The following is a 266058-nucleotide window of genomic DNA, read 5'->3' on the forward strand; positions in this document are numbered from 1 at the left end:
GAAAAAAAGAAATTCAATTTAGTAAACATTAATTTGATGCCCACCATGTACAGAGAGCCCAGAGTCAGGAATTGGGTATCTAGATGCAAAGGTAAAAAGAATATGGTCTCTTCCCTCAAAAATGTAAAGTCAAACAAAACAGATAAGAATTTTATAAGTAGAGTAACCCCACAGCAGAGTAAAGTAAAGGACATTCATACCTGAATTGTCTTCTTCATAAGATTTGTTGCCAAGAATCAAATGAAAGCAGGGAAATTTGGTATTCTTAAGCACTTTGCAGTGTAAGCAAATCCTATGTTATTAATTGACTTCTGTAGGAGATACCAATTGAGTTTTCTGCCAAAATTTCTCTTCTTTTCCAAGAATGGTCCCTATATCCAAAAATCACATGGTAACAGAGGTGTCACCTTCTGTTACCTCAGGTTCACTTTTGGCCATCTTGGTTGATTGAACCAGGTGCAGACCCCTGACTCAGGCTGGGCCTCTTGGAGTCCCTGCTCCAGGTTTGGAATGGGAGTGAACTTTATCTTAGTTTGGGCTCTTGAGTGAGGGACATACAACCCTGGAAGCATGGAGAACTGTTTTCTGAAAAGGCAGACTGAAAATTAAAGAAGACCAAACTTCAGCAGGGAGAGAAATGTAGCAGAGGTTCAGAGAAGAGGAAAATCAGAGAACAAAGGCTTCCTGGCATTCAGGCCTTGGTTCATATCTATTTCTGCCTGCTGGAAACAGTACCCCAACAAGGGCCATTGTTACCGAGGATAGCTGTGGTGGGTTTCAACCATATGTAATTAGCCAAGTGTGGTGGTGCACAGTTATAATCCCAGTGGCTTAGGAGGCTGAGGTAGGAGGATTGCAAGTTTGAAGCCAACCATCACAACTTAGTGAGGACTTAAGCAACTTAGCAAGATCCTATCTCAAAACAAAAAATAAAAAGTAGTGGGGATGTAGCTCAGTGGTAAAACACCCCTGGCTTCAATCCCCAGTACCAAAAAATAAATAAATTACATGTAATTAAAAGATTCATAATGTTTCTAAACTCATTTATAATTCAGACTCATATAGAGCAGAAGTCTTCCCTTAGCCCCAGTAAGAGCTATGAATATCTTTGCCAACTATTTACAAGGCTTTTAGAAAAAAGGTGACTCTATCCTGCATGACATAAACCAGCCAGCCACTGGGTGGCAGCCTTCTGGTCAGCCAGCTCTCAAAGCTCCTGAAATTCCCCAATGTGCCCTGGGAGCACTTGGAAGGCACCTGATGGAGCTGTCACTAGTGGCTGTCCCTGAGAAGTTCTGGAGCCTAGGACACTATGGTGTTTCTCTGCCCATCAGTCTCTCCTTTTGATAGACACTAAACTCATTCCCTTCCTACACTTACTTTGGGGGAACTGTCTCCACCCCATTCATACTCTTCTGGCAAGGCTGTTAATCACAGGACACCCCCACCCTGACCACACAGTGGACCTAAGATCTAAACTAATCAATTGAAATCTCTTTCTGGAGAATTCAAATTTTGATCTGAGTTACAAAGACAGAGGAGAATTGGAGCTGGGTCATCCCACTGCAGTTCCACATAGAAAAGCTCACCAAGTACCCTGCAGAGACAGGGGCAATCCTGTCCCTGGGCCCAGCTGTTCCTTTAAATCTGCAGCTATCCATTGCCCAGAGCTCAAAAAAATGAACATCTTTTGAACTAAATTAGTCAATCAGTTGTTTTTAACGAATGAGTCTTGACCTTGCTCCTCTGTGCTTTCTGGAGTAAAGGTCATGGATGAGTAAAGAACACAGAAGGAAAAGAGAAAAACTGCATTGTTTCCCCTACCTAAAATTACAGCCCCAGTCTACCTCATGCCTTAATGAATCTCTAGCTACCATAAGGCTTTTATTTGTGTAAATCTTACACATTTGACTGAAAGTCGAAGCTTATTACAGAACAGCAAATCTGTTATTTCTACAAAGCCCCTGTTAGCTGTCTCTGCACCTGTTCTCTCTTCTGCCAAGCTACCTATGCTCCCTTCCAAAGAGGGTGGGGGTGTGACCAGGACCCAGATTCCAAACCAGGATGCAAGTGGTACTTAAAGAGACAGACCCAAGCCAGGTGTGGTGGAGCACGCCTGTGGTCCCAGCATCTTGAGAGGCTGAGGCAGGAGGATCACTGGAGCTCAGGATCAGCCTGGGCAACAGAGCAAGACCCCATCTTAAAAAGAGAGAGATAGGCCCAAGTTCTTTTTTGTTATCAATGTCCTTAATGGACATTATATATTCTTTCTAGTCAACATAGTTCTCTCAGAAATGTATTCCTAATATCATAGAAGTTGCCTCCTACAGAAAGACTTGTAGAATCCCAACTATTAGACCAATAATATGGAGCTGAGTATTAGCAGATCTAGAACCAGACCTTAGAACTTATTATTACCAGAACAGAGTTCTTTCCACTATTCTAAGCCTCCTTTCAGACTACAATTTGTTTTCTTTAAATATAAGAATTTTTTAATCTCTCTATATAAATGTTTTGCTAAGCAATACATTTTCAACAAACAATCTGCCTGCAGAAACCCCCAAAGTATTTGCTTCCACTAATATGCAAGATCTACACATTATGTAAATTGTGTGTCAGTAGCCATATAAAATCCCAATAACATAAAACCATGCACATCCAAATTTAAACTAATAAGAAGATAAACAAAGTCAGCTTCTTGGTACTTGACAGTGGTAGATATTTTTCAACTCACTAAAATGACTCAATCATGGTAGAATCAAAACCAGCAAGAGGAAATGACAGGGAATTTGATTGGGGCAAGGTGAGTTTAAGGAGGCTGCCCAGAGATAGCAAGCTTCCCATCACAAGAGGTTAAGCAAAGGCTGGAGGACAATCATTTGGCGAGGATGTCATACACCAGTGATTCTCCAGCTTTCAAAAGTACCAGAATCACCCTGCGGACTTGTTAAAGCTGAGATGGCTGGCCCCAGAGCTTCTGACTCAGGGGTCTGAAGTGGGACTTAGGATTCCACATTTCCTCCCAGCGCCCAGGCAGTGCTGATGCTGGTGGTCCAGGACACACTCTGAGAACCACTGGGTCCAGTAGAGGGAATTCAGAATCATGAATCAAGCTGCTTCACTCCAGCCAAGGGATGCAAGGCAGAGTCACATTTCTTTTTACTGTCCTATCAAACAGCTTGAGTCCAGTTTTTCCCCCCAAAAGTGGACCTCTTTCCTGTCTGGGGGCTACTGCTGGTCATAGTCCTAAATCCTTCCCATGTGTCTCTGTGCTAACCTTGAACCTGGGACCAAGAAAGCCACCATGAGGCTGAAGGACACCACCACTACCCCTGGTCACTGGCTTTAAGATAGGCTGCCAGAGACAGCTCACACCTGGGACACGCCACCCTCTGGCAACACTGCCGTGGGCAGTGGGACCTGCTGTCGACGGAGGTCATGACAAAGCCCCAGTCCTCTTCCACTCCAAGTGCCTCAAGGAGGGAAAGCCAAAGAGTCTGCCATTGCTGCCTGAGGGGCCACAACTGAATTAAAGGACAGATTTCAGGGCCCTGTGCCACCCTTGCCCACACCTGGGAAAGCACATGGCCAACAATTATCGACCCATCACTCTATACCAACTATCGTTCTGACCTCGTTACATGGAGATCTCCTTTAGGCCTTGTAACAACCCTATACACTACCAGTTGGTAGAGTGAGGATTTGTACCCCCAAAATTCTTCAGCTCTACTCCCCCACGTTCTTTATCAGACAAAACATCAGGATGTACGGGAAAAAGAAAGAGGTTGCCTCACCCACCATTAAGCTAGGCCAGAACGAAGCTCTGGATCTTACCATGTGCTACCACCCCTCCCAGGCCTGGCCTCTGAAGTTTGATCTGTGTTTTTCCCGTACACTTGATTATTGCTCCCAAGCACTCTAGGAGTTCTATGTGGCTAGGGCAGGAGGTTTAGATTTCCATGCCCATGCCAGCCTGGTGTTGAACCCAACTTTTATTCCAGGGGATGGGAATAGGAAAACCTCAATTTTGACTGCTCCTTGGGGAACCATGGTGTTCCTTTCTGCTGGTTGGACTTGTTGTGTTGTGTGTGTTTGTTTTGAGATGAAGGTCTTTCAGTGTTGCCCAAGCTGGTCTTGAAGTCTTGGGCTCAAGTGATCCACCCACCTCAGCATGCCAAGTAGCTGGGGCTGTGGTTGCTTGCTACCATGCCAGACCTCGCTCTTGACTGGGACCATCTCAGGCATTAGAAGCATCAAATAATGTTAAACCCCAAAAGATATGTAGGTTGGCTATTACTAGATCCCTTTATTCATTGGAGGTCCTTGGCCCTCATTGAATAAATACTCTTCCACCCTTTTCCCACATCATCCACATAATAGGTGAGACCAAACTTAGCCATGAACTTGCCCTGTTGGCTTCATTCCCCTAGAGTAACAGACCACCACTTGCTTTAACTTTGCCTAATCAAAGAGCCAACTCAATTCTTGCAAAGTCCTTTGCTGTATCCATTCTAGACTCTGGCCTCAGCAGATGACCCCTTTAATGGGCAGTTTCTCTCTCTAAATGACATAATTAAATCTTTACCTTGTTTGGGCCCTTCTACCTAAGAATTGACAGTTTAATACTACTATTATTCAGCATCTACCCAGCACCAAATACCTACCTAGGGCACACTGCTAGGAGCCAGAAATAGAAATAAGATACAACCTCCAAATGTTCTCTCTGACATGCAGATGCTAACTCACAATAAGGGGGAGCAGAATAGAAATTCACTGGATTAGACAAAGGAGAATGAAGGGAAGTGGGAGGGGATGGGAATAGGAAAAGCAATAGAATGAATCAGACTTAACTTTCCTATGTTCTTATATAAATATATCCAGTGTAACGCCACATCATGTACAACCACAAAAATGGGAAGTTGTAATCCATTTATGAGATGTCAAAATACATATTTCTGTCATGAATAACTAAAAAGAACAAATAAAAACTTCAAAAAAAATAAGAAATAAGAGGGCTGGGGTTGTGGCTCTGTGGTAGAGCACTTGCCTAGCACATATGAGGCACTGGGTTTGATTCTCAGCACCGCATATAAATAAATGAATAAAATAAAGGTTCATCAACATTAATTTTTTTTTAAATAAATAAAGAAAGAAGGTGTAACGTCTCCTAAATAAATAGGATGAAACCTACATAGGCTGCAACATCATCCTAGGTCTCCTGTCCCACAGATGATAGGAAGGACACAGGGAGGGAAAAGGAGGAGTCCCTGAGCAGGTAAAAGAGAAGAAACAAAAGGAATAGTTTGAAGACTGCTAGTAAAACCAGAGAAGCCTGAAATTGAGTCTATTCAGGGACAGTCTTAACAGGGAAAGCTTATCACTGAAGCTATCAAAATAGACCCACTTACTAAATAGGGAGGCAAACTTCAGTCTTGCCAACTCTACATAGAAACCTCCTAGAAGAACATATTTTTCCCAGTACATTCCTCTGAAATATGTGATGACATTCCTGTTTGAAGAGCAAAATAATCAAGGTATGGATGGACAGCAATTTTCCCAATATTAGAGCAAAGCAGTGCAAACGCTAGAAACAGGTCTTACGGGTATGCTGGGAACTGCCTTAGAGTCCACAAATGGCTGGTCCTTAGGTCACCATTGTTGCCATCTCTCACTGCATAATAAGCTACCCCCAAACTTGGGAATTTAAAATAATAACCATGTATTTGCTCATGACTCTGCACCTTGGCCTGGGTCCACCTGGGCAGTTCTGCTATTCTTACCTGGAGTCACTCATCAGCCTGCGGTCAGCTGGTAGATTGACAGGAACGGGATGATCTAAGATAACATCTCTTGCCAGAATGGTATCTTGATCCAACCAGTCACATTCAGCTTGGTGCCATCTTCTAACACTGCAAGAGTATACCCAGAGGGCCCTGGTGGAAGCTGCTGCAAAGTCTCTTTCTCTCTCTCTCTTTCTCTCTCACACAGCACATTCAGAGGATACGTCATGTGAAGCAGCCCTCTGCAAGCTGGGAAGAGGCCCAGAACAGGAACCCTGCCAGAAGCTTGGACTTTCTGACCTCCAGAACTGTGAGAAAATAGACTTCTACTTGTTGAGCTACAGAGTCTGTGACATTTTCTTGTGGCAGCAGCAGTAGACTAATACAGGTTAACAATTTGGGGTTATGAAGCTGCTGTGAACATTTATGTACAAGTCTTTCTGTGGAGATATGCTTTCATTTCCCCTGTGTAGATATCTAGAAAATGGAACAACTGGATTACATGGTACATGTATGTTTATCTTTTAAGGAGACTGTCAAACCAGGCGCAGTGGCACACACCTTAACTCCAGCAACCCAGTAGCTAAAGCAGGATGATCACAAGTTCAAGGTCAGCATCAATCACTTAGTGAGGCCCTAAACAACTTAGCGAGATCCTGGCTCAAAATAAAAATGGCTGGGGATATAGTTTAGTGGTAAAGTACCCTTGGGTTCATTCCCTAGTACCAAAAATAAATAAACAAATAGTTGATCAAAACTGTTTTTCCAAGGTAGCTGTACATTCTGTATTCCCATTTCCGATAATGAAGCTTCCATTTGTTTTACATCCTTGCCAACACCTGGTACAATCCGTCTTTTGAATTTTATCTATTCCAGTGAAGTCATAGTGATAGCTTCTTGTGGGTTTAATTTGCATTTTCCTAATGGCTAGTGATGTTGATCATCTTTTCATGTATTTATTTGCCATTTTTCCATCTTTTTTTTTTTTTTTTTTTTTTTTTGGAACTGAGGGTCGAACCCAGGGCTTTACAAATGCAAGGCAAACGCTTTGCCCTCTTGTTTTTGGTTGAAAGCTAACTAAATATAAATTTGAATAAATGTTAGCATGGAAAGTTAGAATCTTGCTGGCTGTCCCAGTTGGGCAGCCTTGGGGGAGACCAGAACTTTCTGGAAGAATCTGTGGGCATTGAAAACTCAGAGGCATTGTAAGGGCAGAAAAAAAACCATGATGGGCCTGAAGATAAATTCTGTCAGCTTCACAATTTTGTTCAAGTGTAGCCTTGAGGCCTCCCTAACAGTTTTCTCATCATTATCACTGAATTGCAGGACCCAGATCCTCCAAGAACCCCAATTCCATGACACTCGCTGTGGGGGTTTCCTGGTTCAAGAGTACACCGCTGTATGTCACTGTTGCCTGCGGAAGTTTGCCAAGTTTGTAGGCTAATATAGAGAGACCCAGGAGAAGTGGCTCGATAAGATTTGGCCCAGAGTGTTGTCTAGGGGCAGAGCTGAATTCAAAGCAGTGTCTAGAACACATCTTACTAAGGGAGGACCTTGGAAAGGAGGAAAGGGAAAAAGGACTCCGGAGATGATAACAGTGGGTCCTACGATCAAGGACACTGTGTTTCAGCCATGGATAGCTCCATGCCAAGAGAGATAAGTGGGAGAGAGTCCAGCCAAGAGCAGAATAAATGATTAAGGAATGGGGAAGCTGATTTATGAGGCCAATTTAAAAGAACTCACCGAAGCTCATTCATTTAACAAAATGTAACTGAAAGCTAATTTTCCTATCAGTGCCTGAAAAGCAATGGAAATGTACACATAATAGATGAAGGAAATATCAAATCCAAAAGTCAGCTTGTCTAGCAAACCCAGTAAGTAAAATGAGCATCATGTCTGCATTAAGCAGACCAGTTTCCATCTAAACTTCTTTCTCTCTCTGTTGTGACAAACCTCTTGTTGACAGTTTCTTATTCTCTTCCACATTTCTCTTTGTTCCTTCCATTTTCCTTTTTAAGTCTGGTGAATGTTATAATTACAGGTAAAACCCCAGTTCTCAAGAGTTCTTATTCCTTCACTTTTTAGAGGAATCTTTCCAGTTTGGTTTTGTTCTGTGTCTACACATCTATGGCACGTTTGTATTCCTTGGGCTCCACGTAGTTACCTTTGGCTGAGGTTACCCAGTGTCCCCAATTTGTTTGGTTTGGTTTGGTACTGGGGATTGAACCTAGGGGTGCCATAACGCTGAGATACATCCTCTGACCTTTTTTTTTTTTTTTTTTTTTGGGACAGAGTCTCACTAAGTTGCTGAGGCTGTCCCTGAATTTGCCATCCTCCTGCCTCCACCTCCAGAGTATCTGGGGTTACAGGGCTTGAAGAGGGAAGGAATGCATCCAAAGACACACACAGCTCCTGGCTCCAATCTGCTTTTAGAATTAGGCCCTCCCTGAAGCCAGGAGCTCAGGAAAGATAATAAATGATCCTAATTTCAACATCTTAATACAATGACCATAGCCCTTTGGAGCATTTCCTTCTCATCCTTTTTCTTATACATTAGAACCACTCCGATCAGACCAGATCATCTCAGTGCATATACTGGAGATGCCAATTTTTGGATGGTTAATTTTAAATGTCGACTTGGCTAGGCCATGATGCTTGGATATTTGGACATTATTCTAGATGTTTCTGTAAGGGCATTTTTGGATAAAATTTACAATGATGGACTTTGAGTAAAGCAGTTTGTCCTCTATGATGCCATGGACCTCACCTGAGCTGTTGAAGTCCTGACTAGAACAAAGGTTGACCTCCCCCAAGCAAGAGGGAATTCTCCAGCAGAATGCCTTTGAACTTCATCTGGGTTCTATAGTAGACTGCCTTTGGACTTGAACTGCAAATCTTTGCTATGTCTCTAGTCTGTTGGCCTCCTCGGTTGGACTTTGGATTCACCAAGCCTTCATAAGGTAAGGGAAGGCACCTGATCAAAATAAATCTCTTTACACACATGCACCATACCCTATTAGTTTGGTTTCTCTGGAGAACCCTGATTGATATAAATTTACTCGTTGTTAAATATCATCAATGATGTAGGTAAGCATTTAAATAGTAATAATGAGATCCTGGGCTTCCTCAATTAAGAATCCAGAACTGGGAGCATTTAAAGATCCTACAATTATGAAATTATGGTATATGGAGCTTTTTTTTTTTTGGTACCAGGAATTGAACCACATCCCAGACCCTTTTTATATTTTATTTAAAGACAGGATCTCACTGAGTTGCTTAGGGCCTTGCTAAATTGCTGAGTCTGGCATTGAATCTGTGATCCTCCTTCCCCAGTTTACTGAGTGGCTGGGATTACAGGCATGTGCCACCACACCCAGCCAGATAGAAGCTTTTGCAAGCAAAGGAGGCAATAGTTTTGGGGACATGTATTAAATGGTTCAAAGGCCATTTTATTTGAACTCTGTGAATGAAAAATGAAAAATGAAAATGTATCTTAGTATCAGCATGATCACTAATAATGTTGGCCTCTGTCCATTTAGTCCTCTGTCTCACAGCTAAAAGATTTGCTGACAGGTCTCTTTATTTTGAAAAGGGAGACTGGTACCAATTCTACATGAAATAACAAGTAAAAAGAGATTTTATAAGACAACAGAATAATCATCTCATCATCAAAATGCCTTATTAAATGTCCTTTTACATGTAATATACTTACATGTAAAAGTATTTTACAGAGACGTTAATGACTTATAAACAATTGCATGCTAGTAGCTAATAATTATCATTTATTGAGTATGTACTATATACCACACTGTTTTATATGCATTAAAATTCTAAATCTCATTCTTACAAGATAAAGAGTTTGTCTGGCCTTTTCTCCATTTCCTGGGATGAAAACTAAATTCTTATAATTTCCTAAGTAATAGGAGTAGCTCTATTATTAATAGGGTCTTTGAATCATAGTATATGTGAGAGAGGTGACACAAGATGGGGTTTATTCACGCTGGAAAGACCAGCCATGTGATTAGAGGGTTGGGCTTTGAACCCTGTGATGTCACTGACCCTGGGAGTGACAGGGCTGGGGAGGAAGACTAGAAATGGACTTTGATCATATGACAAGTGATTTGATCCATCATGGTTCTGCAAAGAAACATCAATTAAAAACTCTGGACACTGAAACTCAACTGAACTTTCTGGTGGGTGATATACATTGCTTTGGACTGAATGTTTAAATTCCCCCCTAATTCACACGTTGAAGCCCTAATTTTCAACAGAATTATTTGGAGGTAGGACCTTTGGGTGGTCGGAAGACGTGCCGGCTTTGGCTCCACCTTCATGAATGAGATTAGAGTTCTTGGAAGAAGAGACACAAGAGAGGTCTCTCATTCTGCCACGTGAGGATACAGCAAGAAGGTGTCTGTTTCAAATCAGCAGAGAACCCTCACCAGCACCTCACCATGTTAGCATTCTGATCTTGGACTTCTCAGCCTCTGGAACTGTGAGACATAAATTTCTGCTGTTGAATAATCTACCTATCTATATTATTTCTAATAGCCTCCTGAACTGACCTAGACATACACTGACATGCTGGGAGAATCATGTGTCCTGAGGTCACGGAAGCTCTGCATTTCATTGGGACCCTTCCCAGACGTGGCCCTACGTGTCTCTTCAAATTTTCAGCTGATCCTGATCTGTAGTCTTTATAAAAGCTGTAATTGTTAATTCAGTGCTTTCATGAGTCCTGTGACTTGTTCTAATAAATTATTAAACTTGGGGGGGCACAGTAAGAACCCCTGAATTTGTAGTAGTTGGTATAAGGATCTTTAAAAGCTCCTAGTTCTGGCTTCTTAATCCTGAGAGCCCGAGAGCTTGTGGCTGTGTCTGAAGTTGAGGAGATTCTGTGGGAGGACTGTGTCCTTCACCTGTCAATTTTGTCCTAACCTTCAGGTAGTTCTAACTGCAAGTAGGGGTCATTGTCATCATCCAACAGAGAAGGAAAATTAGACTTGAAGAGGGAAGGAACGCATCCAAAGACACACAGCTCCTGATGGGTAAGAGCAGGTTTCAAAATGGAGTTATCTAATTCCAAAACTCATTTGCTTCTCACTATTTTGCGATGAGATGGGATTTCTGGATCAGTCTTGAGAAACTTGCTATCACATTATCTGTGTCCTGGAATAAACATTATTTATTCAATCTGCAGTGATTTGCCCCCAAAAGATTTACTTTTTCATTTGGAGACTTATGGTCAAAGGCAATGCCATCTCTGGCTGCAGAAGGGTGTCCTCACAGTCACTGTCAAAAGGTTTGTGCTACGGGCTGGGGATGTGGCTCAGTGGGAGAGAACTTGCCTAGTATGTGCAAGGTCCTGGTTTCAATCCCAAGCCCTGAAGAGAATAAAAAAGATTGTGGTGAAGGGGACTCGGGCTTTTGGTGCTCAAAACTTTAGACTCTCAAATCAAAAGTGTTGGTTCACCAAAGAAGATGCAGACAACAAGTGAACTCATGAGAAGACGTTCCACATCATTCGACATTAAGGAAATGCAAATTAAAACTACATTGAGATACCACTAGAATGTTAGGTAACCAGTAAGTGAAATAACACAATATCAGGTGCTAACAAGGATGCACAGCAATGAGAGCTTCTCCTATCTGCTGGTGGTGTTGCAAAATAATACAGATACTTTGGGAAACAGTTTTAGCAGTTTCTTATTAAGTTGAGCCCATACTTACCTTATGATCCAGCAATCTAATTCCAAGCAAAATGAAAACTTATACTTATGTAAAACCCTATGTATAACTGTTATAGTGGTTTTATTCATATTCACCAAATATGGGAAACCATCCGATGCCCCATAATGGGTGAATGGAGAAACTGTAGTACATCCCTAAGATATAATATTTCTCAGCAATCAAAAAGAACCGATATATCAGTTTTAATAGCAGCATTATTCACAATAACAAAAAGACTGAAGCCCAAATGTCTAGCAGTGGATGAATGATCTTACAAAATGCAGAATATACATTCAATGAAATTACTCAGCCCTAAAAAGGAATAAAATTCCGAGACATGCTACAGCATAAATGGACCCTAAAAACATGCTAAGTGACTTGTGCCCAGCCAGACTGCAGCACCTGTCTCTAAATAAATACAAAACAGGGCTGGGATGTGGCTCAGTGGCTTAATGCCACTGAACTGTGAACTAAGGAATGGTTAAAACAATCACTCTTACATTATGCATGTCTTACTACATTTTAAATAAAAGGACTAAACTGCTGATACCCATATGGATGACTCTCAAATAAATTATGCTCAGTGAAAGAAAACAAAGCCAAAGGTCACATACAGTATGTTTCCATTGGTTTCACATTCTTACCAAAGTAAAACTATAGTTGTTTAGAGCTAGGCATGGGGTGAAGGCTGACTACCAAGAAACACTGGTAAATTGCAGGGAGTGATAGAATATAATTATGTGAGGTTTATATGACTATATGTTTTTGTTAAAACTCATAGAACTTCACACTAAACAGGATAACTTTCACTGTAAAATTATCTGTCTTAGTCCATTTTCTGTTGCTATAATGGAAGACCAGAGACTGGGTAAATTATAAAGAAAAGAGGTTTAAGTAAGTCCCATTTGTTGATTCTTGTTATTAACTCTTGTGCTATGGGTGTCCTATTAAGGAATTTGGAGCCCGAACCCACAATATGTAGATCGGAGCCAACTTTTTCTTCTATCAGACGTAGAGTCTCTGATTTGATATCAAGCTCCTTGATCCATTTTGAGTTAACTTTTGTGCATGGCGAGAGAAAGGGATTCAGTTTCATTTTGTTGCATATGGATTTCCAGTTTTCCCAACACCATTTGTTGAAGATGCTATCCTTCCTCCATTGCATGCTTTTAGCCCCTTTATCAAATATAAGATAGTTGTAATTTTGTGGATTGGTCTCTGTGTCCTCTATTCTATACCATTGGTCCACCTGCCTGTTTTGGTACCAGTACCATGCTGTTTTTGTCACTATTGCTCTGTAATATAGTTTGAAATCTGGTATCGCTATACCGCCTGATTCACACTTCCTGCTTAGAATTGCTTTTGCTATTCTGGGTCTTTTATTTTTCCATATGAATTTCATGATTGCTTTATCTATTTCTACAAGAAATGCCATTGGGATTTTGATTGGCATTGCATTAAACCTATAGAGAACTTTTGGTAATATCGCCATTTTGATAATGTTAGTTCTGCCTATCCATGAACAGGGTATATTTTTCCATCTTCTAAGATCTTCTTCTATCTCTCTCTTTAGGGTTCTGTAGTTTTCATTGTATAAATCTTTCGCCTCTTTTGTTAGGTTGATTCTCAAGTATTTTATTTTTTGGGGGGATATTGTGAATGGAGTAGTTGTCCTCATTTCCAGTTCAGAAGATTTGTCGCTGATATACAGGAATGCCTTTGATTTATGCGTGTTGATTTTATATCCTGCCACTTTGCTGAATTCTCCTGATTGACCTCTTGGGACAATCAGCTCCCAGTGCATTGATCACAGAACTGCTTCGGCCTTATCGATGCCACCACCCATCACGAGGAGGCCAAAGTCCATGCCGTGGGTGGTATCCCCCGACCTTCCTGGAACTCTTTATTATGAGGATATCGGAGTGGACCTGAAGAAGGGCCTCCACCCTGACTGGCTCTGTGCCATGCTGAGCCTGAGCCCACTCATCCTTAGGCACACTGGGCACAGCACTGAGAGCCTGCTCAACTTTTAGGTGCCTATGATATAGTGTTAATTTTTTTGAATATCAGAAGAAAAAAATGATCTTTACGGTAAAAGACAATGTTTTAACAGGTACTCTAGTTTGGATGTTGAATGTCCCCCCCAAAGGCCATGTGTTAAAGGTTTGGTACTCAGGGCGGCCCTATTGGGTGGTGGTGGAACCTCTAAGAGGTGGGACCTAGTGGGAAGTCCTTGGTGGCCTTGAAGAGGATATTGGGCCCCTCTTCCTCTTCTCTGTTCCCAAGCTTATGATTCGAGTGGTTTTATTATCATGATGTGCTGTCTTACCACAGGTCAAAAACAATAGGGCTAATTGGTTGTGGACTGGAATCCCCAAAACTGCAAAACTGCAAGCCAAAATTAATCCTTTTGATTTATAGGTTTATTATCTCAGGTATTTTGTTGTAGTAACTGAAAGTTGACAGACACAATATGTAGTATTAAGATATTCACCTTTATACCAATGTAGTTATAAAACATAATTTTCAACCTTTTTTTTAATGGAGGAAGGGGCCCCCAAAGGCAAAAGGACCTATTATTACTTTTATAATCATAATTCAACCCTTCCTAAAGCAGTTCTCAGTGTGCCAGAATCTCACAAAATCTCTCCTGAACAGTTGGGTCAGCTTTTTTGCAGTTGATTAACTATAGGGATTCAAACTAGGTCAGATAATGATCACACAACTCTTTCCTCCTCTTCCCTTCTTTTCTGGCTCTCTCCCTCACCACAATGCCTCTCTACTCTTGGGTTATAAAACAAAAACCAATCCCCTCTAAGAAGTTATTTCTTTGGGCTATGATATTGGTAATTCATGTACTTTGGGTCCAAAGTCTTGTACTTCAATTGAACATTGAATGTGCAGTGTTTCCTCTCAGTTCCCCTAAGCCAGGCGATGGGGGCATGAAGGTGAAGGACTATGGCCTTCCTCTCCCAATTCAAGTCAAATTACTAACCATTTCAGCAGCTCCCTGGGACCAGTATGCAGAGAAACCCAGAGGATACATGTGAGGCTTGGGTTCTCCTGGCATCCAAAGAGAGAGAAAAAAAACAGAAAGATTGACTCCCACAGTGTCAGAGAGACACCTGGGGACTGACTGCTGACAGACATGAATGGGCCCAAGAGCTGGGTTTGGAGAGGTAAGTGGGCCCCTCCATCCACCATCACCCAGGAAAGGCTGTATCAGGTGGTTGCTGGGTCCTAGGAGAGGCAGACAGGGAGTGGGGCTGGCAGGCTGAGTTCCTTCCTGCTCTGAGAATGGGGACCACTGACTGATTGGGGAGCAGGGAGGCTCCACCTCCCCCTCACGTGACCTGGCAGAGGACCAAAGCTTCCTCCCGGCTCAGGAGCTCCAGCAGCTTCACCAAAACTTCAAGTTCCTGTAAGAGAAGGCACCTGACGTACATTAAGCTGTTCTTGATCTTCCCAAGTAGTGACCTCTTTTCCTAGGTAAGGCATACACTAGCAATCTCATCAAGCTTCGGTGGCTTTTAAAAAGATGAGTCAGCAAGCATAAGTGAGGTCCATGGATGCTGGAAGTCACAGTGTCAGCATCCTCACTCTGCACCAAGAATGCCAAAGTCTTGTTATGGACTGTTACAGTCTACGGGTTAGGGATGACGTTTGTCCACCCTCTTGACCCAGTGGTAAAAGCCTGCTAATTGTAATTTATCCAAATTAGACCAACCATAGGGAATACAGAGCTCTGCCCCAATTGGCTCTGTGACTGTAGATCATTTTACTTTTTGAATTTCAGGCTCTGCTCTGGAGCAAGAAGGACTATCCCAGAAGATTTCATCACACTGAATTGTATTAGTTTCCTAAGCCTACCGCAAAGACACACCCATAAACAGGAAAGCTGAAACAGCAGAAATCTATTGTACCTCACAGTTCTAGAGGATGGAAGTCTGAAATCAAGGGGATCTTTGGGATCTCTTCTGAGGGGTGCAGGGGGGCGGGAGTCTGTTCTGTGACTCCCTCTGGCATCCATCACCTGGAGTGTTGCTTGGCTTAAGGAGGGACATCTTCTCCCTGTGTCTTCACATGGCCCTCCCTCTGTGTGTCTCTGTCCAGATTTCTCCTTTTTATAAGGACACCAGTCATACTGGATGAGGAATTGCTCTAATGACCTCATCCTGACCGGATCATCTGCAAAGTCCCCATTGTCTAATAAAGTGACGTTTATAATTTCTGAGGGTTGGGAAATCAACATCCTTTGGAGGGGACACCATTCAATCCCTAGGCTAACTTTCCAAAACAAATCAATAAGGGAGAATATATACATGGCCCCCAAAGTAGACTTAAATACCTCCTCAGAGGAAGTGGGATGAACGTTGGTAGGTAACCACAGTCACCTAACTTCTGCCTCATTGCCAGGGATTCCACCGGCTCCTTGCACAGAGATGACAGGACCCACAGCAGGAACAGCACCCGGGGAGGAAAACACAGTTCCAGAGGCTCCCTCTAACAGCACCAGGAATCCATACCTCGGAGCACAGGGGTGTATACAGGCTTATTTGTTCTGTATGTAGAGAGAGTCAGGCGTTCACACTGGATGAGATGCCAAATTGAGTCTCTTGCACATTTGTTATTATCTAGATCCACCTGCCTTAAAAATTCCTATCTTTATTTTGCCTGCTGGGTGAAAATGGCCATCTTCTTGGCTCGCCCTAGCCCTCAGACTCTTAGAAATAAGGGGTAAAGCTTTTGTGAGCTGCAGGGCTAGTCCAGAACTCAGAGAGTGTCCTGGGTCCTCTAAAAAAGGCCAGTTCTCTTTCTTAGCCTTGTCTCCTCGGCCCCAGTGCGCTATGAATTCCCCAGGCCTCTCCCCTTGACACACATGCTCTCTGGAGAGAGAGAGAGGCAAAGTCTTTGGTGGGTAGCAACCTTTGGAACAATGAGAAAAATTCCTCATGAGAAGAGTCGGGACAGACTGGAGCCAAACCATTTCCTTCAGTCCCCGAGCACATGGTTCCTCTCCAGTGACTCCAGCGTGCAGAAACAGCTGCTGATTCCAGGAAAACAATGTTCTGATCCAGTCCCTCCAGCCATCTTTACCCTTTTGTTTTTCTCTCTGGAGGGAGGAAAGAGGAAAAAAAAAAAATCCTTGAAAAGCTGCCATGGTGCATTATTTCTAAGCGTCTGTTGTTAGAGGTGTGAGCCAAGCAGCCCCTTTTATTGGAGGAAAGGAAAGAGTAAAAATGGAAGAAAGGAAGAGAGGGGGAAAAAACGATGGAAAAGGGCACGGAGAAAAATCTGAGTAAAATAAAGTTACACAACAGAAAAAGAATTGAGCAAAAACATGGCTTAGGCAATAGAACTGTGCTCATTTGGCCACTCTCCTGGGTGAGCCAGGATGCCAGTCTTATTTCAATAGTTACTTTGGGCTATTCTTACTTACATTTAACCTGAACAAAGAACATCATGAGATAGAAAAATGATACTGCATAATGAGAATATTAATTCACAAGATAATAAATAGTAACGATCTTATAATTTGCAATGTCTACAATTCACTTAAATGGTATGGCAATTGATAAAATGATCTTTCAGTGGGGTGCAGTGGTGCACACCTGAAATTCCAGACACTTGGGAGTCTGAGACAGCAGGATCGCAAGTTTGAGGCCAGCCCCAGAAACTTGGTGAGACTCAGTCTCAAAATAAAGAGGGCTGGGGACTGGGTTGTGGCTCAGTGATAGAGTGCTCACCTAGCACGTGTGAGGCCCTGGGTTCGATCCTCAACACCACATAAAAATAAATAAATAAAATAAAGACACTGTGTCCATCTACAACTAACAAAATTTTAATTTTTTTTTTAAATACAAAGGGCTGAGGGTGTAGCTCAGTGGCAGAGTACCCTTGAGTTCAATCACCAGTACTGCAATGAATGAATGAATAAATAAATAAAATTATCTTTCATTTCCCTTTCAGATTCACTGTTTGCCCTTGTCCATTCTCTACTGTGCCTTTAGGGATGGAATCAATGCTCACCCTCTAGTTTCCAGTTGGGGTCAGCTAAAAGGAAGCAGCACCAGGAGATTTAAGAATGAAGTGACATTGATTTTGTATTTGTCACTCTGGGCTCCTTCCCTGATGGGCCACCACAGCTTGGATCTTTCTCTCTACTGACAGCCACAGATCCTGGGAAAGAGCCATGCTCTGGTCTTTGTTTTCCCCACTGCATGTTTTGGGGACATGGGTAAACAGATCCCTACCGTTGTTGCTTCAGGGTTCTGAATTATTCTTTTCCAATTCCTTAAGCCTTATATATATTAGCAATCTTAATATATATATTTAGTACTGGGGACTGAACCCAGGGCCTCAGGCTTGCTAGGCAAGCATTCCCCCAGAGAGCTACATTCCCAGCCCTTCACCAACATCTTTAAAAGTAGATTAATCATTATAAGTAGATTAGTAAACTAAGAAGAGTTTAATCTTCTTAACTATCCAGTATGAATGTGCTCTGTTTCCAGAAACTTCCCTGGCTATTAAAATGGATATTTTTCCTCTTCAGTTAGACTGTAAGTCTTCTGAGTGTTATGTTATTGGATGCTGTGTGTTTCCCTCAAAGCATCTAAAATGGTCCCATGTATATGGAGCAAATAAATGGGTCATTCATGGTGTTGATCTCGGGAAGGCTCTTCACTTGGTCTGGCCCCTCTTTCCAATGTCGCACTTCCAGACCCATCTAGTGAATCATATGGGGTTCCGTCTATTCATACAAAGTGTGTTCAACATTGTTGCCCAATTCCTGCACTTAATGGGATTTTGCTTCTCACGGAAGGTAATGTGATAGAAGGAAATAGTAGGTGTTTGGAGCCTTTGTGACCCAGACTCAGCTGCTGGCTCTGCTACTTACTATTCAGGTCACATGAAAAAAGCTATTTAAACTCCCCAAGAACCCTCCTTCCCTGTACCTTCCTCATCGTTACCAATGTGGCCAACTGGAGTCCTTTGTCCCCAGTTTGAATACAATGGCCAGTGGTAGGATGAAGCCAGGCTCCTGGGGAAGAGATAGAAAAGACAGGAAGGGAAAATGGTAGATGGTTTAAATTGGCAATATGGCTTATGACCAATATTTAAATATGATTTTGGGAGATGTGGAAGAAACCGTGATACCTAAAGAAGCTGATGAAAAAACACACGAGGAGGTGTAAAAAATGAACGAGATGAAATATTCCAAGGCTGCTTGTCTGAAGCAGTGGCGCTGTGTTGGTGGGTCCTTTCATTGAGAGCTGGCTTGAAGCAAAGAATTTGTTCAATATAAAAACTAGGACACCAAGTGGAGAACATGGTCAAAAAAGAAACACTTGAAGTGACCATGATTCCTTCTACCCTTTAACTGAGTGGGCTTGGAAGTAATTCACAAACTCCAGCCAAAACAGTATGTAGGCCAGGTATGATAGTGCCCACCTATAGCCCAGCTACATGGGAGGCTAAGGCAGGGGGATCGCCTGAGCCTACCAGTTCAAGACCAACCTGGGCAACACAATGAGAACCCCCATCTCAAAATAAACAAATAATAAATAAGTAGTGATCTGAAAAAGCCCAACTCTACCCTATAATGTAGGACTTTTAGAATGAATTGATTTACTTTTCTTATTTCTTTCTTTTTTTCTTTATAGAAGCATACTCTAGTTATCTATTTTGTGGGGTGGAAAAAGAGGTTTCCAAGCATCTCTGCATGGAAGACAGACTTGTTGTGGACTGAAAGACAGCCCAAGGGAGGAGGACAGGAATGTTAGCACCACATCCAAGACTCAAAGTATCTCCATCATTGGCTCTGGTTAAGCATGTTATTTCAGGCACTGATAAGTCTGTGCCTGCCTGGCTGTTACGAAGGATGACTGCAGGGTCACACCTTTCTTCAGACGGTTGCTGTGAGATAGTTCATGGAGATGGTACACACAATGCACCTAACATTCAGCATATAGCAGGCAATCTGCCTGTGTTGTTTATTTTTTGTAGGAGTTTAAAGCCTGTATACAGTTGAGATTAAACACTTTTAAAAAAATTTTTGAAAAATCATTATGGTTGGCATTCTTTTAGTTGGTCATGCCAACTATTGCAATGGCCACAAAGGGTTATTTTCTACCTCCTTCCACTTACAAGACCTTGATCCATGATAAACATGAAGAGGTTCTGACAATACTCATAATACCAAATGGTACAATGGAGTTACAGAACACAAACATTTAAGTTGTTGGAATTCAACTACAGGCTCAGAAAAAGAAAATAATGCAGATGAATATGTACATATATATATAATTTCCCCCCTACAATATGGCACTTAAACTCACGCCAACTACTTCATCTGGTACTCAACCAAAGAAACAGCCACAGCCATCTGTTCCACTCTGGAGGGAAAACTGGCCGGGCTGAATTTACTGGGGTGGCACAGAACCATGTAATCTGTACTGTAGGGTGATTTAAAAGATTTTTCAATGGTTATTTTTCTATGCATAAGTTTTTCCATACGTGTTGACTTTAGAAACTAAACTCCAAACACTCAACACACTATTATGTGTCATTTCAAATTGTCAGAGCCTGTGTGTTTTGGAAAACGACTCCTAACCAAACCCCGCATTACTCTAAAGTTAATTTGGGGACTGTCTGGACAGCCTCATAGCTGCAAAGACATCTGTATTGCCATCCTCCCTCCAATCAATTCCTTCTGTCAGTATTGGCATTATTGATATTTCGATTTTTTACTTAGGAAAGGAATAACTTATGAGTATCTACAGCGCACTATAACCTGTGCTCAGATCTGTGGATGCAAGAGGGGATGAAACCAGCTTGGTCTCTGGTCTCACAGAGCTCACATTCCAGGACGATAATCAGAAACATTGATCAATCACACTCACACATTCACACAGTCATTCACTCAACAAATAATCATTGAGAGCCAACCATGTGTCAAGCCATTGTACTAGACATTGGGATAATACTGTAAACAAAGCAGGATAAAAAATCCTCTTGCAGGGAGTTTACATTACATTATGAAAGGCAAAAAAAAATGAAGATAAATATGTAAACTATATAGAGTAGTTTACTTACTCATAAAGAAAAAGATCCGAGCAGTAAAAAAAAAAAAAAAGCAAGAAGTAGATTTTAAATGGGGGAAGAGTGGTTCATTTCAGATGGCTAGAAGGCCTCCCTGAGCAGGTGACCTTTGAGTGAAGAGCTGAGAGAAGAGATGGTTCTAAAGCCCTACAGTCATCCAGAAGAAGGGTGCTCCAGGCAGAGGGGACCATTGGTGGAAAGCTACACAGAGTCAGAGTGGGGGGAATGTATAACAGAGGTTGGATGACACAGGTCTGGTAAGTCAGAGGGAGAATTGACTTTTATAAGGTGCACAAAAGGCAACCACGGAGGGATTTTGAGCAAAAGGAGCAGCATAATTTATTGTATATATATATATAATACAGTCACTCTGACTTGTGATGAAAACAGGCTGCAGGAGTCAAGGGCAGAAGTCAAAAGTTTGGTGAAGAGCCAGGCACAGTGGCACACGTCTGTGATCCCAGTGGCTTGGGAAGCTGAGGCAGGAGGACAGCAAGTTCAAATCCAGCCTTAGCAACTTAGCAAGGCCCTAAGCAACTAAGTGAGACCCTGTCTCTAAATTAAAAACAACAAAAAAAAGGGCTGGGACACAGCTCAGTGGTTAGAAGAGTTTGGCAAGGAAACTTGCATGAGCTCAGGCAGAATATGATGATGGTGGTTCAGAAAAAGGAGATGTGGAGAGATGTGGTTGAATTCTAGATATATTTTGAGGGTAGAAGGGATAGGATTTTCTGCTAAATTGAAAGTGAGCAGAGAAAGAAAAAGAATCAGGGACATCATTAGGGTTTTTGGCCTGATCAATGGGAAAGATGTAATTGCCATTAACTAAGAGAATGAAGTGGTTTCAGAGTGGGAGTGAGCTAGTTTGGGCCTTTTTAAAGCCTGGTTTGCCTATTTTAGACATCTTAGTAGTATTATAGAGATGGACTGGAGTTTAGAGGAGATGTACATTGAGAGGCATGAGAATAGAGGTGGAATTTTAAAGCCACAAACCTGGATGAGACCACCAAGGGACTGAATGTGGAGAAAAATGGAAACCTCAAGATTGAATTCTGGAACCCCATCATTTAGAGGTTAAGAATAGGAGAAGAAACCAAGGGGGAATAAAAGACTGAGAAGGAGCAGCCAGAAAAGTAGAAAGAAAGCCACAGAGTTTTCTTGGAAGCCGAGAGAAAAAAGTGAATCAAAAGGGAGAGATTGATTAACTGTCAAGTTTTCATTAACATTACTGGGAAAGGTATGGGGTTCTATGAAAGAGTATAATTGTGGTCATGATTTAGATTGAGGATGCAAGGAAGTGGCATTTAAGCTGAAGGTTAAAGAATGAAGCCCAGTGACCTTCACTGATGCAAGTCGTCCTTGCTTCCTCCCAGTGGGGCCTCTGGTCAGCTCTACATACTCAATCTATTTGTGGACCTCTATGTGACCTTCTCCATCACAGCCACCATCCCAGACACCTGAGCAAGGAGGAGGCTTACAGGATGGAAGTAAGGATGGCAGATGAGAGAAACTCATAATAGTGTCCCCAAGTGGCACCCATGCAATATAGCCACCTCCTTCTCTACATGGCAGTCACTCGGATATGATTTCTGGCAATAGATATCCATTTGGTCCCACAGCATAAGACACTGTCATCCATGCACACACAGGGGTTCTTGGCCAATGTTGGTGGGCTACTTTTGCAGATTTTCCCCTCAGTGAACATATCTAGGTATTCACCTATTTTCTTCAGGCAAAAGATCAAGAAGGAAAGATCAGAAAGGAAAAAAAAATCTGATGACAAGGAATTTTAAATAAACTTATAGAGAAAGTCTTAAAGTCTGTTACCATGGCTATCATTTTAAGAAAATCAGGCCCAGGTGCGTCTTGCAGTTAGACTGTCAGATAAAATCAAACTCAGCTGCTCTAACACCGATGATCTAAGGGCTGCTTATACTCTATGTGACCAGGACAACTCCCTTGGGGGGAACCAAACACCAACTCTGCAAAGAGAAGTGTTCTAGATTGAGGATTAGCAATATGATTCATTAGAGCCTCTTTGAACGGAGAGAAGTAAGAAGCTGGATATTTCCACACCTGTGGTCACAACAGCTTCATTCACAATAGGCAAGAGTTGGAAACCACCCAGTATATCCATCAATGAATGTATGAAAAATAAAATGTGGTTTATACATAAAATGGAATCTTGTTTAGCCTTAAAAAGTAAGGAAATTCTGTCACATGCTACCATATGGATGAATCTTGTGGACATTATGCTAAGTGAAGTGAGTCAGTCACAAAAAAGGCAAATACTCTGATTCCATTTATATGAGGTTTCTAAAACCATCTAATTCATAGAAACAGAAAGTAGAATGGTGATTTCTCAGGGATGGAGGGAGAGGGAGGCAGGGAATGAAGAGTGAGTTAATGGATCCAGAATTTCAGTTTTGCAGGATGGAAGAGTTCTGGAGATCTATTGAGAGCAAGAGTAGCCAACCAACACATAACTTAGTGTGACTGAATTATACTACAAAATTATAAAGATAGTATATGTTATGTGTTTCTTAACTACAATTAATTTTTCCCCAAAAAAGATGCTAGATTTCTGGTTTTCTTTGAGACTCACTCCATCACCCAGTATCAGAAAAGTTAAAACCAAGAGGAACTGGGTGAGTCCACATCCCTCACTGTGGTCTGTTCTGCTAACAGATGCTGTTAAACAAATTGCCCTGGTCTGCCTTTCCTTAAAGAACATGACCAGTTCGACTAAAATATTCAGGAGTCCATCAGATGAATAAATTAATTTAAAATATCAGAAATTAATAATTAATTTAAAATATCAGAAAAAGAAGAGACTATGACACATATACTCTAGGGTTTGGGATACTGAAGTGCCCTGATAAGTAGGCAGAAAGAAGGTGAACTCTGAGGGAGAACTCAGAGGAGGCTTTGCTGTTTGTTATCCGTAAACCATATTAGGTTAGCATTTCTTATTCTTTCTTTTCCTTTTTAAACAAATAGTGTTCCTGGAAGAAAACCACTGCTCTAGAGGTCATTTCTAAGGAATGAGATTCCTAGAGCCTTTCCCTCTAGTTTACATATTTCTGAAATGTTTTCATCTTTGCAAGCTGATGTTAGTTTTGTAGTCAGAAGTAATCATAAATTGAAATGACTTTTCAGACAAGAGATCCCACTTCATGGGTGGTGTGATACTGAAGCCACTTTGCTTCCTATCCTTTGTGTCTCTAGACCTTGGCATGGGTCCTTGCACATTGTAGCCCACAGTTCCTGAAAAATTGTGCATTTAGCATGAATATATTTATTTTCTAATACAAGGAAAAATTAGATTACTGATTAAACCATTAATAGAAATCAGATATAAAAAATATCTGATTAGTAATTTTATTTTAGAATAGAAAATCTCTCTTTTATATCCAGAACTAGTTTCAAGGATTACTTTTGAGGTTTTTTTTTTTTTTTTTTTTTTTGTGTGTGTGTGTGTGTGTGTGGTACTGGGGCTTGAACCCAGGACCTTGTGCATGTGAGGCAAGCTCTACCAACTGAGCTATATCCCTAGCCCAGGACTACCTTGATGAGTTTTTAAATTTTTTTATTTTTTAGTTGTAGATGGACACAATATCTTAATTTATTTATTTATTTTTATGTGATGAGGATTGAACCCAGGGCCTCATATGTACAAGGCAAGCTCTCTACCATGAGCTACAAGCCCAGCCCCTACCATGTTGGTTTCAATGTTGTGGGTGAACAGTATGCCCCAGCAAGTCGTATCCTGCAGTTCTGATACTTAGCACCTCAGAATGTGACTGTATTGGAGACAGGGTTTTTAAAGAGGCAAAAAAAAATAAGTTATTATGTGACTTAATCTAATATGGTAGCCATATAAAAGGAAGGGATTAGGACATAGAGACATGACCATTTGAAGACACAGGGAGGAGATGGTATCTATAAACCAATGAGAGAGAGCTCAGAAGAAATAAACCTACCAACACCTCAATCTACAACCAGTATGTCTTTCGAGTTGTAAAAAAACATATTTTTGTTGTTTAAGCCATCCAGTTTATGGTACTTTATTACAACATCCTCTAGCAGACTAAAAAACCAAGTATTTTTAAAATGCAGAGATGAGGCCTGTTTTTAAATTTATAAAGAAGTACAAAAATAGTATCCAAAAGAAAAGCTGTGTAATCCAAATGGTCCCAAATAGTGATGGTTTAACGTATGATTTTTCAACTATACAGTGGTGCAAAAGCATAAGATGTTCAGTAAAAACTGTACTTCAATTTTATTTTTATTTTATTTCATTATTATTATTTTTGGTACTTGGGATGGAACCTAGGGCCCACTGGCATGCTAGACAAGCACAGTATCACTGAGCTACATCTCCAGCCCACCCATACTTTTAATTTTTTAATTTTGGCTAGGAAGATGCAATATGATCCTCTTTCAAAATGCTGAATAGGATAAATGAGTTCAAGGGATCTACTGTACAACATGGTGACTAGAATTATGATGTATTATATTCTCAAAAATTGCTAACAGTATAGATTTTAAGCATTCTCTCTCTCTCTCTCTCTCTCTCTCTCTCTCTCTCTCTCTCTCTCTCTCTATCTATCTATCTCTCTCTCTTTTCCTGGTACCAGGGATTGAACTCAGGGTTATGTACCATTGAGCCACATCCCCAGCCCCTTTATTTATGTATTTTTATTTTTTGGTACTGGAAATTGAACCCAGGGGCACTTGACTACTGAGCCACATCCCAAGTTCTTTTCTATATTTATTTAGAGTCAGGGTCTCACTGAGTTGTTTAAGGTCTCACTTAATTGCTGACCTCCTGCCTCAGTCTCCCCAGGCATGCACCACAGCATACCTTAGATTTTAAGTATTCTTTCTTCAAAAAAATGTCTGTGATGCAATGCCTATGTTAATTAGCTCAATTGAACCAACCCCCAAAATACATTGTTAGAAATAGAAAGTCTGGTGGTCCCTTTTTAGAATCCAGTATGTAGCTTTAAATGTAAAATTGGGATGTAAGAAAGGCAGCTGGAGGGGAGAGCAGAGTGGAAAGTAACAAGCAGGTAACACGGGAGTGTGAAAAATTCACAGCCCCCTTAATAAACAGGAGGTGAGAGGGAGGGTGCTGGCCTGACCAACAAGGATGACCTTCTTAAGTGCCCAAAGGTACTCAATCCCAGAAAGGCCTCCAGCCACAGGAGAACAAAGGGAGGTGGGAACAACTAAAGAAATATTTCTTTAAGTAACCCAATAGGAGACAGTAAAACCTAGGCGTCATTCAGGAAGAATGTGCACCTGTAGCACTCAGCCAAGGAGGAACTGGGGGAGGGACCTTGCACTCTAGGGGGATAATGCTAATCATGACCACTCCAGGATCTGCCTGCTCCCCAGACACCTGATCCTCAGGTAAAGCATACCGCATGTCTCTTAGTCCATTCTTAGGGTTTGGACAGGTGAGTGTGTTTCTCACATACATGTTTCAAAACAGTGTGTTGAAAAAGACAAAATTAAAAAAAAAAAACATGAGTAATGTTAGTAACTAAGGGTTTTCTGAGGCGGGAGAGAGAGCATGGGAGGAAAAGATGAACTCTAGATAGGGCAGAGGGGTTGGAGGGGAAAGGAAGGGCCATGGGGTTATTAATGATGGTGGAATGTGATGATCATTATTATCCAAAGTACAGATACGAAGACACGAATTGATGTGAATATACTATGTATACAATCAGAGATATGAAAAATTATGCTCTTTAATAAGAATTGTAATGCATTCCATTGTCATAGATAAATAAATAAAATGCAAAAAAAAAAAAAAAAAAGATAAAGCAGGCTTGAGGGTGTAGCTCAGTGGTACAGTGCTTACCTTGCATGGCCCAAAACCTGGGTTGGGTCCCTAGTTCTGTTTAAGGAAAAAAAAAAAAAAAAAGAAGGATGAGGGTAGAATGAAGGTATGAAGCTTCTGTGTGTGTGTGTGTGTGTGTGTGTATAGCAGTGCTTTGGATGGAACCCATGCCACATGCATGCTAGGCAAGTACTCTACCTTTGAGCTATAGCCCTAGCCCAGGTACGAAGCTTTTAATACAGTATTTATCATTTTAATTAATTAATTTGTTTATTTATTTATTTTTTTGTAGATACCTCTCACTTCTGGATCAAGAGGAGAAATTGGTAAGGAAGAAAATAATTAAAACAAATAGTGATCCTTTTCACTTTAATGAAATTGGAGGGAGGAAAAACCTTAGGCCAATTAAAGGGCCAAATCATTTTAAAGGATCTGACTCGTGGGGCACAGGGCTTCAAGTGCCTGCGTCACCCTGAAATGAGCAAGGTGATCTTTACACACAGCCACGACCACAGTGCTGTGACAGAGAAGCCAGGCAGAGCTCACCTGGAGTTTCTCGCCAGCCCTACCTTGGAGGAAGGGAGGGCATGATCCTGAGAAGCTCCTTCCTCACAACATGAGAGGGGCCAGGCATCTCTCAAACCAAATGAAAACTGATACAGATATATAAATTGCAATTCAATAACCTAAGGCAGGATTTCATGAGATGGGTTGTCTTCAGCTCTTTCCAATATTGGTTAGGATGCTGTTACCAGGAAATACAGTAAACGGATGCTTCTGAACAGTCCATTCTGTGCATAAGGATGTCCAACAGCTCTTCTAACTGAAGTCTGTTTTTCAACTTGACCCAGAGCCAATGGTGGAGCTGAGGTAAGTGCTGATGGACACAGGCTACTGCAAAACCAGGCCAGAATAAGCAGAGGACTGATGATGTAGCTCAGTGGTTACACCACCCCTGGGTTCGATCCTCAGTATCAAAAAACAAAACAAAACAAAACAAAAACAGAGAGAGAGAAGGAAAAGAAGAGTTGTTGTCTGAGAGGGGTATCAGAGACCAGGGTGAGTCCAACCACAAGGTCAGAGGAGTGAAGCCCACATCAGAGGCCTGAACTGAGGAACAAATGAAGTTAGTGTGGCATTAGATTTCTCTGTCACTCCATGTCCTCCCAGCCTGTGCCACACAGATTTGCAGTGCAACATTGCTTTCTTCAAGGAGCTCCCAGGGTTAGGCTGGGTGTGCGGGTAACAATGAGATACAATATACTAATGTGTTAGAATGGATGAGATACATAATACGTTACCCATAGGGTTTAAATAGAAGATAAGGCTGGCTGCCTCAGTTTCCCCCATGAGAACAATGGTTCTGCAAACGTAATAACTGAAAGCAACATAAGTTTTTTTTTTTTGTCTACCTTTTCTGAACAAATACTCCAGGAGAACAACCCTGTGATCTTTTGGATTGCATTCTTACATTTATTCATTCAACCAATAGTTTTTGAGCTGTTTTGATAAACAAAGCAGAAAGATGTTTTTCTTTCCCTGTGTGGTTTATATTCTAGCAAGAGAAGAGAAACAATAGGTAAGTAGTAAATGCATAGTATGTTCCCAGGCGATAGGGGCTTTGGGAAAAAAAAAAGTAGAGTAGAGTAAAAAGTTGGGGACAGTTAAGTGACAAATTGCATTTTTAAAAAAGGATGGTCAGGGTAGACTTCTTTGAAAAGACAACATTTGAGCAAAGATTTAAGTCACCTGAGATGAAGCCATGCAGCTCTCTGGGAGAACATTCCAGTAAGAAAGAACAACCAGGGCAAAGGTCCTGAGTTGGAAACAGGGTTGGCTCATATCACTTGGCCAATCTGGATGGAGTGGTAAAAAACGTGGTAAGGAGTGGGGGTAAGTGAAGTAGATGGATAGGAAATCAGAGAGGTAACAGGGATGGGACAAAATCCATAGGGCTTTGTGGGACATTGTAAAGATGCTACTCCAAGTTAAGATTGATAGCTATTGGAGAGTTTTGAAGATATGGGAGATACAAAGTGATTTGCATTTAGAAAGATCACTATAACTCTTTGGTTAAGAACAAAGAGTAGGAAGGCAAGGGTAGAAGTAGAGACCAGCTTGGAAGTTCATTCAGGGGACAGACACAGGGTTTTAAACTTGAGTGGTGGCAGGAGGTGGAGAGAAGTCCTTACAACATCAGATCTTCTAGAAAACACTAGGACCACTCCAGTAGGATTCTGGAGGCTGTCCTTGTTGAACCAGGTGGTTTGTCACTCTCAGTTTTAGAAGAAATTAGAGAGTAATTCATTCCAGACACTTAACAAATAATATTAACAGATATGAAAATAAATTGAGAGGTTATGCTGCCTTGGAAAATCACAGTTGATTAAGAGTAAATCAGGCCGAGGCTGTGGCTCAGTTGTAGAGCATTTACCTAGCATGCATGAGGCACTGGGTTCAATCCCTGGCACGACATAAAAAATTTAAAAAGCAAGTAAAATAAAGGTATTGTGTCCATCTACAGCTAAAAAAATAAAAATTTAAAAAAGAGTAAATTCCTGAACTTATTTCCATATTTGAAGAAAGTTTCCATCTCAAACTCATCAGTATGGAAGGGAACATGGTAAAGATGAGCTTGAGGGGTGTGGGGGCACGATGGACTGGACTGGTCTGTGGCTCCTAGGGGTAGGTGACAGCCAGGGGCCAATGACTGCTCATTCACTGGGCAGGCACTGGGCAACTCTCTGCACTAAGCACTGAAGATATTGAGAGGAAAGGTACAGCTTGTTCTCAAAGAGTTCACAGTCTAGTCCAAGATGCCACCAGTTAAAGTGTAGCCTGTAGGTAGTAGCATCAGTCTCACTTGGAAGCTGGCTAGAAATGCAAACTCTGTGTAGCTCAGTGGTAGAGTGCTTGCCTAGCACGCATGAGGCACTGGGTTGATTCTCAGCACCTCATAAAAATAAATAAAATAGAGGCATTATATCCATCTACAACTAAAAAAAAATCAAAAAAAGAGAAATGTTAACTCTTTGGCCTCACCCCAACCTAAGAATCAAATGGGCATTTTAAAAAGAATTCCAAGTGATTCATATAAGTATTGAAGTCCCACTAGCACTGTTCTAGGACAGATGGGCAAATAAGCACAGGAGCTCAGGTGTTTCTTATGTAATACCATGTATGCATTCCTGAAAAAAAATCACAGTTTGCAAGATTATCACAGAGCCTATGGGGGAGACAGTGTTAGGAGCAAAACTCAGAAAATCTACCAAACTTTGAAACCAGAGCACTAACAATCACAATTCAAAGACAATCACAATCTGTGAACCAGGTACGGTGGTATATACCTGTAACCCCAGCTACTTAGGAGGCTGAGGCAGGAGAATTGCTTGGGCCCAGGAATTTGGAAGCCAGTCTGGGCAAATAGCAAAAACTTATCTTTTAAAAAAAATCACAATTCCAATAAAAATAATAATTAAATCTATTGGGTTTTGTGTGTAGTATCGGTTAATTTTTTATATCTTCAGTCTGAGGGGTCCAGACCTTCTCATTTGAGACATGGGATCTATCCATAGGCATTTTCATCAAAATTAAAAATATGATAGATGGGGATACCTGTTATGATTTGGATCTTTTTTTTTTTTTTTTTTTTTTTTTAACCAGAGATTGAACCCAGGGGTGTTTGACCACTGAGCAATCCTTTTTTAATTTTCTCTTTTGAGACAGGGTCTCACTAAGTTGCTTAGGCCTTGCTAAGTTGCTTAGGCTGGCTTTGAACTTGCCATCCTCTTACCTCAGCCTCTCAAATCTCTGGGATTACACGTGTATGCCACCATGCCCTGCTATGGTTTAGATCTTTACTTCCCCCTAAAAAGCTCATGTATTGGATGATGTAGGACTATTCAGAGGTGAAATGAGTAGAGTATGAGAGCTGTAACCTCATCAGTGGATTGATCCATTTGATGGATTAATAATTTGAAAGGAATACTTTCAGGTGTGGTTGGAGGAAGTAAGTCACTGGGGGATGCCCTGGACTACATACCAAGCCCTTCTTCCATTGCTCTCAGACTGAGAGCAATGGAATCAACTAACCATGGATTGAGCCTCTCAAACTATGAGCCCCATGTAAACCTTTCCCCTTCTAAGTTGTTCTTGTCAGGTATTTTGGTCACAGCAAGGAAGAGCTGACCAACACAGTAGTTTTTAAAAATTATTATTCATTGTTTTGCTGCAGGAGAAGATGACTTCACAGCTTCACTGTTGCACTTTTCATTTCCCCGGGTAGCTTAACTGATGGAAAGAGCAGGAATTCTCAAATCCATTAAACTAGGCAGAACTTGAACCATCAATTTTAGCTTGTTCTTTAATGTCTTCATATAGAGCTAAGGCCTTTTTTTCTGTAAAAATGCAAAAGCTCACTCTGATCACTCACAAACATTAAGTTGCTGGGAAAATCATAAAATCAATGAGACTTCCATGTTACGTGGATTTCATTCATGTCAGAGAAATGTGCATTAAAGCAAAAAGGATTATAAGTGTTAGGCACTGAATTGTATCTCCCTCTCCCCCAATTCATATGTTGAAAGTCTAACCCCAAATGTGATGGTATTTGGAGATGGGATCTTTGTGAGACAATTAGATTTAGAAGAGATCATGATAGTAGGATCCTCATGACGATGGGATGTGTGCCTTTGTAAGCAGAGACACCAGAGTTTGCAGTCAGTCTCAGTCTCTCCCCTCCCCCCACCCTCTCCCTCTATTTTTCTCATTTTCTCAAATGGTCTCTAGGCAGAGCTGAGGGCAATGAAGACAGGAAGAGAGTAATAATAAATTGTCAAGTGCTACAGAACCTATTGCTTCAACCCCCCTGGTTTTTCCTGAGTGCAGCAAGGAGGTGTTAGTGTGCTCCTTCTTCACATACAGATACAACATGACTGACCCACTCCTGTAACAGCAGGTATTTTCTGTTGAGTTGTTTCCTCCTAAGGTGGTGGATCTGCACTGCTTCAATCAGATTCCTCCAACTGTCATTGTCTGAATGAATAGATGCACTTACAGGTGGCTGGCCAGGTTCAAGAGAGCAATTTTTAGCCATTCAATGGACAGAGAAGCTCTCCACATTCTGGAATTGAAGCTGTGACCTTGATCTCATCAGAAAGTGCTTTAACCAACTGAACAACTAGATAAAGCTGGACTTGTCAGCCGGAAGGTTCTTACACCGACTAGAACGTTCCCTCTTCTGCTTGCACATGTATCACTTATGGGTCCCTCTTTGTTCAGTTCTGTCTTTGCTTAATTATACTCACATAACACTCTTTAAATACTCCAAATATAATGAAGGAAGGAGAAGGAAATGAAATGGTTCCATTCCACCCCTCTGTGTACTTGAATCCTGCCTGTTTCCTGTCATTCTATCACTCTGGGATTTAGCAAGATACAATAGAACACAAAATGTGACACAATTAAAAGACAATAAATAGGGCCGGGGTTATGGCTTAGTGGTAGAGCACTTGCCTATCATGCCCTGGATTCGATCCCCGGCACCACATAAAAATATAAGAAAGTAAAGGTATTGTGTCCATCTACAACTAAAAAAAAAAAATTTTAAAGACAATAAATAAAGAAAATTACAAGTTAGTCATTATTGTTTTTGATCTGCATCCTTAAAAAAATTCCAGAATAATACAGGAGGTAAGCATAATTATTACATAGAAAATTGCTGCTATGATTCAAAGTAAGAATTCCCACCCAAGAAATCTGACTCCTGATTCTATAGATGATTTTGTTTGTTTATTTGCTTGCTTGTGTTTAGTTGCAGGATTGAACCCAAGAATTTGCTCATGTTAAGCACATGCTCTACCACCGAGTGACACTCTGGATCCTCAGAGATTATACTCTTAATTTCAACTCTAATGCTTTCTCTTTTTTAATATTTATTTTTTAGTTTTAGATGGACATAATATCTTTATTTTATTTTTATGTGGTGCTGAGAATCGAACCCTGTGCCTCACACTTGCTAGGCGAGCGCTCTACCACTTGAGCCACATCCCCAGCCTCTCTAATGCTTTCTTGAAATGACTAAAGAGTAAGAAAGGTGAAAAAACAGCAAACAAGAACATGAACAGGTGAGGAGAAAACAAAGTAGGAAAGATTCTAGTAATTTCTACATTCTGGAAAATGATTGATCATAATTAATACTGCTTTCAAAAGAGTGCTGCTTCCTTCAACACTCATTCTGTTTCTTTAAGTCATCGCATTACCTCCTTTTCTTTTTCTAACTTGGTGCAGTGTTGAGGGTAACACTATCTAAACAGCATGTGTTAAATAACTTCTATTGACAAACCAATGGATTTTCACAGGAAGTACCTGAAGGATACTTAGGCCAGCAAATACAAGATCTGTGGCAAGCAGATCTTTTGAATGATATATTTCCCATTGTTTATTACTTGTCTCAAATAGTGAGGTCCTAAGAGCCAGCTCTCCACAGGAGTGGCCTTCATACACAGTCTGCTGTGCAATGGGTACTGAAGTTGTTCTTCATCATGGACTGATTCTACCACAGCTTCACGGTGGAGCCTGAGTGGTCTGAGCCCCATCCTCATCCACATTGTCAGTGAAAGGGTCTAAGATGGGGGGCATATGCCAATTGGATCAATGAGTGGCAAAGAGAGGTTCTCTAGGCACAGGTGAAAAACTTGCTTCCTTACCCTTAACAAATGGAAAGCTAGCAGCCCCAGGATTACAGAATCCTTCCAAAATCCAAGGAACTTCCCTCAAGATGAAGTCAGCATTGGGGATAGCACAGCAAAGAGATGGAAAAGAAGCCCTGGCTCTCCCAATTTCAAACCCTCCCCTACGTCTGACTTCCTGTGTTCAACAAACTTTTTTAACAGAACTTTATAATAACTTATGTGATGAATACATAACTGAAAAATCACTAAGAAAATTATGAAGTAAGACAGAAATAGAGATGTAAAAAATTAGTAAAATGAAATAGAAAATCTACAATCAATAGAATTTTTATGAAAGGTTAACATGATACATGTGAAAGTCCAATTTGGTAGGAAAGAAAATGGGCTTTATATGGTATACAACATGATTTTTTTCTTGTTTTTTTATTATTTATTTTTTAGTTATAGATGGATACAATCTTTATTTATGTGGTGCTGAGGATCGAACCCAGCGCCTCGCACATGCTGAGTGAGCTGTCTGCCTCTGAGCCACAACCCCACCCCTGTTTTCTTGTGGTTTTTAAAAAATTTGTTCTTTTTAGATATACATGACAGAGAGTGTATTTTGACATCGTGTATGTTGACATACATGGAGTATAACTTATTCTAATTAGGATCCCATTCTTGTGGTTGAACATGATGTGGAGTTAAATGGGTCTTTTATTCATATATGAACACAGGAAAGTTATGTCCAATTCATTCTACTGTTCTTCTTCTTCTCATCCCCTTTCCTTTGCTCCATTCCCCTTTGTCTGATCCAGTGAATTTCTATTCTTATCTCCCTCCACTTATTGTGTGCTACCTTACTCATATCAGAGAAAACATTCAGCCTTTGGTTTTTTGGGATTGGCTTATTTCACTTAGCATAATAGTCTCCAGTTCTATCCATTTACCAACCAATGCCATAATTTCATTCTTCTTTATGGCTGAGTAATATTCCATGTATACCACGTTTTCTTTTATCCATTCATCTGTTGAAGAGCACCTACATTGGTTCCTAGCTTAGCTTTTGTGAATTGAACTGCTAATATTGTTGATGTGGCTGCATTACTATAGAATGCTTATTTTACGTCCTTTGGGTATATGAGAGAAGTGGGATAACTGGGTCAAATGGTGGTTTCATTCTGAGTTTTCTGAGGAAACTCCATACTGCTTTCTGGAGTGTCAACAAACTTTTTTTATGATGGAAGCTAGATTGAGGTTGCATATGTTTTCTGTTAATCTTATTTTAAAGCATCCTACTGGTAAACATAAAAAATGGACAGGCAGAGCCTGACTTTTATCCCAGAGTGGTTCATTTGCTCAAGTTCTTGTTCCTCTTCTGTGGCAGCTGCTCCCTTGAAGTGTGCACAGCCTTTCTCCTGCCATGGCTACCTGTCGACAAAGCCTAGCCATGGATCAGGGCCTGAAAACTCCTATCCAGCCAGCCAGCCAGTTGATGGACCAATAAATGCATATCCAGCACTTACTGTGAGCAAGACATTTTTCTAGACACTATTTCTACCAAAAAGAAAAAGATAATCAAACGATCTCTACTGTCATAGGCCTTATAGGCTCAAAGGGGAGAAAATATATGTATATAATTAACTATGGTGAAATGGATGAAATAACTGTTAAGTGTTACTAGAAAAGTACAGATAAAATGCTGCAGCAAAACAACAACCAGCCTATTTCCCGTTAGGAGAATTAGGGGGATTTGGGTAGAGAAGATGGATTTTTGCATTAGAACTGGATGATAAATGGGGCTGGGGTTGTGGCTCAGTGGTAGAGCGTTCACCATAACATGCACGAGACACTGGGTTCAATCCTCAGCAACACATAAATGTAAAATAAAGATATTGTGTCCACCTAAAACTTAAAAAATAAATAAATATTTTTAAAAAGAACTGAGTGATACAGAACTATTGCAGAAAAACATGAATATTCCTGGCAGAGTGGAATGGCTACCTGGTGACAAAGCCCAGCCATGGCCCCACTGCCTACACACTCTTATCCATCCATACATCCATCCAGCTGGATGCAAGGGCCCAGCAGAAAATCACAAAGAAGGGACAGAGGACAGCAAACTGTAAAATTAGATTGGATCTTGAAAGGGTCACAGATGCCGGATGGGATATGATTCCAGGTCAAAGCATTATCCTGTGGCCAGTGAGTGCATCCTGAGTCAGAGATGAGCTGAGCAATAGAGTGTGGTTTTGAAAGAAAGGAAGAGTGTTCGAGATGGAGCACAGCACGAGCAGAGAGAGGAAGCTGAGTGGGCTGGTCTCTCTGCAATCATGAGCCAGGCTGGGGGACACAGGTGACTCTGTTTGAGACAGGTCAGTCTAGAATAGAGGTCAGTATGGTGGTTAATGTTAGGTGTCAACTTGATTGACTGAAAGAATATCTAGGCTGGGGTTGTGGCTCAGTGGTAGAGCGCTTGCCTAGCATGTGTGAGGCCCTGGGTTCAAACCTCAGCACCACATAAAAACAAATAAATAAATAAAGTTATTGTGTCCAACTACAACTAAGAAAGAAATTTTAAAAAAGAATATCTAGAAACCTGGAAAAGAATTATCTTGGGTTCATCTGAGGGAACTAGGTGGAGAAGACCTGCACCTTCAGTGTAGGCAGGACCCTCTGATCAGCTGAAGTCCTGGAGAGAGAAATACATGAGTTTGTACCTGACCTGGAGATTTCATCTCTACCTAGGACCTCAGAACTCCAGGCTTCCTGGCCTTACGACTCTAGTTCTTACATCTGAGGCCCTCTCCCTGGGTATTTGGGCTTTTGGCCTCAAACTGAGAGTTACAACATCGACTTCCCTCAATATGAGGACTTCAGATTTGGACGTCCCAGGGTCTCCAGTCAGCAGATGACCTGTCATGTGACTTCTCAGTCACCGTAATTGCTTGAGCTAATTCCCTAACAGATCTCCTCTCGTGTATCTGTATGTATATTTTATTGGCTCTGTCTTCCTGGGGAACCCTGACTAATATGGGCAGTTTCCCAGAATCTAGGAGTATCAAACCTTGATGGTCAGGCCCAGCCTGCACCCTTATGAACACTGCGGTTAGGAAACCCCTGGGTCAGAAACATGTGGAGCCACATGAAATAGTGAGCACCTTATGTATCCAGGTCCACAACAGGTGAGCATGTGAGTGAAGAACACAGACCTAGAAGTACGAGCCTGAGAAGGACAGGAGAAGAAAGGCTATTCAGGAGCGAACCGGGCAGTGGCATAAAAGGGCCTGGTAAAGGGTCAAGGCAAAGGGCCAAGGGATTAGGCAAGGAGTCAGGACAACAGCTGTGTTGTTGCAGAGACAAAGTGAGGAGGGTGAAGGCTTCAGAGCTGCACCTCAGGTTTGAATCCAAGATGATTGTATCTGCTGTGTAAACGTAGGTAAGCCACTTAACCTCTCTGAGGCCTCTATTTCCAGGACTAAAAAGGAACATCATAATGTCTGCCTCACAGAGTGTTTATAAGGAGTCTAAATAATGTATGAACAGTGCCTGGCACTTGGAGCACTCAATAAATGAAAGCTATTGTTATCAACATCATTCTCATTATTTATAGTGAACCATTGAGATTGCTTTGGCTCAGGCTTGTAAGATAAAGCTAGAGAAGCAATTGCCCAAAACAGAAAAGCCAGGAGGGGGAGCCGGGCCTCTCCAGCACTAGTCAGAAATGATTTCTGTCACTGAAGCACGGGCTATTTCAGATTGTCTATTTGTCATCTGTCCTGGTACTTCATGATACTAACACCACTGCCCCCATAGTCACCATTCTCTCCAAAAAAAAAAAATAATAATAAAAATAAATAAATAAATAAAAAGAATACTAGATTTCTGCTAAACCAGCCACACAGCCTGGGTTTGTGCATCACACATCCTTTTATCTCTTCTGTGGAGTGAGCTGTCATCCATGTTTGGGGATATATAACCCCTGCGCATGGGGCAGACAGCCATCTCCTCAGTTCCTGGCCAGGTACTGTTCGGTGAGGGAGGTCAAGATCAGTGAGGTTAATGATGACAAAGGACATGAGGATGGATGGGGTGGGCAGGGAGACACAGGTGCTTAGGAGTGATGGTGCTTGTGATCAGAGTCCTTGACTGACACAGTCTGGTGTTAGGGGAGGCTGTCTGGGGTAGAAATCCAAGGTCTTCTGCCGCTTCTGAAGAGTGGCAATGGCAGTATATTTTACTAGATGGGGATGTTGAGTCCAGTGATCCCATATGTCGCCAACTGATGGGGTTTGTCTGCTCCCTTGACATTGGTTTTACCCAGCTATCAGCGCCCAATCCAATAGTAACCACCATTTATTAGGCCCTTACTGCATGCCAGGCTACAGATAGGCTAACATGCTGGGCTAAAGCATTTATATATTGTTCCATTGAATGCTCACCAGGACCCTATGAAGTCAGTATTACTGTTTGCTCATTTAACAGATTAACAGGAGCTCAGCAAGGTGAAACAAACTTGTTTAAAGTCACACCACTAGCAAAACTTTTAGGAACCCAGGTTTGGCTGATTTAGATTTCCAGCTCCTAATGAGAATGCTACCTGGTGCTTCTCACATTTCAATCTCCCTACCTTAACTGATTTGGAAACCCAATTGCATCTGCAGAGTAGAACCTATGGTAGTGTTTGAACAACTGAGAGGGGCTCCTGGATGCCAGGGACAGGAGAGCTTGGGCCTGTCGCAGTATTCTACCTAGTGCACAGTGTTTTAATTTTTCTGGATGAGCTACTTTGTTGATTGATCAATACTTTTAGAGACATGAAAACTGAGACTTTCTAAGCTACCTCATTTCTTTAATTTCTGTTCTCCTTTTTAGTATACGATTTACCAACAATGATTTTGAAATAAAAATGGTCTGTCCATTTCCAGTAAATAGAGCTAAGACCTTTTTCTTGCTTGTTGTGTAAACTGAAAGTGTAAAATAGCAACTGCTACGTAGATCATTTGGGGGTTTTCACTGACTCATTAGCAGTATCCAGGAAGAAGTCTCTAGATGTGGTCATTTGTGCGAAAGGCAGCTCTTCTTACCACATTCTTAGTACTCATAGATGACATGAGTCCACAAACCTGAGTTCCTGAATTTTGAAGATGTCCAAAAAGATCTGACTAAGACCACAGGAATCAAGCCTGACTTTTCTGATTTCTAGCCTATTCTCCTTCCAAGCACTGTCCTATGGGTCCATAGCTTAGGAAATGTTCACCCAGCATTGTTTTCCCCATTAGATTCTAAGACAAGTCCAAGTAGGAAGTGGGAAGCCACCAGGGAAAAGGGCTCTCAGGGTTTTTCCAATATGGGGGGAAAAGCAGAGAGACAAAGAACACATACCTCCTGTGGATTCTGGATTTGGAAAGTGAGGCTGACTCGGTCCACTTGGGCTTCTATAACAAAACGCCACAGCCTGGGTGCTTATAAACAACAGAACTTTCTTTCTCACAACTCTGGTGACTAGATGTCCAAGAATAAGATGCAGCAGGTTTGGTGGCTGGTGAGGACCTGCTTCCTGGTTTACAGACAACCATTTTCACACAGCAGAAGGGACAAAGGAGCTCTCTGGAGTCTCTTTTGTAAGGACACTAATTTCATCTCCACCCTCACCATCTCCTACAGTTCCCACCTCCAAATACCATCACACTAAAGATTTCAACACATGCATTTGGAGGCTGGGGGCAGGGGCAGCAAACATTCAGTGTATGGCTATGGCCAACAATAGCCCCCCATGAAGAGGAGAACTAAGGAGGATATAATACTGGTGATTCTGCAGTGCTGTTCTCTTCAGTACCTTCCAAGCAATTACACAGCAAACAACAGTTTTCTTAGCCCGCTCAGCACAGAGCACAGTGAACTAATGGCTCTAGGAAAAGCCAAGTGTCCATTGCAACCTCTGGCAGAGAGAGCTGGTCATGATGTTGTTTCCTCCAGAGTATAACAGGCACAGCTGAGGTGACTGTCCTTAACTACATTTTGGCCAACACATAACAAGCTCTGTTTTGCATTTTTGGTCCCATGACATCATTGTTGAAATATGAATCATAAAAGCAGTGCATTTCTTCTGTGCCTGCTGAGACTTGCTTTGTCACCCTCCTGTTCCAGCATCAATAAAATGATGCTGTCATTCCAACCTGGAGGTATTTTGATTGTTCCAGACAGAGAGCTGGCTGATCACATTGTGAGTGTGAGTGTATGCGTGTGTGTGTGTGTGTGTGTGAGTGTACATTTGTGTGCATCGTGCCTCCCTTCTGGGACTAACAAAAACAGTCTCATTTCAGCAATGGATAAATGTATTTTGATGGTAACTGATTACTAAATTGAGACTTTCAATAGAAAAACTTCTAGCATCATGGCAATTTACTAACAGAGAATTCCCTACTAAAGGCATCATTAGCAAAAATCCTGTGCCACTAGCTTCTAAATAGAAGCATAAATGTAGGGTAGTAGAGACTAGGAATAAAATAAGAGGGTTGTAGAGAATGATCTCTAAGGGCCCCTTTGATTTAAAGAAAATTCCAAGCTTAACTTTGGGAGACTTAGAAATGATGATAAATGCCTGAAAAGGAAGAGTATAAATTTAGGAAGGAGTGGAAATCTTCTCGACTGATATATGCATTTGCGGATATGGGTGTTTGCACGTGTGTGTGTCTGCTGTCTCCCTAACATTAGAGGAGTGTGATTTTTTAAAAATCTCAGAATGATGGCTCAGGTTGATGGCAGAATGGGAAGTACTCAGAGACCTGCCAGAAACCCAGGAGCAAGGCAGGCATTCCCAGAAGGTCTTGGCAGCAAGAGTCAGACTGAGAAGCAGGCTGGCCCACAAGCACCAGGGAGGATGAGAGATGAACTAAGGTGGATGGAGCGTAGCACAGGGGTCTGAGAAGTAATGAAATCCAAATTGGCTTCTCTGGGTAGTGGGCAGCAGGGACTGCACTCTGGAGTTTACAAGGATTAACAGGAGCCAGGCACAGTGGCATACAACTATAATCCCAGTTTCTTGGGATTGTGGGGCAGGAGGATTGCAAGTTCAAGACTAGCCTCAGCCATTTAGCTAGGCCCTGCCTCAAAATAAAAAAATAAAGAGAGCTGGGGATGCAGCTCAGTAATAGAGCACTCCTGGGGGTTCAATCCTCAGTATTGAAAAGGAAAAAAAAATGGAAGATTTATAGAAGCAAGAGCATGACTTCCAATCCAGGACAAATGGGATCCATACTGGCAAGGATCACCAAAAAAAGACCTAAAGACAAGCTGTTAGGGACTTGATCTCCAGGCATACAATGGCTGTAGAATCAGGGAAAATGTCTGTAAAGGTCCAGCAGGGCTGATTTGATGCTATTCTTTTAAGAAACTGATTGAAGTCTCCTTAAATTCTCCCAGATTCTAGAAATACTATAGGGCCTAACTGGCTCCCAGATAGGCTGATTGCCAAATTATAGAATTAAGCAGGTGATTCCAAGAAGTGTAAGGTATAGCTCCTGTCCCCAAGCAGTTTATAATCTATTTGAGAAGAAGAGTTGGCACACATGAGAGAGAAAAATATGTCTGTGTGTCCTTTGACTGTGTTATGCATAAGTAGCAGATGTTAAGAAAAATAAAATTTAAGGGCTAGGGATGTAGCTCAATGCAAAGTGAGTGTTCAGCTTGTGCAAGGCCCTGGATTCAATCCCTAGCACTAGTGGTACACACCTGTAAGTAATCCCAGTGGCTCAGGAGGCTGAGACAGGAGGACCAAAAGTTCAAAGCCAGCCTCAGCAACTTAGGGAGCCCTTGTCTCAAAACTAAAAATAAAAAAGGGATGGGGATGTGATTTAGCAATTAAGCACCACTGGGTTCAGAACACCATGGAAGAGGTGAGGCTGGTGAGGAGTAGGGGTGGGAGTGGGGCAAGTGGGGTAGTTTTTTATTTTGGTGTTTTTTTTTTTTTTTTTTTAGCAAAGAAGCAGGTTCTGGGCCCTGAGTGAGAAATGTTCATATCCGTGTAAAAGAGAAGGGTTAAATATATATATACTGAAATATCTGTCTCATCCTGTTTCTACCCAAGAAGGAATAGTTGTATCTTTCATTCCTGCAAGGACAGCTGGTAACTAGCCTCTACTGAGCACTTAGGAAGTAGAAGATAAAGAAAGGAAGTGGAGTTTGCTTGATAAGAGAAGAGTGGGCTCTAGTCTCTAGGTAATCTGCCTTTGACTTGCAAGAGTGCCAATCTCAAGCCTCCAGGGCATTTCTCTGCATGCTTCCCACTGTGCTCCCCATTCTTATCACCCCACTCCTCATTTTCCTCCCATTTGTTTAGTGACTACCATTGAATCAGATTGTCCTATTAATGAAAACCCTTGGGATCTGGGAGGCTTAGTCAACTCTCCCCCAATCTATGACATAATGATACACATTGTGCTCTAATGGCTCTGGATCCCACTGCTGACAGCTTAGGTCACCTGTTTAGCATAGTCAGGATGAATGTCACCATCAAGATGATTACTCTGTTTTGAGGAGGATGAGTCAACTCAGCATTTTTATCTACCTTCGTGACTTTTACTGTTAACAAAAAATAAAACAAAGTTCACATGCTTCTGTAGTACTGGCAGTTGCCTTTCCCTGTCTGCTGCTACTTAAGAAATTCCTCGTGGTTAATGTCAGAGCCCCGGATACTGGCCCATGTTGCTGAGAAAGGAACTAGTGTCAGAGTCTTGGCTCTTAGCTGCTGTTTTATTCTGCAGAAGTGAGAAATCTGAGCAGGGATAATCCCTTTCCTTTGGCAGCAGTTTAAGCAGACCTGACATTTGGGTTGGAAAAGTATACCAATTCACCCCAAATTAGAGGAATTAGTTTCAACTTTAAGAAAGTAGTGTAGTATATTTATTGTACCAGTAAAGAGCCTCTTCCGTGGGCTTGTAGCAGGACAAAGGCAGACACCATCCAGAACTACCCCACCAACTTGGTGACTTATGCAAGGTGCTGGTGGTAGTGGGAGGTAAGGACAATGATTGAAACTTGTCTGGTAATTTACAGCACGTTGCTTTCGACCTTTTAAAATCCTCTCAATAAGTGTGAGATAAAGGGGTTGTTTCATTATGCATTCTACAGATGAGGAAATAGACTCATTTTCTTAAGCAACAGTCAGAGAGTTACAAGTCAGAAATAAACCCAGTCTTTCTGAATCCCAATCCTACACCCTTACCAATAAACCAGAGATGCTACTCCCCTGTTTGGCAATCATTTGTGAGATGTGTCACATGATAATTTATTATTAACAAAAAATTATGCGGAGATGCTGCTAGATCAGGAGTAGGATTGTTTTTTTCTCCTTCAGAAGGTTGGTATGAAGGTGGGAAAGGACTCAATGAAACTTGAAGGACTGTGGAGATCAGAACGGGTGTCCCGTCACTCAGGCACTGCTTTACCAAACATGAAGTGATCTTCAAGTTGGAACAAGGAGCAGAGCCTTGGATGGGTAGAGGAACCCCTAAGCCAGACCTTCCCAGAGGTCCCAAAAAATGGATGACCAAATTGAGAGGAACCAAGAAAACCAAGACAGACATTTGGGGCAATTTGTAATCAACAATACACATCAACCAGGAACAGAGTTGAATTAGGAGAAACATTAACTTTGAAGTCAAAACATATTTTAGAACTGATTATAAAGAATAGGAGCTATTCAGTAATGTTGCCTGAGAAGTTTAATGTGTATCAGAACATGCTTTTTTTGTATTGAGCCTGGTGAGGTACATTCTGGAGAGAAATCTGATACTGATTATAGACCTGGAAGATTCCTCAGGTGTCCTGAGCATTTTAGCTAGCATTACAGGACTCAAATTGGGCAGTGGGATTTTGAATGTAGCGGACAAAGGAAAGCTTTTGGCAGTGAGGCAGTATTGAAACACAAGGAAAGACCTCTAAGTTTAATGAATATGAGAAAGTCTGTAAGTCAGCTGTCCTCAGTGAAGAGATAATTGAGGCGGACAAGACAACTTTCTATAAAATGTCCAACCTTAGTAATCTGCAAATACACGCAGGGAAGAAACTCTGAATGTTAAATGTGAGGAAACTTTCAAGAGCAAATCAGCTTTTGGAGTGTGTCAGAAGACAAATAACAGTGAGAAATCCTTCATCTTCCAGTCAAACCTCACTGTCAGAGAACTCACGCAGGGGAAAGCCTTATGGGTGTAATGAATGTGGGGAAACCTGCAAAGAGCCAACCTTCTCTGTACATTAAAGAATACAGGGAAAGTCCTTATAACTAAACCTTTGCCAGAAAACTTATCTAAGCAAGCACTAGAGAACTCAAACAGGGGATAAACAGATGTAGAAAATGTAGGGTAAGTTTCCACTGTCATTCAGCCCTCAGAGAACTCCCATGGGAAAAACCCTATGAACAAGGAACTCACACTAAATGGCAGTTCTGTATGGCAGAGACAGCTATGTGTCCTTCAGATTCTATCTTCTTTTCTCTGGACAAAACCTGCATTTCTTGGCCACCCTTTCATGTGGTCAGGCCTGCATGACTGAGGGGATATGAACAGATGTTATGAATGTCATTTCCAGGCCTGACAACAACAAATATGCCCATGCTGACCTCCCTGGCTTCCTGTCCTTGTGTCCTGAAGTGCAGATGACCGTGGGTGGCCTTGGGAGCCAGTGGTTGGAGAATGCCACCATGGTTTAAGACAGAAGAAATTAGTTGAAGAGATCAGAGATCTTCCCACCTCTGTCCTCAGCCCCTGCATTTTCACTTATGTGTGAAATAAATCCCTTCTCTGTCAAGCCATGATTGCATGACAGCATAAACAATCCACTGTAGTTAATTCACTTAGTGAACTTTTGAGGGTAATTACCAGTTTTTACATATTAGAAAATTCACACAGGAGTAAAACCTTCTTCACCTCAATTTAGGAAGCCGTCAACTCACAGGGGAAAACCATGGGGTAATTTGGGAAAGCTCATAGACAGGAACAACTCATTGAACACTGAGAATAAAGTTCATCTTTGTAAATAACTTTAGAATAAACTATGTCAAAGCTTTTTAAAAAATTATGCAGATGATTTTTCGTTGATAGTAATATACATAAGAACCACAGCTATACATAAAAATCATAAATCACAATGAGTAATGTGTCTCTCATTTGTTCACATTCAAATATATATGTTTTTTGAGCCAAGAGAATGAATCAAATTGCACAGGCATATCTATGCAATCGCACTGCAAGACCATGGCTGATGGAAATAACAAGTTTTGGGGCCCTCCTTGATTTCCCTGCAAAATACTGAGTATCTCAAGTTTGAATTTGTGTTCTTCAACGTGAGTGTGCTGGTTATATGCATGCCATCCATTCTGAGTATCTCCAAAAGACAACAAGGAGAATGTAGCTTGTCAGGCAACTTCTACATAGTGTGACTCTGGTAGCACATAACTCAGTCCCTTTGAGCCCCTACCATGTATAAAAACTGGTACTCAATCTTGTTATGGTTTGAATGTGAAGTATCCCCCCAAAGCTCAAGAAGGTTCTGAGGAGAAATGATTGGGTTTTGAGAGTCTAAACCCAATCAGTGAATTAATCCCGCGGTAGGGGTTAACTGAGTGGTAACTGAAGTGGTAGGGTGTAGCTGGAGGAGGTGGGAATTGGGGGTAGATGTTTGTATCTGGCAAGTGAAGACCTCTGTCTCTGCTTTCTGATCATCATGTGAGCTTCGTCCTTCTGCCACACTATTCAGCCTGTTCTGCCTCACCTTGAGCCCTGAGGGATGGAGCTGGCCTTCTATGAGCTAAGACCTCTGTAACTGTGAGTCCTCAGATAAGCTTTTCCTCCTCTACAATTGTTCTGATTGGGTCTTTTAGTTGCAGCTGCAAAAAAAGCTAACTAAAACACATCCCGAATACATACTAATGTCATGATGTTTTGCTTACAGGGAAAATTTGTGTAGCTAACTCTAACTCTTTTTTTTTCTTTCTTTCTTTCTTTTCTTTCTTTTTTTTTTTGAGACAGGATCTCACTATGTTGTCCTGTGTCTGGCCTCAAATTCCTTGGTTTAAGTGATCTTCATGCCTCAGCCTAGCTATACAGCCAACTGTACCTAGTAATACAGCCAACCCTTAATTCTTTTTTGTACATAAGGTTAAAATTGCAGTATTTAATTAATGGCAATTCTATCACCATGTCTATATACAGAGCCTATAGCAAACTGTCCTACTGTTAATTACACAAACACGATGTAAACATTCTTCAAGAACTGGGAACTGGTTGCAGCATCATTCCTGGTCACTCCCCAGAAGTTCAGAGGGTGTATGATTTAGTGTGGCAGCATAAACACACAAAATGGTTGTAGGAGACATTTTCACAAAATATGCTATTACACTTTTTTTTAGATTAAAAAAGGGCACATTTTGATGCATGAACATAGGATATGAGTGTGCACTGAATAAAGATCTAAATCTACACCAGAAGTTCTTAATTGGGATGAGGGGTAGTTTTTGTCCCCTCAGGCAATGGTTGTCAATGTCTGAGGACATTTTTGACTTTCACAACTTGAGGATGGTGTGTCAGTGCAATTGGCATCTAGTGGGTAGAGGCCAGAGAAGTTGCCAAACATCCTACACAATACACAGGACGGCTCCCATCCCCAGCAACAGAGTTATTTGCCCTCAAATGACAACAGAAGCTTGGAAGCTCTGATCTACACTGACACTAAAATGATAAGCATGTTGGTAGATATCAATATCTGATTCAACTGAGAAAACTACAAGTGGGTTCAATCAGAAGGAAAACAGTCTGTTCCCGCAACCCAGACATCCCTATATCCTTCAGCTCTGGAGAGTCAGTGTAGCTCAAGATAGTGCCCTAGAAAGGCACTCCCAATAGACCCTGAGGGCTTGCGGGCAGCTTGTTTTGGCTGTGGGCTATGGGTGCCACTGACCTTACTCACTGCTACTGCCTGTTGCTTTCAGCTCCTGCATCTGCTGCTCCCTTCCAAAATCATTCTGTTTCACAATGGATACCATTCCTCTTTCTCCCTCCCAGAAAAACATCTCTTACATATGCTCATAGTGGGTTGCAAACTATTGCTGTCAGTTCAGGGTTATTTTAAAATTTCTCAGATCTTCCTTACCACAGAAATTATCCTACTGCCCATGAACTTGCATAAGATTTAGCTGTCCTATCCAGTCGCCAGAGTTCCTTACCCTCTCACATGTCTCTCCTCTTTTTCAGATCCTTATGCTGTCTCTTGAGAAGCCAGCTAAGAATTCACAAATTCCTTTTTCTACCTTATGCAAAGCAATTTATCCTTCTTCGTTTCTCTTCCCCTGTTCTGGGTGGGGTGGGGGCAGGATTACTCAAGCAGGAACATGGAAGTACTTTCTTAGACAAACAACTGCAATCATAAAACAAAACTCATATCCCATGGGGTAAATTATGCTACTCTTCTGAAGACAACATGTAAGTACTCTACTTGTTTTCCATGGAATTTTATATAAAACGATTGTCTTCTCAACACACTGGGAAAAACAGTGTCCTGTCACTCTTAGGAACAGTGGTTAGGCATTGGAGTAAGACTGCTTGGGATCTGAATCTTGAGCCTGTCATGTAATATCCACATGCTATATAGGTGGGATCTTGAATGGGCCCTAAAGGCCTATATGTTAAAGGTTTAGTCTCCAAATGGTACTATGGGAGGTAGTGGAATCATCAGAGGTGGGGCTGTGGGAGGTCTTCAGATCACTGGAAGGTGTGCCCTTGAATGGGGGACAATGAGTCTTCAGCCCTCTTCTTACTCTCTTTTGCTTCCTGGCCACGAGGTGAGCAGTTTTGCTTCAGTACACATTCCCACCATGATGTGTGGCCTCACCACAAGCCCTTAGCACCTGGACCAACCTATTATGGACTAGAACCTCTAAAAACATGAGCCAAATAAACATTATCTCTTCTAAGTTAATTATTTCAGGTTTTGAGCAGAAAGCTAACACACGGTATGACCAGGGGCAGGTTACTTATCTTCTCTGTCCCTTGGTTTCTTCGCTACTACAACAGGGAAAATAATATCACCTACTTCATGGAGTCACTGTGAGATTTAACAGCAGGTAGCATAGCTTCAGCTCAGCGGCTGACATTTGGATCTGTTCAACAGTGAGTATGAAAGAGTAGAAGAGATAGGTAGACTTTTGGGGGTGGGGGAGAGAAAGAGATGGAATGATACAATAAGCACATTCCAATAGAGAGGGATGAGTGTACTAAGCTCTAGGGATTCAAAGAAGACAAAGAGCTTCTGCCCTTAAAGAACTCCTCGTCTCCTGGGAAAAACAGAAAAGTAAACAAAGAACCATAATGCGATGTGACAGTGCTCCAGCAGAAGTCTGTTTGTACTTGTCAAAAGATTCTTACTCAGCAGTGCCCATGACATCCTCTTGTTGTGGATGAAAATCAGTTTTTACCCCACTGGAGAATGACAATGCATATCACATTCTCTGTTCAATGCAGAGAACTGGAATATCTGGGTGTGTAGATTTGGCCAGTTCCACTGCCCAAATCCACAGCTTCCAAAAGCAAGATGTGTCTATTCTGTCTTTGCTGCTGGGTCCCCTCTCTCAGATAGCCCAAGGGCTTTATCCCCCATGGTGAGATGCCTCTTGATTAAGACTCTGAAGGCTCAGCAGAGACTGCAGCTAGGAGCAAGCTACTTCCCCAACCTGCAGGAGAAGAAAAAAGATTAATCATGCCACATCTGAAAGAGCCTAAGCCAATAAGTACAACTTTAAACATGCCAATTTTAAATGATTTAAATCACTGGAACCATACTTTACTGTTTTTAATGACTAGTATGATGAGTAAACATTCTAAGTAATTACATTTCCAAATAGCAATGATTATGAAAATTAAATGGGCATTATTCTTTGCGTAATTTCAAGACCTTTTTACCCCATTTGCAAAATTTCAAGATCTTTTTATCCCATCCTCTCTCCAACCTCCAAAATACATCATGACTTTGGGTAGGTTACAGAAATTCTGAGTTATTATTTTGCTAATTTGTGCGTTTGCAGTGTGTGTAGTGTAGTGCTGGGGATCAAACCCAAGGCCTTGTGCATGCTAGGCGAGTACTTCACCACTGAGTGTGTTCATTTTCTGTCACTGTGACACAACACCTGTGAGAATCAGCTTACAGGAGGAAGGACTCACTTCAGCTCATGGTTTCGGAGGTTTTAGGGAATGGTCACTTGGCCGTTGTTTCTGGGCCTGTGGGAAGGCAGAACATTATGGCTGGCAGCAGGTGGTGGAGCGAAGCTGTTCATCTCATGGCAGCTGGGAAACAGAGAAAGAGTGCAAGGAAGAGGCCAGGGACAAAATACACCCTTCGATGTCATGCCCCCAACGACCTTCTGAGGGAGAAGAGCTTAGGCAGCCAGGGCTAGATAGCGAGTGAGGAGGTCGGGGGCAGGGCCAGACAGAGGGTCTTTTGATGAAGTCAGTTTCCTGGCTGACTCAGTTCTCTCCAGTGGACATAAGCCGGGGACCCAATCAGACAGACACACTTCTGTATTTATGCTCATAAGTGGGGAATCCAATTAAAAAAAAAAAAAAAAAAAACAGATGCCTGGACTCAGGAGACACCACTCAACAATAGGGAGGGAAATGTGGATGGGGAAGAAATAAGGAAAGGAGGAAATTCCAGAGGCCACAGCAGAATAAGCCAAAACTCCCCCAGCAGATTCCCAGCTCTGGGGCCCCTTCTCTTAGGAGAAGTCTCAGGATCCAGTCATGTCCCAATGTCCCATCTTTACTCACTGCTGCGTAGGAAATCAGACTTTCAACACATGAGTTTTGGGGGACATTTTAGATCCAAACCATTACTCCCAGCCCCGTTTTACTAATTAAAACAGATAAAACTTTAGATTTTTTTTAAAAACATCTGTAGAGAATATTGATAAAACCTCACATGTCATAAAAGAAGGGAGCATCATCATAAATTAGAATAAAAAGAAAGTCAAATGGGAAAAGAAAATTGAAGTTGAATTTATTCCCCGCACCTGACCAGGATAAATTCCAAGTAGACATAATAGTTAAATGTATAAAAGTATCAGAAGAAACTAAAAGAGTTTCTTCTCTAAGAAACTTAGAGTTGGGGAAGGACTTTATAATGAAGACATCAAATCCAGAACCATAAAAAAAAAAAAAAAGACAATAAGAGAAATGCTTCAGGACATTGGGATGGGCAAGGATTTTTTTTGGACAGGACCCCAAAAACCCAGGAAGCAAAAGCAAAACCAGGCAAATGGGATTATATCAAACTAAAACTGGGCACAGCAAAGCAAATAATCAACGGAGTGAAGAAAAAACTTACAGAATAAGAGAAAACATTTTTAAATTATACATCTGACAAGGGATTCATAGGACCTAAAAAAAAATTCAACAGCAAAAATTCCAATAGCCCAGTTAAAAAATTGCCAGCAGAACTAATTATACATTTCTAAAAAAAAGACATACAAATGCCAACAGGTATATGAAAAAATGCTGAACATCACTAATTATCAAGGATAATCAACTCAAAACCACAGTAAGATTTTACCTCATCTCAGTAAGAATGGCTATTATCAAAATGATGAAAGATAACGTGTTGGCAAAGATGTGGAGAAAAAGAAACACTTACACCCAGTGAGTGAATGTAAATTAGTATAGCCATTATGGAAAACAATTCAGAGTTTCCTCAAAAAATAAAAATAGAGGCCAGGCACAGTGGTGCAGGCTTGGAATCCCAGCAGCTGGGGAGGCTGAGACAGGAAGATAGTGAGTTCAAAGCCAGCTTCAGCAACTTAGTGAGGCACTAAGCAACTTAGTGAGACCCTGTCTCTAAATAAAATACAAAATTGGGCTGGGGATGTGGCTCAGTGGTCAAGTGCTCCTGAGTTCAATCCCCGGCACCAAAATAAATAAATAAAATAAAAAATAGAAGTAACAAATGATCCAGGAATCCCATTACTGGATATACAGCTAAAGGAAATGAAGTATGTTCAAGAGATATCTGTAATCCCATGTTTATTGCAGCAGTAGTCATAGCAGTGGAATGCCTGTCAACTGATGAATGGATAAAGAAAATATGATACATATATACAAAGAAATACTATTCAATCACACACAAAAAATGCAATTTTATCATTTGCAATAGCATGGATGGAACTAGATTATCACTGCCAAGTGAAATAAGCCAGGCATAGAAAGACAAGTAGCACACATTCTCATTCATATGGGAATCTAAAAAAGTTGATCTCATAGAAGTTGAAATTAGATGGAGGCTAGGGAGCATAGGGGATAGGGAGAGAGAGGGAAAGGTTGGTCAACAGGTATTAAGTTACAGTTAGGAGTAATTAGTTCTGATGTGCTATTGCACAGTAAGGCAATTATAGATAATAATAATGTACTATATATTTTTAAAAGGTAGAGTAACTATTTTGAATTATTTTTACCATAAAGAAATGATGAATGCTTGAGGAGACAGATATGTTTAATCTGATTTAAACATTATATAGCAAATGCAGGTATCAAAACATCACAGGGTACTCCATTAATATGTACAATTTTATGTTTTATGTAATCAGTTAAAGTATATCTAAATTAAAAATAATAAAAATAAATAGAGCCATGCTGGGCATGGTGGCTCACACCTGTAATCCCAGCCACTTGGGAGGCTGAGACAGGAGGATCATGAGTTCAAAGTCAGCCTCAGCAAAAGCAAGGCACTAAGCAACTCAGTGAGACCCTGTCTCTTAATAAAATGCAAAATAGGGCTTGGGATGTGGTTCAGTGTCTAAGGGCCCCTGAGTTCAGTCCCTGGTACCAAATAAATAAATAGATAGATAAATAGAGCCGGGCGTGGTGGCACACACCTGGTGGCAGCTAAGGAGACTGGGGCAGGAGGATCGAGAGTTCAAAGGCAGCCTCGTAACTTAGTGGAGTCTCAAGCAACTTACTGAGACTCTGTCCTTAAATAAAATACAAAATAAATAAATAAATAAATAATAAATAAAGGCTGGGAATGTGGTTTTGTGGTTAAGTGCCCTTGAGTTCAATCCCTGGTACCAAAAATTAATTAATTAATTAATTACACAAAATAAATAGAAAAAATTGTTATATTCAATCTCATAACACAAATATTCTCTTCATGAAAAATATATCTCTAAGCATGGTCAGAATACAAATGACAAACTGGATGGAAATATCTGCAGTTCTATTGCGGACCAAAGACTAATTTCCACTAAAATATAATGAACTCCTACAAACCAGAAGGCAAAAGATTAATAATGCAGTGGAAAGAGGCAGTGAAAATAAACAAGGAGGGCCTGGGGGAGGAAGGACAAATGGCATCTCAGTACACGAAAATGGCTCAGCCTCACTCAGAGAGAAGAAATTCAAATCACAGCTACTCCAAGATATCGGTTTTCCAGATCCAATTACCAAAGATCCAAAAGTCTGACAACAAGCTCTGTTGATGCTGAGGTCTGAAACCAGTGTTTTTTTACCCTGACAGGAGAAGTACATTGGTATACCAGTGCAGTGGCCAGAGAGAACAATTTGGCACTAACTCCATGTTGAAGAATTCATATTTCAGAGATATTTCCCACATTATAAAATTATAATACTTATGATATTATCCATTGTACCAGTGATTTGCTTTTCTGCAGTACTGGAGATAGAACCTAGGGCCTTGCTCCTACTAGGCAAGTTCTTTACCACTGAGCTACACCTCCAGCCCTACACCATTGTTTTTAAAGCAAAATATTATTAGCTAAGTAAAAGCCTATTTGTGGGCAGAACATAAATTGTGGCATATCCACACAGTGTAATATAACACAGTGGTTAAAAAAAAAAAAAGAAAGAGTAATGGAACTCTTGCATATGTGTTCATACATATATAATGTAATTTTTTTTGTTTGTGGTGCTGGGGATGGAATCAAGGTCCTTGTGCATGTAAGGTGAGCACTCTATCAAACTGACCTATATCCCCAGCCCACATATGTAATATAATTTTTTCCTTGTATATACATAAAATATCTGTATGGCTGGGGTCAGCAGTGAGAGGATGTTATACTGTATACTTTTTATTTTTTATGGAATGTTGAACTATATGAAGGTATGACATTAAACTTTAAAAACTGAAATAAAAAAATATAATAGGCCCCAAATCATTTAAAGTGTGTATGCTTGAAACTTGAAGACAAAGTTTCTAAATCTTTGTGAGTTGAATGGTCTATTTGATATCTATTCCTCCTCTCAGATTTATAACATAATCCAGTTTTGTTTAGGCATTTACTTCTCTCAACATATTCCCTGTGCCTCAGTTCATACTTGGAACTGACTGGCCATTGGTTTCAGGAACACAGGCCAGAATCAATCAGGGTATGGCAGTGCCCTAAGGACACAGGCTGCCTTAAAAGTAGTCATGTGACTAAAAGCATGCTGGAGGTTCTTGGGAAAGAAGTTTCTCTGCTCTAGGTGAACTTCCAGTCAAGCATGCTGATCATGAAACCAGTGATGGAAGCCAAAGTTACTAAATTAAACTGCCCCTGGAGCTGCGGGTGTGGCTCAGTGGTTGAGCATCTGCCTGGCCTGAGTGAGGCCCTGAGTTCCATCCACAGTATTGCAAAACAAACAAACAAACAAATTTCCCCTGAAGCCTGCCTACCTCCTGACTTCCATTTGCATGAAACAATGATTTTCCTCATTGTTTATGTGAGTTGGCACAGAATTTTCTGTTACTTGCAACTAAGACCCATGTAGCACAGACAATGTTTCCAAGAATCTAAGTGAAACATGTGGGAAATTCAGAAGAAAAAAAAAATGTCTCCTAAAGTTTCTCAGACTTAGCAAACTTCCAAAACACATGGCATGTGTTGACACAAAAATTTTCCAAATCAGACTCTGGATTCCAATTAGAATATGATCCAGAAGCAGAAGGGGAAGAGGGGTGGAAAGACTGAGAGCAAATATATTGCACATCAACAGTGGTTGTGCCTGGGCCTACTGGCTAAGTGTTAACTTTTCTCTGATTATAATTATGATTATATTGCTTTTATAATTAAATATTAGATCAGAAGACCAATTATACACAAAATGATGTACAGCTGGCTCAAGCAAACTCCCAACAAGTTAATGCCGGGTTTTCAAAATATAAACCTGTTGGGCTAAGGATGTGGCTCAAGCGGTAGCGCGCTCTCCTGGCATGCGTGCTGCCCGGGTTCGGTCCTCAGCACCACATACCAACAAAGATGTTGTGTCCGCCGAGAACTAAAAAATAAATATTAAAAAAATTCTCTCTCACTCTCTCTTTTTAAAAAAAAAAAAAAAATATATATATATATATATATATATATAAACCTTGTGCTAAGGATATAGTTCAGTGATAGAGTGCTTGCCTAGCTTGTGCAAGGCCCTGCATAAAATCCCCAGTACTGCAAAACAAAACACAAAGGTCAAGGACAGTTGTACTTAATACTGATTTAACAGAAAAAGAAGGGAGCTTTTAAAAACTGCAGTCTCTGGGCCCCATAGGAGAGATTTCAATTTAGCCAGTCTTGGATGGAACCTAGGAAGCAGCGTTTGTTTCTAAGTTAGTATTTTTAAAAATTGGGTAATATGCCTTAAAATTTAGAAAGTATAAAAGACATATAATGAAAAGTAAGTTTTTCACCCCTATGGCATCTCCTGCTGCCATTTTTTCTTTTTTAGGTATTCTGTTAGGGATATTTGCTATATAACCATAGAACACAGATTCTTTTTCTTTATAAAAACAACAGATATGACATGACATTCTATTCATTTTTTTTCATTTAACCACACTTTTAAAGATCAATCCTTATCAATTCATTAAAAGTCACTTAAGTATTATATTGGCTGCTTGGAATTCTATCTCCAAATATTGAAATATACTAAATAAGAGTAATACTACTAATACTTGAATTGAAGGATTTCCAGCACTGAAGTAGTTTTTCCAATGCTGTATGTACAGATGTATTAGAACTCAGAATTCTATATTTTTTGTGGAAGATTGTGATTTGGGAGGTTCATAAACTACACATTAACACTTGTCACAGGGGTTGAGACTGTAATGAGTTTAAAGGATGGAAATACCGAGAGAAAAGGAATAAGAAAACTGGAAGGACTGGGAAGTTTTACTTTATCACAGTCTCTACTGATTTGAGAGATTTTTACCCTGAATACATCATTTCCCTAGGAAATATACACAAAAGACTATTTGTGCACATAGAAAATGATTATATACTGCTGAATCCTAGGGACAATAGACAAGGCAAAACAAGTCAAAACAAAAACCCACCAACCTCTTAGATAAAGCAGAAAATAAAAGTCGCCAAAGGTAAAACAAACAAAATACCAAAACTCAAACCAAATAAGCAAACAAAGCTAATAAAAAATACACTCTCACGTACTCTCACTGTTTCCATAAAGAAAGCCATGAAAAAATCTCCAAGGGAAAGATCTTTTGATTATATCATTGGAAATTTTCATTTTTGCTATTGGAAAATAACTCCAGTCATCAAAACTAAATGCAATGGGTGTGCAACACTGAATCCCTGGAAATCTTCAATTGTCTGAATTCCTTGATTTGAGGCTAGGACTAATTTAGAAAGAGGCAGGAGGAGGATTGAAACACAGGTTTAAAGTAGGGGTGGTGGCACATACATATAATTCCTGCTACTCCAGAGGCTGAGGCAGGAGGATCCCAAGTTTGAGGCCAACCTGGGCAACTTAGTGAAACCGTATCTCAAAATAAAAAAATAAAAAGGGCTCTAATGTAGTTCAGTGATAGAGCCTCCTTGGCTTAATCCTAGTCTCTCTCTCTCACGCGTGCGCACGCGCACACACACACACACACACACACACACACACACACACACATATGTGGGAGCCCACCGTCACAAAACACACACAGACACGCAAAAACAAACCAACAAACAAATAAAACGCAAAGGTTTATTGGATTCCACACATCATAATCTTTTCACTGTAAAACATCGCCTTCCGGCCAAGGAAATGTGCTTGGTGCTCCCTGCCAGAGAAGCCAGGAATCCAGTCCCCAGAGGTGGCAACTTTCCTATTTCTGCATAACTACTGAAGGTGATCCAGCTGAAACTGTAGTGACTAACAGAGGGAGTACGTTCGTGAGAGTATCATTCAGTCACCTCAGTTGGCCAGTAAATCCTGCTGGAATTATACTACCTGGCTGAAGCAGAAAGGTAACCACCCTTTAAAATGATGTATTTAATACATTAGACACAAGATGGACATAGAGCAATCTTTTACTGTTGAAAGATGAAAAACAGTGTGTGAATATACTGTTACTAATTTAGGGTTTCCCAATATTTGGGGAGTATTGCAATATTCTATATACTTCTCCTTTCCTTTCATTGTCTTACCCTGAAAGTGTAATGATAAATTTAAGAAAAGTGAATTTTTTTTCTTGAGATATAACAGAAGATACTCTCAGAATGACACAAAACTATAACAAATATTTTTGAACTAGTTAGTGTCAATTAAAACATGTTTCAAAGTATTCATCATATAGAATCCATACCTCAAAAAAAAAATGGAACTGAGATTTCCAAGGATAATCTCCTACGTAGTAAAAAAAAAAAACCTCCTACTTTTACTTATTTAGCTCCATATCCAGATATTGTATTTTATGTTATGTAAGATTTGGAACTCTCCTTTCCATCCCTCTTTTGTCATTTATTTTCCTGATGTGATATGAAGTAGAATATAGCAAATGGCAAAAAAAAGAGAATCAGGAAATAGTTTTAGGGCACTTCTCTTCCAAGTTCTCGTCATCTGTATTTCATTTTTTCCCCCTTTCTTGAACTGATCTAAACTGGTGAAACACTTTTAAATGTTGAAGAGCTACCAAATGAATGCTAAAATAGATTAAAATCTCTAATTGGAAAGTCATTGGTTTCTGTGCTTCTGATCTTAACAGCTTTCTGCTAGGAACCTGGGGCATGCTGGGAAGTCCTTGCCCTCAAGGAATATACAGTTCAGTGTGAGAGATACAGTTCAGTGTGGCACACAATTAAGTGCTAAATGGGTGGAACATGTGAGAGCTCTAGGCTGTTCACAAAATAGATGAATGAGTTTGGAGTAGTCATTGTGGATTTTAGTAGGCAGGTAGAGGGATAAGGTTTTTCTGGTGAGGCATTTGGTATCTGTAAGAGCAGAGGCTGAATTAATAAATGGGTGGGCAGGTAAAAATAAGTATGCTGATATTCACCAATTGAAAGGGTTCATGCTGGGGAGTGGAGGCAGTTAAGGAGCATGCCTTTAGTCCTGTAGGCAACTGTAGGAAATTAAAAGCCTTTAAGAAAAGTGAATTGGGCTGGGGATGTGGCTCAAGCGGTAGTGCGATCGCCTGGCATGCGTGCGGCCCAGGTTCGATCCTCAGCACCACATACAAAGATGTGGTGTCCACCGAAAACTAAAAAATAAATATTAAAAAAATTCTCTCTCTCTCTCTCTCTCTCTCTTTAAAAATAAAATGAATTAGGGAGATGCATTTGCTGGTGGACGGTCCAATAGTTTTGAAGAGGAGAGATGGCAATAGGAGCTACTGGGCATGAGTGAATGAAGGCATCCACCAGGATGGCTGATTTGGCAACATTAAGGAAGGGTCGGGCAGAGGAAAAATGATAGAAGTCTAGTCAATGGCAGCAGGGGGTGGCAGGTGGATAGTGGAGGGTGGAGGGTCAGTATGTGAAGGTCCAATCCTGAGCAGGTTGGAAAATGTTGGTTTCACTAAGACAAAGAAGAGGGGCTGGCCTGGAGAAAACACGGATGTTTTCTGCAGTGGGCCTATTAGCAGGACACACAGGCCCTGAAGTAGATAACTGCCACTATATATAACTGACAGAACTGCAGTGTGGATGCCTCTGCTCCCGGGTGGGTTTGGGTGGGGTTATTAAAAGGTTTTGCCTGTGCAGCTTTGTCCCTTTCAGGCAGGAGAGAGCATCTGCTGTTGAGCATTCCCAGTCCTCAAGGGGCCTATGAGCTAGTCAGGAAACATAATTTTAATAGGATTAGCTGAAAGATGAGCAAATGTCAGGTGGTGGTTTGGTAGTATGTCATGGCTGCTAACTTTGACATGCTAAGTGTAACACTATGAAAGGCTTTTATGCTGGGCTCAGAGGCCGAACACTTAGCAAATTAGATCTCTTAATTTTTGTCCTGCTCTTACTTTTAGAGAGTGTTACCTGGGGCAAACCATTTAACCTCTCTGTGCCTTAGTGCTCTGTTTATAATAGGAAGCTTATTGTGGTAGGAGTCCTACACATTTTGAAAGCTACAGATAAAAAGCACCGTAGATTCCCCCCCACCCCACCTCTGATGACTGAGTCAGTCACTTGGAAAGGTCAGCCTTTTCATTGGGTTATTTTAGTTGCTAACTCCCTAAGTTAGTTAATTAGCATTTTTCCAAGATGCTTCTACCAGACACCTTCTGGGCCTATCCATCTTGTTGTCCCTCTTTCACCCAGTGGCTGATGCCCTGTGACTCCCATCTCTATGCTCTTGGCTCAAGTGCAGCCATATTGAAGGGGAATTAGAGTTCTGTACTAACACTCAGGGACCTCAGTATAAGGCTATCATGCTCAGTGTAATAGGGACCATGTCCTATGTAAGATTCTGCCTTGTTTGTCTCACTCTGTCTTCCATATTTGGCCTTTGGATGTCTGTCTTATTCTCCTGAGTCCCCAACACTTGTCCCGTAATCAGCTTGAGGATCTGAATTTGCACCTGGAAAAACTGAGGCTGAGACCATGCTATCAGCAAGACATTTTCTTTTTTTTTTTTAATCTTTTTTTTTTTAAGAGAGAGAGAGTGAGAGTGAGAGAGAGAGAGAGAGAGAGAGAGAGAGAGAGAGAATTTTAATATTTATTATTTTTTAGTTATTGGCGGACACAACATCTTTTTGTTTGTTTGTGGTGCTGAGGATCGAACCCAGGCCGCACGCATGCCAGGCGAGCGCGCTACCGCTTGAGCCACACCCCCAGCCCCAAGACATTTTCTTGATGCTTGTTATGAGTTCCTAATTTTTGCCTGCTCCTGGGTTTCTCCAGGCTATGTTCCAGCTGTCCAATGGCTTACAATACTTACGTTCTGTGTGGAACCAGCCTGCTGCCCGCTGCCTTCCTGGCCTGCTGCCAGATCCATACTCTCCAGATACTGTCTTCTGGCTGAATGTTCATCACGCCAGCTGGTCTGCTTTTCATTCCATGGATGTATCTTGTTCTAGTCTCCACTTCTCTTAGTCTACCTCACCCTTATTACAGTTAATCCTTCCATATTAAACCACAGTGGATGTTTGCTGCTGTGGAAACTGATGTGGTATTGGAATTTTATCCTTGTTTACATCTTTCTTTGTGTTGGAAAGCTTGGGATCACTTCCAAAACCTTCTCAGAGAGCTTTCCTGTCTCCTTTAGGAGAAACAAATGAAAACTTGACAATACCTTGTGTCTGTGACCAAGCCCCAAAGTCACTACTTTAATTGTAAATTTGTATTATTTAATCTTAATTTTGCTTTTAGACACATTTAAAAATATATTTTGGCTAGTGATCATTCACATCTCTTCATTTAAAGGTGTCTTACTGGAACTCAAGAACTTTGCTGCTATAAAAAAATAAATCAAGGCTGTGGAGGGTGTTGTTCTACAGTGGTAGTTCCAACCTTGAATGTCCACTAGGATCCTCTGGAAGGATTATTTTATTTCATTTTTTGTCTTCTTCACATGGAGGGCTTATCAAAACAGTTTGTTGGACCCCACCCCACAGCTTCCCTGAAATGGTGCTTGGGAAATTTGTGTCTAACAAGCCCTGACATGATGTCCCCCAACTACACTAGGAGGACAGCATTTATGCTGACCACAAGCACAGGTAACCAGAAACTGCTATTCAGTTCAAACTTTTACCTGTATGGATAGGTGAAGATTGCCGAAAAGTAAACTTTGAAAGTTCAGTTTACAATGAGGATGATTGGGGTTTAAAGTCTTCTCAACCACTTATTACTTATGAGGACCTGGGCAATCACTTAAATTTTTTTGAGGTGTAGGTTCACTCATTCATAAAACAAGGATAGCCTCTATGCTGCCCACAATAGTGTTGTATCAAATGAAATGGGTGTGAAAATGTTTGAACAACTGTAAAGTGGCATAGCACTTGGAGGTATTGTGATGGTTTTTCACTACTCTCCTTAAAACGTCACCAGTTCCTTTGGTTTTCTTGCTTCCCTCATTAATTATAGCAACTTTAATTTGGGAATGTGGAGTACTTTAATTGCTATAATAAACTTTTTTAAAAATTTCATTCAGTGAGATCAGACATGCACTACAAACACTACACAGAGCCAAGAATGATTCCCAGTTTTTACAGCTATAAAAAGAGAAGTACAAGACCCTATTGTAACTTGGGGTGGAGTCACAGTTAAATCTTTCAATCCCATTTAGATTGGCCCATTGATAAAAATGGCTACTAGCTATAGCACGTTAAAAAATAAAGTCACAGCGCACAAAAGGTAACTTGCCTGCTCTATACTTTTATATCTCTTGCAACTTCTATTAATTTATTTATCCTTGGAAGTACTAAATCCCTCCAGTCTGGGATTTGAGTATTTTTCTCATCCAAGTTGCACAGCTCCAAGGGCCAAAACACTTCCTTCTCAAATGTGGGAGCATTTGTGATTTTTCAAGAATGAATTCTTCTAGGCCTTCAGTGAGTCTCTCAGACCTTAGTTTCAATTGCTCCTAGGTCTTTCACGATATTGCAAATATCAGGATGCTTTTCTGACGGTAAGGTCTATTGATTTCGGAGTCAAAAAGACCCCTTTGAGGAATCAGTAAATAGATTTGCCAGTCATCTACCGGGGGCGAGATGGGGTCACCTGGATCCCCCACCCCTCTCCAGGGCGCCCCTCCCAGTCTCGGGGCCGCGTCCGCACACGCTTCTCCAGGGCGCCGGCAGGAGGCGCCCGTGCGGCCGAGGCGCTGCGCGCACCCGCGGGGAGCCGGTTTTGGGGGCGGAGGGAAAGGAGAGGAGGAGCCCGAGGGGGCGCGGCTTCCTCCGTGTCCCTGCCGGGCGCCAGAGAGCCTCCTTCGCCGGGCCAGGACTGGCGGCCGGCGGGGGTCGTGGCGGCGGCGGCGGCGGCGGCGGGGGCGCTGGCGGGCCGCGGGTCGGGCTCCGGCCCCGGCTCCGGGTGTTAGGAGACAAGATGGCGGCTGCGCTCTGGAGGCCGGTCTTCTCCTCCTCCTTGCCCTCCTCCGCCCCGCCGCTCGCCGCCTCCTCCTTCTCGGTCTCCTCCTCCCGGTTCGCTGCCTCCTCCTCCTGCAGCAGCATTAGCGACCGCCGCGGCGCCGGCCCGCTCTCCCGGAGCTCGGGAGGGGGATAGACCGGGCAGCTGCAGGCTCCGGCGACGAGGCCGAGCTGGGGCCGGGGCGGGGACGGCGGCGGCGGCGGCGGCGGCGGCGCCGGGTGGGGATGGGGTCGCAGACGCTGCAGATCCTCCGGCAGGGGGTGTGGGCCGCACTCAGCGGGGGCTGGTACTACGACCCGCACCAGGCCACCTTCGTGAACGCGCTGCACCTCTACCTGTGGCTCTTTCTGCTCGGCCTGCCCTTCACCCTGTACATGGTGAGTGTGGGGGCGGGGAGCGGCGGCTCCTCGCCCGCCGGCTCGGCTCGCGTCGCGCCCCTGAGGACCGCTGTCCCCTGGCGCCCCTCCCCTCCCCTCTGGCTCCCCCCTTTGCTCTCCAGGGCTTCCCCAGTCGGAGTCAACAGCAGCCCGCGCCTCCGCCCCCGCGTCCCCGCCCGCCGGCCGGGAAGCAGCCGCTTCCTAGGCCCCTTTTCGGGGACCCTTCACCTGTGGCCTGTCCAGTCTTTTCCCCACGGTGGGCAGACCCTAGCTGGGTGTCCCTCCCTGCCTCCAGCGTCTCGGGGTCCGGCCGAACGGCTAGCCGCTCCCGGAGCCGCCGCGCTCACGCTGGGCACGCCGGTGTGTTTGCGTGCTCTGCCCGGGCACCCCTGGGCGCCCCTTAACCCGGGGCGCTCCCCGAGGCTGCTCCCCTGGGCGCCCTCCAGCCGCCGTGCCTCTGTGCGCGCGGAGCTCGGGAGCGGGCCGAGGATGTGTGCGCGCCCCGCTCCTGGAGTCACCGCGGCCGTCCCGGCTCTCCCTCGCTTCTAGGTGGTGGTGGCAGATCAGGCTCCTAACTGTCAAGCCTCCAAAAATCATTGTTTTGCTCACTACCGGTTCTTTTCTGTTCAGCTGGGCGGCCAGCGACTGTGGCGTTTCCAGGCCTGCTTTGCGGGGAGGGAGCGGGGGAGATACGGGGAATCTGGCTGGCATTTCGCAGATTTGTTTGGGTTGGTTCAAGGCCTTTGACTGATAGGAACAAGGAAAGTATTGCCTGTTGCTTAATTCAGCACGACCAGTCTCTGAATGACCTGTTTTTAAAGCAATGTTTTGCCTGAAAGTTTGTAAGCACACTTTTGTTTTAAATCACAGTAGGTGAGGGTGGGGCACTAGGGAAACTGTTGTGGAGAGAAGTGTTATTTAAAGCTTCAGTAAAAAATTTAAAAGTAAACCGGAAGGGAGAAAGGATAGTAACTTTTTATTTTCGGAGAATTCCTTCCAATGTGTTTCTGATAACTTTGTTCTTCGTGGGTACAGTGAAGCTGCTGGGTTAGAAAATCCCGTAATGCTACTCAGACACGTGCCAAAGGTGAGGCCACCCAGTTATTCCCCCAGTGACGCTCAGTTGCACTCATTGGCAGGCAAAGTGCGGGTTTGGGGGAAGATGTGCTAAATTTCACATTCTCCAGCAGATTTTAGTTTTTCATTGAGATTATTTCGAAGGGACTTACTGTTTGAGCTTTACAAAGAGTTATTTTAAAAAATGCTGATAGCTTAGTTTATTAAGGGACTTGTTCAGTCTTGTCGCATTCTGAAAATTTATTATGAAGTGTTATGATTTCAATTAATTCTGGCCTTGGGAGTTCTCTTTGCACCACTATACCTTCCAGGAATATGACATCATTAAGGAACAGGTTAATTACTTTGGGTGTAAGAATCCTCAGGCTGTCACAAAGCTTTAATAGTCGATTTCTTTTGTATCCAAAAGAGTTGTAGATTTAAAACTGAGAATGATTTTTGAGATGTTAGGATTAATTGTTGTGGCCCAGTATAAGGTTTCTATGTTAGTACTTGCAATTAACCGTGTGATTGTGGTTAAGTCTCTTTAAATGTAATTAACAAACACTACTGAAGGACTATTAGAGCAAAGACTATTAGAACTAAGACATTTAAATTTACCTGCTTCATCTTTGGAGTTTATTCAGTTTAATTGTCAAGTATTTGAGTTTATGGTATATACTGAGCATTGTGCTGGGTTCTGGGGAAATAAAATTGCTTCTTTAACTGTTGTTTCAATTAAGGCAATTCTGCTCTTCCCAAATCTTTTAAAAGCTCTCCTTGCCTCTTCTCTTTTCTCCCTTGATATCCAGTCCATCAGCAAATTCTGCTCATCATTACTGCTGTCAGTAGCACCATCTTTGCTCTTTTGGTTCAGGCTACCATTCCTTCCCTTTTGGATTATTGTAATGTTCTAATGAAGCTCACTGCGACTGTTCATTATTTTCTATTCTCCACACAGAAGTCTGAGTGATTGTTTCAGATCATGTCACTCTACTCCTAATGCTGCCCTCCCATGTGTCTCTGTCCCTACCCCCACAAACATCCACATATTTGCCTGTTTAATAATCTTCCCAACAAGGACTGTTTCTGCTGTCGTGCCTTGCACTTGCTCTTCCCCCTGTCTGCGTGTTGCCTCCCCTATAGATACCTGTGGTCTTGCCCCACTTAAGGTTTCTTGTATATGTGAGGCTTTCCCTTAAACTTGTGTAAAATAGCAACTTCCTGAGCTCTTACCATACTATAGCTTCCTGCTCTCTTTTAAATAGTACTTATTGCTGATACATGTACTCATTTGTTAAATGTTTTTGTTATTTCATAAACTTTAATGGTGCAGGAACTTTGTCACTGCTGTATTTGCAGGACCTAGGTCAGTGCCAAGTAAATAAACTCAATGTTAAATGAATGATGAGCAATGAACAAGACATAGCTTTTGCCTTTAAGGAACTTAAAGTATAGTTTGTGAATATAAATAGCCAAAAGTATTAAAACTGTTGTGGAAGGGTGAATGACCCTGAACTTTTAGTCAAGGGATGGAACCTGATGTGGGGGATTAGCAAAGAGGATTGTAAACATTTTAGGAAATACAGTAGTACTATTGTATTTTGGTAGATTGAAATATATAATTAAATTAAAGCAAAATCTAACATTCTGTGTTAAAATGAAATCTCAGCCACAGGTTATCGTTCATATGTTCTTTTATAATAATTACAACTGATAATGACTTTATTAAGTGTACATATAGGTTCTTTATTCCAAGCCCTGTGTCTTTATGAGGCTTAGCTGTTAGTGACTTGTTTTGTGACCTTAGGCAAATAGATGAGCTGGGAATTATACAGGATTCTTTGAAGCCAAAATCACTATGCAGGCTGCCTAAGTTTGTGGAGAAGTTGTGCACTGTAGAAGTCAGATATTTTTGTGTAGAATTCAGATGTTTTTCCTGTCATTAGCTTTTGGGGATGCTTTCAAGGGTGGAATTTACAATTTCTGGAATTTTAGAATTTAAGTAGGAAACTTAAGAAAATTTTCCTTCTGATTACCTTTTATGTTTCTCCTAAGTAAAACACCTCTTTTTATCTTCTTATAATTATTTTTGTACATGGCATGTCACAGATGGTGAACTTTGGGGTGGGAAGCATTTTTGTGTTGTAGAGAACAGATTGGAGTTGGTGTTATCTTGATTTTGAATCTCAGTGTTGTTTCTGATTATGTGTCCTTTGGGCAAGACTCTTCATCTTCCTGAACCTTGAATTACTCATTTGTGAGATATTTCATGAGTATTTTGCAAGAAAATATTTATGAAATAGGGTATTCTCCTTCAGAATGGCTTGAGTAAATGTCATTTGAAAGAATGTCTAATTATAGCAGTGTTCCCTTTGTAATGCTGTATGTCTGGAGGAGATTAGATAGCTCTGGATTTATTAAATCAAACCATTATTATAACATGCTGCTCAACATATTATTATTTTTTTGTGAAGAGTTATATTTGTAGTTGGGTGTGTTTACACACTCCTGTAATCCCAGCAACTCAGGAGGCTGAAGCAGGAGGATTCCAAGTTTGAGGCCAGTCTCGACAACTTAGTGAGGCCCTAAGAAACCCTATCTCAAAATAAAAAATAAAAATGGCTGGGGATGTGGCTCAGTGGTTAAGCACCCTGGATTTTATCCCTAGTACCAAAATTAAAATGAGTAAATAAAATAATAATAGGTGACAAAATAGAACTTTAAAATTTATTTACATAAGATTGAAGCATAGCAAAGTGGTAGAGCACTTGCCTACCATGCTAGAGACCCTGGTTTGATTCCCAGCACTGAAAAAAAGAATTTATATACATGAGAGGTTCTCATTCCAGTTGACATTACTTGACAGTGATAAAAATGTGTACAAGTGCAAGCCCATTCTTACTCAAAATCTGGAGTGTGGCCCACTAATTTTTGTGTTATAAACACTCAGGTAAAATTAAAGAACCCATCAGTATTCCTCTAATTCCCAGCCTCTGATTTGCACCTCAGAGCTGTCATGTCCAAAACCACTCTGAATTCCCCCACTAAAACCCCCAACATCCTCAAACCCTTTTTTCTTACTCTGTCATCTTAGTTGAGGACTTATTTTTAGATGCCAATACCATCCCTCCCCCTCAACTTAGGAGCAGTCTTAGCAGTTCCACTGTCAGAATACCTTAGACCTTCCTTTCACTTCCTACTCCATGGTATTTTCTGTCTGTATCACTACCTTAACCTTTTCTCTGCTCTTTGACTTCTGTTCTTGCCCATCTGCAGCTCATTCTTCGTGTAAATTTGTTTGTATTACTTCCCCTTTTTAATATTCTTCTATGATTGTTTTTTTGGTACCCAGTATTGAACCCAGGGGCACTTGACCACTGGGCCACACCCTTAGCCCCCTTTTTATATTTTATTTAGAGACAGGAGTTGCTTAGGGTTTTGCTCAGTTGCTGAGGATGGCTTTGAACTTGGGATCCTCCTGTCTCAGCCTTCCAAGCCACTGGGATTACAGGCATGTGTCAACATGCCTGTTTCATTCTGTAACTTTATTCTACCCTACTACACAAACAATTTGTATCTTTGTTTACTTGTTTGCTGTCTCAGATGGCTCCCTTCATCTCACTACTTTGTAAGTTCCATGAGGGGAGGGGCTGGTTCTGAATTATTGAGCAGCATATATTTGGTATGTGCTCTCGTGTTTGGCTCATATTACGCTCTGAATAAAACTTGTTGAATGAATTTATTATTCTATGTGAACCTTCTTTAAGAAAGCAGTCATATTGTCAACTTGTAGAAAAGCTTGTGAATTTACAAAAATAGCAATTGATTCTTCAGTTCTTTTTTACAGATGGGATGCTTTCTAGCTATCCTTTGAGAAATTATTCCAAGTCATTAAATCATTGAGCAATTGAAAAACTAGTAGAGTTTCTATTGCTTTTGCAGCCTTTGAATATACAGATTTAGCCATGTAGTGTTTTCTTTTGCAAGTCAACAAAGGTTTTCAGTATTTTATTATAAGAATTTTCAGACATACAGAAAAATTGAAAAAATTGTACCCTTCACATGAATTCTGCAATCTTTAATTATGTCTCCATCTATGCATCCCACTACCTGTTCACATTTTTAAAGAGCACTTTTTAAAGTTATAGACATCAGTATAGGTCACTGCTAAACACTTTAGCAGTCCAACTTTTATCTATAGTTCTAAAGGCATAAACCTTAAGTGACTTATTGAGTGGGTTTTGATAAGTGCATCCACCTATGTAGTGGACACTCATCATATCATATACCATCAGCATCACTCCAGATAGTTTCCCCTTACGCTTTACAGTAATTCTCTTATCCTTGTTCTGATTTTTTTCATTATAGATTAGTTTCTCCTGTTCTAGAACTTTGTATAAATAGTCATGTGGCATATATTCAGTTTAGGCCTTTTCACTCAGCATATGTTTGAGATTCATCTGTGGTGTTATGTTTAACAGAAGCTTGTTCCTTTTTATTGCTGAGTAGTGCTCCTAATATAAATGTACTATAGTTTTTTCACCTTATCTGTTCTCCTGTAGATGAGAACCTAGACTTTTTTTGGCTATCATGTATAAAAATGTCCCCTGCAGCATAAAGTAGGTCTTTTCAAAACTGAAGAACACTGGAATATATTCATGCATATTAGAAAACCTTTTCTGTTCTCAGGTAAGTTTATGTTTTAATTTATAACAAATGAATAATAACCGCATACTTCATCCTTGTTTTTTTTTTTTTTGGTATGAGGATTGAACCCAGGGGTGCTTTACCACTGAGCCACATCCCCAGCCTTTTAATATATATTGAGACTGGGTCTCCCTGAGTTGCTTAGGGCCTAGCTAAATTGCTAAGGCTAGCTTTGAACTTGCTAACCTCCTGCTTCTGCCTCCCAAGCCGCTGGGATTACAGGTGAGCACCACCGCACTTGGCTACTTCATCCTCATTTTTTTTTTTTTTTTTTTAAAGAGAGAGTGAGAGAGGAGAGAGAGAGAGAGAGAGAGAGAGAGAGAGAGAGAGAGAGAGAGAATTTTTTTTTTAATATTTATTTTTTAGTTCTCGGCAGACACAACATCTTTGTTTGTATGTGGTGCTGAGGATCGAACCCGGGCCGCACGCATGCCAGGCGAGCGCGCTACCACTTGAGCCACATCCCCAGCCCCCTCATTTTAATTTTAGTAGTCTTTAATACTGTACTTCTATTTGCTCAGTATTTAGATTTTTCTATTTTATAGAATGCAAAAAAAATTGGAATCTTTATTGGTTCAACTGTTCTGATTTTTTTTTCCCTAAATCAAAAATTACAGAGCCTTTAGTTCTTAACCATTTTGGAGAATGAGGCAGGAGGATCACCTATTAGCTCGGTCTGCTGAATATTTTAGTACGCAAAGTGTATTTAGGCCTGTAGATACTTTTATTTCTTTACTTAGAAAAATGGTCTCAGATTTTTTTGCTGTTTTGAAGCCTCCTGTTTCCACTAGATTATAAACTGGGAATGTTTCCATGTGGAGGGAAAAGTGACTTTTTAAACAGTTCTGTAGTAGGCCATAGTATGGATGTATTGCAGTGTATCCAATAATTTTCCTAATACTGGCTATGTAGGCTGTTTCCATCCTACATAGGATTTAGCTATTTAGAAAACACTGTGGTGAATATTTTTGTAGTTAAATCTTTGTTCTAGTTTTTTGTATACATTATTATAAATAGACAAGAGTGAATGCTGACAGAGAAGGGATAAACAGTTGGCATAAAAGTTGAGCCCCACCCTTTATGGTTTGTGCAGTCTTATTGATGCACAGAGCATGTTTTCTGTTAAGAGTGAGAGGGAAGGCAGGAGGATATTGGAGGTTTGAGGAAAATCCACAAATGTGGAATGTTTTTCTTTTTGTGAGTGGGAAGTGAATTGACTATTGAGGGATGATAATAAGATTGCTGACAAATCTTGAAGGGTACTGTGAATTGAGTTCAAAGGTTGAAGAGGAATGTTCAGGAAATAAACATAGGGTAAAATATACTTGGAAGTTATCAGCACCTAGATATGATTTTCTAGGGAGAAGTAAAAAAATAAAACAAAACCAAAACCAAAACAAAACAAAAACAGTAAAAAGAAAGTGGCCTTGAACAGAATTCAAGCCCAACAACATTTAAAAATCAGCAAAGGAAGGGAAGGGTAGAAAAATGCAGAGAGGAACAAAGCCAGGAAAACAAGAGTATTTTGAAAAATGAGAATGGTAAAAATGCCAAATTGTCCTCTAGAAGTGCTAATTTAAATTTCATCAACTGCATTGCAAGTACTTCCCAGTACTTTCTTCCCACCCCCACTCAACACTTTCAAAAACAAGGCATTATTGTAAATTTCTTATTCAATGAAATTTGGACAAAACCATTTCAGTTACATTTTGTCTTTGATAATAGAATTTTTCTTCTTTTTTTCCCCCCCATTTGGCAGAATTTTCTTACTTTTTGATTCAAGTAGTCCAAATTAAAGATGTTTACTGCACTAACATGTCTCATAGCAACTTTGATCTGACTTTTTCTATTTGGACTCAAGATTCTGAAAGGAGATTGCTTGCTGCTTTCTGTTATTTAATCAGAGTTAAATAAAATGATTTTTCTGTATCTGAGCATGGCAAGGAAGTTGAGAACTATTTAGTAGGTGCATTAGGACGGACACCAGGGACGTCTGAGAGTAGTAACACTAGAGTAGTGTGGACAAATGGGTGAAAAGGGAATAATAGAACAAATATTTTGTAGATTGTACCACTGTTGACTTCTTTAGCATGTAGATGAACTTTACAAAATGAGTAGTTACTGATTTTCTATTTCTCTGGTTTCTCTGTCTATCCTCCATAAAGTTGATTGGATGCTTTCTTTGGTAGCATTGTATAAAAAAAAAAAAGCTTAAGAGTTCTTCCATTATCCTTGTAACCTGAGTATCTGCTTCTTTTAACTTTGCACCACTGATGCCAGTCTTTATTTTGTTTTGTGTAATGGTAAGAAAGAGAAAAAAGAAAAAAGAAAGAAAGAAAGAAAGAAAACCTGGTGGAAAAGCAAACCATTTCCTTTTGGGTTTTTAAGGGGAAAAAAAAACCAGTCCTATTTTGTAGCATTTTGTATAAACCAAGTAGAACCCTGAGAGCAGAATGCTCTGTGAACAGCCAGGAAGATTAGTCAGAAATTGGAGAAGCCTGAATCACGTTGCTGCCTGTTTTCCCTTTCCTACCCCTCCTCACTCCATGTTTGAGTGCTGTCTAGACATAAACTAAACAGGTCCAACCACCATAGTTGTTATCTTTACAGCTTTCAATTTTGATACAAATTTAGATTTTTAGAAAAGTTATAAAAATAGTACAGAGAGCTTCTGTATACCATTACCCAGCTTTCTCTCATATTGAACTGTTATGTAACTATGGCACATTCATCAAAATTAAGAAATTAACATTGGTACAGTATTATTAATGGACTACCACATTTTATTGGATTTCATCAAATGTCTTTTTCTTTTCAGGACTCAATCCATCTTTAACATGACTTTCTTCCTTTAATATGCTGGGATTCTATTTGTACAATTTATAACAGCTTGTAAAGTTTTTATCTATGATAGATAAAATTTTAAAAAAATATTTATTTTTCAGTTTTATGTGAACACAATATTTTATTTTTTTCTGTGGTGCTGAGGATCGAACCCAGTGCCCCATGCATGCCTTATGAAATGAAGATAATATTATTCCCATTTTACAGATGAGGAAACAGAGGCTCCTGGAAGATAATCACTGGCTCAGGGTTATACTTTCTTTCTTTATACTATACTTTCTTTCTTTCTTCTCTGTGACCTCAGGACTACTACCCATAGTCACCTCCTACCACCATCCTCTACACAGTTATACAATATGCTTCTATTTGTTTGATCTGCTCCTGAAAGCCTACCAGTGATTGATTTGTGGTAAACTAAGTGTCCCCTGATCATTTTCAATGTGTGTTCTGAATCTAGTACTCTCAGAGCTGTCCTTCCCATCACCATCTAATTATAACCTTAATCTGGTTCCCCTCCTTGGCTAGCATATTACTGAATAAAGTGGAAGCCCATTTATAAAGTGCACTTTTCTCCCTGGGATTTAGTTATGGTTCTCGTATCTGCTTACAGTGAGATAATTTGTGTCATGGATTATTTGGGGTGGGGGTTTCCCTTGTTCTGTGGCACATATTATGAATGGATTTTATTAAACTTTAATGTTCTTTCACTTACTGGTCTAGTGTGGGGTTCTTGTTGTGTTTATATCAGATATTATCTCCTCCTTGCTATTACTGCTGCCATTATACCTTCTATAGAGATGCAATGTTAACAGTGTATTTTTAGTGTGCCCATTCCAGTTTATTATGAACAAAATCTGGAACTGCATTACTTATAAGTATGTAAATAGAAGCACCTAGCTGCAAGTTTCAAGGGACGTAGGCTTTTTTTGGGGGGGAGGGCAGGGGGATTTTAACTTTGGATTGGCAGTGCTATTGGCTTCTATTGGGTAGAGGCCAAGGATGGTGCTAAACATTCCACAATACACCGGATGGCATCCCAAATAAAAGGTTTGGCCCGAAGTGTCAATAGTGTCAAGGCTGAGAAACCACCGTACAGCATGCATTCTCAGTGGATGTGCTGTGACACTCACGCAGGCAAAAATTAGTTCTTGAGTGTGTATGTGAAAAAAATCTTAGTCTTTCTGGGTATAGAGATGTAATACAGTAATAGAAATATCGAGTGTGTCTGTAGTAATAAAGTTTCAATGTGGGGGGGCACGATAGAAAACAAATGTCTGAAAAGGCTCCTCAGGAGGTCAGTACTAACAAAAAGTTGAGGACACTCTCTTGGAGGGAGACCATCTAGTAGTACTGAAAAACTCAGTCTCTAAAGTCAAACTGAATATAAAATCCTATTTCTGTCACTTACCAGCTATGGGCAATGACTTTATAGCTTCAGTTTTGTCATCTGTAAGATGGAGATGATAACTTTCTTCAAAGTATTGTTGTGAGATAATCCATTTAAAACACTTGGCGCTTGAATGTTAGTCATTCTTCTAAAGGCTCAAGGAAAAAAAATTCTTATTTATTGCTGTATTACCATTCCTCAGAAGGGGTCTAAGACTTGATGGGTGATCAGTAAATATACATTGAATGAATAGAGCTCTGATGTATTAAGCTTCTTCTTGGAATACTAGGAATTGTTGGCAGTATGATATGTCATATTTTCGTTCTTTTTTGTATGTGTTTGTTAAACACCATTCATGTTTGATGCACCTTAAATATAATAAGTGATATAGCATTTCTTTTAAAGTTAGAAGTAGATTATGTAGTATGCAGTACTATCATTCTGTTTCAAACAAGTTGAATGAGCTTAGGGCAAATGTGATGGAAATGATGTATGGGTTCTGGTTAATATTCCTAGGAGAGCTAATATTTTTTTTAATTTATAAATCTTACTGATTTTTGTTTTGTATTTCAACTTGTAATTTATTCCACTGAATTTTAATGAAACAAAATATAACTGAATTGTAACTTTTTATAATTAATTTTTCTTTGCCGATATTTTATTTTGGAATATTCTATTTGATCTGCATAGTTTTGATTCTTTTAGCATAATACTTTTGTTATTGAATTAAATGATTTTTATTCTTACTTAAACTTGAGCCATTGTATTGTTATTTATTTTGTGCTTATATACTGTACTGCATCGCTATATACATAAAGCGAGAAAATGCTCATTATTTTTTTATAGCATTCTTTTTTAAACATACATTTATTATTTATTTATATGTGGTGCTGAAGATCAAACCCAGTACTTCACACATGGTAGGCGTGCACTCCATTTTCCTTTTGGGTGTTCGAAACAACATGGCTTGATTAAAAAAACAAGAGTCTATAATAGCTATTATAATGTTCTAATAATGTGCAGACATTGAATGTCATCATAATTGTGAAAGATTAAGTTAAGCAGTTTATGGAGCTAGGAATATGTATTTATGAGATGAATGAGAAGAAAATTGTTCTAGTGAAGCACAAAAGGAGTTTTTGTGACAAATAGAATTAATTCACAAAGTGTCTTATACTGAATTGATGTTGATGTAAACCTGTTAGATAACTCATATAGCTTTTGTAATGATGAAAGTTCTGTTGCTGAACATATTTGTGAACAAATTGAAATTGTTTTGAGAAATAAGATAGAAAATAATATGTCTAAATTTATTTTATATAACATTTTTCTTTGAAGATACTGATTTTCACCTTCTCTATGGCCTAGTACAGTAACTTAATATGTTACTTGATGAATTGCATGTACTATATTACTTTGCTCCCTTTTTGCTAAGTGATAGGACATAAATTTTAACTTATAAATAAAATTATTCTACAGCTGAAAATGTAAATACAAATGTACATTATGGGGTGACAAATATAAAATACAAATACCATACATAAAAGATAGTATCAAGCATTGTTCATGCTTCTGTTTGTATTAAAATGTTTACTATATAGATAACATTCAAAATTGGAATAATATGGATAGGTTCAAGTTCCAATAGCTCACTTGTAAAACCAGTTGCCTTTGGGGAAAATGTATTCTAGCTGGCCTTCCAAAATTAATTTGACCTATTGTGTAACAAGGTTTATAGAATACTGTATTTTTAAATTTTTTCTATGGGAAGTTATGCCTGAATTTCAACATTGAGAGAAATGTCTTTCCTTTTTCTCTCTGAAAGGAAACAACTAACTAGAAAGCTTTACATCAACCCTCTAAGGAGACAGGAGAGCTAAGTCCCTAGAGCCATGGCCGTTGACATAGTGGCCTTTTCTAAGTCCTTTAGAGTCAACTTATATGTGAAAACTGGAAGGCTTATTAAAACATTTATTTTCTTTCAGATCTAATCTCATCCCTCATTTTTTTTAATATTTACTTTTTAGTTGTAGTTGGATACAATACCTTTATTTTATTTATTTATTTTTATGTGGTGCTGAGGATTGAACTCAGGACCTCACATGTGCTAGGTGGGTGCTATACCACTGAGCCACAACCCCAGGTTTCTCCCCTCATTTTTAATAGACAGTCATTTTCTCTGTTTGTGGGCAATATTTGATTTCTAAGCCCTTATTTCTTTCCTGTCTTCAGTATTCTTCCCATTCACCAGAAACAAAAGGTGGTATAGCTGTAGAAATGAATTCCACACATTGCAGGAGTTAACTTTTCCATTCACTGTTCTTGTGAATAAACCAAAAGGAATTTCTGCATCAGGATAAGTAAGTGGAGATGGGTCCCTGTAACCCCCAATTAGCTGTCTGTGTAGAGGTTAACAAAAAATGCTCAATTCTTTTTCCCATTAGTCATTTGTACCCAGTGAAAACAGCCACAGGACTGACTGAATTTTGGGTAGACATTGGAAAGAAAGCAGCTTTCCTATTGTTATAACTGTTCAGTTTTTTTTCCAATTTTTTTTGTAGTTGTAGATGGACAGAATGCCTTTATTTTATTTGTTTTATTTTATGTGGTGCTAAGGATTGAACCCAATACCTCATGCATGCTAGGCAAATGCTTTGCCACTGAGCTGCAGCCCCAGCCCAACTGTTCAGTTTTCATCTTCTGAAAAAGCATTAGAATAGTCCCGATATTGATGAATAGAGCCTACAATTTAGGATGGAATTACTCTATGTAGTTTTCTTTTATCCCTTGACTAGGTCATAAAGCATACTGTTTTTAAATTCTGCTAATTATTGTTTTTATCTGCCACCTATTTTTTTGTTATTTAATACTTACTTTTTATTTATTTTTCTATAAGAGAGCAGCAGAGCAGTCAGAACTGTAAGACAAATTTAAGTTCAGTTTTTCCTTCCATACTTGCCAGTGATTGTTTGTGGTGTAGCTCACTTAGAGCTAGGCAAGCGCGCTACCACTGAGCGCCAGCCTTAGCCCCAAAGATTTTCTTTTCTTTTTTTTTTTTTTTTTTGTAGTGCTGGGGATTGAACCTTTTGCCCTGTGCATGTGAGGCAAGCACTGTACTTCTACCAACTGAGCTATATCCCCAACCCCATTGACGTTTTTATAATTTTTTCTAGTGCTTTCCATGGAACCAATTTTCTATAAGAATATCAACCAAGAATATTGGTTGATATTCTTATAGAAAATATCAATAGTGCAGATTGATAATTTTTTCATTATAGAGGAAGACATCAAAAAACAGAGGCAGTATACAGAATTATAACTTCATGTAGTAAAAAGTAGGTATACTATATGCTTTTGTTAAAAACTTTAGAATTACTTAAAAATATTCCAGTTGTTTTGTTGGGAGACAAAGCAAGATAAGCTAGTTTTGGAATTTTGTTATTAAAATGACCTTGTTGAATGTGCCCTGATTTCAGGGTTATGCATCCCCCACTCTCCCGTACTGGGGATTGAACCCAGTAGCTCTCAGGGTCTCAAGTTACAGAGGCTGGTCTGAACTTGGAATCATCCTGCCTCTGCCTCTTGAGTTACTGGGACTATAGGCACACACTTCTTCACCCAGCTCATGGGTATAATTGCAGAGGAGCAATTATTGGTCTGTGTTTGCTGGAGCTACTTTGCTTCACAGTTGAATGAAACTAGTGTTGTGGCAGGTTATAGGTTTGTACTTGGCATATATGAGGGAGAAGTGATTGGTGATGATATTTTATTAGTTAGGGAACAAAATGATTTTTCATTTAAGGCATAGGGGAACAAACTATGTCCCATGTAGTTTTTATCTGACCTATGAGCTAAGAATAAGAATGGTTTTTACATTTTTTAGTGATTGAAAGAAAAATCAGAAGGATTTTGTGGCATGTGAAATTTATGTAAAATTGAAATTTTGTTGTCTATAAAAAGTTTTATTGGAACACACCATACTAATTTGTTTACATATTTTGTGTGGCTTGTAACTATAATAGCAAAGTTGAGTAGTTACAACGGATCATCAGCAAATTGTGAAATGCTTGTTGTTGGGCTTTATATCAAAAGAGTTTGCTGATGGATGCAAAGTCACAGCCACCTAGGAGGAATAAGTGGGAGTGTTTTATTACACAGAAGGTGATTCTAGTTTACAGTGTGCCTCATCTAACCCAAAGTAGACAAAGGGGAGGATTTTGAATATTTTCATTAGAAAGAAATGATAAATGTTTGAGATGATGGATAATCTTGAATATCTTGATAAATACACAGTGTAAAAATGTATCCAGACACCACATTGTACCTCATAAAGATGTGAAGTTATTATCTGTCAACAACAACAAAAAAGTTTGCTAACTCCTGACTCTGGAACCAAACTACTACTTAGTATCTCTTTTTGAGACTAAGTTCACTTACCTCTCTTTGTCTCATTGTCTTCATCTCTACAATAGGGAGAATGATAGAACCAACTTCATTAGGTGATTGTGATGGTTAAATAAGTTATTATATATCAAGCTCTTAGAAATATGCATTGCACATGATAATAAGTATTAGATGTTAGTTGATACTGTTTGATTCAGTGGTAAACCACTTTGTAACCTAGAATGTAAAAGGTGCATTAAGATCAATTTAATGGATAGAGAATACCTATAAATATGTTGAGGAAATAGTCTGTTTTAAAAAATAGTTTTTAAAAAATATTTAATTTTTTGGTTATAGTTGGACACAATACCTTTATTTCACTTATTTTATTTTTATGTGGTACTGAGGATAGAATCCAGGGTCCCACAAGTGTGAGGCGATCACTCTACCGCTGAGCCACAATCCCAGCCCCAGGAACTAGTCTTTTGGCAGCAGTATATTTCTAGATGTTGAGTCCGTGGAAATAAGGAAAATTATGAATCCAAAACAAAGCATAGATAGTGATCATATGTTTTTACTTGGCTGAACAAGGAAAGGAGCATCAGGTAAAAGTCTATTTCTACCATGCAGAGTGGTAATCATAGTGGGGAATCATTCACTTGACTTTTTGAAATGAAATAAAAGATAAAGTTATCTTATGACTGTGATAATTCTAGTTTGAACATTTTAGTGATTCCAAATATTTGATTTCAAATAGCTTCTTCACGGGTCTCATCAGAATGTATTTGGCATCTTGAATATCTGGAACCTGTCATTCCTAAATTAAAATATTCCAGTTGTTTGTTGGGATACATTGTCAGAATTAAATTGTGTTCTAAATGATTCAGTTTGTTTTTCAGCATTTCATTTCCTTTCCTTACTGGAGAACAGAGAAACTATTCATCTGTTCAGCTTTTTTTTTTTTTAATTGTGTTGAAAAACACATAGCAAAATTTCCTCTTAAATTTTTATATTAATATTTTATCTTTTAAAAAATATCTGAGCCATTTTTAAGTGTATAGTAGTTCCCCTCCCCATGTCTTTGATTGTACTTTAAACAGTCTCAGTTACCTGTGGTCAGCTGCTATCTGAAAATATTAAATGGAAAGCTCCAGAAATAAGTTTTAAATAGAGACTATTCTGAGTTCATGCTTTCATCCCTATGTCCAGCATATCCATGCTACGTACACTACTTATACCTTAGTGACTTAGTGGCCTTCTTAATTATCAGTTCCACAGTATTTCAGTTTGTTCAATGTTACAGTTGTGTTCAAGTAACCTGATTTTTTTTAACTTAATGGGCCCAAAGTTCCAGAGTAGTGGTGTTGGCACTTAATATAGACCAAACATGCTGTTGTAAAATGCTTCCTTTAAGTAAAAAAGGTGAGACTTTTTGAATTAAAGGAAAAAAGTCAAATGCTGAGGTTGCTGAAATTTATAAATTATTATTAAATCTACACTATGTCTAATTTTAAATTAAGTTTTATATATCTATGCATGTATAAAAGTACACAAAGGGTTTGGTACTATTCACAGTTTGAGGCATCCATCCACTGGGGGACCTTGGAATATATCTCTCCCATTGATACGGAGAGGCTACTCTACCATTCAGTGGTATTAAATATAGTTCATTATTGCATAGTAGATGACCAGAATTTCTTCATCTTGCAAAATTGAAACTTTATACCCATTAAAAAACAACTCCTTTTTTCCCTTTACTACCCCTGCTCTTAACCAGCTCCTGGCAACCACCTTCTACTTTGTTTCTGTGACTTTGATTGCTTTAGATATTTCATATAAGTGGACTTATCAAGTATGTTGTCTTTTTGTGGCTGGCTTATTTCACTTAGTGTAATATCTTCAAGTTCATTCATGTTGTAGCACATGACAAATTTCTTTCATTTTTCAAGGCCAAACAGTATTCCCTTGCATGAGTATACAATTTGTTCATTCATCCATTGATGAACATTTTGGTTGCTTCTACCCAAATGTAAATAATGCTGTTAAGTACATGAGTAGGCAGATATAGGGATCATGCTTTTGGTTTTTTTTTTTTTTGGATATATATGCATTATTGAGATTGTTAGATCATATGGTAACTATTTTTAACTTTTTGAGGAACTGTTGTACTGTTTTCTTTTTTTTCTTTTTTTTTTTAAAGAGAAAGTGAGAGAGGAGAGAGAGAGTGAGAGAATTTTTAACATTTATTTTTCAGTTCTCGGTGGACACAACATCTTTGTTGGTATGTGGTGCTGAGGATCGAACCTGGGCCGCACGCATGCCAGGCGAGCGCGCTACCGCTTGAGCCACATCCCCAGCCCACTGTTGAACTGTTTTCGTAGGAGCCATACCATTTTATGTTCTCACCAGCAGTGCACAAGTGTCCCACCAGTTTGTCCACATACTTGCTACTGCTTTGTTTTTTTAATAGTAGCTATCTTATTAAATGGGGTGTGGTTTTGATTTGTGGTTTTAATTAGCATTTCTATCCATCTAACTTTTAGGATGAATGATTTTGTTAAAAAGATCTAACCCAGTTTTCAATAAGAAGGCTTTCTGACTTTATATTTGACCTGAATATATAATGCTATGTGATTGATGCAAATACTTCTGACTATACCCAGTGTAATTGAGAATTAAGAGTTTTCTTTTTTTTTTTTTTTTGAGCTTCTTGCAATTAAGGAGGAAGGTAAGAGACTATCTTGATGTGAAACTCAAATCTATTACTAAACCTATCATTGAGGTAAATATAGATTTTTGTTAAAGATAAAAGCTAATATGTTCTTTCATGAAAACCTTTGTATTACTATTAAAATTTTAGTTTTTTTCCTAATTGTAAAGAAATACTTATTATCTAAAAACTCAAGAAAATACAGTGAAACATAATTTATCTTTGGCATATGTTGTATTTATTCAGTGTATCTGTGTTGCTGCAGTTAGCTGTTGTTTTTCACTGATGTATTAAGTTGGAACATAGTCTCCACTTTCCATTTTTCTGATGATTTTTGAATTGAGGTTTCCTTTCATGTTTTGTAAAAGTTTCCTAGTATTGCATTTATATCTGAATTTTATACTTGCAGGAGGAATTGTTGTGCCTTGGGCTTTGTATCTATCAATTTATATTTTAACAGTTCTGGTTCTCTATACTTAATTTTATCAGATTTCCTAATATTTGCTCATAGAAATGAGCATTGTGTGGTATATTGATGTGGGCTGTCTGATTAGGTGAAGTTGAACACCTTTATTATGTGTGTGGTCCTAATTCCCCTACCTACCTACTTCCAGTACTGGGGTTTGAACCCAGGCATGCCCTACCACTAAACTTCATCCCCAGCCCTTTTATTTATTTACTTTGAGAAAGTATCTCGCTGGCCTCAAACTTGCAATCCTACCTCAGTGTCCCGAATAACTGGGCATAAGCCATTCTATCTGGCTGTGTGTGTGTGTTTCTTTTGTTTTTATTTGTAGAACTAGGTATTCAGTCTAGTACCTTGAGCATGCTAGGTAGACGCTCTGTGACTGAGCCACATTGCCAGGCTTCATGTGTTGTATTAATTGGTCATTTATAGTTCCTTTTCTAGGTAAAGTCTTTTGTTCCTAATAAATAGTTAGTTTCATTGTTATTGTTTTTGTAGGAGTTCTTTATATGTCACGAATACACATACATGGACATGCATATATGTGTGTATATATATTGTGTATGTATATATATTGTGTGTATATAAATATTCACACATTCACATAATAATACTTGTTTTAATGTGTCTTCTAGTTGAGGCTTGTCTTCTCACAGTGTCTCTCAATGAACAGAAGTTCTTAATTTTAATTCATAGTCCTTTTCTAGTATATTCTTTGAGAGTCATTTTTAATAAATCTAATGAAAAGGTCATAAAGACGTTCTTTTAAAGTTTTATTAGTTTTGCTGTTGAAATTAAAGTCTTTAATCCATCTTCCAGTTTAAAAAATTTAAATATGATAACTTTTTACCTAAAATACATAGTTCTCATTTTCTTTTTTTTAATATTTATTTTTTAGTTTTAGGTGGACACAATATCTTTATTTTGTTTTTATGTGGTGCTGAGAATCGAACCCAGTGCCTTATGCATGCTAGGCAAGCGTGCTACCATTTGAGCCACTTCCCCAGCCCCAGTTCACATTTTCTTGCATACTTAGTATGTAATGCCAAAATGTTTTATAAACAATGCCTTAAATAATGAGGGAGTTGTAATAGTGGAAACCCCCCAAATAAACATACAAGATGACTTGCATTAATGATGACATTTTAAGATATTTGTTTAAAATTTTTTGTTTTAATTTCCCAGCCTTGATCTCAATTGTAAATAATATGCCTGCCATTCTTTTAAGTTATCGATCACTGATTTCTGACTGAAGTGCTGAGTATTGCTTCACAATAAGTGAGTCTCAAAATAAGAAGCTAACTAATTATGGCATAATAGAATTTGAAAACATCTAGCTTGTCTGCTTTAATTTTATTACCTTTTAAGTTCTGTAATGTTCTGATGCTTAAGATATATAATATGTTTACATATTAAGATATATAGGAAAACTGTCTGAAGCCCAGGATGATTCTGCATCTTTATCTTGTGCTTCTAGAGTTGTGACCTTTATAGTTATTTAATGAATGCCTTGTTTGTCCATCAGTATTATACCAGCTGCTCTGCAGCTTTCCGTCTCTACTGTCCACTGCTGATAGTATCCTAGGAAAGGAGTACAGCCAATCTCCCTGTTCAAGCAGTACAGGTTTATACCTGTAGATAGACTTGTATCTCATGATAAAACATATTAGCTTTTATTACCTAGGGACTGTTAATGTGCTTAGTTATATCAGCATTAATTTGAAGATAACATTTACAATCATATAACCTAAGATGAAAAGTGTTCTTTTGGAAATGTTAGTAACACTTTCTAAAGTATCGTTTGTTATAGAACAGAAATTAAGTCAATGTATATATAATCCATAAACCTGAGGAACAGGTGAATTAGCTAGTTTCTAGGTTTTGGTGTTTGATTTTAGAGGACTAATGAAACATCCTGCAAAGGCAGACACTGCTTGCAATTTTCCTGTAATATTAGTGAATTGTAATTACAGGGAAGGTTGATAATCTTTTAAGATGTGATGCGAGTGTTGTCAGCTATCTCAGAGTCAGCTGAGAGCTTAAGGTGGTAATGCAGGTGGAGTAGACAGGAGGTTTAAGCAGCCTGTGAGTCTGTACACTTAGGGAAGAGTGAAGCTATTTGAGTACAACTGTCCTCGAAATGTTGGAGTTTACCACTGGCAGGGCTTTTATGTTCAAACTACATAGTGTAAATTAAATGGGCAGTTTTTGTAATTTGAGTAGAAAATATGTGTTATTCATTTGATACTGGTTCCTGGTATGTAATGGTCACTTAAATTACATTTGGGGAAAAAAGAATCACTTTGTTTATAGTCTTTTCATTATACAGTGTTTTTAAGAAAGGAATTTTACTTCATTGATAAATTCTTATATTTCAGTGTTTGTTGTACTCAATTATCCAATATTCTTAGCAGTCTCACAGTAGGAAGTGAGTTTATTTAAATCTGTTTTAAATGTTCATAATCTTTGCTTTTGTGTGTGTGTGTGTGTGTGTGTGTGTGTGTAGAGGCAAATACTGTAGACTAACTATTTAATGTTAAATACTCAGTTTTATCTTTTCTCATTGGGAGGGACTGTTAATGTTTTCATTGAGTTTGTCTAACATTGATTAATAATGTTGGGCTTATTTCCTTTCTATCTGCTTAATAATATAATCAGTTGTTTTTACCTTAATATGAATGATGGTAAATAAGGATGAAACTCTTGTTTTTTCATTGGCACTTTACACTTGAAAATGGTATCAGCAATGTGGTATATAACAGGTAGTGAAATAGGGATATAACCTCCCTTATTATCAAGATGGGTAATCTTGGCTAAGTCATTCAAATAGTAGATCTTAGTTTCCTGGATCTTCAAGAATTCTAGTTTTATGAGAACATTTTAGATAGAAACCAACATCACAAGAGAAGTTTTGTTAATTCTCCAAGTGGTATATATTTTTGTGTGTATCACATTGTGTGTGTGTGTGTGTGTGTGTGTGTGTGTGTGTGTGTGTTTTTGAGGATGGCCATTTTGCCCAGAAAAGATTATTCAGGGCACTTTTGAATTTTATACCGAATATTAGATTTATTAAAGTTTTAAATTAAACAACTAAGAATTTTAAACTCAATTATAACACATTTGAATGAGCATTTTAAGAAATTTATTTTTTTCTAGCTTAAGATCCCTTTAACTTAAATTGAAACTATAAATTGAGCATTTATTTATTTATTGGGTACCGGGGATTGAACTCAGGGGCACCCAATCACTGAGCCACATTCCCTGCCCTATTTTGTATTTTATTTAGAAACAGGGGCTTATTGAATTGCTTATTAGCTCCATGCTTTTGCTGAGGCTGGCTTTGACCTTGCCATTCTCCTGCCTTAGCCTCCCTAGTCGCTGGGATTACAGGTGTGTGTCACCACACCTGGCTGAGCATTTATTTTTAAGTAATTAAATCATCTGACAAAATTTTCTAAGTACTTAATTTTTCTAAATCTGATATTTAATCTCTTTTTCATCCTAATTACAACTTGACACTCTTTTCTTCTTAAATTATTAAAAAAATTATTTTTCCTATCTGTATTATAAATTTGTCTGGTTCATCAAGAACTTTTCAATTTCATCATCTTGGCAGTTTCCAAGCCATTTTGGAGTCACATTATCAGATGGCTCAGGTTGACTCTTACAAAAATATGGGTTCTGGAGATACAGACATCCAGAATGATTTTTTTCCTTATGAAAGTGGGGATATGTTGAACCTAGTTTTATACTTTCTGCCAACAGCAACTCTGAGGACTGTGGAGTGGGGTGGTTTCTGAGCTTGCCATCCTGGTATTCAGGTTCCACATAATCTTCAATTATGAAGGTCTACACTCCCTACACCTAGTATACGTGACTGATTTATTTCAATTTATTTACTGCTTGATTATTTTTTTAATTATTTATTTTTTAATTTGGCAGGCAGGCATTTTTTGAATATTTTAAGCATTTAAATACTTTAGAATAAATTGGATATTGTGTATCTCCCATGTCTTACCTGATTTTACAGTCAGAGTTCCAAGGTCATTGTCCTGACAGTTTACGTTCCAGTTTTCTGGAACATAAAGAGACTGTATCCTACAAAAGAAGTTAAACAGAACATGTAAACAGAGATTGTATTTGGATCACAACCCTGAGTTACTCACATATAATGGGATACCTTAGCTCTCCAATTGTATTTAAAGCATTTTGCCAAAAATGTAATGTGAACCACATAGGTAATTTAAAGTTGTGTAGTAATAATAGTGACAAGAAACAGGTGAAAATTAATTTCAATAATGTTTTGCTTAACTGAGTATGCTGTTATTTCAACATGTGATCAGTGTAAGAATTGAAATATTTTACATTTCTTTTTCATACTGTCTTTGAAATCCATTGTTATTATTTTTTTTTCTTATGGGACATCAATTCAAACTAAACCACATTTCAGGTGCTCACTAACCACATGTAGGGCTTCTGTATTGGGCACTGTGGACTTCCACCTTTGCAATTAAGAGCTAGTAACTTAATTGTTTTGTACGTAAATATGTGTTTATTATTTTAGATATAGATTTCTTTGAGTAAAATGCAAAACATTCTAAAATGCTTATCTTCATTTCCTTTCTCTTAAAGGCCCTTCCTTCTTCCATGATTATAGTAGCAGTTTATTGTCCCGTGGTAGCTGCTGTTTTCATTGTTCTGAAGATGGTCAACTATCGACTACACCGAGCACTGGATGCTGGAGAAATTGTAGATAGGAGTGCAAATGAGCTCACAGATCAGCGAGCCAAAGCTGAACAAGGCAACTGTTCAACCAGGAGAAAAGACAGCAATGGACCTAGGTAAGAAAACCCATGTTGCTCAGTTTGTAACAACATAAATTGTGGTGTGTGTGTAATGATGAAATTACTGTGTTGTATCTGTGTCTTTATATGGTTTGAAGGCAGTATTAGATCTTACCATTAAAGGTATAATGCCCAGGGCACATTGTAATATTAGAATAGAGCAAAGCTAACTGGCATGTTTGGGGGATTAAATCAATATCATTGGCCTTATTTCTGAAGAGGTTAGAAAAATAGTTTACCACATAATAGTTACTCATACCAACACCCAAAACCAAGGTAACACAGCTTGAAGAAATAATTTCAAAGCATAACTTATAAATCTCATCATTTAAAAAACTTACATGTATAAATGAAATGTATGTATATCTTAAATACATTGTGATGTTTTACTTGACATTATCTGCACGTTTCACTTTATTGTAAATAAAAATTTCAGTTGGAGTCACATTATGTGACTCCAATTTCAATTTTATATTCTTCTTGTTCTTCTTTTTTGCAGTGTTGGGGATTGAACTCAGGGCCTTGCAAATGCCAGGGAAGTGCTTTACCACTGAGCTATAGGCCCAGCTTCAATTTTATATTTTAACCTTTGAAATTTAGTTGTTCTTTCCTCAGTCTTCAGAAGACTGACTTTTTAGGGTTCAAGTTTAGATAGATGTTGCCTTGGAAACTTTCCCTTCCTATCCCAGCTAAAGGATTGCTCACAGCCACATTGTAACATATTTCCTTGGCTCTGCTAGCTTTTTCTTTTTGAAGAGAAATCTACTTTGTTTATGGTCAAAAGTTTCTTGTGTTCTTATGGAAAAAATAAATGCTGCTAATATAAAGCTTAAAAACAAGCAGTTCCTATGTGAACATCTGACATATATTAAGCTCATTCAGTCCTCTAAATGATTCTGTGAGGTAGATGCTGTTTTATTCCTAACTTATAGACGTGGAAACCAAAGTGAGAAAGATCAAATAATTCAAGCACTCAAGTTCTGGAATCTATTATTTTATCCACTATGCTGTATGTCCACTTGGCATATAATAATGAGCTATTTCAGATATTACAGTATAAATAATATAATGAAAGGTGGATGCTCCTATTAAGGCATGTAATATTTCTTTATTTTTCTAGTGCATTAAAAGACTTTATATCTTTTCAGTTATATTTTTCCTCATTCCTATATGATTGCCACATTTGTTCATTGTGCAGGTATTTTACTTTTGTAATGATTTTATTCATTGTCTTAATCACTACCTCAAATTATCTGAATTGCATTTATAAACTTCTTGAAATCAGGGACCTTTTTTTAAAAACTATTATATTTCCAGGCCTTAAAATCAGTTTCTGGCACTGATTATTCCTTGGCTAATATTTGAAGTAATGAAAACAAAATTTCTGTGGTATTATTTTTACTGATGCATAGTATTTCCTTGTGTGGATGTATAATAATTTACCTATCCTATTTTTAGTTATTTTCATATATAAATTTCAGTGTTAGAAAGATCACTATGATCCTGAAATTTTAAATGATTAAATGTTTTGCCATGATTTATCAGAGGTATAGTTACTGGAAAGGCTACAGTTTTTTTTTTTTTTTTTGGTACAGGATTGAATTCAGGGGCACTAACCACTGAGCCACATCCCCAAACCTATTTTGTATTTTATTTTGCTGAGTTGCTTTTAGCACCTCACTTTTGTTGAGTCTGGCTTTGAACTTGAGAGCCTCCTGAGCTGCTGGGATTACTGGTGTACACCACCGTACCTGGTGGCTACATACATTTCTAAGCTTTCTAATACATATTGCCAAATTCCAAAGATTTGCTGTTTAACTATCATGATCTGCAGTTTGAGGATCTCCCCCACCCCCTTCTCTTTTAAACCTTTGACAAATACTGGGTTAGTATTTTTATAAAACACTGATAAAACCCTCAGTGTTTAATATTTCTGCTTTTGGATTACTAGCAAAATAGGGGCATTTTTCTTGTGTTTTTGTCATATATATTTTTTGGGGGCTTGTTTATTTTTCTGTTCTTTTTTTTTTTTAACTGTTGGTTTGGAGAGATATATATTTACGATGGATTTTAACTGTTTGTCCTATGTGCTAAGTACTTTTACTCAGTTTCTATCATAATTTTTTTTGTATGCCACGTATTACTTTTATGTCAACTGAGCTTGAATCATTCTCAATTATAAAATATTAGAGAAGTTACTTAAGCTTTCCTCTGCATAATTGTTCCAATTTTTTCGGGATTTTATGTATATGGGTATATGTGTATATATGTTTTTAATTGCTTCTATTAATGAGTTACTTTTCTGTTTCTTTTAGTTTAGAAGTATTTATTGTGAAATATATGTATTCCAAAGAATATATCAAATATATGTATAATTTAGAGAAAAATAGTCAAATGAAATGAATTGCCCACTGTACAGCATAAGAAACAGGGAGTATACAAACACCATAGAAGCTCTATGCATTTCTTTCCCATTTCATTCCACTCTTCTCTTTAAGAGGGACCATAATCTTGTTTTTTTTTGGGTGAATAATTCCCTTGATTTCCTTTACTGTAATACAATCTTTGTAGCTATCCCTAAACATATGAAATATTTATTTTGTCTGCTTTAGGATCTTCTAAAGAGAATCATACAATGTATGTTTCTGGGTGAGGGACTTTTTGGGTATGGTATGTTTTGTATTATTGATTCACTCATGTTAAGGCTTATGCCTATGATTTATTCATATTCACTGCCATGTAGCCTCTTGCTATAGGAATAGATTACAATCTTTGTCCATTCTTCTGCTGATAGTTATTCAGATTATTTCCAATTTTTGCTCTGATAGCACATTATTGTACATGACTTCTAGTATACATGTGTATATCTAGTTTACATAAGGCAATTTGTAGAGCATTTTCTTGTTTAATTTTAGTAGGTAATTCCAAGCTGTTTACCGAAATGATTTTTACCAATTTATACTCTAGTAATATGTGAAAGTTCCTTATTCCAGTCTCATCAGTATTTGATATTGGCAGACTTTTAACATTTGCCATTCATGTGAGTGTAAAATATGTCTCACTGTAACTTTTAGTTAACCTTTCTGATTATTAATGAGGTCGAGCATCTTATTTTATATATAGGTTCCACTTAGGTTTTCTCTTCTTTCCCGTGTCCATTTATGTCTTGTTTAATTTTTCTTCGTAGTTTTTTCTTATTAATAAGTAGAAATTTTAAAAATGTTTATGCTTCTTTATTAGTTATGTACATTATAGACGTCTCCCAGTTTGTGACTTTCAATTTTGCTTTCTTTTGATTATCATGTATTCTTAAATTTAATAAAATATAATTTATCATTTTTAAAAATGAGCATTTTTGTTTTTTAGGAGATTATTTCCTATATAGAGATATGAAAAGATATTCTTCAGTATTGACTTTTTAAAGTTTCATGTTTCTTTTATTTTCACATTTCAGTTCTCTCTGAAATTATTTTAGAGATAGCTGAAATTATTTTAGTGTCACATAGGGATTCAGTTACTTTTTCTTTATGAATGATTAATTTACCTGTTTGTTAAGAGGGCTGTCTTTTCCTTAGAAACCTGCAGTATTTGCTGTCATGAACATAAGTTTCCTTATGTGGTGGTGTGTTTTAGGGCTCTCTTTTCTATTTGGTTAACCTGGTTGTCTATGCCTTGCCTTAACCACACTGTTCTAATTACTGTAGCTTTATAGCATGGCTCTTGATGGCTGGTGGGGCAAACTTCTACCCTGTTCTTTTTCAAGAGTGACTTGGCTATTTTTCACTCTTTGCTATTTGATATAAACCTTAGAGTTTATCAAGAAATATCTGTAAGAACTTGGTATTTTTATTCGAATTGCTTTGAAAATAGAGATTTCTTTGCCAAGTATTTCTATCTTTAATATATTTAATCTCTCAATTTGTCTTTAAAAATTTTCTTTAGTAAAATTTTGTAATTTGTTTTATTAAACAGAAATTGATTGTTATTCTATAGTTTCTTCCTTCTTTTTAATTTTCTTTAAATTGCATTTTCTGTTTTTTCTCCCTTAAATGTAACGGTTTAATTTGTATCCAACAACCTTCATAACTTTCTTATTAATGATGATACATTATAGGTTATTTCTTGATTTTTCTACAAATGATGACTCTTTTAATTTTCCCCTTCTAGTCCTTATACTCATTCTATTTTTTGGTTGGCCATGGCTTCTAGCTTCTGATAAAATAGAAATGGTATTGGTGTATATCCTTATTTTTTTCCCTACTCTTAAATAGGATGTTTTTAAGCTTCACTATTAAAGGAAGATCTTGGCTATAATTTTTGTTTTTGACCTCTTTTCCTCATCTGACCACTTGTGAATCTCAGATTCTGTTCTGAGGAAAAGTAATGTGCAGGAAAATGTGTATTTTCATATTTAGAGCCTCTTACAGTGCTTGGTACAGTACAGCTGTCAGTCTGTTCTGTGAATGAATGAATACAGTAGGATTTTTGTGAGCCTTAGTTTTCATTGGCTTCTCTTATGTAGTACTGCAGTTCAAAAGTGCTTAAGTCTCTATCTTATTGACAGAATCAGAGACTGTTTCTGTTACATTTTTAATGCTTCAGAAGAGAAAGTCAGCAATTGAATTTAAGAATTTGAATGCAAATATTTGAGGAAACAAGCATTTTCTCTTTTCTCATGGCAGCAATGCTTGTAATATAACAATGCCTTGTAAACCAAAGATTCATTTAAATTATATGAAGCTGAATTTTAGGCTGAGTTTTCTGAGGGAGATTTATTCTGTTTAGGGACTTTGTTTTATCTATTCATACTTCATATGCATCATTATAATCTAGATTAGATTTGTAAATTTAGTACTGTAATGGTACTGTGAAGTTTCTGATCAAAGTCTGTACATAGCAATTAATATGATACTAATAATAAACAAATTAGTTTGTAAAATTTCCTCTGTAATTCAGATTAGACCCCTTCTACTTTTCTGCCTTTCCCTGTACCTGGTTTTTTCTTTTTTAACAGATGGGGAAATTAAGGCATAAAGGTAGAGATTCCCTGAATTTGGTGTATTGCTTACTGCAGTAGACCACTTTGCTTCTGTGAGAATTGTAAACTACCATACTTTCCAGGTATGTGCTGAAATCTCCATTTCTAAAAACCTGCAAGTCTTGCTAATAAAAGAAAAATCTTACTCAGTCATTTTATGTGTTTAGCTATACTTAGAATCTCTATAGTGTGACTGAAAGTTCTGCTTCTGCATTTGTAGAGAAGAGTGGAGTATAGAAATTTTGCTGGAGGATTTTTTTAAAAAATAAAAGAGCTGTCCATTTTTTCCCTTAATCATTTTTGTTGTTTTAATACTCATACCCCCTGTTTTTCAAAGTTGACCATTGACCAGTGTTAGTTCTAGATCATCGTACCTGACCTGGGGGTGATTTTACCCTTCAGGAGACCTTTGACAATGTTTGGAGACATATTCAGTTGTCACTACTGGGGGATGCCTTTGGCATCTGTAGGGTAAAGGCCAGGGATGCTGCTAGCCATCCTACAATGCACAGTCAGTCCTCAACAGTCAAGGATTATGTGTCCTGAGTAGGGCTGAAGTTGAGATCTCTATTCTGGCAGGTGCGGTTTGGTGCACGCCTGTAATCCCAGTGGCTTGGGAGGCTGAGACAGGAGGATCAGAAGTTCAAAGCCAGACTCAGCAAAAAGCGAGGCGCTAAGCAACTCAGTGAGACCCTGTCTCTAAATAAAATACAAAATAGAGCTGGGCATGTGGCTCAGTGGGCGATTGCCTTGAAGTTCAATCCCCGGTATGCCCCCCTCACCCCCAAATCTCTATTCTGTCTATTCTAGATAATGGTGTTACTTTTTAGTTTTGACCTTGAGAGAGAACTTATAAGTATGTTGAAGAGCAGCATGATTTCTTAGAAAGAGCAGGGGCTTAGAGTTTTATAGATCTGCTATTGAAACCTTATTTTAGTGTGTCTATTGATTATAAGTAACCATATTCAGGTGTGTGGAGGAAGGCAGGGAAGGAAAGGAAGGAAGGAATACAGATATATTAACACACTATCGAGTGCTGAGTATTATTTGTACCCTCCCTTGCCACTTGACCCTCATATGCCAGTGACCCAGTTTATGTTGTTCACTCCTCTGAGACCAGAGGCAATTTTACATCTGTAGTGTTCAGTTTTTTCATTTGTAAAATGAAGATAATAGTACTTATATTTGGATTTTAGGAAAGACTTTTTAATCAGAAAGCACAAATAGAGTAGGATCTCCTGTCACTGGGATATATTAAGCAACTAGCAAATACTTAATTTTGTTTGTTATTAATAATAACTTCACATTTGCATTGTAATCACTTGGATTTGTTCTCAGAAGTGAAGTATGAAAGTGGGTAGGACTGTCCACCCTGTGACTGGATAAACAAAATATGGTCTACTCATACAGTAAAATGTGACTTTGACATAAAAAGAAACAAAGTGCTGATATATGCTGCAATGTGAATGAACCTTGAAATGTTTAAATTCCTTACTAACCTAAGCCAGTCATGAAAAATTATATACTATGTAATTCCATTGATATGATGATATCCAGAATGGGCAAATCTATAGAGACAGAAATTAGATTAGTGGTTGCCTAGGGAGGATGGAAAGAGTAGAGGAATAATAACTAAAGGAATTTGTTTTAGAAGTGATAAAATTATAGAATGTTCTAAAGTTAACTATGGTGATGATCTCATAACTTAATGAAGATACTAAAAACCCTTGAATTGTACAATTTAAATTAGTGAATTATATGTGAGTTATACATCAACAAAATGAAACAAGGCAAGATGAGGGCTTTCTATTCTTTCTGTGGTACTGAGTATTTTATCTTTCGGTCTTTACTGTGACTTCCGTCTTCTGTTTTCTTTGGGTCTGATTTAGAGGAAGCATTCCTGCAGAAATTGGAGTAACATTGCTGGTTCTTTCTCATCACTAACTAACTCAGTGTGGTAGCAGCTGCCTCATGTACACCTTTAAGTTTTGTTCAATTTAGAACCTTATGAGTTAATACCTCACAGCTAAAAACTTGAACATATTCCACTTTTCTTACAATACATGAGCAGTTTTGCACTGAATTGGCCATTAACTTTTTTTTTTAATTATGCAGTTGGACACAATACCTTTATTTTATTTATTTATATGTGGTGCTGAGGATTGAACCCAGGACCTCGCCCGTGCTAGGCGAATGCTCTACCACTGAGCCACAACCCCAGCTCCTGGCCATTAACTTTTGTAACCAGGTTCCAATATTTTTTTTTATACCTTCATTTTATTTTTTTACGTGGTGCTGAGGATCGAACCCAGTGTGTCAAAGTGCTAGGTAAGCGCTCTACCACTGAGCTATAACCTCAGCCATAATGTGTCTTATTTTTATCAATGAATAGCAAATTAGAAAACTGATTTTCACTATTGGATGTCAACTAGCTGACTATGGTCAAATGCCCAGAATTAGGAACCCTTTAAGCAAACAGGGACATTATAGGTATGAGATATTTAATAATAAAAACACTGTAATTTATACTGCTATATTGATAAATACTTTAATGAAAAGTATGCTTGCAAACAAATTCTTTTTAGCTTATATATTTTGATTGCAACAGAATACTCCACCCAAACAGGCTTAAGGGAATTTATGGTACATGTTACTGAAAAGTCTATATGTAAGGGATATCTTCAGATATGTCAGGATGCAGAGTTTCAAACAGTCATGACACTGCTTCTTTTTTAGCCAGGCTCTGCTCTTTGCTGTTAGTTAAATTCTACCTCATGGTTGTAAGATGGTTGCAGCAGCTCCAGGCTTTATATCGCATCAAGGCTTGTAGATGTAGAGAAATTTTCTCTGTCAACAATAGAACATTCCTGACTGATTGATACTAGCCTGAGTTGGGGTTTATATTTATTCTAGAACTAATCTCAGTGATCAGAAGACTGGGATATGCTGATTTAATTTATCCAGTAGAGTGTGCCCCTAAACATGAGGAGGTAGGATCAACATTATTCAAATCCCTAGGAGAATTTGGGATTTCTTTTTATGTGTATGAGGAGGTTGAATTAGATCCTGGGTGGCAAGGTAGTTTATATCCACTGTAATATCCAGCCTATATCCTAGAAATTTTATCCTGATAATAATAGCTAAAAAAATTATTGATACTCTGTTTATGGCAAGGTAGAATGAGCAAAAAAAACCTTTGGGTAAAAAACAGGATCATGAGTTGTTCTAAGAGAACGGTTCTGAGGAAACTAACATTTCTAAAACTTTTGAAATTGGTGTGATTCTCTCCATCCCTAATTGTGAAGTTCCCATTTTCCCTAAGTATTCTATATGACTTGCCACAGCTCTTTGATCCTAGTACTTTTTTCTCTTTGGACTTTCTAAGACTTGTTACTGCACAGCATCATTTTATTTTATTTTTTTGACTTGTGCTTTCTAACTCAACATATGCAAATCTAAAATCTTAGCTTTCCAGTTCTTAAAACAATCAGATCCTTGTTAATTTCTGTACTTTAAAAATGCAGATAGAGCTTAACCAGTATGACTCTTGTTTTGTTCATTCATCACTGTGTCATGCAGCTTAGACTTCTCATGTGGAGACATCAGCTAATGTGATTATCTGATTACTTTCCATTTTTATAGTTGACTAACTTCTCTTTGTTCTTGGGAAACAACAGGCAATCATTTCTTTGTTAGAGTGATTTTTATGGCACATATCATAAAATATTTAGTATGCTATTATTGCAATTAAGGCCAGTTTCTAATGTTGGATTGGATATAGACAGCTTGGGTAAAAGAATTTAAAATATTTTCAAATAGTGATGTGGTTATTAAATAGTTCCTGTTTGGGGAATTTTTATAAATGAAGGGTGATCACTCTTTACTTTTTTTTTCCCCTCTTAAAACTCAGAACCTCTTAGTTTTATAGAAAAAGATATAACTTAAACAAAAATAAAATAATTGGTGTCAGAATAATGATAGTTATTCTCTCTTTCTAATTTTTTTCTTGCATAGTGATCCTGGTGGAGGGATTGAAATGTCTGAATTCATTCGCGAGGCCACACCTCCAGTTGGTTGCAGTTCAAGAAATTCTTATGCTGGTCTAGATCCAAGCAACCAGGTAGGAATGTATGCTGTATTATTTTGCCTTTTTTTTCCTCCTCCTGATGGCAGTCTTAATTATTCTTATGTCTATAATAGTTGATGTTTATCTTTCTAATTATTGTTTTGATTATTTATTAGTAATGTATTAATATTCTTATTTTTAAATCTCTTCACATGGATAAGTATGTGTAGTTTTGATTGTATTGTAGCAAAAGCCTGGGGAAATTTAGCTTCTAGCTTGCTCCATCTTAGTTGTCAGTGGTTATCCTTAGTTTTAACATTTTAAAAAAAAGAACAACGAAAGGAAAGAAAAACAGAAAGAAAGAACTTATCCCCAAATCTCAATGTATTGATATATGTTAAGATAGAATTCATTAACTTGAAGTAGTATGCAGATCTGCTGGTGGCAATTTTAATTTATTTCTGCTGTGTAGCTTTTACTTTTAGCTTAGGATAGTAATTCTGAAAGTGTTTTCTCCAACTTTGGCAGTAGCCTGTTGTACTCTCATTATTGTCTAACCTTGATTTTGCTAATACACTTCTCTCACTTGTCCTAAACATCTCCTGCTCAAGCCAAGTCCCAGTCACTCTTGCTTGCCTTTTCTGCAGATGACTTCACTACCTGGAGTGAAGTAAACTTTGAGAGAAACTTTTTGTAATAGAACATTTTGTAGTTGTGGGGTTTAGTGGTCATTGTGTCAGACCTTTTATTATGTAGAAGAAACAGCTGATTTCTGTTAGGGTCTAGGCTAGCCCTCAATTCCTGATTCTCATTCCAGCATTCTTATTGTTTCATTATACAATTTGATGACTGAAACCACTTTTCCTCCCTCTCACACACTGTTGTGGAGGGAAATTGAGATCTTCTTTTCTGGCCTAACTCTAACTCTTCTTGTAACCACATTCTATTGCTCAAGATTTTCAAAGACCTGTGGTGTTGGCCCATTGTCTTGTAGATGAAGCACTTATTACTTATAGCATTTAGTTTTTTGGCATATGATAGTATATGGCAGTTTATAAGCCTCGATAGTTTATTTTCCTTTTTTTCCCAAGGTTTAGTATATTGCCTGTGCACAGCTGACTTTCAATTAATGATTACTAAGTATGTATATAGATAATAAAACCTTAGAAGTAGGATTGGACTTGGCTCCTCATTTAACAAATAAATAGACTATCTGAGAACAATATTATGAAAACCTGATATTCTATAAGTCAAAATCTTGAATAGAGCTTTATTTTCTATTTTGATAAAAGTTTTGCCTGTGTTTATGATTTAAAATTCAAGTGAATGAATTTTGGTAACAGTTTTAGTTGTGATTGAGTATAATATAGAATATATGTTATCTTTCCATAACAAGTTTCAAGTTTTGTAATACTTTTTTTGAAGAATAGTGTTACTATCCTTGATCCTATTTTTTGTTGGCTTTTTTGCTTTCCTCATTTGCTTTTTATAGAATGAAATGACTTAATCTCTAAAGATGGCTACATGTTTTGTAATCTTAATTAACCCTAGCCTTTCTTCTTACTTGGAAAAGTAAAGTAATGTCAGATTATCGCAGGAAGTTATTCTACATTTTTCCAACAGTATTTTGGAGAGTCACACCTTTGTTAATTTTTGCAATAGGGAAGGTGAAAAGGCGCAGCAATGGCCAGCCACCTTTGGATACTCTGACTTTGGCCTCATTTTTGTTGGAACTTGTACTTCCTTTAGGGAAGGAGTCCCCTCCTGAATATAATTAAAGCACATTTGCACATAACACACAGCCTTGGGTTTTCCTTAAAATAGTAACTTTTAAATTAAAATGTGCAAATATTGGAGGCTATCATGCTTTTTGGGTTTTAGTGATTTCATGTTGTATTATAATGAAAAATAGGGTGAATGTAATTGTTGTTACCCTTTAGAGAAGCTGGAGTGAAGTAGTCAGGCTTTTTATATATTGGTGGAGGTACTCCCATTATGGACATACTGTTTATGGTATGTTTTATTCTGTAGCATTTATTACACATTGTCATAATTATTATGTAAATGCCTTCTGTACCAGATCATGAATTCTTTGTATATAGTGGCTGCATCTTTAGTCATTGTTATCATTTTTTCCCTTTCACTACCTCTGCTTTGCTCCCTTCCATCTTCTGCCTTCCATTTCCTTTGTCTTTTTTATTTTCCCCTTACCTTCCTCTTTCCTTTTAGTCACTTGTTTTTCTTCAATATTTTGGTGTCTGATAATATTAAAAGCATTTTATTTGGTGTGAGGAATAGGTCTTAATCCCCAAAGAGATTGATATAACTAAAGTTATAAATGTAATGTATACTGCCAAGGAATTAAGTACAAAGTCCTTTTACAGAGTAATAATTGCCATCAGAATGGTGAAGAAAAAGGGATTACTTCCAAGGAAAATTTATTAATTTCAGGTAGAGAGAAAAGCAAAGATTCCTGGGGAGGTGGCCTTACCTGAAACACTCTCTAGTTGTAAGTACCCTTTTGTCTTAAATGTATAATCCTTCCTGGACCTTTCCTATGGCACTTACCATAGGGAAGAAACACTACAATATTTCAGTTTATGAAAATCATTTGATTGAACAACCAATAAAAAAAGAAAAAAAAACAAAAAATCATTTGAATAAAGAACTTCACCCTCAAGTATAGGAAGTTACTATTTTTCTTAATTTTTTTCTTTTCATTCTTAGAAAATTTAACAAATGACGATAAACAAGAAAATTAAAATCATTCATGATATTGTATATAATAAGAAAACTTTTACAACAAAAGGGAGTTCTAATGTGCTTGTTATTTTGAACTCACTTCTCTTTACCAAATGTATCATGAATGTTAATGCCATTGAGTTTTTCCAAAGTGACCTTTTGGAGAATGAATTGCATTTAGATATAGTATTTTATATTCTTGATCACCTGTTGTTTTAGTCATGATTCTTTGCTATTTGAGAGTAGCTTAAATAATATAGAAAAGCATGAAGAATAAAATATTACTACCATGATATCAGCAAATAATAGAATACCCAACTTATACTATCGTAGAGAAATACGAGTTTGTGTTGTCTTCTAAATCTGGAGGTGTTTGACATTTGTGGCATTTGTTCAGCATCTCAGTAATGCTGAGCCTCTGGGTTGGCATTTCCATAGTTCTCTAGGCCTTTTCCCAGGGCTGTAGGATGAGCATAACAGCTTCAGTCAAGACTCTGTTCAAGAATTCTTGGTCCTCTTCTTAGACTTACAAGAATCTCTTCCTGAAGCCCTCCAGCAGACTCCCAGTTTCATTCGTTGACCAGAACTAGCTCATGTACCTCCCTCTATACAGGGACTGGGCCCACTGCTCATAGGTGAAAAGATGCGTGACTGACATCTGATTAAACTGGGGAGTGTGTTAAAGGAGGAAAAGGGGAACACTTTGAGGCTGTGAGCAAATGACAAAAGCCCATATTCCAAAAGATCTTGAGGAGTCAGGTGTAGTGGCGCATGCCTGTTATGTGTAATTCCAGCTACTGGGGACAGGAGAATAGTGAGTTCAAGGAGAGCCAGGACAATGTAGTGGGATCCTATCTCCAAAAAAACAAAAACAGTTTTTAACATTTAAGTTCCTAGAAGGGTGTGCTGAGTTTTTGTTTGCTTTTTTATTTTTTTGGTACCAGAGATTGAACCCACTGAGCCACATCCCTAGTTCTTTTTATTTTTTATGTTTAGGCTGGGTCTCACTAAGTTGCTTAGGGCCTTGCTAAGTTGTGGAAGCTGCCTTTGAACTTGGTATCTTGCTATCTTCCTGCCTCAGCCTCCTGAGCCACTGGGATTATAGGCTTATGCCACTGTTCTTGATTATTATTTATTTTTGAATTTCTGTCTAGGAGGTTATGTGTTTATAATTCTAGTAGATGATATATGTTATTTCTGTAACTTGTCTAGCTGGTATGGTAAGAATGAAACTTCTTTTGTAGTAAAATAGTTTTTAGACTCCCCCCCCCCCCCCCCCGGCCAATTATAGTACCTTTTATGTTTAATTGAAAGTAGAAATTCTGAAATACTAGGAGAGTCGAGCTTAAAAAACAGCTTAGAAATATTACAAAACTTATTTTTTATTGGCTATATCCAGAGTTTTTTAGTATTTTCATCTGTATATGCCTATTTTTTAAATACTTTCATTTTATTTATTTATTTTCATGTAGTGCTGATGATTAAACCCAGTGCCTCATACATATAAGGCAAGTGTTCTGCTACTGAGCCACAGTCCAAGCCCCTCTATATGCCTATTTTTATTTACTTTTTCACTGGCATAGCTTCTGTAGCATAGTATACATCTTGAGCGTACAGCTCAATGTGGTTTTACATCTGTATACACCCGTTCAGTGGCCATCCAGATCAAGAAAATCTTGCCTCTTCAAAAACAGTATTAACCTATGTTTTGACCTAAAGAGTTATAGATTTATGTGGTGCTGAGGATTGAACCCAGTACTTCACACATGCACCCCACCACTGAGCCACAACCCAAGCCCTGTGTGATGTTTTGAATTTTATTTTACAATGCTAAATTTGCTTAACAGTTTTCTTCTTTGAATCCCTTTAAAAAAGTTTTTTTTTTTTAAAAAGTTGAAAAGAAGAGTTGCTAAGACTTGTTGATGTTGTTGTATTTGGTTTCCTCACTATGTTTGCACAATTTATGGTATTTGTTTATTTGATTTTTATGGTAGTATAATAAATAATGGCTGTGAAATTTTAGAGAAATATTACACCATCTTGAAAATAAGCACTCTGAAAGCTCAGCAATCACATTTGAATTTTCTAATTATAGTTGTGCTAAAAATTCACTTATTGTAGATGCATGCTTTAGATTTTTATTCTTTTTAAATGTTCTAACCATACTTCTTTTCTGGAACTAAGGAAATTATATATCGATACACTAACAATTGGGCAGTAAGATTTATGTTGCTCTTTGTAGCATATGTTAATGGGTTTTGTCCCTCCAAACTATCCCTTTATGTACCTTAGGAAGTCTGAATTTATTCCATGTAGCCTCAGTGCCTGGTTTTGCTTTTATTTATTATAACACTAGCATGCCATGATACAACATAAAAAATGATAATAACTGTATGATACAAATTGCTTTATATTGGAGGCATTTGGCCTTGGGAATTTCATCAGCCCTGAGCATGCAGAGGGATTCAGAATCTTGGCACACCTGTAAGATAACACAGTGTACACCGCAGAAAACAGGTTGTGTGGCTGTGATAGCACATGTCCAGTGCTTTAATATTAATAAAAAGTGACACCATGTTTAGATGATATAATTTTGTTTGATAATCTTGCTAGTTTGTATTGATAAGGATATACTACTAGCATATTATTTAGTTTTATTTATCTTATATTGTGTTTTCAGATTGGATCTGGTTCCTCTCGTCTTGGAACAGCAGCAACTATTAAAGGTAGACATAATCTAACTTGAACATTGCCTCTGACTTTTTTGTTTGTGATAAAGATAATAGTTCTAAACATTCAAATGTCATTTTTGACCTTAGAGCTAAAGTCATTTATCTCATAATAGATTGCTTGATGTAAATTGTTATCTTTTCATCATCCAAATTTCAACATAGTGACCATTTGAATTATATTGCACAAATTATAAGTTATTGATATGTAAGAAACTTCCTTGGTGATAGAAAATACATGTTTAGGTGAGGTTCATGGAAAACTAATTTGATGTGAAAAATTTAAATATGAGAATAAATGTTCTACACATCTATTTAAGATAAATTCATATTATTTTTGCCTTACAATGATTTAGTTTACTTATTTTCCCAAGGGAGGAAATTTATTGTATTTTAAATTGTTGTAACATAATTTGTTCCTACATATAGGTACCAGGGATTGAACCCAGGGGCACTCAACCACTGCGCCACATCCCCAGTCCTTCTTTGTATTTTTATTTAGAGACAGTTTCTTGCCAAATTGCTGAGGGCCTCCTTAAGTTGCTGAGGCTGGCTTTGAACTTTTGATCCTCCTGCCTCAGCCTCTTGAGCCTGTGGGATTACAGGCATGTGCCACCACACCCAGCTAAAATCTATTATTTAAAGAAACAGTTTTACTAGCTAATATTATGAAGCTTTCCATGTTATTTTGTTCTCAGAGTAATTATGTGCTCTGATAATCCATAATATTTCAGTGCATCTTCCATTATTGTAATCCATGATGTATAGAAACTGCTTTAGTTGATAGATGTCTACCACATTCCTGATACTGTTTCTTGGTTTTGACACACTAAGCCTTTACTTTAATACAGTGTCCTCATGTGTTTTTCTTAACTTTTAGGAGATACAGACACTGCTAAGACATCTGATGATATCAGTTTAAGTCTGGGCCAGAGCTCTAGTCTTTGTAAGGAAGGAAGTGAAGAACAAGGTAAGAACATTATGCTGCACAGTGACACATGTTGTGGTAACCAGGGTGAATTTGTGGAATGCATCATTTACATTTTACAAGTTTGTAATAATGAAATGTGGTTATTTTTAGGAAATATTAAATAATATGATTTATTGGGATAATAATAATAATACAGCATTACAAGTACTTTTCCCTTACTGAATTCAAGCATACATGTTTTGAAAAATAAATATGGTAAGAGAAATTTTATAAATGTGTATCCCAGATGAGATGGGAAGTTAAGAATCCTATACTGTTCTTAAGTTGGTTAGAGAACTGAACCCAACTAAGTAATAACAGTATGTAAAACTATCATTTTCTATTTCTAATTACCAGCTTCTTCATCTCTTACCTGACTGCAGAAACTATAATGTTTTATAAAGAGAAATAAATTGCTATTGAATTTTCTGAGAAACTTTGTCTCCAACATAGTACTTTTCTATGACAGATTGTGAATAGAAAGTTTGATTACATGTGGTTTTTTTTCCCTTCTTACTCAATTCAATTGTAAATAAACATTGTGGACTTTGTAGAGTTTGTTTTTGACTAAGACATTTTCATATTTGAGTTTTAATTTTCAAATATGAAAGGACAGATAAATCATCTCCATTTTTAAGTGGAGATTGTCCAAGGTTATATAGAAACAAAGAACCAGAATTGAATGAGAAACCTGTCTTCCTGTGTCTATCCTGTTATAACCTATTATTATTATTTTAGTTGTGGTGATGATATTGGGTGGGTAGATAGGCTGAAAGATTTTTTAATTTTTAATCATGAAGCTTGCTTATGAGGTTGCACATAGATCACTGAATTATGACATTTGTCCATTAATTTGATATCTTATTTAAGTCCATTTTTCAAAAGTGTACTTTGTTATTGGTACTTGGAAGTTTATTACTGTCACTCAGCTTTTTTGGAATTACAATAAAGACCTCTAAATATACTGTATGGTATGGAAACCTTTTTTTTCCTTTTAGTTTTCTTTGTTTGTTTTTTTTTTTTAGTTAAAGATGAATTAGTTGCTTTAAGAGTTGTAGTATCCCTTTCTATAACATATAGCCTTTGGAAGAAGATCTTAGCACTAGATGATAATCTTAGAAGGTTGGCACCACTGCTTTTAGGAGTCATATTTCATTATCTTATTTTATATCTGGAAAGTACCCATATACAAGCAAGATTTTTATAGTCTGGCTAGTTGAGGTTGCAGTCTATCCTTGTAACTAGCTACACGTGAATATAGATAATAATATCCAATATTCATTGAGTGCATACTTTTGTCCATGTTAGGCATCACCAAACTTACTCTGAAAGAGCCAGATAGCTTTGTAGGTCATGTGATCTCTCTTGCTACCCAGTGACCTCAGTTTTGCCATGGTAGAGTGAAAGGAGCCATAAATAATACATAAATGAAGGGCATGGCTGTGCCATACTCAGACTTCCTTTACAAATGTGGCCAGATTTGGTTCCATGGTCCTTAGTTTGTCAACTCGGGGTTTAGGTAATCTTCTAAGCACTTGACATGTATTTACCCAGTTAATATTCACTATGTGCATTTGAAGTTGTTACTACTGTTGTTATCACTTTACAGGTAAGCACATTATGGCTTAGAAGTTAAAGGAAACTTGTCCAGAGTCACAAAGCTACAAAGTGGCACTCCTATAAATGAAATCTAGTTTTGAATTACTCTTAACCACTGCATGATACTACTTTGATTTAATTTTATAACTTTTATCATGTAACATTTTTCCATTTAACAAATATCACTGAGTACTCATGATTTTCCTGGTACTGTTTCAAGTACTGGAAATAAACCAGTGAACAGACAAAAATTTCTACCCTTGTGTGGCTTCCATACTATTAACATGTAGTCATATGTATAAGTCAGTACATATGTAGTAGGCAGAGGATGAGGAGTTGTGGGGGCTTGAGAAGTTATAATTTTAATAGAGTGTTTGAGGGAAGACTCACTAGAGCAAAGACCTGAAGAAGGAGTGTTCTTCCAGGGTATCTAGGAGATTAGGAGTCCTTTTATTTAGAGGGAAAAACAAGTGCAAAAGGTGTAAAGTAGGAACAGCCTGTCAAGTCTGAGAAATAATGTGGCTGGTGCAAAATAAGTGAAGGGCCAAATTGTGTAGTGTCTTGGAAGCCATTTTAAAGATGTTAGTTTTAATTCTGAGATGAGAAACTACTAAAGGATTATGTTACATTTTAACAGAATTACTGTGGCTTCTATGTTGAGAATATGAGAATATATTAAAAGGGGAAAAAGATGAAGCAGAGAGCTCAGTTAACCAGATTATTGCAGTAGTCCAGGGCATAGATCATGGTTTAGCTAGCTTTGAGTTTACATGGATTGGCCTCATGATCCAATTCCTTCTTGGTCCTGACTGTGGTTGGCACCACCTAGTGGCAATTTTTGTTCTGGATTAATTATTGTTTGTACTCATGGTTTTCTTGGTGACTGGCTTGGATTTATAACTTTTAGTTGATTAACAATTAATTGGATTTATAACTTTTAGTTGATTAACAATTAATTGATTAATTGGCACACTTTTTGTCAACATAATTCAGGATTATCAGGAGAAATCTAATTATGTGGGGGTGTATCCTCTTTTTCTTCACTTCTAAGGACTTATTTAGTGTCCCCATATAGCTTTACCCATATCTTCCCTATCTAAGATCAGATATTTGTAGAGAGGTTGAGTAGAAGATAGAGGAACTAGTTACAGGAATTTCTAAATGTTTATTGTGGGGCCGTAAAACCGTATGAGATCTACACAAGGAGGAGTATAGGCAGACATTAAAATTAATTTTAAGGACTGAGTCCTGAGTTGTTCACTTTGAGAAGTTCAGGAGACACAGAAGGAACAACTAATGAAATAGAAGTAAAACTGAGACTTATGTCTCAGCATTTCAAGAATGGATTTATCTGGTTTGCTAAATGTTGCTGATAAGTCAAAGGACATGAGGACTGAGACTTGTCCATTGAATTTAACATTGTACAGGGTATTGCTAACCTTGAAAGGCATAGTTTTAATGAAGTGGGATTAATCAATTTTAGAATCAGGAGAAGAATCAAAGAAAGTGACTAAAATGCTCTTAATGAATTTCTGTAAGGGGGAGCAAAGACCTAAATCTATAGTTACAGGGGCTGGGGATGTGTGCTCGCCTGGCATGCATGCGGCCCGGGTTCGATCCTTAGCACCACATACAAAGGTGTTGTGTTTGCCGAAACTAAACAATAAATATTAAAAAAATAAATAAATAAACAATTTCCTTTAAAAACTAAATAAATTGATAGTTACAGAGGAAGTGGGGATAAAGGAAGGATTTAGATTTTTTAAGAGAAATAATATTGTATTTGTTGGGGAATGATCTAGAAGAGGGGAGGAAAATATGATTTATGTTAGAAAATATAGTTACATATGAAGAAAATAATTCACATATCTGCCACTGAGAAACTTTGGTTAATATTTTTATAACTAACTTTTTTTTTCTTTTTTTATTGTGACATAACTTACATGACATTAAAATCTATCCTTCTATAATGTCCAGTTTACTGGTTTTTAGTATATTTCCAAGGTTGTGCACCATTACCACTGTCTTAGTACCTGAACATTTCATTACCATAAAAAGAAACCCATTATACTGTCCATTTCCTTGTTCAGCCAGCCTCTAATAGTTAATAGTTGTCTTTCTGTCTCTATGTATTTTCCTGTTCTGAACATTTCATATGAATGGAATTATATAATGCATGGCTTTTTGTATCTGGCTTCTTTCATTTACTGTGTTGTTGTATGTATCAGGACTTACTTAATTCCTTTTTTATGACTAACTGTGATAGAATCACTTTTTTAATATTGATTTTTTTAGTTGTAGTTGGACATAATACTTTCATTTATTTATTTATAGGTGGTGCTGAGGATTGAACTCAGGGCTTCACATGTACTAGATAAGTGCTCAACCACTAAGCCACAATCCCAGCCCCTAGAATCACTTTTAACAACTTAAATTCCTCTGGACAGAATTAAACCTTTCATTTGTTTAGTCCTATTGAAAAAAAAATACGTGTATTAAAGTTTGGCTGTTATGTGAAAAAATTGAAATTTCTACTTCATTAATGTCTTAGAAGGGAGTTAGTGGATAAGTTTTTGTTCTATAAGATTTATATCCTTGATAATTATTTATAAGAGATAAATATCTAGAGTCCCTCCATAATAACATATTATAATTTTTTAAAAAATATTTTTAGTTGTAGGTGGACAACTAAAAATAAAGGACAAATACCTTTATTTTGTTTTTGTTTTTTTAAAATGTGGTGCTGGGCATCAAACCCAGTATTTCACATGTGCTAGGCAAGCACTCTGTCACTGAGCTACAGCCCCCAACATATTATAATTTAATACTACAAAATAAATATGATGCTAACTATTAAAAATTTTGAAATTTAGAGAGGAATAGTGACAACTCTTTTGGGCAAATGATAAAGAACTTGGGTTTTACTTATCTTGAAACAAAGCATAATAGGGCATTTATAAATTACAATTTATATGATACACTTTAGAGGCTATTTAAGTTTTTAATTATTTATATCAGATTTAGATTTAGATGTTTTAAAGGTACAGAAACACTTCTAATAACTCATTTTATTTTAGTCCTAGGGAGAAATGTCTGCTTTTATCATTGAGATTCTACTGAGGAGAATCTGACTCACTATAGAATTTATTATTGCTTTTGTCTATGCAGTTATGACAAATAAGATAATGCTTCTTTTTATTCAACTAAAAGCAGATTCAAGCACCTTGTCTGTCAAAATATATAGTAAAAAGATTATTATTTGTGCAGATCGGTTGTCAAGCTATAGTCCAAGATAAGTTACAATGTAGGTAGGTTTACTCATATTTTATTTTCATAGTATATATGGTAATTCATATCACTCATCACTACCCTAAATGATATATTAAAAGAATGGACTTACATATATATAGGAGAATATGTGTTTTTTTTTCTTTCCACAAGGCATTTTGGGTTGCTGTATGAATGATGAAAGAGAAAGTGCAATATCTTGTCCTATAATTACTGTTATTTTTTAAATCATTGTGAACAGTATGATACCTTACATCATTATGTCATAATTATTGGTAAGGATTGGTAAGCCCTGTAATTTTCTGTTCCCGAATATTCTAGGTTTTTGTTGATTTGTAAAATAATAATATAAGTTTTTCAGAAGGATTTTAGTATCGTGTTAGGTAAAATAATGGTAGCTACCATTAATTGTAACAGCACTATGTCAAGCCAAGTATATTCGAAGAACTCAGTATTCCTTGCTTACTAGTACTCAGTGAGGTTGACATCATATTTTATAGATGAAGAAGCATGCTCAAAAAAGTAACTCCAGGTCACCTCATAATCCAGGTCTATTTTAAATAAAATTCTTTTTTGCTTCTTATTTTATTATTGATAGTCTACAGAACCTTTTCTGAGGCTGGTTGGAGAACTTGGATTTGAATGTTCAGTTCATTCCATTAGTAGAAAGCTTTCTTTGTGTAGCTATGAAGTAGAAATCAGCTCTTTTGAATGACTGGTCAACTGTTATTCACTGAACTGCCTGAGAAATTGTTTATACTTGATTTTTTGTATGGCTTGAATTCTTTCCATTGTTAAACAATGCATAAGCATACATACATCTGTGTTAACATTTCCAAATATGTGTTTGAAACAGATTTGGCAACTGATAGGAAGCTCTTCCGTCTGGTCTCCAATGATTCCTTCATCTCCATTCAGCCTTCTTTGTCCTCTTGTGGACAGGACTTGCCAAGGGACTTCAGTGACAAAGTGAGTCTGCCAAGTCATAGCCACCACCACCACATCGATCAGTCTCTGTCCAGCGCCTGTGACACAGAAGTAGCCTCTCTTGTACCTTTACATTCACACTCTTACAGGAAAGATCACCGGCCGCGAGGTGTACCACGGACTTCCAGCTCTGCTGTGGCCTTTCCTGATACTTCACTGAATGACTTCCCTCTTTATCAGCAAAGACGTGGGTTAGATCCAGTAAGTGAGTTAGAATCTTCAAAACCTCATTCTGGATCCAAAGAATCCTTGGTGGAAAATGCTTGTCTACCTGGGGAATTCCAGCTTGCTGGTGATCTGAAAAACAGTAATTCTCAGCCACCCACAAAAAGTGGGAAGAGCAAAGCTCTAAATGCAGACAAAAGCATGGACAGCCTGAGGAGCCTGAGTACACGGAGTAGCGGGTCAACAGAGAGCTATTGTAGCGGCACAGACCGTGATACCAACAGTACTGTCAGCAGCTATAAAAGTGAGCAGACTAGTTCCACTCACATAGAAAGCATCTTGTCAGAGCATGAAGAGTCTCCTAAAGTGGGAAAGAAAAGTGCTAAGAAAAAAGAGTGCTGTGCTGACTCAGAGAAGAGTTGCTGTGCCAGTGACAAAAGGACTAACAGTGACAAGACTGCCCTGGAAGTGAGTTCAAATAGTGGGGCTCCTGAGGCCCAGGATTCTCAGGCCTCTGATGAGATGCACAACCAGAGAGGGCTCAGCACCTCTGCATCTGAAGAAGCCAATAAAAACCCCCATGCAAATGAGCTTATTGCACCAGAGGACCCAACCCCTGAGAAACCTGCTGAAAGTAAAGAAGACCAGAATGAGACGCCTGTCACTTTGGTGGATTTAAAAGTTTGTAAAGATACTGGTGGAAAGCAGAAGGAAGGGGATGTACGACCCAAATCCTCTAGCTTAATCCACCGGACAGCCTCTGCCCACAAGTCAGGCAGGAGAAGGACAGGAAAGAAACGAGCTAGCAGTTTTGACTCTAGTCGACACAGGGACTATGTTTCTTTTCGAGGTGTTTCTGGAACCAAACCACATAGCGCTATATTTTGTCATGATGAGGACTCTAGTGATCAAAGTGACTTGAGTAGAGCATCAAGTGTCCATTCTGCTCATCAGTTCAGCAGTGACAGCTCTTCTAGCACTACTTCTCATTCATGCCAATCTCCTGAGGGTAGATATAGCGCTCTAAAGACCAAACACATTCATAAGGAAAGGGGTACAGAATCTGAACACTCACATAGAGCTCATCCTGGTCTTGAAGGAACTGGCAAAAAGAGGGCTACACGACGGACTTCCAGCACAAATAGTGCCAAGACTCGTGCCCGAGTGTTGAGCTTGGACAGTGGCACAGTAGCATGTTTGAATGACTCAAATAGGCTAATGGCACCTGAAAGTATAAAGCCCTTAACCACTTCAAAATCAGATCTTGAGGCCAAAGAGGGAGAGGTGCTGGATGAGCTGTCTTTATTGGGACGGGCTTCCCAGTTAGAAACAGTCACTCGATCTAGGAATAGTTTGCCAAGCCAGGTTGCATTTCCTGAAGAGGACGAGCAAGATGCAGTCAGTGGAGGTAAGTAAAGTACAAGAAGAGATGTCCCAAGAGTCATGCAAATTTGGTGCTATTGATGAGAGTAATGCTTAATTAAAATGTGCTTTCTGTTAATATTCCCCTTCCACTGTGCCGTAAAACAAGCTTTTTTAAATGAAGAAGGAGATAATTGTCTTAAAGGTTTTCGAATGTATACCAAAAAACATGTTGGGTTTGTCAATTTGTTCTTAATGGCCTCCACTTTTCTAAGCTAGTTGCCATCTGTTAATATTTTGCTAAGAATAACAAAAATTACCCCCCTTTCCATGTAAAGCAATAGCAATAATCACATTGGCACGGGAAACCACTTGTCATCTCTTATGTAGTGCATGCCACTGAACTTCCAGAATTAGATCACTCTGCTTATCATATGAGATTTCTCCAAATATTACGTTAGTTTCAATTATGTATTTTAAAAATTGTGGCTCTCTTTTGTCTGTTTGATTTTATTTCATGCTTAATTCAAGTTACCTATAACTTAACTATAACTTTTTCTTTACTAACCTTCAATTTTTAGGTTATAGTGCCATTTTGTATTCATTAATGGCTGTATGATGCCCCCAAAACAATGATGGTGTTTTGGTTAAAATAACAACTCATTTATTTCAGGTTTATAGAGAATTGTACAAAATTGGATAGGTGATTTTTATATTCTGTCAGTGTGTGTTGGCCTCATTATTTTAGTTGTTTTAAATAGTTGTTTCTATTTAATCCTAAGCAGAATAGTTTAATATGTTCTGATTATTAGAAATCTGCTTTTTAAAATAGAAATAGAAGATTTTATGTTATTAGCATCTTAGCTTTTTAAGATTCTACACTATTCTCTTTATTTTGCTTTATCCTTAGTTTTAGATTTTAGTTTATTGGTGTAATAGTGTTTAGTCTCTGTTGAAAGTTAAACTGAGTTGGACTTGTAGCACACACCTCAGTTTGGGAGGCTGAGGCAAGATGATTGTGAGTTCAGAGCCAATCTCAGCAAATAAGCAAGACCCTAAGCAACTTAATGAGACCCTGGCTCAAAAGAATACATAAAAAGGGCTGGGAATGTGACTCATTGGTTAAATTCTCCTGGGTTCAGTCCCTGGTACCTGCCCCCCCCCCAAAAAAAAAATTAAGCTGGATTTTTTGTTGGTACAGATATTCCCAAACATGTGACTGTGCTTTTTATTTAAAAGAATTTTAATTTCATCCAGAGCATTTTACAAGTCCACATTGTGGTAAACATATTTCTTTCTCCCTCTCTCCCTCTCTCCTCCTTTCCTCTCTCTGTGCTTTCTCCCTTCCTCCCTTTCTCTCTCTTTCCCCTCCCTTTCTCTCTCTCCCCTTCTCTCCTCTCTCCCCCTCTCCCATCTCCCTCATTCTCTCTCTTCCCTCCCCCCTCCTGCTTCAGTAAAGTTTCTAACAAAGATAAATTTCTAATGGATTGTAAAGAAATGATCTGTAGTGCCTCAGGAAGAAAGTTAATCTATTAAACCTAAATTTGGGGAATGAATTGTGTCTGAAATGTTTTTAACCATTTGGTGACAATATAGTAATTAAGTTTCCTGGAGTCATTGTGTAAGATTTAGATTATAAAATATAGCTTAAGTTGTTATCAAAAAAATATAAGTAAACCTGCTTAATTCTTATAGTTGCTATCAAAATAAAATTTGAACATACTATAATGCAAAATTTTATTATTCTAGGTATTGAAATGTAAATACTGAAAATAAGTGCAAGGCCTATAGTAAATCTGTGCCTTCATATTTAAACTGTCATTTCCTTTTCATAGGTAATGTGGGTTGTTCTGTTTTTTAGGAATAGTTACATGGAATGTGTTACTTCTTAATATAGTTCTTTGACTCATATAAGCCCTTATTTTTCAGATTCCAGCTTCTGATTGCTTTGTTTATGTTCTTTTTTAAAGATCTCATTAAATGTTAATAAGAAGCAAAAAATGAACCAAAAGTTTTTATTCCTACTTTGGTAGAAGAAATGTAATAGTATGTGAACTACTGAAAATCTTTTTTTTTTTTTTTTTTTTTTTTTTTTTGCCAGAGGAAGATATTCAGGGACTATTTTTGAGCTTCATTGTGTAAGCAAAACAAAATTACTTAAATGTGTTGGGGTTTTATGTTCAGTTGGTTTTCATCGCAACTAAATATATGGGTTTTTTGGGAGGTTCGTTTACTTGGGCTTCTTGGAAGCTTGGAGGTAGTGGGAGGGGATTTGTTTTTATTCTCATTATTTAAAAATTATATAGAATCTTCTCTACTGTCATGTATAACTAAAAAGAGCAAAACAAAAAGTTATATAGAATCTCAAACACATGTTAAAGATAACTTGTTTACATAAACATTATTTGTTATAAGTCTTGTCTGGCAATTTAGGAGAAATGTTTTTGGGCTGTCTAATTTTTTCTTGTATACTGTACTTCCGAAGCATGTCAACAAAATATGTTACTGCTTAACTCTTAGACGTAAAACCACAAATAGATTTTATTTCAGTGAATTTGGAGGTATTGGTGAGTTCTCCGATTATTTTTGTTTTATTTTTAAACTGGGTGGTGTTGGTTGTGAAGGGATAACATTAGGAAATGCTTTATAAAGTATTAAAATATCTAAAATAGGAGTTAATCTAGTTTAATGACATGGAATTATGTGCCTTTGTTAGTATAGGAGTTCCAATGTTGTGAATCATGCAAAGCTATTTACCTTCTTTAACCCTCAGCTTCTTCCTCTTAAAATGAAATGATGAGTGTACTTATTTCATAGGGTAATTGTGAATATTAAGGGCATTTGTGCACTAAAATGCTTAGGCAGTCTGGTACATAGAAAATGTTGCTGCTGTTATTGTTATTAAACAGGCTTGTTTTACTAAACACATGTATCCTATCATATTAATTCTGTGGTATAAATAGAGAAAAATAATAACATGTAGAAATAAATTAGAGATGTTCTAATTGTGCCAGTGTGTGAAATTTGACAATAATTAAAGTAAAATATTAAAAAATTCAGATAATATTATCTGAATTTCTAATTCTTTATATAATACTAGCAGAAAAAATTATTTTTAATTGACATCTAATCTAATGTTATGGATTTTACCTTATTTTGGTAACAATGTGTCATATAACTTATCTTTCGATATTTAGTTATGAAAGAAGTGTTTGTTTTAGTAATTTGCTTAAAATCAGATGTTATGAATAATCTTCTGCAGTTATTTAGGAAAAAAGTTTTAAATTCAAACTAAAAGATTTTCTGTTGACCTCTTGTTTTATACTTAATTTCTCTTTTGTAATTATAAATCATATCTAATTTATGACTGATATTTTAAGAACAAAAAAAGTACAATTATATATACTAGCAAAATGTCCTCTGTTTTCTAGCTTGTACTTTAATAAATGATTTTTTCTTTTAAAAATTTTATTGGTACATTATCATTATGCATAATAGTGGAACTCATTGTGAAAGATTTCTACATGTTCATAACATGATTTCCTATATTTAAATCCCCAGTATCTTCCCTTTCCTCGTCACTCTCTCTGATTCCCTTCTTCTGCTCTACTGTCTGTCCCTTAGCCCCTTGATTCCCTTCTCCGACTCTGCTGGTCTCTTTCTAATTAAAGTTTTTTTGGGGGGCTATTAAACTTTTGTTTTGAGCTAGTAAACTTATTTTCTACATGATTCAAAACCGTTAGCATATTTTCTCCATTATGTATCAGATTGTAAAGAATAGCCAGAGTAGAGAGGTTTGTGGTTTACTTATTACTTTGTACATTGTTCTGGATTTTTAACATGTATTTCTCTGAGAAAATTATTTTAAATAGAATATTTAGATCATTTTGTAAGTAATCCTTTAATAACTTTGTGTTTGAAGCCAAAGATAAAGGTAATCTTTTTTCCCCCCCTCCTCTAAAGTGGAGATTGAACCCAGGGCCTCACACACTCTAGGCACATGCTCTACCATTGAGCTATGTCCCCAGCCCTTTTTAGTTTATTTTGAGACAGTCTCCCCACGCTGCTGAAGTTGGCCTTGAATGTTTGATCATCCTGCTTCAGCCTTCCAAGTAGCTGGGATTACAGGCTGGTATCATGCAAATGTACCACTGTGCCTGGCTCAAAGATAATCTTTAAAGAGTACTACTATTCAAAGAAAAGTCAAATCTTCTAAATAAACAAATTTCTGAGCGTTTGTGCTACATGTGTAAATTATAGGGCTTCCCCCCTCTTCAAATATCACTGGGCATTGGAAAGAAAAGACGAAGACCACTGAACAGACAAGAAAATGTGAATTAAAGCTTTTGTACTTTGCTAAGTACATAGGGCTATAAGGACTAACAAACTTGTTTTTCTGATTTCTTTGTTCATATGACATGTTAGAAGAAGCAAGTTAGTAGAAGGGGATGGAGAGAGGCTGAAGTAATGACAGCAGAAAAAATGCATAGCCTACCCTAAAGGAGGAGCTGTAACTATACTGAGCAAAGCCAGACACAACAGAATAAGATCAGTAAATATAGGGACAAGCCATCTTTTATTTTAATAGTGTTCAAGGATATCATATTATCTGCTTAATATTGTACTATAGTACAGTGCTACAATTGTATGAGTAGTTGATCTTGATTCATTAAGATTATGTTTATGCTATTCAAAGCCTAGACATACAAATCTTAGAAGCATACTCATTAAGTGAAGTGAAATAGCTTTGGAAAACAAATCTTCCCTTACAACAGTATCAAGAAAAATGGTATTTTATTGAGAAAGTAAATAAGTGTTCATATATGGAAATAAACATGGCAATATTTTTTCTTTCTAGCAGAAGTGAAATTTCTGTTTGAAAGTGAACAATTACATTTTAATATCTCTAATTAATGATTGAATACTCTGACAAGCCATGAAACCCATGCCTCAGTTTCCTTAATTGTAAAGCAGGAATCATAACTCTCCGCCTGTCTCACAGTTAACTGTCAGACTGTAATGGGCTTCGAAGTGTGAGAGCGCTTTGTAAATTGTGCATTCATTATGTAACCTAAATGCTGATCATTTCAAGAAGCTTCTCTTTTCAAATATGTCACTTTAAATATGTATTTTCTAGTAATCCGCTGTTAGGTGAATCTCCTGAAAAGTAAATAGAAAATTGTATTTGAATACACTTTTCTAAGAGAAGGTTGTTAATTTTTATTCCATTCACAAAGGATTAAAAGGATTAGGAATTACCTATGAAAGTAAGTAATCCTTATGCTATACTTTTCAGGAATTGTTTTCTGTATGTGTGTAGTAGACTCCAAAGTATTATTTAGTTTCTAGAAAACATTTTGTCTGCCTAACTGTATGGCTGCTGGTATTGTGGAAAATATTAGTAAGGATATGCAAATTGTCTTTAACTCAAAATACAGCTAATAATATTGTTGTTATTTGCAGTTGTCAAAAAGCAAAGAAGTCTGGGGCTAGGGTTGTGGCTCAGTGGTAGAGTGGTCTCCCAGCATGCATGAGGCAGTGAGTTCAATCATCAGCAGTACAGTTGTACTTAGATCATCAGCTTTTCATCATTTGCTTTTTATGTTACTATTGTCAACTAATTAACTTCATCCTTCTTTGCCAGAAGATGCTGGGATTTATGCAATTTCAAAATGTCAACTTCAAAATCAGTTTTTAAAGTATTTTCTCTCTTCCCTTTCGTGCCATGATTCAAAGATTAAAAACAATCCAACGAACAAAAACCAGCTTATTTTCTTTCTCCTATAAAGTAAAGTGATTTAAAAAGTGTTTTTTACACTTGACTTGTGTAAGGAAATTTTCATCAAGTTTGGTTGTATCTTATATGACTATAGCAAATTATTTGAATGTTTAAAGATCACCTGATCCCAATTGGACCCTGTTTGAAATAGAGAGCACATTTAAGTAGCACATTTCCAGGGGGCATGGTTTAGTCATATTTACTGTGTCTGTAAATGATGGTTTGGCATTTTCTGGCAATAGTGTGATCTTAGCTATTTTTAAAACAGGTGCCACAGTAAACATTTTCAAAGTTTTTGTAACAGTACACATTAACAACTTGAATGTTACAAAGGACAGTTTGGGCAGTAATTGTAACTTTTCTTTGATACATTTTTCAATGAATGCTTAAAGTTTCACCTTGAGTGTGGTCAGGCCCATTAAAGAATAAATGATGTTGCATTGCTATTTTGCAAATAAAATATGAATGGTGTGTTAGTGGCAAAAAAAAAAAAAGATTTCTGAAAAAAACTAAAGAACTTTTTGACTAAGCTTAGGCACTCTCATAGTTTTTTGTTTTTTCTTTCCTCCCTGTACTATGGAATAACTAGCTTTGATTTGATTACACCATTACGTTTTTAATAGAAGGAAGATAATAAAACTGTCTCCTACTTCCCTTCTTCCTATTCTTAGTATTCAGTGATCACATGTTGCTTTTCCTAAGTCCTTCTGAATAGTTCTAGTATATTTTATAGATTAAATTATGTCCTATAAATTGTGTCTGGGCAAGTTTTACTTTGCCATTTTGCTTAAAACAAAATAGAGGGACTGTTGAAAATTTCATAATAAAGTTAGATTGACCTATAAATAATAGTTTATTATAAGCAATGACTTATAAGTAATAGCATAATTGTCACAACTGTAGAGACATCTTCAGTGTAATATTTTATGAAAGAAGACTTGACTTGAGTTTTTAAATAATGGTATAAATTCTGTTACCTGACTTAACTGTATTTCCTCCCTCAGCTGGCTTGTTTTCTTCTTTGCTTTTTTTTTTTTGTTTGTTTGTTTCATCTTTCATCCAGTGACTGCCCTGCCAACATATTTTCTTCTTTGTAATGAAGTGGATTACATTTTCATTTCATTGAGATCCTGGTTGTCAGGAATTGGCGAAGTAGGCAATGTGCTTTATAGATTGTGATAACAATATGGCAGCCTTGACTTTCTAGATCAGCACTATTGGATTCGACTTTCTATGATGAGGGGAATATTCTGTCTGCATTGTCTAATAATGGTAGCCACTGGCTACATGACACTTCTGAATACTTGAAGTATGGTTCACAAATGTGAGGAACTGAATTTTTAACTAAGTTAATTTAAATTTAAATAGCCACATATGGCTAGTGGCTACCATATTGGAAAGTTCAGCTCAAGATGACCAGATTTAATCAGCATCTTTTTTTTTTTTAATTGACCGTATGTGATTTTTGTTTACATGAACTTTAATCCCACAAATAACAGCCTTTTCATAGTTAAATGAATTTTTAGATTTGGGAGAAATGTTTCTGTACTAACTTCTTTTATCTTTATTTATACTTGGCATCAAAATACCCTTTGTCAAAGATCAAAATGATTCCCCAAATATTTAGATTACTAGGGAACAATAGTTATTTTATATTAAAATGGAGAAAAATAATTTTATTTGTTTTGAAGACTCTAGTTGGTCAATTAATATGGTTTTGTAAAATTTATATTATTCTATTATGCCATTGTTGCATGCTTGGTTTAGTTTGTACTTTCTTGCCTCTAGATTAAATTATTAGTTTCCATACTTGGCATTTTGCTGATACTTGCTTCCTAATATTGGTGGAACTAGGGCCAGGGCCATAGAGGTTTTGAATAAAGTTTGATAGTAGCAGAATACTTTATAGTGAATATATATTTATGCTTTCTTGAATATTTAACAAACTAGCTGTGTAATCTCACAGTCATTGTTTTCACATTGTATTGTGAGGCAAGCTTGCTGCCTTACTCATTGGCATCTTCAGAGAAGTACAGAGGAACTCCAACTTAATTATGGTTCAGTTTATAACTGTTTAACTTTTACAATCGTGCAAAAGTAATATGCATTCAGTAGAATCATACTTCAAATTTTGAATTTCAATCATTTCCCCAGGGTTTGAAAATGTGATATGATATTCTTTTTCACATTAGATAGCAGCTGGGAGCCACAGCTCCTAATCAGCTGATCGAAAGGTGAAGCAACCTGTCAATACTGTACATTATACTCTTTGTTAAACTATGATGTTTGTTAGGTTAGATGTATTAAATTCATTTTTGACCCATGGTATTTTCAATTTATGATTTTTAAAAACTGTAACCCTATTATAAGTCAAGGAGCATCTGTTACTCTTAGTTGCTTTTATTATTCTCATGAGAGTAAAATCTAATGCCCATTCCCATTAATAGAAACTAACAAACACTAAAAGAGCTGACTTAATTAAAGGGAGAGTAAAGGAACATGAACAAAAATAAATGAGACTTTCAGGAAAAGATTTAAAGCAACATAGATCTCACAGTAGGAAATTGAAGTTGAAGAGAAATGGTGAGGGCAGATAATAGATCAAAACATTTTTCAAAACAAATTAACTCTAAATAAACGATACTTTTTTGTTGACTGCTGGATATGATACACTAATTGTATAGATAGAAACAGTTTTGAGTAAGCAGACAAGTTCTCTAGAAGTGGGAAGTCAAGGGAAAGACAGGGTCAGCTGCTATTTACATCTCTGACCTAGGCTCCTATTTGACCTAAGTCTGTCTTGATGCAGCAGCACAGGCCAGCGAGGAGGCAGTGTCATTTCGCCGTGAACGCAGCACATTTAGGCGCCAGGCAGTACGGCGCCGGCACAATGCAGGGAGTAACCCTACCCCTCCTACCTTGCTCATCGGATCACCCCTAAGGTATGGTATTTTAAAATTCCACCAAGTTAGCATGCATGCAACAGATCTTCTTACCTGTTCTTTCGGAACCAAGAAACACTTGAAGAGCTTTGCTTTTCTTTCTGTTTCTCTTCTATAGGTTTCAGCTCTTAGGCTTTCTCTGCATGTAACCATGAGCCTGTTGCATTATGCATGCCTTATGTTGTAATGTTTTTTTTAAAAAAAAAATGATCAGATTGGTTTTGTCAAGTTTAAATCACAAAATCACTTTTAGAAATGTAAATAGTAGATCTTAAATTAGCATTCCCTCTTTTTTATATTTCAAATTAATACTATTAATACAACATCTTTTCCCAATATCTGAATAGTGTTTAATAAGAAAAATTATGAGACCTAATGATGAGCTTGTTGAGAAATAACAGATAACTGACCTCAGTTTAAGTCAGTTTGTTTCATCTCACTAAAATATATTGTTTTACATTGTGTAAAATTGAGTGGTTTTTATTTCACAATCACCAGAACCTAATAAATAACAACTAAAATATTTATGTAAGTATGGTCAATTGGATATCCTTATTTCTATGTATATTTATATTCAATTTCTCAACCCCAATAACATATTAAACATTTTTTCAATATTTCCAAATAAGAAAACATCCATTCATAATATTGGGGTTATTTTCCATTAAAATTTCAATAAGTGTTTTCTTCTTAATTATCTCAAATCTAATGAGTTCATATCTCAAATTAGAAATTTAACAATTTGTGGGGAACTGTGGTGTACACCTGTAATCTCAGCAGTTTGGGAGGTCAAGGCAGAAGGATCTCAAGTTTGAGTCAAACTCAGCAACTTAGAGAGACCCTTTCTCAGATTAAAAAATGAAAAGGGCTAAGGACATGTAGTTAAGTGTTAAAGCACTCCTGGATTCAATTTCCAGTACTGGCTGGGAAAAAATGTAACAATCCATTCAAAACGCTATGCTCTATTTTAAAAAGACAAATATGGACATAATTACATATATATGTTTATCAATCTCTGTCCAAAAGCATAATTTACAAATTACTTTCTTTTCACATTTTAAAGAAGGAAGAACATTTGATGAAATAACTTCTGTTGAGTACATGATAGATGAGAAGAGATAAGCCCTTCCTTTTAAAAAAATTTTTTTGAGAGTAGCAGAATCTTGTTTCTTTAAAATGTTTCATTTTGTAAAGTCCCTTGAGATTTAAGATTTGATTCTTTTTCAAGATTTTTTTTTATTAGAGGAAGAAGCTTCATCTCTCATAGATCATGATCCTAATTCCTTTAACAATAGATAAATTAAAAAAAAAATATATATATATTTTAGTTGTGCACAATACCTTTATTTTGTTTGTTTATTTTTATGTGGTCCTGAGGATCAAACCCAGGGCCTGGTATGTGCACTCTCAGCAGTAGAGTGCTCTACTGCTGAGCCACAATCCCAGCCCAACAGTAGATAAATTTATAAAAACTTATTATTGTCTAAACCAACATCTAAAATATAGAAGTGGGAAGGCAACCAATTTAAAAGAAATATTTATTCTAGAAACCTTTGCTTTTTGTGAGCACCCCACTTCTATTTCCTTTTACCTTCTTTTCTTCCTGAGGGAACTTTTCCTTCTGCTAGTGAATTTTGGGCCTAGCCTCAACATGCAGAAAGAGGTGAGCATTTTCTTAATTTTTTAAAAAAGATTTGTTTCTTAACCTTTCAAAAAGCCCTTAAATAATACTGCCATTGATAACTTCTTTGCCTTGTTACTCACACCATGTTTCTATTTCTTAAACATTTAATTAACCTTCTGTAAGACTAAAAATTCTTTCATTCTTTACTACAAATGAACCTGCTGAAACTCATCAAACAAATGCAGACAAATTAGTTTTTTCTCGTGCCTGGTGGAATATTAGATTTACCGTTACAACTCCAAACATTCACATAATATTTTCCCAAGGCTTTAAATGTATTAATTACATCTAGGGTATGGCATAGAACTTCTAAAGACATCATACTAGAATTTTTAGAAAGTAATCTTATACTAGTCAGCATGTAGTTTTTGTTCAAGTTCCAGGATATTTTCAATACAAAGGTTGCATATATGTCGTAAATAAGCTGACTTCACTCTTCCTCACAAGTGAAGTGAAATAAAATTTAACGGAGAGGAATGAGGAAAAAATACCAACTTATTAAAATCATCTTTTGTAATCATAAAAATATTAAAGGAAAATATTGTTATTTTTTTTTGGTATAAGCTCTCAAATAATAATCTCATCTTTAAATAAGTATAGGATGGCATGGTCATTTCAAAGATGGCAAACTTATTTGCCAAAAAGGGATAGAATAAATGTGGCAATACTTTCATTACAACTACTATATAAATACTAGTAAAATTTACTACACTCTTATCTGTAGGGAAAATGTTCCTCCAGTGGATACCTGAATCATCAGATGGTACTAAACCCTGTGTATATCAACAGTACAAATATATTTATGTTCACCACAGTAAGAAATTGCTACCAAACTGGGTTCAGTGTTACATGGCTTTAACCTGAGCGATGCAGATGCAGGCCAATGCAGGAGGATTTCGAATTCAAGGCCACCCTTAGCAACTTAATGAGACCCCATCTCCAATTTTAAAACAAAGGGCTGGTATATTCAGTGGTAGAACACCCTTGTATTTAACCCACAGTACCACCAAGAAAGAAAGAAAGAAATTAATGATAACATAATAAACTAGGAATGATAACAATATATTATATGTTATTATAAAAGGTATTCAAAACTTAAAAATTGTTTATTTCTGGAATTCCATTTACTTTTTTCAGATTGCTGTTGATTGTGGTTCTCTAGAACTGCAGGGGACCGCAGGAAGTAGTGGGTAGGGTGGTGGGAGCACAACACACACACACACACACACACACACACACACACACACACACACTTTAGATAAAGGGAGACTACTATAATTTATTTTAAACTTCAGTGAATAGTTTATAATGAGCCATCCAAAAAGCAGTGTGGTAAAATCTGTTTACATGGTTTGGGAGTGAATCATGAATTTTCTCACAAACAGAATTTGCATTTTTAAATATGCTTATTAGAATAAACTCTTCCAGAACTATTTTTATAGCTTTCTTAAAAAATTAGCCTATATGTAGGTATTAGAGATCCTTGCCAATTGTTCCTAGTCAGTAGAACTAAAAACAAAGGTAAATATTTAAAAATATTAGAAAACAAATATTAAGAATTCTGTATTAACCTAAATGTTACTTTTTAAAATATAAGACTGAAAGATCAGTGGCAAAAAATAAGATCACAGTTATATTTGAGAGTTCATTATTAGAAATTTATGAAGGTTGTTTTGTGCTCAGAAAAGAATTAATCAGATACTTATGTATTACGTTGAAGGTATTCTTTTATCTGGAATCTGGAGATTAAGAGGAATTATGGAGTCACACTCTTAGAGTTTACATTTTTATTTAGACAGCACATACAAAACTAACTGACAGTACAAGAAAGGATGTGCTATCACTATCACTTCAGTGCTACAGAAGAAGAAAGAACAAGACCAATTATTCTTCATTTAAACTGGAAATGTTAATTAGCATGATTGTATACCAGTGATACTAGTGGTAGCCAATAATTAAACACTTAAATTTCTACCTTTTGCTATGTTGTAAAGTAGTTGCTACCTTTTTTCAAACGGCTAGTTTTATTATATAATTGGAACTGTAAAGAAGATACATTTATGCCAGTTATTAGTTTGAAATGAAATGCAACCCATCAGGATTATGTTTTTTGACAATTTTTGCAAAAGTGACAGACTTTTTCTTGTTGAGTTTTAAAAATAGAAACTCAAGGGACATAAATATTTTATTACTACCTTTTAAACTCAATATTTATTATCTTATAGAATTTGTCATTTCTTTTAATTCTTTATTCTGGAGTTGATAAAAATCAACTGCCTGATATTTTGAAAACATTTTATAAACTTGGTTATACATTGTACATCTGGGTTCAAGATTCAAATATTCTGAAATGTATTTATATAGAAATACATCTAACTGTACTAACCACCTTTGCTTATGACTATATGAAAAATTACTAGAAAAACTTGTTGAGTACAATTTCCATAAAATTTGACTCTTTTGAATCTAAAAGGACACAGTACTTAAACTACTTAGATATTTTTCCTTGCTATTTTTCTCTTGTGAAACTTGTTCAGCTTGGTAAGGTTTGTGAATAAGTTTAGATAGCTTTTGAGGAAGAGTATCAGATGCATTATATATGTATGGAAGATAAAAAACTTATCTCCAGATCATGTCTTGATTTATATGTATTATATGAAATTTCTAGTCCAAACAAGTTATTTCATAAATCCTTTTGTAGTTATGGCTTAATTATGCCAGTAAGGATTTATAAGTCAAAATTTTGCAGATGTGATTTTTCTTATATGTTGTGTGCATTCTTATGTTGTGCTTAGAACATGTACTCTTCAGTGATGCTAAAACAAGCATGAAATGTGAATGTTGCTAGTCAATATAACTTTCTGTGATGGTAGAAATATTCTGTAATCTGCACTGTCCAATGTAGTAGACACTAAATACTAACTACTGCCCACTTTGTTAGCCAATGGCTATGTTATGTGATTGAGCAATTGAACTATGGTTTATATTACTGAGAAAATTAAATTTTAATTAATTTAAATAGTTCCTGGCTACTATATCAGACAATGCAGTTCCAGAATATTCTGTTGACATAGCCACAGACTAAAATATTTTTAGCTAGCCTTTTATTTCATGGTCCATCTGTAGTAGATAAGTTTGTTTTATAGGCATCAGAGAAACTATTATGTTGAATTTAAGGGATTAGAGAGAACTTGGTATTCATTAAAAATAACAAAGTAAGGCCATCCTGAATAGCATTCTTTTTGTTCTAGAGGTCTAATTATTTTAGAAGCAGACTCTTGGGATTGTTCAAAGTCAGCTCAGATTAACAGAATACAGTGTTTCATTGAAGAATAAGCAGTATTTCATTGAGAATAATCTAATAATTATAATTAAAATGTTTTCATGAATTTCATCAGTTTAAATTTGTTTAGATATTATATGAGCCTTAAAATTCACATTATCTAAATAAATTTATAAAAATATAAGAATGATATAGAAAATTTTATAAATAATTTTAATAATTTTAATAACTTTATACTAAATACTAAATATTATAACAAAAACCTTTATGGAATTTAGAAAAGATAGAACATCCATGAAATTACAGGTTTCCAAAATATATTTTCTAAAATGATGGGTCCTAGTTAAATAAGACTACAAAACAGATTAAAAAGGAAATAACAATTTGTTCAGGGAACATAATCTTTAACTACCTCCTTAGATACTAAGCATGTTATTTCAGAAATATGTAGGCTTTTTATAGGAATACTTTATATTTATTCTGCTTCTGTCAGTATCCTGATGGTCATTTGTGTTTCACTTTTTTGAATGAGTTTTTCCTGTTCTCTTCCACTAGTTTGTGATTTTTTTTTAATTCAAAATTGTTGTCTTGGTTGCATTTGTTAAGATTCTTTGGTTTTCAAGTGCATAGACATTTTGTTTTATAAAATTGAGACCCCAGAATGTTTTAAAGAAAATTTTAGAATTGTTATGAGATTATAAATAAAAGTGCATATTTAACTGACACATGGTGAATGTGCTCACAACTCTGTTGCTTTTTGTTTCCCTTACACTAGAATTTATTTGACTTGAAGTAGAAGAAAGTTGCAGATTGAGCAATTTACATATATATTAAATGTTTAGTGCATTAATCACTACAAATCAAACTGATAAGGACCAGAACATTTAAGCTGGCAGTGTAATCTCTATATTTTACAAAGTTGGTTCTTTCTTAGGTTACGTTGAAAAGTATCTTTTTGAAATCAGTTTTCTATATTGATTTCATTCTAGCTATTTTCTCTTTTCTTCCCTGTAATGTCTCCCCAATCCATGTTTTCTCCTAGCCTTCAAGATGGTCAACAAGGCCAGCAGTCCACAGCCCAGGTCAAAGTCCAGTCCCGTCCCCCTTCCCAGGCTGCAGTGCTCAGTGCTAGTGCCTCATTGCTGGTGAGAAATGGGAGTGTCCACTTAGAAGCATCACATGACAATGCATCTGCTGTAGGCGGTAGCAGTTTGCAGGATGAACTTGGTATGCAGGCCTTATGTAATCTTGGTTATACAAAACTTTAATGCAGCAGATAATGGATGATGATTGCACTTCTTTCTTGAGATAGCTTCATTTTGGAACTATGCATAAGAGCACCATGTTTGCCCAATATGTAAGGAAAATTTAAGTTTTTTGTTGTCTGTTTCTACTTCTTACTCTGCGTTTTGTTTTGAGCATGTCCATTATTAGTAGGTAGTTAATATATTAATAAGTTTATACTTTAGTATTCTCTTAAAAATTATTTTGACAGTTTTTCCCAAGCATTTGTACCATATGAGAATTTTTTTTTAATTGTTTAGGCCCAGTGTGGTGGGGCTCACCTATAATTACAGCAACTTGGAAGGTTGAGGCAGAAGGATCTCAACTTTGAGGCCAACATAACCAATTTAGTGAGACCCTGTCTCAAAACAAAAAATAAAAAGGGTTGAGGATGTAGCTCAATGGTAAAGTGCCCCTGGGGTCAATCCCCAGCACACCTCCCCCCACAAAAAATACCCTTTGATTTCTTTGAATATGCTATATATAGAAAAGGCAAAAGTGCTTTCTAATGGTCAGTTACTAAAAAATATCTCTCTGAGGTATTCTACATTTTACAATGTCCAACATTTTAATAGAATTTATTACAGTTCTAAATACAATACTCTGAGGATATCATGGCTTATATTAATATCAGATAATAACTGGATAAAGTATATCCCTTTTTCCTGTTTATATATCTATAAATGTACACATGAATTATTAAATAATTAATTCTCAGAGTCGTATAATTGAAAACCTTGTCAATACATTAGCCATTCAAATATCTGCTTTATGCCTTTAAATAAGGATAAAATTTTATACTGATTTGATTTCATTTCTATTTCTCTATATTGAGCTGTAGATTCCTGCTTTGTTGTGCTCAGAATGCAGATTAGTTATTAAGAAACACTCACTTGTGATTTTGCTTATTTGTGTTATAGCTGCTTTTTACTTATAAAAATGACATCTAATTGATGCTTTAGTTGGAAGGATATGTGGTGTAAAGTACCAAAATTAGAATTCAATAAAGCTTCTTACGCTATCTGTCCATTGGCTCCTTGTCTATTTTGTAAAAATCATTAAGCATTAGGTACAGAGATATTAATAGGTATGTAAATGTACATATTGATGAAAATGATTATCTTTAACAAATCTTGAAAATGGACATCTAAGATTTATAACATTAGAGTGAGTGAGTTTAGATAAAATAACAAATCATTGGAATACTTTAATTTTAAACTTAGAATGCTTTTGGTTCTAGGTTTGTAATTTGGAGAGGTAAGAAAATCCTAAGGAGAGTGCTTAAGAGAGAATTAGACGTCAGTTTTGCTACTTAATTTAGTTGCAGGTGACACTTGTTAGTTGCAAATATTTAGTTTATCACTCATGTGATAATATCTTTGTTCATCATCAGTTAACCTAGCGTCCAGATGGACAGAAGGCTTGTGAATATGAAACTTTAGATGCCAGCTCATTGTCTGTTGGCTTCATGGATTAGAGAGAACTTAGTATTCATTAAAAATAACAAAGTAAGGCCATCCTGAGTAGCATTCTTTTGGAGGATTGGTTAAAGTAAAAGGCTTCATGTTGATCCACTTCAGATTTTTTGACTTTTTCAGATCAAGCATAAAACAGTTGATGATTTTCCTCAATGAAAATTCTTAGTTTTCTTTTAAAAAATCAGTGAAGCATGCCTTAATTAAAAACTTTCATTTTTAAAGTCATATGCAGATTATTGGAAATACATACCTATGAACTGTCTTACCATTCTGATGATAAAGCCTCCTGGGTGGAGGTACCTTTAGCATTTTCTGGTAGACACTCAGGATAGTCTCTGGGAATTTGAATTTTTCCCTTCCGTTAACTGCGGGTTTTTTTTTTTTTTAAAGTTCTCAGTGGACCTTAATATTATTTATTTATACACGGTGCTGAGATTCAAACCCAGGGCCTCACAAGTGCCTGGCAAGCGCTCTACCATTGAGCCACAACCTCAGCCCCTTAACTACCTTTTGATAGCTAGTTCTTGGCTTGTAATACTTGAATGCTGCCACATTGAATGCTTAGTAATAATTAGCACAAAACAATGAAGTGAATACCTGTTCCACAGTACTTAAAGTTGTCCCCTCAAAATTCTGAAAATGAACTGCAACTGACTTAAAAAGAACTGCTAGGGAAACTGGAATATTTTTGTGGCATGGTTTAATTTTTTATGTGATTTTAATTAACAATAGTAAAATAATTTTGTATAAGTGGATTTGGGTACTGTATATTCAGATATATTAAAGTTAGCCATGATGTTCCTTAAAAATAAGGAATATTTATAAGGGATTGTTTTCTTCCCAGTTTAGCTGCTTTATTAAAAAAATTCACATGTATAGTTTTCATATAAGACATTTATATGTAACACTATATACACTATATACATATACACATACTCAGATCTGTTCAGCAGGCATAATTGTTAATCAAAATTACTTTTAGAAACTGAATAATAAGTGGTATAATAAAAAAAACACCTTTCCTATAGGCCTTATTTCCATGAAAACCAAGTTAAAAAAAAAAAAAGCTTGAATGGAAGTGATGGCTTGAATGACAATTATTTTGAAGAAAACATTTTTAAAAAAGGTAATTCTGATAGAAATTTCTATCTTTCAATGCAATATGTTTTTCTTTTAAAGATCACATCTTAAAGTTTGATTTAATTTCATTCTGATCATTTTTTATTGGACTTGCTTCTTGCATTTGATTTTATGCTACTTTGTGAATTAAAATGTAATAATACTAAGTAAAACAAGTTGTAGTTTAGTTCCAAGATTACACTACAGGAGAGACTGAATTCAGGTAGTCTTGAAATTCTATTTTATATTTGCTGAGCTTTTTCTATAAAATTTAGCAATTGCTTCTCAGTTTTTATGTTAATATGTTTCCTCTTCAATTAAGACTTAACATGTAGATGCAATGATGAAAAATACTTTCATAGATGATAATAACCCTGAATATGTAACATATCTCAAAGGGAATGTTCTATATAAGATCAGGTAGAAAAGAAAAATTGGCCTGTGTGTGTATGAAATTACTGGTGATCATTGCTGAGGATATATGTGTTGAAAAGCATATACAAAATTATTTCAACTTTATTTGGAAAAATTAAAAATTACTATTAGAATATAGACAGGAAACAAGCACATGTCAGTTTTATATATATGTATATGTAAAATATGTAAACATGAGTAGTATTTCTCTGATTAAGACTTTTAAAAATTTGGTTAATGTTTTAGGTGTTTAAAAATTGTTGCATGAGCCAGGCACAGTGGCACACTTTTGTAATCCCAGGAAATTGGGAGGCTGAGCCAGGATTGCAAGTTTGAGACCAGCCTCATCAATTTAGTGAGGTCCTAAGCCAGTTAATGAGATCCCACCTAGAGAAGAAAAAAGAGAAAAATAAAGGAGGGCTGGAGATGTGGCTCAGTGGCAAAGCGCCTCCCCCCCACTTAAATCCTCATTTTGTGTGTGTGTGTGTGTGTGTGTGTGTGGTTTTTGTGTGTGTGTGTGTGTGTGTGTGTGTGTCTGTTTGCTTGAATTGGTTTTTCTGAGACTCTTTTTTTCCCCCTCATCTTTTTATTTTATTTTTTTCCTGAGGCTCTTTTGTTTGTTTCATTACTGAAAGATTGACAAAGAAGGTATTCTTTGAAATAATCTGCTTTACTACAGAGTTTATTAACTTGAAAATGTAGTTAGCTGTAGGGGAAGTCTCCCAGGAAATCTCACAACACCTTGATGCCCTTCTTATTAAGCTGCTTATTTTTGGTTTTGTTTTTTCTTTGTACTGGGAGTTGAGCCCAGGCTCACTTAACCACTGAGCCACATTCCCAGCTCTTTTTATTTTTGATTTTGAGACAGGATCTTGCCAAGTTACCTAGGGCCTTGCTAAGTTGCTGAGGCCGATCTCAAACTTGTGATCTTCCTGACTCAGTCTCCTGTGTTGCTGGAATTACAGATGTGTGCCCAAATTAGTGTTTGTTTTTTAGTAGAAAGATACTAAAATATTTAAAATATATTTTTTGGAGGAAGTGCAACTCACGGTATGTAAATGAAAGTTAACTATTTATTTTTATTGAAAAAAAAGAAAAAGTGCTTCATTGTATCTAGAAGGAGGAATTATATATAGGGGATATATTGTACTTACACTTCCCTTTGATAGAATTATGATATACTATTAATCCCATCCTTAGAACAGAAATAGAAGTCTACAAATATCAAGAGATACATTGAAAAAATTAAGTCATCATAATCTCATCACTCAGATAGCCACTATTAATATTTTGTGATTTTTTCTTCTAGTTTTTTTTCTAAATATTTATTGTTGACACAATATCTTTATTTTATTTATTTATTTTTATGTTGTGCTGAGGATCGAATCCAGGACCTTGCATGTGCTAGGTGAGCTCACTACCGCTGAGCCACAACACCAGCCCCTCTTCTAGTTTTTTAATGTACATATGTATGTAATTTTCTAAAATAGAGTTGTAATCATTTTATGTGACATTGTACTACTGTATGAGTTTTGTACCTTTTTTCTCTTATTTTTAAATAGGTATATGATATTTTGTCACTTAGATCTATATGAAAAACAGTACAGTGTAGAGAACTCTTTAGAACCAGACTTCTGAATTTCAAATCCAATGCTCTGCCACTTACACTAGCTATTTGACCTTGGACAAGTTTTCTCTCCCTGTTGTATTTTTTCTTTAAGTCTTTGGTAATGTATACATGTATGTGACTTTTCCCCATAGTTTTCTCGTTTGTCAATTGGGGCAATAATAGTGCTTACTTCATAGGTTTATTGTGAAGATAATATCTATTAAAACATGTAAAGTAATATAACAGTGCTGGCAATAGTAAGTTTATCAGATGAATGATCATTGCTATTGCTAATAATAATAAAATATTTTTATATCATGGTTTATTTAACTAGTATAACTAAGGTTATGGTTAGTCTTTGAGATGTTTACTGATAATTTCTGTTGTGCTGAAGGTTCTTTATGTAATCTTTATATGTAGCTGTGATTAATTCCTTAGGATAAATATGTTGAAGTGGAATTGTCAGTCAAGGAGAATAAACATTGGGTTTTGATGTATGCTCTTATTAATTGCTTTATGGGAAGCTCTTACCAGTTTATACTTTATCTGGCAGGGTTTAGAAGTGTCTGTTTTATCCCCACAAATGTAAGTTTAAAGTAAACCTAGATAATTTTAATTCTATCTGCCCAATATTAATTCCCTGCATAATGGTTAGAAGTTTATAATTGTTCCTCTAGGAAGACTATAGAATATTATTTTAAATAGTTTTGAAAACTTGAATTGTTGTAGGAATTTTAGAGAAGACTGGTTGAGATATCTGATTTGTCTCTTGCTAGTATATTCTAAAGAATTCATTGAAGCTAAACTTGATTGCTTTCTAACATTAAGCATTCTTAAGATCATAAATTAAAGTTTATTAATATATGCATTTGTTGGAATATAGATAAGATTCTTTATCACATAGAAATATACATAGAGATACCCTTGCCCTGACATCAGTGGCTAAAATTAAAGTTTATATTTCACTCATAACAATCTAATGAGATCCATTTCTTTTAGATGGGTTGACTCTTGTTATCTTCCACTTGTGCCTGGGCTAATTCAGAGCAACTGCTGTGATTGTTGAAATTTCCCAGCAAACTGAAGGGAGGGTGGTGGTGGGGGTTAGGGGGACAGGGACAGGGGTGCGGGGTTGGGGGTGGGGTAAGAAAATGTGAAGGTCATTTAGGCTTTAACTTTTATTCTTGACTTGGAATATGTGCCTTTCACTTTTTTCTACTTCCCATTTGCCTGTACATAATCACCAGGTAACTTCCAGCTGTGAGAGATTGGGAAGGACCTCTAACTACATGGACATGAGCTTAGCTGCAATTCAGTTAGGGAAAGGTCCTATTATTAAAACGAATAAGGAGAAGGTAGATAGATACTGAAGGTCAGTTATCAGTCTTTGGCATAATAAGATGAAAGGAATTTCACTTCAATAACATGAAGATCATTGACCTACTAGAAAAGTTGATAGTTCAAAGAAAAGAAATATAAGACACCTACAGTCATGGGCCACAACCTCAGTCTTACTCATAATTTTTAAAATTGGAAATTAAAAGCAGGATTAAGATTGTTTTTCATCTGTTGAAAGTGTAGTGGTGTCCATTGTTGCAAAGGGTTTGGAAAAATAGGCAGTTAAATGACAGAATATTTTTGTAGGTCAAATTAGAATTATGGACCAAAAATGCCCATATCTTTTAAAAAATATTTTATTTTTTGGTTAAAGTTGGACATAATACCCTTATTTATTTATTTTTATGTGATGCTGAGGATCAAACCCAGGGTCTCAAATGTGCTAGGCGAGCACTCTACTGGTGAGCCACAACACCAGCCCGCAAAATGCCCATATCTTTAATCCACAATTTTGCAAACCTACAAGTTTAAATGCATATGGATATTCATTGTAGTACTTTTCCTAATTTTGAAAAGCTGTAAAAAATGGTAAGGATCCATCTCTAGAGAACTACTTAAAGAAATGATATACATAAAGTAATGATTTACAACTCATAATTTAATTGATAATATAATATTCAGAATTTGATGCCTCTGTATTATGGACATTAAAAGTAAGGGTTATTTAGTAATGAAAAAAAACAGAAATTGTAGAAAAATGTAAGGAGAACAATCCATTTGTCTTGTTTAGTATAACACAATATGCTCTTGGCAGTGACTAACCCTGGGAGTAGATGGAATTTCATTTTATATAGTCCTTTAATCTTCTGATGAGTAGTACTTTTTAAATGAAATACCAGAAAAAAAACAAATACCAATAGCATTCTCCAAAATCCTGATTATTATCTGGTGGGAATTCCACAAGCTGCATACTGTTTCATGCTCCTTCCACTTAGACTCTCACCTGACTAGTCTTTTTATACCCCCTTTTTTTCCATCAGTTTTGGGGATATACATTTCATTCATTTAACATGTACAATTCAATGTGTTTTATCAACTGTGTACACTTGTGAAATACCACAATCAAGATGCAGAATAGTTCTCTTACCTTTGAAAGATTCTTGGTGCCCACTGCAGTCCACATCTCCTCTGCCTCTAGTTGTAGGCAACTACTTACCTGTTCTTGGTTCTTACAATTTTACCTCTTCTAGAAGTTGACATGAATATAGTCATAGAGTATGTGGTGTTTTGTGTTGAGTTTCTCATGTACCATAATGATCTTTGAGGCCATAAAATTGTTGCATATATTTGCTCTTATTAGTGAAATTAACTCATGGTATGAGCAATCCTGTCTCTTGTTTGTGCACCCACCTGTTGATAGGCATTTGTGGTGTTTCCAATTTGGGGATGTTTTAAACAAAACATCTAAACTTTTTGGAAGACCGTCTTTATTCCCATTAACTAGTTGTTCCTATCTTTGCCAACACTTGCTATTGTTGGCCTTTATAATTTTAGCCCTAATGTATGTATGATGGTATCATTGTGGTTAAAATTACATATTTCTTCTGGATTACAATGAGGGAATTTTTTAAATATATTTTTTGGTCATACATATATCCTTTGTGAGATATGTCCAAATATTTTACTTATCTTAAAAATTAGGTTGTTGATCTTCTTACTGTTGAGGTATAATAGTGTTATTTTGATATTGTAGATTTAGCTTCTTTGTCAGATTGCAAATATTTTCTCCTTTTTGTTTGATTGGTCTTAATGTCACCAATATCATTGTTACAAATTATTTTTCAAGATAAGAAGTAATTGTCCCTTTGAAATAAAGTATGAGTAGGTGATAAAAATTATACCAGAGTTTGAAGTTGTACATTTACTTTTGTAAAGCTCTTTTGATTTGGGAATTAGGGAGTGGGAGTAGAGTCTTTAACAGTGAATTAAGGCATGTTAAGACCCGTTAAGTCAGAACTAGAGGGTGGGGTAGCCATTCAGTAAATCATATCAGTGTGTTTTTGTCTTTTACTGTTACCATGTAGTAGAGATAAAGCTAAGTCAACCTCTTCTCATACCTCCCCTTTTCCTTACTGTCATGTTTTAAAAACCTAGCTCAGTATTGTACATTCCAGGAAAAAGGACTGATCCTAAACATTGAAGCTTCAAACTAGAAGATGATTTTCATTGGCCACAGGAATTAGGGTTGGCTGACTGTAGCCTGTAGACTAAGTGCAGCTTGATGTCTTTTTATTTTTATAAATAAAATAAATGTGTTTATGTTATGTGTTGTCTATTGCTGCTTTATTTTACAGTGGCAGACTTGAATTGTTGCTTAGTGAAGACAATCTGACCTAAAAAGTCTAAAACAAGTCCATTAGCTCATAAGTAGCAATACAGTGAGTCATTTTTGTCTGAGTGAAAACTTATGATGTTAACTCAGAGACTCAGTCACCATTCATGGTAATAAGGAGTGCTAAGAAATTAGAACTGTTCTTAAAGATTTTCTCTCTTTAAAATCTAATATATTCATTGACATAGCACTGTGAACACAATACCCATCACTGTCAGAAGTGTAAGCATTGTTAGGTTAGTCATATGGCTGTATGAGGTTTTCTAGTAGTCTTCTAAAAACCATTTTATAAATTTTATTGCCCATGTATCTCCTTTTGTTCTTGTAGCCCCTTCCTACCCTAAAAGTAATATTAGGAAAGTGAGAAGTCAGACAGTGTATCAGGAGAATTAGGGAGTGGGAGTAGAGAACACAGAATGAACAGAAGGGGTTAGAGGTCAAAGAACAAAAAATTATTGAAGAAATTGAAGAGGCTATCTTTGTTATTGATACTTGGATGATTAGGACAACCCTAGAGATGATTTGTCCTTCTGGAAGCCACTTCCTTCCAATGTACATAGTTATCTTTAGAAAGTGACATCAAGAATGAAAGTAGGGAAAGATGGCACACAAACAACAGGGATTCAAATTCAGTTTCTGTCTCATTAAAGGATTCCTATTATTAAAGTGAAAACAAGGTAATATATAATATACTTCCTTCCATCAGACACAATTTTTATGAAATAATATCAAATTGATCTTTTACATGTTAAAAAAGTGTGGGAAATGCATGCTTGTCTTTAAATCCTAAAGTAAAATTGAGAGGTTTTGATATACATTACCTTGAAAATGCATATATTCTTTCAAAGGATCACCTAAAAATTGAAATATGTTGATCATTTATTAATACTGAATTCATCCACCTATGTGAAATGATCATTAATTTTTTTAATATTGAAATATTTACCAAATGTGAGGCTGACATTGTGGCTCAGTGCTAGAGTGTCGCCTGCCTTGCACATGTGAGGCATTGGGTTTAATCCGAAGCACAACATAAAAATAAATGAAACAAAATAAAGATATTGTGTCCATATATAACTAAAACAAATTTTAAAATATTCAAAAAAAAAGAATGAAAGTAGGAGTTTCTTAGGTGAATACTGTTCTTTAAATTCTTGATGTGCTCCTCTTTGTGTCAGGTGATTAGGATTTCTATTGATAACACAAGTTATAGAATTCCATTATGTTAACATGTCCTTTATCAGTATTTACCAGTGTTTATTTAGAATTGTCTTCTGTGTCATTCCTGGTTTCAGGCAAATGATCAAGTGTCATTGGTCTTTAAATCAGTATCTGATTTTACTGATCTTCCTGATGCTTAACTGTTTATTTATTGGCCTGAGGTTACTTTGAAATTCTCCTAGTTTAAAAAAAAATGATTTTGTATTATTAAAATTTTTTGAGTTTTTTAGACAGCAGCATTCACTTAATATTCAAAAATGAAAATATTCCTTTTTTTCTTTAGAGATGTTATCTTATGGCCAATATAGTTTTTTTGTAAGTCTGAAATTCCAGTTTCCAGTCTTGTGTGTGTGTTGTTGTTTTGTTTTGTTTTTGTCAGAAATTGATTTTCTTTTATTAAGTCATAAGAGAGCCCTGTCAGGTATAATTATGAACTGGAAGTTGAATCATGATGAGATGGCTTTAGTTTACAATCAGAATTCACAGGAAAAGGGCATATTTCATTGATGTTCTGCTTTCTGCCTAGTTTGTATTCATCAGAAATAAAAATTAAAAAAAAATATTTTTAGTTATAGATGGATGCAATATCTTTACTTTGTTTATTCATTTTTATGTGATGCTGAGGATCAAACCCAGTGCCTCACATGTGTGAGGCAAGCGCTCTGCCACTGAGCCACAACCCCAGCCCCCATCATAAATAAAATTTAATTTGAAGTATTTTTCTTAATGCCAGACAGTATTAAAACAGCATTATAATAAGGGTACATTTTACTTTGAATCTAAAGTTTAAATATGATTGTAGATTTGACTTCAAATAAGATAGAAACATATAAATTTAAGATAGTCAATTTTTATAAAATCAGTAGCAATATTTCTGTTTCAGTTATTTTTGAAGCTGCCTTTGATAGATTATCATATTTGTACACTAAAATATTAATATTCTAAGTTTTTCACTAAACTTGGGCTATTCAGTTTTTTTTTTCTTTTTTTGCTTGTTTGTTTTTGTTTTTGGTACTAGAGACCCAGGGTCACTTAACACTGAGCCACATTCTCAGCCCTTTTTATTTGTGACAGGGTTTGGCCCTTTTTAATTGCTTAGGGCCTTGCTTAGTTCCTGAGGCTGGCCTTGAACTTGTGATCCTCCTGCCTTAGCCTCCTAAACTGTTGGGATTACAGGCATGCACCATCGCACTTGACAGCTTGGGGTATGATTTTTTTTTTCTAATTTGTTTATCTTCTAAATAAAATTGGTACTTCTGAAGTGCTGTCAGGTACCATACCCAAAGATAAAGGAGGACATGGAATTGTTCTTTTGCAGTTAAGTTGGGATCACACCACGAAGCCTGGTTACGGTGTTGAGTATGTTCTGAAAAGTGCCATTAAAAATCTGAACCTATTCCTAAAGTTGAGTCGGCAGACATAAGCTTCTTAAGGAAGAAAATAAGCACAGTTGAAATCGTGTATCTCCATTAAAGTCATTGCCTCCCTTTTCTTAGACATGTTTTATGCTTCTGTTTAAATTTGTGGATTTTATAACTTTTATATAAGTTTAATACTAAGCCTCTCTATATGAAAGATAACATGTAGTAAAATGACAATATTCTTTTACTGTTTAATTTGAAAATTATACTACCGGTGGTTGATTTTAGTTATATATAAAAACTATTCTTAATAATACTTAGGAATACTTAGAACTAAGAACAGTACTTGTTACTAAAAATCCTATGGAAAGCTTAAATACTCAGGATATACTGCAATGGTTTAAGTAGTTTCTGTTGAATCCAGAATTAACTTATTTCTAAAATACACGTAAGTTTTATGTTACAGCACATAAGTAAATGCATTCCACTCTTACTAAACTTCATACACACAAGCCAAGTCCTCCCTGCTTTTGGTTGATCTGTGATTTAGTCAATTAACAAAGGTTTGTGATTCTTATGTATTTTTTTGCAATCTGATTTTGATCAAGCGTTTTTTTCCTATTAAGTTTAGTTATGATAGCACAGCCAATCTTTGATTATCTATGATGAATTAGAATATACTAGTATATTGAAAAATTACAATTTAAAATTTCAATTCAGCTGGTGTTTTTACTTAAACACACACACACACACACACACACGTATGTATGTATGTTGTAGGTGGACACAATACCTTTCTTTTATGTGATGCTGAGTATTGAACCCAGTGCCTCACAAATTCCAGTCGATAATTTTATTTACTAATAATTTCTTCATCCCCCTCTATCACTCAGGAAAACTTTCAGTAATGCTTGAAAGAAGCAGGCAAATTGAAAGCTTGTATTATTTAATTTTTGTTCGATTATCTGGTTTCTGAATGACTCATGAATAGAAAACCAGGGAATAGAAATCCATATGCTGAATAATCCTTCCTTGAAAAAATACAGCAATGAACTCAGTATTCCATCGAAAGCTTTTTTTTTCTTTTAATTTATCTTAGGAGTACATTTTTCTGACAAAGAAAATGTTACTATAGAAAGCACCATGTAAAATAAATTTTTACATATACTAACTCATGACCCATAGAAAGTACTGAGTCTTTTATTGAGTTATTTTTCTGAGTATAGTCCTTTTAAAAAATGAAGTAATGGTTAAAATGTTCTTTAAATCCTTACTATGTTTAGGGTCCTTTTAGTGTAAGTCTTTCAAGTACTATGCTTATTCTATTTTGCCTCAGTGTCCTAGATGTAGCATTGCTCTAAAAACATAAAATTTAGCAACAGATATGCAACTTAGGGTAACTTTGAAATAATATTTGGATATTTTTTATCTCCTCAGAATTGAAAACTTAGGACTTGGGAAATTTTAAAAAATCTTTATTATATACTGTTTGCATTGTAGGCATGGAAAAATCTGACTTTTAGCTCTGCCATCAAATTGAAATTGCCCTTTGAATCCTCATATTTATAACCTTAGTAATTCCAACTAGTGAAACAAAAAACCTTATAAATACTAAAACAGCTTGGACTAGATCCAGTGGTTGCAGAGTTAATATACTTCATTTCATTGCCTTCCTGGAAATTTATATTAATTTATTTAATCATTGATACAGCACCATAGGTCTTCAAGAATGCATTTCAGGCATTGTCCAGAAATTTGTAAAATTTATTATCAGAAACCATATTGTTCTATAAAGTTCATTTTAAGCCAGCTGGATCTTTGTTGTTGTTATTGATATTTATTTATTTATTGTAAGAAAGTAAGGCATACTATTTAAGAGAGGACCATGTTGATGGGTATAGGGACCAATGTAACCGTGTCTTTCAGTGGGTAAGAGAGACTGGGCTTAGCTCCTGAGACCTGTTGTTTTTTTAAAATCTACATTTATTTATAATCAGTTTAATTTCTAAACCTTTTATCGGTTTGTAGTGATCTTTGGCTATAACAATTACTCTTCCTACATTCTTCATAGAAACCTTATGGTAGAATCTTCCAACTAAAAACATTCATTAAATAGTTAATGCTAATATTATTATAACTCATTCAGTTCACCTTAACACATTTCATTTTTTCATTAAAAAATAAAAGGCAACCAATAGATGGGTTATGGTGACTCAGGCCTGTAGTCAAATATTTGGGATGCTAAGACCAGAAGATCACAAGGCTAAGGCCTGCTCCAACAACTTAGAGACACTGTCTCAAAGTAAAATTTTAAAAAGAGGTGGGGATATAGATAAGAGGCAGAACACTCCTGGATTCAATCCCTAGTATCACACCAAAACCAAAAAGTTTTATTAAAAAATTGAACTATCTCAAAATTTAAGCAGCTTTATCGAGCCGTTTACCTCTTCCAGTGAGTGGTTAGGTGACTGTTAAACATTACATTATTTCATATGGTTACTTGAATGTATTTACAAGACTCTGCTGGTAGGAAAAAAGAGAAAGCTGACTTACATCTCTGACTTTTAATATCTGGTTATATGTTGGCATTTTTATAATATAGTCTAATATTTCTTTTCAGTTTATATCATACTGAATTGCATGCAGATCATTCTTTTTTTAAATATTGGAAAAAGTTAATAGTACTTTTTAAAGGTAAAAAATATGCAATTTAGTCTATCATGAAGCAGAATTTTTGAGTATTCTAATGGCTTTTAAAAAATTCATTTATTTGCTAGGTAAGTTCTCTTCTACACTCTATGAGACTGGTGGCTGTGATATGTCACTTGTGAATTTTGAACCAGCAGCAAGAAGAGCATCTAATATCTGGTACGTGGGAAGACATATTAAGAATATGTATGTATTTGCACATACTTGCCATGTTTAAAGATTTTAAGCCTTGAGATAAAAAGACTGGTTTAAAAATTTTTTTTGAATTGACAAAATGGTGTACATATGATGTACATATGATGTTTTAAAATCTTGGTACATTATGAAATGGCCAAATCTAGCTGACATATGCATTATATCACATACCTATCTCTCTCTCTCTCTCTCTTTTTTTTTTTTTTTGTGGTGAGGACACTTCAGATCTTCTCCTAGTGATTGTTAAGTATACAAGTATATTTAATATTAACTATAATCATTATGTTAGATATAAAAGTTATTTTGAAAATATATTTGTATTGACTTTAATAATTTGTCATAGTGCCTTGCTTTCAAAAGAATTAAGGTTAAAGGATTTTTGCTATGAAAGAAAGAAAGCATTATTTTAAAAATAAAAACTATTGGGCTGGGGTTGTGGCTCAGTGGTAGAGCATTTGCCTCTCATGTGTGAGGCACTGGGTTTAATTCTCAGCCCTGCCTATAAATAATTGAATAAAATAAAGGTCCATCAACAACTAAAAAAAATATTTTAAAAACCTATTATATATTTAAAAATTAAAGCAAAATTTTCTGTAAATCTTATGTAAGACATCATTTTCCCACAGTTTCAAATTTAAGCATACATATCATGTTCTCTATATGTTTCATGATGAAAAAAAGCTTATTAGAAAAATATTTACATACCTAATTTTATACTCTTCAGTTGTCTTTTTTATGTAATTTTAGAATTTTATTTCCAAGTAAGAGTTTGGTCAAAAGCTTTTTAAAGTAACTAAATTTTATTTTGTATGTATGTATGTATTTATTTATTTATTTATTACTTACTAGCTTTCAGGAGGAACTTCTTAAAATTTGTTTTATATATTACACTTAGTTTCTTAGGAGGAAATTTGTAAAGTAATGAAGTAGTTAAAAGACAAGCAGATAAATTAGGAATCTGGATCGGATTACAATCAATTATAGTTTTAGAGTATATTAATATTCCATTTTCTAAAATGTTATTGTTTATCTGACTCAGATTTCTGCTTTGAAATCCATTATTGACTAATTAGTTCACTTTTCTTGCTAGAGTCATTAATTCCTATTTAGGACTTCTATTTAATGATGGGACATATTTATTTATACATTATTCAGCTTTGGACAATTTACTTATTTTTTGAGTTTTGAGGGGCCACTTAAAGCAGTTGGATCTTCTGATTGTTCAATTCAGCATGTTGGTTCAGTCCAGTTATAGAATTCATCCTGTCAAAATTGAACGGTTACATTCTATGCTATTTTATACTATAGCCTAAATTTACTTTGTCTTTAATGATTCCAGGAAATTTGTTAATTGCTTTCTTTGGATTATCTCATTTAAACACACTCACAAGAACCTTGTGATATGGGTGCCATTGTCTTGTTACTGATGAGGAAACTTGAGGAATAGAGAGCTTAGCTAACTTGTTGGAGATTTCCCTCTCTGAAGAAGATATTTGAATTTAGACACTCTGCCCCAAACTCTGTGCTCTTACTCACAACTCTAGGAAAATGCCATTTTGCATTTTGAAGTTACATAGAAAAGAGAAGATAATGTAAATATCATCTAATTGTTTGGGAGTTTATTTTGTTTTTCACTATTTGACAAACTATTTATTCCCTAAAGTCTCTTTCATTTTATTTTAGTGACACGGATTCTCACGTATCCAGTTCTACCTCAGTTCGATTTTATCCACATGATGTGGTAGGTTTTTTTTTTTTTAATTTTATAACATCAGATATTTTATCCAAAAAATAGACTTAAATAGATACTACAGAAGTCAGAAAAATTGATGAAGTCACAAATGTCAATTTTTTTTGAAAACTATGTCCAAAATCATCTTTACTGCCCCACAGAGAATCTCTTCAAATAAGTCCTTAGATATAAAACAAACAGTACATCATAAAATTTAAAAGCATCCACATTTGTGAATCAGCAATTATCCATTTACTAACCAACCAGTATGATTGTGCCATTTGGCAACCTCACTTTCTATATGATTTGGTGTAGTTGTTTTACTGTTGGTTTAACTCTTAGGCACCCTGATAACAACTATGTGTGTGGAATGGTTAATAATGACCATTTTATATAAACTGTATTATGCCACATGAGATATAATGAGGAATTTTTTAAAGTAACACAGCTTTTACCATCAAGATATATATATATATATATATATATATATATATATATATATATATATATATATGTTGGATAAGACAATACAGATGAAATACTTACAAATGCAATACATAAATAAACATACAGATGAATTTAGTGCCAAAGGGATTAATTTTTAATGTCTTCTTGAAGATAAACTGTGATCAAGGTTTTTAAGACTGTAGATGTAAATTAATATAGAACAGTGGTTTTCAACTAGTGACTATTTGGCAGTTTCTAGAAATATTTTTGCTTGTCACAGCTGGGTTCACACTCTTGGTGTCTAGTGGATAGGGGAGAAAGATCTTGTGAAACATGTCGTGGTGGATGGCCCACTACACAGATAATCTTGACCCCAAATGTTTATAGTGCCAAGGTTGAAAAGCCCTGGCATAGATGATAAGTAAAATTTGGGGAAGTATCTTTGAATGTTTAGAGATAGAAATGACTGTTACATATGGAAAACAAGTTTTCTTCAGTGTATGTGTTTGAAAAGCAAAGACTTTCTACTTTGTGTATTCCTGGAAACTCTACAAGAAAGCAATAATGAGAAGATGATCATATTATTGTTTTTCACTTTTAAATGTTATGGGGAATTTGAGATAGCAAAATACTGCCTAGTGCTGTGCCAGAGACAGTAAAATTTAATGCTTTCAGAGGAAGGGAAAACTGTTAAACTGGTTGGTGAACAGATGAGCTAAAGCTAAAAGAAATGTAGTATACCAATTTCCTGCATAGTCTTCTTTGAAAGTAGTAATAGTCATAATAAGAAGTCTGTAGGAAGATATGAGAGTTGAAGGGCTCAGATTTGCCTCTATCAATGAAGTTCTTAGCTGAGAACGGCATAAATATGACAGGGAGCAAAGAAGCCACTTATGATTCACTGCAAGTGCTTTTGATGGATTCATTGGTTAGACATCATAAAATCTAGAGATTTCTACAACTTTTTAAAATAAAACCTTTCCAAAAGGTTGTTGATGATAAGGGTTTTTTTGTTTTGTTTTAGTTCACTTTCTATTACTGCCTTGTGTGGTTTTCTAATGATCATAAAGTTTTCACAGGGAGTGGACTAGAGTAGAAAATTAAGGAGCTGAGATAATCTACAACCTGAGTGAGTAACTTTCTAGTCATTATCAGATTAGATACTTTAAGCCTTTCAACACTGACTTTCTTTTAGCTTTCTCTCCCGCAGATTCGGTTGAATAGGCTGTTGACCATTGATACAGATTTGTTGGAGCAACAGGACATTGATCTGAGTCCTGACTTGGCAGCCACTTATGGTCCAACAGAAGAAGCTGCCCAAAAGGTTAAACACTATTACCGCTTTTGGATCCTGCCCCAGCTGTGGATTGGCATTAACTTTGATAGACTCACACTTTTGGCGTTGTTTGATAGGTGAGAATATAGTGTGATATTAAAGAGATGAAAAATTTCTATTTCTAAGTTAAAGTGTTCTTAATGACCCATTGAGTTTTTTTTAACCTGATTATTATGTTGGAAAATGTTTTCTATTTTTGTTCTTTTGAGGTAAAATTTAGGGTAATAGAGCTTTCAAACATTGAATCTCTTATGTCCATTGAAAACTTTCCTTTTAATTTTAATAGACTTCTGTAAATATATATTTATTATTATCAGTAAGACTAATACAGTTTGTGAAATGATGATGTTAAGGTTTAGGTAATATAATTCTATGTGTAAATGTTATAAGAGGAAGTTTATATATCTTACCACTACTGTCTTAGTGGTAAACACAATAGTCTGTTACAATTTGACAGCTGCTTCTTCCAGTCAACATGAAGTAATAGGACTGGATTTACCCTCCCAGGTGAAACAAATGAAAACAGACAAAATACATGAAAAGTGGTCTTTAAGACATTAGAGATCAGACAGCAAAGGACATTGATGCTTGAGAGATAGGAAACAGATAATATGAACCTACAGTTGCCCCAGCTTAGTGCTTTAAGAGAGCTCCTAGGCTATGACACAGGGAGTGGGAACTGAAAAGCATCAAGCAGTTTCCTCAGTTGAAGAGTTGGAGCTTAGGTCCAGGACCTGAAAGCAGCTGGATAGCATATCAGAGAAGAGAGAGCTGTTCAGAGAGAGATAAACCTCAGTTCTGTAGTGGGTGCTTTTGACTGTTCAGCAGAGTATTGATAAGTTGGAGAACCATTAGTTCAGGGAAAGCACTACTTTTGACTCACCTAACAAGTCATGAAAGCAAGACCTAAAGGAGGTCATGCTGTTTCTGAGTAGCAGAACAAATTAAGAAGACTAAAGTTAAGTTTTCACATCTGACACCCAAAGATGACCTGGTTTGCAAAGAAGTAAGAAAACATGACTTAAAATAAGGAGAATAATAAACCATTTGAGACCAGCCTGTTAGTAGCACAGATAGAAAGAATTAGCAGCAAGGACATTAAAATGTTGTAACTGTCTTCTTTTTGTTAAAAACATTTGAGACATGGAAGATATAAAAAGTAAGTCAAAAATTGTATTTACAGAGTAAAGTATTACAGTGAGATTTTAAAAATACACTAGATGTGATTAATGGTAGGTTACAAATTGTAGAAGAAAAGATTAGTGAACTTGAAGGCATAGCAAATAGAAATTATCCTGAATGAAATATCCAAAAAGAATTCTCCCTATTCTAATCCCCCAATGAAAGAGCATACAAATAAAAATAGGAATAAGCTGTGGGAGAACTTCAAGAGGACACAAGGAGACAGAAAAGGTTTTGAGGAAATAATAGGTATAAAATTTACCAATTTTGATGAAAACTGTAAATATACATTTAAGAAGCTCAGTAGAACTCAGGCCATAAGAAGCATGAAGAAAACTATGTGAAGGCACATAATTGCTCAAAACCAATGGTAAGATATTAAAAACTCTAAGAAAGAATATTCTTTGTGTGAAGGAATGAGGATAAGGAAGACATCAGTTTTATTTTGGGGAGTAATGCAAGTGAGAAGACAGTGGAACAACATATTTAAAGCATTGAAATCAGGAAAAGAAGTCAACCTAGAAATTTATACCCAGCCAGAATATCTCTTAAAAACCAAGGAAAAATAAAGACATTTTCAAACTAGGAAGAATTGGGAGAATTTTTCATGAGTAGACCCACCCTACAAAAAACATTGAAAGGTACCTTGCAGGCAAGGGGAAAAGGATAGCAGATGGAAATACAGGCTCATTCAGAGGAACTAAGATCACTGGACACGGTAAGTAACTATTCGGGAAATAAGATTTTCTTTCTAAATGAGTTAAATCTCTTTAAGAGATAATTGTTTAAAAAGATAAATAACAATGAATTGTATGATTATTATTATTCATGACAGTAATAGCATAAAGGCTGGAAGGAAAAAATGGAAGTATACTACTTTAAGTTTCTTATGCAGTGTGTAAAGTGGTATATCATCACTTGAAGGTAGAATTTCCATAAAGTATATATTAAAACTCTAAAGCAACTACTAAAATAATGAAAAGTTCTAATTAACATGTGAGAAAAATTTAAAATGTATTAATAAGACTAGTAAAAATCAAAAAGGGATCAAAGAACACATGGGTTAATTAAAAAATGATAAGGTGAGAGTCAAAAAGTAAAAAATTGTCAGATTGGATTAAAAAAACAAGACTCAACTGTGTTGCCTACAAGGAATATACTTTAAGTATGAAAAGAAAAAATAGGTTAAAAGTAAAAAAGAAAAAGATGCAGCATGCCAAAACTAACAAAAGAATGCTGAAATGGCTGTAGTAATGTCAGAGTAGATTTCAGAGCAAAGAACATTGCCAAGGATAAAAAATGTGATTTCATGATGATAAGGGGACAATTAACCTGGAGAAATTAGCAATCTTGAATGTTTCTACACCTAAAATAAATTCTCAAAATACATAAGAGCTGGCATGATAGCTGAGTGATAAGTCTATGCTTAACATACAAAGCATCATGTTCAGTCCCTTGCCCCCCAAACAAACTGTAAGCAAAGTTCATAGAGCAGAAATAGACAAACATGCAATTTTAGCTGATTTCAGCTCTTCTCTTTGAATAATTGTTAGAATAATATGTAAAAATCATTTAGTCAGCTTTCTGTTGCTGAGAGAAAATAGCTGAGTTAATCAGCTTATAAAGAGGAAAGATTTTGTTTTGGGTCACAGTTTTAGAGGTTAAAGTTTATGATCACTTGACTCTTCATTTTTTTAAGCCTGTGTCAAGGTTGAGCTTACGGTGAAGGAATCTGCTCACCTCATAGCAGCCAGAAAGCAGAAAGAGAAATAGGAAGGGGCTTTGGTCACAATATTCCCTTAAAGGAATATTTCTTCTACTAGGCTCCACCTCCCAAAAGCACCATAGGCTGAGGAACAAGCATTCAACATAGAGACATTCAGAATCCAGCCTATAGCAGTGAGGATATGGTAGACTTGAACAATATTATCAACTACCCTGAGTTGATTGACATTTATGCAACACTCCACCCATAATGAGCTCCATATTCTTTAATTGCTCATGGAACATTACCAAAATAGACCATTTTCTGGGCCAAAATGCAAAGGTCAATAAATGTTAAAAGAATTCAAATCATATAGTATGCTCTTTGACTACAGTGAATTTACATTATAAATAAATAACAAAAAGGACTTTGGAAAATTCTCCTATATTTGGAAACTAGTACTTTTGAATAACCCATGGACTAGAGAAGAAATCAAGCGGGAAATCAGGAAGTATTTTGTACTGCATGAAAATAAAAATAATGTATCTCAATTTTGGTGATACCTTTAATGCCATACTTGAGAAAATTATAGTATTAAATACCAACATTGGAAAAGGAAGGTCTCAAATCAGTGACTTTGCTCTCTATTTGTATTGTAGGAAACTAAAAGAACAAAAGCACAATAGGCCCAAGTAAAGAGAGAAAAAATAGTAAGAGATGAAATAGTTCATAGAGGAAACAGAAAAACAGTAGAACAAATGAAGCCAGCCGGACAAGAAAAAAAAATAATACAAATTACCAATATTAGGAATGTGAAATATAACTACAGATCTGCAAGTATTAAAAGAATGATAAGAGAATATTATGAATAGCTGTGTGTAAATAAATTTGACAGTGGACACATGTATAATGGACAGATTCTTTAAAGATATAAATTATTAAAGTTCAAAAATACATAATCTTAATGGTCTACTGTGTATTTAAATAAATGGAAATTGTAGTTAAAAATCTTCCTACAAAGAAACTTCCAGGTCCAGGTGGTATCGAAGTAATATCCAAATCTATGACGTGAAGAAAGGATAGTCTTTTCAACAAATGATGCTAGAACAATTGGATTGTCATATGCCCCCCTCCCCCCAAAAAACAAATAAAAGTAAAAAAAAATTGTATGCTAACCTTGTACCATATTATAAAAATTAATTTAAAATTGATCATAGACCTACGTGTTAAGCCTAAAACAATAAGAATTCTAGAACAAAACAAAGCAGGGGAAAATTTGGTTTAGATTTCTTACCAGTGACAACAAAAACAAGATCAGTAAAACAACAACAACAACAAAAAAAACCTAAATGATAAATTGAATTCATCAATGTGGAAAAATATTTTAAATCCAAAGAAAAGCACACATCCAATTTACAAGGAAGAGAGTATGCAGGGTGAGACAAGGATTGAAAAGGTCGTTGGATTGGGCAAATCTGGAGTTACTTACTTGCCATCTCAGATCAAGTGAAAATGTCAAAAAATGATTGATTTGAAAATATTGTTGAACATTTTTAGCTTGGTAGAACTATTAAGTGAAGTAGTAGAGAGGTGTTTGTGAAATAAAAAATTAATTAAAATAATAAAAAATTAATTAAAATTGCTCATGATTATGAAAGTAATTCTTCACCCCAAAGACAATTTTGTAGATAGAAATGAGCAAACCATAATCACTCCACAGAGAGTGAACCATTATTAGTAAGATCATTTTTGGTATTTTACCATTTTTAACCTATATTTGTGTTTTTTAATTACAGAACTTGTATCTTCCTATACATCTGGTTTTGTATCCTACTTTCTTCATATAGCAAATGTGCTGAGCATATTTCCGTGTCATTTAATGTTCTTTAAAGAATTGGTTTAACATTTTGCAAATAAAATATCCCCAAGAAGTAATGAGATAGATTTTTAGGTTTTTTTTTTTGTTTTTTTTTTTGGTGTAGCATCAAAATCACCTTCATTGCTATTTGTTATATCTTGGGCATCATATTGTTTCTTTTACAGTGTCAGTTTGCTAAAGTATAGAATTGTCTGAGCAACTTTGATAGAGGCAGAATTGATGGTCTTTGTCACTACCTTCATTCTCAAGATACGTAAGAGCCTGTATTTAAGTAATTCTAGTAAGTGAGTTTTTGGATTATTTCAGATGACTGAGAGATGGGGAAAATGAAACCACTTGATATCAAAATTTGGTTACAAACTTTGTCATATAAAATCACCGATATTTAAAATTTAATTTTCTAGAAATTATTTTGAGATTTTGCCTTTTAAACTTAACTTATTTCTTAGTAAATCTGCTTTATTTGTCTTCCAAATTGGTTAGGTATCTTGCAACAAATTTGATGGAAAAGCAGATTCTAATTTTTTTTTTTTTTTTTTTTTTTTGCTGGTGCTGGTGATTGAGCCCAATATTCAAATGCTCTACCTTTGAACTACGTCCTCAGCACCAGATATTTTTTAAAGTAAAGTTCTTTTAAATAGAACTTGAAATTTCAGTATATGTTATAATTGGAACTCTATAATTCACTATAGCATGTTTTGGATATTAAATTTTGTGCTGTATCCACATGAAACTAGTTTCTTTTTCAGTATGATGCAAAACTTTATTCAAACCCAGTACCCAAAAGACATCCCAGCAAGCTTCACTTTGATGTCTTCCCTTTTTTTTTTAGTATGGTTGATGATATACTTACTTATAAATTTTTCTGTCTACAGAAATCGTGAGATTCTGGAAAATGTGTTAGCTGTCATTCTGGCTATTCTTGTGGCTTTTTTGGGATCTATTCTTCTCATACAAGGCTTCTTCAGAGACATCTGGGTCTTCCAATTCTGCCTGGTCATAGCCAGCTGTCAGTACTCGCTACTCAAGGTACCAGTTTATTTTCTTTCCTTGCTGTGGAATAATATTTGCGTTAACAAAAAACAGACAGACTTCATACCATTCACCAAATTATAGTAAGATAATTTTTAATTTATTTTCCTTGGATGTTTGCATTAAATTATGTAGGAAACAAAAGGGGAATATGGATATAAAAATAATTACACATAAATTGAGTTTCCCAAAACTATTTCTTTGTAATTAAAAAAAATTATTTTAAAAAATATTTATTTTTTTGGTTGTAGTTGGACACAATACCTTTATTTTGTTTATTTATTTATAAGTAGTGCTAAGGATTGAACCCAGGGCTTCGTACATGCTAGGCGAGCACTCTACTGCTGAGCCATAATCCCAGCCCCCTCACCCCCCAAAAAATTCTTAAAGTAAGAGTTTGCCTTCTTGAGATTTACTTTTTAACTTTTCAACATAACTTTCTCTCTCTCTCTCTCTCTCTCTCTCTCTCTCTCTCTCTCTCTCTCTCTCTCTCTCTCTCTTTTTTTGGGGGGGGACCAGGGATTGAACTCAGGGTTCTCAACCACTGGGTCACATCTGCAGCCTTTTTTGTATTTTATTTAGAAACAGGGACTCACTGAATTTCTTAGCACCTTGATGTTTCTGAGGCTGGCTTTGAACTTGGGATCCTCCTGTCTCAGCTGCTGGGATCATAGGTGTGCACCACCATGCCCAGCTCCCATCTTTTCAGTTTTTTATTCTGTGGGTGAAATTTCTGTCATTGGTAGGTGAAATCCTAGTACATATGTTTTTGTTCTTTTGGGACATCAAATGTGAAGATTGTTGTCACGTTGTTATTATCTTAATAGTGGTACAAAAATACCAAGATTTTATAAGCTTGTTAATTTTAAGCTTTTAAAAAAAATGGGAGAATCACATACACCAGCTCATGTACAATCAAAAATTTCTCCTTCCATTTAAAGTAGTATGGGCTTTTAATATGGACTGTTTCTTCAATTCCTTAGTATATGCCCTTTTCTTTGCATTGGTCATTTATCTTATATGTGTTCATATACAGAGCCCTCCCCCTCAACTGATAACTGTTGAGTTCTGTTTGTAGTATCAGCTGTCCTTTCTTTTTTCTCTCTCCATTTATAACTAGACATCTGGAGTAAGCACCTAGATAATCTGCTTCATTTCTTTAAGCTCCACCCATGCTTCTTTCATCATTGCAGTACTAAAACTGCAGTCTGTGTGGTTGCTAATAATTATTTCAATTGTTAAATTTATGTCCTTTTCTCATCCCACTCTCTGTGGGGACTGTATCATTTAACACCCGTTAATACTGCCTTCCATTTTCATGTCCTTTTCCCTGCTGCTCATTTCTAATGGTTCACATGTGCTCCAGTGACTCCCCTTGCCTTTGTTGGTGCCTCTTTGTTCCTTCAACCACTTTAATTTATGAGAATTCTCTTGGGTTTTATTTGACCCTCTTTGCAGTTAATAATTTTTATTTGTGAAGTCAATTCTCTTTTATAAGTTTATTTGTTGCCTCCTTATGTGAGTTACATCCAGATTGATGTCTGCACCTCTTTCACAAGCTTATCTAATAGACAGTTGGACACGTGTCAAAAATAGTACATTATCATCTTTTGATTAATATTTTCCTTTCCGAGTTTCTTAGCTTTTGACAGTGGTATACCAACTTAGAATCTTAGAACCTCTCTGCTCCTTCCTCCTTAATCCCTGGAAAACAAGTAACTGAATCCATTTGGTTAAATTTGGTTATTCTATATTAAAATCATTGGTCTTTGTTCTTTCCTTTAATTTCAGCCACCTTAATCTATCTCTTTATTGCCTTAAACCATTAAATTCATTCAAATTTAAAAACTCTTGTCCTTTGCTTTCAGGTTAATCTGGTTAAATAGGCAAAAGGTAAAAGGTGACAGAGTTTTTTTTAACTAGCTGACTAGAAGAATGACATAAGGGAAATTAGAAAGGAGGAAACAAAAGTTTTGAAAGGATAGATGTTAAAGTTGAAAGTACTGAAAGATTACTTGGTGAGAGACAGAGACGGTGGGCGGGGGGGCAGAGAGAGAGAGAGATCGATCCTGGAATTATAGGATGGTGATGGAATTTTTTGGTATGCCTTTGGAAATGAACTGAAATGTGGAAGAAAAGTTATATGTTTTATTACTAAATTTTTTAAACATACTATTTTAAAAAATAATTATTTGTTTATTTATTTCTCTGATGCTGAGGATCAGACCCAGTGCCTCATGCATGCTAGGCAAGCACTCTACCACTGAGGTACAACCTCAGCCCTAGCACATTTTTAACAGAAAATCTTCTAAAAAGATACAGCTAAACTTCTTTGATTATTTTAATGTGAAATGTTTCAGTTTTTTTTCATTTTATTAAATCTTTTTATTTATTTATTTATTTATTTTCTTTCAGGTGCTAGATATCAAACCCAGAGCCTTGACCATGCTAGGCAAACACTCTCCCACTGAGCTGCATCCCCAGTCTTGGTTATTTTAATTGTAAATGCAGATATGTAATACAGGTACTAATGAATTATCTAGTAAACTTAGAATTTGTGGATAGAACTTGAATTTCTGTAAGCTACCCCATGTTACTGTGTACTTTCTGAAGGGGAGGTACTGTTTCAGGAGAAAGAATTCTACCATAACTAGGCTTATGTGTAATAATGAGCTAAACAGTAAGATAGGTCTATCAAATGTCATTTCAAAAATTACACTAGGTCTGGGGTTGTGGCTCAGTGGCAGAGCGCTTGCCTCACACATGTGACGCACTGGATTTGATCCTTAGCACCACATAAAAATAAACAAAATAAAGATATTGTATCCATGTATCACTAAAAAAATATTTTTTTTAAAAAAACCTATTAAGGTAAATAGATGCAACTTGTTAATTTACCAGAATAAGTGATAGTTGGGAAAAATGTGAGATGTTTTTAATATCCCTGTAACACCAGTATCTGGAGCTGATGTTTCATCTTTGGAACAGAATTAATGGAGGTCATCTCTTTATTGTAGAATGTTTACTTGAAATCACTTCAGGCATTTTGAAAGTTGCTTGTATAATCACCAGGACTGTAGTAGTAGTGTAATCTTTCTGTTTCATTTCCAGAGTGTTCAACCAGATTCTTCTTCGCCCAGGCATGTAAGTCACTCTTAAAATGGCTGTAATTCATTGTTCCTTAATAGTTATCAAAACCCCCTTCCCCTTTTTTTCCTTTTGGCATGTGTTGAATTGAATTAAGATTTATATTACTATTTTCTCATCTTAAGATTTGACAGATTATAGGTAATTTATTAGCATGAAATAAAATGACATTGTACTGGTGGACTCTAAACCTTGGTTAAAAAAAGCATAGCAATTCAATTTTGATAAAAGCCTCTTTCTGTAAGAGGTTATCAGTTAGACATGATTCATATAAACTCATGATTATTTGCATTTAATAAATTTTGAATAATAGTGAATTAATATTGAAAAATAGATTTTTGAAGTGGGAAAAACTATGTTATTTTGCTTTGATAATCACTAGGAATTGCAATAAAAAAGTGCAATACATTAGTTTGGTGTTAATACTTTTGGACTACATAATGAGAAGAAAACCTTATTACTTCTGTGACTTTACACAAAAATGTAATCTGCTTGGCACTGTTTTTATGACATATGATCCTGTTTTAGATCTAACTTGAGCATTTATTAGTGGTAAGACCAAAAGACATCCTCTTTAATGTAATTCAGGAATAAGTTCCAACAACAGATTATAGTGATGTTTTCTTTCATGAATGTGATTGTTTTAAATCCTTGCTCACTAGATGCTAGTAACCGCCACCCCCCCCTCCTCACCCCCCCCCTCCCCACCACCCAGTTGTGATAATAAAAATGTATCCAGATTGGCAAATATCCTCTGGAAAGCAAAATCTTCTCCCACTTCCTTCAGAACTACTCCTCTACTGTAATATCACTGTTTTTCTCTTGTGGTTCATAAGTATTTTATTGGGAGACACTCTGAGACTATGTATCTGTTCTACTCATTTGTTTCACTTAGTATTACTGATGTTTCTTGCCTGACTCAGTTATCATTTGATGACTGGCAAATAGTGATTTTCTAATTCTATCATTCCTTCTACATTTATTAGTTTACTCTTTATTGAAACAAATAGCTCTTCATTCTGTCATTATGTATGTATTAGTGTGGATTCATGGATTATTTTTGTTTCGTGGATTATAATGTCACTTTAATACTTATTTTGATGCTCAAACTGTTCCTGATTCAGCCACTGGGAGCCCATCAAGCTGCCTTTTGTGTCCTTTTGACATATCCCTGTCATTCTTTAGGTGTTTCCCTCCTTTTTCTAACAACAATTTTTTCTAGATTGATCATATACTTTTCCTACCCTAACTCAAAACCAGTCTTTTCTTTATGAAGCTTCGATTCTTTTCATGAAAAATGGAGTTTGTAAACTAAAGTCTAGATGCTACTTATCTCTCCTAGATTGCCGTTGCTTCTGGATCCTTTCAGTGGATAAAGATATGAAATACGTGTGTGCGTATACACATATCTATTTGTGTGCATATTAAAATAATTAGTTCATTTTGATATTTCTACTTTGAATCCAGTATCACAGGGTTTATTCTATTCTTCCTCCTTTCTGAATCTGTTTTTCCTTTGTTTGATCATCAGAAACCTGGCTTTCATGTAGAAATATTTTGAATCCTTAGAATATAAGCAATCAATAATCTCAGTAACTAGTGTTGACTCTTAAAATTAACTAGACTGACTTTTTAAAAATATGTCATTTGCAGGGTCATAATCGTATCATTGCTTACAGTAGACCGGTTTACTTCTGTTTATGTTGTGGTCTAATTTGGTTCTTGGATTATGGTAGCAGAAACCTTACTACAACCAAGTTCAAATTATATGGAATAACATTCACCAATCCACTGGTGTTTGTATCAGCCAGGGATTTAGTTATAGGTAAGTCAGCTTTAAAGTATGTCTTAGCTTAACATTATTTTATTAGTTTTCAAACAGTTCACTGATAAATAAATCAATTATATATGTCAAATAGCTTTAATAAACTTATTTTACTGTTTATTATAATCATCTCTGAGGACAAAAAACTGTGTAACTATTATGAGTAAGGAAACTTCTTGAATAGAACACAAGGGAAAGTTGTGGGTTTTAAAAAATTCTGTATTTTAGGTTCTTATTATGTGAAAATGGTTGAAATAATTTATTGGTTCTTTTAAATTATACATGACATTAAGATTCATTTTGACATAATTATAAAAGCATGGAATATAACTTGCTCTAATTCAGTCCCCAGTACTTCCCCTTTTCTCTTCCCACCTTCCTCCCCTGTTCCCTTCCTTTTACTCCACTGATCTTTCAATGCTATTTACTTATTTTTTTTTTAATTGTTGTGAACATACATGATGGTGAGATTCACTGTGGTATATTCATAAATGTATATAGGAAAGTTAGGTCAAATTCATTCTACTGTTCTTCCTTCCCCCATTCCCTCAATATCAGTTGAAGTAATTTTAAAAGATATTGCTTATAGGTGAAAGATTTTATTTAATACTCAGTTATGTAGAGATAAATAAATTTAAATATCTTTTTTAAAAAATATTTTTTAGTTGTATGTGGACATAATACCTTTATTTTATTTATGTATATGTGGTGCTGAGGATTGAACCCAGGGCCTCTCACGCACTAGGCGAGTGCTCTACACTGAGCCACAACCTCAGCCCTAAATGATATCTTTTAAAAAAATTGCTAGTAGTTTATGTTAATGTTGTATTTCTTTGCATTGCTTGTGGTCTTTAAGTGAACAAAAGGATGAATACAGTATATTTTTAATATACTATTCTTTCTTTCCATAGTGTTTACACTCTGTTTCCCAATAGTGTTTTTCATTGGCCTCCTGCCTCAGGTGAATACATTTGTAATGTACCTTTGTGAACAATTGGATATTCATATTTTTGGTGGTAATGGTGAGTACTCTTTATAAAAATTGTAGATTACAGTATTTAAGCATAGCTTAATAAATAGGGGACAGTTACAGCCTTTAGAACTGTTATTGGTGTTAAATTTATTTAAATACTATGATACAGACTTACTATATAGATGGTTTATAAAAGGAGTTTTGTCATGGTTTACAAACTTGCAACAAGGTATTAGACTTTAATATCTCATAAAGAAAGTTTTTCTGTAAATTTTCTTTTATGATCACAATATAAGAGCACAGTAAAAAAAATATATCTATATATTTTTAAAATAAATCCTAGCTCTCTTAATCATTCATTCTTCCTTATTACTAGTAATTCCATTGGATTTATTTGTTGTTATTGTTAGTAGTCAGATCTACACTTTTTGTGTGAGAATTAATCAATACACAGGAATATAGATTTACTTCTGTGGGTACCGAGTTCTTTTTACATAGACTGATATCATTCAGTGATTAATTCATACATCTCCAGTTTGTTTTTAGGCTTCTGCATAACTTATGTTCCAAACTTTCTGGATCTAAGCTACATTCTTGAAGTATAATATAGATATAACTTTTTCTGCTCTGCTTAATTGTTCATTACTCCTGAGATAAATATACTTTACCTTGCATTAGAGATTTGAGAATAGCAAATCTTTGTCAGGTCAAAATATTTTGAAAGAACAGAATGAAGTAACAATTTTTAAAAGTCAAATGAGTAGATAATAATATACTAGTATTATAGGACATTTTAATAGTTTAAATGCTTTTTGGTGACTTTTAAAGTTTTTTTCCATAGATGTTTATAGAGTATTGATTTCTTTTTTTTTTTTTTACTCTCTAGCTACTACAAGCCTGCTTGCAGCACTTTACAGTTTTATCTGTAGCATTGTGGCAGTAGCCTTATTGTATGGATTATGTTACGGAGCTTTAAAGGTGAGCAATAAATTATAGTTTATGTGGTTTTGAGGATCGAACACCAGTGCCTCATGAATGCTAGGCGAGCACTCTACCTCTGAGCTACAACCCCAGCCCAAGGTTACATTTCTTTATGAAGATTGTTTTAAATTGACTACAAATGTTTTTCCCCCTGGTGCCACTTTATCATTAATTTCCATTGTGTTCATGTGCTAAACGTTATTCTTTTTTTAAAATTTTTTGTTTGTTCTTTTTAGATATACATAACAGCACAGTGTATTTTGACATCTTATATACACATGGAGTATAACTTATTCTAACTAGGATCTCATTCTTGTGGTTGTACATGATGTGGCATTTCACTGGTGTTATATTCATATGTGAATATAGGAAAGTTATGTCCAATTCATTCTATTGCCTTTCCTAGCACTATCCCTACCCCTTTCCCTTCATTCCCCTTTGTCTAATCCACTGAACTTCTATTCTTCCCCTCCCAACTTGTTCTGCGTTAACATCCCCATATCAGAGAGAACATTCAACCTTTGGTTTTGAGGGATTGGCTTATTTCACGTTATTCTTATTTTCATTTACTTTGAATTTGAAAGAAATTTAATAGATTATTAAAAGAATTTTTTTTTCTGTATTAACCATGGGTTAGTATTAGAAATGGATTATCAAAAACCAGGCTCATCTGGGATGGAGTGAGCATGGTAATCACAGAATATGCTATATGTTTAGTTAAGAAGTTATAAAACTACTATTTTTTATAGTAAGGTTTCTTTAAAGTTGTAAGAATAAGTTCAAGGACTACAATTTAAGGTACATGCTAATAAAAATTAATATGCTAGAATTTAATGCCATTTTAGGGTAAGCATCTGAATGAACCTATGAGCTCTCTTTAAAAATACTGTCACCAAGGGCTGGAGATGTAGCTCAGTGGTAGAGTACTTACTGAGTATACACGAAACCTTGAGTTTGATGCCTAGTACCACATGCTCTAAAGTCACCAAATTGTCTTGTTTTAACTAATACACAATTTTGTTTATTTTCAGTATTTTTATTGGTACATTATAGTTTTACATAATGAGGTTTATTGTTGCATGTTTGTGCATGCACACAATATAACAAAATAATTTAGTCAGTATTATTCCCTGGTATTTTCCCTCCCCATTTTCTCCTCCCTTCCCCTTTCCTCTTTTGATCTCCCTTTGAAGATCAAACCCATCTTTCTTTTCCCTTTTCCTCTCTAACTTCCATTTAAGAGAACAAACTTATGAACCTGTGTCACCAAATTGTAAGCATGAAAATCTTAAGGGTTTTTTTTATATTTATTTTTTAGTTATAGTTGGACACAATACCTTTATTTGTTTACTTATTTTTATGTGGTGCTGAGAATCGAACCCAGGGGCTTGCGAGTGCTATACCGCTGAGCTACAACCCTAGCCCCCCCCCCTTTTTAAATAGAGATTTACAGTCCCTTACATATAATTTCTGAGATTTGTTTGTTTTTTGTGGTTAATGCAAGGCAATTAGAGAATGGTTAGGGTTGAAATAATTATGAAGAATGACTCACAGCATTTTTCTTTGCTTCATTTATTCTGTAGTGTTTATGGGTCACTTACTGTGTGTCAAGAACAATGCAAAAAGCCATTTCCTGCTGGTTTTGTGGGGTTTTTTTTGCTTGTTAGTTTGTTTGTTTTTGGTCTTCTTTTGGTAGTGCTGAGGATCAAATGCACAGCACATACATTTTAGGCAAGCAAGTGTTCTACCACTGAGCCACATCCCCAGGTCCATTTCTCACTTCCAAGGAATTTATAGGTTAGTTGGGATTACTAAGTCAAGGAACATATTCAGTATAGGGTAACAGAGGCTATGAAAACAGAATGCTGTGGTTGTATAAATTGACATTAAAAGGGAATAAAGACCATTTTCTAGGAGGATGATTTTAACCAAATTTTGAAGGACAAGTAAGAATTAGCTAGTTGAAACAGAGAATACAGAGCCATGAATTTGGGAAAAAAGTGTTGTAAAGGAAAATAGCAACTAATTTTGGAGTTGCTAGAATTTGGGTACATGAGGAAAGATGGTCTTCATTAAGGCTAAAAAGGTAATCAAGGACTAAATTATGAAATACCCTGTATTCTGAATGTGTGGTCTAAAGATGGGAGATTATCAGTGTATTTGAGGTAGGACAGGAAATGATTAGAGTTGCATTTTACAAAGATTACTCTTTCTCATACATCTGTTTATTATTCTACAGATTCTCTTTCCTGCATACATCTTGTTTTCTCCTCATACATCTTCGTTTTCTCCTTTGCTTTCTGATGTATTAATCTTTCATTCTTGAACTCATGCAGATTTGCATGTTTTTTAACTTTCTTCTCAGCACATTCAAATGTGTCAGAAGTTCAGTTTATGGTTCCACCACTTCACTGGACAGTTGAAACACTGAATGCCTTAGCTTCCTTATCCATAAATTGGGAGTAATAGTGTGTATTTCCAAAGATTACTGTTAAAATTATTTAGAAAATATTTACAAATACCTAGGAATGGGGCTGTACATACACTATTTAATATGATGATGATAAGGTTTTGATTTAGCCATTACCAAAATGTCTATGATGTGATTAGAATAATTTCCAAGAGTATTCGGGCATGGGGAGGCAAATTGAGAAAAAACTACCGTACTCCTATCATTTTCCATTCTGAAATTCCCTGAGAAAGATAAAGGATTAGGATGTTATCCATCACATAGAACATATTTGTGAACTATTCCTGTTACTGGGGTTGTCCACTCTATGCCATATATCATGCTAGTAGTATCCAGAGATAACTTCAGTGCCACAGGGCTAACATGACACCTGCCTGTGTTTGGTTGTCCTTGAAAGCTTATCCTTTCTATTATTTCCTTGTAGGAATATACATTCATTCTATCAGGTAATAGTTATTGAATGTTGCTCAGTGCTATGGAAGTTATAATAGTATGGTATATATTACATGAGTAAAATGGTTGTACTGTGTAAGTAGCATGTAAGACACCAAGATATTCTTTGGCCTAATGTGTTCTATCATGTGATACCTGGTCCTCCTGCTCCATTGTTATATATAATGAATTTACCAAGTTATTTTATTCTTCAAAAAAAGAACACATAATTTACTATACATGCTATTTAAAATATTAAACAATGGTAGTAGCAAGCATCAAAAGCAAAATTTTCCCAGTGAATGAATAGAGCTTTAATAACAGAAGAAATCTGGCTCATATCTGGCAGTGAGAGTGGGGAGGAGCCCTCGCCCTTTCTGCAGCCTCTGAGGTACGCCCTGAGCCCGCCCACAGCGCCAGGCCAGCGGCAGCGGGAGTGAACCAGAGCCGCCCAGCCCGCAGTGTTACTGTTGTTCAGCTGGGTGGCCAAGGTGCCCAAGATCATCAGTTCCATCCTCATCCGCCAGGAGGAACTGCACTGCCTCTGGGAGTTTGACAACACATTTGCCAAGAAGTTCATGGTGCTTTTTTGTGATAGCTCACAAGAAGGCCCCGCCAGCGCTGATTTGATGAGTGCATTGAGAAGTTAAACCACGTCAGCTGCAGCCAGCTGGCTGATTGGAACCGGGCACCAGAACCCCTGCAGGCCCATGTGCAAGTCCTTCTCCCAGCCCGGCCTGTGTTCACTGGCCTCAGGAAGGAGTTTCAGGATGCTGGCCTCCGAGGCAGCAGTTTCTTCAGTTCTTTTGAAGAAAATGACATTGAGAACCACCTAATTAATGGATACAATATTGTGCAGCCAACAAATATTGAGGGAAATCGAACTATGCTCTTCATGATTGGCCAGTCTGAAGTTTACTTCCTCAGTCCTGACAACAAAAAAAATAGCACTGGAAAAAAATTTAAGGAGATATCCTTTTGCTCTCAGGGCATTAGACATGTGGACCACTTTGGGTTTGTCTGCTGGGAGTCTTCGGGAGGTGGTGGCTTCCATTTTGTCTGTTATGTGTTCCAGTGTACAAATAAAGCTCCGGTTGATGAAATCATGATGACCCTGCAACAGGCTTTCACAGTGGCTGCAGTGCAGCAGACTGCAAAAGCTCCAGCCCAGCTGTGTGAGGGCTGCCCCTTTCGGGCCCTGTACAAGCTCTGTGAAAGGATAGAGGGAATGAATTCTTCCAAATCCAAACTAGAACTCCAAAAATACCTGACAACATTAACTAATCAGGAACAGGCAACTATTTTTGAGGAGGTTCAGAAATTGAGACCAAGGAGTGAGCAGCAAGAAAATGAATCGATCATTTCTGAGATATTTGTATGATGAGAAGCAGAAAGAACACATCCACGTCAGGGAGATGAAGTAGGCATCACAGATTGCAGCAGAAAATATTGGAAGTGAATTGCCAGCCAGTGCCACTCCATTTAGGCTAGATATGCTGAAAAATAAAGCAAAGAGATCTTTAACAGAGTCTTTAGAATGTATTTTGTCTCAGGGTAATAAGACCAAAGGCCTGCAGGAACACTCTACCAGCGTGGATCTGGACACCTCTATGTTTAGCACATTAAGTAACATCAGCAAAGAGCCGTCAGTGGGTGACAAGGAGGCCTTGCCCATCTCTGAGAGTTCTTTCAAGCTCCTCGGCTCTTCGGATGACCTGTCCAGTGATTTAGAGGGCCATTTCACAGAAAAGCCTGCTTCGATTTCCCCCCAGCAGACCTTCAGGAGGCGAGCAAACACCCTGAGTCATTTCCCAGTGGGATGCCCAGAACTTCCAGAGCCCACTCAGGGGTCTCCAGGTGTCTTTCACAGAAAACTTATGAGGTATCACTCAGTGAGCACAGAGATGCCTCACGAATGAAAGGACCTTGAATCCAAAGCAAACCACATCGGTGGCTCTGGTGGGACCCCAGTGAAGACCCAGTGGCACTCAAGGAGGCAGCAGATATTCCTGCGTGTGGCCACCCCACAGAAGGCATGCATCTCCCCTGGCAGATATGAGGATTATTCAGAGCTGGGAGAGGTCTCCTTTAGAACCAGTATGTAAAGATGGACCCTGTGGCCCTGTACCAGAGGAAAAGAAGAGGACATCACGGGAGCTTCATGAGCTGTGGAAAAGGCTATTCTGTGACAGATACTGCTCCTTAGAATGGAGAAGGAAAATTGAAAGCTACAAGCCTCTGAGAGTGACTTGCTGAACAAATGCCTGAAGCTCGATTATGAAGAAATCATTCCTTGTCTTAAAGAAATAACTACAGTATGGGAAAAGATGCTTAGCACTCCAAGAAGATCAAAAATTAAGTTTGATATGGAAAAAATGCACTCGGCGGTTGGACAAGGTGTGCCTTGTCATCATCGGGGTGAAATCTGGAAATTTCTAGCAAAGCAATTCCATCTTAAACGTCCGTTTCCCAGTAAACAGCAGCCAAAGGATGTGCCCTACAAAGAGCTCCTAAAGCAGCTAACCTCCCAGCAGCATGCCATTCTTATTGATCACGGGCAAACCTTTCCAACACATCTGTACATCTCTGCCCAGCTCGGAGCAGGGCAACTGTCACTTTACAACATTTTGAAGGCCTACTCACTTCTAGACCAGGAAGTAGGTCTAGCCTCATCTAGACCTCAGCTTTGTGGTAGGCATTTTGCTGCTTCATATGAGTGAGGAAGAGGCGTTTAAAATGCTCAAGTTTTTGATGTTTGACATGGGACTGCGGAAGCAATATCTGCCAGACATGATAATTTTACAGATCCAGATGTACCAACTCTCATGTCATGGCTTCTCCATGACTACAACAGAGATCTCTATGATCACCTAGAGGAGCACAAGATCGGCCCTAGTCTGTACGCTGAACCCTGGTTCCTCACCGTGTTCGCTTCTCAGTTCCCACTGGGCTTTGTAGCCAGATTCTTTGATATGATCTTTCTTCAAGGGTCAGAGGTCATATTTAAAGTGGCTCTAAGTCTTTTGGGAAGCCATAAGCCCTTGATTATGCCACACGAAAACTTAGAAACCATAGTGGACTTTATCAAAAATACACTACCTAACTTGGGGTTGGTACAAATGGAGAAGACCATCAAACAGGTGTTTAAGATAGACATCGATAAACAGTTATAGGCTTATGAAGTTGAGTACCATGTACTTCAAGAAGAACTTATTGATTCCTTTTCTCTCAGTGACAACCAAAAAATGGATAAATTAGAGAAAACCAACAGCAGCTTACGCAAACAGAACTTTGACCTCCTTGAGCAATTGCAGGTGGCAAATGGTAGGCTACATCCAGAGCTTTGAAGCCACAGTAGAGAAGCTCCTGATTAATGAAAGCAAGCTGAAGCAGGCCATGTTGGCTCTGGAGCTGGAGAGGTCCGCCCTGCTTCAGATGGTGGAGAAGCTGCAGAGGTAGCCTACAGAGCCAGGCACTAGGGAGCCAGAGCCAGACTGCACCCAGCCTGAGGCCTCGGGGGACTAATGGTTCTGGAGAAATTGTACACTATTTCAACACTGTCCAGGCCTTAACTAGGAGAGAGAGAAGATGCTGGAGGGAGAAAACAAAGTGTGAAGCAAACTTCTCAGGGATCAAACTGGCTTGCCAACATGCAGATTCTTTTCAGTTCAAACTTGCAATTCAGAGGGCCCATGTCACAGTTTTTTTATTGTTTCAGGTTGTGATTTGTCCCTTCCTCAGCTTGATTATTGTACTCAGTAACTTTAGACGGCATGGACGGGAATAAATGGACCTTTTCTTTTCCTGGTTATTTCCTCTTTGAGTAGCACTGTGTTGTAAAGAGCATTTGTTATACTGGGTTCCAGAAGCAGGAGTGGCTCAAAGATGATCCCTCAGGCAAAGTGTGGGTCTGTCATTCAAGAGAGGGTTTGCGTGACCACACCCTCTGTCACCAGTGAGGTACAGTTGGCCCTTGTCTATTCTTATTATGAAAACCTAAGATGACCCTGGGGAAGGTCTGAAATTGATTTATTTAAATTGGACATCTTGATCACTTTTAAGTAAACCTGGCTACTATCCTTGGTATTTAAAAGGAAGTTTGTCTTTTTAAAATAGTTGAGTATTTCCATACAAATTTGCTGGTCTTTTAAGTGTAGTTGATCAAAGTCATGGTAGATAATATTTTAAGGGAAATCACCAGTGTTTAGACTCCAACTGTGTGACTGGAATGTAGCCTGCAGTTGGGCAGCCTGAGGTGTTTGCTTCTTCATGGAGGTTGCATTTCATACTATGGAGTCATGTATTTATCCTTTCCTATTGTATGATATACTGCAGCCACGTGTTCTTTTGAGTCAACGTCTTTTTGAACTCTTTTGAGTTCTTTTCACCCCTTGGATATCTAGTTCCTTGTAGAAGGAGCAGGGCACATCGAGATTTTTAGGGATGTCCAAGATTATAGGACTTTTAAAAAGAGATCAATCTGAACTTGCAATCAGATATATAGCAGCTGACAGTTTTCCAGAGGTAGAACATGTGTTTTGAACAGAATTCACAACCCAGCAGCAACTTCCTCCCCAGGATGATGAGGACTTATGTCTTCTAGCAAAATGCTGTTCATAGTTGCCCTGATTTCAGCTGGTCACTGTAAGGCCCCTTCCCTGTGATCTCAGAATGGGTTATTTTCTTACAAAGTGTTAGAGAAGAACTGTGCAGGCACAGCTTACTTCCCTGACAGCAGAATCATTTCTGGTCTTACTTATGTTTCTTGGGAGTTTCTTTTGACTCTTGTGGTGGTAGGGTCTCTTTTAAGTCCTGAATGAAAGCAGGGATTGCTATAGTTGGAGTCATTTGAATCTCCTGGCCATTTCAAAGGGAGACCAAAATGCTGTCCCCTGTGCCTGAATGGTTGGTTGGCATTTGAGAGTCCTTCCTGTTCCTCTGGGTCAGAGAATAGTGGTTGTCATGTTCCTTTGAGTCATGGTTTACCAAGATGACACAGTAAAGTCTAGAAGCTGCTATCCCACTGGTTCCACTGGATAGCTTGGATGAATGAGAGCTTCTTTCCATGTCATATTTTACTATTTGAATGTTTCATAATGTTGAATTTTGGACATCTTAATACCCTTATTAAAAAATATTGATGCTGCATTAAGTAAGAAATAAGAAAGCAGTAAAACAATAAATAATCTAAAAAAAAGAAATCTGGAACTTTATTACTGAGAGAAACCTAGCAGCTAGATTCTAGCTCATGATAAAGTAACAAATCTAAATTTATTTGGAATAAAATGCAACTAATAATATGACCAAAACATTTTTAAAATTTAAATTCATTGATTCTTTCCAAAATACTGACATAAAAAGATTCTATTATAAATTAGAAGTTTACTGTTCTGTTACATTTTTTTCTCAACAGGATTCATGGGATGGCCAACATATTCCAGTACTTTTCTCCATTTTTTGTGGCTTATTAGTGGCTGTATCCTATCATCTCAGCCGACAAAGCAGTGATCCATCTGTACTTTTGTAAGTGAAATCAATTGTTATTGTTAGAGAAATTTAAATAAGTTAACATTTCTTTTAAAGAACTCCCAAGCCTCTTTTCCCAATGCCTTTCCAAAGTGCTGGTGGCCTAGTCTATCTATAATCCCTATTCAAAATGTATTAACATTGGGTCAATTCTAACCATCTTTGCTGAAAATGTTAGGTTTTTTTCCCTCCCAAGTATTAAAACTGTGTTTCAGTAAAAAGATTTTTACTATATTGCTGTTTATGATACCTTTGACTTTTTAGGATTTTCTGTTTCCTTTTGATTAAATATACTTGGGTCACTTGGTTTTCTGTCATAAACTATCATTTGCATTACTTTTTTCAGGTTATATATGTATTTTCTATTAATTATTTTCTCTTGATTTTTAAAAATGTAAAGCTCTTTGGTACAATCCAAGATTTTTCCAAAAACAGAAGAAAAAAATCCGGAAGACCCTCTGTCTGAAGTAAAAGACCCACTGCCTGAAAAACTTAGGAATTCTGTTGTAAGTTTCAGTTGTTTAATTTAACTATAAGTCTTAAATGTTAGACAGTTGATTTTATTGTATAATGAATACTTTTGAAAGTCTTTAGTAATTAGAAGAAAATATATAGTCCCATTGAGTGGGGTTAGTTGTACATTGTTGATTACCTTTACTCCAATTTTTAACATGCAAGTTGAACATCCTTAATTCAAAAAACCCCAAATGCTCTAAAATTCAAAACTTTTGAGTGTCAGCATTATGCCACAGTGAAAAATACCAATCCTGACCACAAGGGATCAGTCACAGTTAAAATGTAGGTAAACTAAAAATAGTATTTAAAATTACCTTCAGGCCATCCTGCATATGAAACATAGATGAATTTTGGATCCCATCCTTAAGATATCTCATTAGGTAAATGTAAATATTCCAAAATAAGAAAAAATCCAAAACATTTCTGAACCTACGCATTTTGTCTAGGGGATACCCAACCTTCATAAGAAATGTTCATTCCTTAAACTTTGTTTCTATATAGAATAATATGGCATTTATTCATTTATTCATTTCCAGGTAAGGGAAAATGGAGTAATTTTATTGGTCATAGAGTTTTTTTTCATCCTGTTTACACTAGACTAGACTAGACTCTGAAAGATGAGTAAAATACTCCTTCTTTGCCCTTACTCATTGTCAAATGCAATCCAAAAATATTACATGGAAAATTCCAGAAATAAATAATAGATAACTTTTAAATTGCATGCCATTCTGATTTGCATGATGAAATCTTGCACCGTCTCAGTTGAGACATGAACCTCCCTCTGTCTAGTATGTCTATGCATATCTGCTACCTGCCTGTTAGTCACTTAGTAGCCATCATGGTTAGCAATAAAGTATATAGGGTTAGATATTGTCTGTGATTTCAGGTATCCAGATAAGGGGGAAGTACTGTGTTAATGTAAATTAGATTCATTGTGTTTTTATTATTGATTAAAAACTATGGACAGGAATATATCTCTAATACCAGTGGCTTAGGCAGGAGGACAAGTTCAAGGCCAGCCCAGACAAATTAACCCCTGTCTTAAAATTAAATTTTAAAAAAGAAATAGGAATGTGGCTCAGTGGTAAAGCATCTCTGGGTTCAATCTCCAGTACCACACACAAAAAAATAACTATGTCCTTGTAAGTGTCTTACTAGTCCTCTAGGGCATTTTATTTGCCAAGGGCAATTTGAAAAGTTTGTGCATTTTCCATGTTAAAGGAGAGAACAATAGCCAGATCTATCTTAATATACTTAAGTAAATTCAGTAATTCTCTTATGTTTCTAATTTAGTAAATTACAATATTGTTTATTTTCTTTGATTAATTATTTGAAGATGAATTCTATAGATTCATATCTGTTTTATGGAACAGAACAGTATTCTCTAGTTTTTAGATTATTTCCATTGTGAAAGACAAAATTTACATAAGAATCAAATAGGGCATACTTTTAACTATTAGTGGATATGAGCTAGAGAAAACTTTAGAAATTCAAAACTACCTCAAGATATAATTGAAATAGTTTTTTTTTCTGACTTTAGTTTCCATGTTAGCAAAGGATATTTCATGTTAAGCATAAGAGGAGGTTCTGAATCTAGTTTATATCAGAAATATCAAGAGGTTTCTGGGTTTTTCTACATGTGCAGCATTACTAATCTTGAAAATGCAAAATATTCCTAAATTGATGCTTAAAATGTTTCAGATTTTGGAGCATTTTGAACTTTGGCTTTTTGTTTTAAGGATTCTCAATTGGTATAAAGTTCTAGGTAAATATTCTTAAATGTGAAAGATTCCAAATTTTGAAATGGTCACAAGCATTTCAGTTAAGGGGTACTCAACCTGTATAACCTCTAAGGACATATGCATGTGGTTTTAACATTTCAAAAGACCAATGAAAATATAACTTACTAAAGGGAGATAACCTAAGTTAGATATGATAACTTAAGTATCTAATTTCTTTTCTTCTATGTAAAGCTCTTGACCAGTAGCGGGGAAAATACCTTCATTCTAAAAGACTATTGCAATATGTTTAGAGCATGCAAACTGGTTGTTTAATTTCCTTGACACTATAGATAAGGAAAGAAATTGAGGAAGAAAATAAGATTTACTATAATAATCATTATATTTAAGAAATATGTAGAAGTGTTAAAGAGTATCAGTGAAAAATTATTTCTCAAACGTTGCCATTTGGGAATAAAAGACAGATTTCTGAATCTGTTATTATTTCTTTTTCTTGTTCCACAGAGTGAGCGTTTACAGTCTGACCTAGTGGTATGCATTGTAATTGGTGTGCTGTATTTTGCTATTCATGTAAGCACGGTGTTCACAGTATTACAGGTAAAGGAATCATTTTATTCTTTCAGTTGGGGGAAAATAACCTTTGAATTCATTTCTGATTTTGATTATAATGTTTGTCAATAGCACTGAAATATATGACTTTTCATTTGGTTTTAACATATATTTATTTTCTCATGCCTTTTCTGGGTCATGGCTTTAAGTAATCCCCAACTTAGGATCTTTTATGATATTGCAATCTTCTGAGGTTTGTTGTTTATAGGATTCAGTTCCTTTCCAGGTAGTTCTCCCCATAGCAGGCCTGAGTGTCCTCATGAAATGGGAACTGGTTTCCCCTGGAACAATGATCCTAGAGAAAGAAAGTCCAAGACAGAAGCTGTGCTTTTATAACCTTATATTGGAAATGACACATTGGTACTTGTGCCATATTCTATTGGTCACATAGACAAACCCTGGTATAATGTGGGAAGGATCCAGGGAACCAGGATCATGGGGACCATTTTGGAGGCTGACTACCACAGTCCACTCTCTAGCATCCATGACTTGCATCCCTCCCATATGCAAGATGCCCTTATTATCTTCTAAAAAACCCCAAAGTCGGGGGTGGGGTTATGGCTCAGCAATAGAGCGCTTGCCTCACACGTGCAAGGCCCTGGGTTCGATCCTCAGCACCACATAAAAATAAATAAATAAAATAAAGTTTAAAAAAAACCCGAAGTTTTATTTCTAGATAGCTGGAAAACCTAGAACCTTATTATCTAATCAGGCTCAGATATGGAAGAGACTCCTCAAGAATTCCTTAAGGATAGTTCCTTCTACCTGTGGGCCACGTCATTACCATAGTTACTGTAGATCTATATTTCCTTCTACCTGAAAGATTTACTAGAACATTTCTTATAGTATGAATCTGTAAATTCTTTCAGCCTTTGTATTTCTGAGAAAGTTCTTATCTTACCATTGGTTTTGAAAGATACTTTACTATGTGTAAAATTCTAAGAAGGCAGGTTTTTTTCTTTCAGTATTTAAAGATGTTGTTCCATTGCTTCTGGCTTCCATTGCTTCTGATTTGAAAGCTGCTGTTACCTTTATTTAATTTTTTTTGGTAATGGGATTGAACCCAGAGGTGCTTTACCACTAAATCACATCTCCATCCCTTTTATTTTTATTTTGAGACAGGGTCTTACTAAGTTGCTTAGGGCCTTGCTTAGTTGCTGAGGCTGGCCTCAAACCTGTGATTTTCCTATCTCAGCCTCCAGAGTCCTTGGGATTATAATAGTCTTGTGCCACTATGCTCACAAGTTATCCTTATCTTTATTCCTCTGTAGATGACCTTTTTCCCTCCTCTATTTCTTGTAAGATTTTCTTTTATCATTAGTTTTGAGTCATTGGATTATGGTGTGCCTTCATGTAGATTTCCTCATGTTTTTGTGTTTGGGGTTTAAACTTTTCATTAAATTTGGAAAATTTTAGCCTTCATTATTTCAGATGTTTTTGCCGTTCTTCTCCTCCTGCCTTTCCCAGCTTGCCGCTTCCTCCACCCTGTCTTCACACTGCTTCATGAACTCCAAATATGTACAGCTTTGCCTTCCGAGAATATTTCAGTTATCAGATGCTCTATTCATTTTCATCCTTTTTTTCCCCTGTGTTTAATTTTAAACGGTGTCATTGATAGGTCTTTAAATTCACTAATCTTTTTTTCTGTGTATGTGTAATCTGTCATTAATCCCACTTTTTAAATCTCAGAATTATAATTTTTTATAATTTATCATTTTTAATCTCTAGAAGTTTATTTAGGTCATTTTAAAAAATATGTCTCCCTGGGCTGGGGTTGTAGCTTAGTAGTAGAGCACTTGCCTAGCATGTGTGAGGCAGAAGGTTCGATTCTTAGCACTACATAAAAATAAATTTAAAGAAAGGTATTGTGTACATCTAAAAAAATTTAAAAAATAAAATACCAAAGCTTTTCTATGTCAAATAAAAATCAGAAATGTCCACCTTCCTTACTTGACTTTTTGAACATAAAATATTCTGTTACAACTCTTAATGTCCTTGTCTACTAATTCTAACATCTATATCACAGTTTAGTTCTTATTAACTGATTTTCTTACCCTCTCTAGGGGTCATAGTTTTCTGAGTCTGTGCATACTCAGTAATTTTTGATTGAATGTCATACTATAAATATTACATTTAGGTGTCAGATAATTTTGTATTTCCAGAAATATTCTTGAACTTTTTTCTGGAATACTGTTAAGCACTTTTTAACAGTCTGAACCTTTCAGGCCTTAATTTTAATGTTTCTGAGGTAGGACTAGGGCCTCATGTGTACCAGAGCTGGTATTCCCCACTACTGAGGAGAATATCCTTTTGAGGTCTCTTCTCGGTGCTCTGTGAATCTTTAGCTCTTTCAGTCTGGCTTGTGAGAGCAGGTACTCTCCTGCCCTATCTGAGTGCTAGGTAATATCTCCACTCCCTTTGTGAGCTTCTTTTCCTGCCCTTGTGTAGTTTCCTCACTTGCATGCAGTGGTATTTTCCTGAATATTCCAAGGGAACCCTCTGCAGATCTCCAGAGTTCTCCCTCTAGGTGGCTTTCTCTCACTGTCTCTTCTGGTGAAGTCTAGCCACCTGATCTTTCTAAACTTTAGAGTTCCACATCCTTATCTCACAGTGTGCTTGGCTTTTCTTGGGTTCCCCTCCCTGTGGGACAACCTGGAGACCCAGGGTAGGAAGCTGGAGCATTCATGCTCACCTCCTTTATTCCCTTCCTTCAGGGTTCAGGCTTATTTCCTGTGTCTCATCTGTCACAGACCATTGGGTCATATGTTTTATTCAGTCTGATAGTTTAATATGATTGTTTAATATAGAAGCAAAGACATAATTATTTAATTTTATTTAATATTTCAAACATTATAATCAAACTATTAGTCTGTGACCACTTCCAAACAAATACGGTTCAGTGGGTCATCAAGGTGCAAATGGAGGCTCCTTCACATCCAAGTGGTTCCAGAATGTCTAAATGTGACTTACATAGAATATTTGAAGAGAGAATACTCAATTCCCTCTTTTGTACATAGAATTCAAATAATATACAGTGTGAAGGAACAAATAAAGTGGAATACTTTTTTTTTTTCTGCTCTGCTCTCAGACTCAGTTTTACTCCGTTTATATCCTTTATCTCTGCTAGTTAAAACAACTTGATTACATTGCTCTGAAATTGTATATAACATTTTTGGGAGCAGGAAGCAGTACAACTCCAATCACACTCAGTAGTGTGAGACACCAAAGGAAGTAGTTTACACATTTAAAATACCTGTAACATAAGAACAGTCATTATCTTTCATGGCTTGATTTTAATGAGCTTTATGTTTCATGCTACATAACTTAGAAATGTAACTATGATAAATGTTTAGTTCTTAGGTTCTAAAACTGACTTTGCTGTTCTCTATTATCAAATGGAAAATTGCACCCCCAGTTGAGAGGTTCCAAAGTGAGTCTTAAAGTCACTCCTAATTTTCTCAACTCTTTTTCTTTTAAAGCCTGCTCTCAAGTTTGTGTTATATGCATTGGTTGGCTTTGTGGGTTTTGTAACCCACTATGTGCTGCCTCAAGTTAGGAAACAGCTACCATGGCATTGTTTCTCTCATCCTCTGCTGAAGACCGAAGAGTACAATCAGTATGAAGTTCGAAGTAAGTATTTCCTTAATATTTTTTTTTTATTAATACTAAGGTTGTGTTCTTTTTACTAGGCTGATAGATGACTAAGTATGTATCATTGGAAAACAGCTTGGCTATGCTTCTTGTCCTTAAATTTGAACCTATTAATGAATTAGATCTTTTTCAGGATGATGGTTTTCTTTTTGTTTGAGTGTTTGTTTTTGTTTTTTGGTTTTTTTTTTTTTTTTTTTTTTGGTAGTGGGGAATTGAAAAGGTCTTTGTTGTTATTTCTGCCAGTGACACTAGGTCCTACCAGAGTTTAAAAAACCAAACAAACAAACATTTTTTAATTGCTGTTTTTAGTTCAGAATTTGGGATAAACTATAAAATGACTCAAAAAGAGACATAAGGCCTGTATGGCAAGCTGTTGCTTCATTTTTCTTTCCTTTGTAAATATTCACTTCTTTTTCATTGGCCCCATGACCAGTGTTATGCTATACTTCCTCATTTTAGAGAAATAAATGTTCATATCTAAGCCATTTATTATTGTACTAGTGATGAAATAAACCAAAATTTTCTTCACAGACTTTTCTTTCAATTATGAAATTGCTATAAAAGGAGAAATAAACCTCTCCGTCATTTGAAGATGCATTAACATTTTTAGAAAATTCTGAAGCCTTTGAAAACTTTCTGTAAAAAACTTGACTTTAGGGCTGGGATTGTAGCTCAGTGGTAGAGCCTCACACACTTCATGTGTTAGGCCCTGGGGTTTGATCCTCAGCGCCACATAAAAATAAATAAATAAAAGTATTGTGTCCATCTACAACTAAAAGGAAAAAATAAAAAATAAAACTTGACTTTATATTCTCAAAGCAAATTTCCTGGGCCTTTTAGTGAAATTGATTGAAGCATGATGCCACTTTAACCTTCATCACCAGTTGGATCTGCAGGCGATAATACAACACTAATATGTAGATTGCATTAGCAGCACTGTGAGGACCTTTTACAAAATATGTGCTCTTTAAATAAGGGTTAACAATATGAAATTATTAGAATCAGTACTCACTCGTTCCCTGCATCATGGAAGTAACTCAGAATGAGATTTTTTTTTAATTAGCATTGCTTTTATACATAAATGACAGCAAATATATCTAATTTGTTTTAAAAAAGCACTTTTAATTAAATGCTTAATTGACCATATTGTTTATTTCTAACTTAAAAGTCTGAATTTTTTATAAATTTTGCATCAACCTGATGATTTTGAATTTTTGAAAGTACTAAATAGTAGTGAAATCATTTTTTTCTCCTACTGATTTTAGCAATTGAAAGAAAAATTATATTCATTAGAGAACTTATTAAAAGCCTGGAAATTGAGGCTGGGGCTCTGGCTCAGAGGTAGAGTGCTTGCTTACCATGCGTGAGGCACTGGGTTCAATCCTCAGCACCACATAAGTATAAAATAAAGATATTGTGTCCACGTATAACTAAAAAATAAATATTAAAAAAAAAGAAGCCTGGAAATATTGCTCTCAGGTAGCTGAAGAATTATGTATTAAATCTTGGATGTTATTCAAGATAGTTTATTGGAAATGAATGTTACTCTTATGAAGTATATGAATTCAAATAATAAATTCTCATAGGTTCTGAGATATTATAATTATATATATGTGTATATGTCTATATCTTAATATTTTAAAAATAAATAATAGATATTTATTTGGGGACTTGGGGCAGCCTAATAACATTCAGTAACCTTTTCTCTTTGAGATGTAGCAAAAAGTGAGAAAAAGTTAGTTAAAAACAGGTTTTAAGAATTAAAATTTAAGCCAGGCACAATGTAATCCCAGCAACTCGGGAGGCTGAGGCAGGAGGATCATTAGTTCAAAAGCCAGCCTCAGCAATAGTGAGGCGCTGAGCAATTTGATGAGTCCCTGTCTCCAAATAAAAATCAGAAATGGGCTGGGGATGTGACTTAGTGGTTGAGTGCCCCTGAGTTCAATTCCTGGTACCAAAAAAAAAAAAAAGAAAGAAAGAAAGAAAAAGAAAAAGAAAAAAAAAGAGAAAGAAAGAAAAAAAGAATTAAAGTTTAAAATGAAATTCATTTAAATATGTCATTTCCAAATAGCACGTTGGTAAGTATTTCACAATTAATCAGAGTTGACAATGATTAAAATACTAGATTTTTACATTTTTATTTAAAGTGTAGAGCTAATTTGATTTGTGAGAGTTTCCTTTCTTGTCACATTGCCAGACTACTTTATACATTGGATGACACATGATCTTCTTGACTTACATTGCCTTGTTAGATGCAGCTACTATGATGTGGTTTGAAAAACTTCATGTGTGGCTTCTTTTTGTTGAGAAGAATATTATCTATCCACTGATTGTTCTCAATGAACTTAGTAGTAGTGCAGAGACAATTGCCAGTCCAAAGAAACTGGATACAGAGTAAGTACAATAATCTTCTAGTCTAAGTCTGACTCTTGGGGACTGTTTCTAACAACAGTATTACAATACAGTGTCTTTGGTTGTTGATCAAGGTCCAGATATCCATCGAGTGTCTCTGTGGTAATTGGCATTGTAAGGTGAAAAATTCAGGTGAAATTTTGTCTTTCACTTCCCTTTTTGAAACATCTACTGTTGTTCTTAGCAAATTCACTACTACAAACATCTCATTGTCAACTGATATTTTATGAGAGGACATTTATTAAGGTTAATTTTTAATATTAGATGACAGGTCTGGGGGATGGCTGGTTTTGTGTACTGTGTAAGTTGTACCATATAGATGGTCAGTTGCCTTTTTGGTTATCCCATGGCCTATCCCCTACTGTAGATACATGTTTTGGAGTAAGCATTATGTTTTTTATGTGCTAAATGTAATTGACATTACAGTGATAGAAATACTGTGAAATTAGAGAACCAGATGACAGAATTACAATACTACCCATTTTTTAAAAACGTGCTTAGACTCATAGAGGATTAGAATTATAATAATACTGTTGAAAGAGAATATCATACTAATTGGATCCTTTCAAGATGTGATTTGCATTGTATATAAATAATTTTTGCAAGTTTAAATTTGATCTCTATATTGTAAGCCTAGTAAATTGGTCATTTTTCTAAAATTAGCGAAAGCTCCAGTGTGATCAGCCATGAGTTGATGGGTTGTGCCTTTTTTATGTTACAGATTAGGTGCTTTAATGATCACCATTGCTGGCTTGAAGTTGCTGCGATCCTCTTTTAGCAGCCCTACGTATCAGTATGTCACAGTCATCTTTACTGTACTCTTTTTCAAATTTGACTATGAAGCTTTTTCAGAGACCATGCTATTGGATCTCTTCTTCATGTCCATACTGTTCAGCAAGGTAATTTATCACTGAAAGGAATGTCTCTGCCTGCAAAAACTATCCCTCTAAGTAATACACTACTTTGTGAAGATTATACATATATTTCACTGATTTGTTGTCTTTCAATTAATATCTCTTGTCAGTTTACTTAGAGCATATTAGAATCCCTAAGCAATGCTAGTCATAGTGATTCATAAAAGGTATATTTTTTGCTATAATTAGGAAGATAAAATTAAGTTATATAGAGAAACATTATGTAGGATCTTCTAAAGCAGAGTGTGGTTTTGAATAATTTTAGAAAGATAAGTGGTAATAGTTGAATTTGGGTGACTGGATAGATAGAGGGAATAAATTCTAGTGAAGAATAACCTGCTAACTGAATGAAGACAGTAAGGCCATATGGGAGCAACCAGAAATTAACTTGACAGAATACTCTGAAACTTACAGAATGCTTCTAAAATTCATTATTTTCCTTCAGATAAGTGTTCTTATGCCCTTTATAAATGAGATGACAAAATCCAGATCTTCTGCCTCTTAAAGCAAGGATGTTTCTACTGAAACATACTACCTTTCTCAAATAGGTTGTATAGTCAGATTGTTTGTAAATTAAATAGTTAATTAGATTTTATGGTAACACTGACCACATACAAAGGACTTTGACATATATTATCCCATTTGATAGGTAACAGAGAGCTGAAGCAAATGAACAGCTACAAAATACAGTGAAAGTCCAATTTTAGGCAAGTTAGCCTGGTCAGCCACATTTGGGATGAAATGGGAAAGAGAACCTGAAGGTATGGAGAACAGTTTAAGAGTGTGACAGTGATTCAGATGTGACGGAGGTCTGACCTAGGATGGAACAGTGAAAATGGAAAGCAATTAATTCAAACAAGGTTTTAGTGGTAGTCATATTCAATATTATGATAAATACCCTTTAAACTATTTCAGTAATACATTTGTTTAATCACTGATTTATATGCATTTTAATCATTTATTTCCTCTTGTCAGCATGACTATTAACCAAAAGACAAAACCAAAAAGTGAATCCGAGAATTGTTTATATAAAGAAGCATGTGGTTTCCCAGAAACTGTGATACTGTGATTGAAAATTGTGTTGTGTCTTATACTAGTTGGAAATAAGTGAAAGCTGAAGTAAAACATAACCTAAGCAATATATGAACTACAGCTGGTACACTTAACTCTACATTAGTTTGGATTTTCTTAATCCTTTCATTTGATCCTACATTTGAAAATCCTTTTATTTTCAAATATTCTGGGGGGGGGGGAAACGTACCTTTTCTCAGAAGTATTCTAGATACATAGGCTATTAATTATTGAAAAAAAGCAGAGAAAGCTCTGCTCTTAAGGAGTTTGCCTTTTGTATGTCACTAGAAAGAACAGTGATAATAAGCAAGTAATATTTAAGAGATCTCTTTAGATATATTTTTATTCTAAGATATCATCGATTTAATAAACCTTTTAATTAAATGTAGACAAAAATGTTATTATCCACCCACTACACACCTATTTGAGTACAGTCTGCTTCACATTTAGTTTTCCCAAGTTACTCCTTTTAAGTAGTTCTAAAGACATCATGATAATATACATGTTTCTTCTACTTCATGTGGTCCTTTTCACATTAGTACTAGGATTATTAGCATGATTTTGACTCATGGCTAAAAATACTGGGATTCATCTGTATTTCTGATGGGGTTGAAATTGTAATTTTTTTCAGTTGATTGATTTTTCAGTGTTGGGAATTGAACCCAGGGCCTCACACATGCAAGCGAAGCCCTCTACCATTGTGCTATATCCCCCAGCCCTGATTTTTTTTTAAATTGGAAGTCAAAACAAGTAATTTGTAAATCAACTTAAGTACTTTAATAAGAGATGAGATGTTTGTGTCTAATCATGTCACCAAATTAGTCAAAATTTTTGCTTTTTAAGATTCTTGTGATCTATTTCAAGAGTTAGGTTTTGTATTGCCTGATGTGCAGAGACTGACTTGGACAAACACAGTATCCCTGTTTCAGGGTTGAAGATTGTTCAACAAAAATAACAGATTCAAAGTTAAATGACTAAAATGTGTATTATGTTTCCATTGACAACAATTGAAATTATGAACAAATGTCAGGTATATGCAACAAAATTCCTATGCAAACAGGCAGTGACAGCTGTATACAATTGGTATTTTCACACTCCTTTTGACATTGCCTTTGAAACATACTCGGTTTCCAGAACACTAAAATTTGAGGAAAATGTATTTTAGAATAAAATGTTTTACTTAAGCATTACAGATATCTAGATATATTTTTCCCCCCAAGGATTGTTATTTTGCTTCTTGCTACCTTTCTTCATTTTGCTTGTAAAAGTAGTAATATGACAGGCCAATAGAGGGCATAGAACTTTTTAAATTAATGAAACACAAATCCACAAGTCAGCTAGCCATCTTTGCTTAAAAAAAAATGATATTTTTATTTAAAAATAAGTTCAGCATTTTGGCAATAATGAATCTTTTCCTGTTATGCAAATGGCAGATAATTTCAGTGCAGTTTCTCTAGTAGGAAGAAAATATATTTCATAGGACTTTCATTTTCTAATTAAAATATCTGATTAAGTTTTTTGCTGATGGGTTTTCTTTTTCTCCTACAGCTTTGGGAACTCCTCTATAAGTTGCAGTTCGTATATACCTACATCGCCCCGTGGCAGATTACATGGGGTTCTGCTTTCCATGCGTTTGCTCAGCCCTTTGCAGTGCCTCGTATCCTTCAAATTAAAATTATGAGAATGGATAGTCATATCCCTGATGAGAATGTTGATTTAGAAGCAAAACCTTTCATAGGCATAGAATATAGGTTACTATATGTAAATTATGAAACACTCATTCTTTTTAGTTCTGATCTATCCTGATTTAGATTGTTTAACTTATATTAACATGTGTGGCCCACAGATCATCTAAACATGAGAAAAAGTTTTGTAGTTAAATAATGCTAACTTAAAATTCCATATTTTAAATATAAATTAATATGAATGTTATTAAAATCTAAAAATAAAAAATATTTTAATGTACACAGAATGTTTAGAAATATTTTTAATAAACAAAACACTTTTGCGATTATAATTGAACTGTCTGAAATTTTGTATTCTCTTCATTTCTTAAAAATATTTTCTAAATAATAACAAGGTTAATGATACAAGTTATGTTAAAAGGCAGACTTTGATACTTTTAAGGAAAATTAAACCTGAGCATTTCTTTCTAAATTGATACATGGACTTTTACCAAATATGTATTAGCAAATATTTATTTGGCTCCCTTCAAAGTATCAGATCAATTCATGTTTTCCTTGTTTTGTTTTTCTGTTGATATGCCCTTGTGGTGTCCAGTGACATCCTCTTTTGTATTTATATTGTGAACTTTATTTCTCTAATCGCTGTAATCTAAATGTGTTTGTGAATTTTTTTTTCTTTGTTCTTCATGTCTGTGTGTATGCATGCTCAAATGAATCTTAAGTTCCTTAACCACTTTTCCCATAGATTCAGCCATGTTGTTTATTCAGGCTGCTGTATCAGCTTTCTTCTCTACTCCACTAAACCCTTTTCTAGGAAGTGCAATATTTATCACTTCTTATGTTCGGCCTGTGAAATTCTGGGAGAGAGATTATAAGTGAGTAAACTAAAATGCTTAAAAGACAATTTTTTTAATAAGGAAAAACTATTGACAGCATTATTAGCATAAGTTATTTGTGGTTCATAATTGTGAATTTTTTGAGAGGGAGGGTACTGAGGATTGAACCAGGGACACTCTATCCCTGAGCTACATGTTGAAATAGTTTTGCTAAAAATTTATAAATATTTTTAAAATATGAAGATTATGTGATAGAATTGAGGGAAATCACTGTATCTCTTTTTTCTACTCATGAGATTTTTAAAAACATAATTTTAATTTAAGTATACTCATTTTTGCATCCTTTTTTCTTTCAGTGACATTTCTTAAACTTATTCCTCATTAATAATACTCTGAACCTTTATGCTACCTAATATTATAATGAATTACCTCATAGTTTTCTTAGCAGTAGCTGACTATTTGAGATCTAATTTTTTTAGTGGTGGCAGTAGGGTTGGGGGAGGTACTGGTGATTGAACCCAGAAGCACTTTACCCCTGAGCTATATCCCCAGCCTTTTTATTTTTTATTTTGAGACAGAATCTTGTTAAGTTGCTTAGAGCCTCTTTAAGTGATACTACCTTTGAACTTGTGATCCTCCTGCCTCAGCCTTCTGAGTCACTAGTTATAAGTATATGCTACTGTGCCCAGTGAGATCCAAATTTTTATGTTATCTCTGCTTTTTCATGAAGGAAAAGTTTTTAATGACCATTTTTGTACATAAAGTAGGTTTAGTTCCTTCGAAAGAGCTTATGCAAATTTATGATTCTGTTGGCCATCTCCACGAATGTTTTTTTTCCCTACATTTTCACACATTGGCATTTTTGCTGGGGAAAAATTGTGGTCTCATCTTTGAAACAGTGAATTGGCTTGTGGGTTTGAAATTTTGATTGCAGTTCCTTACCTAAAACCACACATAGTATTTCTCATTTTGGCAAATTTCACGGTTATTTGTATCCTATTCTGGACCAACTTCCAACCCAAAGTCATATCCTGTGATAGCAGTTATTTAAGTATTTTGGTCTCAGAATCCCTTAGTAATCTTAAAAATTGTTGAAAATTCCATAGGTTTAAGAATAACTATATTTTCCCACCAACCAAAAACAAATTGGAAGAATTCATTGTTTTTCAGCACTGCAAATCTTTTAATATCTGGCTTGTTAACAAACAGATGAATTCTTTTATCTGCTTCTGTAGTCATTCTGTTGTTGTTATGCAATTTTGCTTGAAATATATGAAGAAAATTTGGCCTCACTCAGGTAGTTGAAAGAGGAGTATTTCCATAGACATTTAAAGCAATTGTGGATATTTTTTCCTTGATCCTTCACTAAAACTCAACAAATGGTAGACTCTTAAAAGTAAGCACAGTGTGGAATTTAAATTGTATCTGTATTTTTGGAATTCTGTAACATCAATATTTATGTATCTATCTTGTATTTTGAATGAATCTTTTTATTACGCATGTATTATAACATATTATTCACTTAGAAAAATATTGTTTTACTGAGTAAAAGACATCTTCTAAATGTTGACACAGTTCTTTATGTAGTGCTTAAAAAATATATTCATTAATATTACTACCAATGTCAAAAGAAATAATAAAGTATTGGGAAGCCATCAGGCTCATGGTGATGGATACAAGGTTTTTCCACATTGTAAAATTTTGCTTGAATTTTGTCAATGTGAACAGATATTACCAGTTGTTTTCCTTGAAATGACAGATTCATTTTCTTTGTTGTTGAGAAATGTTTATTAAATAACCCATATGAATAATTTTCAATTTCCTCAACAGCTGTTCAAGTAAAAATGGTGTGTGTGTGTGTGTGTGTGTGTGTGTGTGTGTGTGTGTTCTTTTTTTTTTTTTTTAAGTTGCTAGCTTGGCTTATAATTCTAATGATTGCACACATGCTTTCCCTCAGGACAGCCATTCAGAATGCAGAAGTGCTTTCTCTGTATTTTCTCAGAGAACATTAAAGAGGCCATACTAAGGAACTGAGATATAATAAAATTCACATTTTTACGGCCTTATTAGGGAATATTTTAAGTGAAACTGTCCATTTGTTGTTTTTTTTTTTTTTTTTTTTTGTGCATGTATGGCAGTGAGGGATAGTACTGTTTGGTGTTGCTGCCTTGATTTGTGTTCAAACATCAGCTGTTTTACCCACTGTGCTTCTGCACTTTCAGTGCAGTTGTCAAACCAGGGGAAAGGGGCCAATAACAGCTCAGCATCATTAAAAGAATAGTTTTGTGTTTTTATATTTTTTTTTTGTAGTTGGTAGATGGACACAATACCTTTATTTTATTTATTTATCTTTATGTGGTGCTGAGGATTGAACCCAGGGCCTTACACATGCTAGGCAAGCACGCTACCACTGAGCAACACCCCCAACCCTAGAAGAATAGTTTTGATCTGGAAAAGTCCTTGAAAAAATCCTGGTTTCACAGTCTACATTTTTGGAACAACCGTTCTAAAGACTAGACACAATACCACTGAGCTTTAATAGGTATGCCTTCCCCTTGCAAAGAATGTTTTATGTACTGTGAATTTCTGAGAACTATAAGCAGCCTGCATTTTTTCATTCTGGTCTCTTACCCCTCCCCGCACTGTACCACCCCTGTATGTCTTTTTACACACTCTGCAGTTACATCTGCTAGGGGAGAAAAACCTGCTATGTTTATGTGTGGTAAAGGTTAAAAGACTGTCTGTAAAATTGTGCTGCCAGCTAGGAATGTAGCTTAGTGGTAGAGTATTTACCCACCATGCATGAGACGGGCTCGAGCCCCAGAACTACAAAAAGCAAACAAAGTGTGCTGCCAAGGAATTTATCAATATATTAGGAACAGAGATTTTCCTAAAGCAATATTATTTGATCTGGATCCTATAGTTCCCTCCTTGTGTTTCCTTTGGTTTCCGTTTTGGGTTTTGCAGTACTGGGGATTGAACTCGGGAATGCTCTACCACTGAGCTATAAACCCAACCCTTTATGTTTTGTATTTTAAGACAGGATCTCAGTTGCCCAGGCTGTCCTTAAATTTGTTGATCCTCTTGCCTCAGCTTCCCAAGTTGCTTGGTTTATAGGCATGCCACTGTGTTCAGTTCCCTTACTCTTATTAATTTTTTTTAAGTGTAAAGAAATTAAATGTGTTTTATTTTGTCCTCTTTAGCACAAAACGAGTAGATCATTCAAATACCAGATTGGCTTCCCAGCTTGATAGAAATCCAGGTAATAACTCTATTTGTGAGTAAGGCCTTACATTAAAGATTTTATTTGTCATGTGTATGTAATATGTAACTATACATTTATTTTTGTTAGAATTCTTTGAGTTTCAACTAGTCATTTTTAAAATAATATCATTTGCTTTGTTTTACTTTAGCAAAGTATAGTATATATGAATTAGAGTATCTCCAATTGGTATGGTTATCTTTTTTTTTTTTAAATGAGATAGGTTCTTAATCTGTTACCCAGGCTGTCTTAAATTTGTGATCCTCTGGCCACCAGAGCAGCTGAAATTACAGGCATATGCTACTATACCTGGCTTATACCTATCCTTAATAAAATGCATTTAAAGAATGTTGATGGGAAATTTTGAAACACCATTGAAAGGTTATTCTTACATAGATTAAAAAGTAGAAAGCATTTAAAGTAAAATTGGTCAAGTGTGTTGAAGGATATACAGCACATTTCATTAATATGTTGGCTTCTACCCGTCCCTGAATTCATAAGTAAATGTTAATGTAATGTTAGTTTTTTATGTATCGAGTTGTCATCTATGAGGGACCAAATAACCACTTAGGATATGGCTTGAATGGGTGGCACTTTGGTGGCATTACCATTATTTAAAATCTGGTTCTTAGTTTTATTATTTGGGAAACATGATTTTATCGGGCTCTCCAATAGTAATCTGCCAGAGAAAATGAATTTCCCTGTCACAGTTGTGAAGGACTAACAAACAGCCAGAACCTAAGTGTGTTAAAGAGACATTACTCTCAAATAGACTGAAATATTTGTATCTATTTGACTTATAAGTTTCCTTGAAAATACTATATGCATCTGAAAAACCAAACTATAAGGATCTAATTGTTTTTTTTTAAAGAGAGAGAGAGAAGAGAGAATTTTTTTAAATATTTTTTTTTCAGTTTTCGGTGGACACAACATCTTTATGTGGACACACATCTTTTTATGTGGTGCTGAGGATCGAACCCAGCGCCCCGCACATGCCAGGCAAGCGTGTTACTGCTTGAGCCACATCCCCAGCTCTCTAATTGGTTTTTTAATTTTAATACTTGATTAAGGAATACTAGCTGTTTGATATTAATGACTGTTACCATCACATTCTGGTAGAGAAAAGAACCATCTCAAGTCTAGTGGATACTATAAGGGGCTGGAATTGTCCTGATGCTTCCCACAGGACAAAATCACTTTTGTATTGGGCATGCATAGAGTTAGATACAATCATTTTACTGCCATTAGAACCTAGGGTTCCCCTTTCATTATTTTAATATTTAGTTTGAGTTTAAAGTAATTACTAAGGTTTGACGTTTTGCCATTCTCTAGTACTGTCCTTTGGGGTACCCACTTACAGGGTGTTGCTTTTGATGGGTTACTTCTAGAGGAGGCCATCTCATTCATGCTGTTTTATACTAATGTTTTTCTTACAGGAGAACCCTAATGTACTATTTGTAGGTTCTTTTTTTCTACATTTGCATGTACAGTTTATTTTTGCTAAATATCAAACATCTTGATATTCAGGATCTTTTTGACTAACTTCTCTTTGTTCGGACTGTCTTGATCAAGTCTTATATATTTTACCCACTTCCTTTACCAAATAATCTTTTTGTTCTCCTTCTGAATATTTTCTTTTTCATTTATCTGTATAGTTTTAATTTTAAGGCACATGTCATTGAATAGCAGTAACTGTACATGAATTATAAGTAATGGACTGTTAAAAAGGTGGAAAAGTTTTTAGATTGTATCTAATCAAATTCCCACATTACATGGATGGGAACCCTAGGAGAAGTTATGTAACCTCTCTCAATTCTGAAACCTCGCTCATTATCCTGTTTCATTTTTATGTAGAAATTGTAAGGGTATGAGTATTATTTATCTATTCAAGTAAATATAAATACAACCTGAGCTGGAAGTTAGTATTGATATTTTTAACAATCTCATTTGTCAGTGTGAAAGGGACTAAGGTAAAATCTAACATTTTGGTTTTTTGTTTAATCCCTTCTTGTAGGATCAGATGACAATAATCTGAATTCCATCTTCTATGAACATTTAACCAGATCCCTGCAACACAGCCTCTGTGGTGATTTGTTACTGGGACGGTGGGGAAACTACAGTACTGGGGATTGTTTCATCCTTGCCTCTGACTATCTCAATGCATTAGTACACCTTATAGAAATAGGCAATGGTCTCGTCACTTTCCAGCTGCGGGGCCTGGAATTCAGAGGTAGGACATTCATTCATCTTTTATTTTTATACTGTACTTCTTTTCAACAGCATCTAAATTTTGTGTGTTTATATCTCAAATTGAAAGTGTTCATAAAATTAGATTTTTGGGATTATGGAATGAGAAAAGTTGTCAAAAGATTAATTATTAGCCCCTCGCCCAATTTCAGAGTCACTAGAGAGTAATTTTTTGGTATTGCATTATATGTGAATGTAGTAGTATTAGTATACAATCGACTTATTTACCTGGAGATATTAAACTTCTATTGCTCTTTGCTTGGTCTTTTGCCAGGCCCTTTTGTGATAAATTGCATGTTTGCTCAATGGCTAGTGGCATAGAATGTTGTGTTGTGTGAGACAGAGTGGTTGACTGAGTGATGTTCATTGAGTCGCCATGCCATTGTCCTCAACAATTTTTTTCAATTAAAAAGTGAAATTCACCTAAAATTAACCACTTAAAATGAAGAAATCACTGGCATTTTGTACATACATTTGCAGTGTTCTGCAACTCCCACCTGTGTCTAGTTCCAAATAAAACCTCATGTCTATGAAGTAGTTACTCCTTATGCCTCTTCCACATGCTCTCCACAGTTTTATTTACTGACAAATGAAACTGTTTCTTCACAGAAACTGGTACATTCAGAAACATATCAGCTTGTTGTTGTCAACTCCTAGAAGTTAAATAACTTCTTTTTTGTTTTGTTAAATAGAGCTAACATTTGTTACACACACTGTGTGCCAGATACTGTTCTGTGCACTTTACCTGTATTAACTCATTTTTTTCCATTTTTTAATAGTTGTACATAATGATGGGATTTATTTTTGCAGTCATACAGGCACACAATATAACAACATAATTTGGCCAATATCACTCCCTAGCAGTTTCCCTCCTCCCCATCTCCTACTCCTTTGTCCCTTTCCTCTGATCTCCCTTTGATTTCTGAGATCTGCCCCCACCTTCCTTTTCCTTTTTCCTCTCTAGCTTCCACATAAGAGCGAAAACATAAGTTTCTTGACCTTCTGAGTTTGACTTATTTCATTTAACATAATGATCTCTAGTTCCATCCATTTTCTTGCAAATGATGTAATTTCATTTTTCATTATGGCTGAGTAAACTTCATTGTGTATATATACTACAGATTCTTTATCCATTTCTCTTTTGATGGACACCTAGACTGATTCCACAGTTTGGCTATTGTGAATTATTCTGCTATAAACATGGTTATACATGTATCACTGTGGTTTTATTACTTTAATTCTTCAGGATAAACACTGAGGAGTGATAAAGCTGGGTTGTATAATGGTTCCATGCCTTATCTTTTAAGGAACCTCCATTCTGATTTCCATAGTGGTTGTATTAATTTACAATCCCACCAACAGTGTAAAAGTGTTCCTTTTTCTCCACATCTTAAGTTGAATAACTTCTTTTTTTATTTAAATAGTTTTAGTTGTAGATGGACACAATACCTTTATTTTATTTACTTATTTTTATATGATGCTGAGGATCGAACCTAGTGCCTTACACATGCCAGTCAAGTGCTCTACCACTGAGCACCAGCCCCAGCCCCCTTAAGTTGAATAACTTCTAAGCATAAAATAGAAACTTCTTTTATAGGAATTTCAAATCCTGTGTTTGAATATCTTTTGGTGTATGGGAACATTTGGACTAAAGAACTTTAGAGAGTTTTTATTCTATCCTAAGAAGTTTTTTGTAGTGTTTTTAGTCTGGAGTAGGAAATAAGAAAACATTTGACTAGGAAGAGAATCAATCAGATCTCTGCCCTAAAGGTTAATTTTTACCTTGCTATTGAATCAGAAAGTTTGTTATGGAGTTCTGTGGTAGAGCAAGTGTTTATCTAGAAACCATTCTGTTTTTGTTTTTATAGTTGTAGATGGATAGAATGCCTTTATTTATTTATTTTTTAGTGGTGCTAAGGATCAAACCAAGTGTCTCGCACATGATAGCCAAGCACTTTGCCACTGAACTACAGCCCTAGCCCTAGAAACTACTCTGTTAACTAGTACTTATACAGTGCTCAAATTGTCATAAATATTGATATTTTTCATTTGTAACCCTTTGTCTCCCCTCTTCTGTTCCTAAAATATTCTCTTCTTGTCAGGTGAATGTTTGATTCTGCCTTTCCATCCCAACCTTGCACCTTTATTCCATTTACTCTGGACCTTAATTCCATCTACCCCCATCCTGTTTAAATGTAATCCAAGTGGACTTATGTAAAAGTCTACACTGTACCCTCAGACTTACTGCTGCTAGAACTTTTAACTTCCTTTAACTTTTGGGACCTGAGGATTTCACCTAGTTTTTTAACTTAATTAAAACAACAACAACAAAATGCATGGGGAGGCTTTTTTCTAGCCTTTACTTTGGTGAAATGGAAGAAGGTCTTTTTATCACTTGGTCTTATCTACTATCGTACTTATCTACTATAATATTGATGATAAATTCATCAAATCAAAAAATGATACAAATTCTCATTTTCCCAACTTTCCCTCTCTGGTACTGAATAGATTGAAATAAGTTTTTGGACAAATGCTTGGCTGTTCAAGCTGTAATTGTTTATCAATCAAAATTCAAGTCAAATTTGAAAACATACTATCCCTTACTATCTAAACACATGGCTAGATTTGGATAGCAAGGATAGCTGTAATTCATTCAGATGTTGTGTTGGTATTTGGGTTTTCTTTTTCTTTTTTTTTAGAGTTGATCATGTCCTTCCTGTGCATGAAAGTTTTCAGTGACTCCTGATACACTTAAATTAAAATTCAAATACTCTAACACATCCTACAATGCTAAATGATTTGGGTTTGCCATTTTCTGCATTCTCACTCTACCCCACTCTCCTCGCCCACTCTAGTCACCTTTCAGTTTCTTAGATGTGTTCAGTTCTTAACTAAGAACTCCTTGTCACCCCACATTTTCTCCCCAGAAAGCCCCATCATCTCCCTTATCCCACCAACCTCCCATCTGGCTAATTCCTTAATTATACTTAGGGATTACCCTACGGGTCACTTTGCAAAGAGCCTTCCTGACCACCTGTCCCACATGATTACATTTCATCTTACCTTGTTTTAATTTTCTTAGTTCTTATCACAGAAATAATTTTATACTTATTTATGTTTATTTGTTTAAAGTTTATTTCTTCTCTAGCCCTGGGGGTTGGTAAACTTTTCCTGTTAGGAGTTACATGGTAAATATTTTAGACTTTCTGCCCTTTCTCTGTTGGATACTCTTTATTGTTGTTTTTAAATAATCTTTAAAAAATACAAAAACAATCCTTAAATTGGATTTGGCCAAGGCTGAAGTTGGCCAAACTTCAGGGGCAGAAATCACATCTGCTTCAATTGTCATTTTGTTTTAGCACTTATCACACACAGCAGTTAGTATCTAATAACTTTGCTAACATTGTAGATTGACTAAAATGCTGTCTTCTCCTTTTCATTCCAGAACTCTTCATGGGTGTGATTATGTTCTTGCTCCTCAAATATTGATGTGATTCTTGGTTATCATTGTTATCCCTTGTCCCACCTACTTCCTTCTACCCCAAATATTATTCTACCCCAAGAGTATTCTCTTGCCAAACAAATATGTGGATCTGTTGAGTGTTTTGGTGTATTTCTGGGGTATGCTCAATTACACAAATTTAATTTTGGTGGTTAATTTTAAGCAGTATTTAACTGAACAGATTTTTTGATAAATTTCCTATAGGTCTTAGTTAAACTCATTCATGTATTTTTTTATTTCCATTTTTATTTTACCAATAATTTCAAGATTATTTGCCCTGCAAGTCTTATGTGAAAAATTAGAGTTACCAGTTTATTCTCCATATTATAAATTTCTGATTACAGCATCTACCGTTGTCACTATTTGTGTTACTTGTATCAAGAACACTTTTCCAATTCTAAATTACCATGTCAAAAGTTCGTTATATTGATTGTATTCTTTTACTTTTTATTCAAATTTATTTGAATATGTTCACTTTTCAAGATTTTTAGTTCTTTTCATTTTTACTTCTAATACTTACTCTGAGTGGCTGAAAGACATAGCTAATCCAAGGAACAATTGGGATGGTTTCTCATAGATATGCTAAAATCACTTTGCAAATCTCAAAATTCTTCCTTCAATTATAAATATTCTTATACTTATTATTGACTTTATTTTCTGAGGAAAATATGTTACAGGGGTATGTTGAAGCTGTAGATAGTCTCATGGGAAAGGGGTTGATATATGAGAACAAAAACATCCTCCTTAAATTTAATTATCCCATTCACTTATTCTGCTACTCTGAAAAAGGACCTTATTGAACTTTAGAATTTCCAAATTCCCTTTTGCCATATCTGTTCTCCATACACCACTAACCAAGTAACACGCACAACATACAGCCCTCATTATGTTATTTCCTCATTTAAAAACTGTTCATCAGCCAGGCATGTGCCCAATAGCTCAGGAGGCTGAGGCAGCAGGATCACAAATTCAAAGCAGCCTAAGCAGCTTAGTGAGGTCTTGAGCAAAATAAAAAATAAAAAAGGCTGGGGAAGTGGCTCAGTGGTTGAGTGCCCCTGGATTCAATCCCTGGCACAAAAATAAATAATAATTAAAACCCTTTTATCAGCTAGGTGCGGTGATACACACCTGTAATCCCAGTGACTTGGGAGGCTGAGGCAGGAGGATCACAGATTCAAAGCCAGCCTCAGCAATTTAGGGAGGCCCCAAGCAACTTAGTGAGACCCTATCTCAAAGGAATAAAAATTTTAAATAAAATTTTTATCAACTTCTCTAAAGAGATAGCAAATGAGTAAAATGAAGTAATAACACATAAAATCAGAGAACTCTTAATACTATGATACTTTTAAAAAGTGGCCCAGGACATTTCATCTGGAAATTAGGTAATTTTTCTGTCCTCCAACTTGTCCTAGCACATGGATAAAGAATGAAAATTTCTCAAGGCTTTTAACAAAACTAATATAATATTTTTTTAAAAGAGAGAATGAGAGAGGAGAGAGAGAGAGAGAGAATTTTTAATATTTATTTTTTAGTTCTCGGCGGATACAACATCTTTGTTGGTATGTGGTGCTGAGGATCGAACCCGGGCCGCACGCATGCCAGGCAAGCGCGCTACAGTAGCCACATCCCCAGCCCACTAATATAATATTGATGTCAAAGTAAGAGTAAAAATAAGTATAGTTTAATTTTATTTGTATTTATAGATGTAAAAATTGACCAATTCTAGAATAAGCAGGATTCGGCAGTGTTTTGTTTTTTTTTAAGTACCCCACACAAATTCAGCCTGTTTTCATTTTTTGAAATCAAGTAGTAGAAAGCAAATTAATGGAATTTGTTCTATTTTAATAGGCCACAGGAGAAAATATGAATATCTTAAAAATGCCAGAAAACATTTGATTACATTTCATTTTCTTTCTTTTTTAAAACATACTACAAAATTGCACATATTTGGGGCTGGGTTTGTGGCTCAGGGGTAGAGAGCTTGCCTGACATGTGTGAGGCACTGGGTTTGATTCTCAGCACTGCATATAAATAAATAAAATAAAGGTCCACTGATAGGGCTGGGGTTGTGGCTTAGTGATAGAGCTCTTGCCTAGCACATTCGAGGCCCTGGGTTCAATCCACAGCACCACATAAAAATAAATAAAATAAAGGTATTGTGCCCAACTATAACCAAAAAAAATATTAAATAAAAGGTCCATTGACAACTAAAAATATTTTTTAAAATTACACATTTTTATATGTTGTAAAGCATATATGTGTATGTATATTGATAGTCAACCACAGCATGTAATCCTGTGAATGTTAGGTTCAAGACAAGGGCTTTTCTTATCACCAGTTTAGAATGACTTTGTTGGCAGTTGTAACTAAGCAAGAAAATGAAATAATAAAATTGTTGAAGATCATAGAATACTAAACAATATTGTTCCTTAGCTTTGCCCAAATAACTTTTTTATCCTTATTTTTCTAAAATACATTTTTAGTTATAGATGGACCTTTGTTTTATTTATTTATATGCAGTGCTAAGAATTGAAACCAGTCCCTCACACATGCTAGGCAAACGCTCTACCACTAAGCCATAACCCCAGCTCCTAGTCTTATTTTTTTTTTATCATCACACCACTACCATCTATATCTCTTAAAATAGTGGTTTTAAAACTTGCTTGGTTTATATATTTTTCCTTTAAAGGAAAAATATATTATTCAGTAGGATTTGTTTTAAATATAGTCTAACTTAGATATGTGCTACATGCGATTAAGTGTAATCATTTGTAGTCTTTACATAATGTAAGAAACATACAGATTAAATGGAAGCAAGACTGCAGAATAAAATAAAAATGAACATTAATGGAATAGTGATATTTTGCTGATGCTAGATTGCTGTGTCTAATTGTGTACTTAGTCTGTTTTTGTATTAGTACTTTTGTATTGTATGATTTTTGACAAGTATCTTGTATAAAAAATTGTAGCTTCAAAGATGTATTTGCTAGTACAGAATAATCAGAACTCACGCCTAATAGAAATTATATCAGCAGGTAAGCCTCAAATGCTGACTGTGTAATCTTATCAATTATTGTTATAATTGGGAACTGAAAAAAATTAATTTTTACTTAATGCTAAATTGTAATATGCTAGTATAAGTTATAGAGCCAAATAACTTTGATACATATAGTATTTCTGCTTGAAGTATGGATGATTCCAAATGGAGCTCAGATTCTTCTGAGTTCTGCGTGTCTAGCTAGCTATATTCCTGTACCTGATTCTTCTGAGTTCTGCATGTCTAGCTAGCTATATTCCTGTACCTGGGTTGATTCAGTTCTTTTTTCCATTGGGTTTTAGTTTTGTCTTATATTTTTGCAGTACTGGGAATTGAACCTAGGGGTAGGCATGTGCTAGGTCAGCACTCTACCACTGAGCTATACCTCACCTCACCTCAACTTGGTGAGAGAAGGTCTTGCTAAGTTGGCAAGGCTGGTCTCAAACTTGTGATCCTCCTGCCTCAGCCTCCCAAGCCACTGGGATGACAGACAGACATTACCACACCCAACTCCTGTGTTCTTTAAGAGATGTACTTTTACTCATTTTGTTTTCATTTGATATGAATGCAGTTGTAAACACATTTGAAAAGGTTGGAAATTCATGAGTCTTAACTAAAGATGTTCCTTTACTGCACAAACTCCCAGCATCTTTAATGTGCTAATGCACATTGTTACTCTACAGGAAGTGAACATATAGTATGCCTTTACAATTTGTACATGAATGTTCTAAAGTAAATCAATTACATACTTTTAGTTGCTATAAAATATAACTCTTTTCTAAATTTCTTGTGTTTTTGAGCCATTAATTTTTCCCAGCCTTTGTTCATATCTCTCTCTCTCTCTCTCTCTCTCTCTCTCTCTCTCTCTCTCTCTCTCTCTCTCTCTCTCTCTCTCTCTGTGTGTGTGTGTGTGTGTGTGTGTGTCTTTCTTAAAGGTACCTACTGTCAACAACGGGAAGTAGAGGCCATTACTGAAGGTGTAGAAGAAGATGAAGGATTTTGCTGTTGTGAACCTGGCCATATTCCTCATGTACTTTCATTTAATGCTGCTTTTAGCCAACGCTGGCTAGCTTGGGAAGTGATAGTCACTAAGTATATTCTGGAGGGGTATAGCATCACTGATAATAGTGCTGCTTCTATGCTTCAAGTCTTCGATCTTCGGAAAGTACTCACTACTTACTATGTCAAGGTAAGGGTTGGTGCTTAGTTAGATCTTTGGATAACGGAGGCATTTGGGAAACACAAATACAAATTTTAAATTCTTGCTTTGTTTTTAAGTAGTGGTTTAAATTATCTGGTATCCAGAAAAGTCAATAAAAATATACCTACAAAGGTCTTAATAGTCTTTCTTTTGTGGAACTTACTCCATATGTTCATTAATAAAAGTAGCTAGCTTCTGTAGCTTCTATGTTTTTGGCTCTATGCTAAGGAATATTCACACACATGCATGCATACACACATGTGTGTGTCTTGTTTTTTGTTTGTTTGTTTGTTTTCACTTTTTTCCTCCAGTATAATAATCAAACCCAGGGCTTTCTGCCATTGAGTTATGTTCTCAGTCCCTGCCCCCCACTTTTTTTTTTTATTAGACAGGGTCTCAAGTTGCTGAGTTTGGCCTTGACCTTGAACTTGTGATCCTTTTGCCTCAACCTCCAGAACTACAGGGATTACAGGCATATACCATCACCTTCAGTTCTTAATTTTTAAAAGAAATCCTGCTTTCTTATTTTATAGATAAACAACTTCAGGATCAGAAGTTAACTTGTCCAAGATCCTCTAATAGAAAATAAAGTTTGGGATTTAAAATTCAGGCATATCTGACTCTTGCACCTTTGCTGTTAACCACTGCTTTGTACTACATTCAACAGACTGAATAAAAGTATTGCAAAGTTCAGGAGGCCCCTAAGGCCACTCTCACTTCTGACAGCAACTTCAATTTCAGAGTTCCCAAGACCATTCTTAGGTTCAGGGATCTGCTAGAAGGATTCATAGAAGTCAGCAAAGCTGTTTTACTTACATTGTACTCATGTTATTACAGTGGAAAGATACAGATTAATATCAGTCAAGCACAGTGTCCAGAGATACTATGGTGAGGCACTTCCAGTTGACCTCTCCCAGGGGAGTTGTGTAGATGCCTATTTTTCTCAGCACCAAGGGGTGGCAATAATATGAGAGTTCTGCCAAACCATGGAAGCTCTTTTGAGCTTGGGGCCTTGAGTCTTTATTGGAGTACGGTCATGTGGAACTGATGACCCAAGTTTCTAGGACTTCCGGAGGTCAGCTTCATACTGTGTGGTTCTAGGCCCCCAGCCAAACAGACTCTTACCAGGCAAGATATTTAAGGACTTAGAGGTTACTTCCCAGGACCTCAAATCAAAGGCTAGACCTCTCTCATTGGGCAAAGCTAATCTTTTACTGAACAAAATATTCTATTTTTTGTTAAAGGTCTTATGGAAAAATAGCATGGTAGTGGTTTGGGGACTTCTAGGCAAAGCCAGTATTTTTTTAAGAGGGAAGTGTGTGCTAAGCTTTAATGATCCACATTTGAATTTTCTGTATTTTATGCTCTTACCTCTAAGTTGTACCTTATTTATGTTGATTGAGGTGAATCTTGAGCTCACCATTTAATTTTTGGTTCAACCCAACCTCCAGAGGCTAGAGAGATTGAGCTTACAATATTGTGTGTTTGTGGCATTTTCCCTTTATATATATTTACATATACATGTATGTATTTCCATTGTTTTATGTTTTTAACTATATTTCTATAACTTCACTCTAAGAATACCAGATGGTTTTAATAATTTTATGACAAATTTTTCAAACTAAGGGCAGCCAGTAAATTTTCTTTACCTGTCATAAATATCCTAAATTCAAAAGCACTAAAATCAATAAGCTACAAGTTTCCTTGCTGAATTTATAGTTGTGGTTTTACAATATCAAATGTGGGGTTTTTTTTTCATCATATGTATACCTCAGGAAGGCCTGAGGTATATTATGGCATTCTTAAAATGTGTACATGGAGTGTTGAGCTAGAAATAAAATATTTTTGGTTTTAGTATCTGAAGAAACAGTTGAATTTATTACACTGAAAAATCAAAGTTTATTCAAATTGCATATTTTAATGGCAGCATCTGTATATATTAGCCATAGTAATTACTAATATAATACAAAGAGAGTGAGGGTTTACTTTGTCATTCCATGAGTTGTTGTTTTTTGTTTTTATAGGGTTTTGTAGTGCTGGGGATTAAACCCAGGTCCTTGTATATGCAAGGCAAGCACTCTCCCAACTGAGCTATATTCCCAGCCCCATTCAATGAGTTTTTATTTTTAACATACTTTTTAATCAAATTTTTAAAAATGTCTTCAAAGTGCCATTTAATTAAATTTTTCCTGTCTTTTACATGTTAGGGTATAATTTATTATGTTACAACATCCTCTAAGTTAGAGGAGTGGCTAGCTAATGAGACAATGCAGGAAGGACTCCGTCTGTGTGCAGATCGAAATTATGTTGATGTGGACCCCACCTTTAATCCAAACATTGATGAAGATTATGATCATCGGTTGGCAGGCATATCCAGGGAAAGTTTCTGTGTGATTTACCTTAACTGGATAGAGTACTGTTCTTCTCGGAGAGCAAAGGTAAGATTGATTTATTTCATTTGCAACTCTTTGAATCCAGGTTTTTCCAGAGGTGGAAAGAATATCTCTGTTAGTTATTAAGAGGTCAGTTTTTCCTGAGCTTCCTCTTTCTGATATTAGAGAATCTGTCAGATCTTTACACTTGGTTCAAACCAACTCTGCCAAACAGGTTAAGAAAAGTGGCCCTTCTCATTTCTTTTGCAGTGTCCTAATCTCATTGTTCAGGTAGCATCCCTTCACTGTGTACATGCACGTGCATATACATAAATTCAAATTTCATGCATTATTCTCCAAAATCTATTCCTTCTTAAGGGCTGCCCACCAAACTTAAGAGTAATTAAATATCTTTACCCTAAATACAAAGACTAGACCAGTGCTGTCTAGAACTTTGAGTGATGATGGAAATGTTCTTTGCTATCCAGTATTACATGTGGTTTTAAATCCTTTAAATGTAATCAAATACAACTAAAGAACTAAACTTTACATTCACTTCATTTTAATTGATCTAAATATAATAACTCACATGGCTAGTGGCTACTGTTTTGGATAGTGTACATCTAGATCAGTGACTTAGGGATGTACATATAATTGTAGAAACAAATGACCTATGGGCCTCACTTGTGAAATTTTGATTCATTAAGTCCAGACCAGGGTTATAAAATCTTGAGTCACCTGGGTGATTTTAATTCAGGTGTTTCCATCTACACATTTGGACAGCCCATTTTATCCTAAAGGTAAGATACTTTACAGAGTTTAGCAGCAATCTCTTCCTTCTGGTCTTAGGGCACTCATAGCAGCATCACATCCCTGGTCAAACTGCATATAACAGAACCACAGTGTCAAGGTCTGTGATTCCAAATCTAATTCCTATCACCACTATTGCTTTAGAAGCAAAAGCCTTGTATCACCAGCAGCCTATTTAACTTGATAACATGGAGCATAGTAAATACCTTGACAACCAGTTCCTTTATTGTGATCTGGGATGTGTACACTGGCCATGTTAAGATTTAGCACCTTTTCTGTCTTCTAGATACCCCATCAATCAGCACCTTTTTTTTTCTTTCGTTCTTTTGTATTAGGGATTGAACCCAGTGATGCTTAACTACTGAGCTACATCCTTAGCCCCTTTTAAAAAATATTTTATATTAAGACAGGATCTTGCTAAGTTGCTGAGGCTGTCTTTGAACTCGTGATCCTCCTGCCTCAGTCTCCTGAGCTGCTGGGATTACAGGTGTGTACCACCATGTCCAGCAATATCTTTTTTCTTTATCAGAAAGAATGGGAGCATCCTTATATTTCCTGTCTGAGCAGTAGTCTTTGAACTTTTATGCTAGATGTACAACATAAAATTACCAGAATGACATGTTTTTAAAGAAGGAATAATGACTAGAATAAAATAACCTCATAAGAGGCTCAAAAACATTAGTAGACAATACTGGAAATGGAGGACCTCAAAGTTTAACCCTTTTTCCAGGTGTCTTAACAAATAATTTTACTTTTTATACATGAAATATACCTATGATGTTTTGCATATTCTTCTCAAATCTCTGGATTTACTTTGTAGCAGAACTACAGAGAGTAGTCATATTTTAATATCCATTCTCTGGCTGTCTACTCATTCAGAAATAGGCTGCATCCTACTTACTTAAGGATCCTTCTCTTAAAGATAATTACTGAGATCATGGACATAGCTTGTGGAAGTCTTTCTGATTGCTAATATAGCACATATTCAAAAAGTGTATCTGAAAATGTGGATATCCCCAGTCTCTTCAAAGAGCTTATTACCAGATTAGCCTAGCTTATATTCTACTCGTTGCAATCCCTTTAGGAAAATTATTAGTAGTGTTTGCTTTTTTTTTTTTTCCCAGCTGTATACTCTTCGTTTTCTGCTCTATTTTTTCTTTTTAAGTTTTCTAGTTTTTCTTTAAGTGAGATAATCCCCAGCTCCTTAAGATCATGCATTCTGTTCTCTGAATCACCATTCCCAGTAACCTCTTCCTGGGGAAGCTCAGGAAGAGCTTGACTGACTTCAGGCTCTCAGACTTGTACTGGAATAGTAAGAAGCTGTCTTCATATTTTTCTCCCACAGTTTCCTTCCAAGGTAGTGTTCTAACTTGCATATTATATGGAAATTAAAAAATCATTTTTTCTTCTCTTATTGTGTAGTAGTTGAGTTCTTTCTCCTTTCTGTAGTTTATTAGATATCTTCTGATTTATTAAATATTTTTTATACCTTTCTGATAACTAATGTTCTTTGGTTTTTAAAGCCTCTAGATGTGGACAAAGATTCATCACTGGTGACTCTCTGTTATGGACTCTGTGTTCTAGGACGGAGAGCTTTGGGAACTGCATCCCATCATATGTCCAGGTAAAGCAGGCATTTCTGTTTTCAAGAAGAATATGAGAAGCTATATCTGAAATAATTTTTGTGGAAGCAGTCATTTTATGCTACTTTATTCCAAGTCTCCTTTGATTTTATATTTTTGTAGGTCTTTTTGCTGAACACTATTGAATACTATTATATATGTGGTTGACAGAACTGGCTTTTAAAATTCACATATGAACAACTATTAGTAATGATAATTTAATGGATTTAAGGCATTTTAAAATATAATCACCCTATAAAGTTGACTTGGGTGGAGTTCCATTTACATCTATTTTTTAATTGTAGATTGACACAATACTTATATTTTATTTACTTACATTTTTTTTAATATGTGGTACTGAGGATCGAACCACTTGCCAGGCAAGCACTCTACCACTGAGCCACAGCCCCTACATCTATTTTTGTAATAAATTCACCTACTGTATTTTTTTTTCATTTTTTCTTGCAATCCTTGTCCAGAGCATTTATATTTTTAACATAATTATGTATTAGATGTGGGGACTCTAAATATAAACTAGATTTATTAATATATACATCCAAATGAATTAGAATTAAGAAATATGCCTATTTTAATTTTTTCTGTAATTACATGTTTATATTAGACTCTTATTAATTTATTTTAATTTAAAAGCTCTTTATGTGCTGTTGTTTATTTTTACGGACTCACTATTAAAGTGCTTCGTGTACAAGGGTCCCAGATAAAACTGACCCCATCTGTTGTGATTGTGATTTAGGAATTCTGACTTTAGTTCTGTATTTTCAAAACACTTCCAGATGATTCTGATACACAACCAGATGTAAGCATCAGTGTCTTGGAGACCTCTGTCAAAATATATCAACTTTTATTTCTAATCTTAACAGTAATTTAGAGTCATTCCTCTATGGATTGCATGCCCTATTTAAAGGAGATTTCCGTATTTCTTCAATTCGAGATGAATGGATCTTTGCTGACATGGAATTACTAAGAAAAGTAGTAGTCCCTGGAATCCGTATGTCCATTAAACTTCATCAGGTAAAAAAATGAATTTTTTTTTTTAATTCATCATAGGGTTTACTAGAGCTTCTTCATTTGACTTCTACATTATACATTTAGGAACACCTTGAGATGTTCTTAATTCTCAAAAAAACGTGATTTGTGGCAAGACATTTAATCTTAAAGAGTCCTGAACCTGTGTTTCTAAATGTATATAGTAAAATTGAATATTAATATTAGAGAGTGACCAGTTTGACATGAAGAAAAATTTAAGCAATGACAAGCTGAAGCCTTTGAGCCTTATAATACTTGTTTTGCCTTCAAATGATTATGATTTAGGTCTCCTCCTGAGTGAATATCGACCCACTCCAAATGTAGTGTGGTAATACTTCAGTGTTGTAAGTGCTGTTACTGAGCTAAGTTTCACTTACAGTGTTACATAGAATAATAGGTGGTTAGGACAAATCTAGCCTTAATAAATTAATTCTACTAGGCTATTAAAATTAAATTGAGGTCCCACAATGCATTTCCAAGTTCCAGGATCATTCAAAAAAATTTTGTGAAATTATACACTGGCACTTGTTCCTCCTCATTTCACTTGACTATAGTTATCAGATCTGATGGTAGGGACCAGATGGTAAATACATCTGCTCTGCTCAAATCTGATTGAATCATACCTCCCCTCCCCCGAGAAGGTGAATTACTCTTCAAATGATTTTACTACTATCATAAATATTGGATTTAAGCTATTATTCCATATTCATTAGGAGCATTACTAACTTAGGATAGGCTGTTTGAAAACCTCTGTGAAAAATGGAATGGAGAAAAATCTTCATTTGGAGTCTGTGGTCTTTGTTCAGATTAGCTTTAGAGTTTTGAAAGAAAATTCAGTGCATTTAAGAAAAAGATAATGACTTCATGTTTAAATGTTTTTTAAACTTCAGAATTTCTCACATTGTAATCCCAAAGAAAAGAAATATTTGAACAAGATTAAATCTTCTCCATTTTTAGCAAGGGGCTAATGATTTACAACTTTGTGTCTATTTTATTTAGAATGTGACTGTTTTCTAAATCTGGACTTTTATTTTTCATTCAAATAATTGTATTAATGCTTCTGTGCAAAGATGGCATTCCTTCCTTAATGCAACTGTTTGCTACAAGAAAGTACAGAATATGACATCTCTGCTGGCAGGGGAAGTGCAAACTCGGTGTTTAATAGAAAGGAGAGTTACGTGATGTTCAGAAGTCCAAGGCTGCTGATTAGTTCGTTAGATTATGAAGGTTGTCTTAGATCAACTTCTTTAGAAGCGGAGTCAGGGTCCAGGATTCTTTATGCAAGAGATTTAGGGCATGCACTCGAGAGGATATTGTAAGGAAGTTTTAGTACCACTGTTGAAGTTCTGGCACTGCACTTTATGAACTTTTGAAACTTAGGAAGCAGCTCAGCTCCTTTGAGCTTCAGTTTGAGACATATAAAATCCAGGTATTATCTCAACCTTCTTTATAGAGTTGTAAGAGTCAAATGGAATATAATATATTGGAGATGTTTTATATAACAAAGTGTGATTCACATGTACAGTATTATTTTCATGCTCTGGGGTGGCCCAGACTTAAGGGCTGCACCCTCACTCTTCTTTTCTTCAGGAAACATATTCTTCAGTCACTGAGTTTGAGTACCAATGAGTTACTTACCTGGATGTAGAAATTTTTCAGCCTCATAACTATAAATATGAAGGCAGCCAATACAGTATTTGCATTTCCTTAATAACATATCATTTCAGAAATTTAGATTTGTGTTATGATTATTTTCTGGATTTGTCCTGTAATCTCTATTAATTTGTAGGTTTGTAAAAGGGAGATGCATTTCATATACTTTTGTGTTTCATTTATGCTGCCTGCCACAGAATCTTGCACAGGATAGATATTGAATACTTACCAAGTGAATGTGTAGTTATTAAGACCAAGAAGCTACTAGCTTCTCTAGGACCAGAACACTTAATCTGTGCACAAAGCTCAGATCTTTAAGCTGTATCTTAACTACAGAGGGACAAGATAAAATGGGATATTAGAACTATCCAGGGATGTTGCTTTATGTGAAGAGTACCTAGTTTTAAAAAGAACATGATATAGAGACCTCTTCTAGATCTTCCTTTAACTGATAACAGCAGTGAAACAATCCTGTTGGAAAACAATATATATTACTGAAGTATGAAAAAGCAACTTAAAAGAGAAAAAGATGATATATAAAGATTAGAAATTATATTTAGATGTAGAAGAAAGCGTTGGATTGAGGAATTAACAATAAAGCAGTATAGCAGTAATGAACTAATTCTTTACCTGGTTATAATTAAGAGTTTATAATTTATCCCTAATAATATTGTTTTATAAAAAATATTTGTATTAACCCAGTTTATAAGAATTTTCACTTAGTGATTATATAATTCATCTTGGAAGTCATTTTCTAAGAACTGTGTTTTGTATTTCTGTGTGCTTAGGATCATTTCACTTCTCCAGATGAGTATGATGACCCTACTGTGCTCTATGAAGCCATTGTGTCTCATGAAAAGAACCTCGTGATAGCCCATGAAGGGGATCCTGCATGGCGGAGTGCAGTTCTTGCCAACTCTCCCTCCTTGCTTGCTTTGCGGCATGTCATGGATGATGGCACCAATGAATATAAAATCATCATGCTCAATAGGCGCTACCTAAGCTTTAGGGTCATTAAAGTAAGTTTCGAGTCATTGATTGAATTTAAAAAAAAAAAAACAAAAAACCCGCAAATGGATAACTTGAACCCAACTTTTAAGATGAGAGTGGGATTTTTATATATATGTATATATAAATTTGGCATACTGTGTTAGCACTTACTATTTATGAGCACTTAATTTAACTTTTCTTGTCAGTAACTTTCTCTGTCCTAAAATTTTTCTTTTGCATTATAAAGCCTTAGAATTTTTCCTATTTCAGTGTTGATAGTCTTATATTCATTATACAGCAGGTCTTTTTATCTTTTATATATCAATCTGGGCAGCATCTCTTAATTAGTCTGCACCATATTGTTAATTTCAGTTCCTAGATTACAAAATTATTGTATAGCTAAATAGTGATTAGAAGCTAACTGTAAATGGTTCACTCTTTTTCCGTGTGTGTGTGTGTGTGTGTTTAGACATCTCAGGGCTATAGGAGGAGCCTTACTTTCTGACATTTTGGTAGTTTGGAATGATTAATTTTTATCTATCATTTAATCAATACCCAAATATCATGAACACCCTTTCAACTTGAAATGTGTGTTACCTTTCATTTCTATCAAAGATACATTTTATGTTCACTAAATTCAGTCTTTCACCAATTAAAAAGAAACTAAATGAACATTTTATTTGATAACATCTGTGAGACAGAAAAAGTGCTCTGTAGGTGCTTTTTATTAACAGTCCTATTAATAACAAAGGAAAACTGGTTAATTTCTATTCAAATGTGATCTACTCGTGTTTGTTTCAGACTTTTCATAGTAGGTTGGCATTCTGTCTTTTGTATCCCTCCCATTTCTGCTGTTTGTCTAAATCATATTCTTGGCCCCTAACTTGATCCACATGTTCTGGTTTCCAGGTGAACAAGGAGTGTGTCCGAGGTCTTTGGGCTGGGCAACAGCAGGAGCTTGTTTTTCTGCGCAATCGTAACCCAGAGAGAGGTAGCATCCAGAATGCAAAGCAAGCTCTACGAAACATGATAAACTCATCTTGTGACCAACCTATTGGCTACCCAATCTTTGTCTCACCCCTGACAACTTCTTACTCTGATAGCCATGAACAGCTTAAAGAAATTCTTGGGGGACCTATCAGCTTGGGAAATATCAGAAACTTCATAGTGTCAACCTGGCATAGGTAAGCCATGGGGTTGTATTTTTCTGTGGTGGTATATCCTGACCCTCATTATCTAGACAATGTGCATTTGCTTTACTTGGGAAGTTTGTAGGAAAAAAAAAATGTAGATGCCCTGGCACAATGTAATTCTATTATATGTAAACTTTAGGAAGTAGATCTCAGCACTTTTATCTTCAAAATCTTATTAGATAAATCTGATATATAACTGGTTAAGAATCGCTGATCTAATGTTTGAACCTTGAATGATCCTTTAATTTTTTTTTAATTCTTTTGCCATATGTTGCCACTAATCAGACAGTAAACAGGACTAATTAAAAGAAAACACTGAAGAAACTTGCAAGTTGATTGCTTTGTTATCACTCTATTCTAGCAGTAGAGGGAGCACTCTTTACAAGTTGAAACTATGGTCATGCGATGCAGAAACTCTGCTGCTTTTTTAACAATCCAGTCATTGCCGGAATCTCAGTTTTCTAGTGTGCTCAAGGGTGCATGTGAATTTTCTCTCTGCCCTTTGAGTAGTAAATTATACTATACGGTATAGGTGCATCATAGTTTGGTGGATGGTAAAGATATGCTGCAGAACATTGTTTTCAGTTTCTCAACAGTTGTTCATATTCTTAATATTAGAGTTTAAGGAAAACAGAATCTTGTGGTTAGATCAGGAAACTCTTAAATGAATTTTTAAAAATTTTCCAGGAAGTACCCAGTGCTCAAAGAGCAAAGTTCTGCCATTTTAACATTGGTCCCTGTCCAAACAGAAGACGGAACATAGAAATCCAGGATAGTGTTCAAAGAAATTTTCTCTTTAAAAATTGCCTGTTGTGCTGGAATTAACCTTGAAGAAGTTAAGCTCTTTCCCCCTAAGAGCAATACCACAGAGACAGTGTCACCAGCTGTTCTGATCTACCCAAGACTGAGAGCTTTCTGGGAATGCAGAACTTTCACTGCCAATAAGAGACAATCATGGCCAACCATGACATTTAAACATTAAAACAAAACAAAACAAAAAAAGGAAAAATGGTTACAGCATCTTTCTTGAAGTATGCTACAGTAGCGGGTTTTCAGGGGTTGCACACTTCAGGGATCAGTGAACAGACATTGCCAAGAGTTCTGTTTCCAGCTAGGTGTGGTGGTGAATACCTGTTATCCCAGCAGCTCAGGAAGCTGAGGCAGGAGTATCCCGAGTTCAAAGCCATTCTCAGCAGAAGCAAGGGGCTAAGCAACTCAGTGAGACCCTGTTTCTAAATAAAATACAAAATAGGGCTGGGGATGCATCTTAGTGGTCAAGTGCCCTGAGATCAATCCCTGGTACCCCCCCCCCCAAAAAAAAAGTTGTTTCTAGCTAAGATCCTTTTTTTTTTTTTTTTTTTTTTGGTACCAAGGATTGAATTCAGGGGACACTTGACCACTAAACCATATTCTCAGCCCTATTTTGTAATTTATTTAGAGACAGGGTCTCTCTGAGTTGCTTAGTGCCTTGCTGTTGCTGAGGCTGGCTTTGAACTCCTGAGCCGCTGGGATTACAGCATGCACTACTGTGCCCGATTCTAGTTATGATCTTAATGGTGCAACTGTGTCTTATACAGTTCTTCATTATGGTTAGCAAAGATGATAAAGGATATAAAAATGAAGAAGACTGGAAAGATTTGAGGCATTGAGCAGAAGAGGGATAGAGTACTTAAGCCACTCTTAGAAAACAGATTTTTATTCCTATTATTGCTTACATCATAGACTTTTAAAGGTGGGTCAGACAAGATGATGCACGCTGTAAAGGCAGTCACTCTGGAAACTGAGGTAGAAGCAACCCAAGTTCCAGGTGAGCCTGGGCACTTAGTGAGACCCTGTCTCAAAATAAAATAAACAGAGCTGGGGGTGTAGCTTAGTAGTGCAGAGCTTTTCTAGCATGCATAAGACCCTGGTTTCAGTACCCAGTAATGTCAAAAAAAAAAAACAAAAAACAAAAAAAGACTTTGAAGGCTCAGAATATACCTGGACAAATAATAATGAATTTATATTTTGAAGTAATCTTGGGATAATGCTTCCAACTCTGGTATTTTTTTATCCTAGACTAAGGAAAGGTTGTGGAGCCGGATGTAACAGTGGTGGCAATATTGAAGATTCTGATACTGGAGGTGGGACTTCCTGTGTGGGTAACAATGCAACAACTGCCAATGATCCCCACAGCAATATGTCCCAAGGAAGCTCTGGAAATCCCGGGCAGGGATCAGGAACTGGACTTCATCCACCTGCTACATCTTACCCTCCAACTCTAGGTAATATGAGGAAAGTTTTTGTGTAATATGAACTTTTTAGCCACGGGGGCCAGTTAATGTGTGTAGAAAGAGGAATTATCTACTTGGAAATAGATCAGTAGATCTATTGCTTGACACTCAACTGTACATTAGCCCAGGTTTATATTAATAATTTATATATGTAAAATATTGACATATAAATATATATTTACTTTATTTGATATAAACATTTTATTAATGGTATCAAAGATTCTTTAAAGTGCCATTTTAAAGACTAATATAATATTTTATTTAACATCTATTGAACAGCAACTTTTTTTTCTGTAATACTCTTTGTACATAAAGCTTTATAATCACTATTTTCTTAGGCAGGATATTTTAAAAATGAAATCACTAGGACAGAACTTTTGAGAAAGATTCTTGATACCTAATGCCAAAAGTCTTTCCAGAAAACTTTCTCACTGGTTGGTATACTCAGCAGTTGTGAAGCAATGCCAAGTCATTGAGTCATCATCCTCCCCGCCTTGCATATCATCATCAGTTTTCCTCTCTGCTCCCTATTTGCAAAGGTGGGGCGGGGTGGTCTTTGATTTTATTGTTTTAATTTGCATTGCTCTAATATCCAAAATTGGGAATTTTTAAATGATCTGTTATTTCTTTTTCTTATTTTTCTGCCTGATTATCTTGTTATTCTATATTTGTATACTCTGTATTTGAACTCTCATTAATTTTCTGTACTGCAGAAATATCTCTTCCCTTGGCTTTTCATTTTCTTCTTATGACGAGTGGCTTGTGCTTGGTGCGATGGCACACACCTGTAAATCCCAGTAGCTCAGGATGCTGAGGCAGGAGGATCGTGAGTTCAGATCTAACTCCAGCATCGTAGAGAAGCCTTAAGCAACTTAGCAAGACCCTGTCTCTGAATTAAAAATAAAAAGGGATGGGGATCCCCTAGTACCAAAAAGAAAAAAGAAAGTTTTAATTTTATTTATTTTGTTTTTTCTTTTTCATTGGTGCATCATAATTACACATAATAGTGGGATTCATTTTTACATATTTGCTCATGCACATATATGAACGATATAATTGTGGTAGATTAAGTTCCTCAGTACCTCCCCTGTACCTTCCTCTTGGTCCTCGACTCTACTGGTTTCTCATCTATTTTCATGAGATCCCCCACCTTTCAACCCTTTTTTTCCCTCTCTAGCTTCCACATATGAGGAAAGATATATAACCCTTGACTTCTGAGTTTAATTTACTTCACTTAATATAAGAAGTTTTTAATTTTAGTGTAGAGTGATCCACTAATCTTTCCCCTTATAATTATTACTTTTTGTATCCTGTGTAAGAAAAATTTCCCTAGCCCAAGACCATGAATGTTCACTTTTACTAAGTCACCTTTGACAGGAGCCCTGCCATCTACCTGGTGTGCACAAGGAATCAGGCTTCTGTTGTTTCCATGTACCTGGGCAGTTGAGTCAGCGCTGTCCTTTCCTCCTGCTGCTTTGCATGGATCAGATAAAGTTTTAAAACTTTTACTATATTTTTTTTAAAAAAATATAATTGGATTAGAATTAAGACTCTTCAGTATATATATAATCAACAAAATAGGATTGGGGATATGGCTTAGTGGTCAAATGCCCTTGAGTTCAGTCCCTGTTCTTTTTTCCCTCAAAAGTGAAAACTAGAAACTTTTTTAACCTATATTTTATTTATTTGTTTTTATGTGGTACTGAGGATCGAACCCAGGGCCTCACATGCGTCAGGCAAGTGCTCTACCACTGAGCCACAACCCCAGCCCCGAAAATTAGAAACTTTTAATGTGCTTCTTTAAATGTGCCTTTTACTTTTAACATTGATTATTAGCTCTTTTTATTTTCAGGTATAAAGTACCCATAGCTAAGTTTTGAGTATAACTAATGATTATTTCCTAATACTCTTCACATTACTCTTATGAATCAGGAAAAAGACAAGTCTGAAGAACCATGTCAAGCCACTTGAGAAAGGATATGGAAAAGCCTGCTATTCACTGTCACTGATAATTTGTATTCAGTGGTAATCCCTTAATCAGGGTAGGATTCACTTCTCTCTAGAGGCAGTTGCTTGTTGGAATAGAAGAAAGGACATTAATATACTTGGAGAAATAGTATCTATAGAGCTTGCCACATGCCAGGTCCTTCATAAGCATTTGTCTTTTTCTAATCACCAAAAAGATTATATATATTAGTGGTACATAAGTGATGCTTTGATATGTGAATACATTTGTGAAATGATTGAATCAAGCTAGTTAACATACCCATCACCTCATACTAACCATTTTTTTGTGGTAAGAACATTTTAGATGTGCTCATTCAGCAATTTTCAAGCATACAGCACATTATTACTAACTGTCGTCACCATGCTGTGCACATCTCCAGATCTACTAAAACTGTTTAACTGAAACTTTGTACTCTTTGACCAGCATCTCCCCATTTCTTCTCTCCCTTCCCCTGGCAACAACTATTCTGTTCTGTTTCTGAGTTTGACTTTTTTAGATTCCACTTATACATACAAGTGAGATTATGCAGTTTTATATATATATATATATATATATATATATATATATATATATATATATATATATATATATATTTCTGACTGTCTTGTTTCTGTGAAATATTTCATTTCTGATATATTAAGGAAATATTCTTAAGAAATATTTCTGTGAAAGATAGTTTAGGATTTATCCCAACTTTGACATTTGCTGTAAGTTATTTATGTCTCTCTTTCTGGTAACTAAAAAGTTTTTACCAAGTAAATTTACCAAGTAATGAGGGAGAAAATCTTGGAAACTGCAGCATGAAAGCACCTTGTATTACTTCTTACACTTCCAGTGTGAGGGTTGTCCTTGTTGTTCCCGCAGGCACTAGCCACAGTGCTCACTCTGTGCAGTCGAGCCTTGTCAGACAGTCCCCTGCTCGGGCCTCTGTAGCCAGCCAGTCTTCCTACTGCTACAGCAGCCGGCATTCATCTCTCAGGATGTCCACCACAGGATTTGTGCCTTGTCGGCGCTCTTCCACCAGCCAGATATCTCTTCGAAACTTGCCATCATCCATCCAGTCCCGCCTTTCTATGGTGAACCAGATGGAGCCCTCCGGTCAGAGTGGGATGGCTTGTGTACAGCATGGCCTTCCTTCTTCAAGCAGCTCCAGCCAAAGCATCCCTGCCTGCAAACACCACACTCTCGTGGGCTTTCTTGGGACAGAGGGAAGTCAGAGCAGTGCCACGGATGCCCAGCCAGGCAACACCTTAAGTCCTGCAAATAATTTGAATGCCAAGAAGGGGGAAGTGATTTACAGAGTCCAAGTGAGTAATCCCAGAGGTCTTCCTTTCTGTTGCTCTTTTTGTTTTTATGTCTTATTTGTTGAGTGAAGAACTTTCATAAAAGTATATCTTCTAGAGTATTTAGTCAGAAGATTAAAGCACTTTTGAATGTTGAAAAAAAGTTTCTACCAACTTAAAAATGGATATCAAGCAGTTGCAATATTTGTTCCCCCATTCAGCGTTGATCCAGCCACTGCAGTAGGCTGAAAAGAATTGGGGATGTGGTTTTTTAGAAATTTTTTCCATTGTAATGAGCAGAGAACTTGAAATATATAGAGTCCCCTGAAAGAAATTTTATTTGCAATTGGAGTATTTTTCATCAAGAGGAAATGAATTGTAAATGATCCTTGTTTATTTAAAATACAGATTGTGGATCCCACCCAAATTCTGGAAGGCATCAACCTGTCAAAAAGGAAAGAGCTACAGTGGCCTGATGAGGGAATTCGATTAAAAGCTGGGAGAAACAGCTGGAAAGACTGGAGTCCTCAGGAGGGCATGGAAGGCCATGTAAGTCTTCTTTTGAAGATGCCTGGTTCTCCAGCATTTTTTTTTTTTTTTGTAGTGCGACTTGTATGCATGGTTTGGGTTGGCTTATGTCTTTGAGCTTGATTCTCAACAAAATGTTCTCTCTGCTCTCAAAGGAAAGAGTAGGTGAGTACATTCAGCAACTCCACCACTGACTGTTTCTTTTGTTCTGAGTCTTTAGGTGATTCACAGATGGGCGCCTTGCAGCAGAGACCCAGGTACGAGATCCCACATCGACAAGGCAGTGCTTCTGGTCCAGATTGATGATAAATACGTGACTGTGATTGAAACTGGGGTACTAGAACTTGGGGCTGAAGTTTGAGCTTGTGTTTTGTAGCCAAATTTCTTTTCCCTCTCACTTCCAAAACCTTGGAAAAAGAGGAGCTTCCAGAAGATGCCCACAGAATCACTTTGATCCTGTATGGGAGAGACTGGTGAATAGTGGCATGGTTCAGCACCTCCCCGGGGCTTCACCCTGGCTCTTGTCATTGTCTCCATTCCCAAATAAAGCTGAAATATTTTTTTTAAGTTAACCACAAGAAAACATTTTGCATGGAGGATAAAGTTCTGTTAAAATACATCTTTAAAAAGTTTTTCCTATGCATTGCCTATGCTTTAAATCAACAAACTCTTAATTTCTAAACTATGATTTCATATTTTTCTAATTTCTTTGCCAAAAAGAATTGCCATGTGTTGTTATGAAACACAAAATCCATTGACCTTGATTTTCACAAAAGACCCTTGTGGAAGCATTCAGTTTGACACTTAGCAGTATAAAAATTAAATGTACATTGAGAGAGACGATGAACAGACATAGATTTATCTTCTTATTCCTCGAGCGCTAAAAACTTTAATGAAAGAAAACTGCACTAATTTTTTACAACAATGCACTAAATTCTGAGATTTCTCAGAACATTTATTTATATATATAAAATAAAATACCATTATTTAAATTGCCTTTGGGATTAACCCTTCCTTTCCTGATAAACATAGTTGGCAGGAACTGTGCTGCTCATTTTTCTGTTGATAGTCTGTATACTTCATGCCAGTATGTTGGATGTGTTCTCTAAGATGAATACAAAATCTCAAGATACATATAGCTTCATCTTGACACTTCCTGGAGCTAGTGGTCAGTGGATCGGTCATGTGAACACTACTGCCAGCTACTGTGTCCACATCTTGGATGAGGCCCTTGAAGTATGTGCTCACCTGCCTCCCTGCTCAGGGCATGCTTTGCCCAGGTCAGTTCTGGGAAGAAAATGCTTTTGCTTTTCAAAGAAGAAGATGAATGTCCAGGAATTCAAAGAAAGAACTGATTGCCTTTTCTTTTAAGAGTCCCTAGCTCTTGAAGTTATTCACGTGAAGTTCAGTTTCTCAAGTAAAATTTTTTTTCAAACAAAATTATCCAAATGGTGCAGTTCTTATTGTTGTATCCCTCTTTAATAACTTTGCTTTTAATTTCCCCCTCTTCTTTTTCTATTACTTGAATTTTATTTCCTGTAACTTATATTATATGCTTGTAATTTGAAATATTTATAACTGTGAAATTGACTTAATTCATATGTTGTCTGATAAATTATATCGCTTTTTAAAATATGTATTCAGGGAAATATATAACTCAGATTTACAATTGGGCTAAGTGGGACTGCAACTTAGATTTAATTTGCAACTTTCAATGTTTTTTAAATTAAAAATTCCCTTCAATTTGAAACTCCAAAGAAAATTGTACATCTACTCTGAGCATTTGGGAGCAGCCATCTTTCTACCCATTGGGAATAGACAGTTTAAAAAAAAAAAGTAAAATTAACTTTGGTACATTTTATTTAATTCAGTATGCCCAGGCTGTTAGCATTTCAACCTGTGGCATGCACTGACCATATTTCACATACTCAGTAGCTATGTGCCTGGTGGCTGTTGTGTTGGACCGCACAGGTTTATAGTATCTTTTGATAAGATGACAAAAGAGAACTGTTTTTCCTACTAGTTCTATTGTGTTGATACCACAGTGTAACATAACATTGCAGTAGAGGAAATGAAAACTAATAGCTGATATAAAGAATCTTGACATTTCCACTCAAAACTTCTTATTTTCCTTTTTTGTAATTTTAAAATCTCTGGCCATTCAGAACCCAATGTGCCTTGTGTTAACATTTCCATAGACTTCATACTTTGCAAATGTTATTGTCTAAAAATATTTGTCAAATGATTTACTGAAGTTTATTTACTGAACCCTTCTAAATTGACCATTGAAAATGTATATTTTCCTGATAGTGTCATTATGTTTTATATTTGCCTCATTTTGGCAAATCTGTGGTATAGCATAAGTTCATTATTGTTTTTTTCTGAAACTGAATATATGATATATCTAATTTTTAAATCTTCTCAAATGGATTATGCTCCCTCCTGCTTGCTCCCTTTCTAAAATTAATATGATTTATTCATGATCATTGCCTAGATAGACAAGTGGACTTTTCAGTCTTAGATGGAAGATAATCCATTTTCCACGCAAAGAGGAACAAAATAATCTCAATTTCAGATGATTCCATCAGAAGGGCTAGAATTCTTTTTATTCCTAGCCATCACTGTTCACCACCACCCCTCCCCTCATTGATACATTAGATACTCTGAAAATTTAGATTTCAAATGCAAAACTGGATTTTGTATGAAACATATATTGAGTCTTAATTTGGGATAGCAGTTGGTGGACATTTTTCTTGAAACAAGTTGGATTTTGTTATAACTCTTTACTAAATTTATATATAAGGAGCCCTAAGAGAAGCCATGTTCTTATATTTTAAATCTAAAATTGATAAAGTCTTTTAAAAATCATAACACTTTTCTAATTACTTCAGGGGAAATAGTAAAAATTGAAGAAAGACTTGTGTCTTAATAATCTGATCTAAATTAATGAAAGTATATATTTCTATATAATAAATTGACTATAAATGTCTTAGTCCTGTCCCCTCTTCTTCCAGACAATAGTGAGCTATTGGTTTAAATTCTCTGCTTAACCTTTTTCATTAATGTACAGGGCTTAAACATACATTAGTGTTTTTAATTCGTTATCACCAAAACTTTCAGAGTTTCATAATTTGAAAGCAAAGAGATGTGATTAAAATACTAGTGTTTTTTTTTTTAATTTCCTTAGAGTAGAATTGCATGATTGAAGTCTTTGGTTTTTTTGTTTGTTTGTTTGTTTGATTGATTTTTATCTCCCTTTTGAAAGTATAATACTGGAATGAGTTGTAAGTTGTTGTCTTTTTAAGTTTTTTTTCCTCTTATTTAGTGACAAAAAACATTTGTATTACTACAAATTAAGCTTTAGTTTACCTTCCACATTATACCTTGGTGTGAGATCTTTATACCATTTTCAATATTTGATAAAACTTTAAATGTTGACTTTTTTTGCTAAAGAGTTTTAATTTTACCAAGAATCTAGGTTAACATAAGATGTTGATATTTATGGAGTTTGGGAGAGTCCTCATGAGGCTGGCTATCTGTGTATTTTTAAGATGAGATTATCTTTTAGGAAATTAGTGAGCAGACTTTTTTAATTTAGTGTTTTGCCTTCTTTGGGCCTGTATTACTGGAGGATTACATTCCATTCGATTTGAAGTATTTTGAAAAATATTTCAATGATATCTGAAACATTTCTAATCTTGAAACAAAAGATATCAGATAATATTTCTATTATGAAGGATATATGGAAAATTCTTGGGCACCAAATGTCAGCCAAGGATAATACAAGTTTTCATATAGGAAACTGTAGCTTATTAAAAAATGTATTATTCCTTCTGGATTAGTTTATTTTTCAATCTCCTATCAAAATATAAATCACAGCTTCACATCTAAGTGAGGGTTCTCAGCCTAACTAAATCCCACTTTGCTTTAAACAGCATCCTCCACTTATGCTTAGAAGCTCATCTGCTATATTGAGCTGTTCATCTAGAACTGGGTGTTTTCAAACCTAAGACTTTGTCCAGTATCTAAAATTGTCTTTTAATTTAAGCTAACTTTAAAGCATTCTTAGTCCTAAACAAATATGTGACTTGAGGAAAAAATAGTAGTAAATTTATGTAAGATTTTTTTTTAATTTTAATATTTATTTTTTAGTTATTGGCGGACACAACATCTTTGTTTGTATGTGGTGCTGAGGATCGAACCCAGTCCGCACGCATGCCAGGCGAGCACGCTACAGCTTGAGCCACATCCCCAGTCCCAAAATTTTTTTGACTTTATGTTTACTAGCTACAAAACATAAACTGCTTCCCAGGCTATTTATTTATTTATTTTTTTGCAGTGCTGGGGATGGAACCCAGGGCCTTGTGCATGCAAGGCAAGCACTCTACCAACTAAAGTATATTCTCAGCACCCCAGACTGTTTTTTAATTTTATTTTTGTTTTAATTATTTTTTATGAATATAAATTAATCCCTTTCTGATATTTCTTAGGTTTTTTTGCCGGGGCGGGGGGGAGTACCAGGGATTGAACTCAGGAGCACTCAGTCACTGAGCCACATCCCTAGCCCTATTTTGTATTTTATTAGAGACAGGGTATCACTGAGTTTCTTAGTTTCTCTGTATTGCTGAGGCTGGCTTTGAACTCACGATCCTCCTGCATCTGCCGCCCAAGCCGCTGGGATTATATGTGTGCGCCACCACACCTAGCCTCTTAGTTGTTTTTTAAATTCCTCTGTATTCATTCTCATTTTCTTTTACATTATAGTGTAAAATAATCATATAAAATTACTTCGGACACAGACCCAGTTAATTTTTTTTCTTTTGATATGCTACATACCAAATAAGGCATAAAATATCCCTTTTAATTTTAGACAGTTTTCCTTTAACTCTTAAGATGAGTAGAAAGAATAATGTCAATCAAGGTACCTAGAACCTGTTAGTGGACTTTGAATTTTCTTTTTCAAATTTATGTGGACACTGAATTTTATTGATCAAGAGAAAAAGGAAAATTAGATACTACCATGTACGTAGCATAAATTTTAATATTACACTGAATATGTGTAGGGTTTTTTAAATATTTAAAAACTAGCCCCTTTTTTCTTCATTTCTCTTAAGAATAGATTAGTTGATAAACACCCAGGACTTCTTTTAATCTTATTAAATGTTTAGGTAAGAGCTGTAATTAGAAAGGAATTATTATAAAATAGATCTGTTAGAGTATGAATAGAGTATTAATTTTGCTTGAAACAGAGGTATATTTTCTGCTATGAATCACTTCACCAGTCATCTATCAAGAATTATGTGTGTAAGAATTTCTCTTTATTGCCTATATGCCACATATTATTTCTGAATTAGGGTATTTAACTCATTTGTGAGCTGAATTTCATTACCTGCCATTTTGTGGAATCAACACTCTGGAGAAACTAGAGCTGATTGTCACTGCAAGGTCACATGACAACTTTGTCCTAAGACTTATACCTATTATATAGGGTCTTACCATTTTCTTATGCCTCAGCTCTGTACCTGACCTTTTATGATTCAGTGGAGCCAAGCTAGAAGCAGCAAAGGTCATGTGACATGTGATGAGGATGAATTCCTGGGTGTTGCCTACAGAGATGAGGTGATGCTCTGGAAGTCAGAACAGAGAGCTGACAGAGAATGAGATGGCTGCTCCAGATGACTCTCGGGTTTAGTGTACTTGTAGTTGAACAAGATTTTTTTATATATGAAGCTTGATTATACAACCAAAATGATGAAAATGGGTGGGGTCATATCTGCTTATGCTTTTTAAAAGCTTATAGTTTAAGTAAAATTAAATTGTAAAAATCAGTTACGTTAACCCTGTACAAGTCTGGCAATGAGCTCTGCATGAGGAAATGAAAGGAGAAATATTAAAAGCTATCCAGGAGAGTAGATATGAGGAAGAAAAATGGGTTTCCCTTTTCTGATCATGGGCTCTGGAAAGTATTCATTGCCTTTACCAGCATTCAGTATAAACCAGAGGTAAGGATATACGTACTTGCGTGTGTCTGTGAGTGTGTGTGTGTGTCTGAGTGTTATTCCAAAAAACTTGTAAATACTGTAGTTGTTTAAAATGGAAAATAAAAGCTAAGAGGTTTTTTTGGCAAATATGTTGCATCAAAATACAGTATTGACAGTGGATAAAATACAGGAAATAAACTTTTTTTCATTTTGCCTTCTGTCCATTTTTGTCAAATTAAGAAAAATTAGAATGTGTTATGTTCTATATGATGTATTTTTAAAACATATACTTGGTTCTGAAGTAATCATTTTAAACAGAAGCTTTGGCCTAAACCACGCAGTTCAGCTCAGTAGATCAGAATACATATCCAGGTTAAAAGAGGATCTCCTTTACTACTCTTGTTTGAAAGGTGGTACTTTACATCTTCTGAATTGATCTGAATGTTACATGTTAATGATACATTATTTGATGGAACATGTAGGATGGCAAAAACATGTTAGTTACTTACTAAATTACATTCTGGGAAAAGGAAGGAACATCTGAATTATGGTCATCAAAGGCAGGTGCCAGCTTTTTAGTGTACAAGTGTGTACTCACCCAGTGACTCTGCATATAACACTTAAAGAAGATACAAACCAACAGTGAGACTAGACATACTTTCTTGATTAAGTTACTTATTAAGCCTTTAATGCATAAAGATATTACCTAGTAATTGGACCAGCAGGATACAAATTAGCGCTGACTGCAGTAAAGTTCCAACCCTTCTGCTGTCTCCCCTCTTCATCACAGTGGCATAACTGGAAACATTGCATTATTTAGTTTAAAGGACAGTGTTTCTCTTTAGTGACAGGAAACATGCTGGTTAAGTGAAACACATCTTCAAAGAAAAGATTCAGTGACTCTCACCATGTAAGTGCCTTTTCCCCTGAGTGGGGAAAAACAGCTCCTTGTGATTGAGGACACAACTGAGTATGGCTGCCTGGTTAAATGGTCAGCATTTACACTAAATGTTCTTCTTCATATGTTCTTATCAAAAAGGCAATTAGGGGGGCTAGGGTTGTGGCTCAGCGGTAGAGTGCTCTCCTCGCACGTGTGCGGCTCAGTCCTCAGCACCACATAAAAATAAATAAATAAATAAATAAAATGAAGGTGTTGTGTCCAATTACAACTAAAAAGTAAAAGTTAAAAAAAATTTAAAGGCAATTAGGGCAGGGTATGGTGGCGCACGCCTGTAATTCCAGTGGCTCGGGAGGCTGAGGCAGGAGGATTATGAGTTCAAAGTCAGCTTAGCAAAAGTGAGGCACTAAGCAACTCAGACCTTGTCTCTAAATAAAGATGGGCTGGAGGTGTCACTCAGTGGTCGTGTGCCCCTGAGTTCAATCTGTGGTACCAAAAAAAAATAAAGTCAACTAGGGATTGTGGCTCAGTGGTATAACACTTGCCTTGCATGTGTGAGGCTTGGGGTTTAATCCACAGCTCACATAAAAAATAAAATAAAGGTATTGTGCCCATCTACAACTAAAAAATTTTTTTTTTAAAAAAAAAAGGTAACTAAAGACAGAATAAATCTAACATTTTTCTGTGTACATGTGGAAATACCCAAGTGAATCTCACCATTGTACTCACCCACAAGAATGGGTCCCTAATTAGAATAAGATATATTTTATGCTTGTATAATTTTATCAAAATGAATTCTAGTGTCAATGTATAACTAAGAAGAACTAATAAAGGGAACTAAATATAAGTAAGCTGCATACTTCAGAAAAATGTACATATAATTTGGTACAAGAGGATACCTAGATTGCTTTAAAATAGACATAAGTATTGATGGCTAGAGATAAATCTGTCTTGTCTGGAAGACCTAAGAAACTACTCGGTTTCAGTGCCCAGTAAACTCTCCAGGATTCCTTTTTTCTTCAAGAACATTGTATGGATAGATATATAAATAACTGGCCCATATAATACTCCAGATCTCCAGTACTTTTTTTTCTAATATTTATTTCTTTTAGTCATAGTTGGACACAATACCTTTATTTTATTTATTTATTCTTATGTGGTACTGAGGATCTAACCCAAGGTTTCGCACATGCTAAACAAGCGCTCTACCACTGAGCCACAACCCAAGCCTGTGATCTTCAGTCTTACCTTGAAGCAGATACCCAAGCTGCTTTAATCAGGTAAAGTCTTGTAGTATAATGTTCTTAGTACTGTTTATATGTTTTATGGAATCACAACATTCTTGCAGAGAGCTAGAACTGACTGTCACTGCAGGGTTGTATGACAACTTTGTTCTAAAACGTATACCTATTGTAAAGGGTTCTACCTCTTTTCTTACACCTCAGCCATGTTTCCCTGATAATTGATTCAGTGAAGCCAAGCTAGAAGGAATAAAGTTCACCTGACATATCATGAGGATGAATTCCTGGGTGTTACTTGCTTCTACCTTAAATACAAAATTATACAATATGCCACAAATGTCACTGTGGTAATTCTACAGTGTAGTACAAATGTCTAAGGTGAACCTTTCTTTAAACAAAATGCAGATTTGTCTAGCGTATAAACGTGGGAATGACTCCTGTACATTTGCAATATGAAACTATTTCTTTAATGAGTTCTATGCTTAATTTACTTGTGATGTTTACATTTGCAAGAAAGTGAAAACCCAATTCAAAGTTGCTGAAACAGGATATGAACCTACTATAAAATGAAAGGTAAATGAGGCTTTCAGTTTTGGTGTACTTGATTATTCTAACTCTGTATATCTGCTTCTCTCAATACCACCCTCGTATGTGCTAGCCTCCTTTCTGGCAAGAATCAGCTGTCTGTCGTTCTGGGCTTCATTCTATACATATCATTTTCCAGAAAGGGAGAAACAACTTCCTGTTATCTGCCTTGAGAGGGATCATTTCCTGGAAGCCTTAGCACATTTATCTTTGCATCTTAATATAAGATTTGACATATGCAGGATCCTTAAATTTGGCCTTGTCCTGATTTTCTGAAGTTGTCACTGGCAAGAGAAATAGATACCATGATTGATTCTGATGGATTGGAACACATCCCTGAATAGAGTTCCCCATTGCTTTGTGTATGGTTGCCACACAGTGCACACAAAGTAGTTTGACCACAATATCCAAAATATATCTGTGCATAGCTTCCCAGGACTCTGAGTATTGTTTTTAAAACACAGGCCACCTAAGAAATGAGGTTTTCTTTTAGAATGCATCAGAGGCAGACCCAGAACAGAAAGTCAACAGAAACCAAAGTGGACATAAGTTCCAACATTTGCCTTATTTTCATCGAGGGCTGCCTTATGTCTCAGCATACTTAGGTATTTCCGTGTAAATTATTTACTTCCTTGAATAATTGGGGGAGGGAAATTCACCAATGAAAAGGAACCTGGAATTACCTTCAGAAGTCTTTATTATAGATTCAGTTTCTTTTTTAAAAAAATATTTATTTATTTATTTATTTTTATGTGGTTTTGGGGATTGAACCCAGGGTCTCGCCCATGCTAGGCAAGTGCTCTACCACTGAGCCACAACCCCAGCCCTAGATTCAGTTTCTTTAAGAACTTTTTACATTTTCTATTTCTTTTCTTTTTCTTTTTCTTTTTTTTTTAAGTCAGTGAGTTGAGTTTTTCTAGGGCTGCAGTTCTGGTCCTTTTTGGTGTCAGAATTCCTTTTTGCTTAAAAAAAAGTTACTGAGGACCCTCAAAGAGCATTCATTTATACTTACTGTTGTTTATTACATTAGAAATTAAACTAAGAAATTTAAAGATCCTGTTATTTCTAAGTAAGTTAATCCATAATGAACTCATTATGTCTTAACATTTTTAAAAAATTTTTATACCTTTATTATTTATTTATTTAAAATATTTTATTTTGGTTGTAGATAGATACTTTTGTTTATTTATGTGGTGCTGAGGATAGACCTAGGGCCCCACACATGAGCTCTACCGCTGACCCTCAGTCTATTTATTTATTTTTATCTGATGCTAAGGATCCAGCTCATGTGTTAACATTTTTAGTTCAAAAATAATTAACTTGGTGCCCTCTGCTTCCTGGTTGCTGTGTCTTAAGCCACTTTCTCCACCATACTTTTCCACCATGATGTTCTGCCTCCCCTCTGGCCCAGAGCTATGGAGTCAGACCACCATGGACTGAGCCTCTGAAAGTTGATACAGAAGAAAAGAATGCCAAAGTGATGCACAATTCCTAGTTGAAGTATAAACACACCAAGTTGAAGGCACGTCACTATGGATCTTGTGTTTACCTTCAACTTTTTGATCTACCAGGTAGCTGACTTCGAAATTGTGATCTCCCTGCCTCAGTCCCCCAAGTCCCTGGGATTATAGGAGTGCACCAGCACACCCAGTACTCTACTGGGGCTTTATATCTGTGTCCTCTGTGGTGGAGCTCTTGCCTACCAGGCATGAGACATGGGATGGGTTTGATCCCCAGTACAGCAAAAGGGGGGGAAAAAAAAAGACCTGGAATTATTGGGCTGAAGTGGTCCTCCTGCCTCAGATGCCCAAGAGGCTGGGACTACAGGCATGGGCATGCCCAGCTCCCCTCTTTTTTATACACAAATGGATTTTTAGAAATGGCAACAAAGGCAAGATTAGACATTTAATAAAGATTTAATAAAATTATTTTACCAATTCATCAGGACTTTTTTTGGGGGGGGGACTGAGGATTGAACCCAGGGATGCTCTACCTGTGAGCTATAGCCCCAGCCCTTTTTTTTTTTATTTTGAGGCACAATCTTTCTACATTGCTGAGACGAGCCACAAATTTGCAATCCTGCCTGGCATTATAGGTGTGCATCACCTTACCAGGCCTCATCAAGTACATTCTGAAGTGAAACTGATTTTCATCCCTGTGAGTGCATGGTGATAAAGAATATCATAGCTACTTTAGGTTGGACATCTCTAAGCTGAAAATCTGAAATCCCCATGGTTGTTCAACAGAGTATTGGGACTAGGGATGCTCAACCTGAAAATCCTATGCAGATATTCCAAAATTTTTTTAAAAAGAAAAAATCCATGATCTCAAACACTCATCCTGAGCATTTTGGATGAGGGATACTCTACCCATAGTATAGTTTGATGTAATTTCCCTGATTCCTGCTAAAGCACAAGCCATTTACCACTGTTTTGCACGATCATTGCAAATGCAAATGACTTAATAAAAAGGCAGATGATGTGTTCATAGTATTTAACCTCATAGTATTTGACCTCACTCATTACTTAAGAGGGTCTTAGGCACCCCTAGGCATCTGCAGACAATACCATGAGTCAGTCTTATAGCAATATGTCTCATTTTCATTTTGAAAATTATTGGTATACAGTAACTCATAATATCCTTTCACATTTGCATTGTCCACAATATCTGTAGGGATGTCTCCCTTTTCATTCTTTATACTGATGACTTTTGCCTTCTCTTCCTTGAGTAGGCTCAGCAAGAAATTGTCTTATCAAAGAAATAAACTTTGGTTAGCCAATTTATCATTTCTATTTTATTTTATTCAATTCTATATTTATGTTCTTGTTTACTGTTTTTCTAATTTCTTGAGATGTATATTTCTTTTGTTTTGGGTCTGTTCTTTTCTGTTGAATGCATTTGAAGGCTATAAGTTGTAAGGATGAGCTTTAGCTGGGTCAGACAGGTTTTGGTAAGTTGTATTTTTTTATGATTTCTTTGACACATTGTCTAATGGTTGATTTCCAAGTATTTGGTAATTTTCTAGATATTAATTACCTGTAGTTAGAGAAATTTTACATTAATGCTTTGAAATTTGTTTACCCTTGCTATGTGGCTCAGTATATTGTCAATTGAACATATTGTCATTATATTGTCAATGTTAACATTAGAGTGAGCATGTGGGGGGAAAATGTGCATTCTGCAATTATTGAAAGCTTCTATACTAACTGCATCAGTTAATTCAATTTTGTTGTGGTTTTCAGATTCTTTTTATTCTTGAATGCTTTCATCTCGAGTTCAGCCATAGCTTTGTTGCTCACTAATTTACAGATTGTACCCAGCCACGATGGAGAGGGCTGGAGGTAGTGAAGGGAGGGCAGAGGATTTCATGGTATATATCCCTTCCACTTAGATATCAGGAACTCATGGGAAACGGGAATAATAGCCTTAGAAGTGGGTGTGAGTATGCCAACTATTTTGAAATTTCTGTCTCATCTAGTCCAAAAGATATAAAGGTAGACCAGATACCTCAGGTAGAACAATTATCACATCTAGCAGGGGAAGAGAGTCATACCTGTAATCTCAGTGGCTCAGGAGGCTAAGGCAAGAGGCTCTCAGGTTCAAAGCCAGCCTCAACAACTTAGCAAGGCTCTGAGCACCTTAGCAAGATCCTGTTTCGAAGTAAAAGGGCTGGAGATGTGGCTCAGTGGTAGAGTGCCCCTGGGTTTAATCCCTGGTTAAAAAAGAAAAAGAAAAATGAAAAAATGTATAATGTCTAAACCAGTGAAAGATGCACAGGATCTCATTAACATTTTGCAGTCCTGCAGGCTCTGATTAGATGACTTGTGATTCAGAAACCAGTGTTCTCCACGCAGTGGATTTTTCCATGTTCTCTTTCCTAAGCAGTGATTTTTCCAGCCTGAGTTCCTTTTTAACTCCCCTCTGTATCAGACTTAACACCCTGAGGAAATGTAACACAGCAATAGCAAGACAAGAGGCAGCCAATGCACACATTTTTCCAGCCCTGAACTTAACCTTTTGATTCATTCTAAATGAAATAAAATCCCCCATGATAACCTATATACTGAATGTGCTTCAGTAAACACTAAGAGAAATTTTATCTTTTTTCTGAGCTGGATGGGATGGGTGTTTGGAGAAGTGAAATGGTTTAACTATTGAAAAAGCATCCACTCCACAGGTTTCTGATTCCTTTTGTGTGATCCTAGACCTTCCCCTTTGAAAAGGTGGCTGGAGGAAAGGAGACCAAAAGCAAAAAACAAACAAAAAACTCTAGCTTCACTTAGATCACATCTTTTTTTCTGGAAACCAGAAAATCATTTGCTTCAAGTTCCAACATGTCCCTCATTAGCATCTCTTTCTCAACCTGGATTAGGTTATCCTTTGAAGTTCAGGCTAGAAAGGAAATAATGCACAGGTGAGTTGAGCCATGGAGGAGGAGGAGAAGGAAGAAATGCCAGCTATGGAAACCCACCATTATCCTCTCCTGTGACTGGGAGAGAAGATCTTGACCACAGGTGTGGATTTTACTAGTTGTAAGCCTTGGAAAGTCCCTTTATCTTGAAGTTCAGAGGACATCACCAGATACTCTGTTCCGCAGGAGTGGCCAGCTATGTGGTTGTTGACTTCCTTTTCCACGGTGGATGCTTCCTGGTGGGCTTTGCATGTACTCAAAGGTCTTTACCCACCATGCTCACTCCCACAGACCATGTCCTTCCACCCTTGCCCTGAGCCTTCCTCTATTTTTTTGAACTGGGGAGTGAATCCAGGGCGCTTAACCACTGAGCCACATCCCCAGCCCTTTTTTGTTGTTATTTTGAGACAGAGACTCACTGAGTGACTTAGGGCCTCACTGAGTTGCTGACTCTGACTTTGAACTCACTATCCTCCTGTCTCAGCCTCCTGAGCTGCTAGGATTACAGGCGTGTGCCACCGCGCCCGGCCCAAGTCTTACAATTTTTCTGCCTCTCACCAAGCAACCATTTGCTATTCCATAGAGCCTCTGTTTTTTTCTGGCCTGTTCTTTTTCAGTGCAAAGGGCAGGACTGGATAGCCTGATTTGTGTCTTGCCTAGGTTTCCCCTCACTCCTATCTGAAAGGGCTGGCTGGCTGGGGCTGTATTGCAGCAGTGGTTCATTTCTGGCTTTGCATCCATGTATTGGACCAATCCATCTGTGAACCAAACTTGGCTTTTTTCCTTCTCTGTCAGTTGTAATAAGGTGTTCTCTCCTCCCACGCTGGGCTCAGGTGTGATCTGAGGGAAGGCACTTTGGGGACAGTAGTGAAAGGCATGACAGAGAGCCTGGACTGCTGGCTCATACAGTCTGCTTATACCTGTGTCCCTGCTCCTGCCCAATATCCCGTCTGCCACTTTCTTCTTAGGACAGATTGCTGGTAGGCCCACTCAGACTTACAGCTTGGCGGCTGATGAGTGGTGTGATCACACTCTACTCAGGCCCATAGCAAAGCAGGTGCTTTTTAAGCTGGCATGTTTTTCCCTGTGCAGACGCCATGGCCTTGCTCCAGAAGCCTATGGGCTTTACGTTGTGATTCTCTAATTACTCCAAAAACTCTATACGGCAGTTTTTCCCTCAGAGATGATTTTAATGTCATGAGATCTACCAGGTTGTTTGGGCTGAGTAGTAAGTCCGCTTACACCACATCCTGGACTGACCACTGGGCCATTCATTATCTACTCTGGGCCCTTCTCAAAGCTGGTAGTGTTTCCATGTGACATGGCTAGGGGGTCAGAGCAGTAGTCCTATGAATGGACTATGCTGCTCTCAGAACCCAAGTTGGTATCTGGGGCATTATTCCTTTTTAGCAACTGGGAAAAAAAAAATTGAGTCCTTTTTTGAAAAAGGGATGTCCCAGCAGGCTCCTGAATCTTTGTAGGATTTACCTCCCACTAGATGTCCCGCTTACTGCTCATTCAGGCTGATTGACGTCATCAGTGTAGTGGGCCATTGTAAAGTTCTACTGCGTTCCACAAGGCCCACGTCCTCCAGGCTATATTTTGACAAAGCCACTGAGTTAACATAACTCTGTTCTTGGGAACACAAACCACTCTGGTCCTCATTTTCCATAACGGCAGGTCAGAACACACTTGCCGTAGTGGCTGTATACCATGTACCTCAAGCAGCGTTCATCTGTCTAGCAAAGATACCACTTCTGTCTTTTATAGGAGCCTGACTGAGAAATTGGTTGGGACTGCTGGGCCCACCACTCCTCTCCTTTGTGTCTTTTCTGTTCCCTACGGGATATGGTATCAGGGATTTACCATCTTGGCTGGAAGTGGGGAAATTTTTCACAGGTCAACATGGTTGACCAGCTAGATCTTAGCCCTTTACTGGACGGCTTCCCATAGCCTCTTAGGTTGTCCAGATTGGGTGTTACCCTTGCTAGCTGCCCGTTTATCCGTTTTGCCCTTCAGAGTGCTATGTCCTGTTACTAGTTCCACCTTCTCTCTGGGTCGGGCTCCCCTGGCTGCCACACTGACACAGCCTCTTATTACAGGAATTGCATAGACCTTACTTCTGATGTCACACATCCCCATGGGTGTAAGAGGAGCCAGTTCTGTAACAGTATGTGCTAGCCTCAGCCCTGGCCTCCAGAGGCCGCTGAGCTTGCACCTCAACACATTTCTTAACACCTGGATAAACAGGGTGTCTTCTGTGGCTCTCCCTCCCATGGAACAAAGTTGGCTGATGGGGTTCCTGACTGTAGGCACTATGCAGACCACTTGTCTGGGCCTTGGATCCCTTTCTCCATTTCTTCCAGTGACAGTTTTGGCATTTCTACTTCCTTCCTGTAGGCTGTTGCTTTTTTCCAAGCGTTTAGGAAAGAACCTAGCAGCGTAGTCACAATCTTTCAGGGGTTTCTCAAGGATATCGTTCTTGTTTCATGTAAATGTCCTTAATACCGATAAACTCTGTTGTCTAAGTTCACATTCTGTTTCTCTTGATTCAGCACCTTCCAGATCCAGTCCCATATGTCATCTCCCTATTTCTGCCAGTACACACTGGTTAGGTCTCACAGCTTTACACATTTATGGGGTCCCCTTCTCCACTAGGGGATCCTGCACTTTCCTGGCCAAGTCATGTTGTGACTTGACCTTAGTTTTGGCCAGGCAGCTGGGAGAGGGAGGTGAGAATAGACAATAAGGAGCTGAGCAGCTTTTGTCTTTGAGCACAGCAAGTGAGCCACATATATAAACCCATATCTCAGGGCTTTGGGGTTTCTAAGTTTTCATATGCATCAAGTTGAACTGACACAAAGGTGTCAGGGAATCTCACAGGAGGCTCCAGATTATAACCCCCATCTTAAGTTTCAAGTCCTTGCTTCCTGTGTGGGGTCTTGGCCTTGGCATAGCAGACTTGCCTACGTTAAGAGCTCAGTCTCCTTCAGAGCTCCACTCCCTTCAGAGCCTCAGTGGCTTCTGCCCTCTGTCTGAAGAGATGAGAATCTCTTTATATGCTATCTGCTTCTGACACTTTGCTTTAAATGGGGGAGTGGTTGCCTTTAACCTTTGTGGTCTTTCTCCAGTGCTTGGATAGCCCTCACTCTGTGAGGATGAAGAAGCACTCCTGGGGAGAGGAAGAAGTTGAACTGTGATGCAAAGGCAGTCCAGGCCGCCTCCAATCCCACAGCAGTTCTGGGTCTCTCATGAGTCTTCTCAGTTTTCTTGGGTTGAGATGCAGGGGCTAAGGCCGTGCTGGCCATTTCTGGGTAAGAACTGGCCCCAGGAGACTTCACCCTCAGTAATCCGGCTCCCTTTGGCTGGAAGGCAGTTCCTGGGGAGGTATGTAGCATTGTGCTGTCAAGGCAATGAGCATTTATCTCATCGTTGAAGGGAGTTCCAGGTGGCACAGCATCCTTCACATTGGCACTGGGAATAGAAAGGAAAGCCGCAGAGGAAAGAATGATTTCTAGAAGAAGAACTTACAGGATGTCCTGACCAAGGAGCACTTTCTACATTCTCTGGGCTCCGTCCTAAATTAGATGCAGGTTACGGGCATGAAAGGGCCTTGACTTTAGGAGCTCACAGTTGGAAACCATATATCAAGACAGATCTCAGAATGCTGCAGGGCGAAGTGGGGATGTTAGACTGAGGAGTCAAGCCTGGGCCACCAGGGGGCTTTTGGTTCGCTTAGGAGCTCAGTTTTCCTTTTTCAAGAGACACCTAAATCCTTGGATCAGAAGGAAGGATAGGAGGGCCTGGAGGAGTGTGAAGGACGGTACTGGTTTTTGTAACATCTTCTGTTCCTGCCCCTTATCAACAAGGAATCTCTCTCTCTCTCTCTCTCTCTCTCTCTCTCTCTCTCTCTCTCTCTCTCTCTCTCTCTCTCTCTCTCTCTCTCTCTCTCATACACACACACAAAATCCTCCACATATGGCCCCATCACTGAATTGGGCTGCCAGGAGGACTAGAGATCTAAACCATGATGGACTGTCGTGCGAAGCCATGGCGGGGACAGTGCCTCCAACCTCACGTCTGGTGATCGTGTGCTCAGTAGTGACTTTTCCTTCTGTTCCCAAAGAAAATGATGACAGCCTCAGAATCAGGAAATTCCCAAATCTCTGCAAAAAAAAAAAAAAAATGCTAATGGAAGTGACTTGCTTTTCTAATATTCCTGACAGATCCTGCCACCAGATGGCAGCAGTGGCTCAGTCCACACAGGGAGAAGCCGATTGTGGGTGAGTGTTTTGAAGAGGGAGCTAGGGAAGTGGGGACTGTCACTCTCAAGACATATCTCTCTAGAATTGAGTGAGGAATGAAAAAAATGAGTCAAAGATTCATGGACCCTGTTTGAATCGAGTCTACCCACTGGTAGGTCGCCTGGCCACTCACCATTTGTGGCTTGACTCTCTACCTAATTATTTTTGCCCCATTTAACCTCTTTCCCCTAGCAAATGTAAACACGGGCCTTGAGATCATAAAACTTAAAACCAATTAGATCATCCATCGAAATATCTCGAGTCTTGAAGAATCAGTGTTCTACAAAGTGCTTACCACTGTCCCTCATTGTCTGTGAGGACTGGTTCCAAGGACCCCCCCAGGATACCCAAATTCTTAGATGCTCATGTCCCTTATATAAAATGGTGTACTATTTGCATAAAACCAACACATATTCCCCTATACTTTAAATTACCTCTAGATTACTTATGACAGCTAAGATAATGTAAACACTATTTACATGGGTGTGAGACATCTGTTTAGGGAATACTGACCAGGACTAAAGGCTGTACGTGTTCAGCACAAATGTGATTCTTCCCACCCTCAGATATTCTCCAGCCACAGTCGGTTGTAGAGTCTGTGAACTCAGAGCCTGAGGATGCCAGGGACCCACTGTCTTTCCACTGTTTCCCTGACTCCCACCAGAGGCTGCCCAGGAGTCGAATCTGGTATTTCTCACAAGAGCCAGGAGGAGCCCAGGAAGGCTCTGAGTGTGTCTGAGGCCCACCAGTCAGTTCCTCTCAGGGACTCAGTTTCCTGCCAGTCAAATGGCAAACGGCCCTGCTTTTTCCTTGACAGGAAGAGTTGAAGGGACAAACTGAATGTGCTGTGGGGAAGGCAGCCTAACATAGGGTATGGATAGGAGGGACACATTCAATGGGGACCCGCTCACAGCCACTTCCCACCTTCAGCACAGAAGCACCATGAGAGATGTTATTGGTAAATTTAACACGAGGAGTTGGTTAAACCCAAGGGAGTGGGAAGGGAGCCCTGAGGTAACGGGGATGAGGATCAGGGGAAGCAGCTCGTGTTCAGGGCTGAGTGATGAAAAAGGTGGAGTCATCCTAAAAATTGAAAATATTAATTTTAATTAGGCTATTGGATTGATGGCTATAATTGAGTCCCCAAATAACAATGGCTTAAACACAATAGAGGTTTGTTTCTTTCTGGAAGGTTTTTTTGCCTGATTAAGCCTGGCTTCATCAGTCTAGGGCTGGTGTGTGGGAGGGTGTTATTCCATGGTGTTGGGAGCCCAGTTTTTGATGCTGCTCTCATACAATGGTACCCTCATTGCAAACTGCTAGAGAGCCCCTGCTACATCCAGTTCCAGCCAGGGGCAACTGGGAAAACAGCTGGGGACACACTCCTTCCCTTTAAGCCCATAATCCCAGAGTTGCTGAGTCCCACTGACTAGAACTTAGTTACATGGAATACCTCGACAGAGTCTTTGTTCTGAAAAGTGCGTACTATTAAGATTTAGGAATGTGTCTGAAAAATCAGAAAAGGTGGATCAACAGAGTCTCTGATACAAAATTCATAAAGATAGGCATAGATATAGATGTAGGGGTGTTCCCTACACCATTTTTTTGTAATTGAAAAATCCTAAGGATAGTCTGAATGACACTCACCAGTCGGGGGCTGATAGATTAAAGCATGATACATTTGCTCAGTGGAATATCATACAGTAGCTAAAATGAACAGGGAATATTTATTTGTAACAAAGTAAGATGCCGAGATATGTGATATAAGAAAGTGGGGTTGTGAATCTATTAAGTAAGCAAATTTTATGTATATATAAATGAGGTGCCTAGGTAATCCACGGAAGCAGATGCTTCAGAGATAAATGGAATGAACAGGCAGGAAACTTCACCTTCCATTTCACATTCTTCTCACTGAAATTCACACCCGATATATGCACTACTTTTGAAAATATAAAATTAATTTCTAGAAAAAGGAGGCAAATTCCCAAGTATGATGTGGAAAGTTTCAAAAACATATTAAGCAAAAAGGTAGTTTTTTTAAAAAAAAGATAGATTGTGTTCTCATGTATGCGTTAACAAAGAAAAATGTGACTCTGTGCCTGTGAGCAAAGTCAAAATATCATTTGGCACTTAGTGGGCACAGATCACTAAAATAGCCTGTTATTATCTTATAACTGCAGCTGTGTGGAAGGGTCTGGAAGCACACATACCAATCTGTCATGGGGGGAGAAAGGCGCCTATGAGGAGAACAGGGGGTTTGCTGGGAGTGGAGAGGGGGGATGTGTCAAAGGCAGTTCACCTTGTTCTGCCTACCTTTGCAGTGTTTGGGTTTTGATGAGCACATATTCATGTGTTTGTTTTAACTGTAATGCCAAGCCTGGTAGTACAGGTGAAGTTCACACGTACCTGGGACTCACACACAGTCCAGGCTCTTACTGTTTTCCTCCTCCCCAGCCCTTTGGAGTTATCCCTTCCTTAGAGCTCTGCATAACCACGATTTAAACCTGGGGTGCCACACAGCACGGCTCAGGCTGCCGGTCACCTCTGCCAGCCCAACTGCCTCCCCCAGGCTCATTTCTTTGCCCACCCCACGGCCCTGCCTTATTCAAGCACAACACTTGCTCTTGCTAAGTGAAGATTGAATAGAACTCCAGAGAATTAGAACAAGGAGCAGAAAGATTGAAAGCTCCTTGTAGAACCAAAGGGAGGCAGCCTGGGTAATTTACTTTGCCCTTTGAAGCCCTGGGTTCCTTATCTGTGAAGTGGGAGTATAATTAATGCCTGTTTCCTAAGCCTGTGAGGGTTTAGGCAGAAGATATGCTCCACTGTGTGCCCTGTGTCTCCAGTGTGGAATGTTCATAGGGACATGGCTTATTTGCTATTAAAATTAATAATGATAATAATAACTTGAGCACCCACAACATTTTTATGACATTAGACCTCCTCTCCTGTGTATCCCTCCCTAAGAAATCCACTTAAGCAGAATCTTTGTGTGGGGAGAGGAAATACTGGGGATTGAACCCAAGAGTACTCTACCCCGAGCTACCTCCTCAGCCCTATTTATTTTTGGACAGGGTCTTGCCAAGTTGCCCAGGCTGACCTCAAACTGGTGATCACCCTGCTTCGGACTTCCGAGTCGCTGGATTACAGGCATGTGCCAGAGCACCCGCCCCACTTAAGCAGAATCTTAGAGCAAAATCAGTGTAAAGCATCAGGTCCTGCTTCTAACTTCCTTGTGGAAAGCATGTCACCAGTCTGCTGTGGGGTGGGAATCTGGGCCATTGCTGCTCTGCAGGGTCACAGCTAGAACTCAAGGTGCTCTAGCACCAACCTCCTCTCTTGTGGACTTGAGAACTAGGCACCCACCTCGCTGAAGGGGAGGCCTCCTGATGACCTTGCATGACCTGTCCATGCTGGCCCTCATCCCCTTTAGGGATGAGGATGGAGAAGGTGTAGCCCTGACTGCAGAGTATGCCCAACTCCACATTTCACTGACATCCATGGGCATGATCTTGGCTGGGGCCTCTGGTCATAGGTGCCAAGGCAGGGGAGTGTCCTCTACTCAGCTTTTGGACTTCTTAATTTCTCTATGTCTCTTACACACACACACACACACACCCCACATGCACACAGTCCATTTTGGGAGGTCTGAAAGAGTTTCTAACCTAGGCTACATCCAGAAATTCCCAACCCTTTCCAGCTTCCTGAATTCTGGTCAAGGCCCACTCCCTTAACCCCACCTCCAGTGGAAGCCATCTTGCTCCCAAGGTCCAGAGGGCTTCCTTAGAACAACCTGTCCCTGTTTTGGAGATGATACTATCCCTACTCTGTGTGTGAAAGCACCTAGCCTGTGCCTGACACATAATTGGGGTTCTCATTCAATAAATAATGACTGCGGTCATTTGATCCCATTATCTCTGTGTCCTGTGGTCCCCAAATCATGGTCCATAGTTTAGTCATTAGATTTCTTCTCCATCCCTCAAGAGCTGGCAGTCGCAGCAGCAAGAAGTCTTCTTTGATAACTGTTGACATCGTCCCAGGAAACACGGAGCCTGCATTAAGATCCACTCGACGCTTGGTGGGGTCCCAGCATGCCAACACGGTAATTAAGCTGATCTGAAACTTCCACTGCAGTGAGGTGGAACAAGAACCATGTTAATGGGCTGTGGGGAAGGGAGCTGAAATGATTAAAATGCTCACCAGAGAAGGGAAGCGCAAGAAAACAGGAGAGTGAGAAGATGGCACTTTTTGCGCTTCACTCGGGTAACTGAGCTCGGATTCCCCCGGAGGCTGAGGATGTGGAGGTGTGCCCTAGAAGCTAGAAAAGGCAGGCACCCAGAAGGTGGGGCTCCCAGAAGCCATAAGCACCAGGACTAGATGGGCTCTTCCTCTTCTCACATGAATGACTGGCCTCAATCAAGACCACCTTGTGGTGGACTCCTTATAAGCAAGTTGCCTCCCGCTTGATCTTGACCTTCCTATGAGACTTCCTCTGGCCAGTGCTATATGTGGAAGTAGTGATGCGTCACGAGGCCTCCTATGCTTCCACTTTCCCTTTGCATCGGTAGCTTTCTTCAGCCTGGTCACCTGACTTAGCACAGGGTGAAGCAGAGAGCCCAGCTGACCACAGGTCTGCTGCAGCAGAGAGCAGAGTCACCTCAGAGGCCACAGCGTAAAGCAGAGTCCAGTTAGATTGGCAGAGGCACTCGGCGACCCACAGACAATGGTTATTATGTTATACCACTGAGCGGGGGTTGGCACGTTTTGTGGGGCACCTATGCCCCATGGCCTCCATGGTCTGCACGTGACACTGCGGCTCTCCAGTGCTTTGAGGCTCTCCTCCCTGGTGGGTTGGGAGGTAATTCATTCCATGCTTGCCTGCAGCTCCAGGACACACCCTTCCTAGTTTCTGCTTTTAGGCTGAGGGATTCTTATTGGAAAGGAAATCATGGCTTCACGTAAATCTAGTTGGCATGACCTGGATAGCCAGTTTGGGGTGCGCATGTTGGGCCTCACTCTAGAAGTCAGGAAGAGAGACTGTGGTGGGAATGTCTGAGCAGGACTCTTTAACAGGACCTCGGTTTCAGTTGTCATTGCTGCCACAGGGTGCCTCGATGAAAACTGCTTCCACACAGCCTGATGTGCTGTCCCTGCCCTGTAGGGTTGATGCTCCACCTGGTCCCAGCATCGGCATGTGGGGCCTAAAGTTGCTGCCTTTTTAATGTGACTTTCGAATATTTTGTTGTTTCCTGAGCTTGATTGTCATGCCAAGGTCCCCCAGTCTGTGAGGATCCTAGCTTAAGCCACACATTACCAGTCAATCCCAACCTTATTTAGGAACATGCCAAACTGATCCACAGGAGCCCTTCCTTCTGATGGATTTTTCTCTCCGGTCCTCTGGGTCTTTTTGTTGACAGAAATCGGTAATGACTGTCTTAGCCCATCAGAAAGTTCTAATGCTGTTATGCAATAGCAAGTCACATTTCTGTCTCTCATCACACATAGACATGCTAATTTTTAACCAAGGAAGTATAATGTTCAAAGGTCAAAAGCATGACTTTCTTTCAAACATAGAATGCACCTTTGTTGAGAACTTCATTCAACTCATTCATTATCGGGGAAAACAATAAAAGAGGCTGGTTCAAAAATCTTTTGAGCTGGGTGTAGTGGTGCACACCTGTAATCCCAGTGACTAGAGAGGAGGCTGAGGCAGGAGGATCGCAAGTTCAAAGCCAGCCTCAGCAACTTAGTGAGACCCTGTCTCAAAAAATAAAAAGGGCTGGGGATGTGGCTCAGTGATTAAGCACCCCTGGTTTCAATCCCTGGTACAAAAAAAATAATAATAAATCATTTGAGACATTGGAGCTTATATAGTCTTGTTAAAGAAAGTATATTATATATGCAGACTAGATACAAAACAGGTTGTTGTCCTAGACAGCAATTAAACCTAATGTTTGATGTTACCTTTTTACTGGACAGGCACTATTTGCTTCTATACAACTTTACAAGCTAACATAATTTCACAGAGTCTGGGCCCTTAATTAATAATAAATAGCCTAGTCAAACAACAGAGCCTTCTCTGAGAAGATTAATTATCTTTGGGCAAGGCTGTTTAACAGTGTTTCAGCACAACACTGAAAGGACATGTGAACATCCCCTTGGCCTTCTTTCCAGGTTTGGGGTAGTTTTTTCCTTAATATTTGTCAGATAAGACCGCCAGAGCAGCTGGTCAGGGGCACAGCCTCAGAGCCCCGGGACCCTGAACAGATCCTTCAGCGTCAGGCAGGGAGAGGAGAAGTCACTGAAGTGGAGGCAGAACGCCAATGACAGGGCCAGACTCCCCAGTTCTGTCATTAAGTCCTACTGTCCTTACCAGAAGGCCGGGTCCTGGTTACCAGATACTCTGCCTGCTACCTAGGTCCCCACATTGTCCAAAGACAGGGTGCAAAGAAATGTGTCTCTTCTCTAACGCATAGACTTCTCTAGATACTCCTCCTAGCCCTTTCTTCTGGTGACGTCTGGATATTTTATGCCCAAATGTGTTATCATTTGAAGAGTATTTGCTTTTCTGTCATTTCCTGTAGCCCCTCTAGGGTTTACCAAGTGTCTGCCACATAACAAATACTCGCGGACAGTATTATACAACTCTGTGACTCACCAGATGCATGCATACGCAGTTGCCCCTGGCCCCGTTCAATTTTGCTTTTTGTGATTTCAGTTACCTGCTGTTAACTGTAGACTGAAAATACTAAGTGGGAATATTTGAGAAATAAACAATTCATGACTTTTAAGCCATTCTTCATAGCATGATGGAATCTCACACTGTCCCATCAAGGGTGTGCATCAGCCCTTCGTCCAGTGTGTGTACCCTGTAAACACTACCTGCTCCTTAGTCACTTAGTAACTGTCTCAGTTATCAGAGCAGCTGTTACACTGTCAACAGTGCTTGTATTCAAGGAAACTTTATTTTACTTACTAATAGCCCCAAAGTGCAAGAGCAGTTACATTGGCAATTTTATAGCAGTCTATTGTTATAATTGTCCTATTTTGTTATCAATTATTAGGCCTTTTTAATCTCTTATTGTGCCTAATTTATGAATTAAACTTTGTCATAAGTACATATGTACAGGGAAAAGCAGTATACAGAGCTTGATACTATGTGTGGTTTTAGGCATCTATTGAAGGTCTTGAAATGGTCCCTCATGGAGATGAGGGGGACTAGGACACAGTCTATCCATTCTGCAGACATGCTCTTGACTTCCCCTTTGCACATCTCCCCTACACAGACTTGATTCTGTCTGTACTCGCCTCCACCCACCACAGCCCTGCTCATCCTTGGAGACAAAGCTTTACTGCCATTCCTCCAAGGGAGCCGCTTCTCCCTACTCACATTATTTCATGTGATCTCCCTTCTCCCAAGCAGCTGCTCTCTGTATTTGGGCCTGCCTTCCACCGCGCCATGGACCACAGGTCATTTACTGTTCCCATGCTGTCCTAGGGGAGTGGCCACCAAAGATGAGACCACATCTCCATCGTCTTTGTGTTCATGCCACCTAGTGATGCTAAGCACATGTTCTCTGACTCAGAGAATAGCCACTGGAGTCCAGGGCTGACTCTTTCTGTGTTTGGCAGCAAATTCTGTCTTGTCTGTTATTGGCAGCACTCCAGGGCTCGTCTACCACCTGCAGGCATTGGGCCTCAACGGTTCTGAGCAGAGGACATATGGTGGGTGTCTTCTCTCCACTAAGGGAGTCCTCAGGGCTGATCTCAGCTGGAGCATGTCCCTTCCTACTTAATCAGCAACTCATCATTTTCCCTGTTCAGGGAATGGGGGGCAGCTGCTGCCCTTGCAGGACATGGAGCCTGAACTGGATGGAGAAGCCAAAAGTCTCTTGGTGTGGACCAGAGAGCCCAGTGGTACCCATGATCTCTCCTGCTAGGAAAAGGCCTGTCTCTGCCCTTGCAGCTGCATGCTCCAGAAGCAGCAGGAGAGGCTCCCTACCTAGAACAGAGGAATTCTAAATGCAAGAAATTCAAACCTGTGGTCCATGGGCCAGAAGCAGGAACACCTCTACATGGAGCTTGTATTACACACGCAAGATCAAGGGTACCCCCAACATCCTAAATCTGAACCTGCATTAGAGATGTCCCAAGTTATGCAAGTGCACACGAAAGTGTGACAAGCACTGGTCTAGTCAACAACACCCAGTCCTGTTAAGTCTTCGGCCTCACTGATGCAGCCCACTGTCTGAACTTGAACACCTGCAGTTAAACACGCCAGTAAGTCAAGCCGGAACTCCAAGGAAATGCAGCTGGGCTTGGATGGTGTTTTGACTTGGCAAGAGACCAAAAATGCTCTAAAACTGTCCTAATTTTTACACAGAGAGAAGTAACAAGTGCAGAATAGGAATCAATACAACACTTTATTAATAGCTGAACTATAACACAGTAGTCTCTTTGCAGAACTGCGGTCAAGCTGGGGAGGCGTGCACAGCCACAGTCCCTTATCCCACTTCTCAATGTGCCTCAGGCTGCAAAGAGAAATGAAGCAGAGGACCTGGCGCTGTGCAGGCTGCTCCAGGGTACTCCAAAGTCCTCAGGCCCTCCCGGCCACACAGAGGAGTCAGGGGAGACGGACCGCAGGACAATGGGACGTCACACACAGGATGGCCTGCTGGCTGACAAAGCAGGCAAGATGAAAGTCTATGGCCCACCCCATAGACCATGCCCCTCTCTCGAAGGCAAAGGCAGCTCTGGCACCAGCTGGGTGTGACCATCCAACTGTACAAATCTTTAATGGCCTCTGCAGTGGGCCTATCCTCAGGGAAGGTCCTTCCCTCATCCACTCCTGACCATAAAAACTTCCTTTTGTAGTACTTTAAAAAAAAAATGTTTTTAGTGAGTTATAATTTCCATACTACAAATCTGCACGTAGATGTCCCCGGTCGACGCTGGCCCTGGCAACCAGGGGTCAACTTCTGTCTCTCTAGTTTCCTCTCCCTAAATTCAGGAATTTTCCTTATCTAGATTACCTTCCTTCCCTCAACTGCAGATGTTTTCTGCCGCCTGGGGACCGGGTGCTTTGGAAATGCCTAGAGGTATCACACTGCTTGGCGGGTAGAAGGAGTCACTTGATAAATATTTTAGCATGGAATAAACTCCTTTGCTGCCATTTTAAGAACATCTGCATTTTGTAAGGGGAACGATCCCTTTCACAGCAGGTGTTACAGATCCTGCATCTCCCACCAACCGGGGGAGAGAAGGGAAGGCAGGAGGGTATAAGGTATATTTTTGCTTGTCTGTTTTTTATCCACAGTTCCTGGCCCACAGCTCCCTCCCCAGGACTATAGAAACCAGAATTTCTCTTCCCTAAGGCAGGTCACAGAAACTCTTCCCCTGCTTTTTTGTCTTTGGGGCTGCCATAAAGAAACTTCTCTGACCTCTCCTTGTCTGACAGTAGGTCATAAGACCTTTCTCATTCCAGAGGGGCCCTGCCCCATGCCCTGGAGGAAGGAAAACTGCCCAGAGGCCAAGAAGAATTTGAACAAATAGTCCTTGCTATCCCACCCCCCCACCCCCAGTCTGTTAGCCTTTGGCTGATGCAAGGAAATCTTGATACATGCCCAAGAGGAGAGGGTTGGGAGCTTCCAGATGGCTGAACCTGGGGGTTCCTGGAGGGAGGCACAGCTGGCAAAGGAAAGGAAGCTGGGTGCCTCCTGCCACAGTCTTCCCTTGTACTTCACCCTCTGTATCCTTTGTAATACCCTTTATAATAAACAGGTAAACCTAAGTGTTTCCCTGAGTTCTCAATTAACTGAGCCCAAAGAGGGGGTCATGGGAACCCTGATGAAGAGCTAGTTGGTCAAAGCAAGGTGTGACAACCTGGGGCTTGGGACTGGCTGCCTTGGGACCAAGCCTTGTGCCTGTGGGATGGATGCTATTTCCAGGTAGAGAGCCTCAAAATTAGATTAGAAGACACCCTGCTGGGGTCTACTCTTACAGAATTGCTTTCTGGCTGATGGAAAAATCCCCACCCTCTTAAGACCACAGAAGTCTTTCCTGCTGTTGTGTAAGGGAGAGGGCATCTGTTTTTTTGGACATACCATGGTGAAGAAACTATATGGTTTTTCAATCTATTTGTGTTTGGGGTTTTTTTAAAACCTTACCAAGGGTCAATTTATATCCCATAAAATTCACCATTTTAAGTGTACCATTCAATCACTGTCAATATGCTATCAGGATTGTGCAACCATGACCACAATCTTACAACATTTCCATCACCCCTTAAAGAAACCTCATGCCCATTAGCAACCAGCTCACAATCCCCCATCCCCACCCCCACAGACAACCACCAAACTACTTTCGTCTCCAAAATTTTGCCTTCTCAGGACATTTCATTTAAATGGAAGCATACTGTAAGGGTCCGGCGAAGGTCGGAGGAAGAGACCACACAAGAGACTGGCTTCATGCAGTTGGCAGGAGGGAGTTTATTGAACCAGCATGCTGGGGCTCAAGGCTCACTCAGGAAGATTGAGCAGCCCAGAGCCCAGAGAAGTGGTCAAGCAGAGCTTAAGTACACTTTTTGGAGGGGGGGGCTGTTTGCATACATCAGAACAAATCATCATGAGGCACGGGAAAATTGAACAACAACTCTTAGACATGATTAGTACATTCATCGGCGGGAACAGGCTGGGCAGGGGTGATTGGTCACTTCTAAGTGGGGTACACATTCAAACTGATTGGTTTTAGGGCCTCAAGAACTACGTGACATACTACACAGAGTCCCAGGTTATTAGACAACCAGTGGAAACAGTGGAAATATTTACTGGGCAGTTCCAGTATTGTCCTAACAGCTACAGGGATTACAGGTTCTGAGGGTAGCAGAGGAATTTTAACAATACCTAGTCTTTCACTTTTTAACTCAGGCCCTGCAGCTTGGAAACTTTACAATGCCCGGTCTCTTACACTTTAACTCAAGCTTTGCAGCTTAGAATCAGCTTAGAAATTTTACCCTTACAATACCATCTGTATCTTCTTGTGTCTGGCTTCTTTGATAATGTTTTGAGGTTTATCCATGTATTAGCATGTATCATAATTGCATTCCTTTTAATTGGCTCATAGCGCCCCACTGTGTGGAGATTCCTCATTTTGTTTATCCACCAGCAGCAGTACATTTCTATGGCGGCATCTAAATCCAGTTTTCAGTTTTTCCAACTCTTGTTGATCAGCGTCATTGTATCCTCCTCAGAGACAACCACCAGCTGGTACCTCCTTTTAAAAGTCTGTGTTCCTCTTTTTAATCCCCAACCCGATAACACAGGAGATGGAACCCAGGGCCTCATGCATGCTAGGCGGGCACTCCACCCTAGAGCCACCTCCTTAGTCCTAACCTCCCAACTTCTAAATGCTAACTGTTCCAACTTCTTGCCTTTGTTCCCACAGTTACAGGTTAGTAGCTGTTTCAGGCAGCAGCCGACAGCTCTGAGATGCATGAGAGTTCATTTTACCTTTTCTGTTACCAAACTAACAATTCTGTACCTGAGCATATTTATTTTCGCTATTTTCTCTTTTTAAATAACTGTTGTGGTGTGTGTCTCTTGACTGAACTAACATCAACCAGCTTTTGTGACCAGCCTCCTTGTACCTGATTGGCCTCGAGGTGAGCACGTGAGTCAAGGTGAACTAATCAGATTCCTTCCTTGTGGTTTATTTTAAATGGAAGCTTGGCTGGAGGAGGGAGGTGAGTAGTTCCTTCTTCTCTGTTGGTGAAGTTGGAGTGATGGTGGCCTGGGAACTGTCTGTGCCTTGGTTCAGCTGCCTGGCAAAGCAGCTCCGCAGGGACACAGCCAGCAAGCAGGGAGGGCAGATACAAGAAACCTACAGAGCTTTTTCACTCCCTCATCTGCCTTCCCGAAGTGTCCAGGAGGTATTAGCATTTTATTTCCTTTTGAACCAGCCCCCATCTTCCTGACCCAATCATTCATGATCTACAATGACTGCTCCCACTGCCCCCTTCCCCATCTCACTTCCAGCCACACCCAACATGGTGCACTTGTATTTCTATCGCTTGCAACCCCAAGAATGCAAAATAATGCACGGAGATTTGGATTTCTTGCTTCTGGATTCGTTGCACTAAGCTGTGGATTTCCCCAATGCTCACCAGCTGCCCTCTGGGTCTTCACTGATCTTCCTGGGCTGGGTCTGGATGATAGAGCCCCCTGGGGGCAAAATGGAGTCAGAGATGCAGGGTGTCAGCCCTGGGGCGAAGCCTATTACCTGTTTGATATGAATGGTCTCTTCTCCCAGCAACAGCCTGGCAGTCCTGCAGGGGGAGCCAGCGCCTTCCACCTAGGAATGCTCTGTAGGGCAGCTGCTTTCCCTGGGGGCGTGGCTCTTCACACCTTTGCTCTGATTGGCTCTGTGCTAATCAGCAAGCGCTAATACACTGATCTTGTCTATGATGACTGCATCAGAGCTGGCACTGCCATTTCCACCCACCCATTGACCTGCAGGTTTTCACAGAAATACAAGTTAGACAACTTTAACTTGTGGCCCTCTCCAGGAAGTGGGCAGCTCTTTCGCATTATTGATAAGGCACTGTCTCCAGAACTGGAAATTAGAGTCATAATTCATGTTTTCATTAACTCCAGTGCATTGCTCACCCTGGTTTCTCTTCTCTCTGGCACTTAATGATAACCAAGTTGCCATTTACTGAAGCTTACCACCTGTCAGGCACAGTGCTAAGTATTTCCCATGCATTTTAATCTTCACAACATGGTGAGGTAGAGAACCTTTTTAAAATAAACTTTTACATTTTAGAACAGTTTTAGATCTACAGAAAAATACTGCAAAGATAGTACAGTTCCTGTGTACATCACACCCAGTTTCCCTTGAGTTAACATCACAGACTAGTATGATACATTTGTCACAACCGATGATTTGATACTGATGCTTAATTGTTAATTCTTCATTAAGTCCACACTTTATTCAGATATATTCAGATTTCCTCTGTTCGAATATAATGTTCTTTTTCTGTTCCAGGATCCCATCTAGGGTATCACTTTACATTTAAGCTCCCCTTGACTGTGATAGTTACTTAATTTTCCTTGTTTTTGATGACTTTGATAGTTATGAGGCATGCTAGGCAGGATATTTTGTGAAATATTCCTTAATTGTAATTTGATGGATGTTCTTCTTGTTATTTGACTGGATTGATGTGCTTTGTAGAGGAAAACCAGAGGATTAAAGGGCCAGTGCAGCGCACCATAGCCAGGGTACATTCTATCAATCTGACTCCACTATGTATGTACAGCCACTTTTAAGAAGTGGGGAGTTATGCCCCACCTCCTCAAAAGCAGAGTATCTAGATAAATCATCTGGAAATGTTATGCATGGAAGATTTATCTCTTTTTACTCATTTGCTTATTGAAGTAATCAATTTTATCCACATGGTCTCATGGATATTTATTTTGTCCTTTGTTTATGATTTGATGCTACTTTATTTGTTACTCAGATTCTTCCCACTTCAGCTTGGGCAATCCATTCAGTTCTCTCCACCAACATCACCATAACTGTGGGTTGGGTATTTTTGTTGGGTTTTGTTTTAAATTACTTTCTCATTTTATGGTACTCCAAGATGGTCACAGCTTATCTTGTATATTGCCTGCCCTAGCCCTAGAATCACCACTGCTCCCAGGATCCCTAGTTCCTTTGATTTGGGAACAGTACTAGAAGTACTGTTCAGCTAGTACCCAGGTAGATAATACTTTATTCTGATCTTACAGAGATGGAAACTGAAGTATGGAGAAGTTAAGGAATTTGTCCAGAGTCATGTGACTGTGTTACTCGACTTCTGCTCATTTCAGTAGACAGCATCATCTGTCAGTCTCCTTCCTCCTAATTATCAACCTCACACTAAGCACATTGTGCACAGGTTCAGGAAAAGAGGTATTGTGCCCACATGATGCCAGCTCCCAAAGCCACACGAGTTGTGGTTACGTTTACTTTTGCTTCATGTTCTTCTCTTACAAAAGAAAGTCTGTGCAGGTTGCAGGAGCTTCCAGGCACATGCGTGTGCAGTGAGCAACTGGATCAAAAGGGAATGGCCCAGCCTCCATTGTGTTCATCCCCAAATAGGATACAGAGCTATGTCAGGAGCATTCTCCTAGAGTCTCTGCCAGGCCCCTGGCAGTTCTGGAGCCAGAGAGCAGCTCAGCACCACCCACAGCACCAGCACCTGCCAGCTGAAACACTTCTCTACCTTGGCATGCCATTGGCAGCCACGGAAGGGGTAGAGGCTGGGAGGAGAGACTAAGTTCTGGAAATTGTCCAACTGAGCCCATAATGATGGGAGAAGGGAGAACTGAGAAATGAGGGGCAGAGCCAGCCAGAGGAAGTGGGAACCTTACAGGCCTGTAGGTAGGGGACTCTGATGGTCATCCAAGGTAGACAGCCCAGTAGAGTCGGTTAGATACATCAGAGCACAGTTTTGGAGTCCTGGAGCAATGCTATATCTTCATATTTGGTCCTTCACCCCTCCTCCCTCAGTCCAGGCAGGCACTCTCTCAGGAACAGACCCCTTCCACTTTCCTTTGTTTCCAATGAGAGCAGCAATGGACAGGCCTTGCCATCTTCTTGGACACCCTCAGCCTGGGTGGCTTTCTCCATCTGCCCCCAGGCCGAGGCCTGGCCCTCAGCTAGTAGGCAGTCTTGTGTTTTCTGGTGTCCGCAGAGGGCCTGGGGGAGGCAGTGATGCTTCCCTGCATGTAGCATTTGGAGACTAGAGCCCCTGATAGGCTGCTGTAACTAACAATAGTGAGACCAAGCCTGCCAAGGACCAGGGGGGTCTTAGGTGGATGGCACCATAAATCAGATCGGAAGCAGTGGCTCAGGTGACTTTCCTGAGAATTTTGTTGACTGATTCACCTCCCAACCCAATGAGCAGTGCCTGAGCTCAGCGGGGGGCTTTCAGGCCCTGGGGAAGCTGGGGAAGAAGAGGCCACCCACTTTGCAGCCTCCCACCCTGGGCCTAGGCTCTGGCTGTTGGTCACTTCTCTCTTCCCCTCCCCTTTGGAAATGGAGCTGCCTTTGCAGCTGTGTCTCTGTGGCCTCCCTTCCCAGCTGTCCTCTCCTGCAGGCCTAGGGCTGGGATGCTGAAGCAGCCCTGGGCTCCAGCAGGGCACACCCCTTGGCACAGCCCCATGTCTCTTTTACTCTTCAAGGAGGCCTGAGCAGGACTTGTGCTCTTTCATGCATTAACGCCTGCCCACCGCAAGCATCTGCCAAGAGCCTGCCACTTGCCAGGCACCCAGCTAGGCGCCAGGACTTCTTCCTTTCCAAATTGCATAGGAATGAAGCTTGCGACTAAAATAAGTGGTTATGAGGGGTGCTTGGAGTGGGCTTGCGCTTTGGCCCCTGTCCCTCTGGGCCTACACCACACCCTGTCCCCCACTCCTCATCTCATGGCATGACTCCAGGGATCTTCTTTGCAGGTCTGGGCAGCCCTGGTAGGAGAGTCAGCTGTGACCAGGAGCCAGCCTCTGTGGGGTTGGGGATCACAGAGCCCTGAGGTTTAATTCTTGTTCCCTGGGTGGTGCCAGCTACCGCCTTCCACGTGCCCTGTAGCAGCAGGCCACTTGGATACAGCTAGGCAGTGAGGAGGTATCCTGGGAATGGAGATTGGAAAGAGTCGAAGCTGGACCTGCAGTCAGTTAAGGTGGGGTGGGAATACTGAGCAGGAGGCCTTTCTTGGGCCTTGGGCGCTAGAGCTGGCTCACCCACCTTGTATAGCCGGGCAACAGTTCAGGTGTGGGGCCTTAGGCAGCTGGGCAAGGTGGGGGGAGCTCATATATGAACCAAGAGCCACATCAAAACTGAGGAATGAAGGAGTATTTGGAGACACACAGTATCCCCTACACAGGTCTCTCCCCTGCCCATCCAAAGCCTCTGGCCTGTCATTCTCTTTGTCAAACCATTTCAGAGATTCTTCTGAGTTCCTCTCCTCCATGGAACTAATCAGTTTTTAAATTATAAATTATCACTGTGATGATTTGGTGGTATTTGATGCCAAGAGAGCAGACTATCTGTGTGCTCCTCACCACACACAGCAGGTTCAGAGGGGAGTTTCCAGGTGTTAATGATGCTCCAGCTCCACGATCCTACCCACCCACCCCTGCAAAGGCTGGGAGCCATAAAGTGTTCTAGAGGGACAGGTTGTCATGAATGATGCATTTCCACACGAGGTCCACGGTCCCCAAAGACCTCAGAATAAAAGAGCCCAAGTACCCAGGGCACCTATACGATGTGGTGACTTCTTTTCTGGATTTGTCATTTTCTCACAGAGAATTCCCAAATAAGTATCAAGACCCTACAAAAGTTGGATCTGCCCCGGAGGAGAATTCAGTAAAACTGTACTGAGTGAGTAAAGGAATGAGTCAGTGAATCCATCAAAAGTGATTCGAGTAAAGCAGGCCCAGGAAACACAGGCAACACAGGTGCCCCCACTTAGCTCCTCCCCTCCAGGGCTGCCTGGATCTTCCCGAGTGTTCCTGATGAGTCAGCTCAGTGGCAGGGATCACACCCTGGTGGCCTTGGCAGGTGTTTTGAGCTCTAGAAGCTTTGGTGCTCTGGTCTACAGGACACTTGGGGATTGGATCTCCCAGGAGCCAGACATGGGTCTCTTCCTGGGTCCCCGGCTTGTCCTGCCAGCTTCCTCTAACATGCTAATTGCATGAGGTGGCTTGGAATTGAGAGTGGGGAGTCCCTTTGGATCTAAGAGGGAACAGTGGTTGAGACTCTCCTAGGTGAGTTTCACTATTCCTCTCTCTAAAATGGGTGACAGAGTCTAATTTAAAAAAAAATAGACTTTATTTTGATAGAGCATTGTTAGGTTCACATCAAAATTGGAAGACTGATACAGAGATTTCGTATAAACTCCTTTTCCCACACATGTATTGCCTTCCCCATGATCAGCACCCCCCCCTCCAGCACCCCATTACTGCGCACACTCTGTAGTTTCATCAGGGCTCACAGTCCGTGTTGTACATCTTAGGAAGACCCCGCTTTTCTGTAAGGATTGGAGGCTCTAGCTGAAGTCTCCTGGGGTTGAATAAGTGACACTCTCTCCCCTCCCAGTTTTCCTGGGAACCTGTCAGTAGGCACCTGCTTAGACAGGAGGATTGATCACATTCATTAAGAGGCGCCCAGCCCAGGGTTGGCATTGCACAACCTGTGCCACGTCTCTGACCAGAGCCCGCCCTCACACGCTCTGAGGTGGGTCAGTCGGTCCCCATCCTCCCTTCTTCTGTTTCAGACTAAACAATGGAGACGGAGCCATGCTCCCTCCCCAGGGAAGCTGTGATAATTAGTGAACAGCACGTAAGCGCTGGCCACGTGGCTTCAGAAGCTACTGTTTTCATCAGGTGGAATGCTGTCCTACAAGTTACCGCACAGAGCGCTGCCGCCAGGGTGGCTGGCACGGCCTTGGCTTTGGTTGGAAGCACCTGGCGCCTGATCTGCGGTGCAGAGAACTTGGCCATGGTTCTGAAGGTGGGTAAGAGAAGGCTGCTCGGAGACTCTCCCAGGCAGCAGGAGAGGAGGCTCTAAAGGTGGCAGGTGCCACCAGCTGTCCACCCAAGCTATTTCTGCCTTTCTCTGATCGTAGGGTTACATTCCCCGGTCCCCCTACAGAGAGGTGTGGCCATGTGACCAAGTCCCAGCCAACTTGTGGGAGAGGAAATTCTGAGTGTCACCCCCCCCACCCCCCAGGCACCACCCAGGAAACATCCTGCGTGAGCTTCTTCCGCCCTCCTGGCTGTTCCTAGGGCTTCATGGTCCATCTTTGAACACGCAGATGACAAGGACCTAAAATTGGCAATGCTGCCTGCCAACCAGGGACCCTAAGTGACGTGGTGGAGTAGAGCTCACCTGTGCATCCTGAACTGATTTGTGGGAGAGAAATGAACTTACCTTGTTTGAATCTTTGCATTTTTAAATGCTAACATTACCACCGCATTGAAGTATCATTTAATACAGTAAAATAGACAGAACTTCAGGCTACCGCTTGAGAAATTAGAGCAAAAGTGAATATTCCAGTAATCCCCAGCCCAAATACCATGTGGAACATTCTCATCTGTTCTGTGGGTTCTCTCATTATCCTGTCTGGGCCATCCTTATTTCTGCCCACTCCAGCCGCAGGCAAACACTGTTCTGATTTCTATCAATATAATTTAGTTTTGCCCATTCTTTAATAGAATCATGCATCAGTTCATTATGAGCTATTTTCTTTTCTTTTCTTTTGGTACCAGGGATTGAACCCATGGGCACTCAACCACTGAGCCACATCCTGTGTCCTTATTTATTTTTTATTTTGAGACTGGGTGTTGGTAGGGCCTCACAAAACTGCTGAGGCTGGCCTCAAACTTGCAATCCTCCCGCTTCAAGCCTCCCAAGCGGCTGGATTACAAGCTTGCACCACCATGCCTGCCTAATTATGTGCTCTTTTGTATCTGTCTTCTTTCATTCAATATAATGATTTTTGAGATTCATCCATGTTGTTGAATGCTGTCAGGAGTTTGTTCTTTTGTGTTGCTAAGTAGAATTCCAATGTTCGAATATACCACGCATTGTTTATCCGTTCTCTTGTTGGCGGACATTTGGATTGTTTCCACTTTTTGCCTAATAGGAATAAAGTGGCTATAAACAGTCTTCTGCAAGGCTCTTTGTAGACATATATTTTTATCTCTCCTGGATCGATTCCTGGGAGTGGAAACGCTGTGTCATGGCTTAGCAGAAGCATCACATAGGTGTATGTTAAACTTAATTAGAAACCATCGTACTGTTTTCCAAACAGCCCCTCCAGCAATGTATGAGAATACCAGTTGTTCAGTGTCCTTGCCAACACTTGGGAGCGGCACTCCTTTTCAATTTTAGCCATTCAAGGCAATGGCAGGAAGCCACCACATTTTTCAGGACTGTTCAGCAGCTCAGTCTTTATCCTAACACATGCCAGGTAGCTAAGGGAAGCAGCAGGAGGGCCAGCAGTTGTCTTTGTTCCCCATGCAGCCTGGCTGTGACTTCCTGAGACCAGCAGGGCAGGGCAGGGTGGGCGGAGTCAGAACTCCAAATAAATCTCAGCTCTCACAAGCTGCTAGACCTTGGCATCACCTGCCGGCTCTGGGTTCAGTTCCCTCAATATAAAAGGAAGAGATCCATGGTGCCCACCTGTCAGTGCTATTCCAAGGTTTTGATGACGTGGTGTGCTTGATGCTCTTAGCATGCTGGGGGTTGGGCTCCATCACAAAGCCGAGTCTCTAGGGCAGCCCTCCTGCTCCTGAGGGTGAGCAAGGACTCACCTCCAGCTTCATTCCAGGTCTTTCAGTGGATTTGGGCTAGAAGAAGCTTCTGTCTTTGCACAGTGCTACGTCCTTGGGATGACCTTCTGCAGGAAGCTGGTTCTTGGGTGAGACCTGGTGGATCAGAAGTTGACCCAGCAACAGCTACGCTGCCCAGAGGTTCTGATACAAGTGAAGTCAGGGATGATGACCCGTAGTGTAGTAGCACTCCCTTCTCCACCGAAAATCTTAATTAGGCTTCTCCAGAAACCTTCCCCATAATTGTTCTTAGACTCTCAGCAAAATTTCTGTAAAAGGATTTTCAGGTGGAAGGTATGCTTGCAGAAGCAGAGTGTGATAAGAAAGACTGCTCCCAGGCCTTCACAGAGGTGATTGCATTTCAAAGGACAATAGTCAGGTCCTGTGGAGCCAGTTGCCAAGAAGAAATGGGAAGGGAACTCTCCCTTTCCTGGGCACTGATTTTCTCAGAGAGTGTCCTTGACTTTGTATCCAGGCCTGGGTGGATTTGCCTAGAACAGTGGAAAAAGCTGCTTTTGTGGACTTCTGTAGACTGTGAGCCTCTGAGCCTCTCCTCCTACACGCTGGGTATAAAGTTCTAAAACTTTCTGAACTCAGGATTCTGACGGATGAATTGATTTAGAAGAAAGCCCCTCTGGACCTGGCTGCAGCCAATAAACCTGCTTCTTGCTAATTCCTCGGTGTCTAGCCTTATCTATCCTGCAGCAATAGAGGTCCCCATTTGAGTCAAGCTGGTGGCAGGGAGTTTACCCTCAGATCTGTGGAGCAGGAGGGATCATCCATGAAGCCCAGGAGTAACTTGGGTGGGCTGCTGAAGTTGGTTTAGGGGACACTATGCCTTCTGAAGACATGGGAAGGATCTAGATGTCCAGCGGTAGAAATTTGGTTAAATAAATGCTGTGTGTGTGTGTGTGTGTGTGTGTGTGTGTGATTTTAAAGCCATAAGAATGACTTAGGGTGAGTATATATTGAGAAAGATAACCAGACAATCATCATTTTTTGCTAAGGAACAAAGCAAATTACTAAAAGTGCAAAGATGTGTGCATGGGGTGGTCCTTTTTTCATATTATATATAGCTGGAAAATATATGTACAGTGTGAATATATATATGATATATATGTGATAATATATATATGTGATATATATATGATATATATGTGATAATATATATGATATATATATATGTGTGTGTGTGAAAAATATATATCCAGCCATATATATACATATGTATATGAAAAAAGGACCACTCCATATATATATGGAGTGGTCCTTTTTTATACAGGACTCCCATGGCTATGTCTAGTTAATAAGATAATAAGTGATTTTACTTATCTCTTTTGTCATGATGTCTCTATTTTCTAAATCCTAATGCACATTAATTTTGTAATTAGAAAAACTGGAATTAGCTCACACTCTGGGGTACTTAGACCAGGACTCAACGTTTGCTGAGGGCAGAGAATCCCTTTGTGTTGGCACCAATTCCAGCCTTGGTCTACTGGGAGCCTCTTAGGAAGCAGGCGAAGGGCTGCCAGCCAGGCAGTGATGCTGACGCCAGCCTGGGTCGCTCTGGGAGGCTTACGGGTTCCCCAGATTGCTACCCACAGCAGTCACCAGGAGGTAGGCCCAGGCCAACAGATAAGCTGAAAATCAACATGGCTTTCCTACAGATGCAAAATTCCAGAAGAGAAAATGAAGAGAACAAATCCAAACCCACTTGGGAAGACTGCCCAGGGCCTGAGGGGCAGGCAGCAGATCTGCCCCTGTGGGGACAAGGAAACTTGGAGCCTGGGGCCTTTCAGAATGTCCCATGGCTTCCCTCCATCCTTGACCTTGGACTCAGTCCTGGAATAGAAGCCCTTCCCATGGCAGTTTTTAAAGGAGAAGGAAGATATAGTACAATAAAGCCACCTGCCCAAGTCTTTCTTCTTTATTATTAGATGTGAGAGCTATTAAGATGGCCCAGCAAACCTCAAAGAATGCTGATCTCTTTGTACATGGAACATAATTGGTAAGTAAGTTAGAAAATTTTGCTAAGTGGCTACTTGAGACATAAAGAGTCATGGAGCATTTGTGCTGGCAGGAACCTGGGGAGCAGCAAGCCCAGCACTCCTGCTTCACAGAGGAGTAAATGGAGATTCAGAAACATGAAGAGATGTTTCTTAATGTCATGGATGGTTGGCATTAGATCAGGGCTAGAATCTAACTTATGACTTCCAGTCTTTCATTCTTGCTACCCCACTGCTATCTGTTAGGAAGCCTAAGTTGCACGGTGCTAATAAGGAAAGTGAGTTGGTACTTAATCACAGTCCACAGGTAGGACAGCGGCCCCTGTGTGCTCTAAGAGGGGAGTTGGGTGGAAACATTGAGAGCCCTGGGTTCAGTCCTCCTCCCTGATCCTCAGCTTTGTCTAAGGCTAGTCCCCTGCACAGCCGCAGATACACTCACTGGCTCTCCCTTCCATCTTGGTTCAGGTCACTATATGACTCTGGACCACTCATAGCCACCAAGGAAGGCCAAGCTCTGACGCGTGTAAACTGATCAGTCCCTATTTATCAAGCTGGGTCTGGGTCTGCAGAGGAGTAAGTAGCTGAACAAAACTAGAGTTTCAATAAGAATAAGGAAAACAGGGGCTGGAGCTGGGGCTCAGCAGTAGAACGCTTGCCTAGCATGTGCGAGGCACTGGGTTCAATCCTCAGTGCCACACAAAAATAAATAAAATAAAGGTATAAAAAAATCTTTAAAAAAAAGAATAAAGAAAATAAAAATGTGACTTGAAGTGAGCCAGGAGGTAGTGGCACATCACGTAGAACATGCATTTCAACGGAAGCTGGCTCAGTCATGATTGTGAATGCCAAGGTGAAGGGCAGCCACACAAGCTGTCAAGGAAGGGCCTGAGCGTCACACAAGTGCACTGAATCAGCAGTTCCTGTCCACAGCCAACCCTCAGGTTGGGTCTGCTTCTTGTTCTTGTTCCTCTTCCCCCCCCCCCCCCGTGGTGTGTTGAACCCAGGGCCTTGTGCACGTGAGGCAAGTGCTCTACCAACTGAGCCACATCCCCAGCTCCACTCCTACTCTTCTTCTTGTTCTGCACAGTCCATGTGTCCTAGCGTGCCACTGGAGATCAGGGCGTCATAGGACCTGGTGGCAAAGGTTGCTGACTCCAACACCCACACACGCAGTGAATGACTCCGTTCTGACTCCTTCTTCCATTAAGAGGTAAGTAACTTTCATTCACTACCACCCTTCAGTAACCCCTAAAAGGCATTGACGCCCTCTTCTTTTCACTTTCCATTGTATTGTATTGCCTTTCCCATGTCATTAATCTTTAGAAATCCAATATTTTAAATGTTTTATTATATTCCATTGAGTTAATAGTAGATTTCTGCTCTTACAAAAGCATCTCTCCTTTGCTGGACGTTTATTGAGACTGTTTCTAAAATGTTTCTTTTTGTAAACAAATTCTGTCACCAATATTCTTTTGTGTATCATGTATTATATCTTGGACTTTTTCATCGGGCTGTATTAAATTTTTCTATGTCCTTCTTCATCCTGGAGACATTGAAGCTGGAGGTGGCCTCTTGGAAGATCGTGCTCAGAGATCAGCCCAACATAGTCCCAGGGAGCTAGTTTTTCTGAGAACAGCACTTACAGCTAGCCCCCTGGTATCTATTGAGCGTTCTCAGCCTGAGCAAGGCACAGTTCAGCTGTGCCCTATTCATGGTACCCTCTTCAGCTGAGTTGGGCTGCGGCTAAGAGGCCTGGCGTCCTGGGCTCTATACACAGGAGGCAGAGGCAGGTAGGTGCCCCTGAGGAGAGCTGAAGCCAGGACAAGTGAGGGGACTGGGAGATGCTTAGTATCTGACTGGACACTAGACCAGGAAATGGAGGGTCAAAGATAGGCACAAATTAGGTCAGAAAGCTACTAGCCAGGATAATAATGAGGCAATAACTATGATTTACTGTTTACAGTTTGCGTTTTATGTACATTATTCAATTCTCATGGTAACTCTGGGGGAATTTATATTTATTTTACAGAAAATGAGACCCAAAGAGGTGAAATAAGGTTCCTAATGTCAATCAGAAAGGAAGGAGCAGAGAGGGCTTTTGAGCCTCAGCAGTCTGAGCCCATTATTTACTAGGCCACTCCCAAGGTGGGTGCTCTGGCAGATGGTGAATGGGTGCCATCAGCGGCAAGCAGAGAGGCCCCGTTTTTCTGTGGCCAGTGTATAGGGCAGAGCCATGCCACCCTCTTAGGGGCGGACCCTGCAGAGTTTACAAGATCAGGTTCTGCTAATTAACTTCTGTCATGTCAAGGCCTGGTACCCTAAGCTGGGCTGGTTGAGACACTCAAGGCTTGTCCCTGAGGGGTGGACTTGTCCCGTGATCGGTGAGAACAGTCCACAGACACTCAGGGAGATTTGCAAAAAAAGCACTAAGAGGGCCTCACGGGAAGTAGTATTTGAAAAAGTGGAGAAGAGCTGGGGAGGTTTTGACAGGCTGCCAGCCTGTCTGTGGCCTGAGAGGGGTTCAAGGAGAGCTGGCCACACTGAGCTGCTGCTGCACGGAGTGCTGGTTCTCAGCCTGGATCTGAGCCATCACGGGAGGCATCTCCAGCTGGGGGTGGAGACGAGTTGAGCTCTGGAGAGAAGCTGCTGGCTCTTAATTTGAACCGAAAGGCGTTCCCAGGGGAGCCCTGGGAGCCCAGGGAGATGGACTTGCACAGGCTGCCCCACCTGTAGCTCACCAGGCTGGCTCTGTTCCCGTGCGATAAGTTTCTGGGAAATGGTCCTCGTCAGAGTGGCAGATGGCCCTTTTATCAGGACTGGTACTTTGGCTACCAGACTGGTTTTTTTAAAAGGTTCATTTTTTTATTAAAAGCTAAGTGAATCATGCTGGGCAGTGCTGTCCAATAAGAGCTGTCTGTGATGATGGAAATGTTCTATAATCCGTTCTGTCCCGTGGGACAGCCACCAGTCCCATGCTACTATCAGGCACCTGAATTACAGCGAGTGTGAGGCAGAGATGGAATTTTTCCTTTCAGTTAAACAGCTACCTGTGGCTCGCGGCTATCCTCTCACTACATGCAGACATGACACTGATGGGGGAGACCCTGATGTCAGCTGCATCTCGGTGTGTCTTGCAGTTAGTAGCCAACCCGATGTCCATCCTGTTACCCGCTTTACCAATAAAACCCTGATTTGCTTTGTGCAACAAGGTGACCAGACTCAGATGATGAAACGTGATTAGCCTAAGCCAATCGTGAGCCGCTTGCTCCCTTTCAGCAGCTCAGGGAGCTGTCTTAATGCATTTACCGGTCTCCCTTGCAGCTGAGGGTGGACATGAGGTCTAGTCAAAAGGACACCCAGGCAGGCAAAATAATGGCCTCTCCAAAATGTCTGCTTCCTGTTCTTGCCAACCTAGAAATACAATAGATTACGCAGCAAAAGGGAATTCAGGTGCTCAGAGCTGAGGCTGCTGATCACCTACTTATGTGGCAGCAGCTGTGCCTCATGCTCCAGGAAGAAGGTGACTTTATTTCCTGGGCGCTGCTGGCTGCATTGCCACCGGAGGCTAGCCTCCAGAGGCCAGCCTCCAGAGGTGCAGGGATGAATGGGCTCCTCATGGGACCTGCCCAAGGGATGGGGTAGTGACTCTGGAGGAGCCTTGGGCACAGCAGCTGATGTCACCTGTCCTTACCTGCTGCCCATCTGGAGGAAAGAAGATGTGCCCCTCTCCACTCCAGTCTTTGGAGCAGCGGGGGGGGGGGGGCGGGGGGAAGGAAGGGATGCTAGTCCTGTTTATATAAATTTTCCGGGACCAGGGGGGGTCTCCTCACGACTCAGTCTGTAGCCTCAAGCTGGGGTCAAGTGGCAGGAGTCCACATGTCAGTCCCTGCTCAGGGAGGGCTGGCTGCCCTCTGAGGGGTGAGAGTTGCTGGAAGCTCCACTCACCTGACCTCAAATTCGGGAATGAGGCCTTTCAGGGAGTGTCTGGGAGCTGCAGCCAGGCCAGCCTCCCTGAGGCTTCAGGATGCAGTGGGTTTTCACAGCCCCAGGTCCCCCACCCTCTGTGTCTTCCCCCAGGTAAGGCACACATAGAATTTATTGTTCTCAGTTAATAAAGATTCTGCAAATACACAGTTCTCGGTTTACTTTAGTAACTTGATAATGTAACAAAGATCCCAGGTTCTCGTTTTCTTACCCCTCAACTATCCTGGGCCCGTGGCCTACTAGTCACACAAGGGCTGCCAACCTCCCTGCTTCTCCCCTCCCCGCTTTCAAGGCAGCAAGAATGAAGAAAAGGGAGGCACCTGGGGGACTTTCTCCTTTTATTAGAAAATCAAAGACTTTTGCAAAAGCCCCCAGCGGAGTTTGCCCTCCTTCTCTGTGTTCCTTTCCTGTTGCTGCTGAATAATGCCCACAAACACGGGCTCAGAACAACATGAGTTTCTTAGTTCCCAGTTCGGAGGTCAGAGTGTGAAGTGGGTTTCCCTGGCTATACTCAGGGTGCCAGCTGCTCCACGGCCCTTCAGGAGGCTCTAGGGAGAATCCCTGTCCTTGCTTTGCCAGCGTCTGGAGGCGGCCCACATTCTTTGGCTCATGGCCCTGGTCATCTCTAAAGCCAGGAATGGCCGGTCAAGCCTTTCAATTCATCACCCTGACACTGATCCTTCCACCTCCCTCTTCCACACTTAAAAACCCTCCGGATGACACTGGGCCCCTAGGTAATCCAGGGGAATCTCCCTGTTTAAAGTCAGCAGAGCCCCCAGTGCCCTTTCCTGCAAGGTAGGTGGGAATAAGAGAGAGATTTGGGCACAAACCCCACTAAAGATTTGTTTACTGAATACTCTGGATTTTTTGTGAGGAGGTGTTCCCGGGGATTGAACTCGGGGACACTCAACCACTGAGCCACATCCCCAGCCCTAATTTGTACCTTATTTAGAGACAGGGTCTCACCGAGTTGCTTAGTGCCTGGCTTTTGCCTGGGTTGGCTGTGAACTCACGATCCTCCTGCCTCAGCCTCCTGAGCGGCTGGGATCACAGGCGTGTGCCTCCGTCTACCTAATACTCTTACTGCGTGCCTACTTTGGGCTGGGGTTTGGGATTACACAGTGAGTGGAAAAGTCCTGCCCTTGGGGACCACATAGCTGTGTGGAAAACTGGGTAGGAGAATGCCTGCAGCCAGGCAGCAGGTACAAAATTGCCAGGAAGGAGGTACCCTTGAATTCCTGGGGTGGGAGACCTGAGGGATCCTAAGAACACTTCATCGGAGGAGCCCTGGAGGGCTTCCTGGTGAGGGAGGCTGAGGAGGAGACCTAGGGAAGCCATTCTAGGTGGAGGGATTGGCAGGAGGAGAGGAAACAGGAGCAGGGAGGCAACAGCACAGACAAGTGACATGTCGGTGGTGCTGCCAGAGGCTGAGGAGACGTGTGGGGACCGATGACAGGGAGGCTGGAAAGCCCCAGCTACAGACAATGGAGGGAGCTGCCCTTGCCCCTGGCCATCTTGGGAGTGGGCTCAGCCCTGGCAGCCTCTCCTCCCCAGGGCCACCAGGGCCATAAGTCAGAGCCTATGCCCTGGCTATGGTGCGAGTGTTTGTCTTTTCTCCAATTCATGTTGAAACTTAATCCCCAAAGTCCTGTGTTAAGGTATTGGCGAGAGGGCCATTGGGAGGTAGTCAGCAAAGAGATGAGGTCATAGGTGGGGTCCTTGTGATTGCTTTGGTGGCTTTATAAAAAGAGACCTGAGCTCTCATGCTTGCCCGTTCTTGCCACGTGATACCCCACACTGCCTTGGGATTCTGTGGAGTCCCCACCAGCAAAAGGTCTCTCACAGCTACAGGCCCTCAACCTTGGACAACCCAGCCTCCAGAACGGTAAGACATTTCTTTTCTTTATAAATTACTCAGTCTGTGGTATTCAATTATAGCAACAGGAAATGGACTAAGACAGCTCTAATGAGGTGGGTAGGACCTTGGGGAATCTCAGCAGCACGCCACGAATGTCTGCATCCTCCAGACACCTCCTATGGATGGCTTTAGTGAGTTAACACAGCTGTGCCCTTGGGGGCTCAGCGGAACCTTGCACGGGTCTCTTGTTGATGAAATGTCCCAGCACAGAGAGCTTAGAATGGTCTCTTAGGGACATTGAGGATCTCTCTCTCTCTCTCTCTCTCCAAATAGGGGAAATCAAAGTCTATCTTATTGGGTTTTGATGAGTTTTCTTTTTCTAGGATAAATCTCATGTCTCATTGTATCCAGGTCCAGTCTGGCTTCTTTTGAATGTCTGCCAGGGATTTTGGGGTTACCCATCAAGGCCCAAGAAACTCAGTTGACTGAGAGGGCCAGGATTCTGGTGTCTGGCTGAGAAGGAGCCCCAGTGAGTGTCCCCAGTATCTCTCTTTTCTCAGGTGGGCAGTTATCAGCATGCACTCTGGCCCCAGCCCTGGGTGATGGAGGCCTGGTCGGCAGCCATGCTGGGTCAGAAAACGGGATTGCAGAGCTGAGTTTTTCTTCATGAGGCCTGAGAGTCTGAGAGAAGGACCCAGCAGGCAGAGAGTCCAGGTGCCAGCAGCCAGGGGCAATGGACATGGGAAACACAGCCCCAACCCTTAGGGAGCAGGACAGCAGCCCAGACCACGCAGGCTATCTCCACTTCACAAAGGTAGAGGTTGCACCAGCCTTAGAGGTTGGAACAGGTTGAGGGCTCTGTAAAGGCCTCTGACCCCCAGGAACAACCCACAAATACCCACTCTTAAAATATACTCTTTGTAGAAAAATTGAAAGCATTCCCTAAAAAAACTGGAACAAGAGAGGAATGCCCTCTTTCACCACTTCTATTCAACATAGTCCTTGAAACTCTAGCCAGAGCAAACAGAAGACGAAAGAAATTAAAGGGATACGCATAGGAAAAGAAGAACTCAAACTATCCTTATTTGCTGACGACATGATTCTGTATGTAGAGGATCTAAAAAATTCCACCAGAAAACTTGTAGAATTAATAAATGAATTCAGCAAAGTAGCAGGATATAAAATCAAAACCCATAAATCAAATGCATTTCTATACATAAACGATGAATCCACTGCAAGAGAAATGAGGAAAACCACCCCATTCACAATAGCCTCAATAAATAAATAAATAAAATACTTGGGAACCAATCTAGCAAAAGAGGTGAAATGAAAGACCTCTACAATGAAAACTACAGAAAACTAAAGAAAGAAATAGAAGAAGACCTTAGAAGATGGAAAGATCTCCCATGCCCTTGGATAGGCAGAATTAATATAGTCAAAATGGCCATACTACCAAAACTATTATACAGATTTAATGCAATTCCAATTAAAATCCCAAAGACATTCTTCATAGAAGTAGAAAAGGCAATCATGAAATTCATTTGGAAAAATCGGAGACCCAGAATAGCCAAAGCCATCCTCAGCAAGAAGAGTGAAGCAGGAGGCATCACAATACCAGATCTTAAACTATATTACAGAGCAATAGTAACAAAAATGGCATGGTATTGGTAGACAAAATAGACATGTAGACCAATGGCACTAAATAGAAGAAACAGAGACAAAACCACATAAATACATTTATCTCATACTAGAAAAAGTTGTCAAAAACATACATCTGAGAAAAAATAGCCTCTTCAACAAATGGTGCTGGGAAAACAGGAAATCCATATATAGTAAAATGAAATTAAGCCCCTCTCTCTCAACCTGCACAAAGAGTTAGACACTAGAACAGAGACCCTGTGCCTAATAGAAGAAAAAATAGCCCCAAATCTTCATCATGTCGGCTTAGGACCTGACTTCCTTAACAAGACTCCTAAGGTACAAGTAAAATCAAGAATCTATAAATGGGATGGATTCAAACTAAAAAGCTTCTCAGCAAAGGAAACAATCATTATCATAATGAGAGAGCCTACAGAATGGAAAAAAAATCTTTATCACATGCATCTCAGAGCCCTAATCTCCAGGATATATAAAGAATTCAAAAAACTTAACACCAAAAAAATAATAATAAAACAAATAACCCAATCAATAAATAGGCTAAGGAACTGAACAGGCACTAAGGAACTGAACAGAAGAAGAAATACAATGGATCAACAAACATATGAAAAAAATTTTCAACATCTCTAGAAATTAGAGAAATGCAAATCAACTACTGATTTCATCTCACCAGTCATAATGGCAATTATCAAGAATACAAGCAATAATAAGCATTGGCAAGGATGTGGGGGAAAAGGTATACTCATACATTACTGGTGGGACTGCAAATTGGTGCAACCAATCTGGAAAGCAGTATGGAGAATCCTTAGAAAATTTGGAATGGAACCACTATTTGACCCAGCTATCCCACTTCTTGGTTTATACCCAAAGAACTTAAAATCAGCACACTACAGTGATGCAGCCACATCAATGCTTATAGCAGTTCAATTCACAATAGCTAAACTATGGAACCAACCTAGGTGCCCTTCAACAGATAAATGGATAAAGAAAATGTGGTACATATACACAATGGAGTATTACTCAGCCTTAAAGAAGAATGAAATTATGGCATCTGCATGTAAATTGATGGAACTAGAGCATATTATACGAAGTGAAATAAGCCATCCCCAAAAAGCTAAAAGCAGAATGATTTCTCTGATGAGCAGATGCTGATCCATAGTGGGGCAGCAGTGGGGGAATGGGTAGGGAAGAATGAAGTAACATTGGTTTGTGTGGAGGGGAATGAGGGGAGAGATGTGGCTGTGGGGATGAGAAGGAAGGTAGAATGAGACAGACATTATTACCCTCTATGCATGTATGATTACTAAAAAAAAATCCTTATCTGATAAAGATACCAAGATATTTATGAATAAAGTGATGTGACATTTTGGGATTGTTTTAAAATATCAGGGGAAAAAATGGGAGAAATGTATGCAAGTAGGTTAGAGAGTGTGAAGATGGTAGATACCTGAAGTTCATGTACTATTCTATTTAACTGTTATACATTATTTAAATTTTCCATGGTAAAACTTGTTTGTTTTTAAAATTACTCCATGAGTTAAGCTTTCAAAATACCAAAAGTTATCATTCAATGGGTGTAGAGTTTCACTTGGGAAGGATGAAATAGTGCAGTAGTGCTGGAGATGGATGGGGGGATGGCTGTACAAAAGTGTGACTGTGTTTAATGCCATTGAATTGTACACTGAAAAATGATTAAAATGGCTTTTTTTTTTTTTTTTTTTTTTAAACCAGGGATTGGACTCAGACGCGCTTAACCACAGAGCCACATCCCCAGCCCTTTTTATTTTTTATTTTGAGACAAGGTCTTGCTCAGTGCCTCAGTGTCTTGCTATGTTGCTGAGGCTGGCTCTGAACTTGCAATCCTCCTGCCTCAGCCTCCCGAGCCACTGGGATTACAGGCCTGCACCACCACACCTGGTGTAAAATTTTTTAAGCAACTGATAATGCTTTAAAATAGTGGGCTGAGACATCTGGGGTGGTGATGTCACCCTCCACTGCTGGCTCACTCCTGATGGGAGCCATTTGCCTGACAACCTCAAAGGACCATGCAAGTCAGTGATTGGCTGCCGGGTCCTCACCTGGGCGTGGTCGGCAACCTGGAACCCTCCCCCAAGGCGTCTTCCCGCAGGGGTTCTTCTCCCTCGTGCCCCTGATCCAGTCAGCCCGCACTGTCTCCAGGGATTTCACATCGTGGCTAGTTCCCGTAATTCTAATCCGGTGAATCAAATCACTGCTTCTGGCTCAACAGGTGTCTTTCTGGTTGGTTTAAAAGCTGTAGGTGCTGCTCGGCCTCCTGACCGGCCCATTCATCAGTGAGAGCCAACAGCAGTGTGTCAGGAGCAAATGGACCGGGCTCTGCTGCTCGGGGCAGGGCATCTCTCTCAGAAAGCCAAGCTACGGTAAATCTTATATTTTATATGTATGTTTTACCACAATTTCAAAAAAAAAAGCAGGTGTGGAAGGTCTTAAATTTCACGCGGTCTACTTTCTTAGTCAATGGGCAAGGAATCAGAAGGCCAGGTGATGGAGTGAGCCACCCACAGTGGTGCAGTGAGAGACCAGGTCACCTGAGCCCATGTCCAGTGCTTTTCTTTGAAATTTATTTGGCTACTGTCCCAGGACCTGCCCATTATCTCAAGTTGCTTGGGTTCCTGTAATACCAGTCACCCTGGGACACATAACACACCAAAACTTAGAGTCATTTGCACTTTAGTGTGAATGACTGCCTTTTCAGAAAGCAGGTATGGCTGGGAACAGGGAGGGTTAACTCTGAGAGGAAAGGTATAGACTGAGGACACCTCTAGAACTGAGGGGACACCTCTAATGACAGGTGACAGCCAGAGGGACCCTTGGAGCTTGTCTAGCAAAGCTTCTCCTTTTACAAAGAAACAGATTGGGCTCCCGTTGGCTCTAACAAATTTTGCCCTTCAAGCTGCGCTAGAACCGTGGTCCTCATTCTTGGCTGCACATTGGAATCACCTGGGGAGCTTTAGACTTGATAACTGAAGAGCCCCGCATCAGGCTAATTCAGTCAGACCCTCTGGGAGTGGGCCAGGTTAGGATGTCTTCAAAAGCACCCAAATAAATCTGTGCTGTATATGTGTCATTTGAATTGAATTCCCTTCTGCCGTCATATATAATAAATTAGGGTGCTTTTTAAAATTATTTATTCTAAGTGGTTTGAGCATGTAGCAAGAGTTGGGAACCACTGCAGCAAGAGGGGATCAGCAAGACCCGTCCCCACGTGTGACCTCCCTTTCTTTCCTCCTGCTTGGGTCTTTCATTCCCCTGGGCTCAGCCACCTGCTCGGATACCCTCTCTTGTAGACAAGGTCTTCTTGGCAGCGAGGGCTGCATCTAAACTGGTGTTTTCCTACTCAGATGGCCTGTGTTGCCTCCACCCTCCCCAACTCCAGCCCCCTCAGCTGCCCAGGAAGGTAGTTCCAGAAGAGGTCCCAGGGAAGCCCCACTCCACTGCTATAGGCGTCTCTCACCAGAGCCTGACCTATTCAAAAGAAGGTTCTAGGACAGCAGAGTTGGAAACCAGGGTCCTATGTGCCCCCATTCCTATTCCCAACATATCCTGGTGAGACGCCCTTTACCAAGCTCAAGACCAAATGGAGGTCACCTGCTGAATTACCGCCCGCCTTCCCATTTCCTTTCACCAACTGCCCCCCCCACCCCCCCAATTTTTCGGCTCATTGCGCCTATTTCTGCAGAACTAAAAAGCAGTGAGGATGAATCTCATAAAATGTCGTCCCAAAGCTGAGCACAGTAATGCTGTAGGACTCCACTTATGTGAAGTTTAAAAACGGGCACATCTATCCAGTAAGTCAGTGGTGATTGCCCTTGAGAATAAGACTGGGATGGAAGGGAAGGAGGAGTATGTGGGTTTCCATGGTGATGAAGAGATCCTACCTCTTGATTTGGGCCACACTGATCTGTCATCTCATGATGACTCAACAAGCTTATGATGTAAACTTTTATATGCAGAAATTTTCTGCCTCTCAGAAAAATATTTAATGCTGGGAGAGCAGTGGGTTCAGGATGCTACAAAGCCTCGTGACCCTCCCTGGGTGTCTCAAAGCAGCCATTCTTTCTAGGCTCCTGGCTTGGTGTGCTTCATTAGCTTAGGCTTAATGCCTCAGGGGATATGGGACAGAACTTTGGGGAACAGACTTGGAGGGAGCAAATCTATCAGCCAGTGGTCAAGACCCCTGAAATTCCTCTCCATCCTTCCTTCCCATGAGACTGACAGAGTGGCCCCAGCCCAGCCTCTAATAAATTAGAATAATTTGTGAGCTTTGATCAAGGAGTATGGAAGAGTTACTTGCAGAGAGGCTTGACCCCCCCCCATAGTATAGAAATGTTATACTATAAAGTTAGGAATTTTTTTTAGGTGTCTGAACAGCTCCAAAGACGTCCTGTGATCAGCACCCACAGGGGTGCTCTAGGTCTTGGTGGGGGAATGGGGTTCCCACTCCAAGGCAGGTGATTTCAGGAAGGGACCAGGTCCCCATGGGTGCTCCTATCTGAGCCTGTGAGAGATGATGGTGGAGAGACTGATGACATCCATGTGGATGTGGGCTGTCCTCTCTGGGGGCTGCTTCTTTGAGACAGTCAAGCTCAGAGTTCTTGCTACTGAGATCAGAGAGCCAGACAGGGTTCCGTACTCCCAGACAGTTGCTGGCCCTTTTCTGAAGTGGTGTGTGCAGTTGGTGGGGAGTTGGGGTTGGATGAGGTGCTTGAGAAATGGCAGCTTTGAGAACTTCAAAGTTCTTCAGTCGTCTCCTCAGCCGGGACCTTAGATCCTGTTGGGATGCTGGATAAAGGGAAGCAGAGGCAAAGCAAGGGATTCACAGTACAAAGGTGGAGGAAGACCCACAGCGGCTCCAGCAGGGCTGGAGTCTGTGCTGCCAGCCTCAGCAATTGCCTGGAGCCTGGGGTGCAGGGATCCGGCTCTGTGCTCTCCCTCCCCCTCTCTGGGTGGCCTTCACCCTTGAGCTTGGCCCCCTCTGTAGGAGGGAGGGGAAGAGCAACCTCATTTGCTACTTTCTAATTTATACCTTCTTCAAACTGAGTTTTCAAACCATGTGCTGCTTTAAAAGAAAAGAAAAATATTGTTGGTAGTTTTGTTGGCACCTTTGTCCGTGAAGAGCCTCTCTCTAAACCCAAGTCACCAAAGGACACACAGAGATGTCCTTCTCACTGTCCTCTGAGGTACAGTTTTGGGGGTTTTTTTGTTGTTGTTTTTTTAAATATCAGGAATTGAACCAAGGGGCACATGACCACTGGGCCACATCCCCAGCCCTTTTTTGTACCTTATGTAGAGACAGGGTCTCACTGAGTTGCTTAGAGCCTCGATTTTGCCGAGAGTGGCTTCGAACTCACGATCCTCCTGAGGTCTAGTTTAATTTGGCAAATAACTCTATGTATTAGGTTACTAGGCTTCTTGAGGGGCTAAAAATAGCAGAAATGTATTTTTTTCAAAGTTCTAGAGGCTGGAAGTCTGAGATCCATGCTACAGCAGGGTCACGTTCTCCCTGAAGGCTCAGGGGACAATCCTTTCTTGACTCTTTGTGGCTTCTGGTAGCTTCCAGTGATCCTTGACATACCTCATTCGCTTTATAATCTCTGCCTCCCCCACCCCATGAGGACACGAGTTAATGGGATTAGGGCCCACCCTGGTCCAGCATGACTTTATCTCAACTTGATTGCGTTTGCTAAGACCCTGTTTCCAAATACGGACACATTCACAGGTTTTATGCAGGCAGGAACTCTGGGGGAACACTATTCATTTTAGTATTCCCTATTACAACATCTGTGTGATAAACTGGGCTAAGACCTAGTCAGCAGCATGAGGACAAATTCAGGGGAAAAAATTATGAACATTTGTGAACTACATTTTGTATTTTAAAAATTACTTCATTTTTTAATTTTAAAAAATAGAATATTTATAACTGTGCCTACATATTAACTCCCTGTCATTGAGGAGCTTTAGTTTGGGCTACCCAAAATTTTAGAAATTATACACCATGTTGTAGTAAGGAATCCATTTGCAATGCTGGGCCTGTGGACAATTTTTGAGAAAAATTTTCTCCTTTCTGCGTTATTTTGCTGTGAAGTATTAGAGTCATTAATATGAAACTCATTAAAATAAGAATCTTTTTCATTGCAAATGAGATAAATAACAATGTCATTCAGATCAAATATTCCTACAGTGAACTTACTTGAAAACATCTTTTCACCAGGAATTTGTGTGGTTACATAAATAGTCTTAGATATTCATTGAAAAAGGAATACAAGTGAACAGTAAATGTGTGAAAAAAAAATGATTTGTGTTCACTTGTTATCAAGAAAATGCAAATCAAGATTCAAGATTTATCAGATTAGAAAAAAGTGACATTGGTATTGGTGAGGCTGTGGAAAGTTATTTACAATATGCATGAAAAAAAACATGCAAAAACAGTCATTTTTTCCTGAAATGGTCATCTACATGTCCATGAGAAGAAAATATTTGCATAAAATATACCATATGTATGCATCAACAATGCAGAATACTAGGCAACATTAAAATGAATAGATCTACATTACTGATGTAGAGCAATCTGCAGGGCATATTAAGTGAAAAATGTAAATTTGTAGAATATGTACAGATAGATGTATATTTCTGTAATTAATACCTGAAAAAAATATATATACATGCATCTCAAAAGTTCTGGAAATGTCTACAAACTTAATAAGTGATGTTTACCCTTGAAGAAAAGATTCAAGGGGAGAGAAATAAAATAAAATGTTTCTTTTAAATAAAAATGATTGATTTATTTGAGGCATATAAACCAATATGAAAAGATCTTTCACTTTTCTAGATCACTGGCCACATCTGCGTGATCCAGAGGCAGGCGGCTCAGTAATCCAGAGCTGGCTCTAGAGTCTCACTGCCTCATACTGTGTGAGTTGGGGCAAGTTATCTACCTTCCCTCTGTGCCTCTGTTTGCTCAGCTGAGGTGAGGTGGTGCTCACAAGTCACTTAGCATGGTGTCTGGCACACAGCAGGCACTCGGTAAATGTGGGAGATTGTTATCATTGTTGGATTTCTTTTTCAAAGAGAATGGACTCACATATAACATGAGTCATTTCTTTTTAAGTAAATGATATAGAAACACACCCTTCCTGTAGGGACTGCCCCCTTGAGAGGGTCCCCATGGAAAGGTACCAGGGCACTTGTAGCAGACCACAAGACTGACAGTTTGAGGTTCCTCAGGGATGATGGCTCTTGCCTGCTCTTGGCAGATTTCCCCCCATCTCCCACAGTCGACCACTCTGCATTCCCAGTAGATTCTATGACAACCCAATGAGGCCATTCTTTCCCACTGCTGTGCCTGGCAAGAAGCCACTGGAAGCCCTCAGTGACATTGAGGAAGGGCCAGAGGACCTATGGCTGATGGCCCGGGCTATACAGTTTTGGAGAAAGCTTCAAATTAGTTCCCGGGCCCTGGGAGGAACCCGTGCAGCAGTGCTGTATCATTCATTGCCATTGGAGGAAGAGTCCCCTGCCCTCCCTGGTAACATCTGAGGATCGCTTTTTCCAAGACTCACGAGGGTGTTGGTGTGGAGTGTTTGGCGGGGGGTGGAGAGCAGAATGTGTACTCTTGGCCGTCTACCCTTGCTACTGTGTGCTTCTGTGGCCTCTGACTGGGGGAACCTAGTTATTGACTGATCGAGCTACCCTTTTCTCCCCTGGTCTCAGATTCTGTGGACCTGTAAGAGTCTCTGGCCAGAGTGCCCCCTTGGAGGTGCCTTGAGACTTCCTGGTTGAACCTCCTTTCCTGCAGGAAGAACAGAGGCTAAGAGAGAGGAACTGGCCTCGTCTCAGATAGCACAGCTGGACAGCCATGACTGGAGCCTGCGTTTCCAGAGTTCCAGGCTGATGCCAGGTAGCTTCCTGCCTCCTGGGATTCACAAAGGGTGCCGTTCCAAGGAACAGCACAAATAGGAAACTCAGACTCCTGGCTGGGGTAGGCAAGAGTGGCAAAGACTGTGGCTAATGGGGAGGCAGAAGCTCCATTAAAGCCGCAGGTACCACGTAGCTCTGGCTGCCAGCAGCTGGTGCCAGCAGAAGCCTAGTGAGGTCAAATCTAATTTGTTCAAAAGAAGCCAGAAATTTGATATTGAATGTGAGCTTTCAGAGTTTGAAACAGTAGAAGCCGTTTCAGTTTTGCTAGTTCATGCTACGGAGAGGAATAACTCCAAAAGCTTGGAACCAGCGACCCTCTAGGTTTCTCTCTTGTTCATGATCCAGTGGACGGAGGGCAGCAGCAGCTCTGCTCCTGGCTCGGGCTGGCTGAGGCTCTGTCTTCCTGGTTTCTTTATTCTGGCTTCCAGGCTGAAAAGGCAGCCCTCATCTGGAAAAGTGGCTTTTTAGTAGCAAAAGAAAAGAAGTGAGGACTGAATCACCTGCTTGCAACGATGGGTTCTGGTAATTCCTTCGCCCTGGATGGGTCAAAGCCAGGTCCTTCGCTGGGTCTGGTATCAACAGCGAGGGATGCATGTGCCTCTGCAGGGTGGGACACTGAATCTTGGTTTTACACAGAAGCTAATGCGTTGTATTTGAGCAGCATATTTTTAAGAAGTATCTGCGGATCAGATCAGCCCCATAGGAGGCCATCAGTCACTGCCAGCTGGAAGGTCTTGGGGTCACAAAACCACCCTTGTGAGGCTCTGCTGCTTGCTAGCTTCGTGAACCAGGCAAGCTCACACATTTCCTGGGTCTTGGCCTCCTCTCACTTGTGAAGTGGATTGCGAATCTCTGCCTCCTGGTTGGTGGATGCAGAACTGGGCTCAGCGCTTACCCCGTGCAAGGTCAAGATGAGGAAGCTCCTCTTGATGTGGACGAGGGCTGGAGTGGTGTCCTTGAGTTCACTGAATGCAGGGAGCTAACCTGTGTGGAAGACTGTGTGGCAGTTTCTCAAAAAGTGAAGCAGAATTATTTGTTGTATGATTCACGAATTATACTTCCAATTCTACTGGGGAAATTTTTTTTTTTGAAAGCAGGATCTTGGTGAAATATTTGGACACCATGTTCATAACAACAGGTGGAAGCAACCGTGCATCTATTCATGGATGAATGGATTAACAAAATATGGTATATCCATATAATGGAATATTATTTAGCCTTTAAAAGGAAGGAAATTCTGACATACATTACAGCATGGATGATGCTTGAGGAGATACTGTTATCACAAAGTACATACTGTGATCTCACTTATGTAAGCTACCTGGAGTAAAGTCACAGATTAGAATGGTGGTTGCCAGGGGCTGGGGGAGGGGAATGGAGAGTTAGTGTTGAGTGGGTGTGGATTTTTAGTTTGGGATGATGAAAAGGTTCTGGAGCTGTATGGTGGGGTGGGTGTACAATGTGAATGTACTTAATGCAATACAACTGTGCACTTAAAAATGGCCCAGGCTGGGTGTGGTGGCACAGACCTATAATCCCAGTGACTCAGGAGGCTGTTACAGGAGGAACTCAAGTTCAAATCCAGTCTCAGCAACTCCGAGAGACCCTATCTCAAAATTTAAAAAATAAATAAAAAGGGCTGGGGATGTGGCTCAGAGGTTAAGTGCCTTTGGGTTCAATCCCTGATACCAAAACAAAACAAAACCCCAAAAAGGCTGAAATGGTGAACTTAATATTGTACCACAATAAAAAAGTGCCCAGAGCTGCCCATTTGGGGCACAGACTAGTCTCTGTGTGGAGGCCATTCATTACTGCCTAATGCCCAAGGCTTTAAGGGGTTTGTGGCCACATCTCTCCCATGTGCTGCTATGGAAACCTGCCACCCCCAGCCATTATGGGAAAACAAGTGCTGGTGCAAAACGTGTCCTCCAGTTCTCTCCAAGTTGCTACGTTGTGACTTAGTGGTGAACATTAATTTAGCACCTGCTCCATACTGAGCCCTGGGCTTCTTTCTTCAAACTTCTCTCCCTCCTGTCTGTTCATTCACTCAACAGACGTTTCCAAAGGTCTACACAAATGCCAGGCTCTGTTCTGCACACTGTAGAGCAGTGAATATGGCACAAAGGGAAAAAAAAAAATCCCTCCGCTCCCTGAGCTTGGCATCATGTGGGGGAGACCTGGAAATAAGACTGCAAGGTTAGAAGTGTAAATGGTGTAGCTTGTTAGAAGGAGTTAGTGTTATGAGGGGAACATGGAGCAGGCCTGTGGGGTTGAGGAACCAGGTGGGGCAGCAGTGATCAGAGCAGGCCCCCTGAGATGATCGAGTTGGTAACAGCTTTACTGAGAGAGGATCCACACACGTGGTGGTGAATTTTATATTTCACCTTGACTGGACCAAGGGATGCCCAGATAGCTGGTAAGATGTTATTTCTGGGCGTGTCTGTGAATGGGGTTTATGGAGATCAGCCCTCAAGTGAGTAGACTGAGTAAAGAGATCTGCCCTCACCAATGCTGGGGGCATCATCCCATCCGCCAAGGGCCTGGGTAAAATAAGGTGGAGGAGGGGTGAATTTGCTTCCTGTTTGAAGTAGGACATCCATCTTCTCCTGCCATGGGACCTCAAAGCTCCTAGTTCTCAGGGTTTTGGGACTCAGACCAGGACTTACTGGCTCCCTGATTCTCAGGACCTCAGATTCTCCTAGGTCTCCAGCTTGCAAATGGAAGCTCATGGAACTTCTCGGCTTCTGTGATCAAGGGAACCAGTTCCTATAAGGTGTCTCATGTGTGTGTGCACCAGTTTCGTTTTTATGGAGAATGCTGACTAATACAAATCATGCCATTCACATATTTAAAATGTAAGACTAGGGCTGGGGATGTGACTCAAGCGGTAGCACGCTCTCCTGGCATGCGTGCAGCCCGGGTTCGATCCTCAGCACCACATACAGAGATCTTGTGTCCGCCGAAAACTAAAAAATAAATAAAAATTCATTCTCTCTCTCTCTCTCTCTCTCTCTCTCTCTCTCTCTCTCTCTCTCTCTCTCTCTCTCTCTCTCTTAAAAAAATAAAATGAAATGTAAGACTAAAAAAATTAGTATATGCATAGATTTATGCAACCATTCCCCTCAATTGATTTAAATACATTTACAGCAGGCAACATGGCCTCTCAGATGCACCCAGTACTCATTTGCTGTCCCTCCCCATTCTTCCCCTTCTCCTTCACTAATCTACTGCCTATTTCTCTAAACTGACCTGTTCTGAACATTTCATGTAACTAGAATGGGACACAATGTGGTGCTTGGAGACTGGCTGCTTTCACTTAATGTGGTGGTTTAACATGTTGCAACATGTATCGGTACTTTGTTTCATTTTTATGGTCTGATAATATTTCATTGGATGGATGTGCCCATTTTGTTTATCCATTCATTTGTCAGTAGACACTTGAGTTGCCACTACCTTTTGGTTATTTTGAATAATGATGCTATGAGCATCCATGTGCAAGGGTTTTGTATGGATAGGTGAGTTTCTTTCCTTTTTTTAAAATTACACATGACAGTACAGTGACCTTGACATATCATACATTTGAATCAGATGGGATATAATATCTCATTTTTCTGAGTAGACAGGTTGCAGAATCACACTGGTCATGGATAGGTGACTTTCAAGCAAAGATTGGATGAGGTGAGAGTATCAACCATGCACAAAATTATAAATCAGGTGCCTGGTGAGGGGTGTCTGGGGAAGAGTGCGGTGGCCTCTGTGGCTGCAGTGTTGGGAGTAAGGTGGAGGATGGAAGATGGGGACCGACAGAAATGGACACCCAGGACACTTGGAATCTATTGTGAGAATTCAAGTATTTTTCCTGAGTAGACCTAAGAGCTTTTGGAGGGTTTTGAGCAGAGAAATGACATGTTCTGACCCATGTCGAATTTTCTATCTTACCTCAAAGTGTTCTCAGAGGTGATGGGAAGGGTAAGAAGACTTTGAACAGGATAGAAGAAGAAAAAGGTGGAGAGCCCTCGAGGACCAAGAACTTCCCGTGAGCCCCACAGAGGGTCATGATGCCTGGGCTTGTGAGTTGGAGATGTCTTAGGCAGAGAGGATGGGAGGCAAAGTTGGCAGGGGTGAGCTGGACCAGCTTTTACATTTCTGTCCTGCACCAATGAGCCCGGGTTTATGTTTCCCAGAGCCCCCTCTGAGCAACATACCCTCAGACATCCCGGGGAATGGAAGGTGGGCAGGTGCTGCTGCCGATCTCACGGGAGTTCCACACGCTGTCATCTGCTCTCCCCCACTCGGCTCCCACCCGTCCTCAGCTCCCCGTTTCTTGGCTTTCACCCCAGTAACTCTACCCGAACAGCTGTTTTGATTGCCAAAATCTAAATTGCCTAACTGCCTCCTCTTCAGCCTACAAAATCATCCTGTTTGTACCTTGTGGAGCTTTGCTATGGAAATGGGGTCCAGGCACCAGCAGCAACAGCCACAAATGCAGCTTGGTGCCTGTTAGAAATGCAGAGTCACTGGCCCGGCCCAGCCCCATGGAATCAATATGTTCCTGGCGAGATGACGGGGTTTTACATGCCCATCCTTAGGAGACCAGCTCCTCCTCCACCTTGTCAAATTAAGGAGTGAGTGTGCTTTCTCTCTCTCTCTTTTTTTAAAATTAGTTCTTTTTAGATAGACATGACAGTAGAGTGTAATCTGACATACATACATGGAGTACAGCTTCCCATTCTGGGGTTGTGCATGATGTGGAGTTACACTAGTCGTGTATTCCTATATGAACACAGGAAAGTTATGTTCGATTCATTCCACTGTCTTTCCTGTTTCTATCCCTGCTTCCTTCCCCCCATTCCCCCCTGTCCAATCCAGTGAACCTCCACTCCCTGCCTCCATTTTGAGTCAGCATCTGCATATTGGAGAGAATATTTGGCTTCTGGTTTTGGGGATTGGCTTCTTTCACTTCTTATTACATAATTCTGCCTCCCAGGTCTTAGAGATTGAACCATGGGCTCAATTAGGGATCTAGACTCTGAGGTTTTCTTTTCTGGTTTTGGGGGTGCTGAGACCACGTCCTGATGGGTGGGGATGTCAGGACTAAGAAGCCAACCCAGAGAGAGTGGAAGTGTGTCCCTAAAGCTGGCTCTGTCAAGACTTCTTGATTGCAAACTATCTCTATTTCCAGCCCTGGGGAATTTATCTGAAGGATATCAGATTTTCAGAAGATTGATGGAAGCCTGAAGACAAGTTGGAAAGAGGTGGAAATCTGGGCTCCTTCAAGGCCAAAGAAATAGAATAGATAAGGACGGTCTCCTGGTGAGTGGTTTACTCACACAGTGCTGGAGATGTGGGAATCCTGCCCTTCCCCGTGTTTTCTATTTCATTCTGTTCAAGATTCGAGTTCCAAGGAGGGATTGTGGATTGACCCAGCTGGAGACACAAGTCTGTCCCTTAGTGAGGGGTGGCCTGCCTGGCGGTCTTTATCAGGGAAGAGCAAATGTCTTGAAGTCGTGTGCTGTTAGAAAAGGGGCCTAAGTAGCGGAAAGCCTCAGATCAGCAAACGTCACTACTCCACACTGTCTGATCATTGGGCCAATAAATTCACTTTTGTTTGTTAGCTAAGTTGGTTTTATTTCCTTAAAATCAGAGTCCCGACTAATGTACTCCCCCTCTTTCTGAAGCCCCTCCCTAGGCATCAAGAATTCTCTGCTCCCACATTACTGACCGCGACTTCTGTGCCCTTCATCTTTCTTTCCTTTGAACTCATTCTGGTGCATCTTTCATATTTTCTTTTAAAATTTCAATTCCTCCTTTTATTGTGCATGTTCAACCTTTCACTATCAGGAATCCCCATGACTTTGGGGCCCCCTGAATGAGGTTTGTCTCCAGCCCATTTCTGTCTTCCATAGAGACCCACATTTTAAATGGGGTCTAACAGATGCCCGTACACAGATGACACCACCCACACCTCAGTGCCAACATGTTTAAACTGGAATTTGCCATCTTTCCCCTTACACAGTCTCTGCTTTCCATATTCTGAAGTTTGAGTACTACATTGACTGTTTACACACCATCTTCCCTATCACAAGCTTAAAACTTGTTATCCTTAGGATTTTCCTCTTGCCTAGTTTCCGTATCCAGTGTACCACCAGATAGTATTGATTTTTATCTTCACATTTTTCCACAAATATCTTTTTCCCCTACAACTTCTGTCTTGTTAATATTTCTATTGCTTTTTTTTTTTTTTGCCTTGAATTGCACCACACTGTTGCCAGAGTGTCCACCATATTGAGTGCTCAGCTCACAAAACCAGCCAATGAGGGCTAGGGTTGTGGCTCAGTGGTCCAGCACTTACCTAGCACATGTGAGGCACTGGGTTTGATCCTCAGCACCACCAAAAAAATTAATAAATGAAGAAAATTGTGTCCATCTACAACTAAAAATAAAAACAAACAAAAAACCTAGCTAATGGCTCCCCATCACCTTCAGGATAAAGTAAAAATATCCTGGCTTGCATTGAGCCCTGGCCTCCCCTGGCTCTCCATCCTTTTCATTTTAACTCCCATCTTGCCAAATGCTCCCCATTAGATGCTGCAGTGTTCCCTGGCTCTGACGGTGCACTGTCCCTTCACCCCTGGACCTGTCACCACTGTGGGACCCTCACTGGAATTCCAGCTTCCACCTTTCCCACCCATCACATCCAATCTCCATCTTTTGAAACCCTGTTCACTGTCTGTACGGAACCTGCTCCTCTTAGTCAGTAGGACCATCCATGTGCCCTGTGCCCAGTGGCCCATGAAACAGAACAAAAACATAGTTCAGAGATCCATAGAGCACCATGGAAACTTTGCCTGCCCCTCAGTTATATGTGGGTTGTACTCTGGGCTCCAGAGTCAGGGATACCGTCTTCAGTCTCTGGCCAGGGCTCCCCCAGGTTAGGGCTCTGCTTGTGCTTCTACAGCACTCTGGTCCTGTGGGGCTGGGTTTTTCCCTTAGACAACCCAGTTTCCTACCATGATCTTAAATAGGAACTCTTTGCCCTGGTTTGGCCCAGAAAAACCTGTCACTATAGATGGCATCTGTCCAGATCACTGGGTTCTTCTTCCTTGATGCTTTCCTGGCCTTTTCAGGGGTGAATAATCTCCTCTGAGCTCACTTAATAATCAGCACAAACCTCTGTTACAATGCTTACTGTATGTTCAATCTGGCAATCTCCGGCCTCCATTGCAGCCCACCGCCTTTGTGGGCAGAGCATTGCCTTCCAAACCTTCACACCAAGCCCCCCGTTGGAGGTGGGGATCCCCTGGCATCTGGGTGAGATGCCAGGGAGTGGCCAGCTTCACCCCTGGCAGCTTCCACTATATTTCACAAGCTTCATCTTTCTCTTCCTTTGGAACCAACTTTTGTCAGATCTATACTGGGATCCCAGGATCCCAACACTAGCCCTTCAATTGATTGATTGACAGTGAGAGATTCCAAGTCAACTGCAGCTTTCACAGAGGGGAAGCTTCCCTTTCTACCTCCATCTCCCCCAATGTCAGGCTTGGTGAATCTCACTGTCTGTAAAAACTGTCACCAAGTGTTTTAGTCAGCTTTTTCACTGCTATAACTAAAAGACCTGACAAGAACAATTACAGAGAAAGAAAAATTTATTTTCGGGCTCATGGTTTCAGAGGTCTCAATCTATAGATAGTAGGCTCCATTTCTTAAGGATCGAGGTGAGGCAGAACATCATAGTAGAAGAGTATGGCAGAAGGAAGCAACTCATATGGTGATCAGGAAGCAGAGAGACAGACTCCACTCATTAGATATAAATATATACCCCAAAGCCCCACCTCCTCCAGCCATACCCTACCCCCCTTCAGTTACCACTTAGTTAATATCATCAGGAGATTAATTCACCATTTGGGTTAAGGCTCTCATAACCCAATCATTTCTCCTCTGAACCTTCTTGGACCATCTCACACATGAGTTTTTGTGGGGACACCTCATATCCAAACCATCACATCAAGTCTTTGCTTATTCTACTTCTGGGCATGTCAGGATTTGCATCCATAAACTCTGGAGAGTAAAGTCTACATCTCTGCCTAAATAACAGGGAAGAATAAGTGCTGTTTCCATCCACGGGGGTGGGGGGGGCTAACAAACTTGGGATACCCCGAGTTAGCAGTGGCTAGATTCTCAGCCTTGGAATCAGAGCATTGTACCTTTAAGAAAGATGAAGGGACATTTTTGGGTGTGGAGCCTGGTTCCAAACACAAAGGTCCTTGGTTGGGACCAGGCCCTTGGCTTTCTGGCTTGTAGTTCTGGCATCTGCTCTCCCCCTTCCTGCTGCCACATGCGTGAGCTTTGGCACCCAGTGAGCATGACAGGCTCCAATCACTACCTCCCACCCTCCCACTCTCCCTCCTTCCCACCATCCCACCTTCCCACGCTCCCACCCTCCCACGCGGTCTCTCTACCTTCTCTCAGCCTGGCGTTGACAGCTATCATTTCTCAATGCTTCTTCATGCTTTTCTTCTTCCTTTCAAGTTCAGGCTCTGCTCTTCTCCTGTTTTCCTCTCCTAGCTGCCACCTGTGCTCAAGGGAGCAGCTGAGAATAAAGAAGAACCTGGTTCACAGGCTGACCTTCCTGGGTGAAGGTGAGCCTAGGACCCAAGTGCTTGGAGCCCAGTGTGTGTGTGTGTGTGTGCACGCCCGTCTGCCAAGCTCAAGGGGTAATTCTCAGGAGACGGGGTCATGGCCTCCTGCGTCTCCAGCACCTGTCCAGTATTCCATTTACACAGTCGGCGTTGGACAACTGTCAGATTATGAAGTGCAAAATAATGGCAGGAGGCCTGGCCTGAGAAATTAAGACACTTGGATTCTGTCCCCAGTTCCCCTTGTAGCTTTCTTTGCATGTCCTTCAGCCTCCCCAGGCATCCACAAACAATTCCCTCCTCACCTCCTTGGACTTCCATAAGACCAATTAGGTAATGGGTAAGACATTTTAGTCCAAAGAGCAGAAAAGATGGGTGGAAGTTACAAGGAAGCGGATTTCAGATCAGAAGACATTCTTGCTAATTGAAGTCCGTCCTGTAGTCTTCCTAATCAGAGAAACTTCTGTCAGGCAGGGTCTTGCATGACAGGGACTGCCCCGAGGCTGGAGGGTGGACATGTATACTTCAGGGGATATAGAAAAGCTTTGTGAGGAATCTGTGAGGCTGTAAGTATGCTGGCCTTCCTGTACCTTTTCCAGATGCCTCCACAGGCCAGAGACAGGAAATGGGTTCTGAGACCTAAGGGGAGGGCAAATAGACAACCTGGGCTCTCGCATCAAAGAATGGCCTTCCATTTCCAGCAGCACCTGAATTGGGAGGTACTGTGTCTGGAAGGTGCGTTGGTGGAGGGCGTGGGCTCTTCCTGCTCAGACCCAGTGGATAGACTGCAGTGGGGACCACTTCTCAGGATCAGCAGAGCCCAAGGCTCCACTGGCTTCAATAGAATAAAGACTATGGTTAGACAGGCCTCTCCTGCAGCTGCAAGTGCTCAGGCAGGGCAGCTTAGTGCTTTGACCATGAAATCTGACCCTGAAAAGCTGTGGAACCTTCTCTTCCCCACCCTCCAGGCCTGCCCTAGGAGAGGAGCCAGTCCTGCCTGGCTGCTAGTTCTTAGCTGTGGACTCTGATCAAAGGAAACATT

At 38.4% G+C, this 266058-nt stretch overlaps 1 protein-coding gene, 1 long non-coding RNA gene and 1 pseudogene across 9 annotated transcripts; 2 read left to right on the forward strand and 1 right to left on the reverse strand.

The window, feature by feature from the left end:
• Positions 1 to 45512: 45512 nt before the first annotated feature.
• Positions 45513 to 48744, reverse strand: LOC144377562 (uncharacterized). The gene is made up of 2 exons (XR_013438553.1): positions 48350 to 48744; positions 45513 to 47862 (listed from the first exon to the last, which is right to left on the reverse strand). It is a non-coding gene; the product is annotated as an uncharacterized LOC144377562 (long non-coding RNA).
• An 11852-nt stretch (positions 48745 to 60596) lies between these two features.
• Pcnx1 (pecanex 1) lies at positions 60597 to 208325 on the forward strand. Of its 8 annotated transcripts, none has more exons than XM_078050438.1 (36): positions 60597 to 60848; positions 83037 to 83245; positions 92301 to 92406; positions 97775 to 97820; positions 98704 to 98793; positions 104537 to 106240; positions 114783 to 114915; positions 120925 to 121109; positions 134876 to 134966; positions 136686 to 136743; positions 138377 to 138594; positions 144159 to 144312; positions 147427 to 147459; positions 149116 to 149287; positions 150199 to 150309; positions 151147 to 151238; positions 159557 to 159666; positions 160070 to 160175; positions 162429 to 162521; positions 166013 to 166163; positions 168437 to 168578; positions 169318 to 169495; positions 172130 to 172238; positions 173012 to 173141; positions 176306 to 176364; positions 178379 to 178594; positions 186086 to 186339; positions 188559 to 188789; positions 191057 to 191157; positions 192037 to 192187; positions 194644 to 194874; positions 195755 to 196029; positions 198097 to 198302; positions 201184 to 201626; positions 202011 to 202151; positions 202351 to 208325. In XM_078050438.1, exons 1-36 carry the CDS (start codon positions 60696 to 60698, stop codon positions 202489 to 202491), a joined length of 7023 nt encoding a protein of 2340 aa, XP_077906564.1. In that variant the 5' UTR covers positions 60597 to 60695; the 3' UTR covers positions 202492 to 208325. The 8 variants fall into 8 exon arrangements, with proteins under 8 accessions (XP_077906564.1, XP_077906566.1, XP_077906565.1 ...); XM_078050440.1 differs by having other exon boundaries at positions 138392 to 138594; XM_078050439.1 differs by having other exon boundaries at positions 114786 to 114915.
• Positions 153420 to 158751, forward strand: LOC101956144 (TBC1 domain family member 1 pseudogene; annotated as a pseudogene).
• Positions 208326 to 266058: the final 57733 nt, after the last annotated feature.

The sequence above is a fragment of the Ictidomys tridecemlineatus genome, chromosome 5 (assembly GCF_052094955.1).
Source record: "Ictidomys tridecemlineatus isolate mIctTri1 chromosome 5, mIctTri1.hap1, whole genome shotgun sequence".
Classification (NCBI taxonomy): Eukaryota; Metazoa; Chordata; class Mammalia; order Rodentia; family Sciuridae; genus Ictidomys; species Ictidomys tridecemlineatus.

Excerpts from the sequence above, each read along its gene's own strand:
- Pcnx1 (XM_078050438.1), top strand. The coding sequence starts at position 60,696 with ATGGGGTCGCAGACGCTGCAGATCCTCCGGCAGGGGGTGTGGGCCGCA. Across the intron at positions 168,579-169,317 it reads CCAAAGAAACTGGATACAGA|ATTAGGTGCTTTAATGATCA; the intron begins GTAAGTACAATA and ends TTTATGTTACAG. Across the intron at positions 196,030-198,096 it reads ATAGTGTCAACCTGGCATAG|ACTAAGGAAAGGTTGTGGAG; the intron begins GTAAGCCATGGG and ends TTTTTATCCTAG.